The sequence below is a fragment of the Papio anubis genome, chromosome 5, assembly GCF_008728515.1.
Source record: "Papio anubis isolate 15944 chromosome 5, Panubis1.0, whole genome shotgun sequence".
Classification (NCBI taxonomy): domain Eukaryota; kingdom Metazoa; phylum Chordata; class Mammalia; order Primates; family Cercopithecidae; genus Papio; species Papio anubis.
The window spans coordinates 97,995,072-98,283,429 of record NC_044980.1 but is presented as its reverse complement, the minus strand read 5'-3'; the positions used below and the strand labels follow the sequence as shown (position 1 = coordinate 98,283,429).

At 33.3% G+C, this 288,358-nt stretch overlaps 3 long non-coding RNA genes across 6 annotated transcripts; 1 reads left to right on the top strand and 2 right to left on the bottom strand.

Annotated features, from left to right (window-relative positions):
• Positions 1 to 66,850: 66,850 nt before the first annotated feature.
• LOC110743509 lies at positions 66,851 to 72,620 on the bottom strand. The gene is made up of 2 exons (XR_002522678.2): positions 70,079 to 72,620; positions 66,851 to 69,762 (listed from the first exon to the last, which is right to left on the bottom strand). It is a non-coding gene; the product is annotated as an uncharacterized LOC110743509 (long non-coding RNA).
• A 57,691-nt stretch (positions 72,621 to 130,311) lies between these two features.
• On the bottom strand, positions 130,312 to 170,461 carry LOC103885295. 3 transcript variants are annotated; one of them, XR_648318.4, is made up of 4 exons: positions 170,389 to 170,461; positions 143,262 to 143,437; positions 133,070 to 133,198; positions 130,312 to 132,634 (listed from the first exon to the last, which is right to left on the bottom strand). It is a non-coding gene; the product is annotated as an uncharacterized LOC103885295 (long non-coding RNA). The 3 variants fall into 3 exon arrangements; XR_002522677.1 differs by lacking the exon at positions 130,312 to 132,634 and having other exon boundaries at positions 133,024 to 133,198; positions 170,389 to 170,460; XR_004183794.1 differs by lacking the exons at positions 130,312 to 132,634; positions 170,389 to 170,461 and adding an exon at positions 152,721 to 154,816 and having other exon boundaries at positions 133,024 to 133,198.
• Positions 170,462 to 170,491: 30 nt separating this feature from the next.
• LOC103885296 lies at positions 170,492 to 261,426 on the top strand. 2 transcript variants are annotated; one of them, XR_004183793.1, is made up of 5 exons: positions 170,492 to 170,562; positions 171,586 to 171,658; positions 173,490 to 173,597; positions 176,165 to 176,223; positions 222,856 to 225,024. It is a non-coding gene; the product is annotated as an uncharacterized LOC103885296 (long non-coding RNA). The 2 variants fall into 2 exon arrangements; XR_648321.4 differs by lacking the exon at positions 222,856 to 225,024 and adding an exon at positions 260,041 to 261,426 and having other exon boundaries at positions 170,493 to 170,562.
• The last annotated feature ends 26,932 nt before the right edge of the window (positions 261,427 to 288,358 follow it).

Sequence of the window (288,358 nt, the reverse complement as noted above, 5' to 3'; positions counted from 1 at the left end):
TCAAGAGACTTAACTTATATAAAATGCAAATAGTGCTTGAATACATTATTTTCCTTGAAAATGTTTAACATCATTAATACAACCTTTTTACTCCTTTAATCTATTCATTATACTTTATTCAGGATATTTTCTACTGCTATTAAATTTTGCTCTCTGGATGATTTCACACTGGAATGAAAGGTATATGTCTCTAGTAATTTGCATAAACATTTTATGGTTGGGTGTTGGATATACTGACAAAAACATATATTCATATACAAGAAATCTTGTCATGCTTAACTCTGAATTGTAGGATATGCTGTACCCTAAAATTAAACAACCATTCTCATGGTTGATTCCTCTTGCCTTCCTTCAGATCTCAGTTTAAGTACTGTCTTCTTGTTTAAAAACTTTATAAATTTTAAATAAATACAGACCATCTGTCCTGTCATTTTTTCACCTGACCGTATTTTATTTTTCCTCATGGAACTTATAGCACGTATACTTATTATATTAAATATATCTTTATTACCATTCAACAAATTTGTTTTATCATGGACACCCAAGGACTTCTATTATTCTTAATAAATATTCCTGAATAAAACAATGAATAGAGAGTATACGTTCACTCTGACATTTATAGAATTGTACTATGTTTGAAAGGGATTTATACCAGAGATCTGTTTAATCACCTCATGATTATTGATTCTACTCTGAAACATTGATTCTACTCTGAAACATCTCTAACATATAAGGGTTCAACTAGTCTCCGAACATCTCCTGTAATTGGGCATGTATTAACCCTAACTACAACTCAGTGCATTATTATACAGATTTCATAGTGCAGTCTTTTCCTATTTTAGACTTAATCCATCTTTATTTAATGCCTATACATTTGCCTAAACTACAAAGTTTTAACTACTCAGGAAAATGCACTCTGTCTTTCAATGAAAACTTTCAAATATGTGAAGACTTCTATTATATTTCCCCTAAACATAATCATATCTAAGCCTAACATTTGTATTCCTTCAACCATTTCCTTTAAAAGTTGGTCCATGGTTTTCCATATACAAGTTACTTTTCTTGAATGAATTCAACTTTGAATGGATCACTATTACTCAGTCAGTCTAAGTGACTTAGATGCCTAAGATGTTAATCATGTGTTGAATTAATAGTGTACAAATCAATGAAAAAAGGTGAGTTTAATAGATACTTGTGACACAACAGTCTTATTCCCTTAAACTTCTTGATTTAGTACATGTATGGTGGAAAATTCCCAGTATCCTTTTAGGATTCCCACACTAAATGAATGTAGCAAATTCCCTCTGTTCTGCCTCATCAGAGGCTCAAGGCCAGCCCGCTGCATGAAAGTGCAACCCAGAAGTTCAAAGGAGTTAACAAATAGGAAATGAATGTTTGTGGATAACTATTTCATCCTTCTCTTTCTGATGGAAAAATTTTGAGGGTCTACTTGCCCACTATTGTAACCCAAACATTATTATACTTTGGTGGGCTTTTCTTAGCTTGTTCTCAAATTCTTAATTTTCTTACTTCTGATTTCATGGATGACCTGCCATTTAAACAATAACATCTAAGTAATTGACTCATGATGTGTTTTCAAAGAAATCTGTCCTAAGAGCTATGAAATCCTATGTCACCATATTTGTATTATTACCACTTGATATACTGTAATTTTTTAATGAAAGCATAAAAAGTACTAAAACTGACTTGCTCTAAAGGCATTTAAGTTGATTTTAAATATTTTTATTAAGCTGTTATATGCTAAAATTTGCTTTTTCAGTATATATTTTCTTCCTGAATAGACTGTGTCTTTATATTTATCTGTTTAAAATATATCATATTTGCATGCAGTCTTTACCATCCCTTAATATATCAAGATATTTTAAGGCATCCTTTTGCTATCAAACATATTCCCTAACATTCTACTTTGGTGTACACCTCAAATGATCTAAACACTGCTATTATGGTTGTACCAGGTGACTGAATAAAAACAGCCAAGGGCAGAAAATGGTTTTGTTCTTCAGGTATGATTTTTCTAATTTTAATCCACTTAATGTTTTTCTGTAGCAATACATTATATTATTGGTTTTTTATTATAATTGTATGACATATAATGTCTTCATTTTAGAGATCAATGGTTCTTAGATAATCAAACTTTAATTAACTGCAGATCCAAACCTATATACTAATATATAGTGTAACTGAGACTTGTTTTCAGATCTTTCTGGCTCCCAAAACAGTGCTTTTAAAATGCACTAAAATGCTCAGAATTATATCTATATTCCAAATAATTAGCTTTTTCACCGATGTTTAATTATTTTTACTCTGCTGAAATGCAAACTATTTCTGGAACACTAACCAAAACATCCACTTAAAAGTGGGGGATATCACAAGGTAGTATCTTTCAGCTTGAAGATTTCATGTTAAAGATTCTCTTTTTAAAAACATATACAACTTCTGCACCTGCCTCCACAGAAAAATGACTTCTGGAAATAAATTTTAAAAGAAGTTCTTGTTTAAAAATGCAATTGTTCCACTAGTTGTTTGGGTATAATAAAGAATGGTTATTTTTTATATTCCCTACTCTACCAACATCACTAGTTAAAAGAGGGAAAGTGTCTGCTAATTTCTTCTCTCAAATTATTCTTATATCTGAGAATTACTCTAGTGACCCTATAGTCTCTCAGCCTAATAGCATTATTTTAATGATACATTATACAATGTTACAATTTTAACTTCAAGTGTCCTTAACATTTTTGGGTGGCCATTGAGATTTATTTAAAAGTGGATTATCAGGGCTAACATTAAAAAAAAAAAAATACTGTTTTGTGAGGAACCCAGGGGACTTTGTGTTTATAGTTTGCATTTGCTGTTGTTATTCTTGTGACTTTCTGTTTCAAAAGTTTGAAAAGAAGAAATATCTTTCCTGAATTCTTTGTTACTTCAAAATGATTTATGTAGCCCATTCTGTGAGCTTACCTTCTGCTTTATATATTCTATTTACAGATAGTTGATATGTAATTTAATGGGGAAATAAAGACAGGATTAATTTACTATGTTGCTAAACAAACCCTTTTCCACCAACTCCCCAGTAGCCTTGAATAGTCATCAGCCATTGAGAATTTCTTCCATTGCCTTGATCTTTGTATTTCTTTACTTCTTTATTCATATTCACATCTAAATGGAAATTAATTTAGAGTCAAGCTCCTTATATTGTGAGGAGTGATTCAGATTACATATTTTACTTTACTTTATATCATTTTACTTTTGAATCTTATTTAGAAACTATTTGCCACTTATGTTTTTCTAATTTGCTTTCCCTTCAGTCACTTTAGCCATGAAAAGTCCCGTTTGTTTGGTTCTCTCATCTTTGTCAATGATTACATGCAGGATGTGCACAAATAAAGTGTTATATAAAGTACTAAAATTTTACATTGTCCGTTTATTCAACATGTTCTCATGGTGCTACAAAAACTTTTAACACAATATTTCTTTTAGCATAAAACTAAATGGAATGAGTGGCACAAAAGATAATGTGTATATTTTAATCCACTTTTTGAGTTTTTATTATAATTTTTTGTTGAGATTTCTGAGTTAATTAATATAAAAGGGCAGCCATATTTTCAAGAATATTAAATGAATTTATATCTTACTATTTTTATAAATTCTAAGACAATTCAAATCATCACCAAAACTTAATGATTTTAATCTTTTTAACTTAAACCATTAATAATGCTTACAAAATGAACACTTACACAAACACCCATGAATGCACAATAACATTGTTTCTCCTTTTACACAAGGGTGACATGCATAAATACTATTCCAAATTACCTTATTTCTCTTTTATTATTATTATTATTATACTTTAAGTTCTAGGGTACATGTGCATAACGTGCAGGTTTGTTACATATGTATACTTGTGCCATGTTGCTGTGCTGCACCCATCAACTCGTCAGCACCCAACGACTCATCATTTACATCAGGTATAACTCCCAGTGCAATCCCTCCCCCCTCCCCCCTCCCCATGATAGGCCCCAGTGTGTGATGTCCCCCTTCCCGAGTCCAAGTGATCTCATTGTTCAGTTCCCACTTATGAGTGAGAACATGCGGTGTTTGGTTTTCTGTTCTTGTGATAGTTTGCTAAGAATGATGGTTTCCAGCTGCATCCATGTCCCTACAAAGGACACAAACTCATCCTTTTTTATGGCTGCATAGTATTCCATGGTGTATATGTGCCACATTTTCTTATTTCTCTTAACAATATATTTGCTGATATTATTTTGTATCACTACTTAACTAATGTCCTCATTTATTAAATAGCCACATAGATTTGTACAGAAAAACAGTAATAGAGTGCATCACTCCTTACTGATGAACATTTAGAGTATGTCCCAATGCTATTTCTAGCAATGCTTAATAAATAATTTTGCACATATATTGTATTTCCAGTTTCTGAACATATCATATATTAAATTAGTTGATGAAGGATCAAAGCACATACATACTTTGACCTTATTGCTAAATATTACCAAATTGCCTTCTGTTGGATTTTCCAAACTCAGTATTCTGCCTTTAAGACATACCAGTTTCTGGATTCCTTTGTATTACTTTATTTACTGTCCCAGGGCTTATGATATCTATCCTTAACTTGTCTAAGTATATTTTGATTAAGTATGGTCCTCGTTCATTTGATTTACATGTCATACTTCACTACAGAAACATGATGCTCACACTTTGTCCTTCGCACTTAATACTTATTACTTTACACCAAATAATTCACACCTTTACATTACAGTTTACTCTTCCAAATACTCACATCGAAATTATCTTTGCCTAGTCATACTACTAAAATCTTAGATTCTGTTTATCTGTCCCTAACATGCTTCAAAATATTGTTGTTATATTTTACACACACACATACACATAGAAAGTATGTTTCCTTTTTTCTCTTATGGATTAGCATTTTTATCTGCTATAGTTTCCGTCAGTCAAACACACACACACGTGCGCGCGCGCGCACACACACATACACCCAAACAAACCATTTTTGGCATTTCCTGCAGAGCAAGTTTGCTAAAGATAAATTCTTACAGCTTTTCTCTATCTTCCGATTTCTTTATTTCACTCTTATTTGTGAAGATAATTTTCACTGGGTATAAAATTTTGGGTCAATATTTGTACTTCAAGGATGCCATTCTATTATCTTCTGCTCTGTATTGTTTTTAATGAGAAATTAGCTATAATTTGTATTGCTTCTCTTCTGTATATGAAATGTCCTTTATGTCTGATTGCATTAATTTTTTCCACTTTTGTGATTATAAGTCTTCAGAAATTTAAACTTTGACATACCTGGGTGTGCCTATTGTATTTGATAATTTTAAAAAGTCATATCTGAAAAAAATCCTTCTCCCTTGCAATTCTTATAATGGAATCCCTCTTTAACTCCCTGAGTATCTATAATTATTTTCTTCATCCTTTTTATTTGCTGTTATTCAAATGAAGAATTGCTAATGTTCTATTGTAAAGACAACTGACTTTTTCTATTATTTCTAATTTGATTCTAAGACCAGTTATTTTTAAATTTTCAGATATTCTTCTAGAAATTCAAATTTATTCTTTTATAATTTCCATTTATTTCCCCAAATTCCCCATTAATTCCTTAAAATTACAGTTTTCTTCAATTCCTTGAATATGAGTCCCTTTAATTCTCAGAACACATTTATGTTATTTACCTACAAATTTTGCCTATTGCATCTAAAATTTGCATCATCTCATGTGTAATTTCTTTTGGAGTCCTATGTTTTCTTTGTTTATTCATATATCAAGATTTACTTGTTTATCTTCACATCTTAGACATCCTGAAGAATACATTGTAGAAGCTCTTAACTTTGTTATATTCCTCTGTAGAGGTAATTTTCATTCTAACATGCATTAGATTGCAGGCTGATCACACTTGAACTTGTGGAGACTTGGTTTTATGCTTTGGTAAAGCAGATCTTGTCATGTTAATGAGTTTCCCAAGCCCATCTAGTTTGGTGGGACTCAAACTTCAAACTCTGGTTTTAGATTTTGTTAGGAGATATCCAGTATAGGATTACTTCTAACATACGACCTTCTTTTTGTCTCCACCAAAGTGTTAACAAGATATTTATAAAGACTTCACACTGATTGAATTAGTTTTCCAGTGTTCTCATTATTACCTAACTTCTAGTATCCCTATTCTGTTCTTAAATCTGTAGAAACTACTCTCTGGTAAGTCTTGGATAGTCTTGCCCTGAAAATGTATAGTCTACAATTCATCCAAGGACTGCTGAGAACCTGCAACTAGCTGTTGCTCTCTCTCTCACACACACACAGTCTGCATAACTTCCTTTAGTGGAGAACAGTGCTTTTCTTGGGCTCTAGCACACTTCTTAATGTTTGAACAATTATCAACAGGCAGAGAAATGGACAACTATGATGTTTCCTTTATGATTTGCTTTTTAGTGGATATAATGCATTGCCTGAGGTCTAATTCTTAAAATAAGTTACCTAATAGATACTATTCCACTGTATTGTTTATGGTAGGAGTGCTAGCTGAATACTACCTATTCAATTATAGTCAGATTTTAGGCCAAAACATTAATTTAGAAAAACATGACTTTTAAAAATCAGAGTATGCTTTTTAATTCTCCATTGTAAGTTATATCCTTTAGTTTAAAAGCCTAGCAACAGTATTTATTCTCTAAAAAGTACTAGATTTTACATAATTTTATTGACTATTAGTGATGAAGTTAAAGACATCAATAACAAACTATAAGTTGAATACTATTAATGCAAATATGGCATATTTAAATAATATAGTTAAAAAGTTACATAAATTGATAATGAATTTTAGAAAATTGAACAGAGAATTCTCATCAAATATATGTTAATTTTAAACCTCACTAAATGTACCAAGATAAAACTTAAGAATTATATAAAAATTTTCTGAGCACACTGCCTGAAACCAGAAACTGATAAGAAACTCATAAATCAAAAGGCTCTACTACATGAAAACTGGAAGGAGTATTTAATATATTATTAAGTCAAAATGAAATTTCCCCATAAATGAAATGTGATGCTTATAAAAACTGTATGTATTATAATCTACTTTTACAATTAATTACACAGAAAAACACATATAATCTTAAATACTTGTTAACTTATTTAAATACTGCTTTCTGCTTTCTACAAGATACGCAGATAGGCTGCTTTTTTTTTTTTTTAAGACTGTCTTGCTTCATAGCCTAGGCTGGAGTGCAGTGGTGCAGTCTCGGTTCACTGCAACCTCTGCCTTCCAGGCTCAAGCGATCCTCCCACCTCAGCCTTCCAAATAGCTGGGAATACAGTCATGCACCACCACACATGGCTTTTTTTTTGTTTAATTTTTAGTAGAGACAAGGTTTCACCGTGTTGCACAGATTGGTCTCCAACTGCTGACCTCAAGTGATCTGCTCGCCTCGGCCTTCCATAGTTCTGGAATTACAGGCTTGAGCCACTCCAACTTGCCTATATCACATGTGGTTCCACACCACACTTCAGGCCCCTTGACTTCATCATTCCTTCTGTTGGATTCCTCACCAACGTTTTCCCTTTTTATTGGTTCTGGACATATTGTAGAGTGTGTCTTGAAACATACACTGTCCAACTGTTTTGCACTCCCAACACTACTTTCCACCGCTGCATTGCATGATGCTATTAAGTCTCTATCAAACACTGGGCAGCACTTAATCTTATTTTGGCACTTTTAAAATCTCTATTTCATGTTTCCAGTGAAGATGATTTTTGCAGTATTTTTTAAAAATTTATTCCTTTGAATGATTTCCAGGACAAGGGGGAGTTACAGATCTAAGCTTTCCCCAAGTTAATAGAGAAAAATCTCTGCTTTCATTATGACAATCAGATTTCAGTAATTAATTTATTTAATTAGAACTTTTCTCCATTCGTTTTTTTTCTTAAAGAATATTGTTAATTTGTATTATTACTTTGTTTTTTCTATATACTATTCTACATTTACTATTTTATCAGTAATCATTTAAACTTGTTTACTTGTATCCATTTCATGTTATTTTATTATTTATGTCCTCTGTTTCTTTCTGTTTGTCTCTGTTGTGTTTCTCTCTTTTGTGTTTCTTTAAATTTTGCTATCATGCTACGTGATCATTTTTTGTTTTGTTCTGCAATTTTTAAAGTTGAGCACTGCCAGCTAATACTTTCTCTTTTTTTGTTTTTTCACCATCCCTTTTCTGAGCTTTTCTACATGTATCCTCAATGATGCCTCTGATTTTACTTGGTAGAAATAATTGCTAAAATAAGTTTTTTTGTTTTTTAAATCATTTTGAACGATTAGGCACAATTGTCATTTATAGTGTTATACCAGTTTTCTGATGAGCATTTTTACCTGTTATATAGGATTTACTTCTCAGAGTGTGCCCTTTTCCTTGGATAAATGAAGTTGGTTGTCTCTTTTCTGAGACCTTCAATGGTGTTACTTTCTCACATGTTTTCCACAGTCTTCCTGCTTCATTCTCATACGTCACAGTCTTTTCCACATTATATTTGTTTTTCAAGTTTTTGTTAATAGTTTTGTTGAAGACAGAGTTTGTCTGTTTCACATTCTCTTTTTTGTTTTTGATTGATTTCCTCAAGGGAATTTGTTCTTTTTGCTATATTCAAACTGATATGCGTGCTCTAGTAACTTAGACCTGTAAGCAATCATCTTGTATAGTTACTTATAGTAGTGTTTCTCATTAAATAATGTAATATTTACTATCCTCATGATGTAAATCTATGAAGAACCTTCATCAATTGGACTCTGTAATACCCTGTGGAGACATCAGACCCTAATCTCATTTCTATTTTCACATATTGTTAAAAGCCTTTAATTTGAAAATTTATTATTTTAAAATAATTTATATTGTAAAGTTTTTATTGGAATTCTCTAGCCATTCTGGCAAGAATATTTTTAATCATTTTTATGTTGTGTTTTTGCTAATTCCTGCCTCTTCCTGAAACTCATATTGCAATATTGATTTATTTTAGTTGAATATGGTTTGTTAAAAGGATGGTGTATTACATTTTCTTATTCATAGATCTGAGTGAATCTTCCTGGAACATAGAAATCATTTATCATATACTTGGTAAACTGATCATGTATGAAAATTACACTAGTTAATTGTTAATATCAAATAATAGATTATCTTTTATGATAAGCTATTAGTTGAGAATTTTTTGAAGATATTTCTAAAATAATCAGTTTGTACTTTTTGTCTTTTAGGACAGAGATACTTATAAACTAAATATATCATACAGTTTATTTTAATCTTATTATCTCTTAATTCCTGAATTTGAATATAATATATATTCTTACCCAAAGTTTTGGCTGATATTATTTAATAGACTTACCTCATGATACTTTATGTATACTGTCACATTATACAAATACAAATACACATTATACAAATACACCAAAAGTAAATAAATAAGAGAAAAGTAAATAAGTCAAAGAAAATTAAACATTTCAAATACAGCTCTAGATGCTTTCATATATATTTTATTTTATTAAAACTGACCTTCATTTAATCTCTGATGAAATGAAAATATTTTTATCATAAAACCTACATGTAATTATAGAAAATATGGGACTCCTCTGGATTATAAAATAGAAAATAAAAAATGACAGCAAGTATCATCTATGGCAACCACCCATATATTGGTGGACTTTCTGCCAGTTTTTTCTTCAGATAAAAACCAATTTATTATTTACATAAATAAAAAAAGAATTTCATATGTTATAACTTTTTCCATAGTATAATATTACACAGGAAATGTTTTTCATGAAATAAACTCTTTTGTTAAAACATAAATTATCTTTGTGCCTTTTAATCTTATGAATATTACAAAATAAAAAATGCATTATATCTATTTATTGAAGATTTATATAAAATGTTACTTATGTATTCAAAATTTAAAAAGATATATATTTAAAAAGATACATTACATTTTAAATTATTTCCCCAATACTATATATATGTTTATACACATATATATATAGACACACACGCGCATTATTTTTTATTTTTCACTATTGGGAAATTATCTATGATGATACTCAATATATATATATTTTTCCCAGTTTATCCTAAGAGGGATTCCTAAAAGAGTAAATTATTGATCAAAGAATATACACGTTTTTAGGAATTTGATACAATTGTATTGAATGAAGACTCAAAATGATCCTTTTAAACATTACTTAATGTTTTACCACTTTGATTCTCCGAGGAAACCAGAAACTAAACTATGAAACGTGGTTCTCTTGATGAATGAAACTTTGGCTGCTGGTGTACTTATTTACAAGCAGTCTTTTCCACAACAGTTTTACAGACAAGCAGTCAGCCACACATATTTTGCCTTCAAATATCTGGTTGAGAATTTCTTTTTTATTGACTTCAGCATAAGCCATTTATAAATTATTATGTCTTCATCAAATAACTTCTCTGTAAAAAATAAAACAAAAATTAAATAAATGGTAAAGAAGATAATGTTCATGCTGTTATCCAACTCTTAAGCAAATGACTATATCCTAATCTTTTGGTTTTTCCAAAGTATTATTTGAACAAGCAAAAATTCATTTATTGAATATGTCTGAAAAAGGCATTTTTTGGTCAGATTATTTGCATCTTTTGGAATCAAAATGTATTCAGCCATCACTAGAGTGAGAATTTACCAAATAGTCTCCATTATCGAAAGCTTCATTATATAAAGGCAATCTGAATATGATTACAAAGAAATTGGATATGTCTGAGCAAATATATATGTATGTGTATATATGTAATATATAGTATATATGTGTTATATATTATATATAATATATAGTATATATGTGTAATATATATAATATATGCAATATATATGTATTTGTGTGTATATAAAGACATACACACACACAGATATATATATATATATATGAAGGAGAGACCATGGTGTGAATGTAAAAATGCCACCTTAGTCTCATTGAGGCAGGCCTGTGGGTGAAGGAAGAGAGTCAGGACTGGCCTTCATTGTGTGCATTGCTCTACTAGGATGAGGAGCCCCTTACTAACCATGCCTATGCCCAGGGAGCCCGCCCTCCAATATTCCGTCTTTTCATCTGTAGCAGGAGCTAGGGCTGCCATGCCAGCTCCAAGACAAGAACAAATCTGGCTGTGTCAGTCATTTTGTGGTTTTCTTCTTCTTCTTCTTCTTTTCCACATTGGCGGACATGGGACCTAAAGATCCCAATCCCCACCCCACCCCCACCTCTTCTGTATGTATACATTCTTTCATTAGCAGTAGATGCTGGTTGGACAGTTTCAAGTCAAATTGTACTTTGCTCCATTGTCAATTGAGAAACTGTTTCAATAAAGTATTATTTTCTTTAAAAAAATGCAGATTTTATGCACCATAATGGAGACAAGTCATTCTTGGCTAAGAGCAAGACATTTAAAAATACATTTACAAACTCTATATAAAAATATTTTATGTACATGAATATACATATAAATATACTTATGTGTATATTTTATATTATACATATATTTTAAATTATAAAAAATTATATTTGTATATCTATAAATATCATATATTTATAATATGTTATATATAAATATATATATTTTTAAATCTCTTGCTCTTAGCCAAGACTGACTTGTCTCTTCTATGGTACATAAAATCTAAAATTTTGGTTACTCACTTCCAGAAGGATATTTATTGCTAAAATTACTCTTAAAACATCTATGTTTAGGCTTAATTGCATGTGCACAATTCTAAAATTTGAATTTTAAATAAACATAGATGTGTCATACAAGTTTTAAATTGATTTTTGATGTTTACTACTTATTTTCTAGGTCCAACTGGTGCTAAAACAAGTTATGCTGGTAAGAGATATTAGAATAATCACCTTTCACAACAGTAAATTCTCCCTTCTCTTTAGTATGATACAGATTTTCCTCCTCTAAGAGAAGGAAGATATTTTTAAATAACATACATCACATACACAGAAAAATATTTATCTTCTCCCCTAAGATTATCTGACATAGAAAATCAAGATTCAAGATATTTTCCTAAATTATTGAATAAAATCTAGAAGAAAACATAATATTTCTTCTGTGCCTTCATTATACCTGAAAGCTCATTACTGGTTCTTATCAGGTGTGGGGGAGTGTTATTATGTTATTATGTGGGGAAGAGCTATACCTTATACCACGTGGTACCTCATATTTGATTGAATATTTCCAATGTGTACTCCAATATAATTACTTTCCAAAATGCAACAGAAAAATTGACATTGTTAGCTGGGTAATCTATAATGTTTATAGATTACAACATTATTATTAGATTTTTATGGCATTATTAACTGTCCATTTAAAAATGTTCTAGTACAAATGAGACTTCTATCATGGAATTTATGTGTTTTATTCTATAATCATTTTGAAGAAAGAACATGGCACTTTAAAAAGCTTTGTGCATTTGAATGTACACTTTTAGAATTTAGAAGACTTATGTAGTAACTCCAGTCTAGAAAGGTTTTTGCTGAAATCCCAGAACACTTTTCTAGCATACATGGAGATTTGAAAGCATGTGCAGCATTTACTTCATTCACTAACCCAGGTCTAGACCCCAGTCCAGCTTTCCATTTGGGGCTGCCCTAGCAGAAACTTGAATGTGTCTTCACCATGGTCATGGAGGCTGGTTATTGGTACAAGCTATTGGCTTTGCTACAGATACAGGGATCATCTGTGATAACAATTCCTGGCCTTTAGGTCACATGTGAGCCTAAACCAATAGTGCCTTTCTTCAGTTCCATGTGCCAAGGCATTCTTCTACAAAGTTTCCTGGACACCACTGAATTTCTAAAATCTGCAGGGACTACTCAGACTCCAAGCATGTGGAACCAAGAAAGTTGTAATAGGGGTGGAAAAGGAAGACCATTTAATGTTTTGGAGTCAAACTTTAACCGTTGGAAATGAACATCTATAGACAAACAGTTCTCCCTTTGTGTTGCCTTTTTTGTGGCATTTGTACGCTCCATAATAGCTTTGTAAACCCTCCATAAAAGTTTCTTGTCATGATGCTTTAGCCATCTTGGTAATACACTTCCTCATACTTATTCTTCTGCCTTCTATTCCTCCATTTCCTCTTCCTACACCCTACTTCCCTGGCAATGCAGCACTTGCTCAGGTTCTGCATTCTTAAAAGGAAAAGTCAAGATAGGGACACAGGGGATGGAATAAAATGTAGGTACTATTTCTTATCAGTCACCTCAAAGGAATAGTCATAGACTCCAGCAGATTTTGTAAGTGGACAATATATAAGATATTGGTGAGCTTTAAGCAGATAAAATATTTCTGCCTATTTTAAGAATGTTTCTTTTATTGGTAGGTGTTGAAGGAGGGATGTTAAATATCAAGTAGAGTGATATGGTTTGGATTTGTATCCCCACCCAAATCTCATGTAGAATTGGAGGAGAGTCCTGGTGAGAGGCGACTGCATCATGGGGGCAGATTTCCCCCTTGCTGTTCTGATGACAATGAGTGAGTTCTCACAAGATCTGATGGTTTAAAAGTGTGTGGCACTTCCCATTTTGCTCTCTTTCCTGCCACCATAGGAAGAATGTGATTGCTTCCCCTTCAGCTTCTGTTGTGAGGCCTCCCAGTCATGTTTCTTGTTAAGCCTGTGAAACTGTGAGTTAGTTGAATTTGTTTTCTTCATAAATTACCCAGTTTCAGGTATTTCTTTATAGTAGTGTGGGAATTGACTAATACAGAAAATTGGTACCAGGAGTAAGGTACTGCTGTAAAGATACCTGAAAATGTGGAAGCAACTATGGAACTTGGTAACAAGCAGAGTTTGAAACAGTTTGGAGGGCTCAGAAGAAGACAGGAAGATGTGGGAAAGTTTGGAAATTACTCGAGACTTGTTGAATGGTTTTGATCAAAATGCTGATAATGAAATAGACAATGAAGTGCAGGTGGATGATGTCTGAGATGGAGATAAGGAACTTATTGGGAACTTGAGCAAAGGTCACTCTTGTTATGCTTTAGCAAAGAGACTGGCAGGTGGCATTGTGCCCCTACTCTACAGATCTGTGGAACTTTAAACTTGAGAGAGATGATTTAGGGTATCTGGTGGAAGAAATATCTAAGCAGTAAAGTGTTCAAGATGTGGCATGGCTGCTTCTAAAAACCTAAGTTCATTGCATAAATAAAAAGAACTTATATTTAAAAGGAAAGCAGAGCATAAAAGTTTGGAAAATTTGTAGCCTGACCACATGGTAGAAAAGAAAAACCCATTTTCTGGGGAGAAAGTCAGTGCTGCAAAAATATGCCTAAGAAGAGCCAAATGTTAATCACTAAGACAATGGGGAAAATGTCTCCAGCATATTTCAGAGAACTTTGTGGCACCTCCTCCTATCACAAGCCTGGAGGCATAGGAGAGAAAAATGGTTTTCAGGGCCCAGTGCTCTGTACAGCCTTGGGACATGCCACCCTGTGTCCCAGCCACTCCAGCTCAAGCCATGGCTAAAAGGGGCCAAGGTGCAGCACAGATTATGGCTTCCAGTGGTGCAAGCTCCAAGCCTTGGTGGCTTCTATGTGCTGTTGGGCCTAGAGTCGTGTAGTAGGCAAGAGTTAAGATTTGGGAAACTCCACCTAGATTTTAGAGAATATATGGAAATACTTGGATTTTCAGGCAGAAGACTATTGCAGGGTCGGAGCCCTCATGGAGAACCTCTACTAGTGCAGTATAAAGGGGAAATTTAGGGTTAGAGCCCATAAACAGAGTTCTCACTGGGGCACTGCCTAGTGGAGCTGTGAGAAGAGGGCCATCATCCTGCAGACCACAGAATGGCAGATCTGCCAACCCCTTTCACCATGCACCAAAAAAAGCTGCAAGCACTCAATGACAGCCCATGAAAGCATCCAAAGGGGCTGTGCCCTGCAGAGTTATAAGGATGGAGCTGTCTAAGACCTCAGGAGCCCACCCTTTGCATTAGTGTGCCCTGGATATGAGACATAGAGTCAAAGGAGATTATTTGGGAGCTTTAAGATCTAATGAGTGCCCTGCTGAATTTTGGACTTGCATGGGGCCAGTAACCCCTTTGTTTTGGCTGATTTCTCCCATTTGAAATAGGAGCTTTTACCATGCCTGTACCCCCATTATATCTTGGAAGATATTTTACAGGCTCATTGTGGAAGGGACTTTCCTTTGTCTCAGATGAGACTTTGGACTGTGGGCTTTTGAGTTCATGCTGAAATAAGTTAAGACTGAAGGACTGGTGAGAAGGGATAATTTTATTTTGTAATGTGAGAAGAACATGATGATTGAGAGGGGCCAAGGTGGAATTCTGTGGTTTGAATTTGTGTCCCCACCCAAATCTCATGTCAAATTGGCCTGGTATGAGGTGATTGGATCATGAGGGCAGATTGCTTTGTTGCTGTTCCCGTGATAGTAAGTTCTCATGAGATATGATGGTTTAAAAGTATGTGGCACTCCTGCGTTTATTCTCTCTCTCCTGCCACCATGGGAAGAAGACACTTGCTTCCCCTTCACCTTCCACCATAATTGTAAGTTTTCTCCGAGTCTTGCTTTGTGTTAAGCCTGTAGAACTGTGCGTCAATCAAACTTCTTTTCTTCATCAATTTTCCAGTCTCAGGTAGTTGTTTATAGTCATGTGAAAACAAACTAATACATAGAACTTGCCATCAAAGGCTGCCAAATGTACCTTTATAGAATAGTAGTTAGCTATTAAAATTTGCATGGCAATAGGTTTCTAAAATATTTTGAAAACCAATATCCAAATATAAATGTACTCATTAGTTCACCATATATTTAATGAGTACCTGCTGGATGCCTACTATATACTATATGATCTAGGGAACCAATGAAAAAGAGAGAAAAAATTTTGTTTTCATATATCAACTTTTCTAACAAGAAGAGAAAGACAACATGAAATACAGTTAATAAGTGATATGAAGATAAATAAAGCAGGAGAAGGAGGTTAGAGGAAAGGAGAAAAGAAAAGCAAGGTCTTGCTGGTGAGGAAATATTTGAGCACAGAGACCTCAGGACTTCCCTGAGAGAACCTCTGTTTTCAAATCGCCTAATAGACCTGTTAGAGGAGACAATGATGTACCTGTACCCGATAAGAACAGTAATGCCATTCACAGTAATTCATACCATACTGGAGACCTCCAAAAAGAAGTTAGAGGAAACCAGATGAGTAGGAAGGTTTGGTGACTCTTTCCTTCCCCTGATAACAATAAAATGAACACAGTCATGTTAACTGTTAATCACTCTCCATGCATTTGGGTCATTGAACCTTCCCTAAAACCCTGTGTGGTAGTTATCACAATTATGCTGAGGAGGAAAAAGAGGTTTTAAAACCTTAAGTAACTATCTTCAAGACAAAGATAACCTTCACAAAAAGATACCTGAATTTTGAACCAAGGCAATCTGAGTACAGAGGCCCAGGCTTACCCATTATCTTATGCTTTGTAAGGCACTTTATATTTAGAAAATCACTTAGTAAAATACTGTTGCAATTTCAAAGGTAAACAAATAAAATTAGTGAGAAAGCAAGAAATGGTCTCAATTTTGGTCTGAGATTTCAGATAAGGCCTAGGGAAAAGGAAAGCAAAATGAGTTTTAACATTATAGATTCAATAAAATAAAATAACTGTACACTTCAATCAAAATTGGTACATTTTAAAATTATTGTGTTGGGTCTTCAAATCCAAATTACTTTCTATATTCTTCTTTCATTTCAGGGTTTTGCTCTAGCAATAATCTTAAAGTGAAAAATATCTGTTATGTTTTTAATGGAAATGGGTCATTAATTAAAGCAAAACTTCCTTAAGCAAACATCAACAAACTTTGATATATATTTTATATTTTTCTTTACTTATAAAATATTAATTTTCCCATTTAACATAATAAAGGTTTGACAACAAATTATTCTAAATAAAAATAAGATTAGAAGATTGCTTTTAAAACCTCAATTTTCAAAGCAAAAAAAGTTTCTATTTGAAAACCTATCGCTAAAATAATATCCGGAGTCAATTATAAAAGCTTTGATGAATATTAAGTATGACTTTCATTTCTTATATTTACATGAAGCTTTGTGCAGAAAGCAGATTTTTTAAATTTTCTGAAAAGCATAATTATATTGAATATTTGGAAGATAATACTTATTTTTTGTCAATTGTTACACTGAATTGAGACAGATAAACCTTGATTAACCTCTGTGTAGCAGTTTCTTTGAGTTAGCAGGTCAGCTATTTTTCTCATTAATGGCATTCTAATTCAAATGAAATTAGAATTGAGCACACTACTGAAAATACGTTGTGCATTAGACAAAGAAGAATGAATCTTTTTCTGATATTCTCTAAATAAAATTTCCTCCAGGAAAAGGAAAAACAATTGTTTTTAATTTCCTCTCTTCCTTATTCTGACATGGACAAGCATACTGAAGAGAATTTTGCATGACATTTCTTTAAATGAAACTGTAAATATTCTGTTTTATCATTAGGCTAGAAAATTCTGATCTTTTGTTATTTTCACAGGAAACTGAGAAAGGCAGAGAGAAATAACTGAGAGTATTTTAATTTTTCTGTTTTTCCCGTAAATTTAAATAAATTACTCTCCAGAAGTTTTAAGGAAGTCTGTTAATTTTAAAAGTAAAGACTCAAATATCTAAATTAAAAAGTATAATTCAAGTAAGCCTACAAATTATTCCAACTGAATTCTACAAAAAATTCTTTTTATAAAGTAATATTACCATTATTCAAGGAGATTTTCAACAACGAAAATATTTAAAAATGTAATTTTTGTTCTTATGTGGCATTTGGTATTCTGTTTTAAAGCAATAGCCGAGAATATATCCTAGCTTTCTCGGAGAAGTGAATGCGCCTTCAGATTTCACTAGAAAACCTACATTAAATGACATAGTATTTAGTATCCTTTATAAACGCGTAAATAATTTCAAATCTTTAAAGAAAACTTGAAAGAATTAAAAATTGCTGTTTATAATCAAAATAGTAGTCAATCACAACAATTTAAATTATGTTTAGAGCACTAAATATTAATAATAAATTTTTACAAAAAGATCATAAAAGATACAAATCTACATTCTGTAGAAAACGCAATACTTTTTGCAAATGGTACCAAATAACTAAAATACTTATACATGTATGAATGTATATTCTAGACAAAATATGTATCAATGTTTGTTAGTTTATCTTATATGGATTTTGGTGACGTGAGTTTGGTTTTTCACTGATCCATGAGTTTCATGCAGAATAACTTTAGTTAGTGTTAGTTTATGACCAAAGCATCCCTGAACTTGGTGAAAATGCATTAAATTTTAAAATGTTCCCTCAGATATTAGCAGTTTTATGTGGAAGACTAAAATTTTCTATCTCAAATCATCTGATAATGTACATAGACTCAGCCAGCATATAATATTTTGTTTAAATTTAAAATTTATTCTGGGGCTGCTGTGGTTTTTATAGTAAATGAAATTATAAAAGTGTAGTGATATGTGAGATAATAGAATTTAAAATCTAGTCCTTTGTGATAGAGAGACAAACAAGTTGTTCCCAAGCTTTATGTTTATTTCCTGTCCCTAGAATTATGTATGATTTATTATTCATAAAAATTGCTTTAAAGAAAAATAAGAATGCCTATGATGTGATCTTCATGTCTCTCTGGGATAGTTATAAGAGTACTGTACATTTTATTTACTGGGGTTGTACAGCAAAAGGGTACTTAGAAATCTCATCTCTCCTTGGAGCTGAAGGAATAGTGCATGTGCATAAAACAATATTTACTACAGTGCTAGGAGGTATATAAACATTACTGCTAGGATGGTTGATTAGGTTGTCTCACTGTACTTTCTGTGGCTTTATGTATTTGTGTTTGATGCTATTTTTTGCTTGCTTCATTTCGGCTTTTGATTTCACCAACCTCAGAGACTTTCCATATTATGACAGCTGTACATTCAAGGTTACCTTAGTGATATGAGAGAGTTAATTTGATTGCAGCTGTGTTTAAATTATTTCCAGAGAATAAATATAGGTTTGTGAAGAGTAAATCCAACTTTGGAGACACTGGAATCTAAGGTATAGGGTAAAATTTTCAACTCTTGAAAAGTAATGAGCAATGGGATATGACCTTACGAAAAATGAACAAGGAAGATTTTCCACTTCCAAGCTCCCTTCACACTGACCTATTACTGTAGTTTGAAATGACACTCTTATAGAACTCATTCCCCATGAATGAAAGAATTATCCCCTATTAAAATGTAAATGCCCCGGAAAAGACAGAACAAGAATCAATCAATCATTTATACTTTAATGAGAAGAAGTCACTCAAACCATCCCAACATTACAGTCATTTGAAATTGAACATTGATAGGATGGAGATGAGACATAAATACTTTGGGAATCAGGAGTAGGAAGGAGGAAAAACTAAAAGGGAAATGAGAAAGTTTTGGGAATAAATTTTGTACGATTTCAGTGTTACAGACGTTGAATCACAGATGACAAGTACTGAAGATGGTGAGTCTGAGTTCACAAAAAGACTATGCTATTATAAAGCCTTGAATTTGAGAAAAAGAAATAATAACAATTACTTATCATCATTATTATTTTCTCCTCTTCCTTGTCTAGAGAAAAAAAAATACTTAATAAAAAGAATGCTGATGTATCCTCTCAATAAGGGAAGGTGAGATGGTTAATATTGAGTCTCAGCTCGATTGGAATGAAGGATGCAAAGCATTTTTCCTGGGTGTGTCTGTGAGGGTGTTGCCAAAGAAGATTAACATTTGAGTCAGTGGACAGGGAAAGGCAGGCCCACTCTTTCTCTGGGTGGGCATAATCTAATCAGCTGCCACTGTGGCCAGAAATAAAAGCAGGCAGAAGCATGTGGAAAGAATAGACTGGCTGAGTCTTCTGGCCTCCGTCTTTCTCCTGTGCTGGATGCTACCTGCCCTGCAATATTGAACTCCAAGTCCTTCAGCTTTGGAACTCTTGGACCTTTGGCCACAGACTGAAGGTTGCACTGTTGGCTTCCCTATTTTTGAGGTTTTGGAACTGGGACTGGCTTCCTTTCTCCTCAGTTTACAGATGGCCTGTTGTGGGACCTCACCTTGTGATCATGTGAGTCAGTACTCGTTAACAAACACCTCTTTATGTATATGTCTATCCTATTAGTTCTGTCCCCCTAGAGAACCCTAAATAATACAGGAGGGATCTGTATTTATGCAGTAAGTTTAGTTGTACCTGCTTTAAGAATATAAACATAAATGTAAATATATGTATTTTGAATTTGTCAGACTAACTGAGAGGGAAATAAAAAATAGCCTTCACTTTTGAAAAGTGTTTTTTACATTGTCTAAAACAATTCTTTAGATAACATAAAATGTCTGTGATTTACCATTGTTTGAGTCAAACAACTTTTCGGGAAAATATCTATTTTGCAATGCAACATAACTTATAAATCTGCATTTATACTTCCTTATACAAATTGAATAAGACAATCTGTTTTGTATATCAATTAATCTATTTTAGCTATCAGTGTCACGTTCATCATTATTTGTGTGTGTGTGTATATATATGTATTTGTCCCGTTATTCAAGACAGAGTCATACATGAGCAAACAGGTGATCATCCGGCTTCAAGGGTAATCTTGAAGGGCCTTTTAGAAGAATTAGCTCTTTCACAATAATCTGTTGTCTTCCCATACAATGGTGAAAGGTAAACCAACAATTATATTTTGATTATTAAGTATATGTAATACATATTAGGTAAAACATATATTGTATATATTACATATAAATATATATAAAATTCATACATATATAACTATACATATAGACATTATGCATATATCATTGAACTAATACCAGTTATACAAATTATTTAAAAATGAGTACGTATCTTATGAGAATAGCTTAATCTGTTGTTAAAAAATCTATAGTAGGTCTGAGGCATCACTAATATGAATTTAATGTCAGAGCATGATAAAAATCATCTACTGATTTAATTTGAGGAAATTTGATTTGCTTGTTTTTCTCCCACAAATAATTTTTTTTAAAAATTGTAAGTAGTGTCACTTCCAGGATGGCAATATACAGTATCTGGCTCAGGTACCTTAATGATGAAGAGTAAGATCTTATCTCTCTCTTGTTATATATGAAAAGGCTATTTTCCTATATGTTTTTCAGACTAAATACAGCCATTTGTTAACTCCACTTAGAATTATTTTTATAAACATTGTTATATTATGATCTGATAATTAGCCATTTGTTGACATGTTAGTGAACTTTGTGCTATTTTTATTCATTGTGCATGTCTGATTATAAATGTGTAAGATGATAGGGCTCCTGGGCTAAATTAATTGTATTTATTTGTTGGTAAGAAATCAATTATAATTCTCATGTTATTTTTAAGTAAATATTTAAAATAAAGACCATATTGATTGGATTTAAAATATCAAATCAGATTTAAATTAAAAATATAGAGAATATGATGCATTATAGAGTCACTCTCTTCTGTTTCTATTTGTAATTTATAATTTTTGCTTTATTCCTTTACTCTGAAACACAAGAATAATATCATGAATTTATAGTTTTATTACAGTTGACATTTTATTTAACTTTAAATCTGAAAAATTCTCTGAAAAATTCTTGCTGATCTACTTATATAATTTTCCACTTTATCTTTAATAAAGTTATAATTTTGTTGCTGAAAAAAATCAAAAGAAGGCCGGGCGCGGTGGCTCAAGCCTGTAATCCCAGCACTTTGGGAGGCCGAGGCGGGCGGATCACGAGGTCAGGAGATCGAGACCATCCTGGCTAACACAGTGAAACCTCGTCTCTACTAAAAATACAAAAACTTAGCCGGGCGAGGTCGCAGGCGCCTGTAGTCCCAGCTACTCAGGAGGCTGAGGCAGGAGAATGGCGTGAACCCGGGAGGCGGAGGTTGCAGTGAGCTGAGATCCGGCCACTGCACTCCAGCCTGGGTGACAGAGCGAGACTCCGTCTCAAAAAAAAAAAAAAAAAAAAAAAAAATCAAAAGAAAACCTGAACAAATTGCAACTGTCCAAATTTTGTAAAATTTTTCTTTTTACAACAGTCAGCATCAAAACTGTGAAGTAAATTGCCTTTGAATACTTCTGTACCAGATGTCAGCCATCTTGCTTATCACTGAACAAGCCACATTTGAACTAAACAGCTCAGTATCGCATTGAGGGATGTGGTGGCTGATTGAACACAGGTGTAATAGTTGATATACTGTCACACAGTCTGACGTTAACCTAAGATCTTTGTTGAAATAGTTATTACTGATGGCACGAAATGTAATTGCTAATTTTCTGCCTGAGTGGTTACATATTTTCTCTAAATCTTGAGAGTTATTCATCCTTTTTCCACTGCCCATTCCTCAGAGTTTAAGGCAGATGTGTCAGTGGCCCATGGACCAGTAATTGAACCTGTCACTTGCAATCTACAGACTTCATTCTTCAGAAATGCGACTACTGCTTTATTCACTCTCCTGCTTACTTTTCTCTGGGTATCAAATGCTCTACTTGAACAAAGCTAACTAATATTCATTATTTACCTTTAAGGAGTTCTTTCATCACAAAGCAAATGAACTGGGGGTGAGTCAAGACTGATTATTTTTTAGTATTTCTCATGGATTCTGGTTTTCAAATGAATTGGTTCTCTATCAGCCTAATTATACTAAATCAATCAATTGTATTGTGGGTGTAGAAAGTGTGGAGGTTTAGTGGAGAAAAGGTTGGGAGGTTGGGATAGATTTGCTATCTTTTGTATGAATGTAAACCTTCTTAGAATGACTTAACATAACATAACTCAAGCTGCTCATACACCTTTCCTGAATTTCACTAAGTACACTGCCTACCAGTGCTTAGTAGTTTTGCTAATAAATATGTTGCAATAGATTAAGTTGCAATAAAATTTTAACCCCAATTTTTATTTTTACTGAAATAATCCAATTAAGTTATAGTACACATTAAAAATCAAGGTGCTAATATATCCCAAATTTGGAGGATTTTTAAATAAAATTATTTTAATTTTGTATTTTGTCAAAATCCTTTCAAAATTAACTGAGGCTCCAAGAAACCATATAGTTTATTATTGTGTATTTTATATATTAATTTTATTTGTAAAAGATAAGAAAATTCTTTCTACAACTGTACTTAACTAATAAATAGATGGGACTATAAAACTATTGGTTGAAATTTAAGATGCTGGAGCATGTGTCTTTCAGTGAAAAAAAAAAAAATGAATGACAAAATTAACCACTTTGGCTTAGTGGAAAAATTAAAGCCCTGCTTTAAAATTCTGCCCCAAGGCAGATCTTGTGATCTAAGACAGGTCATCTGCATCTCAGTGTTTTTATCTTCAAGAGGGAACAATAACCCCTGTTTTACTAGTTGATATCAATATTGGAGATATGTAGAAAAATCACCTTGGGCAACATCTGGCGTATAACGGAACCTTGATGCTTGGTACCTATTGTAGAAAGTCCTTGTATTAGTCTATTCACACTGCTGATAAAGACATACCCAAGCCTGAGCAATTTACAAAAGAAAGAGGTTTAATGGACTTACAGTCCCATGTGGCTGAGGAGGCCTCACAATCATGGCAGAAGGTGAAAGTCATGTCTCACATGGCGACTGACAAGAGAAGAGAGCTTGTGCTGGAAAACTCCCATTTTTAAAACCATCAGATCTCATAAATCTTATTCACTACCACAGAACAGAACAGGAAAGATCTGCCCCCATGATTCAATTACCTCCCGCTGGGTCCCTTCCACAACACATGGGAATTCAAGATGAGATTGAGGTGAGGACATAGTCAAACTATATCATTCTGCCCCGGCCCCTCCCAAATCTTATGTCCTCACATTTCAAAACCAACCATGCCTTCCCAACAGTCCCCCAAAGGCTTAACTCATTTCAACATTAACTCAGAAGTTCACAGTCCAAAATTTCAGTTCAGTCCATCTGAGATAAGGCAAGTCCCTTCTGCCCATGAGCCTATAAAATCAAAAGCAAGTTAGTTACTCCCTAGATACAGTGGGGGTACATGCTCCCATTTACAGGTAAATACAGCCATTCCAAATGGGAGAAATTGGCCAAAACAAAGGGTCTACAAGTCCCATGCAAGTCTGAAATCCAGCAGGGCAGTCAAATCTTCAAGCCCTAAAATGGTCTCCTTTGACTACATATTTCACATTCAGGTTAATGCTGATGCAAGAGGTGAATTCCCATGGCCTTGGGCAGTTCCTCCCCTGTGGCTTTGCAGGTTATAGCCTCCCACCTGGCTACTTTCACAGGCTGGCATTGAGTGTCTGTGACTTTTCCAGGAACATGGTGCAAGCTGTCGGCGGATCCAACATTCTGGGGTCTGGAGGATGTTGGCCCTCTTCTCACAGCTCCGCTAGGCAGAGCCCCAGTAGGGACTCTGTGTGCGGGCTCTGATCCCATGTTTCCCTTCCACACTGCCCTAGCAGAGGTTCTCCATGAGAGCCCCACCCATGCAGCAAACTTCTGCCTAGGCATCCGGGTATTTCCATACATCCTCTGAGATCCAGGCAGAGGTTCCCGAAACTCAGTCCTTGACTTCTGTGTACCTGCAGGCTCAACACCACGTTGAAGCTGCCAGGGCTTAGGGCTTCCATCTTCTGAAGCAACAGCCTGAGCTGTACCTTGGCTGCTTTTAGTCATGGCTGGAGCAGCTGAGTTGCAAGGCACCAAGTCTCTACTGAATGCAGCAGAGGGACCCTGGGCCTGGCCCACAAAATAATTTTTTCCTCTTAAACCTCTGGAGCTGTGATGGGAAGGGCTGCCACAAAGGTCTCTAATATGCCCTGGAGGCATTTTTCCCATTGACTAGGTGATTAACATTTGGCTTCTCATTTCTTATGCAAATTTCTGCAGCCAGCTTGAATTTCTTGTCAGAAAATGGGGTTTTCCTTTCTATGACGTTGTCAGGCTGTAAATTTTCCAAACTTTTGTGCTCTGTTTCCCTTATAAAACTGAATGCCTTTAACAGCACCCAAGTTACAACTTGTGTGCTTTGCTGCTTAGAAATTTCTTCTGCCCGATACCGCACATCATCTCTCTCACGTTCAAAATTCCACACATCTTTAGGGCAGGGACAAAATGCCACCAGTCTCTTTGCTAAAACATAACAAGTGTCACCTTTGCTCCAGTTCCCAAGTAGTTCCTCCTCTCCATCTGAGACCACCTCAGCCTTGATTTCATTGTCCATATCATTATAAACATTTGGTCAAAGCCACTCAAAAAGTCTGTAGGGAGTTCCACACTTTCCCACCTTTTTCTGTCTTCTTCTGAACCCTCCAAACTGTTCCAACCTCTGCCTATTACCCAGTTCCAAAACGCTTCCACATTTTCAGGGACAGCGCCCCACTCTACCAGTACTAATATACTATATTAGTCCATTTTCATGCTGCTGATAAAGACATACCCGAAACTGGGCTATTTACAAAAGCAAAAGGTTTAATGGACTTAACAGTTCCACATGGCTGGGGAGGCCTCACGGTCATGGGGCAGAAGTTGAAAAGCATGTCTCACATGGCAGCAGACAAGAGAAGAGAGCTTGTTCAGGGATACTTCCTTATTTTAAACCGTCAGATTTCATGAGACTTATTCACTATCAAGAGAGTAGCACAGGAAAGACCTGCCCCCATGATTCAATTACCTTCCGCCAAGTCTGTCCCACAGCACATGGGAATTCAAGATGAGATTTGAGTGGGGACACAGCCAAACCATATCAGATTTATTATGGATCCTGAAGTTCTAATGACAACGAGACAATTTACCAATGGAAGAGTCAGGTAGCCACATTAGGATCTGGAGAGAACGTTTTCAAGTTTAGGTGAACACAGAAATATAAACTTCTGAGGTTTAAATCTGATTGAGGAAAGGAAAAGCCAGGTATGCTGCTTCTTGTAGGTGCAGCTGTCTGGGGTCTCATTAACAGTGGAGGGTGGTGCTGTGCATATACATCAGAGCTACACTAAAATGCAATGTTTTGTGCATATGTTGCTAGGCTCATAGACTGATTTATACAGATACTGCATTATAAACTAGAGTTATTATATGGTGCCACACTAAAAGGGAAAGTAGTATGCCTTAAGTTATATTCCACTTTAGTATTTCAAAGTGACATGTTTATAAGGTAAAATTTCTAAGTTTAAAACTATCATTACTGTGTGTTTTCTTTACATATGATTTATGAACCACTTTTGTCTGGCCTCCATATGTTCATTTTTGGGTTGTAGAAGCAAAAGATGTACAATGAATGTAAACTTTGTAAAGGGATGAACATTAGGGAACTGAATCTGAAGAATGGAATCTCGTTAAGATTAAGAAGTAGGAGTAATGAGCATTTGGAATAGGTAAGTCACAGGGCACACTATAGGACCAGGGGTGTGATATAGTTGTTTATTTATTTTAAAGCTGTCTTGACCCAGTTTTGAGGCATGGTTAGAAGCTGGTCAGTTCTCATGCTTCAGCAGCTGATTAAGTCCACACCCCAACTACTTCTTTATCAGACTTTCACACTCTTAGACCTCTCTATAACCTGCCCTAATTTTTCTGAGGGCCAAGTATCAGAGAACTAGGGAAAAGCCCCTTTGTCCCAGATATTCAAAGTAGCCAACCCACAAGAAACCCACCAAAGCTAGCCAAACTTTCCACTTGTCGTACAAAAGCTGCTTGGTACCACTCCAGCTTGCTGTTATCTTGGCTCTGGTTGCAATTTTCTCTATGGCCTCACCTGGTAGAGTTTTCTAATTTGAAGTTGGGAAGTTTTGATTCTATTTTTGTATATATTTAAGGTTTACTGAATAATATCTTGATTTATAAGTGTAGAGACCTAATTGGAGCTTTGCTTTTCATCTATCCAAATGTCATTGTATTATGTCCTGCCCCCAAAATAATTTTTAAATCTTGTAATTCCAGGTAATCACCTAGGAGATAACAGATACTAAAGGTCAAGATACCAAAAATCCATCAGTTAAACCAAAAACAAAGGAAAACAGTTTCCAGAGTTTGATTTCCAGGAGAAAGTTATGGTCTTACTTACGTAGATCATACCACAAGGTCTTATGTCTATGCTCAGGAGAGTAACTCATGATTGGCATCGCCAAATAAATTTTTACCACAGCACAGAAACTACCAAACTTGTCTTCCCATTTGCTGAAGGCAAAAAACAAGCGTCGTTCTTTTTTTCCCTTAAGATTATACTTAACATACAATAAACTGTGCATATATAAAGTGAACCATTTAGCAAGTGTTGACATGTGAATATACTTGAAAAACCATCACTGGAATCAGATAAACACATATATACACATATATCATTCCCACAGTCTCCATCTGCCCCTTCATAATGACCTTCTTCTATCCTCCCCACCTCCTCTCCCCCAACCTTTGCTTTCTGTGTCTAGTCAACTATTGATCTGCTTCCTGTCATTATAAATTACTTTGCTTTTTCTAGAATTTTATGTAAATGGAATCATGCAGTAAGCATTCTTTTAGGTCAAGGCTTCTTTTATTGTTTTGAAACTCAATTGTATTGTTACATAGATCAATAGTTCATTTTTATAAGGAATATTAAATTATGTGAATATGGCACAATTTGTTGATGAATATTTGGGTTGCTTCCATTTTAGGACTATTACCAAAAAAACAGCTATGAACATTTGTATGCATATCTTTGTATGGACATAAAGTTTTATCCATTCATTTTCTGGAGTAATACCTAAGAGTGAAATAGTTGTATCATATAGAAGAACCTCTGATGGGCCTGATGGTGGGAATATAAAACATCAGAACACTTTGGGAACCAGTTTTGTAGTTTCTTAAAAGGTTAAATATACAGCTTCCGTATGATCCAAATACTTCACTCTTAGGTATTACTCCAGAAAATGAATGAATGAAAGTTTATATCCATCCAAAGACATGCACACAAATGTTCATGGTTGTTTTTGTGGTAATAGTTCTAAAATGGAAACAACCCAAATATTTATCAACAAATTGTACTATGTTCATATAAGATAGTATTACTTATAAAAAAGCGAACTATTGATATATGCAACAATACAGCTAAATTTCAAAGTAATAAAAATGTTTGACATAAAAGAGTGCTTACGTCATGATTCCAATTACATAAAAATGTAGAAAATGCAAAGTAATTCATAATGACAGGAAGCAGATCAATAGTTGACTAGAGACAAGGAGTGAAGGTTGGGGGAGAAGACTTGGGGAAGGTAGAAGGTCACTATGAAGGGGCAGATGGAGACTTGTGAGAGTGATAGATATATTTATTATCTGATTCCAGTGATGGTTTTGCAACTACATTTATATGTCAACGCTTGTGAAATAGTGCAATTTATATATGCACAGTTTATTATATATTAAGTACACAAGGTTCTGTTCCTCTGTGTCCTTGCTAGCACTTTATATTGTCAGGCTGTTTAATATGAATCAATTTTATAAATATTTAGTGGTATCTCATTGTTGCAGAACATTTCCTTAGTTCTGCTAAACACAGGGTTCTTGTCCATTCCACAGCCACAAAAATTTAGGCTTGCAGACAGTTTAAGGGGTGAGTGAAGCAGGGTTTTATTGCGTGAAAAGGAAAAAAAAAAGGGGGGTCGAGGAACAGGGATGGTCCACAAGGCCAGAGTCCCCTGCTGGAGCACCTCCCACCTGCCACTAGAATCCCAAGTTCCACACAGGAAGAGGACGGGTCAGGCTCCTCCCTGCTGTAAACTGGAGAACTTCCAGAGGCTCTGCCCCCATGTACATTCCTCCCAGGGCCCAGGGCGATTGGCAAGTCTCTAGGGAACCCCCCCTACATGGATGTCTCATCATCATGATTTTATATTTTTCTAATAACTAATGATATTTGGTATCTTTTTATGTGCATATTTATGATTCATGCATTTTCTATATTTAAGTAATTAAACTCATTAATACACGGATTGATTTAAATTATATATATATATTTTTAATTCGCTTGCTATTTTTTTTTCTTTGGAGACATGGTCTCACTCTGTTTCCCAGGCCTGAATGCAGTGGGGTGAGCATGGTGCAGGTGATCCGCCTGGCTTAGCCTTCTAAGTAGCTGGGACTGCAAGTGCATGACAACGTGCCTACATAATTTTTCTTATTATTTATAGAGATGAGCTTTCTCCATGTTGCCCAAGCTGGTTTCGAACTCCTGGATTCAATCCTCGTCCTCCTAAAGAGCTGAGATAATAGTCATGAGCCACTGTGCCTGGACTTGGTTTTTTTGAGACAGAGTCTCACTCTGTCACCCAGACTGGAGTGCAGTGGCACAATCTCATCTCACTGTCTCACTGCAATTCCTGCCTACGGGGTTCAAGCGATTCTCGTATCTCAGCCTCCCGCGTAACTGGGGTTACAGATGTGTGCCACCACATGGGGCTAATTTTTGTATTTTCAGTTGAGACGGGGTTTCACCATGTTGGCCAGGCTGGTCTGGAATCCCTGACCTCAAGTCATCCGCCTGCCTCGGCCTCCCAAAGTTCTGGGATTACAAGCAGGAGTCGCCATGACCACCGGCCTTTTCTTATTTATTAAGTTTTGACTGTTAAGTATTTCAACACAAGTCCCTTATCAAATATATAATTTTCAAGTGCTTTTCTTTTTATTATTTCAATAGTATTTCAGTGATTTCTTTTTTTAAGATTTGAGGTCTCACTATGTTGCCCAACCTAAAGTGCAGTGGCTTTTCACAGGCATAATCACAGCAAACCACACTGGAATTTCTGGCTCAAGTGATCCTACAGCCTCTGCCTCCCAAATAGCTGGGATGACAGTCATGCACCACCCTGCTGGTGCTCAGTGATGTCTTTTGAAGACAACACATTTTAAATTTTGGCAAAGTCTGGAAAAAAATGTATTCCTCCATTTGTGTATCCCAAATATATCTCAAAGATGCCCATTTCTTTGTATTTTTGTTATTACCATTTTTGTCCTACCATCTCTCATTTCTTCTCTCTACTACTTCAATAACCCAAGTCTATGCTTCCAACTCTCACCCTTTTCCATGAACACAATTCTTTATCTAGCAACTTAAAAAATATAACACATACATTGAAAATTTCTGCTTAAATTTTCAATGGTTTCCCATTGGATTTGTAAAAACACCAACTCATTTTATGTACCCTATAATGAATGTTTGTCATGGTCTGGCACCTGCCTTTCACACATAATTTTGTACCACATTCTCTCTTGATTGTTATATTTCACCTGTATCATCCTCCTTTCTATCTTTGTTACTAGTCAAATTTCTGCTTTAGGATAATTGTTCTTATGTTATTCTTTGCCTGGGTTGTTTGTTTGACTATTTCATTTATCTTTTATCCCTGACTGCAGTATGAAAGCTTCCTGGTAGCCTGCTTCTTTATTTCTAAAATTCCTAAACTCAGAAGTAGAATAAAGTGAGTATTCTTAAACAGTACCTGAAAAACTATACAGTGAACAAATAAATTTTGACAATTCTGTAGGTCATTAAGCCAGAGTTTAGTTTAACCTAATAATTTAGTTTTCTGTTATTTATTATCAATATTCACTTTACAGGATGAAGGCATCATTCTCAGCAACAACAAATACATGTTGAATAAATGACATTGGGAGCAATATCATAGTTTAAACTAGCAAACTGATGAAAAACATAAATATCAAGACATAAAGATGAGCAATGATGCGACTAACATGTGAATCAGATACTGATCCACATCATGTCTTCACTCTGGGTTACTGAAAGATATTCTAAGAGTAAACACTGACCTTATCAAAAGATAAGCAGTCTGGTTAGTGTTCATGGAGTGATTAGAAACACGAATGGGTTAAATGAGAACTCAGAAATAGTTGCTGAACCTAGTTGAGTCCTAATACCTAGTTTATTCCAGAATGCTGTATGAAAGGAAAATGGGTGAGTGTGAAGCTTGTAACCTTGTACTTAAACTTTCTTATAGCTTTGTGTCATTTTCTGCCTTTGGCTATCCAGTGACTCACACCCGTAGGCTGAGGTGGGAAGATCCCTTGACCCCAGGAGTTTATGACCAGCCTGGGCAATATAGTGAAACTTCGTCTCAGAAAACAAACACACAAACAAACAAAAAACCAAAATGACAACTACAAGAAAAAGTAGAATTCCTATTATAAGCTTTATAAGCTACAGAAATAAAAAAGTTTTGAGATATGAAAGACCTCTTCCATACCCCTTCAATGTGCCTTAATTACATTCTTGATTTTTGAATAGGTCTATCACTAGCTGAAGACAACTAAAGAAACATCCTATTGCTATGTGTTAGACATACTCAGGATGGTTTTTTGTTTGTTTGTTTTTTGCTAAAAAAAAAAAAAAAACATTTAGAATATTAGTTTACTAAAAGTAAATTTTCTCTAAACATATGTCCTTGCTAAGTTTATGTCACACATCCTTAATTTTGTTAGGCGGGTTATCCAACATCCTCAGTTGTCTAGATACTGCTATTGCAGAACAAAGTAAGGAGCTGACCGAGCCCCATGTGACCTTTACTCTGTTCTTGTAAAATGTCTCTATAATAGTGATAATTTACTTCCAGTTATTTTGGAACCCTGCCTTGAATTCCTATTCTGACAAAATAAAGTAACAGTACATATTCTAGTAATGTTAAATTTGTTTCATTAAAATGATGTAGGAGATTTTAGGAAATTCAGAAGCTGCTTGCATTCTATAAGGCAAAGAATATTTCCTTGGTTAATATGAGAACCTCTAGATATTTCTGATTGTAGCAATGTCATATTCTAGGTTGATATTGAAGTTTATCAGTAAAGAAAGGAGAGAAGAAAGTATTAGTATTGCTTATTATCATTTTCTTAGTCACAGTGGTAATGAGAAATTAACAACTGTTTATGAATATCACTTCTTATTCTGTATTTCTGGGTCTAAATAAGAGCTGTTCTTCTTGATTTAAATATACATATGCTAATGTGCAAAGCATACATATAATTTCTCAATGTAAATATAAGACTAATAATTACATGTTTTGGATTTTTTTTTTTTTTTTAATTTGGTACAGGTTGAGTATCTGTCGCCTGAAATACTTGGGACCAGGGACCAGAACTGTTTCAGGTTTCAGAATTTTTGGATTTTAATTTTGGATTTAGATATATTCACATTTATACATAATATAATATCTTGGGGAGAGGACCCAGGTTTAAATATGAATTCATTAATATTTTATATACAGCTTATACACACAGCCTGACGGTAATTTTATACAAATTTTAAGTAATTTTGTGCATGAAACAAAGTTGTTTGTGATGTCAGAGGTCAAATTTTCCACTTGTGCCATGATGTGATGCTCAAAATGTTTTAGATTTTTAAGCATTTTGTATTACAGATTTTCAAATTAGGGATGTTCAACCTGTAATTAAATTGTTCTTAGTCTACAGTTGCTCCAAATAGTATTGTCCTCTTTCTACTTGTAATTTAACAAATACACTAGTCAGATATTGCAAAATGATCCAGGTGCTTTTCTTGAATTATGATTATGTTATTTTTAATTTATAAGTTAATTTTGTATGTTCAAAAATTATGTTACAATATATGCTGTTTGCAAAAATTCTAAACAATGCAGATGTGAATGAAGAAAAATATTTTTAGCCAAACATAAAAATTGAACAATGCTATAAAGAATATGATTTTGCTATTCATTCTTTAATGTTTGTATAAACATACAAACACTTAATTCAGTTTATTTTCTTTCTTTTATTTATTTTTAAATAAAAATCGAGTTGCATGATGCGTATTACTCTCCTACTTTTTTTTCACTGCTTCATCCTGGATAATTTTTCAAGTCAGCACACACAAATCTCACTTTTCTTTATTTAACATAGTTTAGAAATTATTATTTATTTAACCATTCCTCTATTTATGAACTTTCAGGATGTTTTAGTATTTTACTTTTGCAATTAATATTACAGTAAACTCATTTGTAAAGATGTTAAAGAAAAACTTCAAGGCACTTGTTAAAACTTATTAAGGAAGATTTATTCAAGACTGTTTTTATAGGTTTAAGGATCACTGCAATGGGGCTTGCAGTCAGGGAGAGAAATTGAGCTCAACCCTGAATATAGCATGAGCCAGTGTGAATTTAGTGCCAAGCAACAGGATGGAGGTCATTGGATGGGAAAGTACTAAAAGGAAACGTTAGGAATAAGGGAGAATCTGTCTAAACCTACCTACAGAATTATTTCTAAGGAGAGGCCAGGGTGATCAGACATCACCTTCAGGATGTTGGAGGCCTGGGAACCTGACCAAATGTTGAGGATAATCAGATATCGAGTGTGGAAGGCTCTTGCTAACTTGACTTAGCAAGATTCTGTGTTAAGACTAACTTTTTTGAGGAACTGTGCATATGCTCCTAGAAAATTCAGAATCCTGACTAAAGTTTGGCCAGGAAAGTAATCTTTTTCAAAGAAGATTGTTTAATTAAAATATCACAAAAATGTATTATGTTCTTTTGAATTACACTTTTGATACTGTCCTCAGGCAAATAGATTTTCAGAATTTAATAAATAAATAAAAGCAGCTCTAACACTGAGTAGTTTTTTGAAATAAATTGTAATTGCATAGAACTAAAATAACTTCATCAAGAACACACACTACAATTTGAAAAGATTTTTCTCTTTTTCATGGCTCCTACAGAGAAAACAAAAGTGAAAGTGTGGGAAAGAAAGAGACAGGTTTTTAGTCACAAATATTAGAAATATGAAATAGCATAAAACTTATATGATAGTTCCTCTTCTACTGTAGAAATTTATCCTCCAGGATAAATAAATTTGCTTCATGCAGGACAGTTTTAAACACCACTAGTAAATGAAATTATATCCCCTTAGAATGTAATTTTACAGTTGAATTGTTTGTCTTACTAGAGACTGTTATCTTATGTATTCATCATCTGAGCTTATTTTGGATTACTTTTGGTATAAGACTTTAGTCAATATTGTAATAATTCTATAAAGAAACAATCTTTATTATGTAGATAGTAGAGGTGGTAAATTCTCTTGTTAGCAGATGAGAGAAATTTGTTCTTAATGAGATAAAATGAGTGTACATGTAATAAGAGAAACTTCAAACCAGGGCTTTGGGTTCTTAGTTCTTTCTATGAGGTCATATTGCTTATTGTACACTTGACTATGCAGTAAACGTTTGCTTAAATGTATTTTCTTTAATATGTGACATGCACATGTAGGTTAAATCACGTAACAGACTAAGAAATGTTCTAGTCACTTAGATACAGAAACTGTGCAAATGAGAGAGATAAATATGCTGTTTCAACCCAAAAGTTCATAGAAGTCTACACCTACTGACAAATATACACTAAGATGATGTAGGTGACCATCAACCATACTAGTTTCAGGTTTTAGAGTATTCTTATTTCATCCTAATATTGACTCACTGAATTAGGCAGTTGAGAAAATGGATTGTGTAATATATTTTCCAATTGTTTCTTCAAACCTCCAACCTATATTTGTGACAATGCTCTTTGCGCCAAGAAGCTATAGCATGCACTGGTTAGGTTTCTTTGCCTTCTGACTGTCAAATAAGTTTTGCAGGAAAATGGAGACTTGGAAGAAAGAGTTGTCTGGTCCTTTTTGTACCTTTAGCTCTATTTCTCCCTGTATGCAGATTGCTACTCTAACTTCAAACTCCTCAGGCCTAGAATTGGTAAAGGTCTGCCATTTCTGGCTCCACAAAGTGCTGGTTTCTCTTAATCCTGCCTACAAGTGTAAATGGTTCATCCATTAAACCCTCTTGCATACTCTTTTTAAATGCATCATCTATTTTCTCCCATACCTTGTCTGTCATAAAGTTTTTCATTTGTTAGAGATACAGCGGCTCTTCATTTTAGTTCCAGGTATGTGAAAAGTTAATTTTATGCTATGCAATCAACAGAAAGTAGGGATTGTTAAAAGATATGTTAAGTATTTCTACAATTGTTTAAATTATACTTATCACATTTCTTATACTATTGGGCTTTTATTTTGTCTACTATTCTAAATGAATGATAGACTTGTGGACTACAGGAAAGTAGAGAGATGCATTTCACGAGGCACTTATGTTAAAAAGTGGGTCTCTCATACACATGCTATTTAAAACTGATGTGTCAAGTGTTCTTGCTGATATAAGAGAGTGATATAAGAGGATGGGTAAGGATGGTATGTAAGTGTGTGTCTAATTACCTATCTAGGACATCTTATTATCTGAAGTCAGGAAAGCTAAAATCTGAAGAAAGCTGATAAAAAGACAACTGAATCTGTGAGGAAGTGTTGTAAAATAGCATAGCTAAGCAGTCACATCCAGCATTTAATAGGTTTATAGGTCATCTTTTCATCATAACTCATACAAATCAAAAATAGCAGGTCAAAATGGAATGATGTGCACTAAAAGATGACTGATAAGCAACAATGATCCAAACAGTCTGCACAGGGGATATCAATCCTCCCCAACACATAAACATACCCACAAAATGAAAAGAAGAGACAGTTGAAGAATATACATCAGAAGATATACCTCCACAAACAAATACATTTCAATATATATGTATATTCTCAAGTGGATAACATCTGATATGGATTCTAAAAGAAAACTACAGCTGAAAGTGATCATAAGAAATCAAAAGGTAAAGTGAAAGAGCTTTAGGAGTTAAACTGAACACTCTAAGTGACCCTGTATATAAATAAGAATTCTGTTGTAAATAAAGGAATATAAAATAGGTATTATTGAAAATGAAAGTAGTGGAAAAGAAGGTCAGCTTGAGGAAAATAATTCAGCAAATCAAGTATAAAGGAGCAAATATAAAAAGGTAATTGTCTTTTTGGATTTTATATATCCATTAAATGTTTAATTTTTAATTTTTGGATACATAGTAAGTATATATATTTATGGGGTACATGAGATACTTTGATACAGGCATGCAATAAGTACTTATCACATCATGTAAATGGGGTATCCATGCCCTCAAGCATTTATCCTTTGTGCTACAAAAAATCCACTTGTATTCTTTTAGTTATATTAAAATGTATAAATTATTATTGAATACTGTCAGTCTGTTGTGCTATCAAATAGTCTTATTTATTTTTTCTAACTACTTTTGGTACCCATTAGCTATATCTCCACTTCTATCCCAGCCTCCACCGCCCTCCCCAACCTCTGGTAACTGTCCTTCTACTCTCTGTCTCCATGAGTTCAACTGTTTAAATTTTTAGATTCCACAAATAAGTGAAAACAGGTGAAGTTTGTCTACTGTAACTGACAAATTTTACTTAACATAATGACCTCCAGTTCCATCCATGTTGTTGCAAATTCAGGATCTCATTCTTTTTTATTGTTGAAAACTATTCCCTTGTGTATGTGAACCCTGTATTCTTTATTCATTCATGTGTTAATAGACACTTAGACTGCTTCCAAATCTTGGCTACTGTGAACAGTGCTGCAAGAAACATGGAAGCGCAGATATCTCTTTAATATATTGATTTCCCTTCTTTTGGGAACACATCCAGCAGTGGAATTGCAGGAATATAGGGTAGTTCTAGTTTTAGTTTTTGAGGAACCTCCAAGCTGTTCTTGATAGTGATTGTACTAATTTACATTCCCACCAACAGCATACAAGGGTTTCCTTATCTACATGTCCTCACCAGCATTTGTTCCTGCCTGTCTTTTGGGTAAAAGCCATTTAAACTAGGTTGAGATGATATCTCATTGTAGTTTTGATTTGAATTTCTCCGGTGATAATCAAGGATATTGAGCACTATTTTATATGCCTTTTTTTTTTTTTTTTTTTGCCATTTGTATATCTTCTTTTGGGAAATGTATTTTAAAATATTTTGCCTATTTATTAATTGGGTTATTAGATCATTTCCTGTAGGGTTGTTTGAGCTCCTTATATATTCTGGGACTTAATCCCTTATCAGATGGTTAGTTTGCAAATGTTTTCTCCCATTCTATGGATTATCTCTTCACTTTTTTGATTGCTTCTTTCTCTATGTAGAAGCTTTTTAATTTGATGTGATTTCATTTGTCCATTTTTGCTTAGGTTGCCTGTGTTAGTGAGGTATTAATCAATAAATTTTTCCCAGATCAATTTCCTGTAGAATTTTCCCAATGTTTTCTTCATTTCATGGTTTAATGTCTTAGATTTAAGTCATTAAAGCATTTTGATTTGATTTTTGTGTGTGGTGAGAGATTGGGGTGTAGTTTCATTCTTCTGCATATGAATATCCAGTTTGCTCAGTACCATTTATTGAGAAGACTATCCTTTACCCCAGTGTATGTTTTTGGTACCTTTTGAAAAATGACTTCACTGTATTTTGTTCCTGGGTTTTCTATTCTGTTCCATTGATCTATCTGTCTGTTTTTATGACAGTTACCAGGCTGTTTGTGTTACTATAGCTCTGTACTACAATTTGAAGTCTGTTAATGTGATTCTTCCAGTTTTGTTCTTTTTCCTCAGAATAACTTTGTGTTATTCTAGGTCTTTTGTGGTTCCATAGAAATTTTAGGATTTGTTTTTTCTGTTTCTGTGAAAGATGTCATTGATATTTTGATAGATATTGCATTGTATCTATACATTGCATTGGGTAGTATGGACATTTTAACAATACTGATTCTTCCAACCCATGAACATGGATTTCTATTTTTGTGTCCTCTTCAATATTTTTCATCAGTGTTTTATGATTTTTATTACAGAGATCCTTCACTTCTTTGATTACTAGATTTTTAATTTCATTTATGGCCTTTGCTAATGGGATTTTTAAAATTTCTTTTTCAAATTGCTCGCTGTTGGCATACAGAAATGCTGTGGATTTTTGTATGTCAATTTTGTATCATTCAATTTTACTGAATTTATCAGTTCTACTAGTTTGTTGGTAGAGTCTTTAGGTTTTCCACAAAAAAGGTAATTTTTAAGAATATAATCATAAACATAAAATATAAGAAAATAATCAGTGTTTTATGGGAAGAAAATAAAATATAGAAAGCAAATGTGAAATTGTCTGAGATGCGATAGAAAAGATTTTCTAAACTATTTACAGGTAGCATAAATGAAAACATTTCCCGATAAAGACTTAAATCTATAAAATGTGAGAGCTTTTATGGCATTAATCTACATTTATAATTTAATCTAGTTCCATATATAGATGGAAATAAATTTTAGATAGATAGATGTTGCGGGAAGTCAGGGACCCTGAATGAAGGCACTGGCTGGAGCCACGGCAGAGGAACACAAATTGTGAAGATTTCATATTAGTATGGACATTTATCAGTTCCCAAATAATACTTTTATAATTTCTTATGCCTGTCTTTAATCTCTTAATCCTGTTATCTTCGTAAGCTAAGGATACATGTCACCTCAGGATGCCTGTGATAATTGTGTTAACTGTACAAATTGATTGTAAAATGTGTGTTTGGACAATATGAAATCAGTGCACCTTGAAAAAGAACAGACTAACAGCAATTTTAGGGAACAAGGGAAGACAATCATAAGGTCTGACTGCCTGCGGGGTCAGGCAAAAAGAGCCATATTTTTCTTCTCGCAGAGAGCCTATGAACAGATGTGCAAGTAGGGAAGATATCGCTAAATTATTTTCCTAGCAAAGAATATTAATATTAATACCCTGGGAAAGGAATGCATTCCTGGCGGGAAGTCTATAATCAGCTGCTGTGGGAATGTCTGTCTTGTGCAGTTGAGATAAGGACTGAGATATGCCCTTGTCTCCTGCAGTACCCTCAGGCTTACTAGGGTGGGGAAAAACTCCACCCTGGTAAATGTGTGGTCAGACCAGTTCTCTGCTCTCAAACCCTGTTTTCTGTTGTTTAAGATGTTTATTAACATAATATGTGCACTGCTGAACATAGACCCTTATCAGTGGTTCTGCTTTTTCCCTTTGTTCTGCTCCCTCAGAAACGTGATCTTTGGGTATATACCCAGTAATGGGATGGCTGGGTCATATGGTACATCTAGTTCTAGATCCTTGAGGAATCGCCATACTGTTTTCCATAATGCATCATTCTTAGCAAACTATCACAAGAACAGAAAACCAAACACCGCATGTTCTCACTCATAGGTGGGAACTGAACAATGAGATCACTTGGACTTGGGAAGGGGAACATCACACACCGGGGCCTATCATGGGGAGGGGGGAGGGGGGAGGGATTGCATTGGGAGTTATACCTGATGTAAATGACGAGTTGATTGGTGCAGCACACCAACAAGGCACAAGTATACATATGTAACAAACCTGCACGTTATGCACATGTACCCTACAACTTACAGTATAATAATAATAAATAAATTTAAAAAAAAAAAAAAAAAAAAAGAAAAGAAACGTGATCTTTGTTAGACCCTTATTAGTAGTTTTGTTTTTTGCCCTTTGAAGCATGTGATCTTTGTACTTACTCCCTGTTCTTACACCCCCTCCCCTTTTGAAACCCTTAATAAAAACTTCCTGGTCTGAGACTCAGGTGGGCAACACTATCCTTCCGATATGTGATATCACCCCTGCGGCCCAGCTGTAAAATTCCTCTCTTTGTACTGTCTCTCTTTATTTCTTAGCTGGCCAACACTTATGGAAAATCGAAAGAACCTACGTTGAACTATTGGAAGCGGGTTCCCCCAATAGATAGATACTGTGAAATGTATTCAGCAAGAGAGGAAAAACAGCAAATGAAAATTAAACATTAGAAATAATTCTAGACAATAAATATATATTGAAATTTTTAAAAACTTAAATTGTAAGAACAAAAGCTGGGATCTTCTTAAATTCTTTACTGCAGCAGTCATCATCAGAGTATGTGATAGTAATAGTACAGTCATTAGAAGAAAAATAAAAGTCCAGGTCCAAGAACATTTAAAACAAATAAAGTTGAGTAATAGCTTTTAAATTCATAAGATAACAGCTGTGAAAGCCATACACACAAAAACATTTCAAGCTATTTGTACCTAATGTAGATTCATGTACTAAACCATTTATTTCTCTTCCTTGAAAATGTATTTGATAATAAAAATCCCACTGTGGTAGGCTGATAAAGACTCATAAAGATTTGTCTATTTCCTAATCCCTGGAGACTGCAAATGTTACCTTTTTGGGAAGAGAAAAAAAAAAAAAAGCACCTGTGAGGATATGATTAAATTAAGGATCTTGAATTGAGAAGATCATTATGGATTATCTGGGTAGGGCATAAATGTAATCACAAGTGTACTTAAAGGAAAGAGGCAGAGAGGTTGGGCATGGTAGTTCATACCTGTAATCCCAGCACTTTGGGAGGCCAAAGCAGGCGGATCATGAGATTAGGAGAGAGAGACCATCATGGCTAACACGCTGAAATCCCGTCCCTACTAAAAACACAAGAAATTAGCTAGGCATGGTGGCAGGCACCTGTAAGCCCAGCAACTCGGAAGGCTGAGGCAGGAGAATGGCGTTAACCCAGGAGGCAGAGCTGGCAGTAAGCTGAGATTGCCCCACTGCACTCTAGCCTGGGCAACAGAGTGAAACTCTGTCTCAAAAAAAAAAAAAAAAAAGAAAAAGAAAAAGGCAGAGAAGGATCATACTCCTCACACATGCTTATGCACACATATGCATGCAAGAAAACACTATAAAGATGGAGCAGAGAGAAATGCAGACATAAACCAAGGAGTGGCAATAGCCACTAGAAGATGGAGAAGCAAGGGTCTCATTCTCTCCTAGAGCACAGGAGAAAGCACAGTCATGCCTACGTTTTGATCATGAGCTTCTGTTAAAATAAGTTTCAGTGCTGCAAGTCATTATGATGATTAATTTAGCGTATCAACTTAGCTGGGCTATGGTACCCAACTTCTTGGTTAAACATGTCTGATAATTCTGTGACAGTATTTCTTAAAGACAGCCTTAACATTTAAATCAGTAGACTTTGAGTAAAGCAGATTGCTATCCACAATGTAGCTGGGCTACTTTCAATCAGCTGAAGTCCTTAAGATAAAACAGACTAAGGTCCCCCAAGGAACAAGGAATTCTTTCTCCAGACTGTCTTTGGACTTGAACTGCAACATTAACTCTTCTGTGGTTCTACTGTTTGCCTTTCTACCCTGAAGATTTTAGATTCAACAGCCTCCACAATCATTTGAGCCATTCTTCAAAATAAACTTCTAAGACACACACATACACACACACACACACACACATTTTCCACATTCTATTGGTTCTGCTTCTCTAGAGGAGTCTGATTAATATAACTACCAAATGTGTAGTAATTTGCTGCAGCAGCCACAGGAAACTAATATGCCAGCTAACACAATTATTTTAAAATACCAATTTAACACAAATTAAAGATTCAGAAATTAAAGAATGTTGATATGGAATCATTTTTATTGTATGTCAAATATGTTTAAATATAGATTATAATGCTGTAGAATTCTGGACATGTTATTCATGATATGCAATATAAGCATTACAAGCATACTTTTTCAAAAGCTTTTATCATAATAAAATTTTATCCAATGCCGTAAATGAGCAAAACATATTATCCGAAGCCTTAAGAATGAGATAACTAAAAGTATACCGTAACACTATTAAATTATATATATATTAATTACATACACAAATAAATTATATATGAGAAAACATATAAACTAACACACACATGTTCATATTCAAGGGAACATAAAGAACAAAGCACATACATAAAAACAAACAGTCACATATGTAATACACATAAAAAGAAGAACAGACAAAAGATAGGAGAAAAAGAGAATTGTAGAAAACTCTTAACATGAAAGTCAAAAATTACATTCAAACTAATATTTCTGTCTTAGTAATATAGTTACTTTATAACTTTATTGCTAATTAAAGCTTAGAGAATTTTGATGTACATTTCACATATAACATTATGTGGTTTACATATTTTATAATAAGTATATGCAACTTTATTACTTTAAAAAATTGACTTTCCACTTATGGCCATGACAAGGAAAATGATACTGGATTTGCCCTTCCATTGTATATAGCTAAAAAAATGAACAAATTATATGAGGCAGTTTTTCCTTTGGCATCAAACAACAGATAGCAAAGGACAATGATACTTGAAATAAGGGAAATTATTAAGAAGGAATCTAGATTTACTACAATTTTGGCTTTGTGGTACATTCAGAAATGTCCAAGAAATGGACCGCAAATAGAGCAAGTTGGCTTTATAGAGCTCAGGAGTTAGAGATGAGTTACAGACTGCTGAAATAGCTGGATAGGGTAGAAAAGAACAGAAAACTACTCAAATGAAGAGGCCAGATATTTATGTGAAGATTGTCCACAGTTTCTACATATGCACATGGTGAAAATATTCAAGACTTTGCAGAAACCACTACTGAGGGGCTGAGATCTGAAAACAGGGACTAGAGGCGGTACAGTCCTGAGAGATATCAGAGTTTTGGCCAAATCGGAATTGAGAGACCTCCCTCAGTGCATCAAAACATCAAAGATTCTGGGTATTAGCCTCTAGTGTAAGAATTTTGCCCTAATACCAGTGAAAAAACTAAACACACAGACACGCAAATTCACCAACGACACTCACAAGAACAACAAAAAAAATTCCCCTTCAGTAATTTGAACTTATACGAAAGCATCATTCAATTTTTTTAAAGAAAAGCAACATAATCTAGACTTCCTTATTGTATCATCTACAATGTCCAACCTTTATGTAAAGATTACAAGGAAACGAAAAACACAAGGAGTTGCATACATCATAATAATAAAACACTAATCAAGAGAAGACCACTTAAAATGGAGAAAAAAAATTGTGACATTTTGATTTACCCTTGTGCTACCTCTATTCTCCACATAGGATTGAAAACAGCAGCCCACATACCCAGTACAGGAACCTTCATTCCAGAGGAATCAGAGCAGTACTCTGCCTTTTCTTACCAGTCTAGGTGCTCCCTGAAGGACTGATGCAAAGTGCTTTTCTATATTTTGCCTGACTCGGAAGTCAGAACAGAAATGTGTTGAGCATTTCTCAAAAACAGTGTAAGGGAAACAAACAGTCAGAGCCACTTGGGGCACAAGTTTACAATGGAAGCAAACCATAGTGTACAAAAACCTGGGAAGAAAATCTTGTGAGAGTGGTTCTTCAGGAAATTAGGACATTCAATTGTGCCTGAGTATACAAGGGAATTTAGAAAGCCACATGCATGCTCAAGGGAGGAAACATACTCAGAAAGGAACTGAGACAGTATTAAGGTTTTACCTTTTGCTAACCTCTGGGCTCAATGAAAGCAGAAAGTGAACGCTAAGACAGAGGTAAGTTGCCTAAGCATTGAGGAAGTGCCCCAGCAGAGAGACATTCTGTAAAAATTGAGTGAAAGAAAGGGGTTTCTTTTTCTGGCTGCAGTTTCCTTGTACTCCTTCCTTCCCTCCCTCTCCTCCTCCCTCCTTCTCCTTCCTTTAGCCCTTCCTTCCTTCCTTCCTTCCTTCCTTCCTTCCTTCCTTCCTTCTCTCCATCAATGGTGTTCACGGAAATAACTTTCAAAACACAAGTCTAACACGAGTTAAAAAAAGTAGAGACTTCAGACAACACATACAGCAAGGAATTCAGAATTTTAAAAAAATTAGAAGAATCGCTAAGCAAAAAGCTATAGCAAAAAAAGAAAAAAAGTCTTGAGAAAGAGAAAGTGTCTTATTTCCCACTTAGGTCATTATTGTAATATTTTAAATGTCAAGTACTCAATAAAAATTGCAAAACATCTAAGGAAACAAATAGACTTATGTACAAAAAAGAAAATATTAATAAAGAGAAAACAATTATATAACAAAATCAAATAGAAACTCTAGTTAAAAAGAACTGTACATTGCTTAACAAAATAAAAGAAGACTTAAATAACTGGAAATAACTTGCCTAATCATGAATTGAAAAACTTGATATTGATACAGTGGTAATATCCATAGTGATCTCCAGATTTGGTTGAATTCCGATCAAAATTCCAGTGCCCTATTTTTTCAGAAAAGGAAAATTCAATCATCAAATTAATATGGCATTGCAAAGGGCTCCAAATAGCCAAAACAATATTAAAAAAGAAAATTGAGTTTAATAATAACACTTCTAGATTTCACAATTTACTGCAAATCACAATAGTCAAATCAGTGTAGACTGGCATAAGCTTAGACACACATAGGTCAATGGAATAAAATTGAGAGTTCAAAAATGAACTCATACATCTATGGCAAATTGATTTTCAGCAAGTTTGCCATATCTGTTCAAGGGAAAATAATAGTTTCTTCCAAAAAGATGGTGCTTTAGCAACTGGATAGCCACATGCAAAAGAAGAAAATTCACCACCACTTCCAATATGCAAAAATTAACCACACAACATATGCAAAAACTAACTCGAAATGGATCAATGCCTAAATTTAAGAGCTCAAATCATAAAACCCAGCAGAAAACATGGGTTTTATGGGTAAGTCTTCATTACCTTGGATTTGATACAAAATTTTTTGATATGACATGACACCAAAACATAAGCAATAAGATTTATTTTCTTTCTGAGATCTCATGGGATTTACTTTTCAATGCGTTATTTCTGTTATTTGTCTTTTCAAATAAATCTAGGCTTCTTCCATCACGTGCTTCAAAACCCTTCCAGCTACCAGCCATTACTCAATTCCAAAGCTACTTTTATATTTTTATGTACTTGTTATAACAACATTCTACTTCCCAGTACCAAAATTTTTATTAGTTTCCTAGGGCTGCTGTAACGAAGTACTATAAACGAGGTGGCCTAATACAACAGAAATTTATTCTCTAACCATCGTAGAACCTAGAAGTTTAATATTAGGTGTTGTCAGAGTCATGCTTTCTTGAGATCTCTAGAGGAAGCATCTGTTCCATGCCTTTCTCTTAGCTTCTGGTGTTGCTAACAATCCTTTCTCCTCCTTAGCTTGCAATTGTATAACTTCAATTTCTGCCTCTGTTGTCACATGGCATTTTATCCTTGCAGCTCCACATTGTCTTCTTAAAAAGACAGTAGTCATATTGGATTAAGAATCTACCCCACCCCAGTATAATGTCATCTTAACAAATAGTTACATCTACTATAAACCTATTTTCAAATAATGGCACATTTAGGTATACGTGAGTCAAAGACTTCAACATATCTTTTTGATGGACACAAATTCATACAAATTACTGATACTTGCTGCAACATAGACAAACTTTAAAAATGTGGTAAGTGAAAGAAGTCAGGCATAAAATATGACATATAATACTTCATATTATATGAAATATTGAGAATAGGAAAATCTATAGAGAAAATGGATTGGTGGTTGCCAGGGACTTGGTGGGGGGAAGAGGGAATAGGGACTAATGGTTGAATATGTTAAGGGACTAATTATGAAAGTAACCCATTTTGGAGTGATGAAAACATTTGGTATTTGTATTAGTCTTATAGGATTGTGATACAAAATACCACAGACTGGGTTGCTTAAACAACAGAAATTTATTTTATCACAACTCGGGAGGCTGGAAGTTCAAGATCAAGATTCCAGCAGGGTTGGTGTCTTCTGATGCCACTCTCCTTGGCAGGCAAACAGCTATCTTCTCACTATTTCCTCACATGGGCATTTCTCTATGCACACAGACTTGTGGTATCTCTTCCTTTCCTTATAAGAACATCTATCCTTTTGAATGAGGTCCCTACACTTATGACTTTATTTAAACTTAATTACCTACTTGAAGACACTATTTCCAAATACACTGACATTGGGAGTTAGGTCTGCAACATATGAATTTGAGGAGAACACAATTGAGTACATTACAGAAGTAGATAGAAGTGGTGGTTGCATAATTGTAAATGTAATAATTGCCACTGAATTATTCACTTTAAAATGGCAAATTTTATGTTATATGATTTTCAAGTCAATAAAAACAAATTAAAAAGGACGTTTAAGTCATATCCTCTTCCATGTGCTATATATAACTGTATTCACAATTGGATGAAGTTTAAGTATGACAAAGGCTCATTTGCATGCTTTCAACTTTGTTAAAATAAATATAATGAATTTTATTTTTTAAAATAATTTAACAACAGCATGTAAATTGAATTTTAAAATACCATCTGTGATTCCATTTTGGAGACTATGAAGAAAACTCAACCTCAAACTGAAATACTGATCTATGATTGTTGAATGATAATATATTCTTTTGTTTTAAAAATAACTATTTGAAAATAATTATTTAAAAGTAATTATATTCTAATTATTTATGTGGCAAGCCACAGTTATTGCCTTTCATTAAATATACACATTTATGTTAAATGGGATCAATTATAAAATTTAATACAAAGTTGATAAACCTCTCTTAATATTTGGCAAATTTCAGAGACAGTATTGGAAAATGAGTCCAATCTTAAATAGCAATGATTATGTACACAGCTTTTAACTATTTTTAACTAAATAAAAGTGAAAAATTTAAGTGATAGCATAAGAGGTAAGTAACCATCTCTATTATTGCATAATTTTCCTCCTAACTTCTCCCATTTCCCACAACCTTGTATCATGTATAGGTGTGGCTGGTAATTATCATGCTATTTTGTACTACTTATCTGTGTAACTCAGAGAAGATTTATATTCTGTCTGTTGTACAACTTTTTTAAACAATGTACAGTATACTTTTGTGGTAATACACTTTTTCCAAAAGTGATAATTTAAACTTGACTATTGAATTGATCAGTAGCACTAATTAAATTAACTGTCATCTTCTCATTCTTAGAAATATACGACATGCAGATTTGTGCCTCTTTACTCGCAACAGTAATTCAAAGTTATGAGAAGATAAATAGTTAACAGAGATCAAAATTATAGAAAACCTAGGGTTTCTGGGTCATTCACGGACACTGGACATCCTCACAGGATAGTAAAATCTGTAAAAACAATTCTAATTCATCCACAAAGCCAAGGATAAAATGAGGAGACACAGTCTGTGGATCCTCACCAGAGGCCTTTCTGTATGTGCCAAATCCCAGATGAGTTGTGTAGCAGGTGGCCTGCCTTGCATGTGCCATATCTAATACTTTCTTAAATGCCTGAAAAACACAATCTCATAGTAAATTCTCAAAATCAGTCTGACATACAGGAAATACCTAGTCCTAACTAATGTATAAAAGAAAATGACAGACAAGAAGGGAAAGAAGGAAGAAAGAATGGAGAGAACAAGGAAGGGTGAAGGAAGGAAAGAGGTGAAAGGGAGAAAAGAAGGAATGATGAAAAGGGAAACCAATTAATTAGATTATCCTCCAGCATACATGACAGGTCTTTTATCACCTTTCAATCTGTCTGCTCTTATATCTCAGCTGCTGAACTATGAAAAATATTTCCATAATTAGGGTAACACTTTCTGTGACAGTGAACGAATTAATCTTGGAACATTTTTTATGTGATTTTTAAGGAAGTTTAGTTGGAGGTGAGAAAAGAGGATGATAATAAAATCAAATCCATTAACCTAACTACACATTTTGACTTAATAAGTGATTTTTACCTATTTAGTTTCTTTACTGTCTATAATATTATTTTATATTTCATTATGCTGTCAGACATGACATAGATTTCAGTCAGCATTCCCAAGATTCTCAAAGTCTCTCGTGTTTGAGTCATAAACAAGAATTAAAGCATAATGCCAAGCATTCAACTTCCATACTGAAGACCTCTAATCACAAAAACCGTCCATAACACAGGAGATTCTGGCTACCCATGTCCATCTTTATAATTTACCACTCCCCTCTCAAGCCCAGAGGAAAGTGCCTATTGAGATGAGCAGAATGTCTTTGACAAAAGAAGGCTGAGCAGTTGTCTCAGCTGCTGCTTTGGGATACTCAAACTGTACAGTGTGTTTTAGGTTAACCTCTCTACTGATTTCCTTCATTTTTGATTTTATATTAAAAAATTATGTCACTGTGTTTTTCAACAGAAGATAAGCCTGGATTTGTAGTTTAGGAAAAATAAGTAAGTACATACTGAACTTACAGAGTATGCCATAATTTCCAGTTCAACGAACCTCAAGCTTTATGGACTTCAGTGTTTTAAGAGATCTTAGGAATTATCTACTATATTGTTTCATGAATTGTGAACTGTGAAAAACTTTCTTATCTGACATTGTTAAATTACAGGGGTAGCAAACACAATTGCCAGGCAGATAGCATAAATGAGTGTGTCTGGTAGATATTATATAATTAGGAGTACTGGGAACTGTGGTGGACATGAAAATTTATTCTCCTTATTCTCTTTCTGAAAGAAATGGCTAATATGCAGCCCAACAGAATTGTTATCATGCTGGATTCAGATCCAATATTGCTAATCAATCATTTTCTAGGGAAAAAAAGAATATTTTAAATACATGTGAAATCTCCCAATTTTCAAATATTAGCAAATATATTACAAAAATGCACATATCTGAGGAATATCTAAACAACTGGCTATCACTTTGTGTGTTCTGTTAATTAACCCTTTTCCCCATTTGCCCCGAGAAACTCACCAGTGGTGCTTGTGGCTGCAACGTTTACCCAGAGAAAACTTTGTCATGAAATATCTTGCTTTTACTATTATTTTCCCATCACTCTAGTATCTCAACTTTGAAAACAAAAGACATCATTCTATTTATAGCATTCTGTTTTTAGTAGTGATTATTTCTATTTACAAAACATAGTACTTCTCAATCGCCGAAAATGTAAAATCCTGGAAAACGTGGCATTTTTACATGTGATGTTAAGATCGTTCTGGCAGTTGTTGGCCAAAGATTCATTTGATGAATCCGATTTTTTCAAAATAGACTATTCTGATGACTCAGATGATTCTGAGATTAGTCCTCTTTAGAAATAACTCCAAGAACAGTTTTTATATTTTATTTTCACATTAAAAATCCGTCATATTTACTTCAGCCTGAAAGAGCGTGTTTGTGTAAAATGAAATGAGCTCTGGTAGAGAGCTGCACTTTTTTTTTCCATAAACGGGAAAAGGGGTAAATGTGTGACCACAAAGTACTTCTGTGATTAAATTTGCTTTGGAAATTGGGGCATAAGCAATGTAAAAATAACCTCTTTGCTCTGGGATTTCAGAGTCTATAATATTAAATAAAATGGTGAATCCCAAAAGACAGTATGATGGGCAAAAGAATTCAGGGGGCTAACATTTGTGAGCCCATGTTAGAGCCATCAAGCATAGTTCAATGTTTATTGATTAGCAACTACAATAAAATCGTTCACATGTTTCAGTTTTGTAAAGATGAGTTTCAAAAGGTGTCTAAGGAACTTACAGGCAAATGGGCAGGACATGTTTCTAATGGGAAACTCAGTATAATCTAATAAAGGTTAAAAAGAGTTAGCTACTCACCTAAGAAAGCAGCACATTTCCCCCTGGAGGCTGGATTACCTCCCTGTAATTATTCATCCAAGAGTACAATGGCCTAGTGTTGTTGAACATTTAACTCATACAAAGAATTCTCTGTATTCTGTTTTCAAGCACACCAAGTTTTATTCTCATAATATCCCTTTGTCAAGAGAGATAAACAACTACATTAAACAGTTTACTTAGCACTTCTGACTCTCAATGTCAATTAATAAGTGAAAATATCAGTTTTAAAGGTCAGTTTTGTGACTTCATTAGCATATGTTAGCATACTTGATTCTGATCAGAACTTTAATGATCACAAGATTAAATTTATGAGGTAATGATGGGAACCAAAGCCTAAATAATGATGACTTGACCAAGTTAAAGCTCCTTTATGGGGAACTACCTGCTTGACTAGATAGCCAGATATACCCAGGTTTTTATGGACTCTGTGTTAGCCAATTTTGAAATACATATTAAAGCAATGTACTAGGAAAAGTATAAGTAGACATTTAGGATGTTCTGAACATATAATCGTTTATTGCATCAGGGTATGTGATACTTTATAAATTGTTGAAAGATTGGTAATATTAACATAAATTGGAACTTCTAAATAATAAATTTAACAAGATTGTGAAGTGAAAAAAAAGTAAATTTTATTTTATTGAACATGTATGCAATTGATGTTACATGAGAGTAAGACATTCTCAATGTTAATAAAAAAGAAAAATATTTCATGGAAATGTTATTTTGGTATCCCACTTTGGTTGTGTAAAAATTAAAATCAATTTTGTGTAATTAAAATTATGTATATAGAGTTAAGGGACAAATGTACAATTCCTTAATATCTTTTCTAGTGAAATTTTCAGAAGTATTACAAATGCGTTTAAGATTATGACAATGTATTTTTTCATAAATAGGTACATTCTGATTTATAAAAACTAACACAAAATATTTCTATAGAAATTTGGCCTTTTGGTATCTTTTAATTAATTGAAAGCTAAATATTACAGCCAAAATTTTGTGTTTTGTGTGAATTCTTTATATTATATAAACTTCTAAGATTTGTTATTTCTATAAAACATGTAACTAAAATTCATTTATTTACAAAGGAACCATTAAATGACCATTATATGTTAGGGCAGATATTAGGAATTAAAAACAAAAAGAAAAAAAGCAAATGTAAGATTAGAAAACCAAACAAATAAAAGAATAAAAGCAAAAGCAAAAACAAACAAACAAACAAAAAAGCAGATGCTCCCACAATGAAGACAAATAGAGGCATAAATATCTTGTGGTAAAGAAATAATCCCGCTATTATTCTACAGTAGATTAAAAAATAAAAATGGCAACAGGTTAAGTTAAAGTAAGTAGTGTCACCTAATTAAAGACTCTGTGAGCTCTATGCAGTATTTGCTAAATTGGGGGTCTGTAGAAGGCCTTTAAACAAGGAAGCGCTAATAAAATCATTACCTCCAGCATAGTAAATGAAACAAAAAGGGCCAACTTGAGTCAAATTGATCACTTTATTGCATTGTCTAGAGCTGCTTTCTTACTACAAGAGTAGAATTGAATAGTTGAGACACACAACATATGTCTCAAAAACTTAGAATACTTACAATCTGACCCTCTACAGAAAATATTTGCCAACTTTTGCTATTGTTGGTATCTACAGCCATATATATGATTGATAAGATTATATAGAGAGAATGTATAGTACCCCAAAAGCACTTAGAATTGACCTCCATCGTGTCCCTAAATTAAAATGGCAAATCAAAAGACTTGAGGATAGAATTTAAATGGGAGCCAAATATCTAGTAAGAAAAGTAGAGAATGTTTTGTTATAGAAGACAGAGATCCGTAGTGACTTATGAAAGAATAGTGGTCAGCAGTGCTGCCCTTCAAACTGTCAAAATTCAAATGGAGTATAAACTGAAAACTGGTAAGAAGTCACTGGTGTCTTTGATGAGAGTACTTTCTATAGACTGGGAAAATAAGAAGTGAGTGACAAATGAGGAATAAAAGGATGATTGGGAAATAGAAAGAGAAAACATGTAAAAAAATCTTTATTTTTTAAGGAGTATGTAGGATGACAGGAGATTTTTGTAAAATTTATTTAGTGCCAGAACTAATGCAAATAACTATGAGAGAGTTGAAGATTTAGAAGAGTTTGATAATCTTTCAAATATGTGACAGAATGGTATCCAGAGAAAAGTGAAAAAAAAAAACATTACTTCTAGGATGACAAGGAGGAGAAACTTTGGCTGAAAATGTGGGTATGTTTTAGTTTTTATTAAGACATTTAACAGTATCTCTCCTGAACTGACTTTTTCCATGTTAAAAGAGAGATCATCTTGCAGTCTAAGGGATGAGGCAGAAGAACTGAAATCTAGAGGCATGAGAAAAAGCTTTGCTATATTGATGAATAGAATGTGAGCAAGAACAAACTATGAAATGAACGCTAATTAGCAGCACTGAGGACTCACATGAAGTTAGAGACCTTGGGTTCATACAGACATTGGTATGCTTTCTTCTATGATTCTTTTATTAGTGTTCTGGAGCCTGTTATGGGTATGGGTATCACATAGAGTTGGGTTAATTATCATGCAGCCACAACTAGGATAAATCCTACAATATGACACAGTCTGGTATAAAAACAGATATCTTTGGGGGAAACGTCAAAATTACAAGTCAAGAGTTAATAAAGGAAAGAGGGTATGTCCTCCCAATCTTTCCATTAACCCACAGAAAAGTGTTCTAGGACCCATTGACTAAACAGTGTAGATTTGTGTGCCAGAAGGGGGAAACTAAGTCAACCCTATGTTTTTCCTGTTTTGCTAATGTTACTATAAGCAATTTTGACCCTAATATTTTTTGGAGTATCAAATAAGGTTTATATATGTCAAATGTTTAAAAGTTACTAATTAATCTAACAATTGTTAAATGAAATGTATATTATTCTTTTACCTTGCCTTTGTAATAGCAAATTGAAAAAATGTGCAAAGTTATAGTGTTTATGATTTAAGTCAGCAAAATGTCAGATGCCTGATCAAAACAATGAATATGAGCAAAAAAAAAATTATTTAATTAAATCCATAACTCAAGAAGGCTGGATTCAATTCTGTCTTTATCGGTAATTATTCTTGTCATAAATTATTTTATGTATCTTAGTCACAAATTTTATTGGAGAAATCTGTTACAGATATCTGTGATTACTTCCACTTTTTAAAGTTAAGCAGACTACTTTTATAAATAGTTATCTACATTTTTTTTGTTTCTTAAAAAGCTCCATCTTTGCATATTTTATTTCTGTCATAATCTCAATGTGTAATTACTTTTCACTAATCAAAGGATTAAATATAAAATGTTACTGAATGAATGTGTACAATCTTTGACTATATTTGTAATGATAATACAAATTATGTAAATGTAAAAATAAAAATAAAATTAGTATGTTGGTATGTGGTTACTTTTCCTCTAAAATATTCCAAATTATCTAGTTTGTTAAAAGATAAAACACACTTTTATTAACTATTATCAAAAATATTAAACAAGGAAAAACTATTGTATAGTTTTGAAAATTTAATTACATTTTATTAAATATTTGTATTAAAATAAAACTACTCAAAATATACAATTTCCTTATCCATTGAGTGACAATGTAAAGAATCAGTATCATGATTCATATATGTTTTGACTAGATCTACATATCGGCAAACTTTAGAAAAATATGAATTACTTAATATTGAAAAATGTTTATCAAAGGTTATATATATAAATGTTTTATACACTGTTGAAATCCTATGTAATTCTAGAATAAAGAGAAGTAAGCAAACACATATTCAGATCTACCTGGAAATAATATTTTATCATGGAAATAATGTATTGTCTTCAGGCTATCTGACAAAAAAATTGACAATGTAACTAATTTATCTTCTATCTCAACTGGGAATTTCTGCTTCTCAAATCTTCTTTACACTCTGAAATAATGAATCTCCCACATTAGCAGCAACCCAACCACATTTAGACACGGTCACCTTTTAATGTAAAGACAGAAGAAAGAAGAGAGGGAAAAGTGTTTCCTTGGGCCATGATGGTGATACAAAGGTATGATTTTCATTCAGGCCTAAACAGTGGATTCAAGATCCCCAACAGCAGAGGAATAAGTATGTTCTGTAATAAACTCTGTGTGTGTGTGTCTGTGTGTGTGTGTGTGTGTGTGTCTGTGTGTGTGTGTATGTGAGATAGAGAGTTAGAAAGACAGATAGGAAGCAGAGACAGGAAACTTTGTGATTCCATGCTTCCCAGGACTCATGACTCAGGAAAATAATCCTATCTTTCCTGTGACAGAAGACCATGCTGACCATAAGAACAACTTCATTGTAGGGAATAAGCAACTAGGGTTTAGGAGCCAGGCAATCTAGGCTTTGTACCAGCTGATGACAGAAAACCAACTGCCCAGCATTTGTGATCTTGAGCCCAGTGAGAAGTTATTGTCATTTCACTCAAAGGAAGGCAGTCATACATGTGTGAGGAACTAAACGTAGACTTAGCCCTTCGTGTTAAGAGGAGAATCTCTAATACAAGCCATCTTATTGTCCAGGCAAGAAAAGGCAAGTTCCCGCTTTTAGACAATTCTACTCTTCCCACCACAGCCAAGATTGGGCTTTATCCTTTAAGAGACACAAAGGACATAGAGAAAATATGTTAAAAGCTGGGGTTGTTGATGGTTGAGGGGCGGGAATATGAGCAAAATGGAAAGTGATTGAAAGCACTATAGGCAGGAAGGAGATGGTAGGGTGAATAGAGGCAGAGAAAAATTTTCAATGAGGTAGGTGAAGAAATGCATTTGGGGTTCCTGTGAGAGAGCTCAAGGGATTGACAAACATATGCAGAGAGTGAAACATCTTTAACATGACAGAGGAATCAGGGTTCCTTAAAATTGTGTGGCTAGTTTAGGTCCATGGAAGTTGTCGAATAAAATAGAAGTAGAGAGAAAGCAAAACTCCCTTGAAAATTGAGAGTTTATATTACAAAGCCAGTTATTAATACAGAAATAGACTCAACCAGGATGATGACAACCCTTGCAAGGATTGAAAGTATGATACTGGATGATAAACAGTGACTAAGATTCTAATTGGCAACTATGAAACAATATTGTGAATGGTAAAGTGTGGGAAATATGGAGAATGAACAGTTTTATCTTAACAAGGCTGTCAGAGAAATGGTATTCTCACAGAAGGATTATGTTATAATTCTTTATTCTTAATTTCTATTAGTCCCTTTACATCTCCAATTTTTCCTTGACCCAAGTTATAGATAAGGCAAAGAGATGACAAGAGAAACATGTCAAGATGTTGAGGATGCAGAGCAATAACTTGTAACTGAGTTGGAGGAAGCATACACAGCATGTGATGGAGATAGGGTGTGGGAGTGATACTAGAGGGGTTTTGAGTTCAACTGATGAAGAATTTTTGATAGTTTATTTCCCAGTAAAACTTGCGTCCCAAGGGTCTCAGATCAGCAGAGGCAGAAGACTGAATGACACAATAAATACCTAGATTGGTTGCTGAATAGATTGCACCAGAATCTTCAGTTCACTTATTCAAAAGGCTGAATTATAGGCTACATCCCCAAGTGACTGAGGCAGAATAGTTCATGTTGAAACAGGAAATGAACATTAAACGTTTTTTTAAATGATTGACATTCTTACAGGAAACAAAATGAATGAAGTTCTGATATGTAGTATTATAGTGGTATGATGATTCAGGAGAATAGTTTGGAGAATCAAGAAAAAAATATCTCAATGGACAAAATACCCCTGATAGCAAAGTAGCCTTTTATACATCAACATTTGAGAGCTCCTGCTTTATATATGCTGTTGCATAGGCAGAGATTATCAGACCAGATTTTAGACATTAAGACTAGAGCATATGTCCTGGGGAGATTGGCTTACTTAAATTTAGTTTCTTATGTGCGTGCATTTTAATTTAACAATACTCAAATGTAACTAGGATTTTTTGTTGTTCTTACTGGGAGTGTTTATGATGTTTTGAGGCAAAGTGAAGCATTAAAAAAGAAAAAGAAAGTTTAAAGGACATTGTTTTTCAGCCTAATTGCTTTAATACATACTTGGCATGTGGCCTCACTATTTATAGGCTTTAGATATATGAGGTCTTTAAGAAAATGATATGTCTGCACTATTAATTTCAGCCTGATTTGCTCTCTCAAATTATAGCTTTAATGAAAATGAACAAAGGGGTCAGACTGTTTAGAGTTTGCCTTAATCAGTGGTCATAGGGTCTGTAGTTATTTTTGTAATTGGTCGTCAACCACAAAGTAAAATTTAGAGAATATATTTAGAACCCAAGAGAAGAAAGAAGTAAAATATGTAAAAAGGAGAATGGTCTATCAAAATACTCAAACATTTGTTTTAGATTTCTTTGTGTATCTATTTATATTTTTCCAAAGGTTATTGGGGTACAGTGGTATTTGGTTACCAAATACAAAGTAAGTGCTTTTGTGGAGATTTGTGAGATCCTGGTGCACCCATCACCCAAGCAGTATACGCTGCATACTACTGGGAGTCTTTTATCCCTTGGCCTCTTCCCACCCTTACCCCCAAGTTCCCAAAGTCCATTGTATCATTCTTATGCCATTACACCACATAGCTTGGCTCCCACATATCAGTGAGAGCATACAGTGTTTGGTTTTCCATTCTTGAGTTACGTCACTTAGAATAACAGCCTCCAGTCTCATCCAGGTTGCTGCAAATGCTGTTAATTCATTCCTTTTAATGGCTGAGTAGTATTCTATTGTTTGTCCGCTCATTGTTTGGTAGGCATTTGAGTTGGTTTCACCATTTTGCAATTGTGAATTGTGCTACTATAAACATGCATGTGCAAGTATCATTTTTGTATAGTGACTTCTTTTACTTTGGGTAGATACCCAATGTTGCCGGAAGTCAGGGACCCCAAATGGAGGGACTGGCTAGAGCTGCAGCAGGGGAACATAAATTGTGAAAATTTCATGGACGTTTATCAGTTCCCAAATAATAGTTTTATAATTTCCTATGCCTGTCTTTAATCTCTTAATCCTGTTATCTTCGTAAGCTGAGAATGTACATCATCTCAGGACCACTGTGATAATTGTGTTAACTGTACAAATTGATTGTAAAACAAACCTGTGTGTTTGAACAATATGAAATCAGTGCACCTTGAAAAAGAACAGAATAACAGTGATTTTTAGGGAACAAGGGAAGACAACCATAAGGTCTGACTGCCTGTGGGGTCAGGCAAAAAGAGCCACATTTTTCTTCTTGCAGAGAGCCTATAAACGGACATGCAAGTAGGAGAGATATCACTAAATTCTTTTCCTAGCAAGCAATATTAATATTGATACCATGGGAAAGGAATGCATTCCTGGGGGGAGGTCTACAAATGGCCGCTGTGGGAATGTCTGTCTTACGCGGTTGAGACAAGGACTGAGATATGCCCTTGTCTCCTGCAGCACCCTCAGGCTTACTAGGGAGGGGAAAAACTTTGCCCTGGTAAATGTGTGATCAGACTGTTTCTCTGCTCTCAAACCTTGTTTTTTGTTGTTTAAGATGTTTATCAAGACAATACATGCACAGCTGAACATAGACCCTTATCAGTAGTTCTACTTTGCTTTTGTCCTGTTCCTTCAGAATTATGTGATCTTTGTTTAGCTTTTTGCCATTTGAAGCATGTGATCTTTGTACCTACTCCCTGTTTTACACCCCTCCCCTTTTGAAACCCTTAATAGAAAACCTGCTGGTTTGAGCCTCAGGTGGGCATCACAGTCCTGCCAATATGTGATGTCACCCCCGGTAGCCCAGCTGTAAAATTCCTCTCTTTGTACTCTTTCTCTTTATTTCTCAGCTGGTCAACACTTATGGAAAATAGAAAGAACCTATGTTGAAATGGTGGGGATGGGTTTCTCTGATAACCCAAAATTAGGATTGCTGGATTAAATGGTAGTTCTACTATTAGTTCTTTAAGAAATCCCCACACTGTTTTCCATAGTGGCTGTACTAGTTTACATTCCCACCAGCAGTGTAGAAGTGTTCCCTGATCACTGCATTCAAGCCAACATCTACTGTTTTTTTTTTTGATTTTTTGATTATAGCCATTCTTGCAGGAGTAAGGTGGTATCCTATTGTGGTTGTGCATTTCCCTGATCATTAGTGATGTTGAGCATTTTTTCATATGTTTGTTGACCATTTACATATCTTCTTTCAATAATTGTCTATTCATGTCCTTGGCCTACGTTTTGATAGGACTTTTTTTTTTTTTTTTTCTTAATGCTTGTTTTGAGTTTGTTATAGATTTTGAATATCAGTCCTTTGTCAGATATACAGATTGTGAAGATTTTCTCCCAATCTGTGAGTTGTCTGTTTACTCTGCTGACTGTTCCTTTTGCTGTGTAAAACCTCTTTAGTTTAATTAAGTGCCAACTATTTATCTTTGTTTTTATTGCATTTGGTTTTGGGTCCTTGGTCATAAAATCCTTGCCTAAGTCAATGTCTAGAAGGGTTTTTCCAATGTTATCTTCTAGAATTTTTATATTTTCAGGTCTTAGATTTAAGACCTTAATCCATCTTGAGTTGATTTTTGTATAAGGAGAGAGATGAGGATCCAGTTTCATTCTCCTACATGTGGCTAGCCAATTATCCCAGCACCATTTGTTATAAATGGTGTTCTTTCCCCACTTCATATTTTATTTGCTTTATAGAAGATCAGTGGCTGTAAGTATTTGGGTTTATTTCTTGGTTCTCTATTCTGTTTCATTGGTCTATGTGCCTATTTTTATTCAAGTACCATGCTGTTTTGGTGACTATGGCATTATAGTTTGAAATCAGGTAACGTGATGTCTCCATGTTTGTTCTTTTTGCTTAGTCTTGTTTTGGCTCTGTGGGCTCTTTTTTGGTTCCATATGAATTTTAGATTTTTTTTTTCTAATTCTGTGAATAATGATGGTGATATTTTGATGGGGATTGCATTGAATTTGAAGATTGCTTTTGGCACTGTAGTCATTTTCACAATATTGATTCTACCCATCCATGAGCATGAGATGTGTTTCCATTTGTTTGTGTTGTCTACGATTTCATTCTGCAGTGTTTCGTAGTTTTTCCTGTAGTGGTCTTTCGTCTTGGTTAGGAATATTTCTAAGTATTTTATTTAAATTTTTTTGCAGCTGTCATAAAAGAAGTTGAGTTCTTGATTTGATTTTCCATTTGGATGATGTTGGTGTATAGAAGAGCTAATGATTTGTGTACACTAATATTGTATCCAGAAACTTTGCTGAATTCTTTTATCAGTTTTAAGAGCTTTCTGGAGGAGTCTTTAGGGCTTTCAAGGTAAATGATCATCTTGTCAGCAAACAGTGACAGTTTGACTTCCTCTTTACTAATTTGGATGTCCTTTATTTGTTTCTCTTGTCTGATTGCTCTGGCTAGGACTTCCAGTACTATGATGAAGAGGAGGGTTGAGAGTGGGCATCCTTGTTTTGTTCCAGTTCTCAGAGGAAATGCTTTCAACTTTTCCCCACTGAGTATTACATTGGCTGTGGGTTTGTCATTGATGGATTTTATTACATTGAAGTCTGTCCCCTGTGTGCTGATTTTACTGACAGTTTAAATTCTACAGGGATGCTGAGATATCATGTGATTTTTGTTTTTAAATCTGTTTATGTGGTGTATCACATTTATTTATCTGCATATGTTAAACCAACCCTGCATCCTTGGTATGAAACCTTCTTGATCATGGTGGATTATCATTTTGATATGTTGTTGAACTCAGTTAGATAGTATTTTGATAACAATTTTAACATCTATGTTCATCAGGGATATCGGTCTGTGGTTTTCTTTTTTGGTTATGTCCTTTCATGGTTTTGGTATTAGGGTGACGCTGGCTTCATAGAATGAATTAGTGAGGGTTTCCTCTTTCACTATGTTGTGGAAGAGTGTCTAAAAAGATTGCTACCAATTTTCTGTGAATTTCTGGTAGAATTCTGCTGTGAATCCATGTGGTCCTGGATTTTCATTTGTTAGTAATTTTGAAATTACCATTTCAGTCTCCCTGTTTGTTATTGGTCTGTTCAGGGTATCTAATTCTTCCTAATTTAAGCTAGGAGGGTTGTATTTTTCTAGGAATTTATCCATCTACTCTAGGTTTTCTAGTTTATATATATAAAGGTGTTCATAGTAGCATTGAATGATCTGTTATAGTTCAGTGGTGTGAGTTGTAGTATCTCCTGTTATGTTTCTTAGGGAGGTTATTTGGATTTTCTCCCTTCTTTTCTTGGTTAATCTTGCTAATGGTTTATCAATTTTATCAATCTTTTCAAATAATTAGCTTTTGTTTCATTTATCTTTAGTATCTTTTTGTCATTGTTGTTCAGTTTCATTTAGTTCTGCTCTGATCTTGGTTATTTCTTTTCTTCTGCTGGGTTTGGGTTTGGTTTGCTCTTGTTTCTCTAATTCCTTGAGGTGTGACCTTAGAATGTCAGTTTGCACCGTTTCAGTCTTTTTGATGTAGGTGCTCAGGGCTATGAACTTTGCTCTTAGCACCATCTTTGATGTATTCCAGAGGTTTTGATAGGTTCTGTCAATATTGTCATTCAATTCTAAGAGTTTTTTAATTTCCATCTTGATGTCATTTTTGACCCAATGCTCATTCAGGAGCAGGTTATTTAATTTCCATGTATTTGCATGGTTTTGAAGGTTTCTTTTGGAGTTTGTTTCCAGTTTTTTTCTACTGTAGTCTCAGAGAGTGCTTGATATAATTTCAATTTTCTTAAGTTTATTTAGGCTCGTTTTATGGTCTATCATATGGTCTGTCTTGGAAAATGTTCCCTGCGCTGTAGAATAGAATGTGTATTCTGTGGTTTTGAATTAAATGTTCTGTATATATCTTTTAAGTCCATTTGTTCCAAGATGTAGTTTAAATCCATTGTTTCTTTTTTGAACTTTTGTCTTGATGATCAGTCTAGTGCTGTCAGTGGAGTACTGAAGACTGCCACTATTATTGTGTTGCTGCCTGTCTAATTTTTTAGGTCTGTTAGTAATTGTTTTATAAATTTGGGAATGCCAGTGTTTTTGTTTTATAGGTCCTTGTGACTTATTATTTAAATAGGTTTTATTTTGATGTGTTTCCATGAATTATTTCAAGATTTAGAGTTTCTTCAGCAGTTCTTGTAGTGGTGGCTTGGTAGTGTTGAATTATTTCAGCATTTGTCTACAAAAGAATGTTTCTTTCCTTCATATATGATGCTTAGTTTCCCTGAATATAAAGCTCTTGGATGGAAATTGTTTCATTTGAGGAGGCTGAAGATAGGACCCTAATCCTTTCTAGCTTGTAGGGTTTCTGCTGAGAAATCTGCTGTTAATCCTACAGATATTCCTTTATAGGTTACCTGTGCTTTTGTCTCACAGCTCTTAAGATTCTTTCCTTCACCTTAACCTTAGATAACCTGATGACAATATGCCTAAGCAGTGATCATTTTGTAATGAATTACCCAGGTGTTCTTTGTGCTTCTTGTATTTGGATGTCTAGGCTGGGGAAGTTTTCCTCAATTATCCCCGAAAATATGTTTTCCAAACTTTTAGATTACTCTTCATCCTCAGGAGCACAGATTATTCTTACATTTGATCATTTAACATGATCCCAGACTTCTTGAAGGCTTGTTCATTTTTGGTTTTTGAGACAGAGTTTTTCTCCTGTTGCCCAGGCTGGGGTGCAATGGCATGATCTCAGCCCACCACAATATCTGCCTCCCAGGTTCAAGCAATTCTCCTGCCTCAGCCTCCCAAGTAGCGGGGATTACAGGCACCTGCCAATATGTGTGACTAATTTTTGTATTTTTAGTAATGTCAGGGTTTCATCATGTTGGTCAGGCTGGTCTCGAACTCCCGACCTCAAGTGATCCACCTGCCTCAGCCTCCCAGAGTGCTGAGATTACAGGCATGAACCACCACACCTGGCCTCATTCTTTTTTCTTTGTGTTTGTTGGATTGATTTAATCTGAAGACCTTGTCTTAGAGCTCTGAATTTCCTTCTTCTACTTGTTCAATTCTATTGCTGAGACTTTCCAGAGCATTTTGAATTTCTATGAGTGTGTCCAATGTTTACTGAAGTTTTGATTGTTTTTTCTTTATACTATTTCCTTGAATATTTCTCCCTCCACTTCTTGTAGCTTTTTTTTTTTTTATTTTTTTTTTATTTTTTTTATTTATTTTTTATTTGCTTGCACTGGACTTTGCCTTTCTCTGGTGCCTCCCTGATTAGCTTAATAACTAACCTCCTAGATTTTTTCAGGTAAATCAGGGATTTCTTCTTGGTTTGGATCCATTCCTGGTGAGCTAGTGTGATTTTCGGGGGTGTTAAAGAGTCTTATTTTGTCATATTACCATAGTTGGTTTTCTGGTTCCTTCTCATTTGGGTAGGCTCTGTCAGAGGGAAAGTCTAGGGCTGAAGGCCATTGTTCAGATTATTTGGTCCCACAAGGTGTTCCCTTGATGTAGTACTCTCCCCCTCTTCCCATGGATGTGGCTTCTTGTGAGCCAAGCTGCAGTGATTGTTATCTCTCTTCTGAGTCTGGCCACCTAGCAAGCCTTCCTGGCTCCAGGCTGGTCTGGGAGTTGTCTGCACAAAGTCCTGTGGTGTGAACTGTCTATGGGTCTCTCAGCCATGGATACCAGCACCTGTTCCAGTGGAGGTGGCAGGGGAGTGAAATGGACTCTGTGAGAGTTCTTAGCTTTGGTGGTTCAGTGTTCTATTTTTGTGCTGGTTGGCCTCCTGCTGGAAGGTGGCGCTTTCTAGAGAACATCACCTGTGGCAGTATGGGGAGGAACAAGCAATGGGAGGGCCCCTAGAACTCCCAGGAGTATATGCCTTTTGTCTTCAGCTACCAAGGTGGATAAGGAAGGTCCACCAGGTGGGGGCAGGGCTAGGTGTGTCTGAGCTCAGACTCTGCTTGGACAAGTCTTGCTGTGGCTGCTGTGGAGGATGGGGGTGAGGTTCCCAGGCCAGTGGAGTTGTGTATCTAGGAGGATTATGACTGCCTCTGCTGAGTCACGCAGGTTGTCAGGGAAGTGGGGGAAAGCCAACAGTCACAGGCCTCATCCAGCTCCCACGCAATCCGAAGGGCCGGTCTCACTCCCAGTGTGCCCCCACTAACATACCTGAATCTGTTCCAGGCAGTGAGCTAGCAGGGATTGAGAATTTGCCCCAGGCTATCCACCTCCCAGCTGCAAAAGAAAAGGTCTTGGTTCTTCCCCAACCTGTGGAGTCTGCACACTGGATTAGCAGTGCACACCTCCTCTGAGTACTGGCCAGGAGGCTTCTTGTATGGTTCAAATTGGTACAAAGTTCACCGGGAGACTTCTTTCTCCCTGTGGCATTTTCCCGTGGGCCTCTGGTCACCCTCCTGATGGATCCTTGTGGTGCCAGGCTGGAATGGCCTGCTTGGGACGCAGCGAGCTCCCAGGGCCTTTTCTGCTGCTTTCTGTACCTGTGTATTTCACTCGGCTCTCTAAATTCACTTAGCTCCAGGTAAGGTCAGCAACTTCTCCTGCAGGCGGACCTTCCATTTCTCCAGTGGCAGTGTATGTTCAGGAGCGGAGGATCTCCATTTCCCACTTCTGCAGTTGGGGCACTCACAGTATTTAGGGTGTCTCCTGGGTCCTGTAGGAGCAGTCCCCTTCTTTCATAGGGTCTGCTTATTTTAGATTTAAACACATAGTCTATGCTTACTGCAAACTGTCTGTATTCTTCCCAAATTCTTATGCTGAAACCTAACACCCAATGCAATGGTATTAGGAGGTGGGGTCTTTGCAAGATCATTAGGTTATGAGACCAGAGCTTCATGAATGGAATCAGTGCCCTTATAAAAGAGGTCACAGAGATCTCTCTCACCACTTCTGCCATGTAAGGTTATAATAAGAAGAGCACAGTCTATGAACTAGGAAGCAGGCCCTCACTAGACCCCAGTCTATCAGTGCCTTGATCTTGGATTTCCCAGCCTCTAGAAATATAAAAAATAAATTTCTGTTGTTTATAGGCTACCTAGCTTACGGTATCTTATTTCAGCAACTTGAACAGACCAAAGACAATGCTTTTTGTGACTTTAACCTATGAGGTTAATGGCAAATTTATATTTATTCTAAGACAATATTTCTACAATGTTCTGACGTGAAATGTATTATACATGTTATTAGTATATCTAGATAATATTAAGTCTTATATTATTTATCACACTAGTGATGATACTAAGGAACAGTGAAGTTAAATTGATAGCCTAGCATCAACAGAAAAATTGTTAATAAAATTCACTTTTCTTGATTCTATTCCAGGATCCTGTATCATACCTCATTCTATAGATATTCTCTGTGGATAGATATTATTTTATATTTAATCATTTGAAATTATTCTATTTTGAAGTTAAATAATTCTGAAGTACCAATAGATATTTTCATCATTTATAAAGGAACATAAACACCGAGGAGATAGACAAATACACAGTGCCTTCATTCGTTTAATAAATACATACTAGGTAGCTTTTTTATGCATAGTAATTTTTTTGCCATACATGAATTCAAATAATGGTGGAGATTTAGAATGCCAAAATGTCCAATTTAGAAATTATGGTATTATGTGGTTCACACATAGACACATATACATTAATTTGAGTTATTTTGAAAATGAGCCTATAACATTGTGTTTCTATCATTAGTAATTCAGATATACACAGATAAAAAGGAAAAATTATTAACTGGAGTTCAGGAAATCCATTTCCAGTCCTTCTATCCAATAGCTGTAATCTAGATTTCTTACTAGCCACTCAGAAGCTTTAACCTCTATGCAGTTATTGCTTAATCTTTGGGGGGGCTCAATTTTTTATTTATAATAAAAAACTTCAGATTAAGAAATCGCTAAGTTGTATGTATTTTAAATACCTTTTGTCTGTTAAATCATTTGGAGTCAGAGCTGGTAGGAATCACTGTGAATTTCTTATTCTCTTTTATATTCGTAGGTAGTGCATTTGATCAGGTAAAAGGTACATTTTCTAGTTTCAGAGATGGAACCAGATCAATGTCTTGTTATCTATATCTTGTGATTTTTTTGTGTATGTCTTTAAACACCTCTGCAGATGTTTAAAGACACACAAAAAATCACAGAACATAGATAAAACATGATTCTCCTCCTGCACTCTCAAGCAGAAGGGAAGAAAATGGGGGAAAAAAAAAAAAAAACAGATTTTTTGGAGAGGGAAGAGTAAAGGCTTTATTGTCATTTCAAGTAGATTTCTTTCTTTTCTGATTCAGAAAAATTGTCTCAACAGTGGGCCTTGTGACTTATTGTTATGTACTGGTGCAGTTTTTCAGTAGTATAAACACAATTTTATAGAGTACCTTTAAAAATTATTATTCAACTTTTCTTCCTTTTATGTTAGGCTGAGATCAAGAAGTGAGTTAATTATAAATACTTACAAAACAAATCATGTATTTTTCTAACAGAGCTTATTAGACAAGCCACTTGAGTATTTGGACTTCTTGGTTGACACTTTCAAGAATCAGGAAAGTGAAAAGAAAAAGAATTAGGAAATTGAGATGAGAAAAGTAAATTGACTTGGACAATGCCACAGAAATAATACATGTTGGAGCTTCATTCATATTGCAGTCCTCCGAACTTAAGAATCTATAGTCTTACACTGCAATACATTGCGTTTAGTAATAGGCATCCATAGTAATAGTATTTATATGTATAAATATTTTCATGATCATGATGATTATTAGATGTGTCAGAAACACCTGAAGCTATAGCTGGATTTCCAAGTTTACTGTAATTTCTAATTCCTAGACTCCTTTCCTGACTTATTTTCATGTATTGTATGATTTGTATTGATTGAGGGTTTTTCTTGTCTTTTAACTTATTCCTAGGAATTTCTGTTTTTATTTTTAACATGACAAATGCATTGCATGCCTAACCAGTGACATATCAAAAGCTTTCTTCAGCTGTACCTTCAAGACCAGTGATCACAAAGATATTTACTAAAGAAATATCAGCTGGGTGCTGTGGCTCACGCCTGTAATCCCAGCACTTTGGGAGGCTGAGGCGGATGGATCACCTGAGGTTGGGAGTTCGAGACCAGCCTGACCAACATGGATAAACCCCGTCTCTACTAAAAGTACAAAATTAGCTGGATGTGGTGGTGTGTGCCTGTAATCCCAGCTACTTGGGAGGCTGAGGCATGAGAACTGCTTAAACCCGAAAGGCAGAGGTTGCGGTGAGCCGAGATCATGCCATTGCACTCCAGCCTGGCCAATAAGAGCAAAACTGTGTAAAAAAAAAAAAAAAAGAAAAAAAAAAAGAAAGAGAGAGAGAAAAGAAAGAAAAAAGAAATATCTATAAAATTTATTTCCTTGTTTTTTATTGAAAAATAAAATGTTATGTATTTTCAATCTTGTTATTCTATTTACTGAATTCCTATTACACTTAGTGAGTAACAATTTGGCTTTTATTTTAGACAAACCATATCTTCTCATTAAAAAATCTCTTTATTTGATAATTTCTTAAAAAAGAAATATCTATAAAATTTATTTCCTTGCTTTTTATTGTAAAATAAAATTTTATGTATTTTTTAATCTTGTTATTCTATTTACTGAATTCCTATTACGCTTAGTGAGTAACAATTTGGCTCTTATTTTAGACAAACCACATCTTCTCATTTAAAAATCTCTTTATTTGATAATTTCTAATACTATTTTCTGGCTCCCAAATTTGTTGTTCAGCATAATTTAAGTATTTGACTGACAGATACAATCATCTCCACCAAAGACTCAGACTGTTCAAGTTCGAATTTCACTCTAGGACACATTAAAAAGCCTAAATTATATACTCTATGTTTATACCCTAGTTTCTTTATCTACAAATTGTTAACAATAATGAAATCTTCCTTAGAGTCATATAAATATAATAAAAGTATTTATAAATATAATTATATAAATATAAAAGTGTTCATAAATATAATAATAAAAAGTGTTTTATATTTTTTGACAGATAAACAATTTGTAATAAACATTAGCTCATTATTACTAATAATAAATAATTATCATGATAAAGACATTTAAAGTTTATTTGAGAATTTACTGATGTTGCCAAATGTGAAGGCAATTGCATTAAGTATTATGCAACCCTTGTAAAATAAGAAAATATCTTTGTCTACATATATATAGGGTTATTCTAGAAAGATAGCTTTTTAAGTGATTTTTTTTTTTTTTTTTACTAGTATCAATTTTGGTGAAGTTTTTCTTGATTCTAATTTACTCTGAAAGTTTTGTGTGTTTTTTTAACGTTCCTGTGAAGAACTTTGCAACTGAAATTGAAAATTCGACTGACCTTATGTCATTTCAGATTTAGTTCCAGAGAAAGGATAACATAATCAGCATCTGTAAGGAGTTGACTACTGATATATGTGACAATAAATAAAGGTGAAAATGTAATAAAAGGAAAAATAGCTTATGAAAGTGTTTAAGTAGGCTTTGCAGCAGAATTTGAGGCTCACCTGGAATGAACATTAATTTAATTAGTTCACTTAGTTAATTTGAAGACATTTTTAGAGGTTAAAATTTCAGCTTCCAAATTGACCTAAGCATTTGTTGGGAAACAACAAGAACTCTGGTTCAAGGCAAGATTGTACCTTTAATCTCGCCAGCTTTTTTTTGTATAAGATGCCATTGGTCTCAAATAGGATACAGAAAAAAAAAAGGTGATGAGAACTGAATCTAATATAGTCCATCTTGTATTAAAGTTATTTTTCTATATGCATTATATTCAATTATTCTATATGCATAATCTTCAATTACCTAGCATGGTGCTTTGAATATTTTATTTGTTATAAATAACTTGGTATTATTCTGATGTGTCTAATAAGAAAGATCCAAATTGGCTATCTAAAAAATGATACAAATGACTAAAAATGATAAAAGACTATTATTTATTTGATAGAGGACCCATAACTCCAGTTTCATATAGAAAACATTATTTTGTTCATTTGCATTTGCATTTATATTGATCCTCTTACAATAAGTTTTATTTTATTTTGCATATATGTCTTAAGAGTTTTTTTCTACTTTCTTTGAAATAAGTCAACTTAATATCCCTTCCCTGTTTTCCTTTTTGTTTAGTGGTTACCCTTGAGATTATATGTGAATCCTTGCATTATGACAGTAGTACAAATTATTAGAGTAATAAAAATGTAATGCAAGTATTACCCTTGCCCCTTTCCAACAATGCTTCAAACTTAAAATACTTTATCCCCATGGGCTGTACTCACTTCTTTTCTTTCAATATTGACATGCATTTTGATTTACATATATTTGAGGCCATACCAAACATACCTATCACTATTTTATTTAGTTACAGTTCATTTATATTTATTCATATATTTAAGCATCCCATTGTTCTTGAGTCCTTCATACATTTTCATGTTTTTATCTGAAATCATTTTACTTCTGAAGAATATGCTTTACTTTTTCTTTAAACACCTTAAAGACACCAATCAATTTTTCTGTTTTCTTCCATATTATTTCTACAATGAAGGTTTCTTCTGACTGTTTTTAAGGTTCCTTCTTTGTCTTTTGTTTTTAGCAGTTATTCCAAAGTGACCAAAGATTGATATTATAAGATGATTCATGCATATAAGGTCCATTCAAAGAACAAGTTAGGTCAATAAATTTTAATGTAACAGAGTACAAAAGTTTGATGATACTCTTTCACATTCCACATTAGAACTATCTTTTGAAAACTACTACATTTTACCAAATTGGTGTTGGTCTCTATCAAATAAAAATATCCCCAGTTATCTAAAAAAAAATCCTAATCCAAATACCCCTCCATTTTCTAACTACATAAATATTGGAGCCCAGATTTTCTTTATGTACTTCTACCAAAAAAATATATCATACGAGATTAAATTCAGAAGCAGATACAATAATGCAACTGTCTTCTAGCAAACCAGATATAAAATATATTTGCTAAAATCTGAAGCAATGTCACTCTTCTCACTATATTTCATTTCAGAAAATATAGTTGTTTTGAAAATGTAGTTGTTTCAATATATGTGTGTATATTAAAATAATAGAGGCATTATTGTTTTTTATTAAATGAATTTAGTACATGTTTTGTATATTTCACAGTTTTGATTTCTAATACATTGAATATGGATATCAATTAGTTAATTAGGTTAATAATTATTTATCTTTATATTAGCACATACATAGTTTTACATAAACACTTTGGGACCTTCAATACTTTTAAGAAAGTAAAGTTTGAAAAATACTCTTGCAAGATGTGCCTACATGTGTTCTTCTTTGTATTTATCTGATTGGGATCCTTAAAACTTCTGGAATGCTTGAGTTGGTATTGTTCAACCCTTGTGGAAACTTCTTCATCCTTCTCTAATTTTGCTATGTTCAGTTCTCTCATCTTTTTCTGTAATCGCAATTAAACATGTGAGATCTTTTACTATGTTGTGCATGTCTCACGTGCTGGTTTTCATGTATTCTACTCTTTTTTTCTCAGTTTGTATTTTTTTTTTCTATTGACTTGTCTTTTATTTCAGTAGCCCTATCATGTGTTGCCAATTCTATTTCTGTACTCACCTATTGAGTTTATAATTTTATGTATTAGATTGTTCACTTTTAGAATTTCCATTTGACTCCTTTTTATATGCAAACAGTGCACGTTAGTCTAGTTAACTGAAATTCTTGCATATTAGAACTATCTTTGTTCTTCACAGCTCTTCAGTCACTGAAATATTGCAAAGTAAGGACATGGTTTTGATTTACGCAAGTTGCAGTTAGCACAGTGGCATGCAAAATAAGGACTGCTATTATTCCAATTATCTACTGATGTTTTGCATATTTTTCTTTACTTCCTAGAACATTTCAGTGATATTCATTTAAAATTCCTTCTCTTAATTATTACACTGATACTCAAAATGCTAGCATGTGAAGAGATAATGAATTTGATTTATAATATAAGTTGGCTACATTGCTTGCTTAATTCAATGGATATTTATTAACATCAACAATTTCAGTGATGAAGGCAATGCATTAGTCTGTGCTCTGGAAGAAGCTCCTTAATTTCTTGACCTTAGCACATTCTAGTTACAAGTGATATTATGCCATTATTGCATAAGAACCTTACTGTAGGCCGGGCGCGGTGGCTCAAGCCTGTAATCCCAGCACTTTGGGAGGCCGAGACGGGCGGATCACGAGGTCAGGAGATCGAGACCATCCTGGCTAATACGGTGAAACCCCGTCTCTACTAAAAATACAAAAAACTAGCCGGGCGAGGTGGCGGGCGCCTGTAGTCCCAGCTACTCGGGAGGCTGAGGCAGGAGAATGGCGTGAACCTGGGAGGCGGAGTTTGCAGTGAGCTGAGATCCGGCCACTGCATTCCAGCCTGGGTGACAGAGCGAGACTCCGTCTCAAAAAAAAAAAAAAAAAAAAAAGAACCTTACTGTATATACTCCTATTTTTCTAATTCTGGATTCTGTGCTAAAGTTATCATACAATTTACTTCTACATATTTTATAAACCTCATAATGCATATATATTATTTTTAATAACAAATAAGCTTTTAAATTTGTATAAATTATGAAAATTTAAAAAACTTGTATTTTGTAAAATAGTTACAAAATCTAGTATCATTTGTCTTTTGCCTAAAGAGCTCTATTCAACATTTCTTACAATGCAGATCTTCTGGGAATTAATTATTTTAGTTTTTGTATGTCTGAAAGCTTTTAATTAATCTTCAGTTAGAAATATATTTTCACTTGTTCTAGAATGTTAAGTTGATAGTTTCTTTTCTTTCTGCTTTTTCAGGATTTTAAATATGTTTCTCCACTATCTTCTGGTTTGTTTCCAAGAACTCTGTTGTCATGCCTACCTTTGTTCTTCAGAATATAATATCTCCTTTCTCTGGTGGTTTTTAAGATTCTACTCTATCATTGGTTTTAAATACTTTATAATGCACCTTGTAATTATTGTTCATATTGAATACACTGTGTTTCATTGAACTTCTTGAATCTGTGCATTTATAGTTCACAAATGATAAGTTAAATAAGTCAGGCACAGAAAGAAAAATACTACATGAATTCATTTATATGTGGAATCTAAAAAACAATCAAATATACAGAAATAGAGAATAAAATAGTGGCTATCCGCTGTGGAGGGTTTCTCGCGGGAGAAACGGTGTGATATAATCAGAAGGTACAACTAGTTATGTAAGATGAACAAGTCTGGAGACCTAATGTAAACCATCAGGATTATAGATAATAAAATAATATGGTATTTCAGATTAATGCTATTTGAGTAGATTTTAGCTACTCTTGCCACAAAAATAACAACCAAAAAAAGGAAAGTTGATAGATATATTAATTTACTTCACTATAGTAACTCTATTACTATTGATATGTATCCCATAACATAAATATTGTATACCTTAAATACACAAAATAAACTTTATTTTTTAAAAATCCCACACATTTTTGAAGAAATAAAATAATTTTTAAATTTTAATTTTTTTTTCCAAAAGTTTTCATTACCCTTTTATTTTCTTCAGGAACTTAGATCACATGTATATTATGCCATTAAAAGTTGTCTTGTAAGTTATTGGTGCTCTTACTTTTTAATTCCTTTTTTGTTCTGTGAGCTTCATTTGGATAATTTCTATTGCTATGTCTTCAAACTTACTAATTTTATCTAACTTACCCTTAATCTTTATTTTTAACTATTTTTAACCTTCAGTGTCATCATCTTCATCTCTGAGAGTCTGATTTGGATCTTGAGTTATGAGATTTTTGATTCTGTGAATTATGAGGTTTTCAACTATGTTTTTCAAAAAGACGAAATATTTCTAATCTTGTGTGAGATCTTCTGTAATTGTTTCAATTATTCATGTGGTTCTTTATTTAGTAATGAGTAGTGTCCTGCTATATGTACACTACTCATTATTTAGCTGATGCCTTGAAGAGACCCTCTTGAGATATCTACAGTTATCTTTTTATGCAGGGCTTTTCTCTTTGGTACATTTCTTTCTGAACTTGTTTCACCTGGGCCACCCTGGATTCTCAGTTGTTCTTATCTCTTGAACTTACAGGCTTCACTTGGGTTCCCCTACCATAGACTGGGGCCTGGAAACTCTTTTTTAGGTGATAAGTTGAAAGAATTTTAGGATTAATCCTATTAGCTTGAGGTCACTATCCTTTGTTACTTGATGATCTATGTGATAAAAACCATTGCTTCATATATTTCGTCTGTTTTTTTTCCTCCTTTTTTTCAGGCTAAATATGATTTCCTATTATTCTATCTTGACCCAACCCAGAAGTACAAAAACTTTTGTGTTTTTCTGGAGTTTTGAAGTTTATACTGTATCTGTTTTAAATATGAATGAGCAATGCTACTATTTAAGATTAAAAAAAAAAACTATAGAATGGATTCTCAGGATATCAGTGTACCATTTTTCATGAATTATAATTTCTTGAATGGTATCTCCTTTTGTAAGATCCAATGACTTTGATAATAGATTAACCTATCTTCATTTGAGTAAAATTTCACTGAAGATGCACATACCATTATATTTTAGATTTTTTCTTATTGTAATTTCATGTAACCAAATGATCAAAACTGATAAAAAAAAAAACCATGCCAGTAGATATTTACTGTATATATTGCATAAGGCAATTTATAATTCTAGTCTTATCTTACAGACCCAAAGCATTTGTAATCATTATGATTATCTATTAAAAACAGACCCATGTGTAACAACCAGCAATTATTTTTTCACTGATTCATAGCAGCTATGACATAAAAACTGAAACAATAGCAACAAAAAAGCTAAGGCTATTAAAAAGAGACTGGATGTATGAAGATGCTTTATTCATCAGAAATTGATAGGTGAAAATAGTCACCTAATGGGAGGATTTATATGGTATAATTAAGGTCAAACACAGTGTAAGTTATAGAGAAGATTCTATTGGCTCTTCATACTGCTATGAGTAACAAATTAAAGGAAAAGATGAAAACGAAAAAAATTACATTCACTTCTAGACTGTTATGTCTTATTCATCCATTGAAATGTAAAAATAAAAGGTTTCTAGATTGGCATACATTTTTTGGATTTCTGGTTAATAGATTTGTGAAAATCAAGTGACTTTCATCATCCACAGGAAATAGTGAGTAAATATTTCCCTTGCATATAAATTGCAATATTTACATTTTAAACATTTTATAAAAGTTAAATGGACATAAGATCATTACAAAGAGGATTTTACATACATACCCATTTTCGAAAGTTGTCTAATTATTCTTTTAGTTTTATACATTCACAGAAACTTCATTATCAAAACAATAGTTAATTAAACATGTGGGCTTGAATATAAACAGCAGTTTTGACAAGTTTATAAAAAAATGTAAATCTTAACAACAGGAAATTATAATTATTTTAGGACATTCTTTAAGCAATTAGCTTTATACTTCAAATTTACCCCCCCAGATCCCTGGTGGTTACAGATTTACACAAAAAATACATTCTACTTATGTCTGACTATAAGAATAACTGTTTAAAATAGAAGATAAAAAACATGTAAAAGAAAAAGATTTCTATGGTTGTTATCCTAAGATTCTCTCCTCATATCCCCTTTTCCTTGGCTTTTTCATAATCGGAGGGAATTAGAACCTACCCTAGTCGAATAAGCTAGTAAAAATAACGACAATTCAAGCCCAATATGAAGCCCAAGACAGACAGGGTGGGCATACCCAGTGATGACACATGGTGTCGTCAATTCCATTTCCCTGGCAAAACTTCCTCCAAAGGACAGAGTCTAGATGATTGTTTCCTCCTTCTCTATCCATTGCCGAGAACCTTTTCTAGAAACCATGTGTTGTTGTTGTTTTTAATTATTTGAAGTACATCTCAAACTTCTCCTGTTCTTTACCTATAAATCTTGGTAGCATCTAGTCTCGGTATTACTTTTATTTTCATTGTGCCTATTTATGTTCATTTCAGTTGGTCTAGGCAATGATGCTTGATAACTTCACTAACAGTATTTCTATGATATTTCTTTTTCAAAATCTATAATACTCATTTTCTAGTGCATTGAATTTTGTCTTCTGTATGTAAATTTCAATTTAAAAAAACATTATCACTAGTGTTAATCATTTGAATCCACTCCTATGACTCATACCTTAATTGTCTCTGTTCTCCAAAATACTCCATCTGCTCACTTGAAAAATGAAGATTTACCTTCACAAACTCTCACTTCTGCCATGTAGCTTATGATGTTTCTTCTATTTGGAATGCCCTCCTCTTTCAATACAGTATCTTAAATAAACCCAGTGCATATCCTTAAAAATCTCCTTTATTATTTGTTAAATCTCAAGGATTCAACAAAATAGGCAATGAAAAAGAAAAGAAGCGTGAACTCTGTCATGACGGTAATATACAGAGGATAAGGGATGGGCATCCAGGCCAAAAGCAGATTTCATGGAGAATGTAATCTCTGATTTGAGACACAATACATGATTGAATAATCAATAATATTTGATACCTACCCAAGAATACATGTAGAAGTATGAAGTATTCTTCTGCTAGACTGTTTTTTAGAAAGAAAAATAAGTCTATGTTCACCACAAAAGAAGTTCGCATGTACTACTAAACTGTGGTACAAACACCCTAATGTGAAAATATAAGTAGTTCAGGAGACATACACATAAGGAACGGAAAGTAGTTCATTATGGTTGGAACCTAAAGCACAAGGCAAGAATAGAGTCAGATGACAGTAAGCAGGGAAGAGGGGACGGATCAAGGAAGATTCTTGTGACATGCTGAGGAATTCATTTTACAGGCACAGTATAATATCAAATCTGTGTAACATTTGTCGACAAGAAAACGAGAAGCAGAATTATATTTCCTTTGGTCAAAGAAAATAATGTTTCAGACTGATTTTTGATACATATTGAGCCATTTTCCAATGACTATATGTGATTCACAGCAAAAGGTATAATTGTTTTTTAAAGAGTTTCTTTTGAAGAAAACTAAAATTATTTAATGGTTCTTATGTATCAGAAGCATTAAGCTGCAAGCTTTACTAATGTACTAATATATAGACATTAGTTGTTTATGGATGATAGCTTAGGACTTCTTGCAGTCACTTAAGAGCATGTATAAACTAGGTGTAGAAGGTTAAGATAATAGTTAATGAAGTCTAATTGTGTCTTAAGCATTACGTATGAATTAGAATGTGAAAATATCTCTCCTAAAAGTTGTCCTCTCCTGGCCCTGAATATCTATGATTCTGTTACTGTTAACATTTTTAAAGAATTAACCCACTGGGTTAAATGAGGTAGACTCTTAGGCTAAGGCCCATAGCAGAGGACAAGTGGATTTAAAGTATGGAAAATATGGAAAGTTTATCTTGGCTGCATTATGAAGACTAAATTCAAAGCAAGTGTTAAAAGTAGTAATATCTGTTAGAATGTGTCGCAATAGACGATGACAGCTGATCAATTAATTATTATCAGTGGCAAGAGGATCACTCAATTTATGAGATATGTGAAATATTAAGGTCTTATGAATATTAGACTCATGAATACATTGTGATGAACTGAATATTATAGGGTGGTGGCAATAGAAGAAATATTGGCATATCAGGGAAGAGTGTAGGTTTCAGTCATGAGCAGCTGAATGGAGCCTTGTGAATTATTAGAGAATAAATAGGAATCATACGAGACAGTAAAGGGTTGCAAAATATTTAAATATTGAAACTGAGTAACCTATAGGATATCCAAGAGCACAAGATCAACAAGCGCGTGATAAATATGTTTGCCAGACATCACTGACTTGAGATATAAATTTGAAAAAAAAAACACAAACTACAATGAGAAGTCAGTAGTTACCAAGAATAATGTAATTCATAGTATGAGGAAAAAAATAACACATTCAAAATTTTAGATTATGTGATTAAAGGATGTTAAAGAATAGTCCCACTTAAATAAAACCAGAATCCAAACCAAAATTATCTGTATTCGTATTAACATACAGATGTTTAAATAAAGAAAACAGAATTGTGAGCTATCATTTTCTCTGGGAAAACTTTTTTTTTCAAATGGAAAGGCCAAAGAAATCCTTCACTTTTAATTCAATTACTTATTTTTCACTTTAAAAGATACAGATATGTAATTTCTTCAGCAAAAATAAATTATTTATTTGGCAGGAGAAGATGTACCATTAAGTATAATATGAAGTTTGAGAGATGTATAAATATATTATTAAAGGAAATAAGAAACTTTGGAGATAAAATGGTTTATTTCAAATATATTTTGGAATGATTATTACATTGTACCTAAAAAGACAAAACTTTTAGACTCTGTATCACTTTTCTATCAGTTTTCATATTCTACTTCCTCCTTTCCTTTTCCATCTTTTACTACTTCTCAATCATGTCTTCCAAAGCTATGTTCTCAGAGAAGATGGAAAAGAAATAGTAATATTCAGACCATACAATGTTAGAACCACTGATGATCATTTCAGAATAAGCCACTCAGTAAACCTCAGTGAACTAATCTATTTTATCTTTTAATAAATATAGAGTTCAGTTACAATCACATCTTTTTTTTTTTTTTCCTGAAAATAACAATGTTTTTAATACTACTTTTCTGAAAGTGGGTCTTGTTTGAGATCACTATCTTATCAAATTTAGTCTTCTTAACATGACTATGTCTTAATATGACTATGACTATGTTAGAAGCAACAAGTTAAATGTGTGTAAACATAGACTGGTGTTCAGGTGGTTATATTTAATTCTCAACCTATTATCTTCATCATCGAGCAAAATAGTGATAAATAGGTAATAAATACAAAGACAGATGTACACTGATGAAGACAAGGAAAGCAAGTTTTGTATTACTTTATTCTTTTAACAGTTTTAAGTTGAGTCAATTATAAGTTTGTAAGAAGTTTCTAGGAAGTATGTCTCATGGCTTAAAGTCAGCACTGCAAAGAAATGCTTTCCTTTTAAAAAATGTCTACCATTAAGACAGCAATTTCATATGATTGTTATCAACTTGGTTTTTCCCCAAATCTACAAAGCAGCTACTGTCAACCTTTCAACATTTACTGAAAATAACCCTTCATCAGAGCACCTAGATTCATACACAATACTATTTCACCATTAAGTTTGAAGACTTGATTCATGTACCTGTGAACCTCTGAAATTTCCTACCATTTTCCAACCTTTTAGTGATTTAGGAGAGAGTGAAGAAAGTGTGTAGCAACTAAAAAGTTACAATCAAAATGAACCCCTTTTTTGGCTTTTTAAGAGGTGATGAACATTTCTCTACATTCAAAAAAGTGAGAAGCTTTTCTCCTTAACTTTGTGAGGATAGCGGAGAACCCACCGAATCTCCAATAAATGTGTTTTACAGAATCATTTGGAAATTTATTGCTAGGATTATCTTTAAAGCGTCTTAAAAATAAAACTATGAATTAAGTGTGAGCTGATTTGCCCTCATCTAGCTATGTCTAAAATATTGCTCTTTGCATATGTAAAAATGTCCTTAAACATGCGCTTATCTTTACTTCATGATGTATAGTTTTCAACTTTCTAACAAAGCTTAAATCAGAGTTGGTATTATTAAAATTTGACAGAAGGGCTGCAAATATGTTAAACTGTGTGGAAAGTGGACTGAAAATATTACATTTAAAAAGGATATTTGAAATAGGAAAGAAAATTATATGTAGCAAACGTGTCTTAAAATCTCTGTTTTAAATTATGCAGGAAAATTAGAGGATCTTTAAACATAAAAAATCTAGACAAGAAAAATAAGATCTTGATTCAAGTCTTTCATCATTATTTACTGACAGTCTTATTAAAGAAAAAGATACTCAATTTATTTTCTATAATTGGAAATTAATGTAGCATATTTTTTTCTAGAAAATGTTATATTAAAAGAACTACTTAATGATAAAAGTGCATGAGAAATCATTGATTTATCTTTGAATTTACCAAGTTAAAAATCAAGATCTTTTCTTTCCTTCTTATAACTTAATTTTCCACATTATACAGTGAAAAATATAGAATTATCAGATAATATCCCAGTTATATTCTGTATTTTTAGAGATAAAACAAGTATGATACCTTCATAGGAGGTCCAAGTTTTGTTCCTGATCATTCCACTGACTCTATTATTAAAAAAATGGTTTCCTCTTTGTGATGTCTCTTACTTCTTTGTTGTGTTTTATTTCTAGTTATATGATGCAACTTACCAACATTATAGGACCAAATAGTTATAGAGGTTAAAAGATACTTAAAAAATTACACAGTAAAAATTATGTAAATATTAGTGAATTTAAGGCAAATAATGTTAAACCCTAGAGTCATTCTTTAAGATAAGCCCACCTCCTTCCTGAGTAGTGAGGATTTTTTTTTTTTTTTTTTTTTTTTTTTTACCAACTAATATTTCTGTCTCTCTAGAACTTTCTCTCTCTCTCTTTTCACTTTCTCTTTCATGATGCAGGACATTTGTAGTTATTTCATTTCCTTGGAAGAATCTATTGTGTTTGCAGTTGAGCACGATATTGAGTAAATTGCCACACTGAGTGTCTGACTCTATCTAGACCTTATTTATTTTTCTCATCTAAATGATTAAGTCTCCTCATGACTCTTCAGACATTTTTTTTCCTGTCCTTAATCATCTTCAGTTTTAGTTCTTTTGATTAAGTATCTCTCCATCCTAAAATGTTTGAAACCAAGGCTTCCACTTATTTAATAGCTGTCTCATGGTATTTCTTAGATTTATCCCACATCAATGCATGCCACATCATGGAATGTATGCAAGATAACTCTTTGGCATGACAAATGCAGAAAATATAATTTCTATTTGATTGTGAAATGTGATATTCATTGCATCTTATTATGCCAAGAAAAATATGAAACATAATCTTTTCATTCTTGAAATGTATATATTTAAGAATACATTTGATTGTTAAACTGATTCAAGCAATCACATTCAAAACAGTATGCAGAAAAGGCACTTATTTTGTTAATGCTCATATTTCACTATCAAAACTTTGTCATGTGCATTGAAAACACACACCCGGAGCTTTATACTCCAACAAATTTGCACAAGAAAATAAATATACTTGATGCTAATTAACTATGTAAAGAAGATTAAATAGTGCTAAGAAATAACCTTTGCCTTAGTCAGTAGTAAATGTATTTAAAATGTTAAGAAAATGGAAATAAAATGATAAAAATCATTTTTGCTAAAAGGGATATTAAGAAAAATGTTTTGATTATTTAAATTCTATGGGTAATATGGTTGCGGGTGGTCATTTAATTATTGGAGAGGAAGCTGTGAAAATGGCCCCCAGCAGGAGTGCAGATTTATCATTATGCATATAGAATAGAAACTTAGCTTGGGTCTTTAAGACGTTATTTCTGCATGAAAAGACCTAGCAAAAGCAGTGTAAGAAAGGCTGAGACTGCACTAGTACTTGCTCAAATGCTAACCAAGAATATTATACATTGCACACAAAGACAACACGTGTTGTTGAGGGGAAGAGGAGAAAGCATGTACAGCTGCCACTTGAAAGGAAATGTCTCAGGGTTTTTATGAGTGATCAAACGCACATTGGATAATTATCCACATTTATTTTTGAGGAGTCCATAAGATTCATCAGTGAATACTCTTCACTTTGAGAGAAACAATGCATTGCCACAGGGCATGTCACACTGACATATTGTTTCTGCAGAAACTAGCAGCAAGAACTGAGGTAACTACAAAACTGCAAGTATTATAATATAACCTTAGTCCATCTGGATGCATGAGATAGTTTTAAGTTTCATTAAGCTTTTATTAGAATCATGACAACTGTCCCAGTCTATTTTCAGGGGCTTGTCTCTCCAGTTCCTCATTAATTTTATCAGAGGAAAAGTGTTGATAGTGTTCAAAATGACCAAAGGCTATTATTTTGTAGAAGATTGTGGATTGCAAAAGTAACAACTTTCCACTATGCCCATGAAGCTAAACTTTATCATCTTCCAATGGAATGCACTGTGATCCTTACTGCATTGAACTTCATTTCCACATATTTATATGTTTTTTTCAAATTATTCTTACTGTTTTTAGGAAAGCCTCATCCAATGAAAACCAAGACCCCAACCATTCAACTTTATATAACTAACCTATAATTAATAATAGTAATTTTTACTATGAATTTAATCAATACTAAAATCTTTAGACCTGATAATATTTCACAATCTAAGCATCATACAAATATTTCTGTTATCACCAAAAAAAAGATAAGGTTTCTTTTAGTATAGTGGTTAAGCAATAGTTTATAACTTATTTAATACAAGTTCAGTAACAGCTTTCTTTTGTTAAAAAAGAATTAATGTTAATGGTTTAGTTTCTTCACATTTAAAATCAGACAAAATTGTTATTGTAGCTAAACAACTATAACTGTTGATACTTCTAGTGTATCCATCATTGGTGTTAAACTGCCTTCATCTATCTGCTAAGCTTGTAGTATTTTTGTTCTAGAAAAATGGACCCAGTTTCTATCTTATCTTTCCTAATACACTGTAAGTATCTTAAGGAAGGAAAATAGCTTGAATCATCTTTGCATATCACATTGTTTCTTGCTTTTTTTTTTTTTTTTTTTTTTTTTTTTGAGACGGAGTCTCGCTCTGTCGCCCAGGCTGGAGTGCAGTGGCCGGATCTCAGCTCACTGCAAGCTCCGCCTTCCGGGTTCACGCCATTCTCCTGCCTCAGCCTCCCGAGTAGCTGGGACTACAGGCGCCCACCACCTCGCCCGGCTAATTTTTTGTATTTTTTAGTAGAGACAGGGTTTCACCGTGTTAGCCCGCATGGTCTCGATCTCATGACCTCGTGATCCGCCCATCTCGGCCTCCCAAAGTGCTGGAATTACAGGCTTGAGCCACCGCGCCCGGCCTGTTTCTTGCATATTAGCACTTTGAAAGTTGAATGAATAAATTAATGAATGAAGAAAAAACTGTAGTAAGTCATGAAACATAAATTAAAAAGACGAAAGCCAAGCTTGGTGATGTGTCTAGCATGGTGAACTGTAGCTAGTGAGTTGAGAGCTAATATCTGGAAATGCCTAAAAAGTGTTTACCAGTGCACCTGCCATTTGAAGTGGATGCACTAATTTTAGGCACAGGTATATTATAAACCACAGTGAAAACCCTACTTCCTTTAGATTCAGGTTAGGAAGGAGTATGATAGAAGAAGTAGTGTTGAATGAATAATAAAGAAAAGTCTTCTAATAAGTGAGATGGTAAATATACTTTGTTTTCAGAGAGAACATTTTCATGGCATGTAAAGCAATACCTTTGTTTAAATATTCATTTTGCTCTACTTAAATTTGTAACAGTAAAAACAAAATTGCTGCTTTGAGTCTTGATATATTTTTAAAGAATTTAACAAAATTTACTACAATTTAATACTTAACACTTAGATATTATAAATGCAAGGTTAACAAAATATTTACAGCTTGAAAATCATGCAAGAGTATCAAGCCATTTCCTGAATAGAAACAAATTTTATTTTACTATGATGACTGCAATGCTATGATTTGGGACAAAACTTGGATTGGGTTGGATAAGAAACATGATTACATTAGTAGTATCATTTACTGGAAAAACAGTCTAACAGGAGCAAACTCTATAATGCTATAGCATTCTACCAGTATGATATAAAATCTGGTACTCATTTGTGATATTTTAGTAGACATTCTAATATTCTGTTAGTGAATTGCTTTAATAGCATCACAGTCTGTGTCCTATTACTGACTTCCATGAACAGCATGAGACAATTGGTTTTTTGTAATGCAGTTGTAGATCAAAGTGGTTTATCATATAAATGGCTATCCATAGGAGTAGATAATTCTGATGAGATTTACCTAATTTATTTTTAGGAAATAAAAAAGTGTCACTAGATTTCACAAGGCATAATTAAAATACTAATTGAAAATACTGTGCTACATGTGTGTCGACTGTCATCTCACTTTTTCAGAGTTCTGTCAGTATTTTAAACACATCTGGTCAGAACACAATAATGGCAAGACAATGCCATTGTTATCTTTATATCCAACGCTGTAGAATGAAAGTTTGAAAATTCCCCTCTTTACACTATAAAAATAATTAGTGACAAGTTAATATACAGTTAGTTTATTATGAAAATTGATAAAGGTATTACCAAAAAAAAAAAAAGAGACATTAGAGTACATAATCAAGCTTCTTTAGATAATTTTGTACACAGAATTAACACTACCTATTCTTTTTTTTTTCTGACACTATTCACTATGTTAATCTTATAGTACACACGCTAGATTATGATTGTCTGAATCAAGGCAACTTAACATGAACCACAGATTAACTTAAAGAGTGAAATGATCTCATTTTTGTTTATAGACTTTAGGGTTTCCTTAAAAAAATTAATGAAAATAAGTCAAAGATATAACATTTATATTTTAAAACATTGAAACTAGTCACAATTAGAAAACTGTTTTAAGTATATAAAATTAATTTATAATTCATCATAACATGTGATGCTATTTCCTTCTATAGCTGTGTTCAGTAATATGAATTTAGGATCTCCTTACTATAATTAAAGAGCATTGTAACTTTCTATTAGCATTATAAATCAAAGGGAAATATTCTGCTTATAGCTTCTAGAGAACACTGTCAACCATATATGTGACATTTTACTATGTCATCAAATTAAGAAACAGAAAGTTACTAATCCCATAATTAAGGTGTTTTAATCTTCCTTGAAATCAAAAATTTATTAGGACATTACATACTTTGCAAAATGTCAATTTTCAGGAGCATGATAAGAAACAGACAAAAAGTATCCAAAGAATCTGTGAGCAGATTATGGACAAAATACTTTCTTACTGCCATTTTCCGTATCATTTCTTCATTGGTTTATTGATTTTCTTTTGTTTCATAGTATGCTGTAAAATGGTCAAACAATTGTCTTCTCTTAGTTGATACCAGCACATATCTTTTCGCCTTTAATGTTTTCCTACAGATAAATAATATGTTTTGTATGCATTTTATTTATTTATTTAGAGATAGAGTCGCGCTCTGTCACCAAGACCAGAGCACAGTGGTACTATCATAGCTCACTACACCCAGTAAGTCCTGGACTCACACGATCCTCTGGCCCCATCTTCCCCAGTAGCTAGGACTACACATCTGACTTATTTATTTTTATATTTTCAGAGGCAATGCTTATTTTTCCAGGCTGGTCTCCAACTGCTGGCTTCAAGTAATCCTCTTGCCTTTGCCTCCCAACTAGCTGTGATACAGGTGTGAGCCACCGTGCACAGCTCTCTCTTCATTAAAATATCTGATTGTGGACTTCTAGTATAAGAGCTAAAATTATAAATCTAGAAGGAAAAATGGGACAAAATTAGTGCAATCTTCAGTTGTCAATAATTCCTTTAATAGAGTTACAACTTCTTGAACTATAGAACATTAAATAAATTCTTCATTTCTCCAGATAAACGTGCAGAAAATGAAAAGGGAAGTCACAGCATGGAAGAAAATATTTTCAAATATACTTCTAACTAAAGACCTGTGTTCATAACATATAAAAAGCCTTACAATTCAAAAATGATAATCAGAACAATCCAATAAAAATGAATCATATATTTGAACAGATGCTTCACTAAATAAGACCTATAGATGAAAATCAGTGTGCAAAAATATACTCAACATCTTTACTTGACAGGGAAATACAAATTAAATCATTGATATACCATTTCATACACTGTAGAATGGCGGCAATAAAAAGAATCTCCAGACCAAGTGTTGTGGGCATCTGGAGCAATTCCACCATATTTCTGGTGGGAATGAATACTGGTAAATTATCTTGGGAAAAATGTTTGGAATTTCTTGAATATTTAAATTTTCTCTTCCATAGAATCACTCCATTTCATTACCTGGTGTCTATGCCAGGGAACAAAAACATATGTCCACACCATAATCTGTACATTAATGTTCATAGCAACTTTGTAAGAGCCAAAAATCAGCAGCAAATCAACAACTCATTAATAACAAAATGGATAAAATCATGATATGCCCATAGAGTGGACTGCTACTCAGCAATAAATAGAAACAACATGTTTTTGATACATATATCAATGTGACTGAATCTCGAAATAAGTATGTTGAATTAAAAAGCCAGACAAAATGATCACATACTGTATGATTAGCTTTATCACAATTATAGAAAATACATAATATTGACAGAAAGTAATCAGTGGTTCCCTGCATATGTAGTTGGAAGAAGGGATGTTTTGTAATACTGATAGCGACAGGAGGCAGACAAATTCCTAGGCAGATCAGGGTGGGTCCCTGGTGAAACCCAACTTTCAAGCTAAAGCCTGAAAAGCCTGAAAACCCGGCTGCCAGTTCCAGGTAGAATCCACAATCTGAACTGAGAACGTCCTCGATGTTTTCAGCCAATCAAATGGTTCTTCTTCCAGACCCCACCCATGGACCAATCAGCATGCACTTCCTCCATTCTGAGCCTATAAAGGCACCCGCCCTCGGCCACAGGTCAGGATTACCAGTTTGTGGGTAGGAGCTGCTGACTTCGGCTTTTCTCACCGCTGAGAGCTGTTCTGTTACTCAATGAAACTCTTCACCGTGCTCACCCTTCAGTCGACCGTGTAACTTCATTCTTCCTGGACACCCACAGAACAGCGGGTGCAAAAAGGGCTGTAACACTTTCCTGGCCGGATCACCAAGCTGCAGGTAGGAGCTAAAGGAGCTATAACATGTTCCTGGGGAGCTCACCAAGCTGCAGGTGGTAACATACTCCCATTTGCCAAACTGGAGGAGTAAAGAGTGGCAACCCATCTAGGGGCCCAGACCTCGGGAATCCCCAAGCCAGATTTGTAATACTATAGCCCTCCTGTCCTCCGCCAGTGTCAGGTAGCTGCTCCTCACAACAGGAAGTACTGGCGGGGCCAGGCCAGCCAGGGAACCCTGGGCTGGAGCAAGGCTGCGGGACTGAACAGGCTGAAAATACATCTCCCCTGCCCCCACCGTTCGGTGATCTATGGGCGGCAGGAATGAGAGAGCTGTAGCATGCCCTCCCCAGCCCTTGGGGCTTCACGGTTGTTGGTGTCACGAGTTTTTAGACACCACCGCATTCCGCTTGTCCAGATGCTGGCACCCTCAGCAGAATCCACTTGCGGTATGCCTAGTCCAGCCGCAGCCTCACACAGAGCCGGCACCTGTGCTGGCACCTGGAGGTGTCTGGCCCTCTACAGCTGCCAACATGCCTGGCCGTGCGCACTGGCCAAACACCGCACTCACTCGCTCATACACCGCTTTGCTCGTTCATACACCCCTTGCTGCTCCATGCCTGGCACGCCTTTGAAGGGCAAAGGATCCGGCCCGTAATACAAACTGAGGCAACCTGGTGGGCCAAGTGGGCGGAACGAGCCGGGCGGGGGCAAGTAAAACTTAAGTAGAGGCACTGCCAGCCACAGAGGTTTCCAGGTGGTGAAGTGACATGTGAAAGATCCTGTGAGGAAGCTTTTGGTGTTGACAGAAAGGTTAATTCTGATTATGGTGTTGGATTCACGGGTGTATATACATCAAATGCATATAACCACAATCAAAATATTATATAAAATTGACATATTACACATATTGATTTTTCCAATCAAAGAACAGGGGATATCTCTGCATTGATTTTTGTCTTTAAATTCTCTTAAAAATCTTGTATAGATTTAAGGGGATAGGTCATTCATAGTGTCACTCAAATTATATTTAAAATGTAACTAATTTTTCTCTGTTGACTTTATCCTGTAACATTGCTCAACTCAATTGTTGATTTTAATAGTTTTTGTTTTGTTTTGTTTTGCTTTTAGAGTTGCATTAGAATTATCTATATGGACAATTCTGTGTTTTGTGAAAATAAAGATAGCATCAGTTTGTACTTATTTTTCTCATCTTACTGCACTAACTAAGGCTTTTGGTTAAATGTTGAGAAGACAGTATGAAAGTCAACAGCTTTGCCTTCTTATTGATTTTAGGATGAGAATAATCACAGTTTTACCATTATTTTGACATCAGCTGTAGAATTTTCATAAATGTCTTTTGTTAGGTTGAAGAAATTATCTTTATTCCTGTTTTACCCACCTCTTTTTATTATTATTATAGTTGAATTGTGCAAAAAATGTCTACATCTATAGAGGCGATCAAATGCTTCTTTCCTTTATTTTTAGTTTGTTAATATGGTGAATTAAATTAATTGATATTAAATGTTATATCAAATTTGCATTTCCAGGATAAAATCCATTGGGTCACAATATATTATATATTTATGTATTTTCAGATTTGACTTACAAACATTTTGCTTGAATTTTTTGCATATATTCATGAAAGATGTTGGTCTGCATTTTTGTTTTGTTTTGTTTTGTTTTACTTGTAATGCCTTTGTCTGGTTTTGGTATCACAATAATTCTAGCCTCACACATTGCGTTTGCTTCTTCTCTATTTTCTAAAAGAGCTTGTTTTGAATTGGTATCATTTCTCATTAAATGTTTCAAAAACTTTCCCCATTAAACCATCTGGGCCTTGGGTATCTTTCATAAAAATTTTTTCACTATGAATTCAACTTGTTATAGATTTATGACTATTCAAGTTATCTCTTGTTCAGCAAACTTCAGTAGTCCATGACTTCAAAAAATGTGTCCATTTCATTAAATTGTGAAATATATTACCAAATAATTCTTTATAATATTTCCTTATTTAAATGCTCTTAGGATCTCTGATAATATCTTCCTTTATCATTCTTGATAATATTACCTTGCTATTTCTCTGTTTTTCTTTTCCTGATAATTCAGGTAGGAAATTTATCAAATATATTAATCTTTTCAAACAATGACCTTTTGGTTTTATTAATCTTATTGTGATCCTTTTTCTATTTTATTCATTTTTGCACTTTAAAAATTATTTTCTTTCTTCTGCTAGTGTAAAATTTCTTTATTTTTTAGCTTATTACTGTGGGAAACTTAATTCATAAATTGGGAAATGCTCTTTTTTTCCTAGCTGCAACCCACAACTTTGAACACTTCGTAATTTCAGATTTTTTCAAAATATTTTAAAATGTTTCTTGTGATTTCTTCTTTGGTTCATAGTTGATTCAGAAACGTGTTGTTTAATTTTTAAATATTTTGGTACTTTTGATATCTTTCTTTTACTAATTACTAATTTATTTTTGTTATCAGTGGACAAGCTATGTGTTATTTTACTAATTGCAAATTCACTATGACTTATTTTGTGTGACTAAATGTGGTCTACCTTAGAAAATGTTCCAGGTGCACTTGGAATATTAGCACCCTTTATTTTGGTGTAGGATAGAGTGTTCCATAATTACTATCAGGTCAGTGGTTGATGATGTTACTCAATTTCCAGATTTTTACTGATTTTCTGCCTTATTCTATCAATTATCAAAAAGTGGTATTGGAATCTTCAACTGTCATTGTAAATGTGTCTATTTCTACTTTAGTTGTATCATTTTTGTTTTATAATGCTTCATGATAGGTTCATTTGCATTTACATATTTAGTTTTATTGGGCTCCTGTAGATTATTTGAAATGATCCGCTTTATCTCTGGTAACATTTATGCTCTCAAATTTATTTTGTTTTGTTTTATTATATGATTTCAGATTTATCTTGAGTAGTGTTAACATGGCACAGTTTTTCCATTCTCTTATATTTTTCCTGAGTTCATGTATTTAAGGTGTCTTTCTTGTAGACTTAACTTTTCCAGGAATTCTAGACACCTTGGGCTCCCTAACTTCATCTTCTGGAATCAGGGAGACCGCCAGGCTCTATTGAGTTCTCATGCACTCTACTCTAGCCTGAAACACTCTCCAGGCAAGGTGCTGACTTAATCACTGGGCTCTGCTCATTGTTCCCATTTGCTGATGGAGTCCTGCCTTATGCTTCCTGCTAATCATTGCCTGAGAGCCATTTAAAAAATATATAATTTGTCTGACTTTTTGGTTGTTTAAAATGTGAAACTAGTTCTGTTTTCTGCTATTTTACTCCTCATTAGAAGAATATAATTATTTTTTGTATTTTGCCTATATCATATTCCAAACATTCAAATTGTCAGTCAGACTCACACAAACCATAGAGCTTCCCCTGTATCAAGCCTTCCTAATTGTAGCCAGGATTTAAGTGATTGCAATGCACAGTAGAGGAGGTCTGGGTTCACCCACACAGCTTGAAGTTTCATTTTGGGCTGAAGTAATAGATATTCTTGCCCAGGTTAACATGTAGTTTCTATGTAATATATATAGATGCGTAATTTTCATGGAAGAGTCATTTTGGACATGACATCTTCAATTTTTTTTCTAACAATTTGTATAAGGGTTGACAGGTTATGACCAATGGCCACATTCAGCTTACCGTGATTTTATATAGCCTGTGAGCTAAGAATGGCTTTTAAAATTATTGTCAAAAAGAGAGAAAAAAGAATATGTAAAAGAGATTTCATGTGATCTGCAAAGTCTAAGCTGTTTACTATGTAGTTACTGTACAGAAAAAAGCTTGCTGAGTCCTGATTTATGTGACTCTCTCTATGAAATCTATGTCACCTATAGATCTTATAAGTATCTGTGGACAGGCTAGGTTTATACCGCCACAGTCGTTCTGCTATAAGAAAACAGTATTTATTTGATTGTGAGGAGGTCTGTCAATATTTTTACAAGGACATTGGACTTGGTTATCTTCCTTATTTACTGGAAACATAATCTCTGCACCATGAGCACAGGCAATAGGTTGCAAACTTTCGGAGTAACTATACCTGTCTTGTAAACATGACTATACTCTTACTCATTTGAATGCATGATCTGTGAGTTATTTTATATTGTTTTACATATTACCATCACATAAGCCATGAATTTTTATTTATGTTTTTACTTCTCACCTTGCTGTACTGGTTAGAACCTCCAGAAGAATATTAAATAGAAGAAATAGAAACATTTTTTAAAACTTTTTTTCTGATTACATTGATTTAACAAATTTTTCAGAAGTTATTCAAAGAAACAAAATTTGTTTCACTTGTTGCCATAAGAAAAATATAGAGAACATCAATTTTTAAAATTTTTATCATAACTATATAACTATAGGGATTGATTATTTAAGAAATAAATACAGTGTGTAACCAACAATTGCAATCAAGGTATAGAACATTTCCATCATTCCAGTATGTTCCACTGTGCCTCTTTGCACTGAAAGCCCTCCCCTTACACCAAGATTCTGGCAGCAATTGATGTTTCTGTCACAAAAGTCATTCCCTTTCTCAAAATTTTATATAAAATAATATCTATCTTTTACTTTTTCAATTAGCATAATGCTTTCGAAATTCATCCATAGTGTTTCATGTACTAATAATTTATTTTAATTAGTTAACTAGTATTCCTTTGTGTGGCTACCCCACAACTGGTTTATTCAATGATCAGTCATGGACATTTGGGCTCTCTCTGCATTTCAGCTATTGCAAATAAAGTAGCTATGAATATTCAAGATTTTGAATTTTTTTTTGGTTGAAGTCCCAGGAGTGCAGTACTTTATTGTATGGTAAGTATATGTTTAATTTTACAAGAAACTACAATACTCTTTTCAACATAGCTATATATTCTGTATTTCACATAGCAATATATATAAGTTCCAGTTTTCCACATTCTCTCCAAGACCTGGTACTGTCAGTGTTTTAATTATTCATTTTACTGCATGTATAGTAATGATGCTGTGTGGTTTTAATTTGCATTTTTAAATATAAAATAAAATTGCCAATTTTATGTGTTTATTTGCATGCATATATCTTCTTTGGTGAAGTGTTTGTTCTAATATTTGCCTATTTTTTCTTGGACAGTTTGTCTTTTCATTATTGAACCATAAGAATTATTCATATGTACTCAATATCAGTCCTTGATCAAATATGTGATATGTTCATAATTTCCATGAGTTTGTGGTTTTCCATTTCATTATCTTGATAGCAAATTTTCAAATAAAATTTTAATTTTGCCTAGAGTCCCAGTTTTTATTATTTTCTTTTATATGTATTTTTTTCTTTCACCAAATGAGTGAAAATATAATTTACTTTTACATTCAAGTCTGCAATTCATTTTGAATTAACTTTTACCTACAATGTCGGGTAATAGTTCAAATTTATTTTTTTCTTAGTGCTTTCTGATTGCTCGAACACACCTTTTTGAAGAAATTTTTTTTCTTCAGTAATTATCTTTGTGCGTTTGTCAAAAATCAAATGTATAAATACATATGTGTAAGTCTACTTCTGACCTCATTATTCTGTTCCATTAATTTATATGTCTATCCCTAAACCACTGCCTCAATCACTGTCTTGATTACTGAAGCTTTAACCCAAATCCTGAAATCAAGATGGTTAGTCCTTCAACTTTGTTGTTCCTTTTTACAAAAGTGTTTTGGTTCTTTTAAGTCTTTTATATTTCCATATAGATTTTAAAATTAGTTTTTCAGTTTCAACAGAAAGCCTACTGGGATTTATCTTGGGAATTAAATGAAATGAATGAATTTATTCAGGTCTTCTAAGGTTCATCTGAATAATATTTTGCTCTTTTCACTATGCAATCTTGTGCATATTTTATTGCTTGTCCCAAGTATTTTATATTTTTGATGCTACTGTACATGATGTTTTTAAAATTTCAATTTCCAATGGGATATTACTGATATGTGATAATACATGCAAATTTTATTCTAATCTTGTATCATAATATTTTGTTAAACTCACTTATAGGTACTGATTCTTTTTTAAAATATTTATTACAATTTTATACATAGCCCATCATGTTGTCTGCACAAAAATCTGACTGACATTAACTATTCTCAAATTTATTTCCTTTTGATCTCTCTTTTTTCATTTCTCTCTTCCTTACTTCTTCTCTTTTTAAATTTTTCTTCCTTGAATTCTTTAGAATCTTTAGAAAGATATTGAATCGAAATTATTAGAGCTGAAAACTTTGCTCTGTTCCTAATATTCAACAGTAGGAAATAATAGCATTTTAATACTAAGATGTGGACTTTAGTCCTTTATTATTAATGTTGATAATTTTTAATAAATTATTTTATCTTAATCTTTTATTAATAGCTTATCAATCTTAATTATATTTTTAAAGTACAAACTTTGATTGTTATTATTCTTTAGCCATATTTTATTTCATTGATTTTTATGTTTTTAATTCTGCTTAATTTCTCTCTCTCTAATGAGGTATAAATTTAGATATTTTTAAAAGTTTTTTCTGACTTATGCCTTTTAACATAAGCTTTTACTACTATGCCTAATCCTGCAAAGCACTGCATTAACTGTGTGCCACAAATCTTGACGTACTCCTTTCATCTTCATTGATCTCAGTATTTTTTTCTTATTTTATTTGTGATTTATTCTTTGATCAATGGGTATTTATGTAGTGATGTACTATTGAATTTTCTAGTATTTGGGAATTTAGCTGTGATCAGAAAATTTACTTTGCATGAATTGAATTGTTTTAAATTTGTTAATACTTAAAAAAAATAATAACAAAAAAGAAGATCCAGAAAATTATCTGTATCAGTGCATGTTTCTTTTGCACTTACAATGATACACATTATGATGTTATTGAGGACAGCATTCTACAAAGGTCTGATAGGGTCTTAATTGATAATGTCAATCAAGATTTGTATATATTTACAAATATTTTTGTTCACATATTTTAGAAAGTTTTTTTGAAATCACAACTGTATTTATAGATATTTCTATTTATCTTATTAGTCATATTAGATGTTACCTATACAATGTGGTGTTCTTCGCATACATATTTGAGCTTGTTACAGATTCTTAATTATTTTACCACCTTATCATTATAAAATTTGCTCTTTATCACTGTAATATTCTGAAGTCTAAATTATGCATTATTAATATAGCTACTCACTTTCTTTAGAGCATGAATGGTGACATGGTGTATGCTTTATTTGTTCTGTTACTTTTCAAATATCTATGCATTTATAGTTAATGTGACTTTATTATGTGCAGTGACTATTAGGAAACACTTTGCATTCACATTTAGGTGCTCTAACTTTAATGGGAATAATCATGCCATTTAGTTTTCATGCAATTTTTAAGATGATTATGGTTAACCATATCATGAGGTACTTGTTTTCTGTTTGTCCCATTTGGTTTTGGTTTCTTTTTTTCTCTTATCAATTATTTTATAATGTATTTTTATCATCCCTAATGGATTATGAAACATTCTTTTTCATGTGTATCCGTGTGCATGCATGCGTGGTTGCCCTAGAGTATTTATCATGCATCTTTAACCAACATAATTCTACCTTAAAGTAATGTTGTATCACTTAATATATACTTTAGTATCTTACAGATATATAATTTATAAATTAATTTCTTCATACTCTTTGCAATTATAATATTTTTACTTCTACATGTTATACCACAGTTTGTTATTGCAGTCTTAGTTGTAGCCTTAGTTTTATACTCAGTGATGTTTAAATGAGATCTTGTACATTTGAACTGTTCTGTGTTTACTCACACATTTATTTTTACCAGTACTATTCATTTATTTTTGTAGATAGAGATTTTTAAATGAGCTATATAATGACTAATTTTACATGTCAATGTGGCTAGGGCTATTGTGCTTGACTGTTTAAACACTATATGCTGCTGTGAAAGTATTTTTTATATCTGATTAACTTTAAAAATCAGTAGACTTTAAGTAAAATTGATTACCTCCATAGGTGTGTGGGCCTCATTGTATCCATTGAAGGCCTTAAGAACAAAGACTGAGGTTTCACAAAGAAACAGAAATTCTACTTCAAGCCTGCGTTATGGGAACCTTGCCTGAGTTTACAGTCTGCTGTCCTGCCCTATAGGTTTTAGATTTAATTATGGATTCAAGGCTGTAACTCTTAACTCTAGATTTTGAGCCTACCAAATTTCAGGATTTCAGACTTACCAACCTCCACAATCATATGAGCCAATTATTTACAATCTGTCTTTCCTACCCACCGTGTGTGTGTGTGTGTCTCTGTGTGTGTGTCTGTGTCTGTATTTTATTGTCTCTGTTTCTCTGAAAAACCCTAATGGAGTATCATTACCTTTTTGCATAAAAGACTAAGAGTTCATGTCTGTCGTCAATGATTTTCTCATGTTTTGCATGAATGGAAAAGATTTTATTGTACATTCAGTTTATGAGATATTTTCACTTTGCCAAAATTCTGGGTGGATAGTTTTTTTTCTTTCTTTTAGTACTTTAAGGCCGACTTTTAATTATCTTCTAGATTGCGTAGCTTTTGATAACAGATTTGTTATAACAATGATTTACATTCTGTGTGCAGTTTCTTTTTTTCTGCCTACAATCAAGATTTTTTCTTTATCATTGCTTCTCAGCAATTCATTTATTATTTGCTTTAGTGTGTCTTTTCTTATTATTTTATTTAGCATTTGATTCTGCTTAAAATTTTATTTCTAGAATGTGTGCTTTATGGTTTTTATAACATTTTCTGCTACTATTTCTTCAAGTACTGTTTTTGTATATGACCCCCATCACTCTCACTTGTCTTACCCATTGGAGATTCTAATAAAATATATATTGTAATGCTTAATTGCTTGATATTTTCTCTCAGGCCACTGATGCGGCATTCATTTACTTTTTAGGGTTTTTTTCCTATATTTTATTTTGGATTTTTACTGCTATTATACTTAAGTTCACTAATCATTTCTTCTTTGAGGTCTTATCTGCTGTAATTCCATCCAGTGTTTTTTGCTCTTTGTTTTGTATTTGTATCGTGTATTTAGCTTAGTTTTTTTCTTTTCATCATATTTATGTATTTTTTCATCTTTTCACATAGGAACATATCTATAATTGCTTTTTTCCCCTGAATTTATTACCTCTCCCATTTGTTTTTGTTTATTGACAATTTTCTCCTATATTTTGTTCACTGTTTCTTTATACACGTAGTGATTATTAATGCATTTTAAACATTGAGTGCTATCTATTTTATACCATTAAGCAGTGTTCAACTTCTTGAAGTCAGTGTGCTTGATAACCAGTTGGATCATGTCAAGGTTTGTTTCTAAGCTCTTTTTGTGGAGGTTTATAGTTGACTTTATCTTAGGGCTAATTGAGTTCTACTTTAAGGTAGAAAACTTTGAGTTTTCTATTACGTGTCATCATTATTCATTAATATCTCTCCATTCTGATTGATAAAAACTGAAACTATCTTTAGCCCTCAGTGAGTTCTGGGAATTTTTATTCTTATGGCTATTAACTAATTGTTTCCTTCGCTACCCTTTCTACTTTCTACCCTTGATTGATTTCCCCTTATGCATGCACAAGTTCGTATTCAGCCAAAACTTATTGGGATTCCTATGCAGATTTCTAAAAACCTTTCTGTAGTTCCCTCAATTTGACTTATCTGCCCTACACATTCTAGCTATCTCATATTACTTGACCTCTATTCTCTGTGTTCTCTTTCAAGAGAGATTTCTGTGTTGATTTTAGTTTTACCCTCCTGTGACATTGAGAATTATATCATGTTCCAAAAGTCTACATAATGGTAGGACCCACTGAATTTGTTTCCCATTTCTCAGTGATGACAGTATTTCATTGTCTATTGCCTGTGACTGAAAATTGTTTCTTACAATTTCTCCAGCTTCTACTTGTTTATGGTGAGAGGATAATTTTGGACCATTTTGTTTCTTCATGACTGAAAATGTAAATCTCATGGGTTATTTAAAAATGCATTTCTTCTTTTCTTTTCTTTTTTTAAATTATACTTTATGTTCTAGGGTACATGTGCATAACGTGCAGGTTTGTTACATATGTATACTTGTGCCATGTTGCTGTGCTGCACCCATCAACTCGTCAGCACCCATCAACTCATCATTTACATCAGGTATAACTCCCAATGCCATCCCTCCCCGCTCCCCACTCCACATAATAGGCCCCGGTGTGTGATGTCCCCCTTCCAGAGTCCAAGTGATCTCATTGTTCAATTCCCACCTGAGTGAGAACATGTGGTGTTTGGTTTTCTGTTCTTGCGATAGTTTGCTGAGAATGATGGTTTCCAGCTGCATCCATGTCCCTACAAAGGACACAAACTCATCCTTTTTTATGGCTGCATAGTATTCCATGGTGTATATGTGCCACATTTTCTTAATCCAGTCTGTCACTGATGGACATTTGGGTTGATTCCAAGTCTTTGCTATTGTGAATAGTACCATATGTGTGCATGTATCTTTATAGCAGCATGATTTATAATCCTTTGGGTATATACCCAATAATGGGATGGCTGGGTCATTTGGTACTTCTAGTTCTAGATCCTTGAGGAATCGCCATACTGTTTTCCACAATGGTTGAACCAGTTTACAATCCCACCAACAGTGTAAAAGTATTCCTATTTCTCCACATCCTCTCCAGCACCTGTTGTTTTCTGACTTTTTAATGATTGCTATTCTAACTGGTGTGAGATGGTATCTCATTGTGGTTTTGATTTGCATTTCTCTGATGGCCAGTGATGATGAGCATTTTTTCATGTGTCTGTTGGCTGTATGAATGTCTTCTTTTGAGAAATGTCTGTTCATATCCTTTGCCCACTTTTTGATGGGGTTGTTTGCTTTTTTCTTGTAAATTTGTTTGAGTTCTTTGTAGGTTCTGGATATTAGTCCTTTGTCAGATGAGTAGATTGCAAAAATTTTCTCCCATTCTGTAGGTTGCCTGTTCACTCTGATGGTAGTTTCTTTTGCTGTGCAGAAGCTCTTTAGTTTAATTAGATCCCATTTGTCAATTTTGGCTTTTGTTGCTGTTGCTTTTGGTGTTTTAGATGTGAAGTCCTTGCCCATGCCTATGTCCTGAATGGTACTCCCTAGGTTTTCTTCTAGGGTTTTTATGGTTTTAGGTCTAACATTTAAGTCTCTAATCCAGATCATGTACAAATATAGCCGCTTCAGGTTAGTGGCAGACTATTCAGCAGAAGTCCTACAAGCCAGAAGACACTGGGGGCCTATTTTCAGCATTCTCAAATAAAAGAAACTCCAACGAAGAATTTCATTCCCTGCCCAAATAAACTTCATAAGCAAAGGATAAATAAAATCTTTTTCAGACAAATGATTGCTAAGAGAACTCATTATCACTAGACTAGCCTTACAAGAGATTTTTAAGGGAGTTCTAAGCATGGAGATGAAAGAATGATATCTGCTACTGTAAAACCACACCTAAGTACATTGGCTACAGACCCATTAAAGACATGACACAATAGAAACTACAAAACAATCAGGTAACAATTTCACACTAGGATCAAAACCTCACACATTAGTTTTAACCTTGAATGTAAATGTCCAACTTAAAAGGCACAAAGTATTGATTTGGATAAGAAAATAAGACTTATATGTCTGTTGTCTTCAAGAGACCCATCTTTCATGTAACAGCACTCATGCAAATAGAAAATAGACTTTAAACCAACAACAATAGAAAAGAACAAAGATGAGCACTACATAATAATAAAGGGCTCGACTACGTAGTAATAAAGGTTTCAATCTAGCAAGATGACTTAACTATCTTAAATATAAGGCACCCAACATTCGAGCACCCAGATTCATAAAACAAATACTTCTATACCTATAAAAAGACTTAGACATTCACACAGTCATAGTGGGGGAATGTAATGCCCCACTGACAAGACTAGACATATCATTGAGCCAGAAAACTAACAAAGAAATTTTGGACATAAATTTGACATTTGATCAATTGAATCTAATAGACATAGACAGAACACTCCACCCATTAACCACTGAATATATATTCTTTCCATCTGCACATGGAACACCCACATGCTCGGTCATAAAGCAATTCTCAATAAAGTCAGAAAAATAAAGATCATACCAACTATACTTTTAGACCACAGTGGAATACAAATACAAATCAATACCAAGAATTTCTCTCAAAATCACACAAATACATGACAATTAAACAACTTTCTCCTGAATCACTTCTGGGTAAACAATGAAATTAAGTCCAAAATTTAAAAACTCTTTACAAAAATGAAAACAGAAACACAACATACTAAAGTCTCTGGAATGCAGCAAAAGCAGTGTTAAGAGGAAAGTTTGGAGCACTAAAAGTCTACATCAAGAAGTTAGAAAAATCTTAAGTTAATCATCTAACATCATGTCTGGAGGAATTAGAAAAGCAAGAACAAACAAACCTCAAAACTAGTGAAAGAAAAGTCATAACTAAAATCAGAACAGAACTGAATGGAATTGAGACCCCACAATCCATAAAAAGGATCAATGAAACCAAAAGCTGGTTCTTCAAAAGGCTTAACAAGATTGATAGACCAACAGCTTGCTTAACAAAGAAAAAAAGAGAGAAATCCCCAATAAGCACAATCAGAAACAACAAAGATGACATTACAACTTACCCCACAAAATATGAAATGTCCTCAGAGAGTATTATAAACACCGCTATGCATAAAAACTAGAAATCTAGAGGAAATAGATAAATTCCTGGAAAATTACAACCTCTCAAGACTGAATGAAGAAGACATTGAAATCATAAATTAACCAATAATGAATTCTAAAATTGAATCAGTAATACTAACCAAAAAGAGCCCTGGACCAGGTGAGTTCTCAGGCAAATTCTACCAGATGTACAAAGAGCAGATACCAATCCTACTGAAATCATTTAAAAAAAATTGGAGAAGGAGGGACTCTTGTCTAACTCATTCTATGAAGCCAGCATCACTCTAATACTGAAATCTGACAATGACACCACAAAATAAGAAAACAAGAGACCCAAATCCCTGATGAACATAGATGAAAAACTTCTGAACAAAACACTAGCAAATCAAATCCAGCAGTAAATCAAAAAGTTAATTAATCATAATAAAGTAGGTTTTATTCCTGTCATGCAGGGCTGGTTTAACATATGCACAACAATAAATGTAATTCACGGCATAAACAGAATTTTTTAAAAAGCCATATTATCATATAAATAGTCACAGAAAAAGATTTTGAAAAAATCCAACATCGCTTCTTTATAAAAACCCTCAACAAACTAGATGTCAAAAGAACATTCCTCAAAATAAGAACAGTCATCTATGACAAACCTACAGTTACACTGAATGGGCACAAGCTGGAAGCATTCCATGTAAGAAGTGGAACAAGATAAGTATGCCTACTTTCACCACTCCTATTCAAAATAGTACTGGAAGTCCTAGCCAGAACAATCAGGCAAAACAAAAAATTAAAAGACATCCATATAGGAAAAGAAGTCAAATTAGCCTTCTTTACTAATTATATGCTTCTATAATGCAGAAAACCCTAAAGACTCTGCCAAAAGGTTCCTAAACCTTATAAACGACTTCAGTAAAATCTCAGAATACAGAATATATGCACAAAAATCAGTAGTATTTCTATATACACCAGTAACATTAAAATAAGCAAACCAATAATGTAATCTCATGTACAATAGACACAAAATACATCTAACCAAGGAGGTGAAAAATATCTACAAGGAAAATTACAAAACACTGATGAAAGAAGTTATTTTACAAATGGAACACCATCCCATGTTCATAGGTCAGAAGAATCAATATTGTTAAAATGGTCATATGGTCCAAAGCAATCTACAGATTCAATGTTATTTCTATTTCTTCCTAGCTTTCTCTGATTGAACTACTCATCTTTATTTTAGAAAGCCTAATTCTCCATTTTTACCCATCTGACATATACATAATGCCAACTGGTTCCAAGATATGAGCTGTATTTTCAAAATATGGTAGAAAATACCTACTCCAGTAAGCTATTAACATATAAAAATGGTTGACACATTGGCCCTATTGAAGATATTTATATCATTACTCAGCTCATTGATGAAATAACAAATATTCCTGCTTCCTAAAATCACCAATAAAATGGAGCTAGGTTCATTATTCAGCCCTGCATTTTGACAAGAAATGTTGGTAGGAGTTAAAATCTTTTAGAATATACAGTAAAAAATTGGTTTGTTTACAGACATTATGTAGCCCTCAAATTCTTTACACCTTTTGCCAAGGTGTTTCTAGCATTTAGGACACAAGGTTGGCAGAAATAAAGATAGCAGCCTAATGTGCATTTATACATTGTGAGATGACAGTTCAACATAGTGAACTTTCAACCTTTCTGAGGTGTTTTGAGGTACAATTAGAGGTATTCTCGCATCTAAAATTATATCTGAGTAACTAGTTCAAAAAGAAGAGGAGTTTATTTGGTTTTACTAAAGTTACAAATTTAGCAGAATGTATTTTTTACTTATCCTATATATCATATATTTTGATGTGAATGTATTCACAAATCTTATTTTCAAAAATTTTAACTTATTACCTCTACTTGAAAGGCTCTCTGCCCAGATCAACTCATATATGGGCCATTTTTCTTATTCAGAACTCAGCTAAATTGTTATTTTCAGATATTCTGCCCTTAAGAAGCAATCTAGCCCCTTATCAGATATAGTTTGCAAATACTTTTTACCAATTTATGCTTGCCTTTTCATTTTGTTGACTGTTTTCATTGCTGTTAAAACCATGTATTTAATAAAGGGTTACTATACAAGGAATATAAGGAACTCACAGAATTCAGAGCAAATAAACAAATATCTTGATCAAAAAATGGGGAAATCAACCAAATAGACATTTTTCCAAAGAAGAATAAAGAAATGGCCAGCAGATATAGAAAATGGTGTCCAGCATCACTATTCATTAGGGAAATGCAAATGAAAACCACAATGAGATTATTACCTCACATCTGTCAGGATGGCTGTTATCAAAAGACAAGGACTGGTGAGGGTGTGAAGAAAATAGAAGCCTAACGCACTGTTGGTGGTAATGTAAATTGGTACAGCCAATATGAAAAACAGTATGAAGATTCCTGAAAAAATTAAAAATAGAACCACAGTATAATCAGCAATTCCTCTTCAGCAATACCCAAAGGAAATAGAAATCACTACTTCAAAGACATATGTTCATTCTAGTGTTCATTGCAACTTTGTTCACAATTAACAAAAATATGGAAACAACCTATGTTCACAGATGGATTGAAAAATTCTGGTATATGTTTATATACAATGTAATTCAACCTTAAAATCAAAGGAGATTTTGGCATTCATAATAACAGGGATGGACCTGGAAAACATTATGCTACATGAAATAAGTGAGAAAGAAAAAGACGAATACTGCCATATCACTTAAATGTGGAATCTAAAAAAGTCAAATACGTAGAAGCGGAGGGTAGAATGATGGTTGCCAGGGTTTGGAGGTTGGAGGAAATGAAGAACTGTTGGTCAGAAGGTACAAACTTGCAGTTATAAGGTGAATACATTCTGGAGAATTAATGTGCAACATGGTGGCTATAGTTAATAACTGTACACATGTACACATGTATAGTAATGTGTCACTTAATGATGGGATATATTTTGAGATATATGTCGTGAGGTGATTTTATCACTGTGTGAATCATAGAGTGGACTTACACAAACCTGGATGGCACAGCCTACTACGTGTAGAGGCTATGTGGTACAGTCTATTGTTCCTATGCTACAGACCTGTACAGTATGTTACTGTGATGAATATTGTAGGCAATTGTAACACAATGTTGAGTGTTTGTACATCTAGACGTAGAAAGGGTAATGCCCTATGAAGTCACTAGGTGACGGCAATTTTTCAGTTACAATACAATTTTATGGGACCACTGTCATGTGTGCTGTCTGCCATTGACTGAAATGTCATGTGCACATGACTGCATTTTATATTTGAAATTTACTAAGAGAGTATATCTTAAGTTTTCTCACCAAACCGAAAAAAAGTGGGGATTTTGGGTTATGGATATGTTAATTAGCTTTATTGTGGCAATTATTTCACTATATATAACACAATTACATATATGTATATGTATTATGTGTAATAAATATATAAATATAATATAATATGTATAATCTAGGTATAGTATATGTAATACATATATGTTATAGATACATATAATATAATTACATATATGTATATGTGTGTTACATGTAATACATATACATATATACTATATATCTAAAATATTCATATATATATAAATTACTTGAATACATACCATTTTGTCACTTATACTTCAATAAAGCTGGACAAAAAGAACAATCTAAGATATACACCACCTTCCTCCTCTCCAACATAAGGCATTCTATATCACATTATTGTCTTTTAAGTCTTTAAACATTCCTATCACTTTTCCACTATTTCTTTGCCATCTTCGTTTACTTGATTATTTTCTGCCTCTTTAACACAACTCAATGCTGGTAAAAAAAAAAAAAATAGTCTATTTGTTTATTATGGTATTTCATTATCTGGAATAATACTAATATCAAGGCTGCCTTACGAATATTTTTGAATGAATAAATTTCAGCTACTGAATGAATACCACCAATGAATGACAAGTTCAATATCACTCTACTGGTGTACTTTGCCTTCACTTTGACAATATTGAATTTGATCAGAACTAAAAGAGTGTTTTTTTTTCTCCTATGCCAGCACATCCATCACTGAGAGTTTTCTCAACTGTTTGGTTGACACATGCTGCACCTCCACAATGTTTCAAGTGCCACTGGGGTCTGTGCTTTCCTGAAATTATGCTCATCTAGTTCCCTTCTTGGTCTATTATAATCCTTCTGGGAGGACATTTTTCATCCATTTCTCACATACTGAACAAACATTGAAAACAACACGTAAAATATTTCAGTATTTCAAATATCCACAATGTATTTCAAGCAACTAAATTATAAGCTATTAAACTCTAGGTGCTAAATGCTTTTATTTTTCCTGAAGATTAGTAGCCTATCTATAATCCTTTTTAGACAAGGATGCTGGGCCAGTGGATTTTGTAAATATTTTTATTTTTTTCTTGTTCTTTTCATCAAAATGACCTAGTACGTAAACACATTAAAGCACCTACTCTTCTTTAAATAAATCTAGATAGATAATAGATGGTGATAAATACGTAAATAGATGTAGACAGATACTAATTTTTATAAATACAAATAAAAAAGATAGCAGAGCTCTAAAGTACAATTTATGTGAGGGTCTAAAGGAAACAGAAATTAAAAATGATAAACACAAAATAGAACAAGACTTCTATAGTCTAGATGGGGAAGCAGACAGAGGCAACTGAAAGTTCAATTACTGATAATAGGAACTAGCAATACGGTAAATAAGAAGCACTAGATTTAGTGCTTCTCAGTCCAATATATTGTTTAAACCCACATCCAATTAGTGTCTAAATCAATGAGTGAAAAATAGTAATTGATTTTCTTTTAATTAAACATCCTTAAAATTTTGAGATAATTGGATATTCACATGCAGTTGTAAGACAGTGTAGAGACACCACATGTTCTTTACTGACTTTCTTAAAACAGTAAGGGCAAAACTATAATGTAATATTATAATCAAGATATTGAAACTAATACAGTCAAAATACAAAGTGTTTCCATTACATAAAGGTTCCTTCATGTTAGTCTTTACTAGACACACCCAGGCAACCATTAGTCTAGTTTCCATCTATAATTCTGTCATTTCAAGGATGATATATCAATGGATTCACATACATTGTAACCTTTTGGGATTGACATTTTTTTCCTTCAGTCAACATAATTCTCTGAAGATTCATCCAGACTGTTGCATGTCTCACTAGTCTGTTACTTTTTATTGCTTAAAAATATTTTATGGTTTAAGTATACCAAACTTTGTTTAAGCATTCATCCATTGGAGGGCATCTGTGTTGTTTCTATCTTTTGCATATTACTAATAAGGCCACTAAAATATTTTAATATGTGTTTATAATTCCTAGGTAAATAATTCTTCAATAATTAAGTATATCAAATAATTGAGTACAGACAATGATTGGATACAGGAAATAATTCCTCATTTATCTGGGATAGATATCCAGCAGTGCAGTTATTGGTTATCTTGTAGTTAAAGGTATAACTACTGTTTTAACAAATGGTCAGTCTCTTTTCCAAGGTGCCTGTACTATTTACCTTTCAACCAGTGATATAGAGTGATCCAATTTTTTGCATATCTTTTCAGAATATGGTGCTGTTGCTATGTTTTTAGTTAATTCATTAATTTTAATTTTCACTATTTAGCTACATGTATATTGATATGTGATTGTGATATTAATTTTCATTTTCCAAATAGCTATGATGTTAAATGTATTTTCACGTACTTGTCATCTGTATATTATCTTTCGTAAAAAGTCTCATTTATTTTGCTCATTTTCTAATTGGAGCCTTTTGCTGTTTTATATTGAGTTTTGAGAATTTGTTATGTATTCTACATGGTATTTGTTAAATATGTGGTTCAAAAATATTTTATTTCACTTTGTAGCTTAATCTTTTTCATCATCTTAATAGGGGCTTTTATGAAACAAAAGTTAAGTTTTTGAAGTCCAATTTGTAATTTTTTTTCTTTTATGTATCATGCTTTGGAATCAAGTTTAAAAATATTTATTTACTTCTAGATTTCAAGTATAACTTCCTACTTTTTTCCTGAAAGTTTTACAGTTTTATGTTTTGCATTAAGTACATTATTGATTGTAAGTAATTTTTAGAGAGCATGAGAACTAGGAAAGGTTTTTTTTTTTTTTTTTTTTTTTTCTTTCCCCTTTGCAGGTCTAATTTGTCTAATACCATCTCTTAAAAAGGCTATCTTTCCTTTATTGAATTACTTCAGTCAAAGCTTGGTTGAATATATTTTGGGAGTGTATTTCTAGGTTCCTTCTTTTGTTCCATTGATTTATATGTCAAGACTTCCACCAATAATGATTTCTGTATCCTTATAATAAGTCTGGAATTTGGATAGACATGTATGAGCTATTCGAGTTCCTTTTGCCTTTCCATACAATTTTACAATAATCTTGTCTGTGTCTACAAGGTACTTGTGATTTTAATATGAATTGCATTCATTTTTTGGGAGAATTGGAGCCTTAATATATCACTTTTCCCCATCCATTAGCAGAGTGCACCTCTTCCTTTATTTAGATATTTGGATGCTGTTATCAGCATTGTGTTTTATCAACATGCACTTCCTGGACATGTTTTGTTATATATACACCAAATTATTTCCTTTCCTTGAGTGACAGTAAATTGTATTGTATATTTAATTTCTGTGTTTATGTAGTTATTGCTAGTGCATTAAAATACAAGTTTTGTGTCCTGCAACCTTACTGAGTGCAAATTATCTATGTATATATACACACATATATGCATATATATAAAATAAAATTTCATTTGGACTTCTTCAGATTTCTGTGTAGATAACCATGTTAACTGCAAAGATAAACAGGTTTATTTCATCCTTTCCAGTCTGTATTCCTCTTATTTTCTTTACTTGTTTTATTCTGCTGGCTAAAATTTCTAGCATTATGTTGAACAGTGCCGACAGTGAACATCTTTGACTTGTCCCTAATATTGGAAAAGAAACATTCAATATTTCACCATGGAGTAAAACGTAAAAAAAAAAAAAAAATTGGTAGATACTCTATACCTTGTTGAGCAAATTCCAACTATTTTTATTTTCCTGAAATTTTTATGTTTATCATCAGTGCTGATATTTGTTAAATGATTTTCTGAATTGACTGATAAAATCTTTTGATTTTTCTTCTTCAGACTGTTAATATGTTGGATTACACTGATTTATATTAAAATATTACGTTAGTCTTGCATTCACTTGGTCATAGTAAATAATTGATTTTTTTAAATTGTGTAGTTATGTATTTAATTTTAACTGCTTTATTGATATATGATTACATATAAAAGCTTTACATATTTAACATATACAATTTGATGTAATTGGAGATAAGTATACATTCATAAAACCATTAAGTCATCACCACTATCAATGCCACCAAAACATTCTTCCTACCACCTTTGTGTTTCTCTTTTCCTCTTGCATTAAGAGCAGTTAACATAAGATCTACCTTTTAGCAATATTTTAAGTATGCAGTAGTATAATGTTAACCATAGGTTCTAAGTTGTATAGTAAATCTCCAAGTCTTATTTATTTCACATAACTGAAACTGTACCATTTGACCAACATCTTCTCATTTCCCTTTCTTTCCAGCTCCTGTCAATTACATTTTATTTTCTGTTTCTATGTGTTTGACTATTTTAGATTCTATATATAAATGATACCATGCAGTATTTGTCTTTCTGTGTTTGACTTTTTTCACTTAGCATGATGTCTTTCAGGTCTATCCACGTTGTCACAAATGGCAAAATTTGCTTTTTTGTTAAGGCTGAGTAATATTCAAGTGTGTGTATGTACCACAATTTCTTTATCTGTTAGTGCATCAATGGACACTTATGTTGTTTCTGTAGCTCACTATTGTAAATAAATCTGCAATGAACAGCACAGTGCAAACCTCTCTTTGATATCTAGGTTCTAATTTCTTTGGATATACATCCATTGTGAGATTATTGAATCAAATTACAATTCTATTTGTGATTTTTTTGGAAAAACACCATATAATTTTTATAGCTGCTGCACCAATTTACATTCCCACCACCAATGTGCAGGGGTTCCTTTTTCTCCATATACTCACCAACACTTATTCTTTTTCTGATAATAGCCATGCTAGTAGGTGTGAGGAGATATTTCATCAGGTTTTTTTTTTTTTTTTTTTTTTTTTCCTGAAAACAAACATTATATATATATTCATGGGGCACATGTGAGTATTTGTTACATTCACAGAATGTATAATGATTGTCAGGATATTTGGAGTACCCATAACCTTGAATATTTTTCATTTTCATGTGTTGGCAACACTTCAAGTCCTGTCTTCTAGCAACTTTTAAATATATAATACATTGTGGCTAATTATAGTCACCCTACTCTGCTATCCAAAATGCAGGCTTATTTAATCAAACTGTATTTTTGTACCTACTAACCTACCTCTCTATATCCCCCCTCCCACCCACACACCCTTTCCACTCTCTGGAATCTATTATTCTATTTTCAATCTTCATAAGATTAACTTTTCTTTTAGCTCCCCCATATGAGTGGGAACATGCAGTATGTATCTGTTCTTCTGTGCCTGACTTAACATGATGACCTTCAGTTCCATTCATGTTGCTGCAAATAACCTGATTTCATTATTTTGTATGCCCAAATAGTATTCCATATATATATATATATATATATATATATATATATATATATATACACACACATATTTTTTTTTCTTATGTGTTCATCCATCGATGGACACTTAAGTTAATTCCTTATCTTTGCTATTGTGAATAGTGCTGTGACAATCATGAGAGTGCAGGTATCCCTATGATATACAGATATATATTCCTTTGCATACATAGCCAGTAGTGGGAGTGCTGAATCACATGGTAGCTCTATTTTTAGTTTTATAAGATAGCTGTATGCTGTTTTTCATACTGGTTGTACTAATTTACATTCCCACCAATAGTGTAGGAGAGTTCATTTTTCTCTGCATCCTCAACATAATCTGTTATATTTTGTCTTTTTAAAAATAGCCATTCTAAACAAGTGTATTTGTCCATTTTCATGCTGCTGATAAAGACATACCTGAGACTGGGAAGAAAAAGAGGTTTAATTGGACTTACAGTTCCACATGGCTGGGGAGGCCTCAGAATCATGGCAGGAGGTGAAAGGCATTTCTTGTAGGGCAGCAGCAAGAGAAAATGAGGAAGAAGCAAAAGCAGAAACCCCTGATAAACCCATGAGGTCCCGTGAGACTTATTCCCTGTCCTGAGAATAGCACTGAAAAGACAACCTCCATGATTCAGTTACCTCCCCCAGGGTGTTTCCCACACACATGGGAATTCTGGGAGATACACCTCAAGTTGAGATTTGGTGGGGACACAGCCAAGCCATATCACCAATGTAAGGTGATATGTCGTTGTTTTGATTACATTTCTCTGATGATTAGTAAAATTGAGAATTTTTTATATATCTATGAGCCATTTGTGTGTCTTCCTTTGAGAAATACCTATTCATGTATTCATGTCTTTTGCCTACTTTTCAATTGAATTATTAGGTTTTTGTTTTTGAATTGTTTGAGTTCCTTGTATATTCTGGATATTAGTCCCTTGTCATATAGTTTTAAAATATATTTTCACATTCAGTAGATTATCTTTTTACTCTAATGATTGTTTTCATTTGCTGTTCAGAACTATTTAATTTAATATAGTTCCATTGTCTAATATTTTTTATAGTTTCCTATGCTTTTGAGGTCCTAGCCATAAAATCTTTGTTTATAATGATGCCTTGAATTAGTTTTCCCTATATGTTTTTCTAGTAATTTTATAGTTTTAGGTCTTATGTCTAAGTATTGATTCAATCTTTAGCTAATTTTTATATATGGTAAATGATAAGAATACTCTTTCATTCTTCTGCCAATGAATCTACCATTTTCCCAGAACCATTTATTGACAAAGGTGCCCATTCTTCTGTATGTTTTTGGTGCATTTATTGAAAATTAGTTGGCTGTAAATATGTGAATTTATTTCTGGACTCTGTTCTTCCATTGGTCCATGTGTCTGTTTTTGTATCAGTGAAATGCTATTTTGCCTACTCTAGTCTTGTAATATACTTTGACGTCAGGTAGTGTCATTCTCAAGCTTTGGGATCCTTTTTGGTTCTCCACAAATTTAAGGATTGTCTTTTCTGATTCTGTGAAAAATAATGTTGGTATTTTGAGAGAGATTGCATTGAATCTATATATTGTTTGGGTATGATCATTATAATAATATTTATTCTTTTGATCCATGAGCATAGAATCTCTTTCCATTTGTATCTTCTTCAATTTCTTTCATCAGTGTTTTGCAGTTTTACTGGCAGAAATCTTTTACCTCCTTAGTTGTATTTATTCCTATGTATTTTATTTTTTTGGTAACTATTGTAAGTGGGATTGCCTTATTTACTTTATTGGTTTATAGAAATTCTACTGATTTTTGTATGTTAATTTTGTATCTGGCAACTTTATTGAAATTGTTTATCAGTTCTAAGAGATTTCTGGTGTAATATTTTGGTTTTGCTATATAAAATATTAGGTTAGCCGTAAAAAGAAAAAAAAAAATATTTCCTCTTTTCTTTCTTTCTTTTGCCTGATTGCTCTGGCTAGGACTTTAATTACTCTGTTGAATAGGAGTGGTGAAAGTGATCATACTAGACTCATTTCATACCTTAGAGAAAAGATTGTCAGCTTTTTCTCAGTGTGATACTAGCTTTGGATTTGTCAATTATCACCTTTATTATTTTGACTTTTGTTCCTTCTATGGTTAGGTTATTCAGATTTTTAATCATGAAATGATACTAAATTTTGGCAAATACTTTCCTCTGCATCAGTTGAGATGATCATATGTTTCTTGTCTTTCATTCTGTTGATATGCTGTATCACATTTATCGATTTGTGTGTGTTGAACCATCCTTACATTCCTGGGTAAAAATTTCACTTGGCCAGGGTGTATTATCATTTTTACATGCTGTTGGATTTTGTTTCCTAGTATTTTGTTGAGGATTTTTGCATCTGTATTCATCAGGCATATTGTTCAGTTTTAGTTTTTGTTGTTGTGTCCTTGCCTGGTTTTGATATCAGAATAACAGTGACCTTTTACAGTGAATTAGAGAGAGTTCCCTCCTCTCTAATATTTTAAAACTGATATTGGGAGGAATGGTACAAGTTCTTTCTTGGATGTTCCGTAGAATTCAGCTGCGAATCCATGTGGTTCTGGGCTTTCTTCATTGAGAGACATTTTATTACTGACTCACCCTCATTAAGCATTATTGGTCTATTTAAGCTTTCTGTTTCTTCCTGATTCAATCTTAGTAGGTTGTATATTTAGACAATTTTATCCATTTCCTCTAGGTTTTCCAAGGTGTCAGCATATACTTGCCTATAACAGTCTCTGACAATCTTTTGTATTTCTTTGGTGTCAGTTGTAATGTCTCCATTTTCATTTCTAATTTTGACTATTTGGATCTTCTTTTTTCTTTTCTCAGTCTACCTAGTGATTTATCAGTTTTGTTCATTTTTTGAAGAATTAAGTTTTTGTTTTGTTGATATTTTGTAATACTTTTTAAGCCTCTATTTTTGTTTAGTTCTGCTCTGCACCTTATTATTTCTTTCCTTCTGTGAATTTCAGGTTAGATAAGTTTTTGCTTTTCTAGATCCTTGAGGTGAATTCCTAGGTTGTTTACATGAAATCTTTCTATTGATGTAGGTGTTAATTGTTACAGATTTCCATATAAGCATGGTTTTTGCTGTAATCCATAGATTTAGATATTTTGTGTTTTAATTTTAATTTGTTTCAGTAACTGTTTTGATTTTCCTCTTAATTTCTTCATTCGTCCAGTGGTGTTTAGGAACATGTTGTGACATTTCCACGCATTTGTATAGTTTCCAAAGTTTCTCTTGGTATTTATTTCTAGTTTAATTCTTTTGTGGTCTGAGAATAAGATATTTGATATCATTTTGATTTTTTTTTTTTTTTTTGAGATGGAGTCTTGCTCTGTCGCCCAGGCTGGAGTGCAGTGGTGCGATCTCGGCTCACTGAAAGCTCTGCCTCCCGGGTTCACACCACTTTCCTGCCTCAGCCTCCCGAGTAGCTGGGACTGCAGGTGCCTGCCACCACACCTGGCTAATTTTTTGTATTTTTAGTAGAGATGGGGTTTCATCGTGTTAGCCAAGATGGTCTCGATCTCCTGACCTCAAGATCCGCCCACCTCGGCCTCCCAAAGTATATCATTTTGATTTTTAAAAATCTATTGAGGTTTGTTTTGTAGTCTAATATATGGCCTTTCTTGGAGAATATTTTATGTCCTGATGGACATTTTATATATATATATAAAATACATATATATATATAAATGTATATAATACTTATATTATATATATAAAAAGAGAGAGTTAAATATAATCCTCAAGTGGCAGTTTTCTTTCAGCACTTTAAATATGTCATCTAATCCTCTCTTGGTCTGTAGCTTTTCTGTTGATAAATTTGCTGGTAATCTGATGGAAATTTCTTTATAGGTGACTAGATGCTTTTCTCTTTTTGCTTTTATTTTTTATTTTATAATCCTGTTTTATTCCTTGACTTTAGGCAATTTGACTATAATGTACCATGGAAAGAACCTTTTTCATTATATCTGTTTGGGACTCTCTTAGGCTCTTCTATCTGGATGTCTACATCTCTTGCTGGACTTGAGAAGTTTTCATCTTATTGTTTTGTTAAATAGGTTTTCCAATGTGATTGTTATTTCTTCACCCCCAAGACACCCAGAATTCAAATGTTTGTTTGATTTGTATTTTCACAAATATCACAAAGGTTTGACTTGTGCTTTTTTGTTCCTTTTTTTCTTCATTTTTTCTTTCACATGACCTGTCTTCAAGTTCTGATATTCTTTCTTCTGCTTGATTTAGTCTACTGTTGAAATTTTCAAATGTATTTTGTATTTAATTCAATGAATTCTTCAGTTCCAGAATTTTTTATATAAAATATCTATTTTTTTGTTCATATCCTAAGTTGTTTTTCTGAATCCTTTATATTGTTTTTCAGAATCCTGAGCTTATTTAGAATCAATATTTTGAATTATGTATCTGGGATGTAATGAATTTCCTTTAGCTTGGGCTCTATTAATGGAAATTTATTGTGTTCCTTTGAAAGTGTCACATTTTCTCATTTTTTGAATGTTCTTGTGTCCTTAAATTTATATTGGTGCATCTGGTGTCACAGATACTTCTTCCAGTTTTATGAATTTGCTTTCATATAGGACAACTTTTTCATAAATATGTATCTGTTGTGTTGGTTGGATAGAGCATTTTAGTTTTGATTACAGGTCCATGTAATAGTGCAGTCTTTGTATGTTTTCCTTGGCTGTAAGTTGTGACAGTGATATCTTGATTTCCTTATTCTCTTAGGGTATGTTATTATTGGAGGCTGTTGTGCAGTTCTGCCGGGGGCTGAGATGTCAATGGAGCCAGTCTTTGGACCTCAGTGGTGGCAATGATAGGTGGAGTGTGCCTGACCTTGAGCCTCAGAGCAGTGTCTGGTGGCTCCAGTGTTAGTGGGTCTAAGCCAATTCTTGGGCCTCCAGGTGGATTTCTTGGATGCCAGCAGTGGCAGCAGAGGGCTGGAAATATAAGCACATTCTTAGGTCCTGGACAGTAGGTATGATGTTTATGATGGCAGTAGCAGTGGTGGAGCAACCCACTGGAATCCAGTGGTCTGAAATGGTGAAATGGTGTTAATGGTGGCTGTGGTGGATTGGATGGGCCAGTTTCTTGGCTTACAGGTGGCACATGTGGGTGGATGCCAGCTGTGGTGTAATTAGCCGGTTGCATCAGCCTGATATCAGACCATAGGAGTAATGTTCAGGTGCCCACAGTTGCAAATTGGAATGGACAACCCTCAAGCCTGTTGATGGTGTGCTTGATACTGGAGAAACAGGACCAGGCCAATGGGCTTCTCTTCAGGCCCCTGGTAATGTGTTCAAGCACTAGCTGTGATAGGCAGGGGCAGCATGGTCCCTAGATTATGGCAAAATGTTCAGGTGGCGATGTGTTGGTTGCACTGTGGGCCTGCCACTGAGAGGATGAGATCACACTAGTGAGAAAAGCATAGGTAGGAAGCTGTGGGGTATGTGACTACGTCACACCTCGGTCCCACAGATAATTATAGCAGCAATAGCAGTGGGATTTGTTTTGGGGGTACATTATTGGGGTCTTGATTTGCATTTCCTTGATGACTAAAGATATTGAACACATTTTTGTTTTTTGGCCATTTGTATATCTTCTTTGGAGAAATACCTATTCAGCTGCTTTGTCCATTATATATTAGAGTAGTTTGTTAATCTGCTATTCAATTATTTCTTATATGTTTTGGATATTAACCCTTATATGAGTTTCTTATATGTTTTGGATATTAACCCCTTCTCAGATATGTGGTTTCCAAATTTATAAAAACAAAAGAGGTTTAATTGGTGCATGGTTCTGCAGGCTTTACAGGAAGCATGGTACTGGCAACTACTTGACTTCTAGGCACGTCTCAGAAAACTTTCAATCATGGTGGAAGGTGAAGGGAGAGCAGACATGTCACATGGCGAGAATGGGAGCAAGCAAGATAGTGCAGGAGGTGATGTACACTTTTAAATAACCAGATCTCATGTGAACTCAGAGTGAGAGCTCATTTATCACCAAGGGGATGGCCCAAGCCATTCCTGAGGAACCCACTCTCATGATGCAAACAGCTCCAGGCTCCACCTTCAACACTGCAGATTACATTTCAACATGAGATTTGGGTAGGAACAAATATCCAAACTCTATCAAACAGCTCTTTTTGTGTTTTAATCTTTTTATATGCTTCTGAATTCTATATAATTTTTATTGATAATTTTTGTCTTTGTAATTATTATGGATATTGTTCTGTACTCTTCTGTTTTGTACTATCTTTGGTTCGATATCAGGAAATTAATGTCTTCATAAAATGAATTGAAAATATTTCCTCTGCTTCTATTTCTTGAGATACGATTGATGCTAATTCTTCCTTAAATGTTTGGTAGAATTTTTAATTAAAATTATGTAAACCTGGGGTTTCTTTTGGGGAATTTTTAAAATACAAATTTAAATCTCTTAGAGTTATAGAGCTAATAAAATTATCTCTTTTCTATTAGATATGTAGTGGTAGTTTTGTGGTCAAATGGATTGATTCATTTCATCTAAATTCTCCAATTTAGGTGTGTAGAATTTCTAATTGTGTGTGTTTTTTTTTTATTGTCCTGTTGATGTCTGTGGGTTGTATAGTAATTTTTCTGTCTCAGTCCTGATGTTGATAATTTGTCTCTGATCTCTCTTTACTTAATCTTGCTAGAACTTTATCAATTTTATTGTCCTTTTTTAAACAACCACATTTTTGTTTCATTAATTTTCTTGATCATTGTTCTGCTTTTAATTATATTTTTTCTTCTATAATTTTTATTTCCTGCCTTCCTTTTGTCCTATGCTTATTTTGCTCTTTGCTTTCTAGGCTTTTGATGTGGGATCTTAGATCAATATTGTGAAACTTTTCTTCTTGTCAAATGTATGCCTTTTTATGTGATCAATCCACAAGAAAAACTGAAATGAGAAAACTAACAAATTTATATTAGAAAAATGAATAGTTTTATTATAGAGTATTAAGCCCACTGCATTTGTAATTTTATCAAATTTAAATGACAAAAATATCCATTCAAATAGTATTGTTCCTTGTATAAGGGCAGATACTTACCACAAATCTTTAGGCCAAAACAACCTTGATCATAAATCCTGTCTTTAGGTAGATTCATGTAGTATTCTTGATTTTCCTACAGACACCTTACCTATGATATATAAATCCAGGGTCTAGGGACTAATGACACAGGGATCCCCTCTCTTGTCTCACAGTACCTGAGATATAGACATGGTTTCTGTTTGTTAGTCACTACCAAATGTTTCTTTTTAAGAAACTGAATTTGTCAGCCTCTTTCTTCAGCTTCTCACGTTCTCTGAAATTCTGAACTTTAGGGACAGATTTGCATAAGCCTTCCCAATATCTCTTTCTATATATAGAAAGTCTACTATTAAAACTTGTGCATGATATTGAGATTTATGAGGATTAGAAATAGAAGGAGAGGATGAGGAAGAGGAGGAGAAGGACAAGTAAAAGGAGAAGAAGGAAGAAATGATTAAAGAGAAGAAGTAAAAAGACAATAACAAGATCATCCTTAATAAGATAAGAAATACAAATTATGAAATATGTAAAAGATACATATAATAAAATTAACCAATATAAACTTATTTATAAATGTAAAAATTATCTTAATATTGAGAAATTTCCGTTTTACCACATGCAAATGGGACATCTTCCAAAACTGTCAAGATAATTAATCTAATAAATTTCAAATAATAAAACATTGTTTTCTGACTATAGTACAATATGGTTAGAAACATTGAAATCTCTAAAGCATAAAAATTAAGACTGTACTGAAAGCTAAATCCAGTATATGGGTGAAATACAATGTAAATTAGGAAATATGTTGAATGGAAGAGATGTTAATAAGTATATATCATAAAGATTAATAAGTTCAACTTGATATAATCACATTCATATTCGCAAATACATAGATAAAAAAGGTGACATGATATTTTGATTATGCCATTTAAGAAATTAGAAAAATAAGCACATACTAAATCTGCAATGGTAGATGAAATGAAAACGTGAAGATAAGAACAGGTAAGATATTAGTGAATCAGGAAACAAATGAACAGAGACAAATTAACAAGGTTAATTTTATTTTTTAGAGATACTAATATAAAAACAGAATTAATGATGGGTGGAGAGAGAACAAATTACCAAAATTAGTGAAGCCAGCTTACAGAGTCAATAGCATACAAAACTCTGCTTTTTTGATTTCACCAAACCTTTCATATTGTTGCTATCAAAATTACCTCTTTATTCTTTATGTGTCCAGTAACAAATTTTAAAATTATTTTTGCATATTTTTAAGTATTTTCAAAACATGAAGTGGCGTTAAAAACCAAAAAGGATAATTATACTTGCTTTTATATTTTCTCATGCAATTATCTATACCTATAATTTTTATTTTTTTTATATAGACTTGAGTTTCTGTCTAGTGTCCTTTCATTTCAATCCAAAAGAATACCTTGAACATTTTTTGAAGGGAAATTTTAATGGTAACAAATCTCAGATTTTGTTTTTCTGAGACTATTTTAATTTATCCTTCATTTTAAAGTACAGTTTTGCTGAATAGAGAATTCTTCGTTGACAGCTTTCTTTTCATTGACCACTTAAAAAATTTTTTTAGAGATTAGGTCTTGCTGTGTTACACAGAATATTCTTGAACTCCTGGCTTCAAGCGATTCTCTAACTTCAGTTCTTGAGTAGCTGAGATTACAGGTATGAGCCACTGTGGCTGACCTCATTCAGTGCTTTAAATATGCCATCTCACTCATTTCTGGTCTCCAAGGATTCTTATTAGAAATAATCTCTTACTCTTATTGAGGATAACTAGTAGGTGATGAGTCATTTCTTTCTTGCTGCTATTGAGATTTTCTTTGTCTTTGTCTTTCAAAAGTTTTGTTATAATGTGTCCTAGTGTAGATCTCTTTGAACTTATTCTACTTAACGTTTTTGAGCTTTCTGAATGTGTAGATTAATGTCTTCTACCAAATTTGAAACATTTGGAGTCATTAATCTTGAAAATATTCTTTCTCCCCTTGCTTTCTAGCACTCTCAAATGTGCATATTGTCCTAATTATGTCCCACAAATTCTTTAGGCTCTTTTTTTTCTGTTCACCTTTTTTCATTTTTTTGCTTTATGCGCAGACTTGATAATTACACTTGCTGTATATTCAAATTCAGACTCTTCCTCTTCCCTCTTCTGTTGAACCCCCAAGAAATATTTTAATTTCAGTTATTTTACTTTTCAGCTCCAGAATTTGTTTCCTTTTAAATATTTTTTATCTTTATCAATATTCTTATTTTGTATATATTGTATAATTGTACTGGTTTCCTTAGTTCTTTATCCATGATTTCCTTTAGCTTTTTAAGCACATTTAAGAAAATTTATGTAAAGTCTATGTCAGTAATTCTAATGACTAATCCTTCTCAGGGATGATTTCTCTCCATCTGTACCGTTTCTTTTAATGAATCCTAGTCTCCTACTTCTTTGTTTTAGTATCAGAAGAAAGTGTAAGTGAATTTTAAATAATGTCCTTGAATCATTTTTTATTGTTATTGAAGACAAAATATTTAGATATTATAATATGTATCTCTAAAATATATTCTCCTCCCTCAAATTAATAAAGATGTTAGCAAAATCACTTATTTACAAGGTGAGTGTAAAGAAAATAATTGTGTTCTTTTTATCCCAGCAACAAGTAACTATACTATGTTTAAGAAATGATGCCTTCTACAATCTCATCAAAATTTCTTGGCACCTAGAGAGAAAGCTAACAAATGACATGTAAGACATCTCTTCCAAGCTACAAGATAATATTGAAGTAATTTTAAAGATGCAACTATATAAAATATTATACCCCATTTTCTTAAATAACATTCTATATTATAAATATGTCAGTTGTTATAATATTATCTATAGGTTTGAGGCAAATTCAATTATTGCGTACCATTTTTATTTTCTTGCTGAAAAACACCAACCATATCAAAATTTCCTAAAGGAGAAATAGAAAATATACTCATATATTATCTACATAGTATAATAATGTAATATTAAAAGACTCCATAAAAAATCTTGTAATAAGGGTTTCTAGATTTGACCATTTTATTTAACCATTTAAAAAAATGTTAATTATAATCCATCTGTAATTAAGACAGGTGGTATGGTACTGTCAGAACAATCAATATGCCAATGAAGCAGAAGAGAGGGTCTAGAAACAGATTCATACTCACATATACATTCACTTGAATTATAGCCAAGGTGATATTTCAGTGCAGTAGAGACAGGATGGTTTTTTCAAGAAAGGGTGCTTGATCTACATGAAAAATGTGAAACATGACCTCTACAACATATAACATACAAGATTAATTAATTCTAAATGAATTTTGAAATAATGGTAAAAATCAAAATAATAATGCTTTCTGAAGCATAAATATAATTTGTTAAGCAGCCATGAAACAGCATTAAATATAAAGATTGACATACAAGAATAAATTAAAAGTAGAACTTCCCTTCATGAAGACACTATTAAGAAGAAAAAAGGAAAGCCAAGCATGGTGGCCTGTGCCTGTAATCCAGGAGTTTGAGATCAGCCTGGGTGACACAGTGACACCCTATCTCAAAATATGTGTTAGGAAAAACTAAAATGGATTGCTACCAAGGGAAAACAACATGCTTATAATATTTAGATACTTGTATGCATAGATAGTACTCCTGGAAATTAATTGTAAAAAGGCGGGAGAAGTCATAATTTATGCAATTTTTGTAGGTGTTACACTTCAGTAAAATGCAACTAAATGAATAAAGGAAAGAAAGGGAAAAAAAAAATTAAGCAACTGGGTGAAAGGTAATTAAAATGTGAATTGCTTATTCTGTGAATGATATAATGAATGGCACTGATGTTAAAGTGGGAGCCACATACAAGAGATGATGGTAATGAGACCTTAGCTGATCATAGGAGAGATGACAAGACACTAACAGGTGTAAAATTTCCACAGAGCTTTTACTGAATTCTATGGCAATCCAAGGAGTCAAGATGTTCCTTTCTTTTGGTCCTGTCTAATACTGAGTATGCACAGCTAGAATAAAATAATGCTCTTTGTGGAGAAAACAAATTGGTACTTTTTGAACCTCTTTATCTGTAGGCATATTGAAAGTAACATTGATACATTTATGTTAACAGTCCTTGAAAGTTAAATAAATTGAAAATACTTATATATAAATTGCCACCTCAGAGTTAATAGATTATTTCTATAATTTTTTTTTTTTTTTTTTTTTTTTGGTTGGGGAAACTCAGTGCCTGAAGTTAATCTTTGAAAAGGGAAAGTTAACGTAATGACATAGTTTTAAATACTGACATATTTAGTCATGTACATATTATAATTTTGATTAATCTTTAGTCGCAAGTTGGATAATAGTTACAGAAAAATATTAAGATAAGTGATATATAACAATGTTTCCTGTCTTTTTAAGCTACTCAGACAAAAAAATTGGAAAACTGACATTGTGATTTTATAAATGTAAGTTTTTATGAAAAGTTTTCTCATTTGGATGTTAGTACTATATGGAGAATGTGGTAAGGTCAGGCCTAAAAATCTTCATATCTCAGAATCTATATTATATAACAGTGGTTACATGAAATGTTGCATTATTTAAGGATATTATTTAAAATTCACTTACACTTTCTTCTGATACTAAAACTACAAAATTACTCTAAATCTTTAAATGCAAGGCTGTTTTTAATCAGTAAAGAATAAATTTTAGGTACTTTCATGATAGTTGATTACATATATTTCTTCTAATTTTTGCAAGAACCCCAAGAAATCATTTTCAATTTCTTCTCATTTTTGGGGGGAGCGTTATTCAATTTTTGTTAGTTTTTAAATTATTTCCAAATAATTTCTTACTTTTATTGTGATGATCATTATTACTATCATTGTTATTTTTATTTATTTTTTAAAAAGAGTAATGAGTATTCTTTTGGTTGCTTCTATATAAGTTAAATCAGTTGATAATACTTAATCTAGAAGATGCAAAAGATGAAGACACATGCTAAGTAACTAGAGAATAAATGTATGTAAAGAAGTTGACAAGGCCATTTGGAAGACTCACAGAACACTAATATTGTATGTAAGATTAGTTTTACCTATAAAGATGTCTCACTCTAAAAATAAATTTATTCATGTATTTTCCTGTGCTAAAATTATAGTTTATTACAGTAAAATAAAATTTTAATTTTTTAAAAATTATATTTATTACATTAAAAAATGAGAACCGCAAAGAGTCACAGGATCATGATCCAGGAGCAAATTATGGCAATATGTCTTTGTAAAAGCCTGGAAAGAAATAAAAACAGATTGCTTTCTTCAGAGCATTGGCTTAAACTCTGCCTGAAATATAAAATCAATGTAGGGGGTGTTAAAAAAACATACCCATGGTCTGATCCACCTCAGGAAAGTTACATCAGATCCTCTTTTTGTGGGACCTAGTCATCATATTCTTTCTAAAATATTCTAGGTGAGTCCAATATGCATGTCAGATTGAAAACCTCTCTTTAAAATTTTGATAGTCTGGAAGTTTTAACTTTTTTCCCAGAATAGTAAATAATTATGTTGGTATGGGAAACAATAGGTAGATGATAATTATTACTGTTTTCTATAAATTCCTAAAAAAGAACTCCTTAAATTTGTAAAGAGAAATAAATAAAATTATAGTTAAGAAGTGTTGTTATATTTTTAAAACACTTAAAATTTGAAGACAAACAAGATCAATCAATTAACTGTCATAGAAGCAATCAGAGGCACCCAAAATAATGTCTCTTTAAAAACAGGCATGACTGAAGATTTGTAAATAGTAATAGAAATATTTAAGTGAATTTGAATGCTGTTAGGCGTTTCTTCCAAAAAATAGGGTTAAAGGGATATTTTTTACATTTAGCTAAATGACTAGGCACATTATTGCTTTCATTAAAAAAGAAATCATGTTATTTCAACATCGTTTCAATTTTAGAGAGTTTCTAAATTAGTGGATGTAAAAATATTAAAAATGTTAGGTGTAGCCAGGCATGGTGGCTCACGCCTGTAATCCCAGCACTTTGGGAAGCCGAGACTGGTGGATCACGAGGTCAGGAAATCGAGACCATCCTGGGTAACACAGTGAAACCCCGTCTCTATTAAAAATACAAAAAATTAGCCGGACGTGATGGCGGGCGCCTGCAGTGCCAGCTACTCCAGAGGCTGAGGCAGGAGAATGATGTGAACCCGGGAGGCGGAGCTTGCAGTGAGCTGAGATCGCGCCACTACACTCCAGCCTGGGCAACAAAGTGAGACTCCGTCTCAAAAAAAAAAAAAAAAAAAAAAAAAAAAAATTGTGAGGTGTACTATTTTTGAGAAATGGGATGAGTTTTCGTTTGTGTCTTTGTTATTGTTGAGATTAAAAGCCTCTACATTAACTAGATGCTGGTAAAATTGATCATGTTAATCATGATTTAAAAGACCGATTTAAATGGTGCTGATTAATGGCTCAGTGCCAGTTTAAAGAAAAGTTTTAGAGTTGGTGTTTGTAATTTTTTTTGTATTTTTCTGGACATAATCGTTATAAATGACCTACATAGGGAAGGCGAATAGATAGTTGTTAAATTTGTTAATAATGTAAGTCAAAAATTACAGTGCTATATTGGAGAAAAATATATGTATAATATAATCTCTTAAGAAAGACACACAGAAGAGGGCAAGTGATTTCAAGACGGAAATTAGATAATATGGTGGAGGCTTGCTGTTATTGGTAGAGTGCATAATAGAGACACCTGAATCCGATCTTGGGATTGGTTAGGAAAGATTTCTGGGTGAGACTGGAATACTATCTTGTAGGTAAAAACTAAAGTATTACCAAAAATACAGCTATATAAAGGCAGACAGCATAGAAAACACTAAACTGGGAAACTTCAGGTAGCCAGAATATTCTTAGAAGCTGAAAAATGTTCCATGCCATGTAAAATATTGTAACATTTGTACTTCTTTCAAAATCATTGAGTATTTATCCAAGAATTTTTAAATGGGAAGAAAGTAGAAAACTAAAAATGTTTCAAAGATAAGATACAATTGGTCCTGAACTTTAAAGAAAGTGCCAATTTGAGAACAGCAGAGAATTAAAGAAAGCAACTCCCAGGCTATGGAAATGGTTGTCAGCAAATATAGATAAATTAAACTGTACCCCTTTTAAGAAAAAAAAAAAAAATAGTTTGTCTTATTTCACTATAATTGAGAGTTCTTTCAGATCAGCTGGAGTTTAGCTAGAGAATTTGTATGAATATTAAAAATGCCTTTCAGTGAGAACGTGATGATTCACATGGCAGTTCTGAACTTTCTCTCTACTTTCCTGAACCAGACTCTGGAAAAATTCAGTTCCATTGGAGAATATAGTTAAGGATGATACAGTGGTGATTTTAATACATAGCGGTTTAACATACAGCCTAGGAAAGCATTGATAGGTTTAGGAGATATGTGTAAAAACTGAAATTGAGTCTTGTGTTCATGTACATTTTTGCTGAAAAGGTAACTATAAATTTCATGAGATTCTGAAAAAAGGCATATGACCTCAAAAGATTAAAGACTTCCCCCTTAGAGATAGATGACAGTCCTAAATATAGAGCATTATAAGTTACAGTTGCTTCCTATAGAATGTGCCTTTTGTAATAGTGTTCAATGAAAGTAAAATTGATTTCGATTATATAGCATTCTGGATACCAATGTTGTGAACCTTCTATTCAGAATATTAGAGTGCTATTTAAAGGCTTTTTAAAAAAAGGAAATTGACATATTCAAAACAGTTTTAAATAAAAACTAGAGATTAATTTTTAGTATCACTGAAATCATAGATTTTTAGAGCAGGATTCTTTTAAAATGCATGTACATACTTTCTAGTGGATTATTTGTACTTTTCTTAATGATTAATAAAAGTTCCTTCAACAATAGATGCAAATGTTTTCCCAGCTGACTCTTTGCTATTTATAATTTTGTAGAACTGTCACCTTTTCTTGTGGAATGACCAATTTGAACAAAATACCTGCTGACTTGACTTGGCCAAACTTTAGTCAAGCTTATCCCCTTCCTGTAAGCGCCTGAACCTTGACTCATCTTTGAGCTTAACAAGGCACCGAGACATGGAAAAACCACCCCTTTATAGCCCTTTCAAGAATTGGCACGCCTCAGAGAAAGACCTGCCTAAACAGTTTGCTCATCATGCCACATGCTCAGCCCATTTTTCAACCATCAGTACTTTTTAGATTGTTTACTCTTTGCTCTAAAAGAAATGTCCTTTTGAAAAAAATAGAAAAAGTGGCAAATAGTGATATGGGAGCAGGACACGGAATTGCTGGGGAGAGAGGGGCAGGTCCTTGACTAGGGCTCCACCCCTGGGCCTGTTCCCACTGACCTAGGTGAGGACAGGCATTTCTGTTTTCCTGCCCAAATGTTGCATTTCCCAAGACCACCCTGGCCTGCCATGCCCTGACCCCCACCCCCGCACCCAGCTCCAGGGGGAAAACCACTTATCCACTCCATCTGTCTTCTGGCTCCCCCATCTGACGAGAGCTACTTCCACTCAATAAAACCTTGCATTCATTCTCCAAGCCTGTGTGTGATCCGATTCTTGTGGTATACCAAGGCAAGACGCCCGGATACAGAAAGCCCTCTGTCCTTGCAATAAGGCAGGGGGTGGTCTAACTGAGCTGACTACCACAAGCTGCATACAGACTGCTAAACTGAAAGAACACACTGTAACACACACCCACTGAGGCTTCAGCTGTAAACATTCACCCCTAGACACTGCTATGGGGTCGGAGTCCCAAAGCCTGCCCATCTGCACGCTCCCTCTAGAAGTTTGAGCAGTGGGACACAGAAGGAGCCAGCCACTACCCCATCATGCATCCTGCAAGGGGGGTAAGAGAACTTTTCCCATTTCAACAGGAGGCAGGACTAACTTGTGTCTCCCACTAGGGCAGACAGAGGAGCATGTGGAGACTCACATCGTGAACTTTTGCTCCAAGAACTACTGCAGGAACATACCAGGAAAACTGAGAGAATCCATAGACCCTTTGAAGGAAGTGGCTTGCTGATACAGGCTCCATGAGACAGCCAAAAAACTGCGAGTGCCAAAGTGTTAGAGGGGAAACGTCCACCCCTGAACACACATCCTCACTGGGGAACATGAAGGTCCAGATAATGGGAGAAGGATTTGACCTTACCTGGAGCTGAGATGAATTTAGAGAGCTGAACAAAGTATAGGGGTAGAGGAAACAGTAGGAAGAGTCCTGTGGACATGCTAGGTCTCCAGGGAAGCCATTCCTGACTTCGTCTTGTGGGGGTGTTTGGGGAGAACTGCCAGTGGATTTGGGGAATGATCATAGGGAGAAGGAAACTTCCAGCTGAACTTTGTAACAGTTTTGACCAAATGCAAAATTTCCTAGACAGAATCCAGGGGAGGGTGTGAATGGGAAGTGCAGATAGGAGCACAGAAACCTTGGCAGGTGGGAAGGTTCAAAGCCTGAAAGCCCTGCTTGCTTTCTCAGCAGGGAGGATTGTAGCCTGGGGCAAGTTCTCAGCCCTGCTCACCAGCTGCCTGGACATAAACTTGCTGCTATTGTGGGGGCATGGTGGGAGTGAGACTGGCCTTTCAAGCTGAATGGCAGCAGGGTGAGGCGCATCACTGCCAGCTTTCCCCCACTTCCTTGGCTACCTGTATGTCACAGGACAGGTAGCCATAATCCCCCTGGGAACATAACTCCATCTGCCAGCCTGAGAACCACACCCCATCCCCACAGCAGCCGCAGCAAGCCATGACGAAGGAGCATCTGAGCTCAGACATGCCTAATCCTGCCCCCACCTGATGGTCTTTCTCTACCTGCCCTCATAGCCAAAGACAAAGGACATAATCTCTTGGGCGTTCTACGGCCTTGCGGATCGCCTGAGAAACCTGAATACTTGTCCAGGTGATCCTAGGTTAAGCTTGTATCCGCCCCATACTACCACAGCTGATGCTGTTATGAAAGCCCCACCTCCTGGCTGGAGGCTAACCAACACAAAACCAGCACACTAAACAAAACTGCAACCAAGGGCCCTCACAGAGTGCATTTCACTCCGCTGCTACCATCAATGGAACAGGTGCTGGTATCCAGGTCTGAAAGATCTGAAGATGAATCACATTCCAAGACTTTGTAAACACTCCCCAGTACCAGCCCAGAGCCTGGTAACCTCTCTGGGTGGCTAAATCGAAAATAGCAATAACAGTCTCTGCAGTTTGGTTCTCAGGAAGCCCCATCCCTAAGGGGAAGGGAAAGAGCATCATCACGTGTTTATGAATCTTAGGATTGGAAAATTCTTCTTATTGTAAGTCTTTTAAAATAAGATTGCCTCTTAAGTCCAGATTTTTTATTTGATGGTGGTTCTGTCTGTATTTTCCTTTACAGGTAATATTTCTCTTTAGTTTTATGATGCTATCATATCGTTATGGGAAATGATGTTACTGCTTATAAAGAATTTCCAGTCAACATGTATTACTATTCTATGGTATCAAGTTTTATTAACATCTTTATTTAAATTATTTTTTATATATAGCTAATTAGCTAAACGTATTTTTGCCACTAAATAGCTAATACATAGATTCAGCATCTTTGCAGCAATCATCTTTTCACAACTGATATGAAAAACTACGTACATAAAAGAATATGCACATATTCATACACATTTTAAACTTCTATTTCTGAGTTTTCTGTCCTATTGATATTTGGCCTTTGGCTATGACCACACTATTTTGATCATCATAATTTTATAGTATATTTTAATATCTGAACGTTGTCATAATATTTTCTTTATTTTCAATATTTTCTTGACTTTTCCATCACTTCTCTCATATTTTTAAGAACTCTGTTGATCTTCTGATCAGTTTGTACATCTTTGAATGTGAAGAAGTTAATTAGTTTGATAGTTATTAATAGTTTTTAGTTTTTCTTTTGTCTCTTCATTGTTTATTAGTATGCTAAAAATGAAGATCTAAATAATATACTTCTATGTAACCAGTTCAGTGAGTCAACAGTTGGGTAGAAGGTGGATCTGAGAACATAGGCCCTAGTGTAGTAGAGTACTCCTAGGAAAAAAAAAAAAAAAAAAGAAGAAGAAGAAGAAAAGAAGAAGAAGAAGAAGGAGAAGGAGGAGGAGGAGGAGGAGGAGGAGGAGGAGGGAGGAGGAGAGGAGGAGGAGGAGGAGGAGGAGGAGGAGGAGGAGGAGGAGGAGGAGGAGGAGGAGGAGGAGGAGGAGAGAAGAAGAAGAAGAAGAAGAAGAAGAAGAAGAAGAAGAAGAAGAAGAAGAAGAAGAAGAAGAAGAAGAAGAAGAAGAAGAAAAGAACAGCAACAAAAATCTTCTTTTCAAATATATTACCCTTTGAACTTCAGGAACGAGGTGATCCTAGGAGCAAGCTCTCCATATCTGAGATTTTTATATAGCTCAGCCTTTGCTCTAGGTTTCCTTTTGGTGTTTTCAACTGCCTTCCTGATGTGATTCCCTATGATGGAAGAAACTGCCTACTGCATCAGGATGAAACCACATGGGGAATGAAATGATTTAAATGGGGCCCTGATTGCTTTCGGTTTGGCATGGGCACATTGGTTCTGAAACTTTTCACTTGAACTAGTTTTGAATTGTGTGACCAAAAATTATAGAAGACTATGTCTCATGACTTAGACTGATTTCTAATTATCACCTTTTCTTTTTTTTTTTTTTTGAGACGGAGTTCCCTGCTGCCCAGGCTGAGTGGAAGTGGATCTCGCTCACTGCAAGCCCGGGCCCCAGGTTCAGCCATTCTCGCCTGCCTCCCATGCTGGGACTACAGGCTACCACCACGCCTCCTCCGCTAAGTTTTTTTGTATTTTTAGTAGAGACGGGAGCCACCATGTTAGCTAGGATGGTCTCGATCTCCTGATTCGCGGATCCTACCGCCTCCAAAGTGCTGGGATTATGGCTTGAGCCACTGCTACCGCTACCTCATCACCTTTTCTAACATAGTGTCACTTAGAGGTCTCGAAGAAAGATTTCAATAATATCTCTTTTACTTTATTCCAATAATTTCTTTCAAAGAAACAATATGTGATTCAATTCTCTCTGTCTTAATGGAAATATATCTATTATCTAACTCATAAAAGCATCTAGGGGAAATATGGTCAGATTTGTTATGAATTCATAATAATTTCCTCTAGTTTCTAGTACTAAATCACACATTCTATTATTTTAGCCATTTGTCATTGTAAGAGGGATTATTTGCTTTGGTGAGGAGCAGGAGGGGGACTAGGTTCTATAAACTGGTACTAATCTGGATGGAAGGTACAAAAATGAAACACTGTATATTTTAACTTAAACAGATTGAATATTTTAATACAACTTAGAAACATTTGATTATAAGATTATCCACTACTGTTTTTCTTTTATAACACCACAAATGTACCTGCAATATATTTGCCAACAAGATTGGAAATTTAAACTTAAAAATAAAAACTCTCATTAAAGTCTTGGTGTGAAAAAGACATTTAAATTTGAAGATAAGTTTTGCTTTTGTATCAGTAATATCATAATTTTGTACTGTTCTTCATTGTCAGAGATATTTGGAAATTGTATACTCATTCATTTCATTAATAGGAATCATATTCGCTGGAATTTAAATCAATTACATACAACTAAGTTAACACCAAATGATTCACAATTTTAATATAGGCATGTTATTCAATAAAATACAACATCACTTACATCAGGGCTGTAACTTTTATAGCTTCCATGGGTTATTTGTATTATAGGCAGCAATTAAAGGCTATGTATTGTAATCCATAGAAACATGGTCAGTTCATCATCTGGAGTTTATGATCAAGAAACATTTTTTTTTTAATTGAAATACCTACTGTTTGGAAAACCTTTCAGTATTAAATTATTATATATATTATGTAGCAGATAATTATATTTTCCTTGCTTTAGGTGTCATATGAATATTTAAATAACCAGACCTTCAAGGCCACACACTAAGATTGATAGATTGCTAAGGAAGGAGTAAGGGTACTTTATTTATCAAAATAATATGTGGTCTCCTAGCAAGTGTGAGTTTTCCCAAACATTGTTATTTGTTTTTTGCTTGTTTGTTTGTTTGTTTGTTTGGTTTTTATTTCGTTTTTGAGACAGTCTCGCTTTGTCACCCAAGCTGGATTGCAGTGGCACGATATCGGCTCACTGCCACCTTTGCCTCCCAGGTCAAGCAGTTCTCATACCTCAGCCTCCTGAATAGCTGGAATCACAAGTGTGTGCCACCATGCCTGGCAAATTTTTGTGTTTATAGTATAAACGGGGTTTCACCATGTTGACCAGGCTGGTCTTGAACTTCTGACCTCAAGTGATCCGCCCACCTTGGCCTCCCAAAGTGTTGGGATTACAGGTGTGAGCTACAATGCCTGGCCCTGAACATTATTTTTTAGGGGCCAAAAGTATGTTATAAATTGATGTATAGAGAGGATTAGCAATCTATTGTCCAACCACTAGAGATGATGGTCACCTGATCTTGAATTGATGACTTATCTTGTGGTCCAAATATAGATCTTCAGTTGAAAAAGCCTCAGGGAGAATTACCTTTAACTTAGCCACGAAAATTCTATTTGTTAAGCATTCATTATTCTTTTTGAATGATGTTTTTAAATATAAAAAAGATAACATACCACATTTTTAAAAATTTATTCCTCCATTTGATGGCAAAAAAATATGTATACACATTTCTTCTTTTTAGAATTAAGGCAATGTTAAGGTTAGCTACTCTCATGTTTTTACTTCATTATGTTCCTTTATGAGCAGCAGCATGCGTTAGTTCTTATAGAGCTAATGATCTCAAAGTCATTCTCAGGAATTTTAAAACACAAAATGAAGCCCATTAGAGCTCAGTGGCTGTTCATTTTACACAGCAATATAAGTACTGATGTTCATAAGTGTACAGCCTATACAGCATAGCTCAGAACATTTTATCATACCAGAAGGAACAAACTCATAATTATACTACATAATTATAATGTTTTTCCATTCTTTCTGAAGTTGGGGTTTCTGTAGTCCCTTTAAGGTATATCATATAAATGTAACTGAATTTGTAGAAAGAGACAATAAAAATGTCTTGGTAGGACTTATTTTTCTTCTTTTGTTTTTGTGAGGATTAATTAAGCTGTGGTTAGAAAACTCTTAAAGAAGAGTCTCTTAAATAATATCAACATTTGATTTTATCTTAGGTATTCTGTGGTGGCGAATGACACTTTTCTTTTTCAACACAAAGTTTGCCATGATAGGGGAATTTTTCTTTTAAGCATCTTTGTAACCAGTTAACTGTTAATTGTATCATTTTGTTTTTTCTCAAGTGCTGGTTTTGCTTGTTATATTTAAATAGATAACTCACTGACATCAACATGTTTTACTTTTCACTTCAAAGTAGATCTATAAAAATATTTTTCTTTATTTAAAGATAAATATAGTAGTGAAATATGTTGATTCCCTTATATGTTAGTTTGTTAAAAATAGTTTTTGAAATTGTATTGAAGAAATACACGTGTTAGCTATATTAAGCCTCAAAATAACAGAAATCATCATTCGTTTTCTAAATTTAAAGCAGTCAACTTCAGTATATATTTTAAGTTTTTTCAGACCTTTGGTATCAGCTGATGATATGGTTTGGCTCTGTCCCCACCCAAAGCTCATCTTGAATTGTAACTCCCACAATTCCCACGTGCCCTGGGAGGAACACAGTGAGTGGGAGGTGACTGAATCATGGGGACAGGTCTTTCCCAGGCTGTTCTTGTAATAGTGAATAAGCCTCATGAGACGTGATGATTTTAAAAACAGGAGTTTCCCTGCACAAGCTCGCTCTCTTTTCTCATCTGCCATCATATGAGACGTGCCTTTCACCTTCCGCCATGACTGTGAGGCCTCCCCAGACGCGTGGAACTGTAAGTCTGTTAAACCTCTTTTGTAAATTGCCCAGTCTCTATGTCTTTATCAGCAGCGTGAAAACGGACTAATATAGCTGAATTATGCGTTCTGGAATTTACTTAAAATCTTTTTATTTGAATGTTAAATTTAAGGTGTATAAACTTGTAATATAAAGAGTCATTTGGGTAAGTACTAAAAGGCATCAATATATTTGATAAGTCTCTCTTTTAAATAATAAAACATCAGGCACTTCATGAAATTATGTTTTAGGTTCCCTAAATTTTAAACCCTTTGGTTTAGTGATACTGAAGGATGTTCATTTTCAGGTTTGCAGTAGTTACTTGGTGCTAGTGATACTACATGCACTCAACTATAAAATCCTTTTCTGGTTCTTATTGAGAGTGCAATGTTCCTTCACATGTGAATTCTACTTCGAGTCATCAAAGTAGTTTATTTAATCAAACAAATCCTGACCAAATCATAGATTTGGGGTTTTTTTTTCCTTCAGCCAACTGATAATAGTAAAAAGCGCATCTAATAATAACACATATAATATCAAATCCAATGTTTTTGCCAAAAATGTTAGCTTAAGATTTCATAATAAGCTGTAAACTTCTGATATGTAACAAAGAAATGTAAAAACAGAATTACCAAGGATTATTGAGGTTTAACTCACACTAATTAAATGGGAGATCAAGAAACCACATTTCATAATAGTATTCATTTTCGCCTATGTATTTTCAGAACTATGGGGACAAAATGAGGCATATATTATAATTTGTATATGTATAGAAAACATTTTCATGGCATATGGTATCATTAATAAATTTACAATTTTTATATTTTTGTTTACTATTGCACAATATTTATGTCAAATCAAAGCCTTTTTTGGATTTTAAACTACAATGTATTTTTAAAGTAAAATGCTTTGTAATATTAGTTAACTAGTAATCAGTTATAGGCTATGCACTGACAATTTTCTAATTTGAAATCAACAAAAATAGAAATATTTTCTTAATCAGAAGCTCTGAATCTATATCAACAACTATGAGTAATATATTTACATCATTATTAATGTGGCATATTTGATCTTCATAAAGCATAGCTGACTGTAAAGATCAGTGGTCAGTTTTCTTTGCTATACTGTATTTAATCAAATCTAAGGTTTACATCTGTTGTAAGATGCATCATTATTTTATACGACACCAAGAAAGAGAAAGAGCAAACCTGTGAATCAAACTATGACTTGTTGGTTTTCTACCACATCAGTGGTATGGTAAATTCTCATTCCAGATATAATTAAATGTAGAAAAATGAGCATCTTAGAATGAATGAAATTAACTGAAAGCAAGTTAATAAAAGAATTTTTTTATATTTTAAATAGAAAATGCTAGGTTCATTACTTTTATTTGGGAAAAAACCTGTCAGAGATGTTTTAATCATGCCTATGATATGTAAGGAAAAGTACATGTTACTGGAATATTCAGGAGCACCCTGTTTTTATATTTTCCCTTTAATCTTCTTTTGTTTGTGTGTATGTGCGCGTTCAAACTCTATTCATTTTGCCTTGTGCCTCTTTCTGTTCCTTTACAGACATTGTTTATACTCAATGTCTTCAATAGAACTCTATAACTCTTCTATAATTCCTTTAAAATACAGACCAGTTTCAATGTATTTTTTTCTTACCTTCCCAGAAATGAAATATTTTATACTTACTCATTTGTTCCTTTTTAAATTGTTCCGTCCTTTGAATTTTGAGACAGCATGTTCTTGGCTCTCCCCTTAACTCTCTGATTTTCCTTTTCAGTCATTTTCACAACTGCTAACTATTAGTTGTTTGATGTTATCCTTTTCTTCTTAATCATTTTAATTGCTCTCATAACTTCAACAAAAATCTATACAAGAAGTGCTCAAATCTGCATTTCATTCCAGACTCATATTTTCTTAATGTTCAAAATCTCCATTCAGGCACTCAACAGTATAAAGAAAAAATGAACACTTTCCCTCCTTTGGAGCCCATCCAATCTTTTAAGCTGGAAATCTTAAAGTGATGCTCAATCTGTCCTTCTTTATCACCACTCACATTCATGTGTAGTGGATTCTATTTCACATTTTTTTTTAAATGTACCCTTCCTGTAAATTCCTAATGCAGCTTTATCAGAGTTCGAATCTGAAGTTTCCTCATCTAGATCTGTAAAAACAAACAACAAAATATAACAACAACAACAACAACAACAAAAACCCAGCACTTTGGGACACTGAGGTGGGCAGGTCACTTACGGTCAGGAGTTTGAGGCCAACCTGACTAACACGGTGAAACCCCATATCTATTAAAACCACACACACACACACACACACACACACACACACACACACACACAAACACACACAAGCCAGATGTGGCGTTATGCACCTGTAATATCAACTACTTCCGAAGCTGAGGCAGGAGAATTGTCTGAACCTGGGAGGCAGAGGTTGCAGTGAGCCGAAATCTCACCACTGCACTCAAGTCTGTGTGACAGAGTGAGACTCCATCTCAAAAAACAAAAAACAAAAATTATCCTATTAAATTTAGTATTTCTTCATCATAGATCTCATTTTTATGCCAAATTTTAGATATCTTATGTAGTTTCAATCTTTTTCTCTCTCTCAGTGCATTTTCAAGAATTTTTTATGATATCGTTCCGATCACTAATCCTCTTCTTCTCTATCAGTTCTGCTCTTAAACTCATTAATTTTGTTTATATTTTATTTTTTTAATGTTATACATATTCTGTTCTAGAATAACTACTTGGTTCATTTGTAAATCTGCTTTGTCACTTTTTATAGCTTTATATTATTTATAGATGTAATCAAGTCTGTTTTTTACTTCTGTAAATATATTTAACATACCTAATATCAATCTCTGTCTGATAATTATAACTACTAATGTCCCTTTGAGTGTGCCTTTGCTATTTGTCTTGACTGCTTCTTGGTCATGGAGTGTAGTTTCCTCCAATGCTTGTTGCCTTTGGCTGTGTGCTAAATATAACTTTTGAAAAATAATATATTTATAGGAACACTTTGAAGAATAGAACAAGATTATTTCTATTAAAAGAGGATTTGCGTTTGTCTCTTGTGTGGTATCTGGTGCCTCTGCCAATTAGCGACCACTTGAAGTCAAGTCTAAGACTTGAAATTTTCTGGCTTACTTAGTGGATTTGAACTGGGTTATTAGTCTGCATCAGTTTCCTTTGCCCTAAAGTTGCTGACATTTGATTTTATACTTTTGAGGGGAAAGTTGTTCTTTTTTATTCATCACCTTGAATGTAACCTGAGCTTTGATATTTTTCTTGTCCTGGAAATTTACCAAAATGAGTTTTTAATGTTTGAGAAAAAGAAATATTCTCAAGACTAGAGTAGTTCCCATGATGTCTGCATGTCTGGATTCATGCTTCAGTATTATGACTTGACAATTGATGCTCCGCAATATAAAATACATGACTAAAATTCATTTTATTTATCATTGTGTAGTATATTCAGCAGGAATATTGACACAAATAACTTTTCCCACCAAAAATAGGAAACTACTTATAGTATACTTTGTGATATTGATATTCTTTTAGAATGTAGGTTAAGGAAAAATCCTTTGTTATTTTCATGCTTGCTTATCTCACCGAACTCAGATAAACGCCTCTTTTACAACAATAGCTTGTTAACTGTGTGTTTAATTAATACTCCTTTCATGTATTCATGACCAGTGTTCCAAGATAATATAGATGGAATACTTTAGATACTATCAATAAAATATTATCTTTATGGCTCATTGGCTAAACTTTGGAATCAAATACAATTTGTTTTTTAGATTTGCTATGATATATGCAAATCTAACTATGTATTATGTTGTTCATAACTACATGTTATGTTGGATATAAAACTTACATTAAATGTCATCTTATTTATCTATACAATAGTATAAAAATAGTAACAATAAGTGGAAAAATGAAACGTCACAAGTTGTCAGTATTATGAAGAGTAAAAAAAAATAACATTCATTGAAGATTCATAATGTGTAGAGTTTATGTTAAATGTTTTATTTGCATTTTTGAATTTAATTAGAAACATCCCTTAGGAGTAGGTATAGTTGTGTTCTCTATTTTAGATATTAGGAAACTGAGCCTTATTTTAGTGAATTTGCTACTGACAAACTTAGTAGGCCCAAAGGATGGGCTGTTCTTCTGTTGGGTGCCACAGCGCTAATACATGAAACCAAAAGGGAGCACCAAGCAGAGAAAGCTTTATTCAGTAGCCAAGGAATGGAGACACAGTAGCATGGCTCACAAATCAACTTCTCGACTAGTGATGGGTGAACAGGTTAAGACACGCAATTTTTCTAATGAACGGCTGTACATTAAATGTCAGGCGAGGAATATTCATGTATTTTCCAGAAATGCGTGGTAAACTTCTCACAACTAGAGTACCTCTTTCCTTTTTGTCCTTTTATAGCTTTTCCAGTCATAGTCATGGCAATTGTCATTTTCATGGTACTGGTGGGAGTGTTCTTTAGCATGGATATGAGATTAGAATGAAGTCTGGGGGCTTCTTGAAATCCTTTGGTTGGCTATCTTGGTTCTAACCAGCCTCAGGTGGTCTGATTATAATGGAAACATTTTACTGCAGGCATCTTGTTTCTTAAAGATGAGGAGAGCCGCAATGGGATAAAAATCTATTAATAACTATGTCACATAGGCATTACACTAGTAACACATTTACTTGCCAAAGGTGCCACAGCTAGTAGTGGCAGAACACGGGTACAATTATCTATATATTTCTTTTTCCATGATCTGTTATTTGTACTGAACTCAGTATGTAGTAGGAGAATATGTACATGTCATACATATACATATATATAAATTTTCTAATATTGATTTATAATTTTATGTTATTACCAAATTTACTAGATTTTGTTTCATAAATTTACTGTACTTCAAAAATTGATTTACAACATAAATTTAGAATTGAATTGCCTGTTTCAAAGCAATTTTACCTGTGTGGCACACACACAAAAAAAGTAACAATGAACATTCCTGACTTTATTTTTATTCCTATTTTCTAACTACACTTACAGTTTCTAATACACAGTCCATGATTATTGGGATTTAACAATGTTTGATACTTTTTCTTCTACTTTTGTCTCTTTGCCATCACTTCCTTGGTGATCTCATTTACTATGTTCCTTTGTAGTTTAAATATTCCTAAAATTAGAAATTACAATACATATTTTGAATATATTTGCATGTTAATCATATCAGTTTCAATTTATTTTCTAAGCTTTCCAACCTAAATCAACTTTCTCCATTATGAAATAACCACAAGACAATAAATATCATTAAAGTAAATAGAAATGATTTGTCTATGTGAATGAGTAATATTAGTGTTATGAATAATACTCTGTCCATTTTAGGGGAAAATGTCAATCATATTATTTAAGAACATTATTGAACCATAAGATGAGTTGAATCTAGACTGCCATGTAATGTAACCAATTTGTGTTTCCAGAGCAATTTCAGAATAACATTATTTCCTACTTAACCAAAATGAGTCAGTAACTAACTTAAGAATGAGATCACATAAATGATTATTCTCCCTTCTCAAAACTATTTAAGTCACATTAACTATATTCAAGGAGACATACATTCAGAAAAACATTGAGGCAAAAGTGAGATATATCAGCATAATACTGGAGAAGTAGAATAGAAGGGATCACATCTCACTTTATAAGCAAAAAGATGTCTTGTAGTTGAAAACAATGCAGAAATTTTGGAAATCCTCAGGTTTCATAAGCAGAAGGGAGGAAAATACCTAAAATTTAGATGGTAGATTAAAATATTCTTGGCAAAACTATAGTTCAGGTTTGCATACCCCCCCCCTTTTAACCCATATTACATGTATACATGAGGTATTTACCTCCAATCTGAACCTGCAGAATGAGCCCTCAAAGAAGACTGCACTAAGTTAAGTTGGTCCAAGGCTCCCTGAGTAAAGACAGATGCACTAAAGCAGAAATTCTTATATCAGTATTGCTAATGGTAGTTGAGGAAGGAGGATGAGATATCAGAAAACTTTGTACATGCTATATCAATACACATAAACCAAAGTGTATTTCATAAGAATACCAAACAACTGAATGTGCTGGCAATGAAACTGTAAAGAAGCAGAGTTTTATATTATTGAGGTTAAGCTGTATAAATTCAAATTAGAGTGTTATAACTTTAGAATGTCAAATGTAATTCCCATAGTAACCATAAATATATAGCTGTAGTACATGCACAAATAAAAAGGAGGAAAATATTAAACATTTCAATTCAAAAAAGTCAACTAAACATAAAAGAAGAAAATAATGCAGGGAATGAGAAACAAAAAAGGAGTAAAGGCTATAAAAACAAGTAGTGAAATAACAGAAGTCCCTCCTTATCTGTAATTACTCCCATGAAAATCAATTTAACCTTCCAATTAAAAGACAGAAATTGGCACCATGGATAAGAAGAGAGATATACTGTGTCTAAGAAACTCACTTAAAAAGAAAAAAAGAAAAAAAAAAAAAAAAAAGAAACTACTTTAAATCCAAAGAAACAAACCGATTGAATGTGAAAAGATAGAAAAAGATTATTGCATGCAAATAGTAACCAAAATAAATCAGAAATGGCTATATTAAAAACAGACAAAATGGACTTTATATCAAAAAAGTTTACAAGAGAAAAAGAAGGACATTACACAGGGTTCAATACAGGAAGAAGATAAAACATTTATAGAAGTTTACACACTTAAGGACAGATCATCAAGATATATGGGAAAAAAAAAAAAAATCATGGAATGAAAGGGAAAAGAGAGTTTTACAATGATAGTTGGAGACTCCAAGTCTCCACTCAAGAGTGGATAAAATACCCAGACAGAAGATACTTAAAGAAATGAGGACTTAAACAACACATTGAACCAACTATGTCTAATGAATATATACAGAACACCCTACTCCAAAAGAACAACATACACTTTATTTTAACTGCACATGGGACATTTTCTATGATAGAACATATGTTTGATCACAAATTAAGTCTCAATAAATTTAAAAAGATATCACACAAAGTATCTTTTCTGACCACAACAGAATAAAGTTAGAAATCAATAGCAGAAGTGAAACTGGAAAATATACAAATTTATAGAAATGAAAAAATACACTCCTAAACAACTAGTATATCAAAGAAATAAAAAGGAATTTAGAAAATACATAAAAAGGAATGAAAACAAAAATACAACATACCAAAATTATAGGATGCATGCTAAGTGGGAAATTGATAGCTATAAAAGCTTATTTTAATAAACTAGAAAAATCTTAAATCAACAACCTAATTGGACAACTTAAGGGGCTAGAAAAAAAAAAAAAAAAAAAAAAAGAACAATCTAAACCCAAAGCTAACAAAAGGAAAAGAATAGTAAAGATTAGTGAAGAGATAGAAAAACAATAGAGAGAATCACTGAAACCAAATTTGTTCCTCGAAAGTTTAATAAAATTGAGAAAATTATAGCTAGACTATTTTAGTTTAATTAGTCTAGTCTTTAGCTAGAAATAAAAAAAAATTTAAGACAGTACTATAAACAATTGTCCCAAAATAAATTGGATAACCAAGATAAAATGTACAAATTTCTAAAAATACAAAACTTATCAAGACAATATTTAAAAAATAGAAAAAATGAAGAAACACAAACAATAAAATGATCGAATTTAATGAAGAAAAATCTCTCTAAAAAGAAAAGCTCTAAACTCGACAACTTCACTGATGAATTCTACCAAACATTTAAAGAACTAATACCAATTATTTTCAAACTTATGCAAAAAAATTGAATAGGAGGTAACATTTCTGAAATAATTCAATGAGGCCAGCATTACCCTGGTACCAAATTCAGCCAAAAACATCACTAGAAAAAACAAACACTATATGTCAATATAGCTCTTGAACATTAATGCAAAAATTCTCATCAAAATTCTTGCAAACTGAATTCAGCAGGATATTAAAATGATTCTATATCATGAGCAAATGGGATTTATATCTGAATTGCAAGGATTGTCCAGCATATGAAAATTGGGTCAGTGTAATATACCACATTACAGAATTTTTATAAAATCATCTCAACTGATGAAGACAAAACATTTGACAAAATTCAACACCCTCTCATGATAAAAACACTCAATAAACTTTGAATAAAAGGAAACTACCTCCACATAATAAAATCATATATGAAAAATCCAGTGCAAATATCATACTTAATGATAAAACACTGAAAACTTTTCTCCTAAGATCATGAACAAGACAAATATATCACTTTTAGCACTTCTGTTTAATATAGTGCAGGCATACCTCATTGTATTCTTTATTATGCTTCACTATATTGCAGTTTTTAAAAAGTAAAGATTGGTGGCAATATGCTTTGAGCAAGTCTATCAGTGCCACTTTTCCAGCAGCATTTACTTGTTGTCTGTCTGCCACATTTTGCTAATTCTCACACTGTTTTGTACTTTTTCATTATTATTACATCTGTTATGTAGTTTGTGATCTGTGATCTTTGATGTTGCTATTGTTTTGAGGTGCCACAAACTGTACCCATATAAGATGACAAACTTAGTCAATAAATGTGTGTTCTGACTGCTCCACAGACTGGCTCTTCACCCATATCGACTCCCTTTTTCAGGTTTTCTATAACCTTAGACACAGCAATATTAAAATTTGGCCAATTAATAACCCTACAATGACCTCTAAGTGTTCAAGTGAAAGAACGTAATATCTCTCTCACTTTTAAATCAAAAGCTAGAAATGATTAAGGTTCGTGAGAAAGACATGTCAAAAACTAAGACAGACCAAAAACGTTTAACCTCATCTGCCAAATAGTTGCCAAATTGGGAATGCAAGGGAAAAGTTTTTAAAGAAAATTAAATGTGCCACCGCACTGAGCACACAAATGCAAAGGAAACAAAAGAGCCTTATTGTTAATGGGGGAAAAGATCTAGGGGTCTGGATAGAAATTTGCCACAAAATTTCTTTAAGCCAAAGCCTAATCTAGAGGAAGGTCCTAACTGTCTTCATTTTAATGAAGGCTCATAGGAGGTGAGTGACCTGCAGGAGAAAAGTTTAAAACTATCAGAGCTTGATTCATTAAGTTTAAGGAAAGTAGTCATCTTCATAATACAAAAGTGCAAAGCGAAGCAGCAAATGCTAATATAGAAGTGACAGCAATCTATCCAGAAAATCTCGCTGAAATTGCTGACAAAACTGGCTACACTAAACAATAGATTTTCAATGCAGATGAAACGGCCTTCTACTGGAAGAAGATAACATCTAAGGCCTTCATAGCCACAGAGAAGTCAATGCCTGACTTCAAAACTTCAAAAGACAGGCTGGTTCTCTTGTTCAAGGCTAATGTAGCTGGTGATATTAAGTGAAGCCAATGCTCTTGTACTATTCCCAAATCTTACGGCCCTTAAGATTTACACTATATTGACTTTGCCTGTGCTCTATAGATAAAATAACAAAATCTGAAAAATGTTTACAGCATGGTTTATTGAATATTTTAAGCCCACTGTTGAAACTTGCTGCTCAGAAAAAAGATTACTGCTCATTGACAATGCACCTGGTCACCCAAGAGCTCTGGAAGATGTATAAGAAGATTAATGTTCTTTTTATGCCTGCTATCACAAATGTATTCTGTAGCCCATGGATCAGGGGGCAATTTTCACTTTCAAGTCTTACTATTGAGATATGCATTTTCTAAGGTGATAGCTCCCATAGATAAAGTTTCCTGTGATATATCTGGGCAAATTTTATTTAAAACCTTCCGTGGCCAGGGGTGGTGGCTCACGCCTGTAACCCCAGCACTTTCGGAGGCCAAGGTGGTTGAATCACTTGAGACCAAGAGTTCGAGATCAGCCATGACATGTTGAAGACCCATCTCTACTAAAAATACAAAAACTCACTGGGCATGATGGTGCACGCTCATAATCCTAGCTACTGGGGTGGCTGAGGCAGGACAATCGCTTCAACCTGGGAGGTGGAGGTTACAGTGAGCCGAGATCATACCACTGCACTCCAGCCTGAGTGACAGAATGAGAGTCCATCTCAATAAATAAATAAATAAATAAGTAAATAACGAAATAAAAGGCCTTTCTGAAAATAATTCACCATTCTAGATGCCATTAAGAACATTCATGACTCATAAGAGGACCTCAAAATATCACCACTAGCAAGAGTTTGGAAGAAGTTAATTCCAAACCTTATGGATGACTTTGAAGGATTCAAGACTGCATAGGAGGAAGTAACTGAAAATGTGGTGGGAATAATAAGAGAACAAGGATTAGAAGTGCAGGCAGAATAAAAAGAGAACCAGAATTAGAAGAAGCTACAATGTCATGTTAACTTTAACAAATGAAGAGTTGCTTCTTATAGATGAGCAAAGAAAGTTTTTTTTTTTTTTTTTTTGAGATAGAATCTACTCCTGGTGAAGATGCTGTGAACATTGTTGAAATGTCAACAAAAGGATTTAGAATATTACATAAAATAGTAGATAAAGCTGCAGGAGAGTTTGAGAATATTGTCTCCAATTTTGAAAGAAGTTCTAGTGGGGGTAAAATGCTATCAAACAGCATGTTAAAAAGAAATATTTATTTAAAGAAAGTATCAATTGATATAGCAAACTTCATTTTTGTCTTTTTAAAGAAGTATTTCATACCCTCCCCAACCTTCAGGAACCACTCTTTTCATCAGTCAGCAGTAAGTCTCTCCACAGGCAAGAAAATTACAACTCATTTAAGGTTGGATGATCATTAGCAATTTTTAGCAATAAAGTATTTCTTAATAAAGGTATCTATATATTGGTGTTTTAAGACATAATTATATTACATACCTAAAGGAGTACAGTATAGTGCAAACATAACTTTTACATGCACTAGGAATCCAAAAAAAAAAAAAAAACTTTTGACTTGCTTTATTGAGTTATTTACTTTATTGTGGTTGTCTGTAACCAAACCCACTATATCAATGAGTTATGCCTGTACTGAATGTTCTAGCTAAAACAATAAGGCAAGAAAAAGAAATTAAAGGAATTCAAATTGGAAAGCAAGAAGTAAGATTTTTTCTGCTTGCAGACAACATAATTGTTTATGTAGAAAGCCCTAAGGAATCCACGAAAAAACTCCTGCTAGAACTAATAAATAAACTCAGCAAAATATTAGACTACAAAGTCAACATGCAAAAATTAGTTGCACTTCTATATACAAATAATAAAAAAAAATCTGAAAAGAAATTGTTAAAACAAATCCACATGTAATAGTATAAAAATAATAAAATAATTAGAAATTAACCTTGGAAGTAAAGAATTTGTACCGTGTAAACTCTGAAACATTGCTAAAAACATTGAAAAAAAATATAGTAGTAACACATATTTATAGTAGTAATATATAGTAACATATTCCACATTCATGGATTGGAAGACATGATATTGTTAAAATATCCACTCTGCTCAGGACAATCTATAGGTCAACCCACTCCCTATCTAAATCTCAATGAATTATTTTGCAGAAATAGAAAAAAACACACATCCTAAAATTCAGATGGAATCTCAAGGGGCCTTTAATACTTAAAACAATTTTGAAAAAAAAATACTAAACTAGATAACTCATACTTCCTTATTTCAAAATATACTAAAAAGCAAAAGTAAACATATTAGTATATTACTAGTATAGAGACAGACATACACCAACAGAATAGAATGTACAGCACACAAATCAACCCTCAAATACATATATGTTCAAATAATTTTTGAAAAGAGTGCCAAGACATCCAATCGAGAAAACATATTCTTTCTAACAAAATGCTTCTGGATATATACCCGGAAGTGAGACTGCTGAATCATATGGTAGTTCTATTTTTAACATTTTTGAGGACCCTCCATACCGTTCATTTATTTTTTGTAATAGCTATACCAATTTACATCCCACAAACAATGTATAAAGATTCCTACGTTTACTGAAGTATTTTTGTGTTCCTTTGGTGGTGTCATGTTTCCTTGTTTTGTTTTTTCGTGTGTGCTCCTTGAAGTTTTGTGTTTCTATATTCACTTTGAAGAAGCAGTTATCATCTTCTCCTGTCTTTTCTAACTTCAAGCGGAAAATGCCTTCACCAGTTAGGCAAGGGATTTTGAAGCTCTCTCAGACCTTTTCTTTTCTTTTGTTTTCTGTGATTTTCTTTTTCTTTTTTTTTTTTTTTACTCCATACCTTTTTTCCTTTCCTGGGAGAATACTTAAGATATTATGTCTTTCCTCCATCAGTCAAAGCCTATGCTGAGAGCCTCCCATTTGTTTTCAATAGGCCAGTGCCCTGAAATTCTCCAGTTTCTGACTTTTTTATTCCCATAGAATTATACCAGTTCTCTGTAGAAGGAGATGCTTACACTTTCTATTTGTGTGGGCATACTGGGAGAGCAAGCCTGGTTGGGTGCTGGTGAGGCACATAGAGTGTATGGACTGCCCATTGGCCAGTTACAGGAGATACCTAGGTGAAGTGTCTCAAGCAGTGTATGAACAGGGTTCTTGTAGGCTACGGGGTTATTAACAGGGTCCATGGACTCTCTTCCCCGTTCCCAGCATCTCCAAACCAGCTAACTGCACTAATTACCTAAGTATTATTGGTGTGGCAAGAATGAAGTGGGCTTCTTGGACATCTCACATAACTGGGGAAGCTGGGTGCTTACCCACTAATTTCTCACTTTCCCTTATTAGATAAATTGTAAATGTATGGAATCTGTCTTAGCACTAAGTTGTAATGCCTTGAGGGAAGGGTGACATGTACAGTGAAACTTTTCTTTAACATTGATTCTCAGATTTTTTGCTCCAATAGTGTGCTGAAATTTTTCTGCTGGACTGCTGGACACTCCCAAGGATACTTTCATCCATGGGTAACTGTCAAAATTGATACATCTGCAAGGGGATTGATGGTATAAATCCTCTATTTCACCACCTTGCCAACATCTGTTTACTCAGTATTTTTCAAGTTTATATGCATATACATGCACACATACATATACAGGCATATATATAATATATGTAATATAATTTATATATTACATATAATATTTATAAACATTAGAATAATGTTCAGCCAGAACACAATGGCAGCACAGGCTTTCTAATTGTTGAGTACCTATGAAGTACAAGTTGTTGAATATTGTCAATATCACTCAGGGGTATAAACAGAATATTTAGAGTTCTGGTGGTAACCACTTAAATAAAAACAATGGGGAGAGAGGTGGAGCAAGATGCCTGAATGGAAGGCTCCACCAATCATTCTCCCAACAAGGACACTAACCAACTATCTACACAAAAATGCACCTTCGTAGGAATCAAAAATTAACTAAGCACTCACAGTACCAGGTTTTAATTTAATGTCTCTAAAAGAAGCTCTGAAGAGGGTAGGAAAGACATTTTTGAGTCGACAGCATCACCTCTCCCCAATCCCATGGCAGCGGCTGCATGATGGAGAAAGAGCATCTGTGTGCGTGGGGAAGGAGAGTGCAGCAATTGTGAGACATTACATTGAACTCAGTGCTATCCAGTCACAACAGAAAGCAAACCCAGGCTAAACTCAGCTGATGTCAACCCATGGAGGGACTGTTTAATAAAATAGATCCCTATTTCTTTCCAAATACAAAAATCAATCAAAATGGATTAAAACTTGTATCTCAGACTCCAAACTATGAAACTACTAACAAAAAACATTGCAGAAACTCTCCATGACATTTGTGTGTGCAAAGATTCCTGGAGTCAAATGGGATCATATTAAGTTAAAAATTTTTCTGTACCAAAAAGGAAACTATCAGCAAAGTGAAGAGACAACCCACAGAATGGGAGAAAATATTTACAAATTACTCATCTGACAAGGAATTAATAACCAGAACATATAAGGAGCTCAAGCAACTCTATAGGAAATAGTCTAATAATCCAATTAAAAATGGACAAAAGATTTGAATTGACATTTCTCAAAGGAAGACACACAAATGGCAAACAGTTATATGAAAAGGTGCCCAGCATCGCTAATAATCAGAGAAATGCAAATCAAAACTACAATGAGATATCATCTCACCCCCGTTAAAATGGCTTTGACCTGAAACTTGGGAAATAACAAATGCTGGTGAGGATGTGGAAAAAGGGAATCTTCGTACTCTGGTGGTGCAAATGTAAATTAGTGCAATCACTCTGAAGAACAGTTTGGAGTTGGTAAACAGTTGGGGAAGAATTCTTCTAAAATCTAAAAATAGAGGTATCATATGATCCAGCCATCCCACTGCTGGGTGTATATCTAAAAGAAAGAAAACCAGAATATTGGGAAGATATCTTCACTCTCATATTTGTTGTGGCACTGTTCGCAATGGCCAAGGTTTGGAAGCAACCTAAGTGTCCTTCAATACATGAATGGGTAAAGAAAATATGGTACATATACACAGTGGAGTACTACTCAGTCATAAAAAGAAATGAGATTCAGTCATTTGCAACAACATGGATGGAATTGGAGGTCATCATGTTAAGTGAAACAAGCCAGGCACAGAAAAACAGACTTCACATGTTCTCATTTATTTGAGGGAGCTAAAAATGAAAATGATTGAATTCTTCAAGATAGCAGAAGGATGGTTACCAGAGGCTGGGAAGTGTAGTGGGGTGTAGGGTGGATGGTTAATGGGTACAAAAAATAGTTAGAAAGAATGAATAAGACCTGGTATTTGCTAGTATAACAGGGTGACAATAGTAAAAAATATATATAATTGTATATTTAACAATAACTATGAGTATAATTTAATTGTCAGTAACACAAAAGACAAATGCTTAAGGTGATGGATACCCCATTTACCTTGATGTGTTTGTTACACATTACATGCCTATATCAAAATATCTCATGTAACCCATATATATGTATACCTATTATGTACTCACAAAAAATAAAAATATTAGAAATGTAGAGAATACCCAAAATCTTTTCGAAGAATAGTCCAAAATTGATATGTGAAATATGTAAAGAGGAAGATTTGAACAGACAGTAGAATAAGAGGAGATGCCTTAGTTAATCTCCCTGATTGACTGATTGCCCTGGTCCTAGCTGTATTCTCCACTTGAATTTAGCATTTGCCATTTTGTGCTCATATGTAATCATCCTGACACACAAGAGGACAGTACCACAATGAGGTTGGGGAAATAGTTTCAAACTCAGTAACTAAAAAACTTACATTGATGCTCAGATTTACAGTTCCTTGATGATTTTTCACTACATGTTTCTCTTATTTCTAGATTGAGTAGGAGCAGCTTTGCGTACTGAACTGTAGACTATTTTAATGACCATTAACATTTGTACTGGCCAAATTCATTGCATACAATAGCCCACCACAGGCTAGTATTTCATTTTCTTTGAGAACAAAAACAGAATAAGCAGGTTTTCAGTAACGCTATGTAATGTACATTTGTGATATAAACAAACATTATCAACATGATTAGCAAAGAGCAGATATGGACCATGTTTTAGTTTTAAATTATGTATATAGTTATTGCAGTTGGAATTTATTTCTCACGTGATTATATTTAGTCCTTGAGTCACTTAAGCATATTTGTGTCACTGCTGTTTTTTAAATTTATAATATTTATGTTTTCCACATGACTAAATTTTGGGCCCCAAACCATGTAACCTCAAGGAAATTAAATCAGAATTTATTGAAGGTCTATGCGATGTACTGATGACACTCCTACATGCTCTACATGCAAAATTGAACTATCTACAAAATGTGGTTTGATATGAAAAGTGCTTGCTTTTGTGATGAAGGAAAGGGAGTAAGAAAGCATGTAGATGAATTATTAGGTGGCATACATTAAAATATACAACACTAACAAAACTGATTTGGGGTGAATCATTAAGGTTTGAAGAGTCCAAGTCAGACTTAATAATGACAAAGCCTTTACAAATGAAGAAAAAGAAAGTTCCAATAAATTATTTATCAACTTATCTAACCTGAAGTTGATTCAGTTGCAAATTATGCATGTAAACAAAAAGCGGAATTTTTATTATTTGATAAATCATAAAATGATCACAACCTAATGAGAAAAATGATCTCAAAATTCAAATTTAAAGAAAAACTAATATAAATATATGTTTTTTCACAAATACCACTAAATCTTTATACTCATTCAGTATAGATTTAACATTTTTGTAAACCAGTAAGAGATAATTAATTTCAGTAGAAACTAACATTCAGTAACTCAGTAGCCTAAAATAATTCCTCCTCCTGCTCCTCCTCCTCACCCTTCCCCTGCCTCTCCTCCTTCCCTCCTCTTTTCTCCCTCCTCCCCCCTCCTCTTCCTCCTCCCTCTTCTTCTTCTCCTTCTCCTTCTTCCTCTCCTCCTGCTTCTACCTGTCTCTGCTTCTTCTGTTTCTGCTTCTTTCTTTTTCCTTCATGTGAATATTTTAAAACTCAGCAGGGTGCTGTACAATGCTACGTGTAATGTTATGTGGTAGGGGACCAAAAAGAGAAATAAGGTTTATTTCCTTTAATCAATTTCTGCATTCATTAGATAGTGCCAAATATTACAAAATTATAATTACCAAATCACTTCTATGGAAAACAAACACATTAACACACAAAAAACACAGTGAACAGCATGTGACTTATGTTATTGTAGCTTTTTTAAAAAGACTATTTAATACCGACTTACTGCAACATAATTATAGTTAAAATATCTAATACCTTTTTTCTGCATCATGATATTAATTACACACTATTGATAACAAATATATATGTTAAACATTCAAGAAGAAAATGAATTAATATAATTGCAATTTTAAAACATCGTAAGTTAGGGGTAATAAACTGTATGTTCAGGACCTATTTTGATTGGTGTAATATGTTGGAGGTTTTGGTTATTTTTTATTACTTCTCAACTTAATAGTGGTGTCTCAGACAACTTTGATAGATAAAATCTTATAAAGATAAAGAGATCAAAGTAATCCAACCTTGTAATATGAATATTTGTGCATTAATTTTAAGAGAACTGACACCTTCTCAGTTCAAACAGTATGTATTCCCTAATTTTAAAAGAGTATAATAGAAATTCTACTCAAGAGCTATTTATAACAGTACTCAGTTATTATGATTATTGTTTTAAAAATGTAGGGTGGAAAACTAGTAAATGAGTGATACATTTTGGTATAACAAATGTTTGGCAGTGATTTAGATTGTTATTTCTACACTCTTAAGTTTTCAATATCACTAAGAGTACTTTTAAAATAAAGTGGTATGTTGTACTTTCTTTTGCATGAGATATTAGGTTGAGGTATATAAAAATTCCTGTGGGTTACAAAATATTAGGTTTATCCTATTAGTCGGACTACTTTTTTTTTCTTGTGCAACTGTTGTTTATAAAACATTCTAAAATATTATTTGTTTACTTTCTGATTTTATGCCTATAATATCTATTTTTTAGTTGCAACACTGCTGTGATTATTCCATCATCTATATTTTTATTGCACAATACAGTCATGTTGAAAAGCCAAATAATAATTAATTCTTCTTGAGTCCCCAAATCTTAGAAATAATGATGCTTAACATGAAGGTGGTTTGCACGATCTGAAATGTGGTTAATTTGATTCCAGATATGTATTTTTGACCAGGGTAACTGGAATTACTACTCATAAGATAGAATATGTGAAGGGGAATACTGAATTCATCCAGGTGATAAATAATGAATCAAAAGTCATCACTCCTTTAACAGCAAATATCCAAAGTTATTCAGTGAGAAGAGAATCAATATTTTCAATGATACTATTATTTCTCTTGAATCCATAAACCTAGATTTTCTAATTCATTTGGTTATTACAAAACTCATGATGATAGAAAATGTGACCCTCCTGCCTCATGGTTAAGCCTTCTCAGAAGTCACTTCTAAGCCCCAAAGTACAATTTCAGTGGGGGAAAAGATCCTCTCTTTTTAAGGCAAGACTGCCTTTTGTAAAGCTTTTTGTTCATTGTTTGGGTTTGTGTGTTCCTTTAATTTTATTGTAGGTCCTCAAAATTTTCCTTAATATTAGAACTCTCTGTTAATTTGTATCTACCATTAATTTTCAAACAGTGTCTATGTTCAGATTACAGGAAAAAGCAAGCACACTTCAGAAATTCAGAAGAATCCTAGTTTTCGAACTTGAAGCATTCATAAATATAAGTTCACATGCAGGCGTCAACCAAATGAATCAAAAAAGGTATGATTTACAGGAGAAAATTAAAACTATTATGCGAAAAATAATGAATTCAGATAATTGACATATTTGCCAGTTTATTTGGTGGTGCGATTTGCACTAAGAGGTTACCAGAGGATATTTTTCCAGTATTTTACGATGTATGTTGAAGATATAGCTAATGTTTGCTAGTATATACAACTTTACTGAAAACTCTTTATGATATTAAAATGCTAGTATCATGAAATTATTTCATACTGGTTACTTTTGAAGTAAATAATTAAAATTCACTTCTCACTTTTTTTTTTTCAATGACTAATAATCCACCAAAGACTTTGTCATTTTGTCTGGTCTATCACACTCCTATGCCCTTTATTTTCCACTCCACTGTCTTCAGGCAGACTTTCCTGTTCCACTGTGGTGAACATGTCTCATAGACACTTTCTCTCACAATGCATAATCCGAATTGTGTCATGTCAGGGATGGAGAAATGCTTTAGCCACATTTAACACTTGATTCCCTGCTGATATTTAATGAAACTTATTTCACTAAAATGGATCTTTTCTTTGTATTTTAAGCTCTCACTTTGATAGATATATCAAAATATTTCATAATTTAATAGGATAAAGTATTCAGATATAAAAAGATGATAAATGATTTATAGATTATACATTAGAACACAATAGATGACATGTAATATTCCAAATTATTTACTTCACTTAAAATATTGCTGTCTATAGTGAATATTATAATAAATGCAGTTAGATTTTAGACACACTGTAAATTCACAATTTATGAAATGTAGGTTTGAAAATATCGTTAAGTATTAGTAAAGCCATTATGTTCATTTTACAGAGGGAAAACAAATTTTCAGATATACCAAAAGCCATAAACCACATCAAATAATACAGTCAGCTCTAGAATGAGGCCTTTCTCCTAGCTTCTGTTATGGTCCATCCCCAACAAACTTACCATATGAAGTAATACACAATGTAAATGCTAAAGAAGGTTGGTGTCAGTATAAAACAAAGTCTCTCATTGACCTGTGCATTTATTTAATTATTTTGAGTAACTTTCCTGATAAAAGCCAATACATTGTTAGGTAATTGCAAAAGTATGCAACATTTCTATAGAATGCTTCTAGTTGTTAATTTGCTTCTTTATATGTTTTCAAAATATTTTATAAAATCTCACTTCAGTAAGATATAACATAGTAATTATTAAAATTATCTTTAATGTTGGAAAACTTTTATATAACACAACATGAAGAATTACTTGAATTACATTGTCTCTCTCTCAGTCTCTCTCTCTCTCTCTCTCTCAGTCTCTCTCTCTCTCTCAGTCTCTGTCTCTCTCACACACCCACACAAACACACATAAGTTTTCAGAATGAGAGAAGGAGATTGAGGGAGGGAGAAGAGAGAAACTAAACTTAATGCTGGTATCGATATTTTGATATATCAGAATATTTTATCCTTTGTTTTAATGTTTCCATTGTCCCAATAAAAGTGCCAAATATCTAATCACAGAGGTTTTTATGTACAACAAAGAATTTGTGGTTCACCCTAAACATTTAGATAGCATCAAACTTAGCTTCATTCTGGATTCAACTTTCTGGCGAATTGATAGTGTGACCATGAGCATGCAATACTGCTATATATCCTTTACTTAAATGTAAAAACAAGGAATGGATAATATTAGGTTTCATTTTCTTTCTTAGTCGTTCAACTTGTGGCCGTTTTTAAAAAGCATTGAGCAGGAATAAATTCTAAGGCTGCAGTCAACCTTGAAGCAACATGATCAATAAATGATATCTGCCTTACTTTTGAAAGAAAGATGACATACATGTCACATTTTGTTATGATTCCAAATAAATAGGTAGTTTAATTCTCATTTGTTTCTAAATATAAAATGCTAAGTTACAGGCAAAAATACAACTAGATCTAAATTGCAGTTTTAGAGTCTATAATCACTAATGGATTTATTTTGGGTACATTCATTTAATAAACATTCGATTATATGAAATTTCAAACTCTAGTGTTCACTATTTCCATTCCTATACTTGTAATTTCTGTAGATCTGTCATGGTCCTCCCAATTTAAAGTGTCTCAGACGTGAAGCAGATGTTCTTTCTGCCAGCTTAATTGTCCTAGATAGCAAGAGATTAGGGCTAAAAAGACAGAAGAGTAAGTAACAGGAAAGCCTTATCTAATTTTGTGCCCAAATATTTTAAGTGTAATTTAAAAGAAATGGTACCCCTAACAGATTGTTTATTTCTTGCTACAGACTTTGATAACATTCCCTTCATTTTTTTTCTCTCCTTACAAGTTTTTTGCTTCAGTTTAAAATATTTAAAAATTACCTTGTCTTAAAAATTGCTTTGTGCTCTTAAAAGGTTTTGAACACCTTAGTAGTTTTCCATTGTTCTTAATTGCTTGAAATACAAGGAAATGAGCAAAAGAAATATCTCTTATTTCTTTTTGAGGTGACTCCTTTTGTAATTAAAGGTCTTAGCAGAATTTATGACATTTTTAACCTATTAATATAATTGTGTTGTCATCTGACACTCAAGTGAAGTGATCACTTAGACAATGCTAAACTGATAGACTACAATCCAGGAAAAATATTCTAGTTGCTTCAGAACAAAATGTATATGCTTATGATTATACATATATGCACATATACATGCATATGCATGCACATACATGCATATGTCATATAAAACAATACATATACACACATACATATAGTATATAAAATCAGAATTATTAGTGTATTTTTAAAAGATTTGCTTCACAACGCAATGGACTTTGCATTACTCTTTTATATTGTCAATACAATCAGGACTCCTGACATAGAATCTCAATCCTGGAGACCTTTGCAAAAATTTCTCTATTGCTTTGAAGGAATGGACAGCTATTGGATTACAATTAAATTTAGGTAGAGATTGAAAGATGGTATTTCAAGTTCTCAATATCAGAGTGTAGAGTATAAATATTATAATCAAATCCTGAATTAGATTTTGTGCTAGATTTGTATATATATTAAAGAGTAGAAAATCAGGTTGATATTTTATCTGTAGTTGCTCTTCTCATCAGAACTATGTAACTCTACATTGCTCATATTCATCTTATTCTCCTTCCAAGGGAGTTACACTGTAGAAAAAAAAATATGTTACAACAGGCAACATGCTTATGGTAAAGAAAAGTTCATCCTGAAGATAATTAGAAGCTTCCTGGTCAAAGAATATTATGAGTAGTACCTTCATTTATCAGAGCAATGTTAAGTGATTGAACATTAAGTTATTTGGAACACTTTAACATTCTTCTTTAAGAATATTTCTTGTTTAATTTCTGTACTTGAATATTCTTTACATTTCTATATAAATCTCATTGGTCTTTATTTGATCTGTGATCATGTGTAGAACTATCAATATTTCTCCCAGTTACCCAAATATCTGTGATAACGTGTCCGTTATGAATTCATTTATTATCAAGACAAAGGAAGTTTATAAAATCAGCATTTGGTAAGTCAATAATCTTATCAATTTGAATTCAATTCATACCATGTATTAATAGATAAATGAAGTTTTTTTGAATATTTATCCTAGATTTACTATATTCCTTTGTTTCTCTGACCCTCTGTCTCATCATACGTTTTTGCCTCAGCATAATTTTATGTTCTTTCACAGATCTTAATAGAGTAGCCACATACTCAGTCTTTTCCCTGGAATGTTTTGTTAAACTTAAAGGTCTTAGTGGATTTTACAGTCTTAGATGAACCCTACCACTGGGTATCTTAATGGATTCAGGTATTTAAAAAATAGCCATAAACATCATACCCTTGAATTTAACATTTTTGTCAGGAACTTATCTATTAAAGGCTTCTCACTTTATTTTTTACAAGTTGATGGTGATAAACAGCTGCTTTGTCCTATACTGCATGTTCTTGAATTTGTGGACCATATTTAACCTTCAGCTTTTGCTGAGATCAGCTCATTTTTCCTTTTCTTTTTAAAATTCTTTATCAAACACAGACAGAAGTCTTTCAAACTTTGTATCTAGGGTACATGATCTTTAGGTGTATGACCTGTCTTCAAAATTATCATTGATAATATTTCACCAAAATGAGTCATTCTGTAATGTAGATAACACTCTTTCAAAGCTCCAGTATCTGTTTCTCTATAGTTTGTACCCATTCCTAAGCCAAAGCCACATATTTTAAGTTCAGGTTATGGGAATGCATCTCATTGAGCAATATTAGTCAGGAAAAACTAGACTATGCTGAAACCACAAACAACCCCAGTGTCTCAGTAGCATAAGCAGCATCATTTTATTTCTCACTTGTGCTGCTTAACTATTGTGGCAAAGTAAGATACTCTGCTCATTATAGTCAATAAAAACCCAGACTGAAGGAAATTCTTCCTTGATACCATGCTTCCACAACCATCAAAGCAAGGGAAAGACAGAATGGGAGATTTTCACACTGGCTCTAGACATTATGTTTGAAAAGAACACTCTCCACTTCTACTGATGTATTATTGACCAACCTAAGTTATAAAAGCTTTTAAATGTGCAGGGAACAATTCTTCTTGAATGATTCTAATTATCTTGTTCCTTTTTATAATATTAAAACCTCTCATTTACTGCTTTTTACTAAAATATTATTGTTTATCATATTAATTTAAATCTAACGTTTCATTGCTGCTCCCACAACTTCTGAAAACCTATATATATTTGGTAAATAACCATAAATAAATCTTGGTCATATGTACAAAGTTTAGCAATATTTATTGATCACATGAAGTAACAGACTGGTGTTAGTACTTAGAACAATTATGTGATAAAGATATGTCACAATTTACAAGGAACAGATAATTTTAGTCATCTATATTTATTCCATCAGTTAATAGTCACCTCCATGATGACTTTATTTTTTACTGCTAGGGTTTAAAAGCATTACCTACTTATTAAATATTTAAAGTTCATTCAGAAAGATTGATTTAATGAAGTAAAAACCTAAAAATTAATAAAATGTTGTTTATATTCTAAATTTAGAGTCAGCCATTAATCTAATTCATTTCTTCTAATCTTTAAAATTCATAATTAGTAATTGTAAATTTAAAACATCAAAGGCTCTGCTTATAGTACATTTATTATGGGACATTAAACTAAAATCAGATAGTCTGCATTATCTTTGAGCAAACTCAGTGTAGGGTAAATAACAGGTGTGAAAACACTCATAATATTGTTTTATAATTTGTCAACTAATTACTAATATTTTAAATCTTGACTACATGTTACAAAATACCAATTGATTGCAATTCTGTGCTTCAAATATCTGAAAATTACATCTTGTGAATGTGTGAGGATTTATGAATATGTTTGAGAATAATTTATATGTATTCATATATTTGTGTGTGTGTCTATGAGAGAGACAAGAAAGGGAAAGTGAAAATTAAATTTCAAATTCAGTATTATTTAATTATATTTGGAATCTAAAAATTGAAATTTAAGTTTCAATTCAGCATAAATACTGGGCTTTTATAGTTATGTTCATAACAATGGAAGAATTCTTAGAGAACTTAATTTTCCTAATTTTGTTCTTTACTCAGAAAATTACACTGTTGCCTTCTATGGTAGAGAAGAAATACTCATAAGTATCTGTAAAATTAATTTGTGACTTTTCTTCATATGGTCAAGTTCTAAGTATACAAATACCCACACTGTAACACTAGCTTGGGTTCCAAAGTAACTAAAAAATGTATGTTAAGGGTATTAAGGGTATTAATTATCTTGGAATAATCCCCACTAAAGTTACCAGACTGTGGTTATATAATTAAACCAAAAAATATTAATTTACTTACCCTTGTTTTCATCTCCATAACTCTATGATGCTTAATTTGCCTTGCCATAGTTTTGGTAGTTTTAAGAAAGAAACTTTTCAAGAATAGTTGGTATAATTACATCTTAATTGACTCATGTTTTGAAATCAGTCCAATACCATAAATATATACCGACCATTAAATATATATAGGGCATAGTACTAATGTTCTCTCCTCTGCTTTCTAAAATTTAGTATTGCCCTGAGACTTTTGGCTATTGTGGAAAGACTTACATGATTATGTGAGTTGAATTTCTATCATAGAAATAGAAATTTCTAGGAATTTCTATCATATAAATTTCTATGATAGAAATTTATTTCAATGGGAAGAGTATTACCTTTTACTATTTACCTGAGTTTCATCTCTCATACGGATAATAACTACCCAAATTCCCAGAATACAATAAAATAACTACCAAATGACTTTCTGGTCTTTACATCAGTGAGTGCATAGGAAACTGCTGGCTAAAAAATTTTCTTGAAGGCTTCTTTATAATCATAATATATAATGAAAAATTGACAAAAGGAGGAGCAATAATTTAAGTTGTTACATGTTGATAACCATAAAGTTTATATATTTTCTTACCTTTTAAGATCAGTTGTATTAAAAAATATCATGAAAAGTAGTTTTTTGATGCTGAAATTAACAAAATGTATATTATTTGTAGTTATATTTGTTGCTAGCTTAATACATAAAAGTATGTTTTTACTTCATTTTGAGATAATAATCAGCATTGACTGCAGCCTCCAAAGAGGTAATTTTCAAGAAGAAAATATTAGATTTATATATGTACTTCCTTGATAGTGAATGTCAGGAGATATTAAACAAAAATAAGAACTATATACATTGATTTCACCTATTTTTAGGATAACAAATAATTAAAATACCTTAGGTGATAGATAATTTTCTTTAAAAGCAAAATAAAATATTTCATGGTATTTTCAAGTTTAGGAAATTGCAGATCAGGGCTTTTTGACTGATAATATTTGTTCTTTAGTCCTGTCCTTTAACTATGGGGAAAGTAGACTCACTTTTCATTTCTAAAGGATATTGAATTTATATAAAAGAGATGAAGAAATACATAGATTTAAATTAGTTGACAGTGACATTGGCTATGGGGATTTTATAAGCATCCTCTAATATTAAGCTGCCATCAACACTTCAGATAATATGGAGTAGCATTATCAGAATTGGCTTGATGAAGACCACTTGAAGTAAAGAAATACAGTTAAAGAAAATTAAACAACAGAAGTGTCAATAGCTAAAAGTACATGTAGCAGCAGTGAAAATAACCATGACTGTGTCATGATATTAGAATATAAGAATTCCAAGTATGAGGAGGAATTATTTTGAAATTCTATTGAGAAACTTTTATGATATTCATAGGAAAGTTTGGGAAACATGATTATTTAATGTATGTAAAATTAACAAAGACAAGAACATTTTATTATTAAAGCTATTCTATATTTCATATTTGGAAATTGAACTTGTCATTACTAGAATATCAAGTTCCACACTAACTTGACTGTCATTTATTCTAGTTTAAATTTTTGAGTTAAAACCTGGCATGGTTGAAAGGTTCTGAACTACTTCATCAGGATGCCTTTATTTAACATTAAGTCCAGACATATGATTATTGGGTTCGCGTCAAAGGAGAACAGTCAGTTTGTATAACCATCAGAAGTCTATATTTAGCTGATCTTGTGATAAACATATGTAATGACAAGTTGCCCAGTTGCTAAGAGAGCAATGAAATTGAGAAAATCCTTCTGGGTAAAGTAACACTACAACCATATGCTGAAGTTCCACTAGAGTCAGCAAGCCTGCTTTCAAATCCTAGCTCTATCACTTAGTAAATGTGTGACCTTGGCTACCTAGTTAACCTCTCTATTCCAGTTTCCTGATCTGTAAAATGGAAATAGTAGCCATGATGTTGTTAGGTGGATTAAGTAAGTTAATATTTGCAAAGCACCTGGAACAATAATTGACACATTGCAAGGTCTAAATAACTGTTAAATAAAAATAAAATAAACAAAATAAATTTGCCTCAAATATAAACAAATGAACATTATATGTAATAGAAGTTTAATCAGGTTTTGAATAGAAGAGAATCCAAAGCCCAGTTTGTTCTAACACAAAATAAAAGTTTTAGAGTTCTCAGATGTTGTGCCTTGACCTGCCAGTGAGAAGCTGAAGCAGTTTTTAACGGGTTGATAGGTCTTTCTATGATAAGTGAAAGTGCTCTCTTGACTTTCTTTTGCATAAATGTGGTCAAAACAGGTTTGTGGGTTTTGCTTGCTAATTTGCTTAGGGCACCTTCTTTGGAGAAATTAGGAAACAACTGACATCCATCACCAGAGGGAACTGAGACTTTGAGACCACCTGCTACTTACTTTGACACATCAATGCCAACCTTTTGGAAAGTGTCTAAGCCACAGGGGGTAATGACCAGGTGTGCTGGCATATTTTGCCACTTCATTTCTGTGTTTGATCTGATTAAAGTGCAAGCAGGTTATTTTAGGAATTTTTAATTTTTGCTGAATATATTTCTAATACTATATTTCCCTGGTTATGCTTGCAGAAAAGTTTTTGAAAATGCCTTAACTGAAGAACAATTTTCATAAATTCCTGATTTTGTTTTAACTTTTAGATCTTTGCCTTTATGTAGTAACTGTCATTATCTCCTCAAAACTCCTTTTTTTTTTTTTTTTTTTGAGAAGGAGTCTCGCTCTGTCGCCCAGGCTGGAGTGCAGTGGCCGGATCTCAGCTCACTGCAAGCTCTGCCTCCCAGGCTTACGCCATTCTCCTGCCTCAGCCTCCCGAGTAGCTGGGACTACAGGCGCCCGCCACCTCGCCCGGCTAGTTTTTTGTATTTTTTTTTAGTAGAGACGGGGTTTCACCGTGTTAGCCAGGATGGTCTCGATCTCCTGACCTCGTGATCCGCCCGTCTCGGCCTCCCAAAGTGCTGGGATTACAGGCTTGAGCCACCGCGCCCGGCTCAAAACTCCTTTTACACTTACCTCTGTTATCATCTTTACCACATAATATTTTAATTATTTGTCTCTTTCATTTAAATTCAACTTCCTAATGATAAACGTCCTATTATTCTTAATATCTGCTTTAGAGTTGTACATACAAATGGCATAGGTGGGATACATAAACCCCATAGAGGAAAGGAAAAGCAACTGTTAACTCACCAGAGAAAACGGTGTCTGTTGAGAACTGTTACTTTGTTCTAACCTAATAATAACAACAAGGAGGCCTAATATTCAAATAAAATGCCTTTAGATTGACAAGAAGAAATATTTTATGCTTTTTTAAAATCCAAATTAAGAATCAAATATGCTTTTAAAGGGAAGACTGAAAAAGACGGTTTTGGGATATAAATCTTTTGGTTGTTTCTCTGTGAATTAGGCTTTGAAGGAGATTTTTCTTATTTTTCATGAGTAGTTGAGATCATGTGCAAACAGAATCAAGCAGACCGCTATCTTCCAAGTGGAGCAAAGCTACTCACGTGAATACTGGGCTAAATAACAAAGCCCACTAAGATTCTTGGTTTCATATTTTATGTTTTCATTTTAAACTCATTTTTTGAAAAGAGAAATCATATAACTTTATATTTTTCAAACTCCATTGTAATTAATATTGACAATTTCTATCCAATTTGATAAATTCTAGTATCATGAAACTGCCCTTTTCAAATCAAACCTGATGCAAGTATGAGAACCTCAGTGGAAAGAAGGGCCTATGTCCATCATCTTTCTTTTTGTTCTACCTTAATTGCTCTGACATCTTTGGAAAGATGACCTGGGGAAATTGAGGAAGGAGAAGGGAAGGTGGGAGCAGAAAAGGTCTTATTTGATTCTTGTCTTTTGGCTGCAACAGATATTTAAAACTTATTGCTATTTTATTCTCAAGGGGCACATTATTCCTGGTGATTAAGAAATAAATCAGCCCTGAGATCTGTGGACTAACCTAACACTGGTAGATGGGCCTCAGTCATATTACAATATTATCTGACACGCTGAACTAAGGCCTCGGTATTATCACAAGTTAAACTGATACTGATAGATAGGTCTTGTTATACTCCTGATGGACATACGTTATATCTCCCAGAAAACCAACATCAGACAAGGTCATTCTAAGAACATGATGAAGTAATACAAAAGCGAGATCACTGTGTTCTGCTAAAATCAGTAACATCTACTCATTTATCAGTTACAGTTTTGTCCTCAATCTAGTCTGCCTTTTCCACAGATAAGATTTCTTGAGATACCTATCCATGGAATTGCTCCATTTTCTGACAACAACCAATGGAGAATGAATCCCTGTTTCCTTAAGAAAGTAAACCAGAACCCAAGTTGGGTCATAAGTTCTTTCTAATACTCTCTTACTTAGATACTTCACGGTTTTCTACAGTAAACAACCTCTCCATGTGCAAAGAGTAATATACACAACTTTGTAGACTGCAGTATGCTTTTGGTAGTACTTTGCTAAGAGCATTGGCACGAGGTTGTTCAGAAATCCCTTAAAAATGGGGATCTCCCATGTGCACTTTTCTTAACATGAATAGAAGTTTCTTTCTGTTGGCATTTTATTGCAGTTATCTCCACATTTATATGTTTGTCTTCTTGACATCTTTACTCCGTTATCTATTAAGCATTAAGTGTTTATTAAGCTTTTTAAACTTAACACATGGGATAAAACATAATTATAATATCTCCTTTTCAAAATATATTTCTTCCATAATTTTCCGTATTTCAACAAATAGTACCTCTACTCTGCCAGTAACTCAGGACAAATATCTAAAGGTCATCTTTGAACCCTCTTTTCTTTCAAAAACCACAGCCAATTAGGACATTCACTGACTTGAGAATGACTTTTCTTTGAAATAAGTCTTCCATTTTGCAACGTGTATATTGAATACTGCCTCTAACAAAGATCACCTTAAATACTTTAGTACATTTCTAATTTCTCTCATTTCATTGTCCCTTTTCTTCCTGTGATATACCTTCTGCATAGCAATCTAAGAGACCTCTTTAGAATGTGAGATTCCATATCTTAGCTCTTGAAAACCCTCTGAAATAATGTCATCTCACTCTAGTGAAATCCAAAGCCCTTATTATTATCAGCCAGTTCTTATAAATTCAGTCCAAACATCATTCTAATTCCATCTCCTACTAGTCTCTTATTTCTCCTGTTTATTTTTTTAATCAGAGGAATAATTTATGCCTGTTTTCTTGATGTTTATAAAGCAAGCCAAGAATGTTGCCAAAAGGGACTTTATTTACTGCTTAAAGTTATATTTAACATCATTTCCCCCACTTATCTACATAGTTTCTTTGATTTTTTTCTCATGTTCTTTGCTTAAGCACCACAACATCAAAAAATGGTATCCATAAAGATATTTATAAAGTAGCAACACTACTCATTAATCTCTATTATCCTTATTTTGCTATACTTTTAGTTACAGCATTTATATCTAACAACATAAAAAAATTAGAAATGGATGAATAGAGGAACAGATATATAAAACATAGGAAACAAAGGAAAATGGCAATGCTAGTCCTACTTTTTCAGTAAATGGATTAAACACTTCAATAGTAAGTCAGAGATTGACAAAAGAGAAAAAAGAAGCACAATCCAACTACAAGCTACCTATGAGAGACACATTTTATATTCAAATATAACCTATGTTGCTTACAAGAAAGACAAAATTGTACATACAAATTTTATGTACAATTAGTTACATACAAATTGTAACTAAGTAAAAGCTTGAGTAGCTATACTAATATTAGACAAAAATAGACTTACTTTATGGAAAAAGAATGTTACTAGAATAAAAAGGATATTTGATATTAATAAAAGTATCAGTGCATCAGTTAAAACATATATTCGCCTAACAGTGAGCCCCAAAATATGAAGCAAAAATTGTGGAATTGTAGAGAGTAGCGCACAATTAAAAAACAATACTGGTACATTTACTATCTCACAGGTTGAATGAATGAATGAAACAGCCAGGCAGAAAATTAAAAAGAAACAGGACTCTTGAACAATACTATTAAAAAAACTAGAGCTAACAGAACATATACAGACACTGCTCCAAAGAAGACATCCAAGTGCCCAAGAAATATAAGAAAAAACGCTCACGTGACTAACCATCAGAGAAATGCAAATCAAAACCACAATAAGAAATCTCGTACCAGTAAGAATGGTTATTATTAAATAGTCAAAAAGTAGCAGATGCTGGCAACGATGTGGAGAAAAGAGAATGCTTATACACTGTAGGTGGGAATATAAAGTATTTCAGACACTGGAAAGTAATTTAGAAATGTCTCAAAGAACTTACAAAAAGAACTACCACTCAAGTCAGTAATCCCATGACTGGGTATACATACCCCCCTCCCCAAATAAATTATCCGATAAAAAGGACACATGCACTTGTATGTTCATCACAGCACTGCTCACAATAGCAAAGACATGGAATCAACCTATGTGCCCATCACTGGTAGACTGGATAAGGAAAAAAGGCACATGTACACCATGGAATACTACACACCTGTAGAAAAAAAATAAAATCATATCCTTCGCAGTGATATAAATACAGCTGTGGGCCATTATCCTCAGAGAATTAACATAGGAACAGAAAACCAAATACCACAGAGCTAAACATTGGGTATACATAGACACTAAGATGGCAGCAGTAGACACTAGTGACTCAGAAAAGGGAGTTAGAGGGAGGGTGTAAGGGCTGACAAACTACGTGTCAGGTATTGTGGTCACTGCTTAAGCGATGGGATCAATTGTATGCCGAAGCTCAGCATCATGCAATGTACCCACATAACAAACCCACAAATGTATTTCTTGAATCTAAAATAAAAGTTTAAGCTAGAAAAAAAGTAGTAGTAATTAGGAATGATTTCAAATTAATAATCTAAGCAGATGGCTGGGTAAAGAAGAGCAAACTGATCTTTAAAAGTCCTAAGAAAGGAAAACAATAAAAAACAAAGTAGAAATAAATGAAATAACATAAAACCAGTAGAAGAGTATCAGTTAAACCAAGAGTTTATTGCTTCAAAATATAATAAAATAGACAAATATTTAGCTATACTAACAACAACAACAAAAAAAACCAAAACAATTTAAATTACTAAAAATAGAATAAAGAAGGATGCCACTTCCAGTATTAACAACTATATTCCAAAAAATTAGATAACTTAGATTAAATAGACAAATTCCTAAAAAGGAAACATAATACCAATACTGATGCAAAATGTTAGAATATCTGAGTAGACCTACAACAAACCAATATATTGAATTATCAACTTAAAATAATTTCTACAAAAAGAATGTCAACTCCTGATGGCTTAAATGTGAATTCTATCCAACATTTAAAGAATAACTAATATTATTTCTTCATAGGCACTTGCAAAATAAAATAGAACAGGAGGCACCCTTCCTACCTCTTATTTCAATTCTAGGAAGATAGCATCACCCTAATGTCTAAATCAAAATAACATAAAATGACAGACAAGTCATCTTTATGAATATATCTGCAAACATCCTCAACAAAATATCAGCAAAGTAAAATCCAGCAACGTACATATGATTAGACACATGACCAAGTGAATTTCTGTCTGTAATGCATGGTTACCATGGAAAAGTAAAAAAAAAAATTTGACAGAAATTTCACGATTAAGTGCACATACACACACACACACTCACTCAACAAAATAGGAATAGAAGGGGATCTCTTAAACCTGAATGGCCATGTGTGAAAAACCCACAGATAAGATCATACTTAAAGGGGAAAGAAAAAATGTTTTCTCCCGAAGGTCAGGCTCAAGACAGAATATCTGCTCTGCACTTAACATTTCTGCTCAGTATTGCACTGAAAGTTCTAACCAGGTCAATTAGGGAAAAGAAAAAGAAAAAGAAAAAGAATGTTTCCATTCAAGTTGGGAACATTATCTTATTTACATTTTGTATGATCTTGTTATAGAACATCTTGAGGAATCAATTAAAAATAATTAGAACTAATACATTATTTCTGCAAGTTTGCAGGATACAAGATTAATATAGAAATATCAATATAGAAAATGAATATATACACACACACACACACACATATATATATATAGAGAGAGAGAGAGAGAGAAAGGGGGGGAGGGGGTGGGGGGGAGAGAGAGAGAGAGAGAGAGAGTGTCTAGCTCTGTGGCCCAGGCAGGAGTGCAGTGGCACAATATTTGCTCACTGCAACCTTCACCTCCCTGGTTCAATCAATTCCCCTACCTCAGCCTCCCAAGTAACTAGGATTACAGGCACATACCACCACACCTGGCTATTTTTCTTATATATTTTTAATAGAGATGAGGTTTCACCATATAAGCCAGACTAGTCTCAAACTCCTAACCTCAAGCAATCAGTCTGACTCAGCCTCCCAGAGTGATGGAATTACAGGCATGAGCCACTATGTCCTGCCAGAAAATGAATATATTGATAAACACATAGTGAACAGTGTGCAAAAATTATTATGAAAACAATTCCATTTAAAATAGCATCAAAAATAATTTTTAGTACTTATGAATACATTTAACAAAAAAGTGCCAACATCGTACACTGAAACTACAGAACATTATTGAATGTAATTAAAGAATAATACATAGATAAATGGAAAGATATATCATGTCAGTAGTTGGAAAGCTTAACATAAAGATAACAGTACTTCCGAAATTTATTTATGTATTCAGCACAATCTCTATCAAAATCTAGCTGCCATTTTTGCAAAAAAATAAAAATTAAAATGACAAGTTGAACCTATAATGTACAAGACAATGCAAAAGACCTAGAAAAGCCAAAACAGTCTTGAAAAAGAAAAAAAGTTGAAGGATTCAAACATCCAGGCTTCAACTTTTATTACAAAGCTATGGTAATGAAGATTAGGTAGCATAGACATACAAATTAATTGAGCAGAATTTAGAGTCCAGAATTATACCACCACATCTATGGCCAATTGAATTTTGACCATAAGATGTCAAGACAATTCATTAGAAGAATTTATTTGTCTGATTAATTAATTTATTTATTTTTACAAATGGTGCTAGGATAGGTGGCCATCCATGTTACATAGAATGAAATTATACCTCTTTATTACATCTTACACAAAAATTAACACCAGTGGATCATAGATGTAAATATAAGAGGTATAGCAATAAAATACTTAGAGGAATATTTATCAGTGAATATTTGAAACCTTAGATTAGGTAATGGTGTATCAGATATGACACAAAAATCACAAATGATGAAAATTGACTTTACCAAAATTAGAAAAAAATGCTGCAAATGATACTATAAAGAAGTGATAAGACAATCTGCAAGATGGGAGAAAATATTTATAAATAGTACATTGGGTAATGGTCTTACATTCACAATATATAAAGCAACATTATAATTAAATAACTAAAAGATAAATTAATGGGTTAAAACTTAGGGAAAGCTTTAGGCATTTCTTTATAAAAGATAGCTGGCCAATAAGTACATTTTTAAAATGTGTAATAACATTTTTGATTAGGGAAATGCAAATACAAACATTATGAGATAGTGCTTAGATACATAAGGATGACTTCAATAAAAAAGACTAACAATGATGAGTATTGATAAGTGTGTGGAGATGTTCAAATCCTCATAAATTGCTAATGGGAATATAAAATGGTATAGCCACTTTGGAATAGTTTGTCATTTCCTTAAAAATGAGAAAATGTTAAGAGTTAACCCATGGCATGAATATTTCACTCCTAGATATATATTTAATAGAAATGAAAACATTATGTCCACACAAATTGTGTTCAAAGGAGTATTATTCAAAATAGACTAAAAAATGGATAGAATCCAAATATCCATCAATTGATAAAAGGGTAAATTAAATAAGGTATATTTATACATAAAACACTTATTTTATAATAAACAATAATAAATTACTGATATATGCCACTCTATGGATTAACCTTGAAAACATCAAAGTAAGTAAAAGAAATAATTTCTAATTTCCACAAATTTCTTGATTCTCTTTACATGAAATATCAAGATAAGTCAACTTTATAGAGACAGAAAGCAGATTAGTGCAAATCTGAAGCTGGAGAGAGAAGGCTGCTGAATCTGGGGAGAGATGACTGCTAATGAGTATAGAGTTTCTTTTTGGGGGTGATGAAAATATTCTAAAATTAGATTATCATTATGATTGCATAATTCTGTTAGTAAATTAAAAAGTGTTGAATTTTACACTTAAATGGCTAACTTTTGTGTTATGCGAGTGATACATTAATAAAACTAATTTTTAAAATTATGAAACATTGCAATTAATAGATCAATACCGGATTATAAAGTGAATTTTAATAACTTTAAAAATATTTTATTCTGTTTTGTATTATGCAATATATTTTACAGTAAATGATGTATATGTAATGCATATATACAATTTAAAGATGCATTAAAAAAACAGCTTAAGGAATCAAATATCAGCAACATAGACATTTTCCTGGGTCCTTCCCTGGACACTTGCCTTTATTCCCACTCCAGAGGTAAGAACAAACTATAATTGTTATTATTCACTCCCTTGAGTGTCTTTAAAAGTTCACCACATGTATGACTCATAAAATAATTTGATCTGGCTTTCTCTAACTTTGAACTTTTAGGTGAAATGAAAGAGTGTAGGTTTTATTATTCCTAGATTCTTTCAAAAAATGTGTTTTGTGATTTATTCCTATCGATGCTTAGAGCGTAGTTATTTATTTATTTAATTGATATTTAATAATTATATATATTTTGGGGGTACATGTGATTTTGATACCTGTACACAATATGTAATGATCAGATCAGGGCAATCGGGGTATCCATCAACTCAAACATTTATTTCTTTCTTTGTGTTGGGAACATTACAAATCTAGCTATTTTCAAATATATAATAAATTATTGTTATCTATAATTTTCCTATTGCACTACTGAATGCTAGAACTTATTCCTTCTACCATTGATTTACACCATTCTATTTAATGTGTATGTCAAAATATACTTACAGTCTACTTCTCATGCATATTTGAGTAGTTTCCAGTACCACAGTATAAAGAAAATGCTTTTTTACATATGCACACAAACAGTATACGCACATATGTGTATATGGATGTTTGCATGTTATACAATGCTATAGTTGTTTCAAAATAAAATTAAGATAAATTTTCTGAACTAAATATTTTTAATATGATTTGTAACACTTAGAAATGTTTGTAACATTTCAATTTGAATGCTATATTGCCATCAGAAATACATTCTCTATTTAAATTGTATACAATTTGTAGTGAAAAAACATTGTCACATGCTTAAAATATTCTAAGAATACTTAGACATTTTCCAATGACTGGACTGATTTTAAATGAATTTCATTTAAATAAAATTAATTTTAAATTATTTACTCATTGTTCTAGCCATATGACAAGTGCTGCATAGCCGCAGGTGCCTAGTGACTACCATACTGACAGTGTTGTTCTAGACACACCAGAGATTCTCTATTCTAATAGAAGTTAACAGGAGAGCACCTAGAAAGTAGGTGGTTGGCATTCAGGAAAACTTAACCATGACAATGAACCAGGAACTGATAATTCCGGTTCATTGAAGGGTCAGTGTGATTAATCACACTTTTTCTTATGTCCTGACCTCTTTCTTCTCTAATCTTTATTTCATTTTCTTTATTTCAGAAAAAAATGTAGCTCCTTCGATATTTTCCCAACTTTAACACTCTCAATGTGCTATGACATATTGCTCAACTTATTATGATTACCTATTTTTCAATGTCTGTGTGCAACATAAACAAAAACAGAACACTAAAAAATTATTTGCAAAAGACCGTGTAACTTCTTTTAGTTTATATTCAGTAGCAGAAAATAATGATTATTTAATAAAATACCCTAAATTAACACATTATAAGCATTAACAAGTTTAGTGACTATGAATTTCTCTCATACATTTCCACAAAGATGTAATGTAAAGAACTATTACCTTTCCTTTCTTCGAAAAGAAACTGCTTGTGTTCAACTAAAAATTAATACTTATGAAGTCATAAATCAAGTAATTTAGAATGTTATAATGCTTCCTGAAACCTACTTTTCTACTTTTAAAAATATAACTCTCTAATTCTTGAGAAATCTTGGGAAAAATCATAATGTTCTAACACGTTCAGAATTTTAAATAGTTTTGATAGAGACAGAATACAAACATGTCAATATTAATTACCTTTATTTTTAGAAGTAAACAGACTACTTAAAAATGTATTATAGGTACAATTTTCTCTTTGCCAGAGAGCATTTAATCTTGTATCTAACTTGTATCCATATTCTATATGTTTTTTTTTTTTTTTTTGATAGAGGAATAGAGATTTTAAACTTTGTTAAATATGAAAATTTAGCACATTGGAGTTAAATAGAGGCTAGGTATGGTGGCTTATGCCTGTAATCCCTTAGCTTTAAGAAGCCAAGATAGAAGGATTACTTGAGGTCAGGAGTTCGAGACCAGTCTGGGGAACAGTAAATAATTTTAAATTAATTTTATTTAAATTTAATTCATTTAAAATCAGTCCAGTCGTTGGAAAATGTCTAAGTATTCTTAAAATATTTTAAGTATGTGATAGTGTTTTTCATGCATCTCTACAAAGTATTTAAAAAATAACCAGACATGGTGGCAAACACCTGTAGTCCTTGCTACTCAAGAGACTGAGGCAGGAGGATTGTTGAGCCTGGGAGTTGGAGGTTACAGTGAGCTATGATTATGCCACTGCACTCCAGCCTAGGAGACAGAGAAAGCCCCTAACTCTAAATAAATGAATAAATAAATATCAAGGAGAAATATCACAGAAGCTAAATCACTTATTTTGGAGAAATTTCAGAAAAACAATGTTTTATAGGTATATGAATCTCTATTATTTTTCTTTTCTTACATAATGGCATATATTAAATGTTTACATTATATCCAAGATTGTTAAACATTTGGAAAGTGGTAACCCCTAAACATCACTGGTAGGAATGAATTTAATAACACCTTCAAAAAGACAATATGACAATATACACTAAATGTTTAAGTGTTTGTTTTTACTTTTTCCACAACTTGATTTAGATATTTTAAAAATTACTTATGTTTTAAATTGACACATAATCATTTTACATATTTATGAAATATATAGTGATTTTTCAATTCAACACAATGTATACTGATCAAATCAGGATAATTATCCTATTCATCATGTCTAACATTTATTATTTTTTGCATTGGGAACATTACAAATTATCTCTTCCAGCTATTTGAAAATATATAAGTTGTTGTTAACTATAGACATCCTACAATGCTGTAGAACATGAGAGCTTATTCCTCCAGTCTTCCTGCAATTTTTATCCTTTAACCATCATCTTTCCCTATCCCCCTGCCACTTTCCAGCCTCTAGTAACCACTATTCTACTCTCTACCCCTAGAAGTGAATCTCTATTCTTTTTCCACTCTATCTCATCATCAGTCCATCAGAATTTCTCTGACATGAAAAAGAGAATAATAAAAGTACACAAGGCATAGCTAACAGGATATGACAGTGGGTAATCTCAAATGTAATATTTGAAGAAGGCAATTCTCCAAAATTGGAATTTAAAGCTATATGGGCAAACTGTTACTACCATGCTTCTGAAAATACTCCTACTAAACTTCATGAAATGTACATTGTTGTAATGACATGTAGGGTGAGAGGGCATTAAATTGGAAGATATTAAACGATATTGAGATGGAACTCTTGGTCAAAACAGTAATTAAAGTGAGATTTCCTTGGCCATCGTATTTCTTATTCCTACTAATACCCAATAATGTTCCTACTGGTTCCAACTCATACTACAATCAGGCTTTCCTTGCTTCTCTATATTACTCTGTACTCCATCAAAGTAAGACAATAAATGAAAGAACAGTTCTTGAGAGCAAAATCATGTTCTAATGGCATCTTTGATTTTGTGTTTTAAAAAGTCAGACTATTTTCAAAATTGCAGGAACATAATGTAGCCTGTTCCTTTTTTTTTACACTAAGATTTTGCATGTGAAGAACTCTTCAATTACTTAATAAAATTTATATTTAGTAGAGAGGTCTTCATTTTTAATTAAGATTCCTTAATAAGGTAATTTTATATTAATTTTTAATGATTTTTAAGTATATTTTATTGAAATTTTTACATGCTATATATGTTTTGGTTCATAACTCTCATTTATATCATTTGTCTTTTGCTCTCTTCTAAATAAAAACTTACGAACTTCTTTTCTAAATGATTATTATTAAAATTAATAATATAAATAACAGGATGTAAATCAAAAGGTAATATTCTGAATTTGACATTTTAATAATCCTACAACATACCTAGCTTTCAACCTTTTCATAGTTCAAAAATAAGTCTCCTGACTTGCTTATTCAAATACTAAAATTTATTGCTAATTTATGGATTTAATTAGGAAATTGATACCTGCATTTTTGTCCTAGTTCTAACGCTTGTGTAAAGAGAGACTAATAACGTTTTAAAGCATCGTTTTTGTAAAATAATCTCTTTTTAAAAAATCAATTTAAAAATATACTCTATAATACTTGAACCAGCACAGAATTTCACTACACTTTTTGGATTTGTGAAAAGGTTCACTGATGCCCATTACCTACTCTGTTGACTCCAGCTATTTGCCTTTCTTCACTCATTCTGAGATTTATCTCATCAACTGCACATGTGTTTATGAGATGGTCTTTTTTGCTTGTTGATTCTCTGACATTTTTGTCGTTTGCTTTGTCTCCAGAGCCTGGCCAAATTTGCGTTTAATTTTCTCAAAGGGAATGTTTAATCTTTGGTTTTGAAATTTTAAATATATTAAAGAAAAAAATATTTCATTTTGGTTCACTGTCAAAGATAATCACCCCAATTTTGTAGCTAAGACACTCAAAGAGCCGGGCGCGGTGGCTCAAGCCTGTAATCCCAGCACTTTGGGAGGCTGAGACGGGCGGATCACAAGGTCAGGAGATCGAGACCATCCTGGCTAATACGGTGAAACCCCGTCTCTACTAAAAAATACAAAGAAAAACTAGCCGGGTGAGGTGGCGGGCGCCTGTAGTCCCAGCTACTCGGGAGGCTGAGGCAGGAGAATGGCGTAGACCCGGGAGGCGGAGCTTGCAGTGAGCTGAGATGCGGCCACTACACTCCAGCCTGGGTGACAGAGTGAGACTCCGTCTCAAAAAGACACTCAAAGAAGTAACAATCATTAAAACATTTTCAAAAATCAGAAACTTCATAAAACATGACCAAGATATATGTAAAAGATATATCATGCATATATCATTTCCTAAATAAGATTTTATTTTTCAGTCCTCTTGTGAGATTACTATTTGTGATTAGATATAATTAGTTTAGAGATTAGCTATAATTTGAACATTAGTAAAGATAAAAACAGTTTATCATGTAGCATATATTTATTGCCAAATATACATATCCTTTATATGTGGAAATTCTATGTAAAACTTATGTGAAATTCATACAAATAAAGAGTTTTAGTATATAATATATATTAATGACTGTATAATGGTAAAATGACAAAAGAATAACAGAAAAACTTATCCTATCTATATTTTTGTCCTACTTCTACCAAGGTAACCTATCATTTTTATCCTGGTTCCACTTACATAACCAATCCTAGTTCCACTTAGTGTTTTCTTTGTTGATGTTTTTGTTGGTTTTGTACACTGGGTCTATTGCTTGAATCTTAATTTCTATTTTTCATACAATCTACACAACTTGATTTTCTCACTCTTGATAGCAGGGGCCATGCCAGCCTTTACTGTATTTTTCATGGCTCCCTGCACAAATCTTGGTTCATCAAATGCAGTTACAAAACACATATCAAATCAGAAGATGAGTATCTTCATAGGCACCTATAATGTATTTACATTTGCAGATAACAATTGCATTTCACAGGTGTTATGTAAAATATTTGTAAAGTTCTTAAACATATAATGCTGTAAAAATGCTAGCCACCAGAAGATGGTGATCATTGCCATTTTATTAAGTAATGACAGAGGTCTATATTGTATAATTTTTAAATTTTATTTGGCAATATTTTAAACTTGTCTTTTAATATGACTTTTTTTATTACTATAACTAAGAACTCATTATTGGCTTTATATTTTCTTATTGAATGTGTAAATACTTGTCATTTAAATCAAACCTCGTTGACAAAATTACCTATTAAAGATTGGAAATTGTCTAGCAAAATTAACAAACACCTCATGGGAAAGTAGTAAAAATCGATGATGGTGCCTCAATTTAATTATAACATTTTGTTAATTTTACTTTTTTACTTTTGTCTGTGGTACTCTGAAATCCTTCAATACTTTTAACTAAAGTATATCAAAGAACTAAGCATCCGTTCTCAAGGAGAATTCTTCCAGTTTTTGCCCATTCGGTATCATGTTGGCTGTGGGTTTGTCAGATGTCTCTTATTACTTTGAAGTATGTTCCTTTGATGTGTAGTTTCTTGAGGGTTATCATAAAAGACATTGGATTTTATAGAAAGATTTTTCTGCATCTATTGAGATGATGGAATCAACCTAGGTGCCCATCAACAATGGATTTGACAAAGAAAATTTGATATATGTATAGCATGGAATACTATGCAGCCATTAAAAAGAAAGAAGCAATGTTCTTTGCAGCAATATGGATGCAGCTAGAGGCCATTATCCTAGGAAAATTAACACAAGAACGGAAAGCCAAATACTCTATGTTCTCACGTATAAATGGGAGCTAAAAACATCAGTATTCATGGACATGAAGATGTCAACAGTAGACTCTGGGGACTACTATAGGGGATAGGGAGGAAGGAGGGCAATGGTTGAAAAACTAACTGATAGGTCTTTGCTCAGTAGCTAGGTGACAGTATCATTCATACCTCCAATATCAGCCTCATTCAAGATACCCAGGTAAAAAACCTGCACATGTGTCCCCTGAATCTAAAATAAAAGTTGAAAAAGAAAAGAAAAAAGAATGATATAAAGGAGTACTATTCACTAAATATTTCCAGCTCTCTACTTCCCAAATTGTATAAAAAATGGAAAACTAATATATATTCAAAAGAAATAAAATTAATGTCTTGAAGAGAGATGTGTATCCTCATGTTCATTGTGCCGTTATTCACAGTAGCCAAGATATGAAACTGACCTGTTTATCAACCAGTAATGGATTAAAGAAATGTGGTGTCTGTATGTGTGTGCAAATTTTTATGCATGCACAATGCACAATATTCTGCCATAAAAAAAGTGGGAAATCCTACCGTTTGTGAAAACATGAATGAGCCTAGAGGGCATTATGAGAAGTGCAATAAGCCATAAACAAAAAGACAAGTATTGTATTATCTTACTTATTTGTGGAAACTAAAGAATCAAATTCATAGAAACAGAGTAGAACAGTGCTTACTGGGCGATTGCAGGTGGGGAATAACAAGAGACATTGGTAAAAGAGTATAAAGTTTCACCTATAAGTTCTGGGTTCTAAGATATGGTATGTGTGGTGATGAATGTATTAATTTAATTGTGGCAATCACTACTATATATATATATATATATATATATAGTATATCAAATTATGTTGTACACCTTGATTATATACATATTTGTTAATTAGATATATTTTTAAGTGTAAAAAACAAAACACCTTTAAGGCAATTTCACACAAAGAATGATTTCTATAATTCTTCTAAAACTAACAAAAAACACTATAATATTAGTGTAAAGTGGTTGCTTTACCTCTCATGATGTCAGGTTCAATAAACAGTCCAAAACAACATAAAGACCTTTAAATACAAAATAATACAAATAACTTCATATAACCTGTTAATTTAATTCATTGATACCTGAAGGAGATTGTAATATTGCATGATGTATTGTAAGTATCTGTTATCAATGGTGATGCAAACTTCTAATGTCTTTATATTATAAGGAAAAAAATGAGGCTAATTCAGAGAATGGTAAAAAGGGAAATTAAATAGCCCTAATTAATGAATAATATAGAAACTAATTAAAGAGTAACACAAATAAAAAATAAGGATTCTTATTCTTTTTTAACATACATATAAATTAATTTGAGATAAATTCAAATAAACATTTCTTAAATATAAGACAAAAACACTAATGATATACAAGGTAAACTCTTGGTACCTATTAATTCAGGCCATGGATTGAATTATTATAAAGCAGTAGAATTGCTTGGAATGAATGAAAATAAAATGATAATCTGAGTATCCATGGTGATATCCTCTAAAACAGAATGTTGCACAGGACTTCTGTTAGTGCATACTGCCTAGATCTCCAGTGATGAGAAATGTCTTCCATGTAAGGAAAGTGTGGGTTTCTTTGCTGCTCAAAACATATTTTAAAGTTATATTAAAAAGTACCTCAGACCTTAACACCTTTACTTTATGTTTTACTAATCTAAATAGTATATGGCCTTAATGGGAGCTAATGGAATGATCAAATCCTTTAGGGATAATTTATATATTATTAATAATAAAGTATTTATGAAACAAAAAGTAAAATTCTTTATAGTTGCATATTAGATATTTTATCCATAAAAAGATTTTATAAAAATTTTTATTTGATATCTTATTTGATTTTAAAAGTGATTTTACAAATTTTGTTTTGAAAATAAAACCCAATATTTCATAAATATGTGGTTTCGAAGGGAAGCAAATTATAAAATAAATTAAAATCAAATATTAGAATGGAAAGAAAACTAGAGCTTATTAGCATATATATGCAGTTGAAAAAATTCCTTTTTAACTTGTTACAATGTTTACAATGATAAGTGAATTGGTATTATTGGAATGATAATCATTTGAGCCAATTTTTAAGAGGTATTAATGTTTCCCCTAATTAGGAGAAAACTTTTTAAGGCTTTCGTCTTCTTTTACTTCCTGCTACCTCAGTTCATGTGAAAATCAAGAATCTAATAATCTATTTGTTACCCATTATGTATCAAATACTATTTATAATGAAAACAAATCTCTACTCAGCTTAAAATGTACAGTATAGCTCAAAAGTATTTTCTATTATTTTAGGTAAAATGAATTGTCCTAGGTAGGACTGAGATGTAGCTGAGTTAGTATTGCATTTGCATAAGAAAATGGCAGTCTAGATTAACATTTCTATATCTCCTTGATCTATTAAATGCAAGCAATGCATACATTTTATTTAGATGATAAATCACATTTACTTTGTGCTGTTTTCTTAAGTATAGTTTTCAGAGAGAAACCTTATTTGTCCCTCAAATAATAATTTTAAAATGCTAAACCTATAAATATACCCTACTTGATAAGCAAGAGAATATGAAAACTAACTCACATTTTCTGTCACTAGAAATCTGAAGGAGGGCTTTATTCTCAAGGCTTCTACTAGTGTCTGGAACAATGGAAATCCTTACGAAATACAGGTAGAGGGTTGAATAATTTTACAGAGTAAAATTTGATGAACAAGTTAACAAATATGTACTGAATTCCTCAATTCAATCCCAAATGCATAAAGTTCTTTTTTGAATGTAACTGTTTCTAACTCTTTATCATAAGGAATCAATACAGATCAGTATAACTTTCCAGAGGCCAGTTAAAATGTTTCATAAGATTTATTTTTCACCCAGGAGCTAGAATCAGGGCTAGTGTAACTAAATATAATATTTCTTTTCTAGAAACCAATATGTGTAATAAGTGTAAGATAATATTTTTGGAGTATATTGTTTGGGATCTTAAATGCTTTTCTCCAAAATGCACAAGTTATGCATAAAAATGTCTACACTTCAGAAGTTTTAAACTTTTTAATCAGAAAACATTTTTATATAAAGGGATTGCATTTAAAGTAACAGAAAATTATTTTATGACCCCCAAATAGATGTTTTTAACAAATACTTTGTGATTAAAGAATCCATCAAATAGCTCAATTAAAATAATTACTTGATTTAATCAATGAATTAACTAAGCAAAGTTCTTAGGCATAGCATCATCTAGTGAAATGAATTTGTTTAAATATTTGATTAGTATTTAACACAGTTCATTATGTGCTTTAGCAATATTGGAATAATGTGCTTAATAGTCCTAGGATATAGCCTAGGGGCATAGTATACAATATTACAATCTTGGTGCTCTTCTTGGAGATGATCTTGGGATATTGCAACTTCATTCCAAATTAGAAGCTTAAGGAAAATTAATGAGGGTGTTAAAGATACAAAGAGCAGAATAAATAAGTAGTCACTCTGTAAATAAAAAAATTATCCCTTGAGTGAGCTCTGGGTTAATTTCTGGTCTTCACTGTACCCACTATATAATTAAAACATCTTTGTAGAATATAGAAATCTATTGACACATGTATTTGATCTAACTCAAAGCAATTTAAAATTAATATGAGAACATATTTTTGTGAATAATTCAGCAATAACAGTTTTGCCTTTCTAGAGGTAACGTTGAGTTACATGGATCTTCAATGTAACTTGTCTATATTTCCCAAGACTGTTTTGGTGATATGATTATCCCATTTTGATATTTACCAGTGAAATGTGACTATTTTAGTTCTCAGTTTGTTTTCAGTACATACGATAGTCTCCATGCATATGCAGAGTCGCAAATGTATTTTTAATAAATTTTTTTTAGATAGACAAATCTAAGACTTATCAGGAAAGGTTTGTGTGGTTGTGTGAATGAAACGCCTCTTAATTTTTCAATAAGACATAGAGACTATTGGTATTTTAGTATTAGACCATAATATTTTTCTTTTCACTATTGCTGGACCCTCAGGAAAACCCTGTTTACTTCCAAATGATCAAGATATGGACCATAAGAATGTTGACCTAGAACTCAGAGCTACTAGGAATTTTAGTCATTAAAATAAAAGCGATTACTACTTTGACTTTTAAAGGCAAAATATGCCTTCGGAATCCAGATTGAAAATGTATACAGCAACATGTAACATGTATCCAACTATGCAAAATGATTAATAATTAAAGAGAAGCTACCACCTGAAAGTAGTTTTAATTACAACCTTGTCTTTGCCTTTCATGTAGCTAGTTATTTTGTAAATATCACAGCTTGTCCAGTTGCTCTAAGTACTTATACTAAACATGTCCTTACTTCCTCTCTTATTTTTTACTTTTCTTTAAAAAAAAAAAAAAATAACATATCCATTGCTTAACTATGAAATAGTACTGATACATTTAATTTTTAAAACAATCAGTGTTCTTAACTCCTCTCTACACTTTCTCCTTTATCCATTCTCAGAAGCACCACTGATATGGCTTGGCTGTGTCTCCACCCAAAATCTCTTCCTGAATCGTACTTCACATCATCCACATAATCCCCATGTGTCAAAGGAGAGACCAGGTGGAGGTAAATGAATCATAGGGGTAGTTTCCCCCCTGCTGTTCTCATGATAGTGACTGACTTCTAACATGATCTGATGGTTTTAGAAAAGACTCTTCTCCCTTTGCTGGTCACTTCTCCTTCCTGCTCTCTTGGGAAGAAGGTGCCTTATTTCCCTTTTCCCTTCTGCCTTGGTTGTAAGTTTCTTGAGGCCTCCCCAGCCATGCTGAACTGTGAGTCAATTAAACCTCTTTACTTTATAAATTACCCAGTCTTGTGCAGTTCTTTATAGCAGTGTGAAAATGGACTAATACAACCACTTTAATTATTTTAGCTATTTTTAATGCTATTTCCACTTCTACATATTTCTAAATAGCATGCAACTTGTTAGATTAAGTTTACCCTAAAGCGCCCTGCTTACATATTTTAAGTTCAGCCTAAAAATTTCTCTGGACCTACTGAACTGCAATCTAACTGGTTGTGTAAACAGACTGTAACATACCCTTGCACCAGTCATTGAGTTTTGGCCAATCAAGGGTGGCAGACTTTTCGAACAGTGTTCAAATAAGGCAATCGCTGAACTGTAACCAATCCAGCTGTTTCTGTACCTGAATTTTCTTTTCTGTATTTGACTTTCCTTTTTCCGGCCATAAGTCTTTCACTGTGTGACTGCACTGCAACCTGTCTGAACCTATTCTGGTTTAGGGGCTGCCAGATTTGTGAATCTTTTTTTTTTTTTCTATTAAATCTTGTTAAGTTTAATTTGTCTAAGGTTTTTCTATTAACAGCCACTACTGCTATCTTCTGATTCATTAAGTTTGAGGGTTATATATTGACATTCCGTTTTGGTATGTCAAGATATAAAAATGGTGGGTTAGTTAATATTAAAAATATACCCTTACAAGTACTCACATGTGATTATTACAATGTGCCGTGATTATGTTTCTTATTTTTTAATATTATGTTCTGGAATAAGTATAGATTTACATGAAGTTGCAAAGATGGAACATAAGTTGTACTCTTGACCTAGTTTTCTCCAGTGTTTGCATCCTATAGCCATAGAGTACAATATCAAAACCAGAGAATTGACCTTGGTAGAATGTGATGTATGGCTTCACATGTCCTTTTATCGCAATGCAGTTTTCTGTAATTATTTGCATTGTAATGAAAATACAGAGTTCTTCCATCATCACGGAGTTCTTCCTTAAGTGTTATGCCAACACCTCTGAAATATCTAACTCCTGGCAACCCTAAACTGTTTTACATGTTTTTGATTAAGCAGTTTTGAGAATTCTATAAAAATAACAATATGCAGTATGTGAACTTCTGATTTTTTTTTTCCACCCAGCATAATGCCATTGAGGTCCATTTAAGCTGTAGATGTATCAGTAGGTCATTGCTTTTTATTGTTGAGTAGTGTCCCATGGTTTGAAGGAACCACTGTTTGTTTAATCATTAACTTATTGAGGGTTGTTGTGTCTGTTTCTAATTTTGAGCTATTAGAATTCACACTGCTATGAACAATCATGCACAATTTTTTGTGGACATAAGCCTTAATTAACTTCTCTGATTCAGGAGTGCAATATCTGGCATTTATGATGAATGTCCTTTTAGTTGTTCAAGAAACTGCTGAACTATTTCCCAAAGTGCCTGCACCATTTTACATACCCGCAATGTACAGGGGATCCAGTTTCTCCACATCCTTGCCAACATTTGATATTTTCATCATTTGTTATTTTAGTTCTTCTGATGAATGTACTGATATCTCATTATAGTCTTAATCTGTGTTTCTAGTGTTGTCCAACATATTTTCAAGTGCTTATTTGTTATTAATATATCCTCTTTAGTGAAATGTTTCTCTATGTCTTTTGCCCATTTTTCTGAGTGGTTTGTTTATTGTTCAATGTTGAGAATTGTTTATATGATTTTGACACAGATCCTTTGTTTAGTTTGCAGACATTTTTCTCCCAGTCTGTAGCTTGTCTTTTGATCCTCTTAATGAGGTCTTTCAAAAGGTTTTTATTATGGCAAAGCCCAGTTTATTAATTTGCTCCTTTTAGGGTTGTGCTTTTAATGTCATGTCTGAACTTTTCACCATGCCATAGGGCTTATAGATTTTCACCTATATTATCTCCTAAAAGTTTCATAGTCTCAAATTTTACATTTTTACCACTTTGAATTAAGTTTTAACTGGGACATGAGGTTTACATTGAGGTTTATATATTTTTTTCTTGTGAATATATTCAATCACTCCACCACCATTTCTTAAGACAATCCTTCCTTCCTTAAATTGTTTTTGTACCTTTGTTCAAAAAAATAGTTGATCATATTTGTGTGGATGCATTTATGGGTTTTCTATTATGTTCCATTGCTATGTGTGTTTATCCCTCCCCAAGTACTACACAGTCTTTATTACTGTAGCCATATCTTACGCCTTTGAAATCAAGTAAAGTGATCCCTCCCATCTTATTTTTTTTATAATTGTTTTAGTTACTTTAGGGCTTATGTCTTTCCATGTCAATTTTAGAATAAACCTATCTATTTTTATAAATAATCTTCCTGGGATTTTGATAGAAATTGCCTTAAATTTATAGATTACTTTGGAAAGAGATGGCATCATTTTTATGCTGAATGTCCCATCATACAACATATGGTATGTCTTCCATTTATTCAAAATTTCTTTGATTTCTTTCACCAGCATTTTTAATTTCAGCATAGAAGTGCTATATATGTGTTAGAGTTGTACCTATTTCATTTCTATTGAGTGATATTAAGTATTCTTGTATTTTAAATTTTGGTTTCCTTTGTCCATTGTTAGTATGTAGAAATGAAATTGATTTTTGTATACTGATCTTATGTCTTGTAACTCCCTTGCTCTGAACTCACTTACTCATTTTACAGGTGTTGTATTTCTTTCTTTCCTTTTGTTTGGTTGTTTTGATATTGGATTTTTTTTTTTTTAACAGATCATCCTGTCATCTAGTAATAGGAAAAGTTTTATTTGTGTCTTTATAAACTTGATGTCTCATATTTTTCCTTTTTTTATTGTGCTATCTATAATGCCCAATGTCCATAATATGCTGAATAGCAATGATGAGGACAGGTATCTCTGCCTTGTTCCCAGTCTTTCACCATTAAATATGATTATAGCTGTACATATTCTGTAGAATGTTGTATCAAATTGAGGATATTTCTATCAAATTTCTGACAGTTTTTTAAATGAAATGTGTTGAGATTATTTAATCATTTTTATAGATCAATTGATATGACCATGTGATTTTTGTTTTATACTTTAAAATAATGAAGCACATTAAATTTCAATTATCAATCCAACTCTAAATCCCTGGAATACACAGGGATTTAAATACATGGAATACATTGGTCATGGTACATAATTTTCTATATAAATACACACACACACACACACGCACACACACACACATACATGCTCCTAGATATATATGTAAGCCATGATTTTTTAATTAAGGATATTTGAGTCTATATGCATAACAGATATTGATCTGTAGTTTTCTTTTTTAACTGTCTTTATCTGATTTTGGCATTGTGGTAATACTAGGTTCATAAAATAAATTAAGAAGTGTTCTTTCCTCTTTTTTCTGGAAGAGAAATAATATGTTATTAATAATTCCTTAAATGTTTGATAGAAATCTTCGGGAAAACCATCTGGGGCTGTAGATTTCTTTTTTATTAGTTTTATTGAGTATATTAGCATCATAGTCTTCCTCTAAGTATTAGATTTCTCTAACGCTGCTTGAAAATGTGTTCAACCAAACATTTCTATTCTTAAACCCTGTTAAAGTTCGTAATGAGCAATCACAAAGGAGAAACAAGATGAAACTAAGAAAATTCTGAGTTAGGTTACAGTTCCCATCAGTAGGTGGGAAGATCATCATTCATCAGTGTATCCTCCAACAACATGATCCCATCTTCCATCTTCCAGGAATGCAATGTCCTTCATAGGAAGATACACTCAAAACCTTTTTTAAAAAAAACAAATATATTATATTTATATAGAAGTTTTAGGTTTACAGAAAAGTTGAACAGAACCCTCTTCCCATCTTGCCCCATACCCACATAGGTTGCCCTATTGTTAGTATCTCTCATTAGTGTGATAAATTTGTTACAATTGGTGAGCCACTATTGACACTATTATTAAGTAAAGCCCATAGTTTATATTAGGCTTTGTTCTTTGTTTTGTACAGTACTATGGTTTTGACAAATGTATAGTGTCATGAATTTATCCACACAGTGTTATATCATATAGAATGGTTTCACTGCCCTAAATACCCCCTTTTGCTTCATGCATGTATTTCCCTCTTCTCCCCCCAGTTTCCTGGCAACTACTGATCTTGCACTATTTCTTTGAATGATTTAATCCTCACAGGAACTCTGTGAAATTATTATTAGTAGTGTAACCTATTATCCATATGTAACAAATGAGGAAACTTGTTGAGGGTCATGTAGCTAATAAATAGTGAAGTCAGGACTTAAAAGCAGGAATTCTGACTCCAGATACCAAACTCTTAATCATCATGTTATAATTACTGCAACATGAATTAATGTCACAAGTGACAGGAGAATTATTAAAAATTAATAAAATAGTTTCTTTTGGTTTTAAAAATGAAAGCTCATAAAAAATAAAATAGTGAAATGGAGTAGTTAAAACATAAAGGATCAAAATCCTTATACATTTCTCTCTCTCTCCCCCATATATATTTTTATGTATGTATATAATATGTATATGTACTCTCTCTATATATATCCTTTACATATATATGTATGTATTTTGCAGACCAGGATCCAGTCACTGAGAGACTGAGAACAAATCCAGTGGATTATACAATGTTTCCCTCCCTATCACCTTGTCACCACTCATATTCATATCTATAGGTATCACAGCCTAAAATTAACTATAGTGTTCTTATTTTCATCTCCCCTTTTGTCATTGTGTTTATCTAGATATTATTTATTAAAAAGGTTATAAGCTTTGCAGGTCTTTTACCTGTAATTCACTGTTACCATGTCTGATTGATGTACTGGTAAGTATAATAGATTCAGTGCCTGGATCATTTTAGGCACTCAACAAATGCAAGCTGTTATTAACGTCTTTTTTTTGTAGGAAAAATGTCCTTACAAAAAGTATAGTATGTGTCTTTACAGAGATTAAATTACTATACTTTGGGTACTAGACACTTCTCATGAATTAAATGAAAGTTGTAAATCATTACTACTTGCTAAGTATCTGTAAAGCCCTATTTCTTTAAAAATTTTAAAGATTTCTAATGGTAGAAAGTACTTTTATACTTACTTTTGGAGTCATGGAAATTATGAAAAATTTATTCTGCTCTGACCTAAATTAAATTCTTTACATTGATTTACAAACAAATTTAGGTGATTAGAAAAGAGAATTGCATTTTAATGGTCAAAAAAGATGGTCACTCTGAATGCTATTTCACACAAAGAAACCCACATGCTGCTGGTATCTTAGTAAATGTATGCCACATGGATGTGACCATTGTTCTGACTACTTGATAACTCCCTTCCTCTTAATATGTTTTTTTTTTTTTTTTATTTTTTATTTTTTATTTATTTATTTATTTATTTATTTATTATTATTATACTTTAAGTTGTAGGGTACATGTGCATAACATGCAGGTTTGTTACATATGTATACTTGTGCCATGTTAGTCTGCTGCACCCATCAACTCGTCATTTACATCAGGTATAACTCCCAATGCAATCCCTCCCCCTTCCCCCCTCCCCATGATAGGCCCCGGTGTGTGATGTTCCCCTTCCTGAGTCCAAGTGATCTCGTTGTTCAGTTCCCACCTATGAGTGAGAACATGCGGTGTTTGGTTTTCTGTTCTTGTGATAGTTTGCTAAGAATGATGGTTTCCAGCTGCATCCATGTCCCTACAAAGGATGCAAACTCATCCTTTTTTATGGCTGCATAGTATTCCATGGTGTATATGTGCCACATTTTCTTAATCCAATCTGTCACTGATGGACATTTGGGTTGATTCCAAGTCTTTGCTATTGTGAATAGTGCTGCAATAAACATACATGTGCATGTGTCTTTATAGCAGCATAATTTATAATCCTTTGGGTATATCCCCAGTAATGGGATGGCTGGGTCATATGGTACATCTAGTTCTAGATCCTTGAGGAATCGCCATACTGTTTTCCATAATGGTTGAACTAGTTTACAATCCCACCAACAGTGTAAAAGTGTTCCTATTTCTCCACATCCTCTCCAGCACCTGTTGTTTCCTGACTTTTTAATGATCGCCATTCTAACTGGTGTGAGATGGTATCTCATTGTGGTTTTGATTTGCATTTCTCTGATGGCCAGTGATGATGAGCATTTTTTCATATGTCTGTTGGCTGTATGAATGTCCTCTTTTGAGAAATGTCTGTTCATATCCTTTGCCCACTTTTTGATGGGGTTGTTTGTTTTTTTCTTGTAAATTTGTTTGAGTTCTTTGTAGGTTCTGGATATTAGCCCTTTGTCAGATGAGTAGATTGCAAAAATTTTCTCCCATTCTGTAGGTTGCCTGTTCACTCTGATGGTAGTTTCTTTTGCTGTGCAGAAGCTCTTTAGTTTAATTAGATCCCATTTGTCAATTTTAGCTTTTGCTGCCGTTGCTTTTGGTGTTTTAGACATGAAGTCTTTGCCCATGCCTATGTCCTGAATGGTACTACCTAGGTTTTCCTCTAGGATTTTTATGGTATTAGGTCTAACATTGAAGTCTCTAATCCATCTTGAATTAATTTTCGTATAAGGAGTAAGGAAAGGATCCAGTTTCAGCTTTCTACTTATGGCTAGCCAATTTTCCCAGCACCATTTATTAAATAGGGAATCCTTTCCCCATTTCTTGTTTCTCTCAGGTTTGTCAAAGATCAGATGGCTGTAGATGTGTGGTATTATTTCTGAGGACTCTGTTCTGTTCCATTGGTCTATATCTCTGTTTTGGTACCAGTACCATGCTGTTTTGGTTACTGTAGCCTTGTAGTATAGTTTGAAGTCAGGTAGCGTGATGCCTCCAGCTTTGTTCTTTTGACTTAGGATTGTCTTGGAGATGCGGGCTCTTTTTTGGTTCCATATGAACTTTAAAGCAGTTTTTTCCAATTCTGTGAAGAAACTCATTGGTAGCTTGATGGGGATGGCATTGAATCTATAAATTACCTTGGGCAGTATGGCCATTTTCACGATATTGATTCTTCCTATCCATGAGCATGGTATGTTCTTCCATTTGTTTGTGTCCTCTTTTATTTCACTGAGCAGTGGTTTGTAGTTCTCCTTGAAGAGGTCCTTTACATCCCTTGTAAGTTGGATTCCTAGGTATTTTATTCTCTTTGAAGCAATTGTGAATGGAAGTTCATTCATGATTTGGCTCTGTGTTTGTCTGTTACTGGTGTATAAGAATGCTTGTGATTTTTGCACATTAATTTTGTATCCTGAGACTTTGCTGAAGTTGCTTATCAGCTTAAGGAGATTTTGGGCTGAGACAATGGGGTTTTCTAAATATACAATCATGTCATCTGCAAACAGGGACAATTTGACTTCTTCTTTTCCTAACTGAATACCCCTGATTTCTTTCTCTTGCCTAATTGCCCTAGCCAGAACTTCCAACACTATGTTGAATAGGAGTGGTGAGAGAGGGCATCCCTGTCTTGTGCCAGTTTTCAAAGGGAATTTTTCCAGTTTTTGCCCATTCAGTATGATATTGGCTGTGGGTTTGTCATAAATAGCTCTTATTATTTTGAGGTACGTTCCATCAATACCGAATTTATTGAGCGTTTTTAGCATGAAGGGCTGTTGAATTTTGTCAAAAGCCTTTTCTGCATCTATTGAGATAATCATGTGGTTCTTGTCTTTGGTTCTGTTTATATGCTGGATTATGTTTATTGATTTGCGAATGTTGAACCAGCCTTGCATCCCAGGGATGAAGCCCACTTGATCATGGTGGATAAGCTTTTTGATGTGTTGTTGAATCCGGTTTGCCAGTATTTTATTGAGGATTTTTGCATCGATGTTCATCAGGGATATTGGTCTAAAATTCTCTTTTTTTGTTGTGTCTCTGCCAGGCTTTGGTATCAGGATGATGTTGGCCTCATAAAATGAGTTAGGGAGGATTCCCTCTTTTTCTATTGATTGGAATAGTTTCAGAAGGAATGGTACCAACTCCTCCTTATACCTCTGGTAGAATTCAGCTGTGAATCCATCTGGTCCTGGACTTTTTTTGGTTGGTAGGCTATTAATTATTGCCTCAATTTCAGAGCCTACTATTGGTCTATTCAGGGATTCAACTTCTTCCTGGTTTAGTCTTGGAAGAGTGTAAGTGTCCAGGAAATTATCCATTTCTTCTAGGTTTTCCAGTTTATTTGCGTAGAGGTGTTTATAGTATTCTCTGATGGTAGTTTGTATTTCTGTGGGGTCGGTGGTGATATCCCTTTTATCATTTTTAATTGCGTCGATTTGATTCTTCTCTCTTTTCTTCTTTATTAGTCTTGCTAGTGGTCTGTCAATTTTGTTGATCTTTTCAAAAAACCAACTCCTGGATTCATTGATTTTTTGGAGGGTTTTTTGTGTCTCTATCTCCTTCAGTTCTGCTCTGATCTTAGTTATTTCTTGCCTTCTGCTAGCTTTGGAATGTGTTTGCTCTTGCTTCTCTAGTTCTTTTAATTGCGATGTTAGAGTGTCAATTTTTGATCTTTCCTGCTTTCTCTTGTGGGCATTTAGTGCTATAAATTTCCCTCTGCACACTGCTTTAAATGTGTCCCAGAGATTCTGGTATGTTGTATCTTTGTTCTCATTGGTTTCAAAGAACATCTTTATTTCTGCCTTCATTTCGTTATGTACCCAGTAGTCATTCAGGAGCAGGTTGTTCAGTTTCCATGTAGTTGAGCGGTTTTGATTGAGTTTCTTAGTCCTGAGTTCTAGTTTGATTGCACTGTGGTCTGAGAGACAGTTTGTTATAATTTCTGTTCTTGTACATTTGCTGAGGAGTGCTTTACTTCCAATTATATGGTCAATTTTGGAGTAAGTACGATGTGGTGCTGAGAAGAATGTATATTCTGTTGATTTGGGGTGGAGAGTTCTATAGATGTCTATTAGGTCTGCTTGCTGCAGAGATGAGTTCAATTCCTGGACATCCTTGTTAACTTTCTGTCTCGTTGATCTGTCTAATGTTGACAGTGGAGTGTTGAAGTCTCCCATTATTATTGTATGGGAGTCTAAGTCTCTTTGTAAGTCTCTAAGGACTTGCTTTATGAATCTGGGTGCTCCTGTATTGGGTGCATATATATATTTAGGATAGTTAGCTCTTCCTGTTGAATTGATCCCTTGACCATTATGTAATGGCCTTCTTTGTCTCTTTTGATCTTTGATGGTTTAAAGTCTGTTTTATCAGAGACTAGGATTGCAACCCCTGCTTTTTTTTGTTCTCCATTTGCTTGGTAAATCTTCCTCCATCCCTTTATTTTGAGCCTATGTATGTCTCTGTGTGTGAGATGGGTCTCCTGAATACAGCAGACTGATGGGTCTTGACTCTTTATCCAGTTTGCCAGTCTGTGTCTTTTCATTGGAGCATTTAGTCCATTTACATTTAAGGTTAAGATTGTTATGTGTGAACTTGATCCTGCCATTATGATATTAACTGGTTATTTTGCTCGTTAGTTGATGCAGTTTCTTCCTAGCCTCGATGGTCTTTACATTTTGGCATGTTTTTGCAATGGCTGGTACCGGTTGTTCCTTTCCATGTTGAGTGCTTCCTTCAGGGTCTCTTGTAAGGCAGGCCTAGTGGTGACAAAATCTCTAAGCATTTGCTTATCTGTAAAGGATTTTATTTCTCCTTCACTTATGAAACTTAGTTTGGCTGGATATGAAATTCTGGGTTTAAAATTCTTTTCTTTAAGAATGTTGAATATTGGCCCCCACTCTCTTCTGGCTTGGAGAGTTTCTGCCGAGAGATCTGCTGTGAGTCTGATGGGCTTCCCTTTGTGGGTAACCCGACCTTTCTCTCTGGCTGCCCTTAAGATTTTTTCCTTCATTTCAACTTTGGTGAATCTGGCAATTATGTGTCTTGGAGTTGCTCTTCTCGAGGAGTATCTTTGTGGCGTTCTCTGTATTTCCTGGATTTGAATGTTGGCCTGCCCTACTAGGTTGGGGAAGTTCTCCTGGATGATATCCTGAAGAGTGTTTTCCAACTTGGTTCCATTTTCCCCCTCACTTTCAGGCACCCCAATCAGACGGAGATTTGGTCTTTTTACATAATCCCATACTTCTTGCAGGCTTTGTTCATTTCTTTTTCTTCTTTTTTCTTTTGGTTTCTCTTCTCGCTTCATTTCATTCATTTGATCCTCAATCGCTGATACTCTTTCTTCCAGTTGATCGAGTTGGTTACTGAAGCTTGTGCATTTGTCACGTATTTCTCGTGTCATGGTTTTCATCTCTTTCATTTCGTTTATGACCTTCTCTGCATTAATTAGTCTAGCCGTCAATTCTTCCACTTTTTTTTCAAGATTTTTAGTTTCTTTGCGCTGGGTACGTAATTCCTCCTTTAGCTCTAAGAAATTTGATGGACTGAAGCCTTCTTCTCTCATCTCGTCAAAGTCATTTTCCGTCCAGCTTTGATCCGTTGCTGGCGATGAGCTGCGCTCCTTTGCCGGGGGAGATGTGCTCTTATTTTTTGAATTTCCAGCTTTTCTGCCCTGCTTTTTCCCCATCTTTGTGGTTTTATCTGCCTCTGGTCTTTGATGATGGTGATGTACTGATGGGGTTTTGGTGTAGGTGTCCTTCCTGTTTGATAGTTTTCCTTCTAACAGTCAGGACCCTCAGCTGTAGGTCTGTTGGAGATTGCTTGAGGTCCACTCCAGACCCTGTTTGCCTGGGTATCAGCAGCAGAGGCTGCAGAAGATAGAATATTTCTGAACAGCGAGTGTACCTGTCTGATTCTTGCTTTGGAAGCTTCCTCTCAGGGGTATACTCCACCCTGTGAGGTGTGGGGTGTCAGACTGCCCCTAGTGGGGGATGTCTCCCAGTTAGGCTACTCAGGGGTCAGGGACCCACTTGAGCAGGCAGTCTGTCCCTTCTCAGATCTCAGCCTCCGTGTTGGGAGATCCACTGCTCTCTTCAAAGCTGTCAGACAGAGTCGTTTGCGTCTGCAGAGTTTTCTGCTGCTTTGTTGTTGTTGTTGTTGTTGTTGTGTAGCTGTGCCCTGTCCCCAGAGGTGGAGTCTACAGAGACAGGCAGGTTTCCTTGAGCTGCTGTGAGCTCCACCCAGTTCGAGCTTCCCAGCAGCTTTGTTTACCTACTTAAGCCTCAGCAATGGCGGGCGCCCCTCCCCCAGCCTCGCTGCTGCCTTGCCGGTAGATCACAGACTGCTGTGCTAGCAATGAGGGAGGCTCCGTGGGCGTGGGACCCTCCCGGCCAGGTGTGGGATATGATCTCCTGGTGTGCCTGTTTGCTTAAAGCGCAATATTGGAGTGGGAGTTACCCGATTTTCCAGGTGTTGTGTGTCTCAGTTCCCCTGGCTAGGAAATGGGATTCCCTTCCCCCTTGCGCTTCCCAGGTGAGGCGATGCCTCGCCCTGCTTCAGCTCTCGCTGGTCGGGCTGCAGCAGCTGACCAGCACCGATCGTCCGGCACTCCCCAGTGAGATGAACCCAGTACCTCAGTTGAAAATGCAGAAATCACCGGTCTTCTGTGTCGCTGGCACTGGGAGTTGGAGACTGGAGCTGTTCCTATTCGGCCATCTTGCTCCGCCCCTCCTCTTAATATGTTTGTGTGTCGGAATTGAAAAACGTAATAGAACTGTTTGAATTGTTGGTATCAGTAGGGTTAATATTTTGGCTGTGTTAAATCATCTGTGAGTTAATATTACAAAAAATGAACTTTTTATTTTATTTTATTTTATTTTATTTTATTTTATTTTATTTTATAAAAGGAGTCTCACTCTCTCACCCAGGCTGGGAGTGTAGGGCACGATCTCAGGGTTTGCCACGTTGGCCAGGCTGGTCTTGAACTCCTGGCCTCAAGTGATCCACCTGTCTCGGCCCCCAAAGTGCTGGGATTACGGGCATGAACCACCATGTCTGGCCTGTCATTTTTTTAAGGATATTTGAATTATTTTTAAGTGAGAATTTTTTTTTTTTTTTTTAGCTAGCACAAATTCATCTCTTAAACGTAGATTTATAGATGTTCTGTGTCATCTGAAATGTAAGGAGATGCCACTATTACTAAGTAATTTTTCTGCCAATCTCCATGAAACACTGTAAAACTTTTCTTTAAACCTTTGTACCCATTTACTCCTGTCCTTCTTTGGATCTACTAAGAAAAAGTTTGGACTACAGATAACAATTGTTCCATCATGGGTCTTTCTATGTTCATATCATATTCAATATGATTCATGATGCTTAATATTCTTTTACAGTTTATGTAAAAATTACAACCTATCTTCTATTCATATTACTTGACCTCTTCAACTTGATTTTTAGAAGCAATGTTATAATGATTTAGAGCTATTTCAAACCCACTAGTGTTTGCATCTGAAAGAAACATTCATTTTATTAATAATGAAATGCCAAAATATTCTTGATATTAATTTCTGTAGTTGTCAGCTCTTGTTTTGGATTTTTAAAAAAGATATGTGAGGGATGCAAATAGACAAACAATAACACAATCTCACACATGATACACATACACACAAAAATTGCAGACTAGTTCAGAAGTTTGTTTATTCACTGATATGTTTACTCACATGCAAATAAAAACCTTTTATTTGGATTCTCTAATTTGATTTGTATTGAGTTTATTCTAGATAAACACAGGCCTTTTCTACAGATCTTTCCATGAAAAAGAGTCAAGCACTGTGAAATATATGAAGAAATTTATTCTGAGCCAAATATTAGTGACCAAAGCCTAAGGCACAGTCTCTAGATTTCCTGAAAACATGTGCCCAAGGTTATTGGTTATAGGTTAGTTTTATATGTTTTAGGGAGACAAAAGACATCAGTCAACATATGTATGGTATGCATTGGTTCAGTCTAGACAGGACAATTTAAAGCAGAGGCTTGCAGGCCATAGGTGAATTCAAAGATTTTCTGAATGGCAATTTGTTGAAAGAGTTAGTTATTAGCCAAAGGCCAGGAATCAATACAAAGGAGTGTATGGGTTAAGATAAGGGGTTGTGGAGACTTAGGTTCTTATTATGTAGAATAGGTGGTGAATGTTTCTTATCAGGCCTTATATGGTGCCAGACTTAGCTAAATCTCTCCGGGATCAAGAAAAGACTTGGAAGTGGGAGGAGATGGTCTATAGAATATAGGTTTTCCCTACAAGAGACAGTTTTGCAGAGTCATTCTAAAATATGTCAAAGGAATACATTTTGGGGTAACATACTTGCATTTCTTTTAAGGTCTGCTGTCTGTCATGTGATGTTATACCAGAGTCAGGTTGGGATTTGATACCTTACTGCTGCAGTCTGTTTTGTCAGGCTTAAGGTCTCTGTTTTATATTAATGCTGGTCAGTTGTTCCTGAATTCCAAAAGGAGGAGGGTATAATGAGGCACTTCTGACTCCCGCTTGCTGTCATGGCCTGAACTGTTTTTTCGGGTTGACTTTACAATCCTATTGGCCAAGAGAAATGGGTCCATTCAGTCAGGTGGGTGGCTTAGAATTTTCTTTGTGGTTTACAGATCCCACTCTGAATTTTTTTTCCTAGTTCTAGAAATAATATCACAAAAATGTTCAGCACATAATATAGACAATAAAGATAATATAAAACGATGATGTCAGCGGCACAGAATATTAAACATTTTGAAGGTAATGTCAATGTGTGTATTTACCTGCAATTTACCTGCAAAGAAATAACACTTCACACTTCAAGATTAATTGCTGTTCATATACCATTTTTGTAAATATTAAAGAAGAATATTCATGAAGAATTGGTTATTTTAAAATGTGCAGTAATGTACTCTATAGAAATAAATTAGAATTCCCACTCCACTACATAAAAATGAAAGCTAAGTAATGAAGGTTAAGCAGTGACCAACGATAGTGGGATAATACTTGTTTGTTTTCTAATTTAACGTTCAACTTCCTAAAGATGCTCCAAAGGAAATAAAACTATGCAATAAAGAAATGTCTTGAATATAAATGGAATTTTAAATTGACTGTTTGTCCAATTTGCTCTGTAAATGGACCATCTTGAAGGAAACTAGTTACTACAGGCAGTGAGAAGGAAGAACAGGACTAGTGCCCCCTAAGAAACTACCAGAAGGATCTTCATTTGCTAACTGCAGGATTTGCAGGACAAGAAAATTCTGTTTCTAAGGAAACAAGAAGGACTTTTGTGCCTTTTTTCAAGGTAGGTTCAAAATCTTTCTGAGGGAGTCTAGTAATGGGGCATTGCTACTGATGAAGCCTATTTGTTTGTGAAAGAAAACCTGATGATTATTTCCAGATAGTTAAGGGAAAAGTAATACCAATCATACACAAACTCTTCCAGCAAACAGAAAATGAGAGAAACGTTCCAAATTTGTTTCATGTGTCCGTTTATAAATATCTCAATGCCAGTGTGAGACAACAATACTGAAAAAGAAAAAAATACAGATTAATCCTTCACAACATAGATTTAAAATTGCTAAACAAAATATGAATAAAACAAATCCATTTGTCTGTCCTGTCTATCTAACTAACCTAACTAAAGGAAATATATCTCAAAATAATGAGCTTTCAAGAAATGCAATGCGGAAATATCAAGCCATATAATTCACCATATTAAGAAAATAAACGAGATAAAACATATGGTATTCATTTAAATGTTTATAAGTAACTGCAGGAATATCATTTCCTATAATTTAATCCACATCTGAAACTGCTTAGAAAACTAGGAAGATTTTTCTTAACCTCATAAAGGGTATTTATTTTAAAAAGCAAAATTTAAAACCAAAAATAAGAAGAGTAAACACATATTCAGTAATGAATGACTGAAGTGTTGAAACTGTTCCTTCTGAGATACAAAGTAGAATAAGGATGCTCAATAAAACACACCATTTGAGGCTACACTGGCATTCTTATCAGCACAAAGGGCAAAGAAAAATGATAACTTGTTATTTGTAAATAACATAAATTTGTAAATAAAAAAAACTGAAGAATCTGTACTTAAGCACATAATTTAACAATTTCAGCAAGCTTGGTGGATACGAAAATTTATACTCACATATGCACACACATATATATATATATATTTATATATATAATATACAGAGCTATTCATCATATTTCTATATACCTACAAAGATTTTGGAAATGACATGTTAAAATTATGCTATGAAAACAGCATACAAAACATATCAAGCTAAAAGCATGAATGATATATAAAACCTCTACACAGAATAAAAACAAAACATTATTGAGATTTACTAAAAGGAGAGCTAACTAAATGGAGGCCTATAGCAAATATAGCCTATGAATGGGTTGGAAAAATCAATTTTAAAAGATTATAAGTTTTTAAATCTCTAGAGTCAATGCATCACAATCAAAACAACGTGTTTTATGAGGGAAAACTGACAATTTGATTCTTAAGCTTATGTATGAAATTACAATGATATAGGGAAAACCTAGACGATCTTCACTTTAAAAGAGGCTGGAAAACTTACACTTTAATGTGGTCATCTAGTGAGAAGTTATATTAATTTAGATACTGCTTAAAGAAAATCAAATAAGATTATTAGAATCCCATAAGTGGTCCAGAAACAAACCTACAACTGTTTCATCATTGTATTTATTAAATTGCAATGCTTCCATCCCATGTAGAAACAATATACTTTATGATTAAAAATCCTGGAAAAATTTGGTATTCATATGGGAAACTGTGCCTCTGTTTTATTCTATGCAAAAGTTGATTCCAGATGAAGTATAGATACATATTTCAAATGCGAAATAATACATCTTCCAGGTGAAAACATTAGAGTATCTTCCCAATCTTTACCTAGCAAAATATTTATTCAAAGATTACAAAAAATATTAACTATAGAAAAGGTTAAATGGTGAGGGTCCATCTAGTAAACTGCATAAGACCAATATTCCCAGAAGAGGCTTTTTACTTATTGTCAGATAGTCAAACCAGGTTGTTTCCCCAGTTATGCTAGATAAAACCATGAATAAACAAACTTGTCTTAGGAATTACCAAGGGAGTTTTAAAGTTGAGGTAACACATCATCATCTCCACTACTCTTATCAGAAACAATGACTTGAAGGAGAAAAGGAATATAGATGGACCTATTAGATTATTGAATGATATTTATCTCTTTCTATGTATGGCTACTTCTTCACAACCTGGACCTCTAAATGTTGAGATTATCAGATGCTATTCCTATATGTACATTCGGTGGATACTTTCTATAGTGGGCTAAATAGTGGTCCCCAAAAGAAATATCTATGTGCTAATCACCAAATTCTATGACTGTTATTTTACTTAGGAAAAGGGTCTTTGTGTATATAATTAAGGATCCTGAGATAAAATATTTCTGAATGAGCTCTAAATCAAATAAATGGTGCCCTATTAAGAGACAAAAGAGGAGAAGACACAGACAGAAGAGAGGGCTGTGTGCAGACAGATGCAGGGATTGTATTGATGCAGCCACAAATCAGGGCATGCTGACACTCACCAGAAGCTGGAAGATGCAAGAAATGGAATCTCCCCTCAAATCTCTAGTAGTAGTGTGGGCCTGATGTCACCTTAATTTCTGACTTGTGGCCTCCAGAACTGTGAGAAAATAATTTCTGTTGTTTTAAGCCACCCAGTTTTTGATGATTTATTATGTCAGCCACAGGAAACTAATATACTCTCTTTAATTTTTTATTATGATGAAAGGAAAAATTAATTTTTCACAACTTAAATAAATATAAATAAAGTTATTTAGAATTTAGTTAACCAAAGTACTTTAATTTCTTATGGCATTTTAAAAATTAGCATAATACAGTTATGCCTTATTTAACCCTTTGGAAAAGGTTACATTTTTGTTCCCTTATTCTTCTTACCTAATTCTAAAAGGTTTAAATAGCTAGTAATTTCTGAAAGAAAATTAACTTTAAAAACATGAATTCACCTAGTCAGGTATAACAAAATAGGTGCAACAAATACAAGAGAAAGGTAACATCTACTGCAACTTTGATCCCAAATGAATGTTGTTGAAACGTAATTTGTGTATATTTTCACCATGACAATGAATTTTTACAGACCTATCTATAATATTAAATAAGTCCATCATTCATTTGTTCACTAAATCATTGTTTATATGTCAAAAAAAAGATGAGAAGTGGCCAAAACAGATGGCAGCTATATTGGCTTCTTTGCTTACAATAAATTATATACAGGAAAAAACACTTACTGTGTATGCCTGTAATCTGGACCAACAAGATGGGCATATATGTAAAGTACTTGGGGTGAAGTCATTTAAAATTGTAGAATAGAAAAAAATATGTCTTGAAAAGCTGGGAACTATACTTATATTTTCTAAGTTACACAGTTGTGATTCTGCATTACTTATCTTTCATCCTATATTTTGTTGTCTATGAATTATAAAATAATAATTATTTTAAAATAAGTTCTTAAAAAAGAGATATTGTGATGGCCAGGGATAACTGTACATCCAATAAAGGATTACAGTATGAATTTGAATTTTTTATTCACTTATTATTCATAAATATTGACTGTAAGGGCTTTTTAAAAATTCAACCCAGGTTTTGTATTCCTTCTTTATCTTTGGCGATAATACATCTTCCAGCTTGCCTTAGAAACTTCCTCCAAGATTTTTCCTTAATATCAGGGAAAAATATGCCAAAGGTAGCTTAAACTATACCATTACTTATGCTAGTCAAGTTTTTTATTTAATAAGAATATGTAAAATTAAAATATTAATTAGAAAGTGAGGAAAGATATGTTCAGAACATTTAAGGAGTATATTCTATAAACAGCAGTGTGTTCTGTTCCATGTGTAATCTGGTAACATAGTATTACTTGTAGCTTATGATTCAAATTTACCCTTTGGCTTTGCAATTCTTTTCTCGGCAATTGACCTGTGAATAGTCAATCTGAGTAATGATGTGGATAAGAAGTACTCTTAAGTTGGTATATTTAGTTTCCTCATAAGGAGTTTTAATACCACTTCATAATGGTAATAGCAGTAATAATTGCTTCATTCTGAAGAGATTGTATCGCCTTGGAAATGTTTTATATATTAGAAAAGTATCTGTTTCCTAGAGGACAGAGACTAAATATGCCATCCTTGGTTTGTTTGCATGTAAAGTTATGAGAAAATCTTAAGATGGTCCAGGGTAATTACCATAATTCTGTATTGCTAACAATATTTTACAAGACAAATAAAATGAGTTCTGTGTTTGACACAAATGCATAATTAATGCCATTAGTTATTGGGGATTTTAAAAAGTGTATCAGTAAAACTTAAAACCATATTCTAAGCATGTTAAAAGGTATGATTTATAAAGTAAACATATTATGTGTTTTATAATATGAAATAATATTCTTCAATTATTTTGTCATTCCGTTATTTTTATGGAACTAAACGGACAATCTACTATAGTGCATTCTTTAACAAAATATGATTAAGCAGTGCATGATGGTAAGCTAGCCACAGAAGGATTTATTAAGTTTTTCAGGAACTTGCAACACTATTAGGGGGCTATCAGGCACTGCAGTGATGTGAATAATGATTAACAACAAAAGGACATGATGAATCTTACATAAGAATTACTTATGATTCAAATACACTCTTAAGATTCAATTTTTATTGTAGTAAATGGTACTGTGTACTTTCAAAAGGCAATGAAATTAAACAAATTTGCTCTCAAGTGTGTAGAGTGGCATCCAATTTTAATCACCTCTTGCACATCAAGAATTACATGTTCAGGAAACATGTATCAGCCTCTTCCAGCTACCTCTCAGACTTACCTGGTGTCCTGACACTGTTATAATACAAAATTTAGATAATTGAAGATAATGTGATGAAGGAGGGCTTTTTTATCTAAAGATACTGTGATGGCTCTTGGCTTTGAGTACCACATTTAATTTGGGAGTACTGATTAATGTACCTTCAGTTTATTAAGAATTGAAGACTGTTTTTCTCTTCTGCAATGGTAACATTGATTACTACTCTTCTTGTTCTTAGGTAAATACATTGCACACATCTTTACATTGATTTTATGACAGCACTGATCAGTCTCTGAAATGACAGTTTGAAAATTAGAAAACAATATTTCAAAACTATATTTTTCAAGAAAAAACTGATAGTAAGAAATCATAGATTATTTTAACCTTACATGTTAATTCTATAACAATAGTTTTCAATTCTGGCTGTGCATTAAATTTAACCTTTACTCTTTACAGGATCTGGGATTTTAAAAAATATAGATGTCTGCTTTTAAGATTTGTAAACGTGACACTTCTGTATTAATCTTTTGCCGGACATTTTCAATCCACATTTAGTCTCTAAATTTCATATATGTTAATTAAGTTGTAGCTTATTTTCTTCCTTGAAGTGTATTTTTTGTATATAAATATAGCATAGTATAACTATCCATTCTCTGTTGAATGGAGTTTTGAAGTTATCTCAGTGCCAGCATCTTACCATTATAATGTTTCCATGGGCATCTTAGTACATGTCCGTGATATGTACACCTGGAGATTGGATTACTGAGACATAGCTGGTGCATGTTTAACCACAGAAGATAATGCCAGATTATATTTTTGAAGATGCTACTGCAGTTTACCTTCCTATAGCAATTGTGCCTGATGCTCTAATTCTTTAACGAAATGTGAACTGGTAAGACCTCTTATTTTCTTTTGCAATTATAGTGGGTATAATAACTTTAATGTTAATTTACAATTTCCTGGTGAATATAAAATTATGCTTATTATTTATTATATACTTATAAAATATATTCTTACTGAATTTAGTAATGTTTTATGTTTAATTGTGAGTTCAAGAGCATTTGTTTAGTTATGCTTTATAGACATTACATTGTCTACAAATGGCTTCATCATATTTCAATATTGAGAGTAAAAATTATATATTGTATTTAATTGAATTTTGAGGTATAAAAATTATTTATTGGCTTATTTATTTTGAGGACTGACTTGCTTTTTATTCAATGTCACAATCTCTACAATTTAATTAGAGTGTTAATGAATAATTGGACCATTTGCCATTAATATAATTTTGGATATTATAGGATTTAAGGCTACTATATTACTATTACTATATGCCTTCTTTTGACACTATGCATTATTTGTTCTTTTTCCTTCTTTTTTGAATAAGTAAATTATATTTATCAATCAACTTTATTTTATAGTCAATTAGATTTAAAATTCATTTTAACTTATGTTAATGAAAATCACCTTTGATATATTATTTTACTTCACATATAAGAAACTTAGAGCAGCATCATTCTATGTATCTCCCTTTATTTGTATTAATGTCATTATTTATTTGCTTTTTATTACACATGTTAGAACTCTCATGATTTGTTATTAGTATTTTTAATGGTCAATTTGGTTTTAATAAATTTAAACAAATTATTTTATTATGTATTTATAATTTCTACCATTTTTCATCCCATCATGTGTACTACTTTCTATCTGCAACTCAGTTTAAAATTTATTCTTTTCTGGAAATAAAAGTATGGCTTGAAAGTCCTCTTCTCCCCCAACAACCCTAAACATTTTGAAGATGTTATTTTGTCGTTTTCATGTGCATGTAATTTCAGATAAGTCTGCTGTTTTGAATATCTGTGTTACACTTCGTTATACTTTAAAGATTTTCTTTTTGTCACATGTTTGCACCAATTTGATTATGACAGGATATAGTTTGATTTTCTATTGTCTAAGTTATATGATATTTCTGGATTTTTGGTATTTTAAATTTTAATCAAATTCGGAAAACTATTTTTCTTTATTTTTTCATACATATTTCTATATCTCTTTCTTTCCAGTTATACTCAATATTAAACTTCAGTTACACATAGTATTAGACAGTTTGTAATTGTTTTACAGGCAGTGAGTCTCTGTTGTTGTTGTGGTTGTTGTTGTTTTCTCTCTCTCTGTATTATTCAGGGTTCTCCAGACAGATAGAACCAACAGCATGGTTGGATAGAAAGATAGATGATAGATAGATAGATAGATAGATAGATAGATAGATAGATAGATAGATAGATAGATGAAAGGAAATTTATTAAAGAGTTTGGCTGATGTAACTATGGAGATTGAGAAGTTCCATGATAGGTTATCTGCAAGCTGGAGCCATTGGCATACTGGTAGCATAGCTCAGTTCAAGCCCAAAGACGTGAGAATTAGAGAAGCCAAAGATGTAACTCTCAGTTCAAGGGCATAGACCTGAGAACCTGTGTGGCATTGTTGTAAGTCCTGGGGTCCACTGGCCAAGGAGCATAGAGTTATTGTCCACGGACTGGAAAGAAAGATTATATTCCACTTCTGCACTTCTGGTACCAATTTTTGTCTTAGTTTATATTCCATTGCTTGTAACAGAATACCTAACACTGTGCTCTCTCTCTCTATATATATAGCACATATATATATATAAAGAGGTTTCGTTAGCTCATGCTTATTAAGGCTGAGAAGTTCAAGGGCATGGCTCTGGCTTCTGGTGAGGGCTTTCGTACTGTGTTATAACATGATAGAGAAGGTCAAAGTCGAAGTGGACACATGCAAAAAAACTTCCTGATGATTGTCCTAACTTTATGACATCCCACTATCAAGGAAACTAATAAATTCATCTAAGAATTAATACAATCTCACCAGAGTGAGAACTCACTCACTACTGTGAGAAAGACATAAAGTGATTCAAAAACGATCTGCCCCCCATGCTTCAAACACCTCCAGGTAGGCCCCACCCAAACACTGTCACACAGAGGAACAGATTTTAGCATGAATTTTGGTGGGGACAAACCATACCCAAACTATGTACTTTCATTGGAAGAAATTCTCTTATGTCTTCATCTTAATAATATTTGCTACTATAGTGCATAAGCTACTGCATATCCCATCCAGTAAAATTTTCATTTGGTATATTTTATATATAGGTTCTAGAAATTCCATTTAGTTCTATATAATGTTTTTTTTTTTCCCCTCAATGTTTAGATTTTCCTTAGAATAATTGAAGGCTGTTTTAATTTCTGGTTTAAGGTCCTTATCTGCTAATTTTATCACTTGTGGGTCTGCTTTTATTAACTGATTTTTTTTTTTTTTTTGGTTTTAGGTCCTATAGTTCTGCTTTTTAGAAACTCTATTAAATTTTTATTACATACTAGATAACATGATGTTAGCTATTGTAAGTATTATGTTGTTTATTATCTCCATTTTATTTTCCTTCTTTAATGACTGATAAACTTAGTTCTGTTCTCTTGCTGCTAATAAAGACGTGCCCGAGACTGGCTAATTTTTAAAGGAAAGAGGTTTAATGGACTCACAGTTCTACATGACTGGGGAGGCCTCACATTCATGGCAGAAGGCAAAGGAGAAGCAAAGGCACATCTTCATCTTACATGGTGGCAGGCAAGAGCACACGTGAAGGGGAACTCCCATTTATAAAACCATTAGATCTCATGAGACTCATTCCCTACCACAAGAACACAGTGTGGGGGAAACTGCCTCCATGATTCAGTCATCTCCACCTGTCTCTGCCCTTCACACATGGGGATTATTACAATTCACGGTGAGATTTGGGTGGGGACACAGCCTAACCATATCAGATTAGTCCCAGCGAACAGTTTAGTTGGTCTTTTCAAAGCACTAAATTCTCCATGCCATTGATAATTTCAGTCTGTCAACTAATATGTGACCTTTTTGAAATTTCCACTGAATGCCCAATGATTTCAACAGTGCTCTTCCCTTTGGATAGTGAGAGTTTCTAAGTCCTTGCTTTTTGTGAACTTTTGAAATTGCTCATCTTAAGATTCTGCAGTATTTTTAAGCTCTGTATTGTAAAGTTTCATCATAAGCATGACTGATTTAATACTCAGCCAATACTCAAAGCAATTTTGGTATAGATTTTTTGTGGATTTCTTCTCCATAACTTCCTCTTCTCATAAAACATGTCTCAAAACTATCAGCTTCCTCAGCCTTGACAATCTCAAACTCCATTTCTCCAAATCATCCTGACTGCCAGAATTTTTATTATGTTTACTCCCTGTACTCATAGTCACATAAGTACATCCATCCAGAATTCTGAGGTAATTGTGGGACTTATCTCATGTTTTTTCATGTCACATAAGGATCACAGTTTTTGACTACTCTTAGACCATTATTTAAAACTCTTGTTTCCTTTCCCCCAGTTTTATGGTTGTTTATAGTTTGAAGGTTCCTTTCTGTTTTTTCTTCATGGCCAGTCGTAGAAGTTTGTGTACATTTGCTTTAACTTACACCCTCAAGTCGGTCATTAGAATTATACATCTCATTAATATGTACAATGGGGTGGGGGGTTACTAGCCTTAAAAACTTCTAATCGTGAAACCAAGCATCAGAGCTAAGTACCACAATAACACTGCTACAAAACAGTTATTTGTTAGCATAGAGGCTATTAATTTTATTTTTGTTTTTTAATGATTAGTGTTCATACTGTGTGTATTTTAAAGATCCACGTATCCTTGCATGAAGTGGATTCAAGTGCCTGGTAGGCCACCAGATTAACACTTTTGAGTGGCATTTTATGTTGAGTCCTTGTCTTGGCCTTATGTGCTTTTAACACACAATGAAAGATTTTATAGCACTCTCAAAATATGTTTTGTCATTTATGCTATTAATATGTTGTTTCTAATTCTGATGTACCATTCTTGCAGAGGGCATAACTGGCACCATGGATAGTGTATCATTGACTATATAGAGTGTAGACTGGTTTGATGATTGCTGATAAATGGTAGGTTGTGTCATAAAATCACATATTAAACACAATTAATTACAAAAACATTGTAGTAACAAAGAAACTACAACTTACCATGACCTCTAAAGGTTGCTCCTTGTTACACAAGAGCCTGACAATTATAAATGGCCAAATTGTTTACACAACAACTTTATAGTAGTTAGATAGATACACATATCTTTATATTTTTATATATGTATATAAACACAGAGATATGTAGGTATATTGATACATCTATCCATCTAGGGTGTATATGTATATTCATAATAAAATTATAATGCCCATATCCCAATACTAGAATTCTCAGTATTCTGGAGTGGCATACACGTTTGTATTTTTTTATATATCTACAAGTTATTCTGTTACAGTCAAGTCTAAAGATAATAGAACATTTTCAAGAGACCTAACAGATAATATAATTTGACTCCTTTTTAACATAAGAAAGACGAATTAGAGGATTTTTTTAAGTCACTCAGCCAGATAGTGTGAAATTTGGTTTCTAAGAACTTTCAATTCATTTCATTTTTCTTATACCATGCAAATCACATCCTTTTAATGTATAGATTTGTTGATGAATAAATTGACTAGATACAATGTTTTATGTTATAATTGTGTTTCTGCATGAATTTAGTTTCCCCTTTTAATCCAGTATTAGTATTTTCATCAGTTGTTATTTTATCTGCTGAGTAATAGCAAGAACAAAGAAGAAATACCTTAGGTGTTAAGTGCCATTTTTAAAGACACAATTTCAGTTACATTATGCTACTTATCTTCAATTTAAATAATAAGAGTACATGAATTTATATTGTGACTCATTGTCATGTAAATGTATGAAGAGTTCATAAATTTAAATGTTTTTCAGACAACTGTTTGACCTGTTGTGGAAAGTTTTTCCTCAGGGGGAACTCATCTACTTCACATTTGATAACATGACACTTTCTGCATCTCATTGTCATATTTTAGAGAAAAAAAAAAAAAAAAAAAAAAAAAGGCATACCATCCTTGTGAGAACAGAATGCAACCAACTGGTAATACTTTAATTCTAGTTTGAAAAATGAGTTGAGCTGGGCATGCCATTCAAAGCTCTAGCTCCCTGAAATATGATTTTAGCAAATACATTTGCTGAACAATAACAATGATTGGCATGAATTCCAACAACAAAAAATGGACACCAGGAAAGCTTAGAGGTTTTTTTTTGCTTTATTGTAACATGTTATTCAGATATTTGAAAATTCATTTACTGTTTACTTATGAATTTTCAATCAATGAAAAGAACATCTTAATATAAGCACTTCATATTAAATCCTGAAAATATGAATATTCAGAAGGTATTGACAAGCAGATGGTCATTCTGTATATTTTAGTCAACATTCTGGACTGAGGCTTTTGCTTCAAGGTTCAGAGAAAAGTTTTATTTTAGTTAGTTTGAATATAAAAATAACAGAAAGAATGTTGATGGAAATTCAGAGAAACATAAGACCATAAATCCTAAGTATTGTATTATTAAAAGTCTAGATGACTAGTTTAATGTGACTAACTAAATACTTTTGACAATTTTAAGGATGAAAAATCTCAGTAGAACTGAGAAAACTTAGTTTGGTACCACCTTAAAATGAGAAACAATGTGCTCTATACTTTTTAAGCAATCTTTTAAAAAACTTTGTATTATAATACACATGCAGAAGAAACACACATCATGACATGCGCAACTTGGTACGTTCTGTAAACTGAATATATTCATACAACCAGCAATAGATTAAGAAACAGAATATTACCTGTAACCCAGAAGCCTCACATTCTCTTCCAGTCAAAATCAGATTTCCTGAATGACTTCTAACAACTCAAATTAGTTTTGCCTTTTTATACTTTATATCTGAATAGATCAGAAAAGATGTCTTCAGTAACTTATGAACATCACAATGTTTGGGAGACTCTGCCATATTTTGGAATGTCGTGGTATTTTTTTGCCACAACTTTCTTTCTATTTTAAATAGACTAAACAGTATTAGTGAGAACATTTTAATTCTTAGAATTAAGACCCTATATCTGAAGTGAACAATCTAAAGTAAAGGTGAATAAAGAAATCTTAGTGCTATTACTTAATGATACCTCAAGATACCTTAAAATACCTTAAACACATATTAAGTGATATCTTAAAAAAAGATATGTAAGCCTTTGAAACAACAATTTAAAGACTGAATATAACATTGTGCTTCTTCAAAAGGTAGCCTTTCATAGTATTATTTTAATATCAACTAAAGTAAATGTTCTGTTTAAAAATCATTTTCTATTAAAAAAGACAACATTTCCAGAAAAAATAATGCAGTCCTTAATGTTTGCAATAAATGAAAATCAGTTGGTCTTCTTTTTATAAATATAGTTAAATGATGATTATTATAACTTAAAAAGCCAACACTGCTGTCAATGTTTTGCTGAAAGCATCTAAGTTCATAAGAAATAAATAGTTAATAAAAGTGGTGCTTTATCCACAAATTGAAAATTATGGCCCCATTTTCCATGAACAGGTGTCCACTGTGAATGAAATACCATGAACATTTGCTTTTTTATTGATCTCACTGATTTCTGTTTTAATTTTGTTTCTCTAGTAGGAGTGAGCTTTTTATGATTACTATTTCCATCATTAAGAGTAAAATAGAGGTGATTTTACTTGGCTGCATGAATCCCTACAGACAAACTCCCCAACCATGCCTACTTACAAAGTATGACATTAATATTTATTACATAGTAATTATGACAGTATTATTATTACGTGAAAAATGCAATACGTTACCACTTTGTGCTTTATAATAGATTAACAAAAACATTTTGTTAAATATTCAGAAGAATATCCAATCTTGAACAACTTATGTCTTTATTTATTTGTTTGTTTATTTATTTATTTATTTATTTATTTTGAGACAGAGTCTCACTCTGTCTCCCAGGCTGGAGTGCATTGGTGCAATCTCGGCCCACTGCAACCTCTGCCTCCAGGATTTAAGTGATTCTCCTGCCTCAGCCTCATACCCAGCTAATTTTTGTATTTTTAGTAGAGATGGGGTTTCACCATGTTAGCCAGGCTCATCTCAATCTCCTGACCTTGTGATCCACCTGCCTCGGCCTTCCAAAGTGCTGGGATTACAGTGCCATCATTTTTATTAAAACACAGTTTGTGTATTTACATGGAAGATTAGCCTGGGGTTTAAATAAATGTCGTTTTTTACCCTACTAAAGATGGATGTTACCTTCAGCTTTTAGTCATAATGTTTGTTCTCACTTTTAACAATCTCTACTGGAGGTAGACATTGGTTACAGTTGCAGTGCCTACCTCCATGCCTTTCTAGCAATAGGGGTTTAAAATACATTTGTTCTGCTACTGAGAACATTTATCTTGAACAGAAAACATTTTCACTTTCTAGATTAAGAAAAATATTTGGAAATTTTAAGTGATGTATTACCTAATTCACTCTGGACATTTAATTCTGTCAAAATCACCCATGGCTTTGTTAGTATAAAAGTAAAAGAATTCCAAAATTGGGAAGCACTGTAGATTCACACTACAGTTTTCACCAACGGTGTTGCTTGATATTTTAGGATATTCTAAAGTTCTCTATAGTTGCTTTCACCAAATAATTTTACTAGACATTTTTAAATTAAAACTTATCTGTCATTTTTTAAGAAGAAAACAAACCAATATTACATCCTTTGTGAATATTATTTTTAATTTTATTGTAAACATATTAACAAATTAATAATTCACACCTATGATATTTAATAAACCTGACTTCCTCCAATAGGAAATGAAGTTACTACAACAAAAGCCTTGACACCTGTGCTGAGTGAGGATTGCTCCTAGCAGATGAGCTCAGGACCAAGGGCTAGCTACCTTTGAGTTAGGCTGGTGGAGATTCTTCTGTATTCTTCGCTTTTGCAATCCTTTCCTCATTGAATATGGTGCTTCCCAAGTTTTCAGTGGAATGGGAGTAGCAGAGACTACCATACCTATAGACAACTTTTCTCCAAGGTACTATTCCTCAATTTCAACTCCCCAGACAACACTAATCTTTATGTGTCCCTGAACTCCTGATCCCCCAGTTTTCTGCACTGTTGTCTGTTCTCTTCCTCTTTAATGAATATATTCTAGCTTCTCTCACTTTTCAGGTCCCCATGGCTTCATTGCCTAATCAGCACAATTATTACAGAGATCAGTGGAGTGGGGTCTTTGCAGAGAAGCATAGAGATATTAATATTTCTTTCCTGAAGGGCGTGAGAAACAAAAGAAAGAAATGCCCATTGAAATATTAATTGTCCCAGCAGTTTGGGAGGCTGAGGTGGGTGGATCACAAGATCAGGAGTTCGAAACCAGACTCGCTAACATAGTGAAACCCCGTCTCTACTAAAAAAACACAAATTTAGCCGGGCATGGTGGCTGGCACCTGTAATCCCAGCTATTTGGGAGGCTGAGGCAGGAGAATCACTTGAACTCGGAGGCGGAGGTTGCAGTGAGCCGAGATGGCACCACTGAATTCAGCCCAGGTGACAGTGCAAGATTCTGTCTCAAAAAAAAAAAAAAAAAATCTATATAGATATATAGATATAGATATAATTGGTCTCAATTGATATGAGATCAATATAAATTGATCTCAACTGCATTTTATCCCCAGTAAATCTTTGCATACCCCAGCAAAAAGGCAACAAAACACTTTGGTTCACAAACTCTACTGTCTCCACCTGATGAAGGAATGTTAAAGTCTTAATCACCAATGTGACTGTATTTGCATAAAGGGCCTTTAGTAAGCTAATTACTTTTAAATGAGATCTTAAAAGTATTGGCCTAATCCAATAAAACTGGTGCCTATATAAGAAGTGATAACAAGACTGTAGACACAGAGGAAAGGCTATTCAAGGACACAGTGAGAAAGCTGCTGTCTGCAAGCTAGGAACAGAGGCCTCACCTGGAAACCAATTATTCCAGTACCTTGATTTTGAACTTCCAGCCTCCACAACTGTTAGAAAAATAAATTCCTGTTAGTTAAGCCACCCATTCTTTGATATTCTGTTATAGCAACTAGAGCAGACAAATACAATATGGTTGCTTTGTGAATTAAATAAAATAATATACCTGAAACACAAGATATATACATAATAAAGAATCAATGCATGTCACTGATGATGGATAGAATATTTTAGCTACATCATAACCTCATTCCTCATACATTTTTCTTGATGTGAATAATATGCCATCTTTATCTGGTTATCTCTTTGCAGGAATGTTTCATTATACATTTTGATGTATTTACTTAAAATACTAATAACCAGAGTTCCTACTTTTTCTTGTTTCTCTTTTGATAACTTGCGTTTTTCTAAAATATTATCAATTTCATTTCATATTTATGGGGTACCTATAGTATTTTATTACATTCATAGACTGTGTCATATAATCAAGTCAGGGTATTTGTGGTGTCCACTGCCTTGAGTATTTATCAACTCTATGTGTTGGGAACATTTCAAGTTCTCTCTTTTAGCTACTTTGAAATTTATAATAAATTATTGTTAAGTATAGTCATTCTACTTTGCTATCAAACATTCAAACTTGTATCTCCTATTTAGCTGTATATTTATACCCACTGACCAACCTCTCTTCATTTCCCCTCCCACCCACACACTCTTCCTAGCCTCTGGTATCTATTATTCTACTCTTTCTTCCATGAGATCAGCTTATTTAGCTCCCACATATGAGTGAGAGCATGCAATATTTGTCTTTCTGTGCCTGGATTATATCATGTAACATAAAAGCCTCCATCTTTCTTGCTGCAAATGACGTGATTGTAGTTTTTTTTTTTTTGGTCACATAGTATTCCATTGTATATATATACCACATTTTCTTTATTCATTCATCTGTTGATGAACAGACACTTAGGTAGATTCCATATCTTTGCTATTGTGAATAGTGCTGCAATAAACATGAGATTGCATGTATTCCTTTGATATACTGATTTCTTTCCTTTTGATCAAATACACAGTACTGGAATTACTGGGTTATGTGGTAGTTCTATTTTTTTAGTTTTTTGGGAAAGTTCCATAACTGCTTTCCATAGTGGCTGTACTAACTTACATTCCTGCTGACAGCATACCAGTTTCCTTTTCTCCACATCCTTGCCAGTATGTATTAGTCCATTTTCATACTGCTATGAAGATATTACCAAGATTGGGTAATTTATAAAGAAAAAGAGGTTTAGTGGGCTCGCAGTTCCACATGGCGAGGGAGGTCTCACAATCATGACAGAAGGTGAAGGAAGAGCGAAGACATGTCTTACATGTTGGCAGGCAAGAGAGCCTGTGCAAGGGAACTGCCCTTTGTATAGCCATCGGATCTCATGAGACTTACTCATTATCACAAGAAGAGCACAGGAAAATCTGACCCTAGTGATTCAATTACTTTCCACTGGGTCTCTCCCAGGAAATGTGGGGATTTTGGGAGCTACAATTCAAGATGATATTTGGATGGAGACACAGCCAAACCATATCACAGTGTCTCTTACTTTTTGTCTTTTTAATAGTAGCCATTAAAACTGGGATAAGATAATATCTCAAATGAAATATGTCTTTCATTAGCATTTCCCTAATGATTAGTGATATTGAGTATTTTTTTCATATATGTGTTGGCCATTTGTTTGTCTTTTTTATGTCTATTCAAGTCATTTGTCCACTTTTCGATGGGATTATTTAGTTTTTTTATTTGCTATTGAGTTATTTGAGTTTCTTGTATATTCTGGATATTAGTTCCTTGTCAGATAAACAGTTTGTAAATATTTCTCCCGTTAAACAGGTTGTTCCTTCACTGTTGATGGTTTCCTTTGCTGTGCAGAAGCTTGTAGTATAACATAGTCCCATTTGTCTATTTTTGTTTTTGTTGTCTATGATTTTCACGTCTTAGCCATATAATCTTTTCCTAGACCAATGTCCTGAAGTGTTTTCCCTATGTTGTCTTCTAGCTGTTTTATAGTTTGGGGCCTCACATTTAAATGTTTAGACCATCTCGAGTTAATTTTTGTATATGGTGATAGATAACAGTTTAGTTTTATTGTTAATTTTCTCAGTATTATTTATTGAAGAGGGTGTCCTTTCCCCAGTGTATGTTTTAGGGCCTTTATAGAAAATGACTTGGCTGTATATATATGGATTTATTTCTGGATTCTCTTGACTTTCCATTGGTCTATGTGTCTGTTTTTATACCAATACCATGATGTTTCAGTTACTATAGCCTTGCAGTATATTTTTTAACCGAAGGTAGTGTCGATATCTCCAGATTTGTTATTTTGCTCATGATTGTTTTGGCTATTTGGACTCTTTTTTGTTTCCAGACAAATTTGGGGCTTGTTTTTTTTCTAATTGTGTGAAAAATGTCATTGGTAATTTGGTACAGATCGCATTGCATCTGCAGATTGCATTTTAACAATATTAATTATTCCAGTCCATGAATATGAACTGTGCTGTGATAAACTTTAATCTTAATTATATTTCATAAAAGTTTATTTTAACTTAAAATTGGTGCTTATTTCACACTCCCTACAAGGCAAATATATAGTTGCCAGATAAAGTCAACCAATTATGAATTAATACCTAAAATGTAAGGATTTTATCAAAACACTGACTGAATTAGCTCCACTTGCACTAAAACAAAAAAAAACAAAAAAAAACAAAAAAAAAAAATTGAGACTTTAGTGGTTAAAATCATGGGCCTCGATACTTAAAGTTTGCATTCCAATCTCAATTTTGCGAATTAATAATTCTGTGATGCTAGGCATTTAAATAATATTCTATAATTTTCTTATCCAAAAGAGGAGACATAGTAATTTTTATATCTTGTATTATTATGAGGTTTAAATAATGTACATAAAAGCTATCATAGTGTCTTACAAAAGAGATACTTCAATATAGATTACTAAAACATGATTAGTTATGTAAAATTTATTTTACATAATTAAGTACACATTTATTTATTAGATGTTAATGTAGTTGAAATACAGTAGAATATTATATTGTCTATTTTAGGGGTGGACAAAACCTTCTTTCAAAATTTTCTCAGTTATGTTAATCACTGATGCTGAAATTCAGGGTGTATACAGTGAACATGACACAGTTTAATCAGGAGATCTGGATTTAAATTACAGTTCTTTCACTTATTGTATTATTGAATGAGATTTTAGTCCACGGGATTTTGATCATGTATGAAATAGGGAATATGATATCTGCCTCATAGATAAGGTGGAAAAGATAAAATGACATTCCTTAAAGAGAGAAAGAGAGAGTGCAATTTTCATATTTTAAATTTTCTGTGATTTTAAGGATCTAAGTGTTCAGATTCTCTGGATTGAATTTTCATGAAATGTTTTTATTAGAATACAAATCACCAAAGCAATATAAATATTTCATTAAATTTTACAGATAATTATTAAATATTAGAAGCTGCATTTTTATTTAAATTCTATCTCCTGATTTGGACTAGGCTTCTTTGTCAAATAACCCATCTGTCTAAGAAGTAGTTTTATTACTGCTAGAATGAGATGTGTTTGTTTCAGCATCAACTTTATTACTATTTTCTTTCATACTCATAAATATAAGCATTGAGAAGATTTGTTCACATAAACAATGGAAATAAATGGTAAAGTAAGAAAAAACTTGCCTAAATCCTCAGGCAAGAGAATAGATTTTTCCACTTTTGGCCCTAGCCCTGCAGGCTACTGAATATATTGTGACTGGCATGTGGACATTTGTTTATTGGTGACCTCTGTCTGGATGACTTAGTTCTCATTGTCTCTTTCTCCTGCCTGGAATTACATGGACAATTTTATGCCCTTCTCTGTTCTTTAGTTTTTGTTACTGTTAAAGCTATGAAGACACATTTCTTTGACTGAATTTAAAGGTGACAGTTAAGAAATGTGAAAGATTTTATTTCTACTTTCTCCCAAATATGTCGTTACTTTGGCTCAGTCGTTCTGAGACCAGACAAAACCAAGTTTCCAAGAATTAGTGAAATTCTTCCCACTATCAACATTATTCATTACTTTAACAGTGTATTGAAGCTGGCATTAGATTTTGTATGGATAGGAACAAAAATACATTTGATTTGTCTAAAAATTAGAAGTGTAAATATTTAAAAATTTAACAGAAAAATCCCATGTTAATTATTACAATATATAGTTTGTCTACATCTATCCAATAAGTTTAAATATTTAGGGTTCTTAGTTCAATAGTTTTACTGATTCTAAAATTATGAAAGATTGTTCTAAAAGTTGAAAAAAGTAAAGTTTATCTACTCTTCTTGTGCTTTCATAATTATTACAAAATAATTAGCATTCATAATTCAATATAGTACAAAATCATTTTGAGTTTTATTTATAATTTAAATTATAATAAAAGTTAAAGCTTGAGGGAACTTAGAGTTTGTGAGGTCCAACAATTCCACATAAGGTAAGAGAAGTGGTTAGGTTGAATAATTTGTTCAAGATCATTGCTGTGTAGTAGTAGTAGTAGTAGTAGTAGTAGTAGTAGTAGTAGTAGTAATAGAGAAAAAAAAAAAAAGTCTTGGCCTGGTGCCGTGGCTCACGCCTGTAATCCCAGCACTTTGGGAGGTCAAGGCAGGTGGATCACTAGGTCAGGAGATCAAGACAATCCTGGCCAACATGGTGAAACCCCCATCTCTACTAAAAATACAAAAATTAGTGGGTGTGGTGGGGTGTGCCTGTAATTTCAGCTACTCGAGAGGCTGAGACAGGAAAATTGCTTGAACCAGGGAGTTGGAGGTTGCAGTGAGTCAAGATTGTGCCACTGAACTCCAGCCTGGAGATAAAGCGAGACACTGTCTAAAAACAAACAAACAAACAAAAGTTTAAAAACTTTTGATTTATTTAGAAAAGTAATGCGAAGACCATTGAAATGATCAAAGTATACAATGCATGATGAGTTTGTGACAGAAGAACTGGGAAAAGTTTAGACCATAAAGACATTTGACTAAAAGGTTGTCATTTTAATAGATAAGGACACTACTGAAATTTTGAATCAGATAATTCCTTGTGATAGTGTAATACTTCTATGCATTATGAGATATTTATTACTATTCTTGGCCTCCTCTCACTAAGTGCAAGTAGTATTTCCACACATACTCCATTTGTGATAATCAGTACTGTTTCGCGATATTGTCAAATATGGTGCAGGAGCAAAATCAATCCTCATAGAGAACTACTGATTTACACACAAGTAATGGCTCCTAATTTTTTTAAAGAAATATCATATGCTAAGATTTTTTATTTTTTTCCAATTGTACTTACAAAAGCATTAGAGAAGATTGTATGTGAGAATGTTATAGTCAGAGAGACTCACTAGAAAGTGATTTTAGAACTGAAGATGAGAGTATGGTAAATCAGCTTAGAAGGATGCTATAAAAGATAACTAAATAAAATTGATGTAATGAATATGATGTGAAAACTCATTTGTTATATTTTCTAATTTTAATCCCAAAATGGCATTATTTTTACAAGTTTAGAAATGAGAATTCAAATGAGAAAAGTTAAGAAAATTGCCCAGCATAAACCAGTAGATTATAAAGATAAAATAAAAGGTAAAACTACCCTATCTACGTTTTATAGATTTGAAAGTCTGTTATTATTTTATATTACAACACTGCTTCTATAAAATGTTGTGTAGACAGTTATATTTATAGATCTAGACTAGTTATTCAGATTTGTTGAGTTTTCCTACAGTCTAGCATCTGACACTTTGTTTTCCCTAACTAAAAGTTCATACCTTAACTGCCTCACATATTTTTTGTGTGTACACATAGTTTTTCCTTTTATTCATCTTCACATCTTTTTAAAACAACTTTATCATTATTTTCTTCCTTACCTTCCAACCTCTATCAAGCAAATTGCCTAATTCAGACTATAAAAACAGCAACAGGATAACATATATTTTAAAAATCACTCATTTTTTTTTTTAAAACGCACAAGCATTAATAAGGGCAAAGTTTGTGGGTTTATGTTATCAATATCATGCCCACTGCCTCATGGTCTGTCTAAAAAAACACTGTGTTGTTTGGAAATTAGTTTAAGCAAATAAATGTATTTTCATAATCATGCCTTGGAAAATATCTGTATTGGTGAGCAACTTTTGTTATAATTAACATGTTCTTGGTCTAGAATGATCTAAATAAATAAGTATATTCTCAAATCTTATGTTTAAGGGCCACATTTTGATGGCAGATAGTATCGGTTTAGGGGTTCAATGATGTCCATCAAACATCTCATTGATTTCCTTTACCACCATGGCTAGAAGATGACTGATGAAGATCCAATGTATTTCGTTAACAATCACAAGAAGAAGGAAAAAGAAAGAGTATAAATTATTTCAATTAATTTCATGAGAAAAAGCAAAATTTTCATAGGAGCCTAAACCTCATCCAAGGGAATTTGAAAATATTTTATTTTTACAACTTCTGAAGTAAAGACATGTTTGAAAGCGTAATTAGGGAATGAGTGTCAGTTAGCCAGACTCAAAAGCTGTTGATGTAGTTGTTTAGTGAGTCTGTTTGGTTTCATGGGGAGAATATTTGAAATGCTAAAGATCATAATATTGTCTGTCTATTTGGTGACAAGGGTGATGCTAAATAAATAATTGACTTACATATGAACAAAGAACGATCTGGCTTTAATAGAATTTCCTAATCTTAAGCAAGTTCATCAATAAATATTATGTAAATCTTAGATAATATTATACACATTAAACCAATAAGCATCTATTATACTCCTTATTTTATGTAACGCTGCTTGATAGATCCAAGGTAAGGTTTTATTTCACAAATATTATGAAGTTCAACATCTGTTTTTGTGACTTTTTGTTTAGCCTAAGAGCGTTCCCAAGAAGTCACATTGTGAAGTTAAATCCTATTTTCTTTTAGAAACTTGTGAACAATAAATCAGGGCATTAAATTTGGTATCTATAAGCATATATTGACTGATGCCTGCTAGGAGACTAGTAATTTGCCACACTTTCAAAGCAATACTCTTTAAATATTTATTTAGTAGGAACAGTACTGGCACTTTCATAGATTACTTACTTGTTTCTATTTAGAGGTGCTGCTAAAGGCGGAAGTGAGAAAATTTGGAATTTTTTTTTGTCTGTTATGTAGGCACAGAGATCCCATAGAGTTTAAATGGCATTATATTTCTGGTTTATTTCAGTAAGGTGTTTAATGCCTTTTAAAAATTGGCATCATAGAAATAGCTAAGCTAGATAGCTTCTTTGTCTAATTTCATCTACAAAGTATTGGTGGAGGGTTTCATTCCTCAGTTCAGATTGTCTGACTACTTTCAGCAAGCCATCTCAGAATTATAGTCTATTAGTTATAAAACTAAAGATCAGAAGGTATTTGTTTTTTTAAAATACTGTCGAATTGGGTACTGCTTATGGTCTTTGAATTAGTAACTTCATCATCATCATATTCAAAAGATCCCAAGCTTTTCCCTTTCAGCCAGTAAACATCTTATCTCTGTCTTTGACAGTTGACTCATTACTCAGATATGCTTCAGAAGTGTTCTTAGTTAGCTGCTTCAGTTTTCCACATTTAGAAAAGAAAACCAGTTTTATATCAAGGATGCTATGGATATTCAAGTAAGAGTGAGTTTTTTCTGACAAAAATTTCTAAAGTTTATGAAAGCCAATTATAAGAGAAAATATAGGTAAAATCGATTTATAAATTAATATGTATGAAATATATTGTTTTATCAATGTTTCATTATTTCTGAATGTTTATGCATTATCTTCTTTTATTCCCTACATATTGAATGCAGACTCCATGAGGGAAGTACTTTGCCATTGTTGTGGTTTTTATTCTTCTACCTTAAGCCTCTGTAACATTGCCTGTCACATAGTAGGTACACAGTAAAACACTTATTAAAAGAAGTATGTGGATACATAAATTAATTTTTTAAAATATACTACATCTACCTATACAAACAGATGTATTGTACATATGTAAAATTAAAAGCACACTTGATATAATACTAAATATATTATTTTTAAACAAAAAACTTAGTATACTCTGATAATTTTCAGATATGAATTTATTTCATAGAGATAGTACATTTTAAGGCATAATTAAACTGAACTGATTAGAAAATTAAAGTAGTTAAAAATGTTCTAAGGCATCGTGTAACATATATGTGAGGTATAAGATATTTTTTAAAGTAACACAGGAAGAGGTTTTCATGAGTATCTCTCATGTTCAGGGGAGAAGTTGTAGTCCCCGAGAGGTGAGGTAGCTTGCCTGAGTTTCTACATCAAATTTACATGAGAATTGGTAGTTATTACAAGCAGGCAGTTAGTACAAATCAGAATTTAATATACAGACTAAGAGGCAAATACAAAGAACCATGGTTAAGTTAATTTTTTCTTAGGCTTGAGGCCAAACTTGCACGTGGAGATGCCGAGAATGATACTGAGGTCATTGGTTGTGAGGGAAAGATAGAAATACACAGTATGGGGCAGAAACAGCACTGAGAGCAGAAAAAGATATAAAAGAAAAAAACGTGTAAACAAATAGTCATGTGAAGGGAATGGTAGATGTCCTTAGGGCAAATACCACTAATGTGTCATTGAGGCAAAAAATAGTCATCCAAGCTAGGAGTAATTTAGGAATAAATTAGAGGCTCCACAAAGAAAAGATTTAGAAGACAATGATACAGAACAGTAAGCCTTGGGGTGGAAAAGAAATGGTGAATAGAATCTAACCAATGGTGAGGGCCTGTGAATGTTTGCATTATACCTGGATTGTTGCAGGTTTATGTAGGGAAAAAGATGAAGATTTATGATAAGAATGTGTGGATGACTACAGTTAAGAGTGTACCTTAGGACTCTCACTTACAGGTAATGAAAACTCAAATTAAATAAATAATGCAAGCAAGAAATCTCTTGATCAAATAACAGAATATTTCATTAGTAGAGCTGTTTCCAAGCATGAATGATTTTACATGATCGAAGATTACATCAGAAACCTATTTGTCACTCAGTGCTGCTTGCCTCTGTATTGCTTTTATATCTCTCTGCTCCTGGCAAAGAGGATGATTTGATTCTATTGGTTTGGCAAACCTACCTGAAAAAGAGTGCTTAATATCCTATAATTTTGATCCAAGTGTCTGGATTGAGTTTATCTGGTTTGGCATCTATCTCGTAATCAACATTAAATCATTCAGTGTGGCCAGGAACAGCCAGGAAGTATATTCTCCCATCCACAATTTCAAAGACTGAGATTAGGATTAATTGTTTCCCAAAAGAAAATTCAAAGGAAATAGATGATAAAATAATAGATGCATACTGCAAGGTTTACTAGTTTAAGTAAATGTATCTGTAAAACATGAAAATTTTTAAATCACCATGGGTTAGAGCCTTTAGAATTGCTAAAGTAAAATATATTTTTGGGCACGTTTGCTTCCAGGGGCACTATTAGAGTAGATGCACATTAATACCAATTATTCAGTGATACTTGTTAAAGCTTGGTAAGGAAGACTTTATTCAGGACCATCAGGATAGGTATAGAACCACTGCAGTGAGGTTTTGCAGTGGGAGAGGGAAATTGGGCTCAACTCTGAATACAACGATGGCAAGTACGAATTTGTGGTTGAGGAACAGGTTGGGGTTCAATGAATGAAAAATCACTAAGAGAAAACATAAAGGATAAGTTGAATTCTAAATAAACCTGCCTAACAGGATTCTTGCAGAAGACAGGACAGGCTGATCAGACATCCAGTGGAGGATGGCAGAGCATAAGGAACCTAACCAGATATTAAGGGTGATGAGATATCAAGGGTACAGGATTTTTGTTATATTTACTTAGCAGGGTTTTTGCTGAAACTGGATTTTACAAGGAAGTGCACAGATGAACCTGGAGAAGTTTTAGAAGACTAAGTCAATTTTGGTCCAGCAGAGAATCTTTGTTTTGAGGTCCTTAGAATTGCATAAGGAAAATATTGTTTTCATGTAAGTTGGCATCAGTGAGAACTATTAACGTCCAAGACTATCAATAGAGCAAACAAATTCAGATAAGAAAACATAATGGACAGTACCACGAGAGAACCAGGTAGGGTACAGATACTAAAGGTGTGATTTTAGAGATACAGCTAAGTAAGTACAGAGGAAAAAAATTAAGCTGTAGAGATAGAAATGGAGACAATGTGTTCAGACCAGGCATGGTGGCTCATGCCTATAATCCTAGTGTTTTGGGAGGCCAAGGCAGGAGGATTACTAGAAGCCAGGAGTTTGACATCAACCTTGCCAACTAGTGAGTCACCCCTCTCTACCAAAAATAATAATAAAAAAAAAGTAGAACAAAAGAATTAGTCAGGCGTGGTGGCATGTGCCTATAGTCCCAGCTACTCAGGAGAGTGAGGCAGGAGGATCTCTTGAGTCTGGGAGTCCCAGGGTTCAGTGACTCTGATCACACCATTGCACTCCACACTCCAATCTGGGCAACAGAGTAAGACCTTGTCTGTAAAACAAAACAAAACCAAAACAGATATAAAATACAACAAAATGTTTTCAGAGGGAATAAAAATCTTTGAGATGTCTGCCTATCACAGTGCCTACTACCAGGTAGATTGCAAATATATATTAGTTTAATTTATTCATATAAGATAGAACATTATAAAATTCAATGAGGATTTTGTTGGCAAATAGGTACTCTGGAAAGATAATGTATGGTAGTGCATTCAAACAATAATAGATCCTACTTCCAGAATATAGGACAGATGAGGAATAGAATTCTGCCCAAGCTTATGACTGCTGCTGGAGCTGAATAAAGAAAATATGTATAAGGAAGATAGGCATAAAACCTACAGCAATGTTCATTTCTTTCAGAATGGGTCAAAGCCAAGGCTACTTTGTAGAAATGGATTTTCTGGAAAAATGGAAATAGGCAATTTCTCTTAATACTCTTATTGAAAAAATATCCTATTTTATTAGGGTAATGATAGGTGATAAAACAGGCCTTTCTTCCTCTCCCATTTATTAGTGTATATGAATGCACAAAACCCTAGTGATAATTGACATAAAAGGCTCGTAAGCATCATTAAAATCTTTCTTACCAGGCAGTCATTTTAATTTTACAAAACCAGCATTCTTGTTAAAATGATATTACATTAAAATGAGTTTTATTGTACTATTTGAAAAAGAAGTATAAAGACCGTTTTTTAAAGAACATGAGCATGGTGGTACAGAATGCAGTTTAGGATTTGGTGTATACTCAGAATAAATGTAGAAAATGAGAGTAACTAAATATTTTAGTTTGGAAAACTGGTAATAATTTTTGTTTTCTATTTTTAATTTCCTAGAATCTCTATTCCTGAAACTTTTAAATAGTTAGGATCACTGGAAAAGGAAGGAGTATGACTAAAATCTAAAATGTAGGTTAGGCTCTAAAATATCACAGAAAATGCTGAATTTGGCAAATATGCATATTTTGTTCCTAGCAATCATAACATATAGTTTTATCATTTACTACTTGATCCTCTAGTGGATAATTTAGCAAGTGCCCTTTCCAAATAGTTCATCCTAAGTACACATAATAATATCACTAATTAAAATGTCCTATTAATGTCTTCATTTTATTTCATAGCTCAGTTATTTTTCAAGCCAGGTAGACTAATGTATGCCTGTTACTAGCTTAAATTTTGAATCACATCCAATAATAATTCATATTAATTCTATGCCATTTCCAGCTCTGAACTAACTCCATATGCTGAAGACTTTAAAATGCTCTCCTACTCTGCTTCTTTTATGTTACAAATTTTGTGACTTTGCCAAATACAGTCTCAGATGCTTAGATCTTATCTGACAGCTTTTATTTATGTGTAGTTAGATTATAAAATATCTTCTATTCCATATTTCTTCAGTTGTGTGTATTATGAAACTAATTTATGGATATTTTATTCAATCATTTAAATTTTATTTAAGTTAGTTTAATCTGCTAATAACTATGACTGAAAAAATATGGCAAGACTTTATGGTACTGAGATCACAGAATCTAATCTATGAGGTAGGAAGAGTAGGGAGGAGATGAGTACTGGCAAGAAACAAAGAAAATCCCGATATAAACCACAGTCAGACTTTCCGTGCCCTTAATATGTACCTCACTGATAGATTTAAGCCTTAGATGTATGTCAATATGTTATTAATTTTCTATTATTCTAATAACTTGTTTAAAATTAAATTTTTAAGAACTTAAGATATTTCAGTATAACATTTTTAGGAATACTTTGCCAAGTATAGGATTCAGGAAACATTGAGTCATACCTACATGAGGGGTCTGATTTCAGTGGACTTTAGGAGCAATGATACTAATATGGGGAAGGTGTGTGATGCTCTTTAGATCGCCAAGCTATTTTACATGACTTAATTCACTTCAGATTCAGAAGACAAGTTTGCATGACCTTGGCAAAGCCACTAAACTTTTAAGGTTGTCGTGTGTGTGTCTGTGTTTGTGTGTTCAATTAATGAGGGTTATGGAATAGAAGATTTGGTACCCCTCTTTTCAATTGTAGCCCAAATACCAATGGCAGATTGAATACCTGTAACTGAAGTTGTGGACCTGATTGGTGTAATGGTAATTCTGTCTTTCTTGACATTGATTCTTACAGCAATTTAGGCATAGTCAGTAAGTATAGGACATCCCTAGGACCATATACCAGTTCAAGGATGGGCATGAAATAAAGTTCTACGTGAACCTAGAGAAGTTTGCTAAGTGCCTCTGGAAATTTTTTTTTTTTTTTTTTTTTTTTTGAGACGGAGTCTCGCTTTGTCCCCCAGGCTAGAGTACAGTGGTGTGTTCTCGGCTCACTGCCAGCTCCACCTCCCGGGTTCACGCCATTCTCCTGCCTCAGCCTCCTGAGTAGCTGGGACTACAGGCGCCCGCCACCACATTCAACTAATTTTTTTTTTTTTTTTGTATTTTTAGTAGAGATGGGGTTTTACCGTGTTATCCAGGATGGTCTCAATCTCCTGACCTCGTGATCTGCCTGACTCCGCTTCCCAAAGTGCTGGGATTATAGGCGTGAGCCACCGCGCCTGGCTGAAAATGATATAATTTTTATACTCTTTCTCTAAACATACAGTGGTTTTTAATGAGGGTTTATTTATCCCCTGGCATAGTATCTAATTGTTTACTGGAAAGTAAGATTATTTTAATATAAAATGTAACATATAAGAGAATAAAGGTCACGAACTTCAAGATTAGCCATCCAGTTAATATTTTCTCTATGTATTTTAATATTCTACTTGCTGAATAAAATGTTATCACACACTGTCGTCTTCCCCTTGAATCTGACTATGTGTCATCTTTAGGATTTAATCAAATAATTCCAAAGGAAAATAAAATTTAGAGCATATCTGAATAACGAATAATCAACTTTTGGAGCATTGCTGCATATTTGCAATTATAAAATTGAAATGCATACTAAGTGCTCTTAATTCTATTCGTGGAATGAATGTAAGCTGCATGTCCCATTTAAGCAAAATTTCCTTTTTTAATAAAGAAATTGTCCTCATAAAGTTACACAAATAGCAAGAATTGAAGCTCAATAAAATTTTATTATGAACATTTCTTGCAGGTTTTTGTTTTTGTTTTCAAATTAAAATAAACTGATAAAAAGGTTTTACCTGTAAAACAACCGTATAGTTTTATTCTGAGTACATTATCAACGTATTTAAAAATAAATGTAATAATATTAGCTTTCCCCAATGAAGAACAACTCAGGTATGTCTTTATATATAGGCTTACATCAAGATAAACGTTTATAAAAATGATAACTAAAATGGGTTAACGATAGTCTCATTAATGTACGTAATGATTTGTCCAGCTTTTCTCATCTGATATTTGGTATTGCTAACAGTATAAAACTAATTTCCTCAAATCTAAATATATTTTAATTAAAAATCATTAGGCAACATCAGATAGCATATATACCAACGTTATCTGACTTTATTTCATATCTTTTCATTTGTGGTATAGAGGAAATTACAGGCCTATGACAGAAGCATATCAGATACAACAGTCATGTATTTGAAGTATCCCCAGAAGTAGAAAAGTCAACATTTTCAAACACTTTTATAATTAACAACTGCTCAATAAGGCTGTCTTCTTCAAAATGTACATGTCACCCCAGCAGTTGGTGGCCAATGCCATGCTTTTTAATCATTCCTGGAAGTGCCTGAACACTTATGGGAATGATAGTGCTGTGTCATTCCAAATTGATTGAATCTGCGACATGTTCCTGGAAGTCACTTTATGGTACACTATTATACAAGAGATAAAGGAAAATTACTGCGGGAGAGGAAAAAAAAAATAAAAGCTCACCGTACTGGGCAACAGTGATCATTTCAAATATTATAAAAGGTGTCATTTATTTCTGCCTCAGTGTAACCTCCCTTCTTTGTATCAATGTTATTAAGGTATATCCATTTCTATGAAGTGCCTATCTTCTAAGAAATGCATCTTTGATACAATATCAAAGAAATAGGAATTGTGAACCTGAAACCTAGAAATCATGTTTGAAGGCTTTAGTAAACATTATCACACACACTACACTTTCATGTACCCAGATGTGTGTCCATACCCATTTATCGACTCAAAAAAGGAATTGTTTTTTAATAGTTGTAGAAAAACTGACTGCTCCACTATATGTTCTGCTCTGAATAATGACAATTGTCTGAATTATTTCAGCTAGTACAGGCTTTAAGCAACTATCTAACATTGGTCTCTTCTAAACACTGTAGGTAATGGCACTATTTTAACAGTTGTTAGCAACTTATTTTTTAAAAGGAAATAAAATGTTAACATGAATTTGGGAAAGTCAAGTGCTGAGATGACATAATTATACTCACTACCTCAAATGTGCCATAATGATTTCATCGCTGATTCCATGGCGACACACACAAAACCAGTTTTAAGGGTTTGGGGATAACAAATGTATAGAACATTTGTTAAAAAATGTCTTATGCAATATAACTTTTTAGCATTTTCACTTCCTGATGTTGTATTGTATTACTTCTTACTCCTAATGCATATTTCTAAAAAGGGGAAATTTGTTCATAGCAAACTACAACCTTTCTTGGTTTGAAATATATACCAGAGTAGCCATGCTACGAGTCTTTTCAGCTCTCCATTGCGTTAGTAATTTCCTGTTGCTAGAAAAGATTTCCCAGTGTTTTTTTTTTTTTTTTTCTAATAAGCGGAATAGTTTGTTTTGCACATGGTTAACTTCGCAAAAGGATTTGAAGCATGTTTCTTATCAAGTTCAAACTTTACAGTCCTTTCCCCAACATTTTTTTCAACACTATCCCAAAATTCTGAGGACAACAGTTCCAAGAAGTTTCCATTAGAACCTGTCATCTCCTTTTTTTTAGTGGTCAGCAAGATTCATTTCATCATGGTTGATACTTCTGGCATCAGCAGAAATCTAATTTGGTACTGTCACTCTCCAACAATTATATTCTAATCTTCACCTGATTTTGTGTATCCCCAAATCTGACTCATATCACATCTCATTCCTAATCCACAAATCTTTTCATTGTGTCCTTGGAACTCATAGCTGTCATCATGACACATCACACTCGACATCCTCAAACTTTTCTCTGAACAGGTATTCAGCTTCTGCCTCTCTTTTGATCTTGGCTGTCTTCTGAGGTAGCTGCTTTCATTACAGTCCTTGTAGATGGCTTCTTATTCCCAGATAGAATAGATGATCCTTTTTTACTCTTAATTGACAAATTTGGATGACCATAAATCTACCCAATAGGACAATGCTCAACAGTTTTTGTCTGCCAGCTCCACATCCACCCCTCCCCAGTCAGCCCCAACCAAGTTCATGTTATCAGACTGTAACTTTACTGCCATTCCTTGTGCAGTCTTCCTAATCAGTCTTTCTCATTCAGAGATGATTTTAGTATCTGCCTTACTGATGTTCACTCTATGACTGTCCTGGTCATCATTCTTCAAAATTACATTATTTATTGGAATGATTCATCCAGAATACTGGACACTCAGTTTCTTATTCTTATTAATTTTTCCTCCACCTTATACTACTAAGATAATATCCTAAAAATTTTAATAAATGCGGCACACCCCAAATCTCAATTTCAGTTTCAAATACTTTACCCTTAGAGTACTCTCTGTGATATTTAAAATGTACTATTTCTATATCAAAGATAATTAATAATTTCATTCTCCTAGGTGACTATTTCACAAATTGTTTCTTAGTTCCACAAACTTCAAAAACTCAGCTTCTTCTCAACTGATAACGTTCCTATGTCAATGCCTTTTAGGCAGAAATCACTAGGGATAAGTGGTATTTTTGTAGTTTGCACAGTGATCTAAATTTATTCTGTGCTTATAGAAGATCATGATGTTATATTTTATTTGTTTTATGTCTCAGTCTCATTTCATCACAGTCCCAGGGTGATTTTTTTGTTTTTTGAGATTCCTTATGTTCAGTAAGAGGAACATAAAGTCCTAGCTGGGAATGCCAGGACAGCTCCTAACAACACTGAGAACTAGCTGTTCCTCTGCTGCTTCTCAATCTCAGGGAATTGTTTTGTCTTTCACACTTCTCCTTTAACTAAGAACAAAGTATTACTCAGAAGGTATCTTTTACATCTCCCCAGTACCAAATATACCTATGAAACACTGGAATCCATATACTATCAGCCAGTTTTGATACATAGATGAACTGCCACTATTTCTATATAGATAAACTTTTCCCTTTGTATCGGATTCCAGCCCATATCACTACATCAAGTACTTCTACAATTTTCTTGTCTCTCTTCTACATTACTTTTTCTTTGTACTGTTTCATCTGCATCAGCACAAGATATATTCTGTATTATCTCCCATCTTAAAAAAGAAAGATTAAAAATTTTCTTCAATGTTTTATCCTGTTTCAGCTTCTAAAATATCCTCTCATTTCCAACAAAATTACTTTATACAGTATATATTCAGTCATCATTTAGTATTCTTCTATTACTCCTGAATCTCATCTAATTATCCCCAGAATTCCACTGAGGCAGCTACCACCAAGATCACTAATGACCTCCAACTTGTCAAAACAATTGGTTAGTTCTCAGCCCTCATTTTATTTGACTGATCAGTGCCATTTGATAAGATTGTTTTCTTAGTTTTGAAACACTGCTTTCATTAAATTTTGCAATAGCAAGAACTCCTTGTCGAAAATTTCTTAGTTCCTCTTAACCTCCTCTCATGGATCTTTCTCTTCTTGCTGATGGACAAATTATAAAGAGTATTTTAGGATTTTATCCTAGCATAAATTTTCTTCTCTATGTTTAGTCATTATCCAGGAGACCACATCCATATTATATACCAACTAATTCTAGGATTTTATCTCCATCCTACATGTTCCACTGAAATCAGACATTTATCTTGATATCTGCTTGGGGTCTCCACTTGGATCTCCAATGTAGCATGCCTTAAGCTGTTCCTTTGACTGTCCTCCTTTGTGGGAGTGTCGGATATCAGTTAGCATTGTAGGAATCCATTCCTGCAATCCAAAGTAGAAATCAAATGTGTCCCTTTTGGCCTGGAGTGATATAAAATACATTTCCTAGACTCTCTTTTCAATGGCTTCTTGTCAGTTTCTGCTGATGTGAGATACTGGCAGGAGACTGGAAGGTGGTAGGGGTTATAAAATATTTTTATGGCTTCTGAGAATGTCTCTGGCAGTGGTTACCCAAGCAGTGCCAGTAGAAAAGGCAGTATTTAGAAAACTTCGAGAGCAGGAGTAACAGTGGAAAGAGCACTGTGACTGGAGCAGCATCAATTATGGTGGTAGGAGCAGCAGCACAAAGAGTGAGTAGTGTAGAGTAGAAGTGAGACTCTGGCTTTCTGCTCAGCCAGTACAAGCACAGTAGATGCCTCAGGTGACAAAGCAACCTCGGACCTGGAGTAACACTATTTCTCATCTTCCTCCAGCCTTAAAAGTAGTAGTGAATTCCTACATGCATTCAGCATTTGGGAATCTCACCCATCCCTTTATGTTGCCACATTCCTTCAATTGCAATTTTGGGAAAAAAAAAAAAAAAAAAAAAATCCTAAACTACCTCCATTCAAATTCCTAGTCTGTTTACATGATTAAACACTGACTGATAAAGTAGCAACCCAGAAGGAATCCAAGGAAACATATCTTTTGGAGTTAGTTATCTGAGATAATTGGGCTTGAAGAAGCAATGACATTTTATCAATAGAAAATAAACTAGAAGAGATATTGATGTCACTAGGACGTAAAAGCAGTGACTGATGGCTTTGGTCTCCCTTTTTCATAAAAGCAAGCAAGTTTTCCTTTGGACAAAGGATAGTTGCAGTCTGTTGGGAAGAAACATGGCTATTCTCTTTTGCTAAGTAGTCAAAGTAGTAGCCAGTGAGAAATAGTGTGTTGTCTGATAGCTCCACATCCACCCCTCTGTTCCTCCTTTCTACCTTCAAGATAGAAGACTAACAGATTATATTTATTGTTCTTTTTGCAAGATGGCTTGCCAATTGCGTTATTTCAATGGAAGAGATAGGCAAAAGATTTGAATGCAGGAATTTTTAAAGAGCTATTTCTTGAACTTGTTAAAGTAATTAACCTTAGAGTAGTCATAACTTATTGGTCAAGGAGTAGTTGAAACTGCAGTAACAAATAACTCCAAAATCTCACTGGCATGTTTATTACTAAGACTACATGTTAACCACTGGTAATCTGGGGATTCTCTTCCATGTCAACCTAACTCAGAGGTGCAAAATTATGGAGCATCATTCATGTAGAACATTACTAGTTGTCTTAGTAGAGCAAAGATTGAAGGTGATGTACTGACTCCTAGAGCTTATTTTACATTACATTGGCCCAAGGAAGTCAGTTGGCCATATCTTTCTCAAAGGTGTAATTATCTTCCACCATAAGAACTTCTTGTGTTTCTAACACTGTTGTAAACAATTACCAGCATTAAAATCCCTCTGCTAAAAAATAGGAAAAAAAGAGAAAAAATCCCCACAAATCCTAGAATATTATCAGCTTTTGCGACTGACCTTTAATGAAAACACCATCTTAAACCAGCTTCTTCTCTAGTTTTCCTCATTGCAATAAACTGATATTCCATGAACTCAGTTTTTTAAGCAAAAAAAAAATTCTTGCTGTTTCTCTTTGTCTTACATTGCACATCCAATGAGACAGAAAATCTGGTCACTTAAAAAACTTTCCTCCCTTTCACACCTCCCACACTGGCTTAACCCATTGTCATTTCTCTTCCCAGGTATTATGAAAGCTTGGTTATTGATCTCTCTGCCTTTGCTTTTTAAAAAAAATATATAACAGTCCTAAATAAACTCTGAGAGCTAAGTCAGAGTTTATTGCTCCCTTCACTAAATTCCTCCAATTGCACCTTATCACATGGTCTCCCACAGATACATGATGACTTGCCTCCCCCTTTAATTCAACTCTCTTTGCTAGATATGGTTTGGATATTTGTCCTGTCCAAATCTCATGTTGAAAGGTGATTCCCAGTGTTGGAGTGGGACCTAGTGGGAGGTGTTTGGGTCATGGAGAGTGGATCCCTCATGAATGGTTTCATGCCCTGCCTGCAGTAAAGAGTGAGTTCTCAATCTATTAATTAACTTGAGGGCTGGTTGTTAAAAGAGCCTAGCACATCCTCCTCTCTCTTGCTCTCTCTCTCACCATCTGAGAGAAGGATCATGCCTGATCCCCCTTCAATTTCTGCCATGATTGTAAGCTTCTTGAGGCCCTCATCAGAAGTAGATGCTGGCACTATGCTTCTTGTGCAGCCTGCAGAAATGTGAGCCAGTCTCAGATATTCCTTTATAGCAATGCAGAATGATCTAACACTCTGCTCAAATATCACATCTTTCTTTAAATTATCTGAAATATAGCATTCACATTATATTCTTTATACAAGCCTTGATTTATTTGGCTTTATGGCCCTTTCTATTTTAAAAAAGTTTATATATATTTTTATTTGTCTATTATCTGCATAAATAACAAAGATGTAGACAAAGGCTTTAAATTTTACTATTTTTGTGGGTGGTGTGCTGAAAAATTATATAAACTAAAATAATTAAGTGAATGGTTGAATGCATTGTGTAGGTAAATTATGCAATATTTTGTGGACTTGTTGGTACCTCTGATCCCATTTGTTACACAAATTATTTAGTGCACAATAGCTTTTATGCTAATGAATTAAAGACTTTTTACCTTCTCTAGTGTCTCTGGATGCTACAGTGATACACATGAATATCGAGTGGTAACTGTATTAGTGATGGATTCAGTTTACACCAGTGTGGGTAGGTAGATAGATCAATAGATAGATATAGATAGATATAAATACGTGCGTATAAAATTGAAATAATCATAACATTACCAAAAATGCATGGAATACGCAAATGCAGTGTCTGTTTAGATACTTTTTATGATGATTCAAAGAAAGTTTATGGCATTTTAAAATAAATTTGATGGCACTTTAACATTTGTTTTACTGCTTCTATTTGTTCTTGCAATTCCAGGAAGGAGTAAAAAACAATTGTTTTTACCACTCTTTTTGAGTTTTGCACTTGTGAGTAAGTGGAGAGATTAAGTGAGATGTTACAGAAGCAAAATGAGGTTTTGACACATAAAAAAATAATGGATTTGACTAAGAGCTCTGAATTAAACATTCCAATACAAATGCTGAACAAAAATTCACATCTATAATACATTAATTTTATAAACAGCTGTTAGATGTCCTCTTTATTTGATGAATGTGCTATTTAATAGTAGTTAAGATCTTTGAACTCAAATTAATTGTTTGCAGTATTTTTCTTAGAAGTTGTTAAAAGAGTTTTATACTATAATTTCTATTTTTATCTTAAACAGTAATATTTTTAAAATGCCACCATTATTCTAGAAATCAATGGAATTATTTCTGAAATTGTATCATTACAGGAATTCTTATAAATAGACAATAATATTCATTGTGCCTGTATAAGTTTCTTTCATGCACTCAATATTCAGAATTTTACAAGTTATTTAATTCTAAAATAAAAAGGAAAAAGCTGTGAAGCCTACCAGAAATAACAACACACAGCAAAACAATAAAATAAAATAAAATAAAAAATAGAGAGAGAGAGAGAGAGAAAGGAAATTCAGAAATATTTGAAATAATATGTAACATTATTTTTGCTTAATCAGGCTTACATATCAAGAATTTTATCAGCATCAGGGATGTGAGGGAAAAATATAAAAATCCTTTAGGAAAATCAGTGATAAATGATAACTAGGGAGAATATCAGAGAAGGATCTGGAGAATGTGAGAAGAAAAAAATACTTACCCCACCAATGATCAACACAGAGAAATATGAAGTAAACTGAATTCTATCACTCTCTCCTGATACCTTCAATATGTGAAGGCTACTTAAAAATACAAATCTCAGGCCCCATCCCAGATCTAATACAAAGAATGTGCATTGTGAAAAGTCATTTGTAGCTCATTAAACTTTGAGAAGAACTGGTCTAATAAGCTATTGAAAACTAATTGAATTGAATAGAGTATCTACATATAGGAGATCCTGCACTTGGATCCTACCTGTTAGGGTCTCACATTGTCCATTTCTAACTCCAAGTATTCCATTGAACACAACATGTAAACAATTATAGAGCAACTGGATTTTTTTTTTTTTTTTCCCCATGGTAGTAGAGAAAGCCAACAAAAGATAAGTTAACTTAAAGCTTATTCTCAAAATATCACATGCTCTGACAAACAAATCAATATCTATTTAGTCTTATGTGCTAAAAGGAGTATCAATATAATGTATGCAATATAGTTTATCAGTGATAGACTTTCCAGTGTTTCTCAGATAGTCTGCTGGTATTTTAAGGGAACAATAAGAATAATTTTGCCCATGTACTTTTGAAATTTGAAATAAAAAATTATTTTGGTAAAAAAATGTATGGTTATTAATTAATAAGTTCTTAAACATTTTCCTGAGATATAATGACTACTTGGGTCTTTTTTTCTTTTTCATTATAAGTGGTTTATTTTATTTAACATAGTTTGTATCTATAGAAAAGCTATTTGTTAAATTTTGTGTGGTTTCATACATTTCACGTGTTATCTAATTGTCAAAATAGGTCGATAGTTAAACAGGTAGGAAGTGTTTATTGGTATGGATGAATAGTTGTTAAACAACAATTTAAATATTACAATAAAATTAGTTTATCAAATGACACTTAAATTCTACATAACAATAACAGTATAAAATATGGACTAGGTAAACACTATCATACCTAGCTTGCCTGCTTTCTTTCTTTCCTTCTTTCTTTTCTCTCTCTCAATCTCTTTGTTTTCTTTCCTTCCTTTCTTCCATCCTCTGTTTCTCTCTTTCTTTCTTTCTCTTGATAGGTTCTCACTCCGTCTCCCAGGGTGGAGTACAGTGGCATGATCATAGCTCACTCACTACAGCCTCAACCTCCTGGTCTCAAGCAATCCGCTTTACTTGGCCTCCCAAAGTGCTAGGATTACAGGCACGAGCCACCAAGTTTTGCCATGACATTTTCCTTTTTAACAGGATGAAGACATTCTTTTGAAAACTATGAATATATTCTTGGCATAGATAAGCTTCATTCATATGTGAAAAAAACGGATCAATGACTTTTTTGTTGGGATCATTGCTCAAAACTACACAAAATAGTTGTTTCCTTGATTAATGATTATTATTAATGATTAAGATGATTTATCTGTTAACAATGATAAAAACTAGAATAGGATCAGAAATTCTGAAAAACAGCTAAGGAGATGTCATATGATTTTGAATTTTTATACACTCCATCCAAGAGAAATTGCTGGCTTTAAAAAACACCTCCTGATTTGAGGATTCTAGGGTAAGAAATAATGAAAGATGTAACCAACCATGAACAAATCACAAAATCAATCTCCAGTTTTCAGTGTGCAGTGCTAGAGTAAGTGTAATAAATGCAAGACTTCTTTATACCAATGTGTACTAGTTATAAAAGAAAGAAGATGCTCACAGTTTTGAAATTGGAGGAAATTCTGAAAAGTAACCATTGTTTTCTAAGATTTCAAGGGGTTTTCTCAAGTGATGTATTTTGTATATTGTATAGCTTGAACTTATCATTGCTGCAGAATCTTCACAATAGTTAATTCTAGGATATGATCTCAGCATTTTAAAGAACAAACTGTTTGGGAAATGATTCCGCTATTTAGAGCTTGACATTTTACCATACCTTTTTCTTCATTATAGAAAATAACTAATGGTCACACTTTAAAACCACATTCAACTAGAAACACATACTCTGAGGAAAGAGTTTACATACCAGAACCTGATCAAAAAAGAGCAGATTTAAAATTGTTTTGCCTCTGTTTTAAGCTGAAACACTCAATCTTCCATCTTTTGAATGTTATGTCCTGTCAGCTTTGTATCTGACAGTGAGCTTAAAGTAGTTTTTAGTAAGAAAGTTTGCCTTCATTTCTAGGTCTTTGTTCTATGCACACATATTGAGATATTTGACATAGCCATCAAATGCCATCAACTATTCTTGATAACATCAGTATTGAGTTATACATATGGAGTATATATAAAAATAAGAAAAGAAACCTGCTAAGTAGCCAAAACACAAACTCTAGCACATGCTTCAATCTATACATTATCAAGATGCAAGTGTCTTAAAGACAAAACATTACTTTCCCTCTAACTTATGTAAACTATTACTTTTATTATCAATTAAATATTTACATTAGTTTAAAAATATATTTAACTTTTTAAATCATTTAGAATTGGTGGTCTGTGTGGTTCCATAAATGTCAAATATTTGAGATAAACAGTTCTGGGGATTGTAAATGTAAACATTTTTCACACAGGTAGAAATCCATTTACTCTTTATCCACCCCCCCCCCCCATATGCAACTATAATCTTTCTAAGCAGTCGTCTCAAAGAGATAAAGATTTAGACAAACTGTTAAAAGTTAATTTTAATTAATATAAATCACATTTTTCTTATTCCCTCAGGCCAATTGGTTGAAAGCCATGTTAATTATCCTTTCTCCCTAGGACTTCATGTCCTCATTTTGTATTTTCTATCAATAGTCATCAGATTTCACAATTTAATTCTTTAATTTTATTTACTACCTTGAACTACATATCCATACACAAATTTCTTATATTTATTAAATTTATTTCTCTCCTACATTAGTCTGATTTCACACTGCTGATAAAGACATACCTGAGACTGAGTAATTTATAAAGGAAAAAAAGAAGTTTAATAGACACAGTTCCCTGTGGCGGGGGAGACCTCATAGTCATGGCAGAAGGCAAAAGGCATGTCTTCTGTGGCGGTGGACTAGAGAATGAGAGCCAAGAGAAAGGGGTTTGGTTTCCTCTTATAAAACCAGCAGATCTCGTGAGACTTACTACCATGAGAGAAGTATGGCAGAAACCACCCCTGTGATTCAATTATCTCCCACTGGGTACCTCCCACAACACGTGGGAATTATGGGAGCTACAATTCAAGATGACATTTGGGTGGGGACTCCAGCCAAACCATTTCACTTCCACTCAGACATTTAATATTCATACCTAGCTTAAACATTAAATCAAAAACCCCTATTATTGTGAAGTGCTCTAATTCTTTTTTAAGCTGTGTTTGTTTTTTCTATATGATAATCACTTTTTTTTTTTTAAGCTTCATGTGTACATGTCCAGGGTTGTTATGTAGGTAAATTTTTAAGCTGTGTCAATATTTAATATATGTGTTTGGACCTGCCCTTATTAGGTACACACAGAGGATTTTTATCTTTTCCTGATTAATTTGCCATATTATCATAGGAAATGCTTTTCTACTTGCCCAGAAATCATCTTTCTTGAATTGAATTAGGCAAACTTTAATTTTCTGTGATAACTATGTTAGCTTCTTATCATTAGTGCTTGTAAAATGGTTTCCTTCTTTATATTTCAACTACAATGATTCTTTATACTTAAAGCAGGTTTCTTATAAACACCATGTAGTTTTGTTTTAATTTTTTTCTATCTAGCTAACAGTCTCTGACTTTTGAATGATTTGCTTAGTTCACATAGTTTCTGCAGTTTTAATGAAGTTGGAGTTTAGTCTTCCACTTGCTATTTCTTTTGCTATTTCTATCATTTGTTCTTTTAAAATATTTTTATATTTTTATGTCTTATTTTTGATTATTTATAAGTATTTTTTAATGTTTTATTTTGTCTTATGTATTTAATATATATATCTCTAACATTTTTGATGGCCACTAAAATATGTCTTTTAATTTTTTTTTACTATCTTCCATCAAATAAGTACATTTTATGGTATAAAAACTTTACCAGCATATAACTCCCTCTCTCACAACTTCTGCATTTGTGATTTGTCTTAAATTTTTCTTCTACAAATGGAAGATAAATGTTTATTATTTATTTTTTAAAGATGCTTAAAACATTTTGTAACATGTACACAAATATTTCACCTTTCTGAGGCTTTTTATTGTTTTTTTGCAATTGTGTGGCTCATGTGGTATCTATTTTAAAAGTAGTCTGAGTAACTTCTTTTAGCTTCTCTTTTGATTCAGTGTTCCTGATGATACATTATCTGTTTGTCTGAAATTTTCTTTATTTCACTTTGTTAAAAAAATTGTTGGATATAGAACTTGAAATTGCAGTTTTCTTCTTTCAGAATGTTAAAAACATTATTATGCTGTTTTTTGTCTTCTATTTCTGATTACAAATTGGCCCAGTTGAGCTCAGTGGTACATGCATACAACCCAGCTACACAGGAGGCTGGGGCAGGAGGATAATTTGAAAACTGGAATTTGTTTGTTTTTTCCGTATGATAATCACTTTTTTTTTTTTTTTTTAAAGCTGCATGTGTACCTTGCAGGTTTGTTATATCGGTAAATTGCATGTTACAAGGGTTTGGTGTACAGATTCTTTTGCCACCCAGGTAATAGGAATAGTATATGATAAGTAGTTTTTCTATCCTCTTTCTCCTCCCACCCTTGGCCCTCAAGTACACATGTGTACTCAGTGTTTAACTCCCACTTATAAATGAGAACATGCAGTATTTTGTTTTCTGTTTCTATATTACTTAGCTTAGGATAATGGCTTTCAGCACCATCCATGTTGCTGAAAAAACATGATTTTATTCTTTTTTATGGCGCATGGTATTCCATGGTATATGCATACTACATTTTCTTTATCCAGTCTACCATTGATAGGCATTTTAGGTTGATTTCATATCTTTGATATTGTGAATAGTGCTGCCGTGAACATATGCATGCATATGTCTCTATGGTACAACAACTTATATTCCTTAGGGTATATTCCTTAGGGTATATACTATTTTGGTTACTGTAAGAATCCAGGACTTTGAATTTAGCCTGAGCAACACTGACCTACATCTCTAAAAAAAGTATAAATGAAAAGAAAAATAAATAAAAATTGGTCTTTATGTTTCACTGTTCATTTTATATAGCTGTTAGTTTTCTCTCTTTATACACTTGACATTTTGATGTTATTAGCAATTCATCTATAACATATTACTTTTTTATGTTGGACATATAATAATTGTACATGTTTATGGGAGTATAGTTTGATGTTTTAATATATGTATACATTGCATAATGATCGGCCACGGTAATCAGCACCTCTTTGTGGTGATAAAGAAGATGATAAAGAGGATTCCAGGTTTTCTTTTCTAACTATCTTGAAATGCACAAGACATGTTATTAGATATGGTCACCCTACTACATGATAGAACACCAGAAAATATTCTTCTTTCCTAACTGTAACTTTGTACTCATTGACAAACCTCTCCCATCCCCTTTACCCCCAACCTCTGCATGTTCTTGGCAACTGTCAAAATTCAGTTGGCTGTAAATTGATTTCTAGGTTCTCTATTTTCTTCCACTGACTTATGTGTCAGTTTTTATGCCAGTGTAATGCTATTTGGATACTACAGTTCAGTAGTATATTTTGAAGTCAGATTGTGTGATACCTCCAGCTTTGTTCTTTTTGCTTAAGATTGCTTTGGCTCTCTGGGATCTTTTGCATTTACATGTGAATTTTAAGGTTTTTTTTTTTTTTTACCCTCTATTTCTGTGAAGAAAGTCATTGGTAATTTGATGGAGATTACATTGTATCCACAGATCACTTTGGGTCATATGAACATTTTAATGTTACTAATTCTTCCAATTCATGAACATAGGATATCTTTCTCTTTATTGGTGTCTTCTTCATTTTCTTTCATCAATGTTTTATAGTTTTTTACTTAGAGAACTTTAGTCACCCTGGTTAAATTTATTTCTATGTATTTTATTTTTTTGGTAGCTATTATAAATAGAATTGCTGCCTTGATTTGTTTTCCATGTGGTTTCCTACTGGTGTATAGAAATGCTACTGATTTTTGCATGTTGATTTGGTGCACAGCCACTTTACCAGATTCATTTATTAGCTCTAATAGTTTTTGGAATATTTTTTAAGATTTTCTATACATTATTATATTCTCTGCCAAATGAACAACTTGACAAATTGACTTTCTCCTTTCCAATTTCTACATCCTTTATTTGTTTCTGTTACCTAATTGCGCAGACTAAGACTTTCAGTACTATATTGAATAAAAGTTGTAAAAGTGGGTATTCTTGTACTGTTAAAGATCTTAGAAAAAAACTTTAAATTTTTCCCCATTCAGTATGAAGTTAGCTGTGGATTTGTCATATATACCTTATATTGTCTTGAGGATAGTCCTTATGTACATAATTTTGGGGAAGTTTTATTATGACTGAATGTTAAATTTTATTGAATGTTGTTTCTCTCTTTATTGAAATAATCCTTTTTTACCTTGATTCTCTTAAAGTGATGTATCTCTTATTTATTTACATATGTCATACTATCTTTGCGTTTCCTAGAATAAATGCCATTTGATCATGGTGAATGATATTTTTAAAGTACTGTTAAATTCAGTTCACTAGTATTTTGTTGAGGATATGTCATCTATGTTTGCCAGGGATATTATCCTGTATTTTTTGATGATACTATTTTTGTGTCATTGTCTGTTTTTAGTATCAGGGTAACGCTGGACTCATAGGATAAGTTTCAAATCATTTCCTCCTCTTGAATTTTTTGGAAGAGTTTGAGAATTAATATTAGTTCTTTTTTAGATGTTTGGTAGAATTCAGTAGTGAAGCCATCAGGTTTGAGGCTTTTCTGTCATAGGAGAGTCTTTATTACTGCCTCAATTTCATTATTCATTATTGGTATGTTCATGTTTTCTACGTCTTTAGGATTCAATCTTGGTAGCTTGTATGTATCCAGGAATTTATCAACTTCCTCTGAGTTTTTCAGTTTATTAGTTTTTCATAATAGTCTGTTATGATCCTTTATATTTATGTCGAGTCACTTGTAATACATTTTATTCTTCTGATTTGATTTATTTGAGTCTTTTTTTTTCTTAGTTTATCTAGCTAAAGGATAACCGATTTTGTTCATCTTTTTAAAACATCAACCTTTCAGTGGATCTTTAAAATTTTTTCAATCTCTATTTCCTTTATTTCTGCTCTGATCTGTATTATTTCGTTTCTACTACTTATTTTGGATTTACTTTGCTTATGTTTTTCTAGTTCCTTATGGTGCATTGTAGATTGTTTATTTGAAGTCTTTTTACTTTTTTTGGTGTAGGCACTTATTGCTATACATTTTAGGGCTGTATCCCAAAATATTTTGTATGTGGTGTTTCCATTTTCATTTGTCTTGAGGCATTTCTAAATTTCCTTTTTAATTTATTCATTCATGTCTGTTACGTCTCTGGGTTTATTTGTACTGACTATTCTCTTTCCGGGTAATGAGGTACACTTAATTGCTTCTTCCTGAATACATATGCCAGTTATTTTATGCAAGTTAAATTAATTTTAAACAATGAATTTTATGCAATTTATTTTATATAAAAGACTACTAGAGATGAGAGTAAATAATATATATCCTTAGAAAATAGCATACTACCTTTTCTATTAGGATGCTGCAGTGAGGGACTGAATCAATCTGATTTTCAGTTGAGCTTGCCTGGGCTTTGTTAAGAGTTTTAGCTTGATTCAGTTTACCACTGGTTAGAAATGTCTGGATGCTGGTTTGGGACATTTTCTTTAACAGGACTTGTCTTTGAACTGTCATGGTTTGAAGGATTTCATTATCCTTTACAAACAAGCTGTCAACTTTCTGTACTAGAAGAGATCTCTGTCTACTTTAGTTCCTAGCTACCAATTTTGTGGATTGTTGATAGGTTCACTCTGCTTTCTGCTACCATGTTTCTTTGTTTCCTGAGCAATTTCTCCTTGCTCAGTTCTCTGCCTATTGCCTGACACTTTTTGTAAGAGCCCAGAATGGCTTAGAGGATTTTGTCTCAGCTCTCCTGCCGCACTCCTGGATTATGGTAGCTGCAAGCCTAAAATGCTTCAGAGGAGTTTCTCTGTGATGTCTTGACTTGGCTCAAATGGCTCAAATCTCCTTTAGGCTGAGACTAAGAGTATTAAGATAAATGTATTTCAGTTCCCCTTCCTGCCCCATCTCTCGGTAGTCGACAATTACTAAAATTATTTAAAAATATTAAAATATTCTGCTGCTTGTGTCTCGCTCCATGAATTCCTCTTCATCTGGTTCCTCTCCCAGCTAATGAGAGGAGTTGTTCTTCTTCTAATCTCTTCTGTGAATGCCTTGCTCTTCTCTGAATTTAGATATTTATGGTTTCTGTGGCCATAGCTCTATGTTGACTTGAAAAAACTACGATATTCTGATTTTTAGTTTTACCATCTTGATGAGTTTGTTAGAGTGAGAATGATAGTTTCTTTTTACTTTCTACACACTAATCAGAAAAGGAAACCATATGGGCCTTTATAGTTTCCAAATGTGCTTCAGATATTTGTACACATCATTTTTTTAATGAAAATGATCAGTATAGCTTTAATTTCCAAACTAAAATCTACAGTTCACACTTTCCCTGAAGCATAAATTTTCTTTTGCTCAATTCTCTACTGGACAAATCTATCTAATATGTATGTATGATACATGTATGTATGTATGTATCTATCTATCTATATCTAGTCTATCTACCTACCTACCTATTTACCTGTGTACCTGATATGGTTTGGCTCCGTGCCCCCACCCAAATCTTCTCTGGAATTGTAATCCCCATAATTACTGCATGTCAAGGGAGGGAATAGATGGGAGCTGACTGGATCATGGGGTGTTTTCCCCCATGTTGTTCTTGTGATAGTGAGTGAGTTCTCATGAGATCTGATGATTTTATAAAACAGTTTTCCTTGCTTGCTCTCTCTTATCTGCCACCATGTAAGATGTGCCTGCTTCACCTTCTGGCATGAATGTAAATCTTCTGAGACCTTCCCAGCCATATGGAACTATGAGTCAACTAAGCCTCTTTCTTTCATAAATTACCTGGTCTTGGGTATTTCTTTATAGCAGTTTGAAAATGAACTAATACACTACCTATCTGTCCATCTGTTTCAAACTTGAATCAGAAATCCTCTATTCTTGTTAACAAGGTTTAACCTTCTCAAAGTATCATTTGCCTACCCAGTTTGATTAATTCAGAACTTCATTCATCATTCTTCCCTTTTCCATTTGCCTCAATTGACAAATACAAACAAGTTCTGTGGTTTAACTTTTCTTGATTCTACTCAATGATTCCCTTTTTCTCCAACCCCACTGCCACCATTGTAGACCTGGTCATTATAATCTTTTCTCTGAATAGCTGAAACAGACATTAACTGAGCATCCGTGACCCCTGCCTTATTATTTTTAAAGTTTCCTTAAATGCACACCAGTATTTGGTGCTTATCATCCTTAAAATCTTTAATCATTTTCTATTACTTGTGATAAATTAAAAAATTCTTCCATATCTTTCTTCACAATCTGATCTTTCAGCATCCACTCCTCTGTTTACTTTTCCATTTCCATGTAAATGACTCTAAATAGTTGGATTATAGTTAATCTCTTCAAACATGCCCTGTTTTTCCTTGCTTTCAGGAATCCATAGATGCTATTGTTTCTGCCTTTTTACTCTTTTTATGCTACACCCTTCCAGTTGTTCTTTACAAATATAAAAACAAAACAAAACAAAAATTTAACAAATGCTTCTTATCAATACAAAATATTAGCCAACATTACTGATCATTCAGCATTCAAGTTAAGTACTTTTGTCTTTGTAAACCATCTTCCATTTGTTCTAATATATCAACATATATGTTCTTTTTTAGCTTTCCCTAACCAGAGTATGATGGGGAGGCCTTAATTATTTAATCCTGTGTCTCGTATCTGGTACATGGTAGGAATTGTAAATGTTTCTTAAACAAATTAAATGAAAGAAGAGTCTTCCCTGGAAAAAATAAGCAAATGCAAAGACAATGATTTGTAGGCTCTCAATTTAACTTTTAATTTTTTTCCTCTACTTTTTCTAAATTAATGGTGAAGGGAGAGGAAGGATCTTAGGGCTTTTGATATGATATGAAATATGACATGATATGTTATAATGTAGATATGATATGATACAATATGATATGTGATATGATATGATATATGATATGATACATATGAGATTTGGTTTGATATGATATGAGAAAAGGGGGAAAAAGGCCAGACATTTGCTTAAACTATTATTTGAGTAAACACACACTTTTCTTGAGTATTCAGATGAGAAACATCCAATGTTTTAGAAACTGTTTGAAATTACAAATTATAAATCACACATAATATAGTCATATTCGGATCTACCCCAAAATATTATATTTTGGAAATAAAGCATCAATCCATTCTTTAATTATATTTTTGAACATCATTTCAGTTTTGATCAGTGTCACATGTAACCTCATAGATATTGAACTAACATATTAATTTTATGGAACTACCATGCTTTACAATTTTAAAAGCTTCTGTTTTTAAATATAGAGTTTTCAATTAAATAAATATATATTAATGCTACTTTAAACAAGATTTTAAAATTCAATCTTGAGTTCATTGGAGGTAAAAATATGGAGTTGTATGTACATATTTTTACATGCAGACTAGAGAAGCTGAATGTGCTGTTAAGACCCTACCTGCACCACTTAAATGATGATGGCCTTGGGCAAGTGTTTATTTTTCATCAATTTTATATCTGTAAAATAAAAATTATAGTATCAGCATTTTCATAAGGTTGGTTTGATAATTAGATGTAATAATATATGCAAATCTTGCAGTACAATAACTAAAACATAGAAAGGAGGGCTTTTATATCTATGCATTTCATATTATGATATTTATTAGACAAATAAGTCTCTTCTTGTGATGTTTAGCTAGAGAAACCTATCTCTATCTTCATTTAAGTAAGTAATATTAATAACAGATCTTTTTACAGACATGATCTGACATATTAAACTGAGGCATAAAAGACAGGTGATTGTCCATAGTTACAGAGTTACTAAGGTTCAGAATTGAGACTTTAACCTTTGCCTTCAAATCTCAGGATCAATGTTGTTTTTACCATGGTATGCTACTTCAAAAAAATTTAATAAAAGTGTTCTTGATATTATCATAGAGGGAAATTCCTGTCCTTTTGAGTATTCTCCGTCATTATAACCTACATATCTTTGAAAAGAAAAACAATTCCTATGGTTCTTTAAAAAACATTATAGATGTTTTTGACCTTTTTTACAATTCAAGGTGGCATAGTTCAATGAGAATTACACTTTAGAGAAAACATGGTGAAACTATGCCTATACATTTTAATTTGATGTATCTCTAGGAAAATAGCTATAATTTAAAAACAGGATTTGAGTTATATGAATTAGTTTCTCAACTCTTTCTTACTTTGATGGAATTATACATTTTTTTTATTATAGTAAACTTAAGTTGCATAGATTCAAAATTACTACCAACTTCAGCAAACGTTTCTTATATGACTTCTAGGTTCCGTGCTTGGGCATTAAAAATTATTATGTTCTATTGAAGTTGATCACGAATGCTAAAATAGAAAAGTTCACAGAACTATTGCCCTTCTCTCTGTTTAAAATCTTTTAATTTTGTCTATGTATAACATATTCTGTTTTCTAGATAAAATTCAAACTTCTTAAACAGGGACAGACTTGCCAGTAAATCAATAAAACTTGAGCCGTTAAGGTGCCCAACTCCCCTTTCAAAAACTGAGACTCTATTTAATGTTTACTTGACCATATGTATTTTTGTAAAAATTGCATAAGTAAGCAATTAACATTTAATTTAAACATGTAATTAGATAAACTCATTTACATTTTACCTTACTGTCTGTCATAGGTCACATTTCATTTCTTTTTTGGTGACTTTGCAATGACCATGGACATTTTTTTAAATTGTTAAGATAAACATGATTTGGAAATATATTTAGGTTGAGTTTATTGAGATTAAGGATAGCTCTAGATACAGGGGGAGAGATGTAGCTTATATTTGAAGGCATAATAGTATGGAAAACAATAGAATAGTTTGATGTGAAATTCCCTGGGTCTCTTCCACAGCTTTATACAAGGTAGGGGTTTTGAATATTAAAGGTTCGTTAGCTTCATGGTAAATTCACTACTCTTTGAGATTCAAGTGTGTAGTTTGCGGTCATCTTGTTTTAGTTGTTTAGGTCAAAACTGACAGATAATTAATAGGTTTTTTAAAAGAACATTTCTATTGGATTCTTCCCTTAGGTTTTTAAATCATTGATTAATAATTCCATAGGCCTTCGATTAAGTCTCTGGACTTCCTGTTACCTTTTGAATTTTCTTCGTGTTTCTCTTGGATTTGTTTCCTGTTTTCTGAAACATTTATATTCTGCTTTTGTTACTTATTCTCTCATTTTGTAAAATATGTAATCTTTAAAGAGTACTTTTTTACTTGTATTTTGAGTTTAAAGGTAATTTTTCTTTTAATGGATTTAATTGTTAGCTGCGTGCAAGAATAAGTGCTGGTAATAAAAAATGGGCATTATTCTAAAGGCCAGTCTTCCCAAAACACATTTAATAATCACAAAAGAAAACAGAGGTTTATTTTATTATTACTTTAATTTTACATATGAGGAAATTCAAGTACGGAGAGGTTAAATAACATATTTAAGATTATACATTTAGGAAGAGACCAAGATAAATGTCATATCTCAGCTATCAGGCTCCATAGCTTATCCTCCAAACAATCATACTATCGTGTTTTTCAAAACAAGCATTTTAAGTCTTTTTTTGCATACTATTTTATATTCTTATACTTTATGCTTACTGTTTGTTTTTCATTTATTTTTATTTAACTGTGCTTCTTTTAGTACTTTATTAAATTAGAAGACATACAGACTATTTTTCATTATGATAGTAGCTATTTTTCTAATTATCAAAGTAAAAATCATATAGCATCAGTCGACTGTTCCAATGTAAGATGAAAAAATAAGCTTGTGTCCTCTGTCTAGATTTTTGTTCTATCTACACCCAATCTAATATGGTTAGTTTTAAAAAAGATCACTTTTTTCTCAAGAGAAATGTTGACTTTTTAAAAAAGTTTGCTTTCAAAAATAAAATAAATTTTTAAACATAAAGCTTCACTGTTCATTAATTATTCTCTTTTAAATTTGACATTTTTTTAAAAAAAATTATATGAAATAGAGAATTTCCCCCCTTGGATCCTCATTTTAACTCCCAGTACATAATATATAAAATGAAAACCCTCCATTACAGAAAATGTGCTTAGACAAATGTCTATTTTGGGTAATTATTTGTACCAGATTCAATTCTCAACTGATCTGAACAGAAGGCTTAGAAAATCCCAGCTGTATATTGAGATCAATTTTTTATTTTTCTGGGTTTTCTACTATATTGTGAGATATCCACTCCAATGCAATAAGAAGCAGACAGTCCAAAATATTGATATATATTCTCTAAAAATGAATATGGTCTTTACTATTTTGTGAATTTTATTTGCACTAAATAGGTGTACATTTAAAAAATTCAATACTAACAATAACAATATTACATTTCCACTAAAATATCAGACTTGCAGATAAAGATGTAGCAAATATGAACTTCATCTCAAAAAGTTCTTGGCAAGATTTGCACAATTTCAGCCAAATATATTGGAGACAAACCTTCTATCTTCAGCTTCAGTGAATCATTATATAGCAAAATCTGCTGTAGATTGTTTCTAAGAAAATAGATGTGAGAAATAAATTATATTTTTACAGATCTCCAAGGAACCTGTCTTCTTTCAGTTGCGAATAATTCGTATAAATTCACCTCAGACTATTTAAAAATCAATCCCAGGAAATGTTTTGAAATATTTCCACTTAAATTAAAGATTAATGCTTGTATTAACTTAGAAATTGTATTAATGCAATGTTGCCATTGGGCAAAATATGAACAAGAGAAGGGAAATGGTATCAGTTGTATTCCTAATATATAGACAGCTGTATGTTATCCATTTGATTCTTATAATACCACTTTTAGGTTAGTATTTATATCACTATTTCACAAATGAAGCAATGCAGACCCAGAGTGATTTTAAAAGTTGACTAAATTGATATAGATAGCTATAATTAAATTCAATATATGTACCCTGGCATTTTAGTAATCTATCAGATGGTAGAGAAGATGTGCATGTAAAGGGAGTTGTGTTGATTATAGGCACGAGTTTATAGATATCTGTTGGAAGATTATAGCTACCAAAATTAATCATTAGCAAAATTTTAAAAATATATATTAAAAAAATAAAGTTTAAAACAATTTGGATGCCTAATAATTTGTTAATTATATTATTTTTAAAGTTTACTTCAAAACTGTTAACTTCGTCAATGTTTTTAAATCTGACGGCAATTCTCTTTGGCCACAGTGTACTTGATTGGAAGAGTGAAATGCATGCTTGAATTACCTATATACTGAGACACTCTTTTCATCTCTTGTTCATCATGTTTATTTTTCTGTCTCATTTTGTCTCTCCCTTACTTATTTGATTTCTCTGTTCTTCCACTTCCCCCTTAATCATTTTTAGCAAGTATTTCTTAATTTCAAAGATAAATAAGGTTAAGTAATGCAATAGCAAGATTTTCAAAGCACTCAAGCATAAGTATATATATATAAACATAAAGTATATATATTTGTGTATATATAACATAATCTCTCTCTCATATTTTATGTCTTTCTCTGACATCTTCATTATTCCTTTTTATGAGGACTTGATTTTTCTGATTGGCAGGTATATCTTTCAATATTGTTCCCCTGACTCACAATCTACTATAATCAACCAAAGAAAGCTTCATTTACAGAATACAATTTTGGAGTCTCACTTCCAAATTTCTCTGGGTAACCTGACTGCTCCATTTGACTTCTGAATTTTACTTTCATCAGTTCCACTCTTTATCCAATCACATGTGGCCTTGGAAGGAAGAGATTGGTAGTGTCACTGTTTTCTTCTGCCTGCCTACCCAATTTTATTTCTTGTAATACTTTCACCTCTATTACCAAATATCTGGCTATAGGGAGTCACCTTAACAAGTGACTTTCCAAGACTCAGCTAATCTTAATCTTTGTTTTCACTGCTGTTCTCCACTTGTTTTCACTGCTGTTCTCCACCACTCTTAGTGTATGTGGGTTGTTGGGCAATTGAGTGGAATAGAGCAGGGCTGTGGGTTTCTACTTAGTAGTATATGATGCATATTAAGCGTAAAGTATATGTTTTTGGATGAATAACCAAAGCAAGCATTATTTGTCATATAAAGTAAGAATAAAATATGCTTCAGTAAGCAAAGCAATAACTTCAAAGGAAATAGTTTTCCATTGTTTAGTAGCTGAAGGAAAAAAAATGAATGATGGCAAAATGTTTATATTAGCAATTTGAAAAGCTATATTTCCTCAAAGATAAAAAGTTTAAGTTAGAAATGATGAATCAAGGAATGTCTCTATTTCATAATATTTTAATCATTAGCATAGAATTACTGTATTTAACACACATATAATATTGTTTTCTATTTACATTAAACAATAAAATTTTAATTTATTTTAATAACAAAATAGTTGCAAGAACCTATTAGATAGCAGTTTGAATACTGGACTTTAAAAAAAGTTCAAATGAATTGTAACAGGTATTAGAAGAAGACATTAAAAATGTCATACATAATCATGATATTAAGTAAATCCTTATCCATTAAAATATGTATTAAAATTTTTACAGCAAGCTCATGAAAAAATAAGCATATCTTTGAAAAGAGAGCTGTGTTCACTCTCGTGTTTCAGCCTTTCATGAAGCAATGAATATAGCACACACTGCCTCCACATGACCCTGTCATGATTAAGCATCCAAATTCTAAATTACATTAAGACATTTTTTACTGTAGGGGATCTCCCTGTTATGGAGAATATCTTTTTATTAACAGTCATTCTATCATCACTAAACAATTTGAAACTTAGTATGAAAATCATAGGGTTTCTTTTCCTTTTTATAATGTAGACTGCAAACAAAATTGATGTTTATTGATGATTATGTACTCTATTACATATAGGTTTATATGAATAATATTGTTTATCATAAGCATATACTAACATTAACATATAAGGATCTGCATTAAATTTTTATCAGCATTCAGTCATTAACATTTCAGCCTAAGTATATGCTGTTATTAGATATGAAAAAGCAACATTTTAAGATTTATTGTAGTTCTTTCATTCCCCAGGATCAACTGACTGTTTACTGTAAGAAACAGCATTTCCTGTCTTCCTACAATATTTTAAGAATACAAATTACTTTATCTTACCAACCTAAACAAATAACCCCATCCCTTAATATTTTCTTTCTAAGTATCCAATAAATATTTAAGCTTACTTACATGGTTGCACGTTTTTCTTTGGTGCTTCAGTTCACAAGTTTAAGTCCTGGTTTAAGGTGTGACTCCGACACATGCTGACACAGCAATAAAAATAACTGGTTTTCTAGGAAAAGTGCTCACATTTTGAAAGTAGAAACATGGTCTTATTTTGAGGTTATTGGATAATATCTAGAAAAAAATCTCGTTGGTATTTTTCAATAACAATGCAAATAACTTGATCTTATATGAGCCACGGTATTTTCCTTTAGTCTAACAGTTAAAAATCTAATGACTTGTAGCCGTATATGTCTTTAAATTAGCTATACCGTTAATTCAATAAACTTGTCAACTGTGAACTATTCCATCCTATATTTATAAACACCCTCAGTACTCTTGCAATATACATTTAACATTTTATTTTTTTTTTCAATTCTTGTTGTTGAAAAGCTTTCCAAAATGTGCTCGTTTACTTTTCTGCCTTGGATGGAAGTATAGAATATCAAATTAACATAGTGTTGTTTGAATATTTATGGTATCTGGTTTGGCTGATACCATAATCAGGGTTACAAACCTTTGTGTAATACCTAGATGATGTAAGGAATTGAATTATTTGTATATAATAGAAGTTTCATTTTTTACAAAGTGTCAGTCATGTGTGTATATAGTGTCTGTGTGTGTGTGTGTGTGTGATTTGTTTCTTCTTTATGAATGCAGACTTTAGCTAATTGTATAATTCAATAGGCTTCAGTCAATTGATGATTTACTCTATTGAGAAACAAGATACACTTTAGTACTATAATAAAAAAAGTAATTAATGAAATAAATTATGCCTGAAGAAAATCAAAATGCTCCTAACCTTTCCCTCCAAGAATCCTGAAAAAGATCCATTTCAAGATACAAAATGCATCCATGTTTTATCTCAGTGTATTAAAAGAAATTTCCAAAGTAGTTAACATTTCCATAGGAAAATGACAGACATTAGTATAAAAGAGCAGGAACACTAACACCTGATGATAGCTCCGGATTTGAGTTCTTTTTGCACAGAAGGCAAGCACCTTGGCTCAGGCAGGTGTACTTAATTTCCAAAAATAGGTTACCTCATTTGTTGAATACAGATTATAGAATTTTCTCCAGAATTGCTGCGAAGATTATATAAGATAAACTTCTTAAATTACGAAGGAAGTTCTTGGGAAACAGTATGTACTAAATAAATATAACTTCCCTAATATTACTCACCCATAATAATCAATGTGTATTTTTCCACAACTGGATCCAAATGACTATGAATGTTCAGATAAACCTAATATGTGTAATAGCAAAGAAAAATAATGCCATATCTGTGTACAAACAATTTCTCATTAAAAGAGATATTAAACATAAGTATATATTCTGTAAAGTAATATACATTATCATATATCAATACTAGAGATTGTGATAGTTTGGTGTAAGGGCCCAAGAATGAACATTTTTAATCCTACTTAATTCTAACACTGGTTGCCTGGGAAATCACGTTGAAAATCAACACTAAGAATTGGCCTATTCAAAGAAAAAACACTTATATATTTATGACTGCAAAATAAGGTCACATAAAAAGTTAAAGAATTTTCCATTTGTAATTTGTAGAAATATTATGCAATTTTTACTAAATAATAATGTGGTGCTTAATGCCAGTCAATGAACAATGTATTCCATAAATTTTGCATGTGAAAGTTTTCAGTGAAGCTAGTCAGATGAGCAACATAAAGCTCATGTTCAAATCAAGGGAAGAAGAGCATGAATTCTCTTTCCAGTGGAGCCAGGGATGATTATTAACGATACGACATTATAGAAGAGTTTATATTATGAGAAATTTTCATTTGCATTAACCTATCCAAGGACCTTCAATTTTAAGATGAATCTCCTCTATACTTGAGTAAATGACACACAACTGAGAATGGAATGCAGTGGCAATAATACATTTTATTTTTAAGAAAGTATGCAACTTGCAAACTATTATACTCTTTGAGAGTTTTTTTTTAAACTTGCTTTTACTTTACATTGAGCTGTTGTTAGCTTTAAAATTGTGGTGTTAAATACTTTTTATGTTGAAACATAATACATATTTTGATGATTAGGGCATTAGTTGAAAATAATATATATAATTTATAAGACTATCCACTCTGAAATCCTGTTAATCTTCAATGAAGTGAATTCTTGAGTTTTCAGAGGGAATAACAATACAAGAGGATTTTGATATGATTATTTAAATGATTTATTTACTTATAAATCATTTAAATTTTTAAATGATTATTTAAAAATTATAGAAACTAGCTTTATCTTTAACATTCTTAATAAAATATTTAAAGTAGCACAATGTTAACTAGATGCCAAACTATGTATTCAATGTTTTGTTGATATATATCACTTATTTCTCATAACATATATTTATAAACCATTTTATAGTCATGAGAACTGAGGCTCAAAGCAGTTGATTAATTTGTTTAAATTTACCTATTTAGCTGAGTATCTTGATCCAGATATGCTGACTTCAGATTTTTTAAATCATCACACTTTACTGGTTTCCACATACTGATATTTTCCTAAATAAATTTAGGTATACTGTTAAAAAAACACACACAAAAAAAACCCTTAGTTTTTTTCAGTTGACTAGGAAGACTACTAGTAAATTTACTAATTTCAGCCTCTCATCTAAAAATGCTACCCTTCTTTTTCTTTCTTTGTTTCTTTTAGTAGTGCATGAGTCTCGCTATATTGCCCAGACTGGTCTTGAACTCCTGGCCTCAAGCGATCCTCCCTCTTTGATCTCCCAAAGTACTGGGATTATAGACATGAGTTATTTTGCCCTGTCTGAAAATGCTACATTTTAAAAAAACACAAAACGTCTTGGTGCTTTCTGATTCTAACATCTGAATGATTTGGCTTTCTACCATTATTTGCAGTATAGTCTTGTAGGTTACACTCAACTGGAATCCCAGTACTAGGGTAGGAAATGTCCTTCAGTGAACATATTATTATAGGTTTGTGTTCATAAGTCTACATTGGACCATGGAGGAATTTCTCCCCAGGTGCATTGATCCAGGCCTAATCTTTAGCAGCCACTTTTAGGTAGTTGCTTAGAAAATCAAATCAAATTCACAGTAATGAAACATAGTCTCCTGTGACAAGTTTTATTTGGCATTATCCAGCTCCTTGCTTCCATTGTAGATAGTAATTTTTCAATGCATCATTATTTTTTAGCAGTTCTTTTCAGGTGTTATTAACGTACGGTAAAATGCATATATTTAAAGTGTACAATTTTATAAGTTTTGGCATATGTGCACATCTGTGACACCATCTTCACAATCAAGATAATGAATATATTTATAATCACCAAAAGTTTTCTCGTGCCTTTTACTCCTTCCTCCAAAAGCCTACTTCTTCAACTCCAGCCCTACATGTTCCCAGGGAACTGCTGATTTGCTTTCTATACTGTAGATTAGTTTGTATTTTGTACTGTTTGATATAAATAGAATGATGCAATATACCAAAAAACAGTCATACTTTGAAGGAGGTGGGAGGTTTGGTTTTCTTCACCTAGTGAGATCATCCATGTTGTTATGTGTATTATTATTATTACCTGTAGTTTTCTGCCATATGAAAATACCACAATTTGCTTATTTTTTCACTTGTTGATATTTGAATTGTTTCCAATTTAAGGTCATTATCAATAAATATATTATACATGGTTTGGTGTGTGTCTTTTGGATGTGTGCTTTCCTTTCCTCTGATAAATACCTAAAAGTGGAATGGCTGACCATATAGTGAGTGTATGTTTAAGTTTTTGAGAAACAGACATTTTCCAACTTTCCCACTTGTACTATCTACATTCCCAGTAGCAGGGATATGTTCAGATTTTTAATTTTAGCCATTCTTATTGTTATGTAATGGTGTCTCATTGTGGTTTTAATCTACATATCACTAAATACTTATGAAGTTGAGCATTTTTTTCCTATGCTTATAAGCTATCCATATATCTATTTTGACAAAGTGTTCATTCAAACCCTTGCCCATTTTAATTAAGTTGTTTGTTTTCTTATTATTCAATTTTTATTTTTCAGTCCAGGCCGTAAAGTGAGATCTTATTTTTGAAATTTGAACATTCTTTATATATTCTAGATATAACTTATTTATGAGATATATGCATTGTACATATTTTCTCCTGCTATAGGACATGTCTTTTCTTTCTTTGTGTTCCAAATAGCAGAAGTTTTTTAAATTTTTGTGAATTTAAATTCATCTTTTTGAAAAACGGATTGTGCTTTTGGTGTCATACCTAAACATTTTCCCTAATCCAGGATTATAAATATATTCCCTATGTTTTTTTCTCAACATTTCATACTTTAGTTTTAGAGCTATGACTCAATTTGAGTTAACTTTCATATAGTATGTTAGATATATATCAAGGTTTAGTTTTTATATGAATATTCAAATGTCCAGCACCATTTGTTAAAGAGACTCTCTTTTCTTTATAGATTTGCCTTTGTATCTTTGTCAAAAATCAATTGTCCAGATATATGTGAGTCTATTTCTTGATTTTATTGTGTTCCATTTATCTCTTTGCCTATCATATCTATCTTGATGCACGTAACACGCTGTCTTGAGTAATGTTGTTTTAGAATATCATTTTGAGTCAGTAATGTTAGCTCCCGAACTTTGTTCTTTATCAAAGTTGTTATGGATATTCTATTTTCTTTGCATTTCTATGTTAATTTCAGGGCCAACTTGGCAATTTCTCTAAAAACAGTTGGCTAGATTTTCATTGGATTTGCAGTACATGTATAAATCAATGTGGAAACAATTACCCTCTTAGTATTATTGAGGCTTCCAACCCCTTACCAATATATGACTTACATAAATAAGATATAAATCCTAGACTTATTTATATCACTTTTAATTTATCTCAGCAGCATTGTGTGGTTTTCAGTGTATCATTCTTGAATATCTTTTGACAATGTGTCCCTAACTGTTTCATGTTTTTGAAAGTTATAAATTTTATTTTTTATTTCAATTTTCAATTGTCCATTGCTACTATCTAGAATCACAATTGATAATACAGTATCTTTCAAATGTGTTAAACTCATTTATTGGTAGTAGCTTTATTGTAGATTGGATTTTCTACATAGATGTCATTACATATGGGGATAAAATCAGTTTTATAATTTTTTTCTTTCCAATGTGATATCTTTATTATTTATTTACTTAGTAAACTCACTGCACTTGCTGACACCTCCCATACAATGCTTAATACAAGTGGTGAGTGTATACATCCATTTGGTTTTGATGGTATTGTTACTGATCTTAGGACTAAAGCATTCAGTCTTTCTCCTTAAGTAGAACATCAACTGTAGTTTTTTAAATGTACTTTTTCTGGTTAAGGAATTTCTCTTCTATTCCTAGTTTATGAGAGGTTTTTGTTGTTGTCGTTGTTATATTTCCTTTCTGTTTTTGTTTAAAATGGATATTGGGTTTTGTCAATGGTCATTTCCATGTCTTTATTGAGATAACCATATGGCTTTCATATTTTAGTGTTTCACATGATGAATTATTTTTAACCCAAACTGAAAGTATTCGACCTTTGATTGAATTGTTTAGCCCATTTACAATTCATGTGATCATTGATATGATCAGGCCTAAGCTGAGAATTTTACATTAAAAAAATATATATTTTTCTGTCCGGGCATGGTGGCTCACGCCTGTAATCTTAGCACTTTGGGAGGCCGAGACGGGCAGATCACCTCAGATCAGGAGTTCGAACCCACCTTGGCCAACAGAGTGAAACCCCATCTCTACTAAAAATATATAAATTAGCTGGGCGTGGTGGCAGGTGCCTGTAGTCCCAGCTACTCACTGAGGCGGGAGGATCACTTGAATCTGGGAGGCGGAGGTTGCAGTCAGCAGAGATCACTCCACTGCATTCCAGCCTGGGGTGACAGAGTGAGACTCAGTCTGAAACAAAAAAAAAATCCATCTGATCTTTGCCCTTTTTTCTGCGATCTTTTGTGGTTATATAGTTCAATTGTATTTACTTTTTTTTTGACTTATTAGCTATAACCTTTTGTTTTGTTATGTTAGAGGCTAATCTAGGTAGGGTTTACAGTATACCTCTTTAACTTTTCACAGTCTATTTTCAACTTGCATTATCCCATTTCACCTATAGTACATGCTAGTGTCATTTTTAGTGTCCAATATTTATCATAACTTTTCATAGATTTTACTTATTCATATGTTACAAACTCCACAATAATTGATTATCCTTTGACAGAAAGCTACTTTTTAAAGATATTTAAATAATTTAAAAATCCCATATTTACCCACTCATTTACTATTTCTGGTCCTCTTGGGTTTGATGTTGCTCCATGTTTGCATCCACTGTCATTTTCTTTCTGGCAAAAGATTTTCTTTAATACTTTTTGAAATATGAGTCTCGTAGTAGAAACCATTTTAGCTTTGTGTGTCTGAAAAAGTTTTTATTTTGTCTGTATTTTTGAAAGCTTTCATTGTACATAGAATTCAAGCTCAATTTTTCTTTTATTTTCTTCTTCGTCTTCTTTTTTTGTTTGTTTGTTTAAAGATGTTGGACTACTGTCTTCTTGCCTGCGTTGTTTCAGGAAGGATCCTGCTGATATCTATCCCTTTGAACTTCTGGATACACCATGTCTTTATTTTCTGGATGCTTTTATACTACTATCCTATTTTTGAGTGATTTGATTATAATTTACACTGATATCATTCTATTTATATTGCTTGTATTGGACATTGCTAAGTTTCTTGAATCTGTGGGTTTATAGTTTTCATCAAAATAGAAACAATTCTGGCCCTTTTTTTTCCAAATATTTTTTCCTGTGATTCTCTTTCTCTCTTTGGGGATCTCCAGTTAAACATATATTAAGTGTCTATGCTGCTCAATGTTTTCCCACAACCCATTAATAAGATTTTAAAATTATTTTTTTCTTCTCAGTCTTAGTTTTCAAAATTTCTGGTGTTACACATCCAAGCTCACTAATCTTGTCTTTTAGAGTATCTAATCTGCCATTAATAACATCTATTTTTTTTATTAAAGATATTCTGGCTTTAACCTATACATGTTTATCTTGGATCTTTTAAAATATTTTCCACATCTTTATGTATTTTTTAATATATAAAATACACTGTCAATAACTATATTAGTGTCGTTTTCTGCTCATTTAACATCTGGTTTTGTTCTTGACAAGTTTTTCTTGGTGAAATTTCTTACTTATCATGGGTTGTATTTTTCTACCTCTTTGCTTTACTTGTAATCTTTTATTGAATGTCATACTCTGTAAAATTTATCTTTCATAAAATTTTATGAATTTTTTCATTCCTACAGATCTTCATGAGCTTTGTTTTAGGATGCAGTTAAATTACCTGAAATTATTTCATATTTTTTATTCTTTCTTTTAAGATTTGTTGGGAAATATCAGAGCTGTAGTTAACCTAGTGCTAATAATTCTTCATCATTGAGACAAGATTCTTTTCTGTACTCCATCCAATGTCCCACGAATTATGAGGTTTTCTCATCTTTCTAAAGGGAACAGGCCAAATTCTCAGCTCTGTCTAAGTAAGCACTAAATACTTTTATATCTAATCTGAGACATTTATTTATCTCGCCTTGGTTGTTTATCTCTCATGTATGCAATAGCAGTATTCTGCCAAGTACGCCAGGGATGCCCTTCAGCTTTGTCTGGAGTTCTCTACCTATTGTGAATGTAAAAGATACCAGGATGAAATCACTTTTTGTCAGATCCAAACAGACTAGAGCTAAGAGAATATGAAGAGGAAAGTCTTATGCTTGCCTGTTTGAGATACTGTCTCAATAACTTTCTAAAATAGTCTCACAAAAAAATGCTTTCTTAAGACTATAACAATTCAGATAAGGTGCTGTCAAGAGAATATTTGCCCCGTAACAGCATCTCTAGCATTAAACTGACGCCAACTCTGGCTTTGTGTCTCTGAAACCAGTGAGCTCTATTTCCAAGCAGCTTATGTAAACTTCTCCTTTTGCCAATAGAAGCCTCCTTTTACCATCTCCTCTTCAGTTACACATGTGTTTTGGCAGAGCTGTGTATCTCAGGTTGTAATCCTCATTTCTCATTCCTGAATACATTCAACATATTTAGTTTTTTTTCTGTGATTTTTGTTGTTGTTGTTGTTGACACTGTACACTCTTTAATCTCCTGCACTTTGTTTTGTGAACCCTCATTGCCTTGACTCCACAGAATCTCAGCCCCATCTCTTCATCTCAGGGAGTCTTTCAAGCTTCACCTCAGTTTCTTGTTCCTGACCCTGGAAATTTTCTCAAGGCAATAAACAAGGGGAATCACAGTACTCCATTTTTCTCCCACCTCTCAGTGATCGCTCTCCCTTTTGGTCTTCAATTTTTGGTTGTTTCCAATAAGGAAATGAATCTTACACCACTTACTTTCTTGTCTGAAAGGAGAAATCGTCAATATTTTACTGATAACCTAATTGTATTATGAAAGTAATAGTAATTATGGCTATTTAAGCAAGAATATATATTCCTCCTTGGTAAAATATAATGAACCCTATACACATTGATATTGTAGAATGTTTCAAAAATCCCCCAAAAGATTATCTTACGGTCCTTAATGTGTATTTCCTTACAACCTCTTTTATACTGTGTGGCTAGCATTCTGGTTTGCTTCTCACAACTTTGTAGTGTTCCTGAGAAGAAAACCATTGACTGAAAAATTCCTATTAGATGGACTATTTTGCTAGCAAGTCCAATGTCAATCATATAGCAGAAAAGAACCCCAGAAGACTTGCATAATGAAGAAGTAAAGTTTATATTTTGGCCCTGACACTTTAAAAATTACATGACTTCCGTGACATTGTATTTTCATAGATAGAATAGGTATAAAACATAAAATGCTAGTTATTAGTGTCGACTCTTGCTTAAAATGGAATTTTACGAAGATGTTTTTACATAAGAGCTACTAAATAAATTGAATTATGAAAGAAATTTTGGGAACAAAATTGAAGTGTCCTTGACAGAGAAGTATGATAGAGATTAGTACAGTTGGAAAGCAGTAACTTCATTATTGAGATAGACAAAGAAGGAAAAGACTAGAATAGTAGAATATTTAAGAATAAAGAATATAGTTGGACTCATATTAAAAACAAGAATTTACTTCCAAACCCACTCATTTTCAATACATGAAAAGTGTCTCACTCTTAAAACACATAGAAAATAATTCAGAACTTATATCAACAAAAATAATCTAAAAAAATTTGAAAAGTTAAAGTTGTAATATAAAACCTTTGTTTTAAATTTAATTACTACCTTTAAGGGATAAACACATTATATAATAATACACTTTAAAATTTTTGTCATATGATATGGGTGTGTTTATATAAGATCTAGGTTCCCCTTTCAGTACTATATTTAATTTTGGCTTTCTTGATATTTGTGGCAAAGAGGGAAATCTGTTAGTTCATATTTACTTTATTTAAATAAAATTTAATTTATATAAGAGATTTTTTTTCTGGCACCAAATGTTTAAATCAACTTATTTACATGAATATACACATACATACATATACACAGTATACATTATATGCAATACCTTATAAAATGTGCATATTCACATAAATGTTATAACTTATTGGGAATAGAATCAACTTTGTAAATTTAACAAGAAGTATAACCTTACCTCATATCTCATCAAAAAAATAGGTATAATGTTCTTTGGATTTCTCCTTTATTTTTCCAAAGGCTTTCAAAATATAAAAGAAGTTTTTGTATCATTTAAATAAAAACTATGACGTCTAATCACAGTATCTCTTGTTGGTTAGAGTACTATAAAAATAAGTAAAGATAATTTCATAAAATATATTTCAAAGATTCTCCACTTTTTGTATTTTTATAAACTTGACCATCTAAAACTCCTTCCAAAATTTCAGGTGCACCTTCTTAAATATGATTTATGGAGAATTTAAGAGATGAAAATTTGTTCTAGCATAATTTCATTATTTCACTTTGCTCTTTGGGCCTGAAAATCTAAACCTCCTAAAAAGGCATAATTGAGTTTAGGATGCTACAACTGGGGAAGCCAACTGGTAAAATTGGTCTTTATTGGAAGGATCTAGGGGCCTCAGGGCCAAATTTTAATATCTCTTTGCTTCCCTTTCCCTACAAGTTCAAAAACCATTTTTTAAATTCTGCAAGTATATCTATTTTGAGGTCTATTTTATTTGCATTTATCACAATTTTTATATTAAACTCAATATTAAACATTTGAGAATGCATTTTTTTTGTTTTGACATTGAGATAGCTAAATCATATAATCATACATATATTTTTCTTTAAATGTTCATGTGGTACAGATGAGTGTCCACAAATATAAATTGAGGGTTAAGCTTGAATTTAATTTTAAGTATGGAATTGATAGCAAGTGAGTTTTTTTTTTAAAATGAAACTACACTTTCTAATTCTTTTATTTGATCTTAATGATGTGTAATTCAACCTAAAACTCTGTCATTAAGTAAAACATCCTGTTAAAATCTATTCAAACCCCAAAAAAAGTTCAAGATGGGGGCAAAGGTTTTCAAAAGCAATACACTAAAGTTGTTAGAAAATTATTTTTCCTTCTTCTGAAAGTGAAGAATAATGTCAGTATGGAAATTATAATTTATCTTTCTGCTCCATTTATTTTAATACATTTTTTTGGTTGAAATACGATAAACTTTTGGTTTTGTCTAAATTTCTGTGTCCAGATTGGTAAACACATTACTAATGAAAAATTCTGACTACCCTGAACTCAAAACACCTTTCTGTAAAAACGGTGCCTTTGTATCTGGTTAGGTCTATACAAGGAATACTGACATTTTAAGGAAAAAAACATCAATGTCGAGAAATATTAGAGACTCTTAGAGGTGTGAGGTTGGATTTGATCTTAAGTTGAAAACAGTCCAATTCCTTTTCTCTTATCTTTAAAAAATACCAAACTACATACAGCAAAGAGTAAAGGTAATTTGTGCAGATCTTGATTCTGAGATACTTACTAAATAGCAATGCTGTAACAGAAAAATACAGCTTCAGTATCTCTTTCCCCAGGATGCTCAGAGTCTCTAGAGAAGGTAAAGGTCACCGCTAAGTTGTTACCTGAATTTATTTTCTCTCTCCAATTCCTTAGCACATTTTACTATTTGAATTTAAATCTAGGAGATTCTATTGTCCTTGAAAGACAAACAAGTACTGAATTTTATTTTCACAAGCACAAAAAAGGCATTATGTGAAGTATTTATTGGTTAAATAAATAGGTGATATTTGCAATTCATGTGGGGCCATCTTCCCTGAAGTTTAATAACTCAAAAGTAAACCAATGATAAAGACAGCGATGCACTGGGTGAATTGTTTATTAATTGTGTTAATAGAATTTAATGAAGGGATTTGGTTGTATAATATATAGCATGTTTTATAATGAAAGTGGTTTTATCTGAGTAATTAAAGTTTAAGTTATCTATCACAATATGATGAATTATTTATCTTCAGATTGTCTACCAATTGATAAATGCTGTTTCTGTGCTTTAAGCAGGTAAATTAGTAATATGGTATGTCTCTGGAAAAAATAATCAGAAATTGACATGAATAGAAAATAATTTTTACAGAGCACAGTCCTCAGTTACTCTTGTGTTTTTATTAACACCATCCCAAAAAATGAGTCAGTAGTATTAATATACCCACCATCCCTATGGCTAAGTTGTTTAAGTTGGGTTCATTGTTATTCGAAAGACTCCATAGTAATATTTTTCACTTTTTATATTTTGCCAATTAGGAACAATTTTTTCTTGGACAAATATTTTTCCCCAAATATTACATGAAATAAATTTCTCATTTCATTTATAAGAACATTCTCTAAAATCTGTATGTAAATGCTTTACTACAGAAAATGTCAATTCTTAGAATTAGTAGTATCTATTTCCAGTTAGAACACATAACTATTAATTGTACTAGAAATTTTCAATTATATTTGTTTCCATAGTAAGTAAAATAATTGAAACAGATTAGTGTAGGTGATTTATTCACCAAAATATTCAAAAATGAAGCAATTACCTAATACACATCATACCTGTACTGAAGAGGAGTCATCTCTTTCATCTGATCATTGTTTCACCCATTATGTCATTCAACCTGACCCTTGTTTTTCTAGACTAAAAAATGTCCTAGTGCTTTCTTGTAAAATGCATCTAAGCTTACCTCTAGGGAACATTTGATGCCTTGATTCAAGGTAGCCTCAAACTATGCTGCATGGAAGAGCTTCTCAATCCATTGAGATCTGATATTTTAATATATACAATAAAAATGAATTACTAGAAAAGAAAAAATAAAAAGATAAAAATATTCACAAAAAATTCAATTTTAAAATTTTAAATTCAAAATTATATTTAAAATGGTGAAAATCAGAATATAACATATGTAAAGAATTATGAAAACTACTCATGTTATTCAATGAAAGTCTGTGAAAAAGTGATTAATAGGTAAAAAATGAAAAATGATTACTTACTAAATACTTATGCACCTGTTGAATGAATGATGTGTATATGAAGGTTTAAACATTTTTAGGTTGTTAATATTTAATTTAGGTTGGATTGAAAAATTCTGCTACTCTCAGGGGAAATGTATATCTGATTTGTTTCTGTTTTATTGTACTAATATGTATAGTAGAAAAACTAGTCTTTTAGAGGTACGTTGATGAAAATTGAAAGGAAATTTTTAAAGCAACTTAAGAACCTTCAGAATAGTCATTTCTCTTTATTGCATTTCTCTCTTATTATTATTATTATTATTTTTTTTAGACAGAGTCTCCCTCTGTCACCAAGACTGGAGTGCAGTGGCGCGATCTCGGCTCACTGCAAGCTCCGCCTCCCGGGTTCACGCCATTCTCCTGCCTCAGCCTCCCGAGTAGCTGGGACTACAGGCTCCCGCCACCTCGCCCGGCTAGCTTTTTTGTATTTTTAGTAGAGACAGAGTTTCACCATGATCTCGATCTCCTGACCTCGTGATCTGTCCGCTTTGGCCTCCTAAAATGCTGGGATTACAGGCGTGAGCCACTGCACCCGGCTGCATTTCTCTTTTAATTCAATAAGAATTCAGTGATGCTACACATTCATTTTCAGTCTTTCCTCAGTCACTAAAATTATAGTTCAGTTTAACTATCTTTGAACCAAATAATTTTGTCATTGTATCTATTTCGTACTTATTTTTACATTTAGCAAAGTAACTTTAAAGCATTACACATTGTAATATGATTCCAGTACATAGCTCCCACCACTTGAGACTTTGACAGCACCCTTACTGGTCTATATTTCATTCGTCGAGACAAGACCACTGATACCATTCTGGCCTATTGCACTGATGTCAAGTTGCTATAAAAGTTTCCAAACGCCTACTTTCCATTTCTGCGCTTAAGTCATCATGGAAAATGAATAAACAGTTAGTGGTCACCGGAGAAGATCCACAAATGACATTTTGTGTAGTACTGTTCTAGGAGGTAACACCTGTTAAAAGATTTGTGTAAACTTTAGTGGAATCACAAATTTTAAAGTACTACTCCTCTGATCAATACAGAAAGATGCTTAGGATCTTGCAATGCCTCAACAAAATTAATGGAGGTTTTTACCTCTGTGTATGTGGATATTTAAAGTTTTTAACTTGTCTATTTATCTAATCTAGGTTGAATTGATAGCAATATTTCTCTCAAGTGATACTACTCTCTCTCTAGATATGTCTAAGTTTTCCTGAGTTTATTAATGCCTTTTGCTCTGTAAAAATTGAAAACAAACAAAAAATACTGTCCCTCACATAACTCCCCCCCCCCGAAAAAAAAAGTTGTGACATTAATCTTATCAGCCCTCTTCACAAGGAGGAAAGAGGAGAATTAAGGAAGGCATTTACTAAAATTACTAATAACTTGTGCCAATATCTTTTAAAAATCAAAAGAATGGTCATCAAAAGTATGAACTCTAACTATCAAATTCAGGTTCCCTTTCATATAAAAATTACAACAAGCAGGATATGGTAAGAATGAAATGAGGATGCATGGGCACATATTTTGTGAATGCTCGTTGCAGGGACCTCAAAGAGGTTGACAGGCATGTGAAGCACAAAACAATGCTGCTTATTAAGCAAGATAATCACACATCTTTTGTTTACAATTCACATTCCAAGGAAATCTTATTTCTTAATCTCTAAGCAAATCCTCATAAAACTTTGCCCCAATCCCTTTGGAAGGTGAAGCACTTTTTGCCTAATTACCTCCTTACTTGTGGTTTTGTTTAAATACATTCCATTAGCAAGAGGAGGAGGTTGGTAACAGTATTAATCTCCAAAAATGGCCCTGCCATACATATTGCATCCTGGGGTTGCAAATTTTTAAGTCTTCAAATTTTTTCTTAAGTAACCAATGTCTGCACATTATCAAACGAAGCCTGCTTCTAATATCTACTTGGTATATTTCACTTTTATTAATAGAGCACTTATATATCCATAATATAAAATATAAGTGTAGATATTATAAATACATAAATATATATACTTATGTGTATCTAAATGTAATGTAGACAAAGGCAAAGATTTATAGAAATAGAGGGATAGATAGATACATGTGTAGATAAATATGAATAAGTATAGATATTTAGCCTGATATAGTTCTCTAATATAAGATACCATTCAGATTAACAATGCATATCATGATCAATTGGGAGATAAAAGTACACTTCTTTTGTTTATAAATCATATATGATGGATGGTAAAACAGAAAGAATTAAATTTTCAAATCAAACTCACACAAATCAGTGCTGTCATTATGCCTTACTGATAGAAGTAATTACAAGGGACTAGAGAAGCAGAAAAAAATACTCTGGCCAAAGAAATATGTTAATTCCCATATATATATATATATATATATATATATATATATATATATGCATCTATATTTCAAAACAGAAAATAAGCATTTTGGTCACAAAACACCTCGTTTTATAAATGTATAGTTACATAGCATTTATGACATTTTCCTGAGTGTATAAATGTATACATTCTAGGTTACCATAAGCAACATTAGACTAGGTCCAAAGTATTAAAAGCATTCCATAGAAATCTCCTACTAGCAAATACCACTAGTGCGTTTTCCAGTAGACCCGTCATCTGGTACAGATATGTAAACATGCTGTGTGATCTTTCTTTCCCAGAGGTAACTCTCTGGTAATGGAAAAGAATGGTTTGCAAACCTCTTGCTTAAATATTTCTTTCTCACTGAGAAATAAGAAAAGTGTAAACAGAAAGTATGAATCTTAGAAGATGTTCAGTAATATCAGCTAAGTCTACTTGAAAGAGATATGGAAATAATTAAATTGAAAAACTGAAACTGATTTTTATTGTTCAAATGATGACTTTACTCTTATATGTACACATGCAAATGTATACACACAGGCATACACACACACACACACACACCACTACACCATTTTCAAATTACCTAAGATGAACACATGATAATCTCAAAGAATGCAAAATTAAACTGAAGACATTTGTCCAAGATGTATATAATTTTATATAATAAATTTAAAAATTTATATAATAAAAATTTTTATAATAAATTTAAAAAATAAATTAATATAAACATAAATATCTTGATTTTGACAGAAGAAAGGTAAAATTTTAAATTGCAACAATGTTTCATACTAAATCTTAAAAACACAAAAACAGTAGAGAATAAGGCACGTGTATATATGGCTTCTTAATTTGAAAGTAACTTAAAAATATTTTTGATTAAAGTATTATTGGTAGTTTTGAAAAGTATAAACACTAAAGAGAATATTAAGAAACTATTTATCATAAGGTTATGACATTACAGCTATGCTATTCTTTATACTTGATCTAAATTCTATAGAGAGCTCATGAACTAATCTTTCCCCAAATTCTTTCCTATAGTACTGTTTTTTTCAATGTCTGTTTATAAAATCACCTGCTTCAGAATCACCTAGGGTCAAGCAAAACACATATATCTAAATTCCAGATATTGAATTAAATCACTTTTGTGAGGTTTAGAAAACCTATGCTTCAAAAATAATGAAACATGATTTTTTTGCTCTCTGAAATATAAGAATCACTACCATACACTCCAATCATAAATGAGAATACTATCACAATGCTATCAACTAGTAATATAATGATTCAATTCTGTGATCCAAGGAAAGTGAGGTATGTAAATGGTTTACCGTAGTACTCAAAACTATGGGTGCTCAAAAATATGTTCATAGTTTTCTCAGCAGTATTTTTTTCTGAAATAATATAAAAGAAGTACTCTCATTGATGAGTCAAATGTAAACAGTACATTTTGTCAAGGTCAAATTAATAAAATGATAGTATTATTATTTACCTTGATTGTAGAGATGAGAAAGCTTACATGGCAAACTCATTTTAAAAATGCCTCAAAATGTAGAACTGCAAGCTTGAGTATTACAGAGGGAACTAACAGAAAATGCAATTTTAAAAGTGAAAATAAACATTATCTGACCCTTGTCCCGGAGATTTATTAGACTGGCCTTTTCATTACAATATTTTAAGGAAGAAGAAACACAGCTGGAGAAGTTACACAAAAGAAGTAAAAGTGATAAATATATACCTGTAGTTACAATTTCAAAAGACAGAGTCTCAGAAGATTAAGACCATTCAGTAAGAAAAGATTAAAAACTAAGCGAGTATATAGATTAAGGTGTACTGATAAGGCAAAGAGTCATTAATCAAGAATTAACCGAATCCTAGAGAAAGTATGAATGTATTAAAGCAGAAGCACAATTTTCAGAATAAATAAAATAAGCTTAGTAGAAAATAAATATATAGAACATGTATTCTCAATATTCAAATGTCAAATTTGAATTTGATGTGAATAAAAATTAGATCAATTGGAGGTCTGTGAAATATTCAGAGAAATACACCACTATATACCTTAAATTCTTAATAAGTCAGTATAACATAGGATACTTAATAAATAAATCATAAATTACTTAAAATATCACAAATGCATTTCCAAGAGGGAAATATCAGTAGAATGGCTAAGGCATAAGTTTGAAACATAATTTAATAGGCATTTTTGTAGCTTGTTAAGCAAATACAATTTTTCGAGATATCAGTTTATTTCCCAGTGGTTAGTGATCAAGATAGTCATAGTGTTCTCTGCAGCTGAACTAAACTTCAGTCAGGATTCTTCCTTAGTATAAGCCCCTGACTTCCCTTGTCTTAGTACTTTTACTTCATAAAGCTTGCAATTGTGAAGTCTTTCTCTGCCCCTTCGGGATAGAAGCCTCCTCCCAGCCCTTTGCTAGTTTTAAAATTTAAAGAATGTTTCTTCCAAAGACCTAGGACCCATTCCTTTGAAAGGATATCATCAAGAAACGTTAAGAGCTCTATCTACTCTTCTGTGCTCAGATTCAGAGAGAAACAAAACAAAACAAACATAAGGGCTCTATCTCCCAGACTCTGTGAGAGGGGAAGACACTAATCCACTAAGTGCCACTTAGCAATCACTGATTGCTTTAGCACATTGACCAACCTCTCCACAAAGTTTTGTCATTAGCTCACCCCAGAACTCAGTGGAGTTGAGTTCAATTCCTCTCACCAACTGCATTGAACAAATATATTGACACCGATATTAGCATAATAATTAGGTATGCTAGCATTTACTTATTTGTTATCAAGTATATCAAGTTAACAAATTATCCAGTTGCTCTAAAGAATACCTATAATAATAAATTATGCTCTAAAAACCTTAAAAACGAATATAGCCAATGAAATTTTTTTTTTTTTTTCTTTTTGAGACGCAGTCTTGCTCTGTCGCCGAGCTAGAGTGTAGTGGCACGATCTCAGCTCACTGCACCTCCAACTTAACTCTGGGGTTCCAGCGATTCGCCAAGCCTCCAAGTAGCCGGGACTACAGGCACACATCACCACGCCCAGTTAATTTTTGTATTCTGGGAAGAGATGAGGTTTAACTATGTTGCTAGGCTGGTCTCGAACTCTTGACCTCAAGTGATCCGCCTGCCTTAGCCTCCCAAAGTGCTGGGATTACAGGCATGGGCCACTGTGCCTGACCCAATGTAATCTGAATATTGTCTATGCTTCAAGAGCTTTGTATTAAAACATGTAATGTCAGATAGGTGCAATTATCTTGTTTAATTTAAACACCACTTAAAACATATAGTTAAGAGTTGTTAATATTATATGTCATTAGAAATAATCTAATATTGTGATTAGGAATATTACAATACATCAGTAGGAATAATCAATTATAATTTTGTCATCTATAATAAAGGTATGTAATCTCATGTTCTGTGTAATTGGTATCAAAGGATCTCCAAACTGTTTCAGATTATGTAGGTAAGAAAAAAAAAAGAAACAGCATTTGCAGCTCTGTACCCAATTTCTTACATTGAGAAAATTTTGGAATGTTCTAAAAGCTGTGCTGTAGCATATATCATTCCCTGATACCAGGAGGCATTAGATAAAATGATTAAATCCCCATCAATCACTCCATGTGGCAGCAATAACAATGCCAGTGGAACAGAGCATTGTCACAAGATTAGTGCCTCCTGCTTTGAGAGTAAACATCTTGGCTTTACTTCATTTATTTTTCATAACTTTCCTGCCTTTGACTCAGCATTTAAGAAGCAGTTGGAGACTATTTTATAATGATGCTCAATGTCATTTAAGTATTATATTTAGAGATCAAAAAAGTGCATAATAATTCTGAAGCATTGCTAAGATCTAAAATACTAAAGTATCTGAAGAGCTTAATAAATTAGAAACAGTTTGGGAAATTATGAAACTGACTTTGATTAACCAATTATTTATGCATTTGAAGATTACTCTTAAATCCACAGAAATTCCTTTTAATCATCAAATATATTCAGATTTAGTTTCCTGCCTGGTGTTAGCCCCTGGGGAATATCCAATGAATCTCCTTGTTATCTATTTTAACATAAAGCATGCGGTTTTGGACAATATACAAGGCAGTAAACAAAGACACAAAAAGTACTTAAGATTTTCTAAAGGTGAATCTGCTGGCAAATGTTATTGAACACTCCATCAGTCAGGACTGTGCAGAAAACAGAAACTGGCCAAAACACTTCTAAGAAAAAAGTGATTGAACTCAGGGACTCGGAAGGGATAGAGGAGTGCAAATTAGGGCACTACCACTAGACCTTGGGCTTTTAGGCCTCACCGCTACCACTGCTACTACCCAAGGTCAATAAAATGTCCAGGTTGCATATACCACAGTCATGACACCGGTGACTGGGCAGTACTCACTTCTCCCAGAGATAATCTGTCTTCCTGCAGCATCTGAAAGATGCTATCAGTCATTCTATTGTCTAATTTTCACACAAATGCATCTAATTAGCAAATTCTGACTTACATTTTGTATCATAGCTACAAATTAATCTTATATTTTTATTTCTAACTCTGTTGTCTTTGAATAGAATGAGAGTGGAATGAAGTTGAGAGAAGTAATCCAAATATCTTTCACCATGACCTACTAACTGTATGCAGAAAGGTTTACTGTCTGCAATACGGAAGAAGACTTGGAGAATTGTGATCATTTCATTGCAGTGTTTTCTGACATCAAGGTGACTCCCCAAGAACATACCTGAGTGACTGGGACTATTTGTTCCATTTCCAATCCTTCAAAAATTTTTATCCATCGTTAAATTCAGAAACTCAGCAAATTAAGGCAATAATATCAAAACTAATAACTTTATGAAATCTTGATGAAAAACACAATTCAAAACTAGAAGACTCATATTTCATCTTGACTTTGCCATTAACTTACTGTTTGATCTAGGCTGGTAAGGCAATCTATTTAGGCCCAAATTATCTCAGGATTCAACTTACATTGCTATAACCTACTAGATTCTACCAGGAGCAGGAGGGTTGTTGGAGAGATTAAAGTATTGTACAAGATTCTTCACTCAAGAAATTACTATCTAGGAGAAAACATAGAGTATGTGATTAGTGATTATATAAATGGCAATACAAGGTCATTAGGATGATAAATTTATTCTGAGAATTTGGGAAGGCTTTAACATGAAGGTTACATTCTGAAATGGGTCACGAAGACATTTAAGTAAGAACTAAGTACACAGACAGGTGGGAAGACCAGTAAAATAACAGCACAAAATTTACTCTCTCGTATTGTTTCCTCGTATTCCCTAAGCACTAAACATGACCACATTTTACTCATTCTTTAAGACGCAAGGTAAGAAAATTTCTACAATGAGACTTTCCTCAGTATCTAATTTATATCCCCATGTGAACATTTTTGAAAACATCTTTTCCTTACTCTTTTAAATACTCATTGCATTTTCATCTTTAGGGTCTGACTCAGTCACTAGTCCTTAAGCTCTTTCAGGGCAGGAAGGGTGTTTACATTTACTGGATCCCCAGCCCCCAGATATCATGCCATGTTTCTTACTCTGAACTTCAAGAAACATTTGATAATTAAGTATATGAGTAGTTGAGTGACTTTTTTTTCTGGAGATTAAGAGAATAAGGAACAGGATGATAATATGGTAGTAGGAGATATAAATGGAAAGGTCTGTTGCAGAAATGTCATAAGTGCCTTGTAAAACAAAGACTTTAGATTTTATTCAGTAGGCAAATGAGGGCTGACAAGATTGGTAAGCAGTAGAAAGTGATTCTATACGATATATGTATAACTAAGTGGCTGGTGAGAAATACATTGATTTATTAACTTCTTTATATGTCCAAATTGAGGAAACTGACATTTGTGAATTGTGGGGGATATCAGCATCTGGAAGAAGACAATAAATTACTTGTGGAAGAGAATTCCTGGGTTTGGGAAAAAATGACTATGGTGGGTATTTTTTTTAAGACTAATTTAAAGTCAGTGCTTGCTCATCATTCTTGGAGAAAAGTGAGATGTCGCTATAAATCTGAATTCAGAGGCTAAAGACTGAGAGATATTGATGTGCTTTGTTGAGAAACTTACATTAAGTTTGTGTTTAGCCAGTCTGTGCCCTTGAAGAATTAGAGAAATGCTTTTTATAACTATGCATTAGGTCAGATATCATTTAAGATCTAATTGATATAAATAATAGTATTTAAGAAGTAAAAGTCTAGACTTTGAGAAATGCACTATCAATGACTCTAATATTTTATTCTGGTCTCTCAAAGTCAGCCGTTTGATGGATATAGGTTATTTCCTCTGGGGATCATGAATTTCCTTACTTGAAGTACTTTTGCCGTAGAACGTGGGCATCATATCTAGAAATTCAGGAAAGGATTCTTCGTTGAGAAAGAGCCATAATAGTAAGTTTGGATTGTTACATTAAGGGTGATGTGAGTCTCAAATAGTTTTGAGCAGAAGTGTGAAGCAATGCATATTACATGTCTGTTCAGGCTGTTGGATGAGTAAATAGAATTTTCTTTTTTTTTTTTTTTTTTTGAGACAGAGTCTCACTCTGTCGCCCAGGCTGGAGTGCAGTGGCCCAATCTCAGCTCACTGCAAACTCCGCCTCCCAAGTTTAAACCATTCTCTGGCCTCAGCCTCCCGAGTAGCTGGAACTACAGGCACCCACCACCTCGCCCGGCTAGTTTCTTGTATTTTTTAGTAGAGAGGGGGTTTCACCATGTTAACCAGGATGGTCTCGATCACCTGACCTCGTGATCTGCCAGTCTCGGCCTCCCAAAGTGCTAGGATTACAGGCTTGAGCCACCACGCCCTGCCAAGTAAAGAGAATTTAGGAGGACATGTGGAATTCAGATTCGCTGTGGAGACAATGGCAGCAGCTTAGTTTAGCATTGCATGTGATTTCTGTAAGATGGTAACCATAATGGTGGTAAGGAATGTCAGAATTTGCAAACTACTTTGAAGTTAGATTCTACATTTACGTACACATTTTGAGCTGAAGATGTTTGAATGTATACATTATCTCTCTTTTTGTCATGTTATTTAAATAGTAATCAATTAACTCATGAATATTTATTAAATTACTAAAAAGATTTTAGGCAGTATCCTTTTTAGCTTACAATATGTTTTTCCCTTTATTACTTCTTTCTAAGCTATTATTCTTTATTCATTAAATGTCTGGGTTTCTTAGGGCTTGCTTTTCAGCCCACATCCTTTTCTAACTGGAAATAATCTTCCCTGGAAACCTCATATTGATTAATACATTCATCGACCACCCAAGTGCCTACAGAATCTAAAATCTCTGTTCTGTTCAGTTTTCTGTTCTGCATTCCATATGCTTATGTACAAATGCCCTTTGATGTTTTGCATTTTGTGCTGACAATTCTCTATTTGAACATATTCTGTGACTTGAGAGACTGAATTCTATGGACTCAGTAATTTTGGGCTCCCTTGCTCCCAGACTACCGATGGCCAATGGAAGCATTGTGAGAGGTTGGGGAACACAGGAGAGAGAGATCATGATATCTATGTCTGCAGAGATGTCAGAATATTTATTCCTACCTGCTGTGAAAAGGTTTGCTGGTAGCTGAGTTGATTAAGTGTATAGTTCCTGTGAGGCAGCCTCACTCCTGGTACTGCTGCAACTCCAACTGTGTGCTGATAGTGTCTTCCTCCCTGACCTGTAGATCCATGAGATGATAATGACTTCTTCTGTTATATAAAATATTAATTATATAATTAATTTAATTATGGTGGTTTGCTATCAACTTAAATATTTATTGATCACCAAACATGTGCCAGGTTTTGAGGATATAGCACTGAAAGTAACACAGTTCCTGCTCTTGAGTTCATTAGTAATTGCTTTATGGTACAAATGGTTCGACAGTAGGGTAAATATAAGGTAGTAACTGGGGGCCTAAACCACTCTAGCAGTAACAGGAGACTTCCTGCATAAAGTGACCCTCACTCAACATCCAAGTAGAATTTTACTTTTGCTATCTAATTTTGACTAATTAAAAAAAATATTCTTCAATAGACTTTTGTAAATGTATGGCATTTTCACATATCATGCCTGACATATTTGCTGGCCTCTGAACTCACATTCACTCTTCAAGATTCATTTCAAATTTCTACCACACTTTGAAAATGTTCTTTTTATGCCTTCTTTTACCTAAGTAAATTATAGCTTTCACAATGTGGTGCTTTTATTTATTTATTTAGACATTTCTTCTAACACATTGAGGTGAATTATATGTTATTTCTATATCTACAGAGCTTAGCAAAGTTCCTCTCAGTCAATAGGTCCTTGGTAATGTCAACATCAGCAATTCTAATATAACAATTATAAATAAAAATAAATATACTTTGGGATTAAGTTGTGCCAGTAAGTGTGCTGTGTCTTATCCTGTTAAGTAGGTTCTAATTTTATTCTCATTTCATAGATAAGATATATGAGACAGGTCAGATGGAGAGCTTTTGCAAAAAACCTAGTTAGAACTAATACTCAGGTGGAGTAAGGAGTCTGATATTTAACTTACTTTTGAAGCAGAATCCTAAGGAATTATTATAATGTGTAAGTTGAAATGAAAATAAAGATCCAATAATTACTTTAATGCAGTATTTGAAATGAAAAACTACAAGGGTATAGGCAGTAATGTATCTTGCAGCAAGACAATACATTTTTTTGGTTTCTGTCAGTCTGAAAATGACCATGGGTAGGTATTCTGGAGGTGAAGCAAGTAGTCAACTGTGGGTGTCACCTGCTTAGTAGGATAAATTATATTAGAATTCATTGTGTTTCCCAGAAAGAGTATCAATGAGAATTTAAAAAGAGATTTGATTCTCAGGAAATCCTGATATATGTGAAGAATGGGTAGAAGAAAAAATGTGGGGGAGGGGTTAAATTTGCTGAAAATCTTCTATGTTACAGTGATACTGATAGGTTATATCATCCAATTTTACCAACACTCTAAATATTATTTTAAAAATGAAGAAATTGAAAGGTAGGCAAGTTAAATAATTTACCGTAAGAAAATGGCTGATCCCTGAATCAAAGCAAAGAGTGTCAGATTTGAAACTATATATTTCACTCAGCCATGTGGCCTGTGATGTTTTTTCTACTGTAAGACAAAGAGGTTGTATCAGATACTCTCCAAAGATGCTTTATAACATTCTGTAGTACAAATCATAAGAGCTTGCTTACACAGTTCTTACTATATGTCAGGTAATACACTCGAAGTTTTAGACATATTAATCCTTATTTAACCGCAAAATTATTGATTTTACTGTTCTCATTTAAAATTTGCCAAACCTGATACATAAAGGTATTTGGTGACTTGACCAAATCTACATAGGTAGGACCAAGCCGAATGGGTATTGATAACTAACCAGTACAGAGTTAGAGCCTGTATTCTTACCTGTGAAGCTATACCACTCTTCTTCATAAGCAATTACTGGAGAATTGTTCTAATTCTTCATTTTGCAAATGGATGAATATAGTAAGGAGTACAATTTTTAAGAAAATATTTGTAGGACTCTGGAAGAAAGAAAACAAGAGAGAGAAAGTATAGAATGTGGAAGACTGTAAAAGGCAATTTGTCCTGTAGAAATGTCTGAATTTGGGGAAATTAAAATGGAACCTATAGACTCCTATGTTCTTAGACTATACTTATTATTATATATATTGGCAATTCAAAAGCTTTATTTTCTGATATTTCATCCTGTATGTTTATTTTCTTTATAAATATTTTGAAATAGTTTAATATTATTTTAATCTTGGACAATAATTCAGAAATATTTTATGTAGAGAATCATTGAAGTTCTGATTGTTGTTAATAACATAGGTACTTTTATGAAGCTAAAAGAGGAATGAGCAATGTGGTCTTTAAAGTTGATAACCATAAATGCATAATATCAATTACATTGTGTAACAGGTAAAAAGATTTTTGTTTTGAGAAATTACTATCAATCTTCTCAGAAATCTGATGGAGATGTTCAAAGAGATTAATGTTTCATGGCTGCTAATACAACATCTATTCTGCAACTTTGGGATCAGGGAGTAATTTTGACTTTCCATTTTTATGGGCTCCATTTTTATTGTTGAAGAAATACATTTGGAAGGCTATAGCTGCCATAGATAATAATTATTCTAATGGATCTGAACAAATAAATGGAAAACCTTCTGGAAAGAATTCACCCATTCTAGATGCTACTAAGAGTATTTGTGATACATAAATGGAAGTCAAAATGTCAACATTAACAGGAGTTTATGAGGGTTACAGTTAGTTTATTTCAACCCTCATAGAAGATTTTGAAGAGTTCAAGACTTCATTGGAGAAAGTAACTGCATATATGGTGGAAATAGCAAGAGAACTAGAATTAGAAGCGGAGACTGAAAATGTGACTGCATTTTTGCAGTCTTATGATAAAACTTGAATGGATGAAGAGTTGCTTCTTATAGATGTGTGAAGAAAGTGGCTTCTTGAGATGGAATCTACTACTGGTGAAGATGCTGTGAACATTCTTGAAATGACAACAAAGGATTAAAAATATTACATCAACTCAGTTCATAAAGCAGCAGCAGCATTGGAGGGGATTGACTTCACTTTTGAAAGAAGTTCACTGTAGGCAAAATGCTATTAAATAGAGAAATCTTTCTCTAATGAAAGAGTCAGTCAATGCCACATAGAGTCATAGAGACAGTTGAGTCAATCAACTTCATTGTTGTCTTATTTTAAGAAACTTCATTGTTGTCTTATTTTATTGTTTTTTAGCAGTAAAGTATTTTTCAATTAAGTTAGTACATTTTTTAGATATGATGGTATTGCATGTTTAACAGACTACAATATGATATAAACATAATATGACATGCACTGAGAAACCCAAAACTTTGTGTGACCCACTTCCATATTTGCTTTATTTTGGTGATCTGGAACTGAACTCTCAATATTTCTGAGGTATTCCTGTACGTTAAAGGTACATACATATATGAGGTACTCCTGTAAGTTTAGTGTGTGTGTGTGTGTGTGTATATATATGCATTGTGAAGTACTATTTATGAAATAGATATTTATGATTCACATGTTTCCTTTATTGTCAGCAGGGAATTTGTTTTAGGATGACCAGAGGCAGATAACAAAATCTGTGGATGCTCACATCCTTTATATAAAATGGCATAATATTTGCATATAACCTACAACCCCCCATATACTTTAAATTGTCTCTAGATTACTTATCATACCTAATACAATGTAATTGAAATTGGGTAGGATCCTCTGCTTAGGGTCTCCAAAGGTCAAAATCAAAATGCTGGCTTAAAGGGGCTCTTATTTGAAGCCCTTGCAATGAATTTACTTCCAAGCTCATTCAGATTGTTAATAGAATGTTTTTTGTTTTGCAGTTGTAGAAATGGGGTCCTCAGTTCCCTGCTAGCTGTCAGCTGGAGCCTCTCTCAGCTCCTAGCTGGCATTCCGAATGTATGGCCACTTTCAGTGGCATGTGGCTTGCTCCATCCGAAACTTAGAAACTGGATGTAATATTTCTTTTGCGTTAAATACTTCTGATTTCCTCTTCACTGTTGTATTGCTGTGCAAATAATAGCTATACTATATTGTTTTTTAATTGGTTGTATTTTTTATTGTTGTATTGCTACTTTTGAGTTTTTTAAATCTATGTTTGGTTCAATCACACATGTGGATCCTGTACAAAATTGGGTTTATTAGATGGAAGAAGTCTGTTTGGCCATATTTGAACTCTAGCTATTTGGCCATTTGAGATTATCCTGAAGGTTTTTCTTTTAGAGGCAACGTTGAATATGGAAGAAGTTAATAGAAATAAATTCAGGACAAGGCATGGTGGCTCACACCTGTAATCCCAGCTCTCTGGAGGCCAAGGCAGGTGGATCACTTGAGGTCAGGAGTTCAAATCCAGCCTGGCCAACATGGTGAAGCCCTGTCTCTACTAATGATAAAAAAATAAAAATTAAAAAAGCTGAGCATGGTGGCACATGTCTATAATCCTAGCTACTTGGGAGGCTGAGGCAGGAGAATCGCTTGAACCTGGGAGGCAGAGACTGCAGTGAGCCAAGATGATGCCACTGCACTCCAGCTTGGGCGACAAAGTGAGACTCAACCAGAAAGGAGGGGAAAGGAGGGAGGGAGGGAGGGAGGGGAGGGGAGGAAAGAGTTTGTTAAAATATCTTCTCAACTAAATATCTACTTTTAGTTAATGTCTTCTGTGTGGAATATAAATAAAGGTGTATCTCCTATACTTTAAGACTTTCAAGTGAGAAAGAAATGCATGAAAGAGTACATTAAATGAGGGATATATTGAGTGAAGCACACTCAAATTCCATTGAAAGGAAGATTTCAAGAGCTTAATTGTTTATGGAAGCAGCAGTATTATTTTTCTACTGCTACATAATGACTTGTCACAAATTTAGCAGTTTGAAATAATATCCATGTATTATGTCATGGTTCTGTAAGACTAAAGTCTGGGTGAAATTGGGTAGGATTCTCTGCTTAGGGTCTCCAAAGGTCAAAATCAAAATGCTGGCTTAAAGGGGCTCTTATTTGAAGCCCTTGCAATGAATTTACTTCCAAGCTCATTCAGATTGTTGATAGAATGTTTTTTTTTTTGCAGTTGTAGAAATGGGGTCCTCAGTTCCCTGCTGGCTGTCAGCTGGAGCCTCTCTCAGCTCCTAGCTGGCATTCCGAATGTATGGCCACATTCAGTGGCATGTGGCTTGCTCCATCCGAAACTTAGAAACTGGATGTAATATTTCTTTTGCTTTAAATGCTTCTGATTTCCTCTTCACTGTTCACTGCATTAACTAGAGAAAATGTATAGCTTTTCTAAGGAGCTAATGGGATTAGATCAGTCTCGCTAGAATAAACTCCCTTTCTTAAAGTCAACTATGCTATAAAATATAATGTTATCAAACGGTGTCATCTCATCATATAGATGTCTTGGATTCGTGTGTTGAATTGGGGACTTTTTTTTTTTCCCACAGAATTCTGCCAAACACAGGGCTTATGGAAATAATCTTCAAATTATGTAATATATTAACTGACCAAACAAGAAAGGCAGATCTTCAATAGGTCAATGCTGTGTAAGAAAGCATTTTAGGCTGGGGTAAAAGCTCCCAGAAATGCCTAGATTAGAGAATGTGTAAGATGTGTTTTGAAAGTGCTAAATATCGCAATGTAACATGGAATATATGTCTTCTGGCAAAAGGCAGAATTATGGAATGAAATGCTGCATGTGGTAAGGTTTTGTAATGCTTTTGTGAGCTACCGAAAGATCATTCACTATTTGGTGTGAAAGAAGAATAAATATGTCAATATTTGTAGATAGTCATTTTCACCTGGAGTAATTAAGTGAAAGAATACATTTCCTTCAGTAGACTGCATTAATATTTATCCTTTTTCTTGAATTAAACCCTGTCTAAGTTTAGATGTTGGCAAATAAAGACAAAATGCCACACACACTTATTAAAAACCAGAAGGAAAACACACTTCACTGTTTTGCTTGTGTCTTCTGGATTCATAGACATCAGTAACTTTAGTCCAGACAATTCATTTGTAATGAAAAAAGAGATGCCACTTCAAAAATGTATGTCTCAAAACAATGTAATGAAGCATAACATTATTTTCTTTATTTCAAATTTATTGAATAGTTTATTTTATGTATAGCCTACTTGTATTTGGTATAGCTGCATATGTGTAAACTTAAAGTAATTATCACTGAATAGTATTGTTATACGTTATTTTCAAAAGCCAGCAAAACATTCTGCTAAACAGAGAAGGGAGCTGTATCTGTATGTGCCAATACCACACTTCTCTATATATCATTAGTCAAGTTTTGGTGACTTGTTATTTAAGAAAACCATTTCTAAGCAGTGATGTGACAGGCAAGTTCTTCTGTTTTAGCAACTGAGAATAAGGCTATGCCCTAAGAGACTGGTCAAAATGGCTAGGTAATAGGAGAAAACATCAAGCTAATTAACAGAAGAGCACAGAGGTAACTCTTAAATCTCATTAACATCAACTTAAGCAGTCTTTGACAAATGCACAAGTAGCTCATATATAACCTGTATAAATGAATAGTTAGTTGTACACTATTTCTTTCACTCATCCTTTCAGATATTCAAAAAAAGTAAACTGATCAATTTTTGCAGATTTATAAATTAAAAAAAAATTATTTCCTATCCCAATATTTTACTTGCCTAATTTGCTACAATAAGTGCTAGAATGAAAATAAAACGGCTAACAACAATCTAGCTTGAGAAGGAGAAAGACAGACAGCAAGGCTGGATCATACAGTGGTTTTACTTTTAGTTTTAAAAATTAAGAAAGAAAAATACACTACAACAACAATAACAACAACAAAAACTAGCAACAAGGCTGCACTATCTAAATTGGGATAATCAGTCTTCTGCCCTGCCTTCTGTCTCTGCCTCCCTTCCCATCTCTATCTGTTTGTGTCTCTATCTTCCTCTCTTTTTCTCAGCATATAAAAAAACATGCACACTATCATCCAGGGCAGATATCTAAAACTTTTACTCATCAGAGCTAAAGTTTTCCAATCTGGCATGCTCCAGACTGCCAAGTGACAAATAAAAAAAAGCTATGAGACCTGGGAAGAAGCCTGTGCAAATGAGGAACCTTGGAGCTTAAGCTCTACTAGCTTAGTGGCAATTTCTTCTACTTACAAATGGAGTGCATATTTTTTCCTTTTGTTTTGTTTTTACACTCTTCCCATCATTTCTTGATGGAATCCTGTTATTCATCATACAATTTCTTCTATCTCTAACATTAAGGTATCACTTTACTCCTTTAATATTACTATCACCTGAAAACCTTTTATATTCCACTTTGCTTTGCTTTTAATGAAAAACTTGGGAATCATAATATAATTTCATTAAAAGAGGATTGTTCATTTTGTGTTTTCTAATTTTTTTTTCTCATTTTCTTTGTTGAAATAGTACCTAGCATTGTTTTCAAGGTTCAGATAATATTTGTTTTCAGACATTCTGATTAAGATAATTACTAATACCACTATTTGAGAAAAATAAAAGTCCTTTTTTATAGTTCTATGTATTTGAGACTAATAAACAAAGGTGTCATCTAATCCTCTTGCAACAGGACATCTTTGTAGTTCATTAAAGCTCTTAATTATTTTTGTGGAATGAATTCAAACCAGTTTGTAAGAAAGGCATGAATTTGCTTAATATTTTCTTAGAAACTATGTAAAATTATTCAGATTGTCTGCTTTGGTTGTTTGAATGCACTGGCTAATTGTTCAGCTAATTTCTTCATCTTTAGATTGAAAAAATCCTTTTAACAATACAAATAATTTGAAAATGAGTGTCTCAGTTACTTAGCCTTTATACTGAAAGAATGTGTCTATGAAATACAAACACATGAATTCTATAACAGCTGCATGTTCTATATTTCAAAACAAGTATTTGTAATCTCTCTTTTAGCTTCGGCATAATCATAAGGGGAAGAATTTCCAGACATTATCTGAATATTTGATGCAGCATTTTTATTCTAGTTTTGAATCCTTACCTGATTAATAACAACTTTTTGATAATGTTGGCTGTTGAACCTGGATACTGGAAAGATTTTATCTTTTCTCAAAAGATATTTTAAACTATACAATTCAGCTTATTTTGTAATTGATTTATTACAAACTGATCTAAACAATATTTGTATTTCAGTCATGTTTCACATAAATTTTACACTGCAATATGCAAATTATTCAATATGCAAATTAGGTTTAAAACTTTGTATTTGATCAATCACAGACAAATTAATTTTTGAAGTTTGCCTTTATTAATAGCTCTACCACAGCCTACCATAGACTCATATGCCCACTTGATTATTGTTGATTGTATATTTTGTTTTCTCCTATAAATGCATTTTACATGTTATGTCATCTCTTTTTAAGCACCATTTTAGCTTGCTAATAAATGTATATAATCCATTTTATCACTCCTCCTTAGCAGTACAAAATCAGAATCTGTAAGAACTGTCAGAAAGGAACACGTTTTATACATTTTTAAACATAAATGGGCAATAAAAAAGGCTTGATTCTACTCTGAGATGAGGTTAATAATACAATAATTGCTAAGCAATACATCAATTATTGATTGATTTTTCTACCCCTACCCCCACAAAACCCACAACAAAAATTGAAGTTTTTATATACCAAAAGAGAAAATGTTGAAAGATTTTATTTTTTCTTTGGAAAACTGTAGCAATAGGTTAAATCATTTTAGTTATTTAAATTTTGTGTTTTCATTAAACTATCTGCATTGACGGCACCTAAACTTAATGCTTGCCACCAGTGCCTTGAGTGTTTACTCTCCATATATCAGGCTATTCTATTCCTCCATAATATAAGATGGAATAGAAAGTTCAGGATCGCTCTTTTGGAGCACAGCATCATGCTGTGTCCAGCACTGCCCAGAACATTTTATTCCACTCAATAGGTTGATGAAAGAATGGAGTATCAGATCCTTTTTTTTTGCTGACTTTTGAAATGTTAGTTTCCTTAATAAAAACTGCCCCTCACACTCATACTGCGTGATGTGGTATTTTGTTACCCAAACATCACATGCATTATTAAATACTCTGCACATTGTTTAGCATTACATGTAAGTTATCTTATTCCATATCAAATCTTTTGAGTGAGGTACTCTTATTTCTCTATTTTAAAGAGTAGTTAACAAAAGTTTGCAGAGTCAGGTAAATGTTTAAGTTTACATGGTTAATAAATAACAAATTATTAACATAGCTGTGTGTGACTGACTAGGAAAATCAATGTTTTCATGATAGAGTTGTTTGAAATACCAGTTACTGTAATTTTAAGTCTTCCCTTAGAGGGAGTTTGCACCCATTAATAGCACCAGTTTGTGCTGGTTATGAGCACCAGTTCTTGAAGGTAGGCTGCCTGGGATCTGATTCCTAGAGCCATCACCTTCAAACTGTGGTGTATTGGGTAAGTTGCCTAATTATATTTGCCTCATTCTCATCATATTCAAAAGGTGATAACATCTACATGTTAAGAATTTTGTAAAAATTAAATTGTGTAATACACACACACACACACACACACACAGAGAGAAACACATACGTATGCTAAAAATTTCCTGACACTTAACACACCCAATAAATGCAGGTGGTTTTAGTGATTTTAATGTTCATTTGCTGTTAGTTACTTACTTTGTTATTTATATCTCTTTACTGAAGCTTTTAATATTTATGTCAATGCTTTCTATTATTTGTGTTTGATTTTAATAATTAGTTATTTGATAAACTGTATCAAATATATTAAATTTTCTCTCTCTTTTTACACTCTCCTATTTTATTTATCGAGTAATTTATAAAATTTGCTCAGTTTTTTATATTATGGTATATTACTAAGGAGAAGTTTTATAAGCTAGTGTTTTCTCTTTGTTCTTAATTTTATTTCTATATGATTGTGCAATGATAAAGAATTTTATCTTTAAAATGAGGTAATTCCACAAAACCATGTTTTGGTCTTGATTGAATTTCTAGTTCTAGAATTATGTTTGATTCAACAGATGAGATAATTTTTTTCTTTTAATAAATTTACTTGATTTATATATGTTAGTTTCTTAATGATCCAAATATTTGGCTGTATTTTCAAACAAAACACAACTTATGCATATTCTGGCTCTACCATGCCATCATAATCCCTGAAATGTAACAGATAGCTTTAAAAGAACTCTAAACATAGGAGCACCTTAACATATAATTACCTGACACTTGCTAAGTAATACATCAATGAATTATTTATTGATTTTTCTACTCCTATCCCCCAAAAACCCACAGCACAGACTCATATATTACATGATAAAAATCTGTAAATATTTGAATAGGCTCATGAGCAGCAAGGGCTTTTAAAATGTTTAAATAAAAGGAAAAAAAAACACAAAGGAAACGATCAAGATAATAAATTCAAAAATTAAAAACTCTTTTTGTCAAGTACCATAAATAAAAAGACAAATAGTATTATTTTTTAACAGTTGAATTATATTTTGAAAAACTATAATTCATGGAGAGATTTTATAAATTTAAAAGATAAATTATTCTAATTTTAGTGATTTGAGTAATAATCAGAATTTAAAGCAATTAAAATGTATATATAGTTGTTAATTTTTAAACTGCATATCCACAAATATAGCCAAACATATTATGATGCATGTATTAGATGGCATATTATGCTATGTTTAAAATCACTTTTCAAGACAGAGTTTCCAAAATTGCCTGAGAGGAACAGCTCCAGTCTGCAGCTCCCAGCATGAGTGATGCAGAAGATGGGTGAATTCTTCATTTCCAACAGAGATACCAGGTTTGTCTCACTGGGGCTTGTCAGACAGTGGGTGCAGCCCACGGAACATGGGCCCAAGCAGGGTGGGACATCACCTCACCCAGGAAGTGCAAGGAGTCGGGGAATTCCCTTTCCTAGCCAAGGGAAGCTGTGACAGATGGTGCCTGGAAAATGGGGACACTCCCACCATAATACTGCACTTTTCCAACCATCTTAGCAAACGGCACACCAGGAGATTATATCCCATGCCTGGCTCGAAGGATCCCATGCTCACAGAGCCTCAGTCACTGCTAGCACAGCAGTCTGAGATTGAACTGCAAGGCAGCAGTGAACCTTGGAGAGCAGCGTTCGCCGCTGAGGCTTGAGTAGATAAACAAAGCAGCCTGGAAGCTTGAACTGGGTGGAACCCACCGCAGCTCAAGGAGGCATGCCTACCTCTGTAGACTTCACCTCTGGGGGCAGGAAATAGCTGAACAAAAGGCAGCAAAAACTTCTGCAGACTTAAACATCCCTGTCTGACAGCTTTGAAAAGAGTAGTGGTTCTCCCAGCACAGAGTTTGAGATCTTAGAAAGGACAGACTGCCTCCTCAAGTGGATCCCTGACCCCTGAGTAGCATAACTTGGAAGCAATCCCAGTAGCGGCCAACTGACACCTCATACGGCCAGGTGCCCCTCTGAGAAGAAGCTTCCAGAGGAAGGATCAGGCAGCAACATTTGCTGTTCTGCAATATTTGCTGCACCGCAGCCTCTGCTGGTGATAACCAGGCAAACAGGGTCTGGAGTGGACCTCCAGCAAACTCCAACAGACTTGCAGCCAAGGGTCCTGACTGTTAGAAGGAAAACTAACAAACAGAAAGGACATCCAGACAAAAACCCCATCTGTACGTCACCATCATCAAAGACCAAAGGTAGATAAAACTACATAGATGGGGAGAAACAAGAGCAGAAAAGCTGAAAATTCTAAAAGTCAGAGTGCCTTTTCTCCTCCAAAGGAATGCAGCTCCTCACCAGCAACAGAACAAAGCTGGACAGAGAATGACTTTGACAAGTTGAGAGAAGAAGGCTTCAGATAATCTGTAATAACAAACTTCTCTGAGCTAAAGGAGGATGTTCAAACCCATCGCAAAGAAACTAAAAACCTTGAAAAAAGATTTGACAAATGACTGACCAGAAAAAACAGCATAAAGAAGACCTTAAATGACATGATGGAGCTGAAAACCATGACACAAGAACTATGTGATGCATGCACAAACTTCAGTAGCCGATTCGATCAAGTGGAAGAAAGAGTATCAGTGATTGAAGATCAAATGAATGAAATGAAGTGAGAAGAGAAGTGTAGAGAAAAAAGAGTAAAAAGAAACGAACAAAGCCTCCAATAAATATGGGACTATGTGAAAAGACCAAATCTATGTCTGATTGGTGTACCTGAAAGTGATGGGGAGAATGGAAACAAGTTGAAAAACACTCTTCAGGATATTATCCAGGAGAACTTCCCCAATCTAGCAAGGCAGGCCAACGTTCAAATTCAGGAAATACAGAGAATACCACAAAGGTACTCCTCGAGAAGAGCAACTCCAAGACACATAATTGTCAGATGCACCAAAGTTGAAATGAAGGAAAACATATTAATGGCAGCCATTAATGTGTGTGGTTTACGCACAAAGGGAAGCCCATCAGACTAACAGTGGATCTCTCAGCAGAAATTCTACAAGCCAGAGAAGAGTGGAGGCCAGTATTAAACTTTTTAAAGAAAATAATTTTCAACCCAGAATTTCATATCCAGCCAAACTAAGCTTCATAAGTGAGGGAGAAATAAAATCCTTTACAGACAAGCAAATGCTGAAAGATTTTGTCAACACTCCTGCCTTACAAGAGCTCCTGAAGGAAGCACTAAACATGGAAAGGAACAACTGGTACCAGCCACTGCAAAAACATGCCAAATTGTGAAAATGGTCAATGCTAGGAAGAAACTGCATCAACTAATGATCTACATAATCAGCTAACATCATAATGACAGCATCAAATTCACACATACTATTATTAACCTTAAATGTAAATGGGCTAAATGATCCAATTAAAAGACACAGACTTGCAAATCAGATAAAGATTCAAGACCCATTAGTGTGCTATATTCAGGAGACCCATCTCATGTGCAGAGACACACATAGGCTCAAAATAAGGGGATGGAGGAAGATCCACCTAGCAAATGGAAAACAAAAAAAAAGGCAGGGGTTGCAATCCTAGTCTCTGATAAAACAGACTTTAAACCAACAAAGATCAAAAGAGACAAAGAAATCCATTACATAATGGTAAAGGGATCAATTCAAAAAGAAGAGCTAACTATCCTCAATATATATGCACATACACACATATATGTATTTGAGAGCTACATCATCAGTGAACTCCCTTTCACAGTTGTTTCAAACTATACTACAAATTATGCTGACTTCAAACTATACTACAAGGTTACAGTAACCAAAACAGCATGGTACTGGTACCAAAACAGAGATATAGACCAATGGAACAGAACAGAGCCCTCAGAAATAATACCACACATCTACAACCATCTGATCTTTGACAAACCTGACAAAAACAAGAAATGGGGAAAGGATTCCCTATTTAATAAATGGTGCTGGGAATACTGGCTAGCCATATGTAGAAAGCTGAAACTGGATCCCTTCCTTACACCTTATACAAATATTAATTCAAGATGGATTAAAGACTTACATGTTAGATCTAAAAGCATAAAAACCCTAAAAGAAAACCTAGACAATACCATTCAGGGCATAGGCATGGGCAAAGACTTCATGACTAAAACAATAAAGCAATGGCAACAAAAGCCAAAATAGACAAATGGGATCTAGTTAAATTAAACATCTTCTGCACAGCAAAAGAAATGGAGAATGGGAGAAATTTTTTACAATCTACCATCTGACAAAGGGCTAATATCCAGAATCTACAAAGAACTTAAACAAATTTACAAGAAAAAATCAAACAACCCCATCAAAAAGTGAATGAAGGATATGAACAGACACTGCTCAAAAGAAGACGTATATGCAGCCAACAGACGCATGAAGAAATGCTCATCATCACTCGCCATCAGAGAAATGCAAATCAAAACCACAATGAGATACCATCTCACACCAGTTAGAATGGTGATCATCAAAAAGTCAGGAAACAACAGGTGCTAGAGAGGATGTGGAGAAATAGGAACACTTTTACACTGTTGGTGGGACTGTAAACTAGTTCAACCTTTGTGGAAGACACTGTAGTGACTCTTCAAGGATCTAGAACTAGAAATACTATTTGACCGAGCCATCCCATTACTGGGTACATACCCAAAGGTTTATAAATCATGCTGCTATAAAGACACATGCACACCTATGTTTATTGTGACACTATTCACAATAGCAAAGACTTGGAACCAACCCAATGTCCATCAATAATAGACTGGATTAAGAAAATGTGGCACTTATACACCATGGAATACTATGCAGCCATAAAAAAGGATGAGTTCATGTCCTTTGTAGGGACATGGATGAAGCTGGAAACCATCATTCTGAGCAAACTATCACAAGGATAGAAAACCAAATATTGCATGTTCTCACTCATAGGTGGGAATTGAACAATGAGGACACTTGGACACAGGATGGGGAACATCACACACCAGGGCATGTTGTGGGGTGAGGGGAGGGGAGAGGGATAGCGTGAGGAGACATACCTAATGTAAATGACAAGTTAATGGGTGCAGCCACCAACATGGCACATGTATACATATGTAACAAACCTGCGCATTGTGCACATGTACCCTAGAACTTAAAGTATAATAAAAAAAATCACTTTTCAAGTAATAATCAATGATGGGATAAAAATCATGGTGTTATGCCTAAATGACATATTTATGATATGAAACTATGTATATAGCTGATATGTGCCAATTTTATGCACATGTACTGCAAGATACCACACTGAAGGCTTCACAATGGTTAATTCTATGTGATGCAATTTCATGTGGTATACATTCTTTTATGCATATCTTTTTTCTGCATGTCCTAAATTTGCAACAATATTACACACACATGCACACACACATACACAAACTACTGTAACTAAAGCAGCTTTAAATGAGATGACATATTAAGCTTTCAGCATCCTGTTGAAAACTTGTGATATGTTCAATAAATGCGCTTTCCTCTATTGACATATATATTTTTTCTTATCAAGATCTTCAAGCGGCAAATTCATATAACATAAGCTGGTAACTTGCTTTCACAGTGGTGTTAGGCTTTTTGTTTCCTGATCTTGAATATCTGTATGTTTGCTGATAATTCAGTGATGAATAGATCAGTTATACAGTAAAACGTTGTTAAAATACCTTAAGGCTTTTATAATTAAAATATTAGATAAGAAAAATGTATTAGTTCAATACTGATTTTCAAATTTTTTATTTGAAAGATTGTTTTCTCTTCTTTGTTGTTTGGATATTATTTTTACCTATTACTTGATGAAGGAAATATTCACAATTAGGCATCCGTTGATTATTCTACTTGTATTTTCAGTATTCTATATATTTATTTTCGCTCTTTCATTAATATCTAATGACTGGTTTTCTACCTTAAGTTCACTAGCTGGACAGTGTAAACTGTGTTAGGGTTACCAAAGGTAACACTAAGTTAATTTATTCTTTCAGGATTTTTGAGACTACCATAACTAACTACATAATTTATGGGGTCTAGTACAAAAATTGTGGACCTCATTGCTAAAGAAAAAAACAAACAAACAAACAAAAAAAAAACAGGAAAACAGCACCATTAAATGTACTAATACAGAATGTTTTTACATTTTTCCACAGTCTCTCTCTAGATTTGTCCTTTAGGTCTTAATGCTAGTTAATGTGATTCTAAGTGGATAAAAATCAAAATTTTAAATTATTAACATGAATTTAGCCATTTATCTTTATGTTTTTAATGCCAGTTTTAAATGCAGATGTAAGTGTTTAAAACTCCTATGTAGAATCACCAGTGTTATGCAGTTCATGTTCCGTAGTTTATAACATGCATATGCATTTTGATCTCACCGGAAAAGTGAAAATACTGGGTGTTGGGGCGGGGGGAAACTCAGTTGTCTTCATTTTAGTGTGTGATATACACATATTCTACTGAATCTCATTATGCTGGCTTTACGGATGAGTGTGGAAAGACTGATGTAAAAGAAACTATGGAAAGCTCTATTCTTTCTTTTTCATCCATGTTTTCATTCTCGGTGTAAGTGGTTGGTTAATAAAGGAAAGTTACTCTAGTTATAACAGACATTATAGGGTTCTATGATTCTCTTTCTTAGACCACTGGTGACTTCCTTCTGTATTCATAGCAAGTTCTGATCTGGATGAAAAACCTAGCCTCTCAGGGACGTCAGCACCCCTGCTTATCCAGTTGTACATGTGACACGTTTATCTTGTACTTATTTTGAGTCTTGGTGACCTTCCGTACACTTTGGGACCACCAGAATTCTGTGTTCAAGGATCACTGAGAATGCAATCTGTGAATATGGCAGCAAAGAATTGAAGACACACTCATTAAACATAGCTCCTCTGCTCACTTGTGTGCTTCATAGCCCCCTGGACTGTACCTATAAAATACAGGTTCAAAAACAAAATTCTTAAGAATATTTAGATGGCAACAACAGAAGATTAAACCAAGTGTAGGACCCTTCTGAAACCAGTGTCCTTCTCAAAGGCAATGTCCTGTGCCTGCACAGTTGCTCATGAGTAAAGCCTGCCCTATGAATGACATGGGTAATGTAAATTTGAATCCCAACCCTGAAGTTAGGACAGGTCTTTATTTAGAGTTTCTCAGGTGAATCACTTTTTGTTTCATTTCACCTATCCAGAGGTCAGAATGAGGCCTACAAGTTTATTATCTCTTTTTTTCTCTAGCTCATATTATTCTGTTCACATTTTAAATAATGCTTTGAGGGACCTACTTCTATGGGGATTTCACATCAATATCATCACCTTATGTGAGTCCGTGACTTTCTCCTGTTTCCCTGCAAAGTTGTTAAACCAGCACTTACTTTGAATATGAAAAGAAGTCTGTGATGGACTATAAAAGACAGACAACCAAGGAACCCACTTTTATTAGAATAACTTTCCTTTATTAACCAACTACTTACAGTAGATTAGGGAAGAAAATTATATTACTGCTGCAGCAATTCTACTAGCTCTAGTGAAAACCTTGTACTCTGATTTTGTTCTCTCTTTGTGTATTGGTATCAGATTTCACTTATATCTATTTCTTTAATTTTAGAATTGATTCACTGTGTGTTTGTGTGCCCAGCCATGAAAGTTAAATGTACACTTTTTACATTTTATCTGTAACTTTTAGGTGTTTTGTAACAAGATCTTTTCCCCCAGGACACTTCAACTACCATATTCTTCTAATATATTTTTAATAATCGGTTTGGGTTTTATTGATCCTTTCTTATCCTTACTTTAGGTTGACCTTATTTATGGTATAGTTGAATGAGTGAAATCCTTAGACTTTTTAGTTTCAGTCATTTTAGGTATTTTTTAAAAAATAATTTTCTATAGTTTACAAAATGCACCATTTTGTTTCTGTGTGGCCTATCTTGTTTTGTTCCTACACTGGTAGCTGAGCAATGTGTTAGCTCTGCAAGCTGAACTATTCAAGAGGGGGCACTAGCTACCTAATATATAGCTGAAATAGAAATTTGCCAATTAATTTGAATGATTTTTTTTTTCCACTTCCTTGTGTTCTTCCTGACATCAAGGTAGAACTTCCCACCAAATATTCCCTCACCCCCAACCAATCACTAGCCTCATCATTACAGGTTTTCATTGCTACATGATAAGTTAGACATAGTTTCCTACCTCCTAACTTCCTTATAATGGTGTGAAATGACACCTCCCTTAGAGTATGTGCCAGCCCTAAGTGCAGATTCTGGATTTTGTCTTTACCTTCTGGCATAATACCTACCTATAATTATTGTTTTAATTATCCCTACAAATTTGTATATGTGCTACTTCCATTGTTTTGTGTTCCTCTATATTTTATAAATTGCTTCTGATATGCTCATTAAAACATGATTAAGTTACATGTTTCACATGAATGTGAATATGTAATATCTCCATTTTTATTTTCTAATTTAATTTTGTTTTATCCATTAACACTTATTTTTATTACTGCTATGTTTTGCGTTACTTCTAATATTGTTTTGTTTTCTATATATCATTTTTGCCTTTGCTTCTCCCACTGTCTGCTTTCCTGACTTTCTAATTCATTTTAACTTGATTGTTCATTTGTGTATGCGTTTTTATTGATTCTTGAACTATGGCTTTTAAAATTTCAACAGGCTTATTATGGTAAAATGGGAGTATTACACTTGAGTGTAATTATAAATCATTAAAAATGCAAAATAAATAGTAAGAATAATTTTTGCATATAACAAATGAAAAGTTTGCAAAATATAACTAAATTTGAAATAAAGTATTTGCCATTTCAGAAAACTAAAATTAACTAACATAAATATCTGGGGGCAAAAGTCTTCTTTGAAGATAGATTCCACCATCTCTTGTGGTTTATTTTAACTTTATAGTTATTCTAAATGTAATCATTTCTTCATAAAAATTACCATGGTAATTATTTTAATATAATCTATTCTTATCAAATATATAGTAAATTAAAGACTAATCAATTAAAATCTTTATAGCACAATATATTGAGGGAGGAAAATGGCAGAATCATAATTAAATTTGAGTAAGAGTGTTTTATTTTGATTTTAAATAATCATTTTAATTAGCTTTTCACTAAAGTGGTTGTTTTAATTGTTTGTTTTAAAAATCTTATTTTAGCTCATTTTAAACACTGTTTTTTTTTTGTTTGTTTGTTTTGTTTCTTTTGTTAAGCTTTTTAAATACTATTTGACCATTAAGGAATTATCAAAGATGCATTTGTAAACTTGATGGGATTACTGTACAGATTGTATTTAAGGTACTCAACATAGCTCTCAACATGTGAACATTAAAATTACTTTGAATGTGTAGTTGTCATTCTGAAAATTAGATGAGTCTGAAATTTAAAAATTTGTGAAGAACAAACTATCAGTATAGTTTAACCTGAAATGCAATTAAAAGTAATAATTAAAGGAATAGTTTATTTTTAAATTATATTAGTTTGGAACAGTAAAGGAGTTTCACAGTTTACAGTTGAATGAAATTAATCTATTTATAAAGCAACTGATTCAGTAGCAATTAAATACAGTATAAGGCACATAAAATTTAGCAGATCCAAAAGGTAAACATTCTATATAGATTTTACAGAAAAAACGAGAACTAAATGAATATTTTGTTATCTATTTTTTTAACCAAACACATTAACTGTTTTTCTGTGGGAAATGCAACAGTAAATAAGATATCATTACTGTCCACTAATACTTAAATTCTAATGACACAAAAACTTAACCAGAGAATTATCAAAAATTTAAAACAAATATTATATATGGTACACAGATACATGTTGTATAGCATATACAGAATATTTTCTATAATGTGTAGAATAATATACATATGTTGTGTAACATTTAAAGCATACATTACATAATTAATGTACGTAGTCAAATTTATATTGTGTATTTAAAGCAGATATTATAAATATGTACAAAATACAGTGTGTAACATATAGCGTGTTTTGTATAAAATATACTGTATAGTATGTATACCATATGTTCTAAAACACATAAATGTAAATGAGTAGTATAACATTTATGTGTGTTATGCAAAATATATAACATCACATACATAATATTGTTGACATTTTGATAATTTTACAGTTGTATTTTTTGTTGTATTAGATTTTAATTGTTGGTAGATAGAAATTATTACTATTCATTGATTTATTTCCCACAAAAGTGGTTAAAGTGTTTTTGAAAATATATATAAAATATTTATTGAGTTTTTATTCATATATGTATAAGTATTCATGCATTCATATACAAACATGCACGTGTGCATATATATATATATATATATATATATATGATTTTTTTTCTGGATTGCAAAAACCTTTTCTTCTTATAAAGAGTATCCAGATTCCTTCTGAAGACTTTTCTTCTCTCCATTTGCTTATAATCTATTTCTTGTATAATCTCTGTCTGCTGTTAAGTAGTGATTATACCTTTCATGAAAGGCAGATGAAATATTTTCCTCTCCAGGGCTTGAATCTTAAGTAAAGGTCAAAAAGACTGAAAATAGTTAAGTGCATTCTTTTTCATAGGTAATGCTCAGAATAGACTAGAAAAGCATTATTTAATAAAGATAAAATATAAGATACCTATCTAATTTTAAATTTTCTAACAGTTGCATTGAAAACAAGATAAAACAAGTATAATTTATTTTTAAAAATATTTAACTTGTATCAAAATTGAAGTCTTTTTAAGATATAATAGATAAAAGATTAAGATATTTTATATGCATATATTAGATATTAGATGATGTATTAGATATACAATAGTCCCCATTTATTAATGGGAGATACATTCCAAGACCCCTAGTAGATAGCTGAAAGCCATGGATAGTACTGAATCCTATATGCACTATGTTTTTTTAATCTGAAAACTAACAGTGCCACTAAATGACTAATGAGCATATAGCGTAAACAGCATGAATACACTGGACAAAGGGATAATTCATGTCCCAACTGCAATGGAGTGAGATGGCTCCAGATTTCATCATACTGCTCAGAAGAGGTAACTCAAATAACAGAAAGTGAAATCACAGATAAGGAGGTACTATGGTATAAGTATCTAATTCGATATCCTAGCTATATAAATTATACTTTAGAAAAGTATTTATAATATGATATTTTATATAATATATATGTTTAGTACATTGAAATCTTAAGGTCAGGCACAGTGGCTCACGCCTGTCATCCCAGCACTTTGGGAGGCCAACGCAGGTGGATCAACCTGAGGTCAGGAATTTGAGACCAGTCTGGCCAACATGGCAAAACCCTGTCTCTACTAAAAATACAAAACTTAGCCGTGTTTGATGGTGCACACCTGTAATTCCAGCTACTCAGGAGGCTGAGGCAGGTGAAAAAAAAAAATCTCAGGTGAAAAAAAAAATCTCAGGTGTATCATATACCTGTAGTACATCTTAATACTGATTCCACCTTTTAAATGTTCAGTAGGCAAATGTGGCAAGTGACTTTTACTTGACTTTAACGCGGCACTAAAATAAATGAATAAGATCATCCTCCTCATTTGAAATAAGATAAAGTCAAATGATGTATTATATTCAATTCTGAAAATTAGAAGGATCAAAATAATCATAATTTTATAAAGCTTTAGTTAAGAAAAATAGTACAGGAAGCAACTATTGAGCAAAAAAAAGAGACTTCAGAAATAAATTATAAATATTTTAAATTATAAATATTATAATTATTTTTAAAATTATAAAATTTCCAAAAAATTTATAATAAGTATAAAATAAATCAATTATATTAATATATATGTATAAGATAAACTCTTTTATGGAAAGGTCAAGTATCCTAGATGAAGTTAAAACAAAAACAACAGTGAGAGTGACTTTTACTTTCCAAAACATGCAAAAACAATGTCCTAAAAAAGTTTAAGGAAGAAAGAATAGTAAATGTACATGACAAATTTCAAACTAACAGACAGGATCACATATTATCATCAGACAAATAGAATCAAGGCAAATTGTTAGAAGACATTCTTCATATGTTTCTCATATTTCTGCACATCTTGCAAGTCAGGTCCAACTGCGTTTTCTTCTAAATTTTTTTTTTTTTTTGAGACGGAGGTCTTCGCTTCTGTCACCTAGGGCTGGAGTGCAGTACGACCTCAGCTCTCACTGCAAGCCTCACCTCCGGGTTCACGCCATTCTCCTGCCTCAGCCTCCCGAGTAGCTGGGACTACAGGCGCCTGCCACCTCGCCCGGCTAAGTTTTTGTATTTTTTAGTAGAGACGGGGTTTCACTGTGTTAGCCAGGATGGTCTCGATCTCCTGACCTCGTGATCCGCCCGTCTCGGCCTCCCAAAGTGCTGGGATTACAGGCTTGAGCCACCGCGCCCGGCCTCCTAAATTTTGTTTACAATAATCTTTGTAAACAGTATTGAACATAGAGATAATAGTGTCTCTTTCTTGAGCAAAGGGCAGATTTGTTTACTGTCCAGCATAGCAAAGATATCTACCTTTGGTGTAAAAGGGAAGTTTGGTTGCATCTGCTATAAACGATCTAGGTTCTTTTAATATGGCGAGTTAAATCACTTCTGTATCTAATTTGTTGAGAGATTTTATCATCAAAGAATGTTGAATTTGGGGAAATATTTTTCTATGTCTACTGACTTGATCATTATTTTTTTTGTACTTCATTTTGTTAATGTTGTATGTCACATGTCCTGCTTTGCATACTTTGAATGATCCTTGCATCTCAGGGATAAATTTCAGTTGATCACAGTGTATGATCATTTCAATGTGCTGTTGAATATAGATTGCTGCTGCATTTTTTTTTTTAGGATTTTTACATCTGTATTCATCATGCATAGTGGCTGTAACTTTTTTTTCCTTGTAATGTCTTTATCTGGTTTTGGTATTAGGGTAATACTGGACTCATAAAATGAGTTTGAAAGTATACCCTTCTCTTCAATTTCTGGAAGACTTTAAGAAGAATTGGTGTGAATTATTTTTTAAATGTTTGGTGGAATTCGCCAATGAAGTTACCAAGCCCTGGACTTTTGTTGGTAGATTTTTTATTACTGATTCAATCTCTCTACTTACTGTTCTATTGAAATGTATTTCTTCATGATTCAGCCTTCATAAGATGTATGTTTCTAGAAATGTATCCCCTCTTCCAGGTTATCGAATGTATTAATCATTAAAAAGGAAAAATATATATATATATTTTTTTTCTCACACTCAATGCAAAAACACTTCTGTGACCAAATATGTGTTGTTGTTTTTTCCACACTTCAAGCAGTTCTTCAGTGGACACCAACTAGTTATCCAATAATTCAATTCAATTCTGATACTATCTGCTGGGAGATAGTATCAGATCCCACAAGTCCAGGACTCAGTTCCACAAAATAGCCCCCACTTTAGATGTCAATTGCAAGTCTGGACCACCCATACTTCTGTCCATCTTGTTTCAAACTGGGGTTCGTGACCACTTTCTTGGGTTCAATTAATTTGCTAGGCTGGGTCAGAGAACTCAGGGAATAACATGTTTGCTGGTTTATTATAATTGATATTATAAAAAATTTAGATGAATAGCTACATGAAGAGATGTGTAGGGTGAGATTTGGGAGAGTCATGGAGCTTCAATACCCTCTCTTAGATACATCACTCTTCGAGCACCTTCATGTGTTCAGCAACCCGGAAGCTCATCAAATCTTACTGTTCAAGACTTTGTATAGAGCTTGATCTCCAGCTTTCCCAGTGCCCACCTTCCTAGGTTGGTGGGTGGGGCTGAAAATTCCAGTGCTCTAATCCTCTAATAATATTGTCTTTCTAAGTAACTGAATCGATTCTGAGGTGATTTAGGGACCCCGTGTAAGGAATCTCATTAGCATAATTTGGAAAGTTATCAAAGGAACTCATTGTGAATAAAAGATACTCCTATCAATCAGGAGATTTTAAGTGTTTAGGAGCTGTGTGTCATGAACAGATTGTCATCCTTGGGCATAATGCTGGTTACATATTATTCTGCCTCCATTCCATCTAAAAGAATATCAACATCAAAAGTCTATACATTTACTACTGTCCTTCATTTTGGCCATGATCTTTAGATTACCAGGTCAATTCCCATTCATTCTTGAATATTTAAGTCATGATTCACTGCCTCCTCTTCAATGTTATTTCTAATATTTGGCATTGTGATTATAAAATTCACTTAGATATTTATTCAGTACACTTGTCTCCAAAACCTTGATCTTGACTCAGTAATAGTTTCACAAATTGTAGTAAATCCCCCTTTTTCCCATGTTCATATCTAATATCAATACATGCCACTCTTTCATTATTTTATTTCAGTCATCACTTTCTGCCATTTTTCCCTTAACTTTCCAGCTCATGTACTTGAAGGGGTGGCCTGCCCCTCCACACCTGTGGACGTTTCTCGTTAGGTGGAATGAGAGACTTGAGAAAAGAAATGAGACACAGAGACAAAGTATAGAGAAAGAAAAAGTGGGCCCAGGGAACTGGTGCTCAGCATACAGAGGACCCGTGCCGGGATGTGGGGAAAAGAAAGAGAGATCAGACTGTTACTGTGTCTATGTAGAAAGAAGTAGACATAAGAGGCTCCATTTTGTTCTGTATTTGAGATGCTGTTAATCTGTGACCCTCCCCCCAACCCTGTCCTTGCAAGAGACATGTGCTGTGGTGACTCAGGGGTTAACGGATTTGGGACTCTGCAGGATGTGCTTTGTTAAACAAGTGCCTGAAGGCAGCATGCTGGTTAAAAGTCATCACCATTCTCTTAATCTCAAGTACCCAGGGACACATACACAGCAGAAGGTCACAGGGACCTCTGCCTAGGAAAGCTAGGTATTGTCCAAGGTTTCTCCCCATGTGACAGTCTGAAATATGGCCTTGTGGGAAGGGAAAGACCTGATCGTCCCCTAGCCTGACACCCGTAAGGGTCTGTGACTGAGGAGGATTAATATAAGAGGAAAGAAGGCCTCTTGGCAGTTGAGATAGAGAAAGTCATCTGTCTCCTGCCCATCCCTAGGCAATGGAACCTCTCGGTGTAAAACCCAATTGTATGTTCTGTTTACTGAGATGGGAGAAAACCACCTTAGGATTGAAGGTGGGATGTGCTAGCGGCAATGCTGCTCTTTATGCTCTAAAAAGGTTTATGGAGATGTTTGCATATGCATATCGAGGCACAACACATTTTCTTAAACTTATTCAAGTCACAGAGATCTTTATTCATATGTCTTTCTGCTGACCTTCTCCCTACTATGATCCTATTATCCTGCCACTTCCCCTTTTCCGAGATGGTAAAGATAATGATCAATAAATACTGAGGGAACTCAGAGACCAGTGCCGGGGAGGGTCCTCTGTATGTTGAGTGCTGGTCCCCTGGGTCCACTTTTTCTTTCTCTTTACTTTGTCTCTGTGTCTCATTTCTTTTCTCAAGTCTCTCGTTCCACCTAACGAGAAACGCCCACAGGTGTGGAGGGGCAGGCCACCTCTTCAGTAGTGAAGCTTCAACAAATCTTTAACACCACCAGAAAATCTAATTCACTGATTCTAGCGTCTTTACTCTGTCCCTTACTACTACCATGCCTTTATTTCCTTCCATCGAGAAATTATTAGGTTTATCTAAAGCAAAACCCAGAGAGAGGGAAAGGGAGAGAGCAAGAAAGAGAGAGAGGGAGAATGATTAAAACAAAACTAAACATAGGCCACCAAATCAAACCAAAATCTCCAGTATCTTGGCTAGATATTTTGGTCATCAGGCACAGACT